This window comes from Syngnathus acus, chromosome 8, assembly GCF_901709675.1.
Source record: "Syngnathus acus chromosome 8, fSynAcu1.2, whole genome shotgun sequence".
NCBI lineage: Eukaryota > Metazoa > Chordata > Actinopteri > Syngnathiformes > Syngnathidae > Syngnathus > Syngnathus acus.
In genome coordinates, this window is record NC_051093.1 from 6,318,687 (window position 1) to 6,595,665 (window position 276,979).

Below are 276,979 nucleotides of genomic sequence, written 5' to 3' on the forward strand. Positions count from 1 at the left end.
ACTCTAGCAAGGAAGGGTGAATGCCGAGTGATGCGGCAGAAGGTCTCGAGGACAGTTCACATTTCTCCCCGTATTTATGCAGCTATGTATTTAATATGCAAGGTCATGGCAGTGGCTTGACAGAGATAAGGAGCTCACCGCAGCTGTTGACAGAAGGGATTCCAAATGGGTGACCCGGCCAGGTGGTTGGCTGTCCTCAGCAAGTTGGCGGAGATGCTTAGACAGGAGTCGGACTCCGCGAAGAAGTCGTAACAGAGACAAAATAAAGACTTTGTCTCTCATGTTAAAACTACAAAGCGTGACAGAAAATAAACAAAAAAGGAAATGAAAACATGCCCGGCTGAATTGATCGAAGAGGGGAAAGAAGTGATGAGCAGGATTATTCAAATGGGGGCAAAGATAAATATCGGGTTTTGCTAAAAGGTGCTGCAAATACTTGAATCATTTCAAGTGACAGGGTAACCTTCAAAAACGGTACATGAAATCCTCAATTATGCATATCAAATGCTAATTGAAGCATCAAATCCTCACGATGCAGTTCACTGCAAGGGAGACAGCAGAGCCAATGAGAAAAAACAAAAATTGCAAGCCGTTCACCTTGAAAGAACTTTCAATCTGCAATTTAGAATGCATTTCATCTCCACAGCTAAAGCAACTTATCTTTGTGTTTTTGTTCTTCCACTAGAGAGGTGGCAGAAATAAAAGTGTAATCTGACCAAAGTAACTAAAATAGAAATTATTAGAACGGTCTGTCTGTACAGTATGAGTAACACAATAATATGTAAATCACAAATTTGCCCAAAAGTGAAACGGGAAAGCTTTTTCAAACAGCCCAATGCACAACACAGGGAAACCCGGATGTATCTTCAATAAAATGAGATTTATAGATCAGGCACGGTGGGTGCGTGACCTGTGACCTAATGATTCCTTTTAAATCACAGACAATGGAGCCAAACTCCATTCAGTATTGAAACGCATTTAAACTACAAAACAATTGAAACACTGCCCCTTTGTGGTTGGTCGGAGAACTGCAGGAATATTTTCTCATTACTTCCTCTTCTAACTGCATGACGTGTTTATGGCACTCAAATGAAATTTATCTCTGAATAACACAATATCAATTTAATTTTTACCAATACAAAGTATAATTTGTATTTTACGCGGTCGCATTGTTGTTAAAGCAGCTATCAAAGCCCAATGTAATGCTGTGATCGTACCAAGGTTCCTTAGCACCATAACTCCACTAGAGGGCAGCAAAACACTACTATTGTCAAACAAAACCCTCAATTCAATCAATCAATATGTTCACGGAGGCGCACAGCTTCAATAGAGTTTTGCCAAAACAACACAAGGATTCGCCAAGAATAGACAATGGCTTTATGAGTAGGACATGTAACAAAAACAATCACAAACAATAGCAACAATACGCATTAATGTAGGAGAGATGTCTAACTATAAATAGTGGTGGTTTATAAGGATAAGATACAATAACAAAAACAAAGAGTTGTTCATGAATACAATTCAGTGGTCAGACTATGTCAGTTACTTGGGTAGTCGTTCACAATAAAATGTTTAGAAAGGATTTGCGTGACTAGGCAAAAATACGGGTCGAGGTTGCAAAATGGCTGGCACCAAGGCAAAGTGAGTTTTCACAAGTTCTTCAAGCGGGTTAATGCTGGTTGAATCAGTCTTGTGTTCCTGTCCTTTCGTTCTCAACTTTGCTTCCACAATGACCTCACATTCGCCTCATAACTTATAAAATTTGTTCTCTGCAAATTACGCATTCTCTCAAATTCTCTGGCGGCATCAGATAACCGGGCACTAACATTAGTGTTGCTGTTTTCCTACAGATGCGTATCAAGAAATCCACAGTTGACACTGGTCCCCAACATCTCCAAAGTTTTTACGCATCCAACAATAAAAGGTGATTAGAAATGTCAAGTTCTTCAGCAAAACAGAGAGGAAATGAAGGCACAGATTTGGAGTACCAAACACGCTTGCACACACACTCTGGTGTAGGACGAAAGGGTTTTGATTCCACTAACTACTGCACCACAAAAAGGTCTTCAGCGTGAGTTGTTTTTACCGGTTCCAAAACTGCAGCGGGTCCAATCATATGCTAACATTGTAAACAACAGCGTAACAAACTGAACGATAGCATCTGGTAGGAAGGCGGGTTGAATCAAACACTACAAAAGGATCTGTGATGGAGAATTACCGAAAGCAAAATGAGATATTTAAATCGGTTGACAAAAAATATGGATATAAGATTTCAAATTTGTGATCCTAAAACAATATATTAAAGATGTCTGAAAGAATGTGCTCCATTGAAGTCAGCAGCAGGAGTCTGTCACCGTGTACTTGAGTCCAAATGGGACTACGCTAGCTTGGTGCACCAATCATTATAATAATAGTGCAAATTGTTTAAATCAACTCTCATTTTGGCTATGATTAGATGACGCCAGTCTAGCTAAAGTTTTGGTAGTTGCAAAGTTAACTGAATCAATCTTGTTACCTTTAAAGGCTTAATATTGTCTTGTTTTCTAAAAACATACGGCAAGCGATGCTTGTTGGAGGAAAAAAGAAAAAAATCTATGAAAATTGAAATCGGTGACTCCTTGCTGACTGACTCCAAGAAAGTGAGACTATGTGCGTTGCTCCTTCAGTTTAGATGTTTCTCCCGCCGTTGATGACGTTGCCGCCAGGGGGGGCGATGTGGATGGAGTCCAGAATGGGGCGCAATATCTGGCCAAACGGTCTGGAGATGAAAGCAGATTGGTACCCTCAACAGAATCCTTGCACAATTATTGAATCATACCTTAAGTGGGGTATGAGGTATTAAGGAGGGCTGTCACATTCACATGACAAAAGATTTGACTTGAAAATTGAAACCTTTTTTATTTTTTAATGTATTAAACATCTCCCTAAATTATTCATATATATATATATATATATATATATATATATATATAATTATTTTATTTATTTTTTTTTTTTATATATTTATATTGCTTGCATCACATCATTACAGATCATTGCATCATTACACAACAAGTCACCTTGTTTGTTCCCGAATGATCAGATGAATATACATATATAAAAAAAATAGTCATCATACATGTGTTTTGTTGTTGTTGTTGTTTGTCTAGGCAAAGACCCCAATAGAAAGGCGATTTTAATCTCAGTGATTTTTTTGCCTGATTAAATAATACAAAATATAAAGCTTAGACTAATTTAAGCGGACAGGTGTGGTTAAACTCACGTGGAGAGGACTTCGGACGGGAGGTCGGTGATGTAGGAGGGGATGGGCGTGCCCGTTAGGAACTGAGCAACCTCGTTGGTGAACGTGTTGCAATTGTGCTCAAACAGTCGATACCTGTCACCTCTGGAAAAAGAAAACAAGAGTGGATGCTTCAGATAACTGCGATTGGTCATTCCCAATGATTATGTTTAGCTTTTATGTAAGTTCATTGAAACAATTATAAATGGTGTGAATAAGTTGTAAAGGCACCTGTAAGTGCTTTCTCCCAAAGACGAGAGATATTCCATGAAGATCTCCTCTGAAACTTCGGTCTCACCGAGTTCCACAACTGTGTCTGGAGGTCCCAGCATTGTTCCACCCTGGAAAACGCACCGCCTTATTACTGGGCCATTCTGAGTTGTAAAAAAAAACACTACTACACGTGTCTTTTTTTTTCTTTTTTTTTTTAACTAAATTTGGAACAGGATATAATAGTTTCTGAGAGCAATCTGAGATACACAATAGAAACCTGCAACAATCCTGATCAGTTGATTTAGATGTGTTGCAGTAGAGACACATGGAAAAGGCAGGATAAATAAATTAAAAGATACAAGTAGGCAATATTGTAAAACAGTAAACTGTCAAATAAACTTACAGGTGGACAGCTGGAAATTCCTTCACCTCCAAAAAAGAACTCATCCCCATATGCCACTATGGCTGTGTGCCTAGAGAAGAATAACACAGTGTTGCAGTAATATTCTAGAATGGACTGGAATAATTATGCATGGTTTTTATAACTTCCTAGAACACACCACAGCACCAATCAGAAGACTGTTTAAAAAAAATTATATAATCTGCTTCGGGCCCCAATACTATACTAGCAGTCAAGCAAACTTGAAATGACTAAGCGATTTAACTCTTAGCAATGCCAATTCATAAAACTTGGTTTCATACCATATTCCATCCAGTTGTTTTCCTGTTAAATAGAAAGAAAAATGCGTTAGAAAGTGAAGGTGGTTAATTAATAATTACAATATCAAATCAAAATTAAGCATTTTTAGCATTTTTTTTTCATTTAGCAATCAAATGTCAACAGGGACATACATGAAATTTGGCACATTGTTTACACACACCTTTAAACGGTGTTAACTATATTTTAAAAACAAAGAAAGAAAGAAAGAAACATTGTTTAGTAGAAGCTGAAAGCCGACGGCGTGATGCTAGTGAAGCCGGGGTAAACGTCTCATTCGATGTACTCACCCAGCATGATAGGACTGAGGTTGCGTGCCATACCTCTTGACAGATCGTAAACATATAACTGTACATTGTATCTTGTACAATTATTCTCCATAGCGAAACCTTCTGGAAAAGGTATTTGGTGTCAGCTGTCTACGATTGAAATCTTTCGAGTCACCGCTGAATGGGAGGGCCTTTGAATATGACGTCATTAAGTATAACAAGCACTTCCGATTTTAGTGCTTTCAAAATAAAGGTTTGAGCAGGAAGCGGCCACAAATATTTTGAAAATCAACATACATTTTTTGTATATGTTCACGGCAAAAATACATGAACATTTCAGTACACGCTGTTAATTTTCGGCCTATATGTCGCAGATTTGCATTGCCACACTGAATTTCTGTTATAAAAATCAGAACATAAAATTTAATTTGTTAACTTTTGTTTTACACAAATTGACAACCTGTGAAACCACTGGGAGGCGCTGTCTCCTTATATTTAGTTGGCGTGGAATTCAACGCAAAGGGTTAATTTGCAAATGACGCCAAGTTTCGAGGTTTATAATTGGGGGAAAAATAAGACGAAGCGTCGTCCGTGAGCTCACGAGCTCCGCCAACTCATTTGTACCAAAATAGCTTGGCGACGGCTGAGCCACTGACATCACCGCAGAAATGGCTGCCACCGGAGTGCTTCCCTTTATACGAGGGGTGGACCTCAGTGGAAACGACTTTAAAGTAAGAATTTCATATCCAATTCACCTATTTCTTATGCTTGTCTGTGTTTTTATCAAACTGACAAAATTTGAGCCAGGTGAACGGAACCACAAACGATTAAAAAACAAAACACTAGTAGCTTAGCTTCATGCTAGCTGGGCGTTAGCCAGTTATCAGATATTTGTCATGAGACAGTACAGTCAAACATTTGTGTCCCAAATAAATACAAAATGCGATTCCTCTCTGATCAATCCTACTAAATTTAGCATTTTATTATGGAGAATATAACTGAATTCACACCTAAATTCAGTGGGCAAACTTGGTGAACGGATATAAGACGAACGATCAACAAAGAATAAAATGGTTTATTCAAGTGAGGGAATTTATTGATCGTATTTGGTAGTTTGACAGTATTGACAGCTGCGTCGAGACGTATGTTATTTATCCGTTAATAAACTTGTAACAACAATAACTGTTTACTGCGACTAACTTCCATGACACTTTTGACAATAACAGTATCAATCCAATGTACAGTACTTAAACATTTTTAAATCCAGTAATGCTATATTTAATGTTAACACATTTTGTGTTGGTATTTAACATCCAGTAAATTGGAGGTTTTAAGAATTTACAGCAAATGTACTCAACTGTTGCCATGTAAACAAACATCATATTAAGGCTGTAGTAAATGTTTGATCTTCTGTCTTTTGGACCCTTAGGGAGGATATTTCCCCGAGCATGTTAAATGCATGAGTAGTCTGCGATGGCTCAAATTGAACAGGACTGGACTGTGTTACCTCCCGGAGGAGCTCTCATCTCTGCAGAAGTTGGTGAGAACATTGCTTCTTGTGTGGCGCCTGTTTATTGCATATTGGATAATCTTAGCACTGGTATTTTCCACCTGAAGTAAAAATATTTGCGCAATAAAATGTTTTGTAGTCCGACACCAGCATGCAGTCAACCATAATGTGTCAAGTATTATTGCGTAACAGTGTTGTAACAATTGTTGCTTCAAACACACTTGTTTGGAAATAAATTTGGGGTGATTAAGAAAAGATTGCATCAGTAGACTTCTTTGAGGAAATGTAATCTATTTCTGTTTAGATGCCCCATATCCCTGATGGGATTAGTGTGGCCACTAAACTTAATTTGTTTGATTATTAACGGTAAATGAGATTATTTTGAGTGTGTGCATGTTTTTTTTTTTTTTTTAATCTTGAAATTATTGAATCACTACTTACCTTTGTGTTTCTTGTTCTATTCCTCAGGAGCATATCTCAGTGAGCCACAACAGTTTGACCACTTTACACGGGGAGCTCTCCAGTTTGCCAAACTTGAGGGTAATTAACATGTACACAATTCAAATATGCTGCCAGAAACATTGAGATGAAACCAAATCTGTTGTGGGACACTGGAAACATTTTTGTGTAATTGTAATGATCTGTTCTAGGTTTAACCAATGTACAAAAAAAAAAACATAGCCTCTTCCCACAAAGTCTGAATCTGCTGACTAGGCTCCGTACTGTACATGCAGTTCCTCTTTTATCACGAATGTTAACCTATTGCCAGAACAGAACATGACTTGGTCAAACTAATTTAATGTACAATAACGGCATTTCCTTTGTGTGCAGGCTGTGGTTGCCCGTGCCAACAACCTAAAAAACTCTGGAGTCCCGGATGACATCTTTCAACTTGATGACCTCTCAGTGCTGGTATGCAATTTTATTTTAGCTTTACCAGTGCAGCAGAACATAACTAAATTTCAACTAACTCGTAGGACTTGAGCTACAACCAGCTGACAGAGGTCCCCAGAGACCTTGAGAACAGCAGGAACATGCTCGTCCTCAACCTGAGCCACAACGGCATCGACGCAATCCCCAATCAGCTGTTCATCAACCTAACAGATCTGCTGTATCTGGACCTGAGCGACAACAAGCTTGACAGTTTACCACCTCAAATGAGACGTCTGGTTCATTTACAGACTCTCATCCTTAACAACAATCCGCTCATGCATGCACAGTTGCGGTAAGAAGGCGCATTTATTATCTAAAAAAAAAAAATCACCATCTTGAAATGTCTTTCTGGATTATTTTTGCTCCTTCTGTGTGAGCAGCCAGCTGCCTGCCATGGTGGCATTGCAAACGCTCCACTTGAGGAACACCCAGAGAACACAGAGTAATATGCCCACAAGCCTGGAGGGTCTGTTGAATCTAGCAGGTAACAGTCTATTTTTTTTTTTCTTTTCAATGGCCATTTAAAATTGATTGACAGCTGGATGAGTGCAGCAACATGTTTGAGTTGTTCTCAGCTCCCTCTTTTCCTCCTTACAGATGTTGACCTGTCTTGCAATGACCTGACTCGGGTGCCGGAGTGCCTCTATTCACTGGGCAGTTTGAAAAGACTCAATTTAAGTAGTAATCAGATTACAGAACTGTCGCTCTGCATCGACCAGTGGACCCAACTCGAAACGCTGAACCTTAGCCGCAACCTGCTTACCTCATTGCCTGTAAGGATTTCTGGGGTTTGTTTACTTCACGTAATCTACGAACATAACTCAAAACTCTATTTCTCATCTAGTCGGCCATCTGTAAGCTTTCCAAATTAAAAAAGTTGTACTTAAACTCCAACAAACTGGACTTTGATGGAGTTCCGCCTGGTATGGGGAAATTATCCAATCTCACAGAGTTCATGGCGGCTAACAACAACCTTGAACTCATCCCCGAGGGACTTTGTCGGTGAGTTCAAGAGTTTATACAGCGGATAGGATCACACTACATAAATGACCTTTTTTTTTTTTTTGTGTCATGCAGTTGTGGCAAGTTGAAGAAGCTCGTGCTGAACAAAAACCGCCTCGTGACACTGCCGGAGGCCGTCCACTTCTTGACTGACTTAGAGGTACAAGACGAAGCTCATAAATTATTGAAGTGTACAAACAAGCAATACATTCTTATGTTCATCTTTCTAGATGCTGGATGTGCGCGAGAACCCTTGCCTAGTGATGCCTCCGAAACCCGTCGATAAAGCGAGCGAGTGCTACAACATCGACTTCTCCCTGCAGAACCAACTGCGGCTGGCTGGAGCCTCGCCTGCCATCGTGGCCGCTGCCGGAGGAGGTGAAAACTACTCGACGGAACAATTTGACACGCATGGTTCCAAAGATAAATATTTACCCGTTTGAAAATTCACACGGTCGTCCTGACGCATGAGTTTTGTCATGTGCGCAGGGGCCGGCTCCAAAGATCCCCTGGCGAGGAAGATGAGGCTAAGAAGGAGGAAGGACAATTCTCAGGATGATCAGGCCAAGCAGGTGCTGAAGGGCATGAGTGATGTTGCGCAAGAGAAGAAGAACCTGGAGGTGAGAAAAGCAGCTTCAAATGAAAAGTGCTTTTCAATGTGCAGAGGAAGAATGATGACCTTGTGGCCGTTTTGTAGGAAAATGGAGATTTAAAATACGCAGATTTAAAGGTGCGGCGCTGGGATAAGGGTCTGGAGAAGCCTCAACTGGACTACTCAGAGTTCTTTACGGATGATGCGGGGCAGGTAATGTTCTGTCTCTGGAAACTGCGCGCTATTATTTTTCCTCATTGTGTCACAAATGCACCGTCAGCATGTCCTCTCCATTTTAGGTGCCAGGCGTGAGCGTGTGGCAAATTGAAAATTTTATTCCCATGCAAGTGGATGAAACATTCCACGGGAAGTTTTACGAGGCCGACTGCTACATCGTCCTCAAGGTAACCTAACGCAACCAGCCGTCACTTACGTGGATTCATCAGTACACGACTGAGAATATTCCCTCGGTGTCTTGCTCGTAGACGTTCTTGGATGACAACGGAGCGTTGAACTGGCAGATCTACTACTGGATTGGCCAGGAAGCCACGCTGGACAAGAAGGCCGGCGCCGCCATCCATGCTGTCAACCTCAGGAATTTCCTTGGAGCCGAGTGCAGGACAATCAGGGAAGAGATGGGAGACGAGAGCGAAGAGTTTAGTGAAGTATGTGAAAACAGTTTCTTAATATCTCGCCGGCACACGTGTCAACATTGCTGTCTTTCGTTCAAGGTGTTCAACAATGAGATATCCTACATCGAGGGAGGCACTTCCAGTGGCTTCTACACTGTGGAGGACACACATTATCCTGTCAGGTAGGCTCCACTCTTAGCACAGGAAAAGTTCAATACATTACAAACCCACCAAACATTTGTGTTTGTTCAGGCTCTACAGAGTTTACGGCAAGAAAAACATCCGACTGGAGTCGGTACCTGTGACGGCTAGCTCGCTCGATCCACGGTACCTCTCTTTACTCATTTGCATATTCACCATTTGGCGGCTACGTTTGTGATACTTGAGTACAATAGTGATTTGATTTCTTCTTTCTGTTTTGGCAGCTTTGTGTTCCTGTTGGACAATGGACTGGAACTCTTTATCTGGAGGGGAGCCAATGCTACGCTTAGTGGTACCACAAAGGCCAGGTCAGGGGAGAATAATAATAGTTGGTGCAAATTTTGCCCAGGAGTTAATAGAGAGTTCAAAAAGATTTTTTTCTTTTCTCCTTTTAGGTTATTTGCAGAGAAGATCAATAAGAATGAGCGGAAGGGGAAGGCAGAGATTACAACTCTAAAGCAGAGTCAAGAGCCTCCAAATGTCTGGGAGTTACTAGGAGGACAACCGGAGGAGATCAAGAAACACGTTCCAGATGACTTCTCGGCTGTCAGACCCAAACTTTACAAGGTCAATTTGGATTTGGGTAGCAAGCTAAGACACAAAAGTACTGAGTGGTTGTCGATGTTGTCTTTTAGGTGGGTTTGGGTCTTGGCTATCTCGAGCTTCCTCAGATTAACTACAAACTGTCTGTGGAGCACAAAGACCACAAGATTAAACTGGACACACTGCCAGAGCTCAGATTGGTATGTAGCAAAACGGAATAACAACTCATGAGCCCCATAAAGTACAAATTGTACACAAATCACATTTGCCAGTTTCCATGTGACCTACTTCCATTATCATCTCCGATTTTCAGCTGCAGTCACTGCTGGACACCAAGTGCGTATACATTCTAGACTGCTGGTCTGACGTGTTCATCTGGATCGGGAGGAAGTCTCCCCGACTCGTACGAGCCGCCGCCTTAAAACTGGGTCAGGAGATCTGCTCCATGCTGCACCGGCCCAAACACGCATGCGTCACCCGGAACCTAGAGGGCACCGAGTGCCAGGTTAACAATTCCTGCCATACTTTTTTTCTTGGATTTTTTTCTGTTTCAAAAATCTGTTTCAAAAATGTTTCTGTTTTCAAAAATCAAATGTTTTTTTTTTACTTAAAATAATTTTAACCAAATTGTGTTTATAAACAGCAATGGTATATTGAAAACGCTCGTCTCCTCTTTACCAGGTGTTTAAATCCAAATTCAAGAACTGGGACGACGTGCTGAAGGTTGACTACACCAGAGCTGCGGAGACGGTGCAGCAGACAGACAACCTACAGGGCAAGGTCATTGATAAGACACGATAAGGCACATTTATCTTCAATCGAGATGATGGCTTTACTTCACCGGGGGTTTCTTTGTTTTGTCTGCTAGGTGAAGAAAGACACAGAGCAGAAAGACCAGATGAAAGCCGACCTCACGGCGCTTTTCCTCCCCAGGCAGCCGGCCATGCCGCTCACCGAGGCAACAACGCACACACTTACTGACCAGACCACAAAGTGGCGGCCTCCGCTCATGTTTTTCCCATTCTGCGTGTAGGCTGAGCAGCTGATGGAGGAGTGGAACGAGGACCTGGACGGCATGGAAGGATTTGTACTGGAGGGCAAAAAATTTGCTCGTCTCCCAGAGGAGGAGTTCGGACACTTTTTCACTCAGGATTGCTACGTCTTCCTCTGCAGGTGTGTGTGTGTGTGTTCCTTTCACGTAGGAATTGGGATGAGGCTGTGGGGGGAGAAAAAAAATGGATTGTCAGTGTGATGTTAACATAATAAAGAGTTGTGTTAAACTATCTCACCGTAGATACTGGGTGCCCGTGGAGTACGAGGACGACGAGGAGAAGAAAGAGGGCGAAGACAAGAGAAAAGAGGATGAGGAGGATAAACAGGCCGAGGAAGACTTTGAGTGTGTGGTGTACTTCTGGCAGGGTAGACAAGCCTCCAACATGGGCTGGCTCACCTTCACCTTCTCTCTGCAGAAGAAGTTTGAAAGCCTCTTCCCGGGAAAACTCAAGGTAAAACCCGTCAAGCATGACGTGACAAACAAAGGAATCATCTGCTCCGGGTTGTCTTTCAGGTGGTGCGTATGACCCAGCAGCAGGAGAACCTCAAGTTCTTGTCACACTTTAAAAGGAAGTTCATCATCCACAAAGGGAAGAGGAAACAAAAAACAGATTCAGCCCAGCCGTCACTCTATCACATCCGCACCAACGGGAGTGCACTTTGTACCAGGTAACAAACAACAGCGCTGCACAGAAAATGCCTGTGTGGCATTTAGGGAACGTCTGTAAATTACATTATTCTGTTGAGTAGGGGGAAATACAGAAAATAATCATTTAGTCACTTCTCTCTATTAGAACCATCCAGATTGGAACGGACTCTAGCAATCTCAACTCGGAGTTCTGCTTCATTCTCAAAGTGGGTATTGGGTCATCTTTGAGATTTTTAACGTCCGCTCACCTACTCACGGAACGTCCTCGCTTGTGGCCACACAGGTCCCCTTTGAGAGCACAGACAACCAGGGCATCGTTTACACCTGGGTGGGCCGAGCCGCCGATCCCGATGAGGCCAAGCTGGCCGAGGACATCATGAACAGCATGTTTGATGACACCTACAGCAAGCAGGTACCACAACGGAAACATTACAGGCATTTGTTGAGAAATACTGCACATTATATTTAATTTCAAAACATTCAGAAAAAATGATCAATTCAAACAAACTTACCCTAGAAAATGGATGGAGTTGGGTTTTTACAAGTCCGGCCATGCTCATTTTGCTCTCCAAGGTCATCAATGAGGGGGAGGAACCTGAGAACTTCTTCTGGGTTGGCATCGGTGCACAGAAGCAGTACGACGAGGATGCCGAGTACATGAAATATGCTCGTCTCTTCAGGTGAGTTTCAAGCCAGCAGTACGGTTAGTGTGAGCTTTTTTTTTTTTTTTAAACAACTCTCTAATGTGTTTATTGTAGTTCAAAATTAAATTGGTGGCACTTCCTCTTAGGTGTTCCAATGAGAAAGGTTATTTCTCAGTGTCCGAGAAGTGCTCCGACTTCTGCCAGGACGATTTGGCTGATGATGACATCATGTTGCTCGATAACGGCCAAGAGGTAAGAGAGATTAGTTAAACTGTTGTTTTGGGCCGAAGTTAAACTTAACTGTGTCACCTGCAGGTGTACATGTGGGTCGGTACTCAGACGAGCCAAGTGGAGATCAAACTGAGTCTCAAAGCCTGTCAGGTCGGTAAAGTCTTTTTTGTTTTTGCTCTTGGGCACGCTGTATTTTTGCTCACTAAACTCTCTTTTTGCAGGTGTATATCCAGCACATGCGCTCCAAAGAAACTCAGCAACCCAGAAAGCTGCGACTGGTGCGCAAGGGAAACGAGCTGCACTGCTTCACACGCTGCTTCCACGCTTGGGGGGATTTCAAAACTCCCCCCGCGTAGACACTCGCACGCATCCGGCTGCCAACTTTCTCAACTGCAGGGTGTCCCAAACTTTTTCAGCTCATTAATATTACAAGATGACATCTCAATTTACTTAAAATATTTCATACCAAATGAACTTCAAACACATAAATTCATGATAGTAAACAAATTAAAAATCGATTTGCTAATATTTACAAACCACAAGGATAAGGAATATTTGTCCAAATGGCATTCTATGGTAGTTTTCTCCTCTTATGATGATATATAACAGCAAATCTGCACACTGCTGAGATTGTTTGGATGAGACACTCGTGCCGTAAATGCTTAGTGCCATTTTGCACAGCTCGTCTGAAGCACATTCTGTCATTGAAGACTGTTAAGACTTTAGCTCTTGGGTGGAATGTTTATTTTTGACATACTTGATGTTACATCCATACACTGATGGTGATGCTGCACGCCTTGTTGCTTTTTGCCAGACACGCCAGTCATATCGACGCTTTGTGTGACCCAACGTGCAGTCAGCAGAAACCCTTATTCATTCGGGCTAAAGTTGCGCAATTTTACGGGTTTAAAATCTATTGTTTGGATAATATTAATGGGAGAGAACATATCACATAAGTTAATTTTTTTTCTTTTCAACATTGAAGAACAGACAGACGAATCATGTGCTTGTCCAAGCATGATATTTACAAATCTTTCTTATCTGAGGTTAACTGTGTGCCTGTTAAATGTTTAAGTCTCACAAGCACATACGAATGTGCCCATGCTTGTGATGCCACCTGCAGATGCTTTATTTATGTATTTTATATGACAAAAAAATAAAATCATCACATCAATAATCACTTTTGTTACTTTGTGATTCAACAGCAAGGCTCGGAATCAACTAATGCGGGGGTGTCAAACTCCAGTCCTCGGGGGCCGCGTTCCAACATGTTTTCCAAGAGTCCCTCATTAAGTGCACCTGTGTCAAAAGTTGGACTCCTGCAGAAGGTGAAAATGAACTGATCTTTTCACTCAGGTGTGTTTAACGAGGGTAACTTGGAAAACATATTGGAACGCGGCCCCCATTCCCTCATTAAGTGCACCTGTGGCAAAAGTTGGGCTCCTGCAGAAGGTGAAAATGAACTGATCTTTTCACTCAGGTGTGTTTAACGAGGGTAACTTGGAAAACATATTGGACCGCGGCCCCCGTTCCCTCATTAAGTGCACCTGTGGCAAAAGTTGGGGCTCCTGCAGAAGGTGAAAATGAACTGATCTTTTCACTCAGGTGTGTTTAACGAGGGTAACTTAGAAAACATATTGGAACGCGGCCCTCGAGGACTGGCGTTCGACACCCCTGAACTACTGTAACAAAAGCTCTAATTTTGACTTATATTTGAGATATAGATATATGATATATAGATGCATATAAATATATAGATACAGATAGATAGATAGATACATATAGATAGATATAGATGTATAGATATAAATAAATATATAGATACATAGATGTAGATATATAGATGCATAGATGTAGATATACAGATGCATAGATGTAGATATACAGATGCATAGATGTAGATATACAGATGCATAGATGTAGAAATATAGATGCATAGATGTAGATATACAGATGCATAGATGTAGATATATAGATGTAGCTATATAGATGCATAGATGTAGCTATATAGATGCATAGATGTAGATATATAGATGCATAGATGTAGATATATAGATGCATAGATGTAGATATATAGATGCATAGATGTAGATGCATAGATGTAGATATATATATATGCATAGATTTGGATATATGGATGCATAGATGTGGATATATAGATGTAGCTATATAGATGTAGATATATAGATATAGATACATAGATACATATAGATATAGATATATAGAGATATATAATATATATATATAGAGAGAGAGCAAGAGAGATCTATATAGACAAATATATATCTATATAGATATATATATCTATATAGATATATTGATTAAAACTGGTAGCCACTTAAGTACCCAAAAGTATCTCAGCACAAAGGAAATGTTTTTTTGGTTGGAAATTAACCAAAAAAAAAACAGTGTCACTTAGAGAGTACATCATTTTATTAACATTCACAATTCATCAGCTGAAATGCTAATGCTAAATACTAATAAAATACCAATCACAAAACAGAATGAACAGAAAAAAATAGTGGAATCAAAAACAGTCAGCTGTAGCGTGGAAAGATTAATGATTTGCGTAAGTCAAAAACACAAATCAAAACTAAAACGACAATTAAAAAAGGGTAGAAGTGACAGGATTACTACTTGAGCTAGATAAGTTAGTAGTGAGGTCCCTTTTTAGGCTCGTCAGTATTGTCATTCAAAGATGCTGGAAGCTTTTTTTTTGTTTTGTTTTGTTTAGGCTCAAACACGTGACTCATGTCATATGTTACCCTACATAAAGACAGTATGTATACATAGATTTGTTTTTACACAGTAAAAGTTCGAGAAAAAAAAAAGTACTGGTGATTCAAGCTCTGCTGCCAGCATACATTACCCACAATGCACCAAAATGCAAGCCAAATGGGTGCATTCTTCAGACTCGTACAACTAACACACACGTCTGCGTTCAAGCCCACTAGTCCTTACTTGCCACACATCCCACAAGAAAAGCTAAAAAGATGAAACAAAAAGACTTTTCGGCCACAGCAATGGTCAGAACCATGTCAGTGTACAGTGGCAGTATGAACACATTGTTCAAGTGTCAATAGGTTTAAATGGTGTCCAAACATCTCACAACCACCGCACCACCGCCAAATTTCTACTTTGCCAAAAGCCATCATAAATCCATAAAAACCTTCTTAAACCAGCTGCACAAACTTCCATATAAGGCTTTCTTCCAGCCTGTACCATATTGAGTGTAGGTGGGGTGCAAGAACAACCCGTTGCCTCCACCAAAGAAAATCGAAACGCACGTCACGTCGACCTCTCTGGAATGAAACCTAACAGTAAGTAATTAATGGTCGTATGTTAACTGGACAGTGGATCCAAGTGTGTGTGTGTGTGTGTGTGTGTGGTGGGGGTGGGGTAAAGATTTGGTCCTGCCACTGTCTTCAGGTTCAAAGCAATCCAAACTACCGGGCAAGGGGGAACTTCACAGTGAACTCGAGATGTGGTGATGAGATGTTTGTGGTCCAGCACTGAAATCAAGTCCATCCAGAGACCACTTGAGTCCCTCCCTGCAAAAATATAGAAATATGCAACTTGTTCAAATGATTCCACTCCACCCCATCTCCTAATAAGTGCTCCAAAACAACAAGGAAAACCTGGTACATAGCAGCAGAGTTTCAAGAGATCCCTCAAGAATTATCTTTTAAATCCATTGACATTCTTTAAAATAAAATCCATATGTTAATTATATTACATGACGTTAACTGTTGACTGCTCGTCACCTGCTCAATTGATGAGAATGCCAGGAGGGTGTCCTTCCTCCTCTTGAATGTTCTTCAGGTTGTTCTCTTCCTCGTCCACCGTGCTGCGCAGCCGACGACAAAAAGTTCATTCTCAAGTCACTTTTGGGGATAACGGAAGTTAAGACGAGTCGCTTACGTTAGGAAGTCTCTGACGTCTTCCACGGTGAGTTCCCCGGTGGATTCCAAAGTGACGTCAGCACAGCTGAGAGGGGAGCTCAGGGGCGTGTCCGAGAGGGGGGAGGACAGAGAGCTGGGGAGCCCCTCCGTTTGGCCTGCCGAGGGAACATGACGGCAAGCTTTGAGCTCAAGTTGTTGAATATTGCAAGCTTCAATGGAGAAGTACTACCTTCAGCCTGCCCTATCTGGTTCTTGAGCGTTCCGTTGGCCTGTGGCAGCATCGTTGTGACATCGCTGAGGAGACACATGAATTTTTTACTTGGAGAGCTTTCTGGTAATTCTTCACTTTCACAAGCAGCCTGAGAGTGTCAGCCAAAACGGCATCTAATGTGAGAGATTCCGGGACTAAAGAGATCCAGGACCCGCTAGTTTTAATTCTTAGGCAACAATGTCATTGAATACATTTGACTAGCTTGTTACCTGGTCAGCGAAAGTCGCTCCAGTGCAACAGAACAGAGTGGTTCGGTGAAGGCTTTTGCAGACAAGGAGAACCTCTCGTATTCTGAGGGGGAGATCAGGTAGAATCCTGCACACGCGCGCGCAAACAATAATTAGACAGACACGCTTGGAATGTTGACAACTACCGTGTCGTGTTTTAATGCCACTTGTTCCTCACCTTGTCCATTTCTGGTAAAGACACATGATGCAATGCCACTGATGTCCTCTTTGCGGATGCAATCGTAGCGCACCTAAAACAACACCACAATGGGGAAGGTGTGATTTTTATTTTGTTTGGGTGTGTGTGTACAACAAGTAAGGCTAAGGCTTTCAATCTACCTGTGGTCTGAGGCCAGGTATGCTGAAGAGGTGCATGTCGCCCATATTGGTCAGACAGACGAGTGTATGCTCGCTGTAGTCTTCCTGAGCCGTGGAGCTGAAGACCACCAGGGCGACCTTCCTCACCCGGCAGCCCTCATGAGCGGTGAGCTTAAATTTCGTCTTGGCGCTCACTTTAGGGAGAGAGAACACCTACGACAGAGAAAGAGTGAGGAAAAACAAACTTCTTCACCGCACTCTATCTTGAAGTTACCTTTAGTTGTTCTTCTGAGGCGATGAGCACGGAATGGGGATTGGACATATCGGGAGCAATGGAGAGATCCTGCGAGGCTTCGTAAGGCTCCGGTAGAGGTTTGGCGCGCCCATCCAGCACGCTGATGGACACCACGGGAGCTCTGTGCATCAGCTGGATCTCTTTGCCCAACACGGCTTCCACACAAGCGCCGCTCTCGCCGGCGACGCCTCGCTCGGAACCGCGGCCCGAGCCCACGCCGGGTACGACCAGGGCGTAAGCGTACACGCTGCCCGAGTTGGTGCCCGCCCACAGTGTGGGTCCGTGGTGCGTGCCTGGTACGCAATCACAGACAGTGTCATTAAAAAGCAGCAACATTACATTTAATTGGAAAAAAGACGAGAGCGCAAGCGGACATACCGTCACGCAGATAAGTGTCGGCAAAACACAGACATCGAACAACTCCAGACAGCGAGTCGTCGGCTGATCGAGGTTCGATCCTTCGCTGGATGGGAGCCATTTCTTCATGCTCGGCAAGGGCGGCGTTGGCCTCTTGGACCTTTGCGGAACACACCAGCAACATGGAAATCATATTGATGCCATCATTCGTCTTATGAACCAAGACAAGCACATACCTTGCTGGTGGGCGTGCTGATGGTGCGTTTCTTCCCAGACACCCGACTCTTGCGGATTCGCCTGAAACTCTGCCGTAAGGACTTCTTTAAGGACTTGACCCTCGAGAGAGGACCCTCCATAGCCAGGGAGTCGTTAGGGTGTAAGGTACACCTAAAGGATCGGGCCAAGAGTTAGAATCATACGTATGAGTAAATTTATACCCAATAGTCATCATACCTGGCCAAGACGGCACTTCTCCTCTGGTAGTCAAAGAGGCCAAAGCCATGACTGGTTCCGAAAGCGATGAGGTTCCATTCGGCGTGCAGCGCCACCGCCGTGACTGAAGCTGGAGGCATGCACTGCACCAGCACCTGAGGCTGAAAGCCCGGAGGGAAAGGAGCGGGTCGGAGGCGCGGCTCCAGTCGGTCGTGGCCCTTCCACGTGAAGCCCTCGCGGTCCTGCAGCAGATCCACCACGGCCACGTCCACCGTGTGGTCCGAGCACTCGTCGCTCAGTGCCAGCACAATCACCTGAAGGTGGTGGAAAACACGCAAGCCCGCTTAGGAATACCACCGAGGTCTGCTAAAGATCAGCGAGTGGAAGTGTTACACCGTAAAAGTTGAAATATTGAACGGGTCAAACGGCACACTGCCAACAAAACAGAGCAGTGAAGATGTTTGGATGCAAGCCAAGGATAACAAAGTTCTCTCAAGTTTCGCACAAAACTGCTGTTACACTCAAGAGCAAAATAAAATTTACCTGCCCAGCGGTGCCTGCCACCAACAACTTGTTGCTGTACTTGCATAGGCTGATCTTCTGGATGCCCAGACGGGGGTCGTCGCTATATGGGTCAAAGCAGCCCACCTAGACGCATACACACATGATTAAGGAAAGTATCATGCAATACGATTATTGAGACATCCGTGTGTGTGTTTGTGTAACAGGCAGGCCAGAAATACAAAAGCACATAGATAGGAACGAGCTGGAATGTAGCTGAAAGTGAGGTAATATGTAACCTTGGGACTTTCAGGAAATAGTTACAAAAAAAAGGAAACTTTAAATGTGACCTCCCCCCCCCTCCCCTGAAATGAACTACTTTGAAACTCTGCAATGTGCAGCAACAATGCTCTCCTTCCCCTCATACGTATTCAGGAAAACACGCATTAATCTGTCTCGTGCATACACACGCTGAATTCCAATTGAATCGCCTGGAAGTCGGTCGCAGAAAAGAAGTGGGGTGATGGGTCTGGTTTTCATTACTGAGGTTTGGTTCTACTCTCTCATCCCAGAAGAGGGCCCCCCATTCCTGAACACGCAGCGCGGTTACCACAGGTTACGGCAGATAAGCGTGCTTGCGTGGAGGCGTGTGCGTGGGAAGGAAAAGGAAGATGAAAAACACAACGCACAGGTGTCGGACATGAAGACACAAAGACTACATATTTCAGATAGGCTGCACATTGCTGCCAATTATGAGGGAAAAGATGACTTGGCGCTTCTCACCTTCCGGAAGGGAGGCCATTCCTCCTCCAGCTGCAGGTCGGGGTCGTCGCCCGGGTCCTGAGGCACGTCGCAGGGGTCGCAGTCTGTGTGGAAGACGTTGGCCGTGCTCAGTTTGTAGAGCGGCGTGAGGGCGATCCCGGACGCGTCCCAGAAACGCACGGTGCCGTCCTCATGTCTGAAAAGGCAAATTTTAATTAATTTTTTTAATCGTGGCATCTCCCCAAATGCTAATGGTCTCCCTTCTTTAGCTCCGAGCTAATCCCGCCTCTGCCAAAAAGTGCCCGTTTCACGGTTGCCATGGAAACGCAGGAAAAATCTCATCCAGCAAATGTTGCTGAGTGAATATCCTTGAGGCTCCAAGTGAAAAATGTAAACAGTGATTTGTCATGACAGAGGTTGCCATTTGAAATCGCACTAAGCATGTTTGTGCATGTGCAGGTACTCACCCTGTCAAAAGCAGTTCTTGTTGTTTGGGGGGAGGAGCCAAGTTTTTCCCTCCACATATGGGCCAGCGCTTTACAAACCAAAAAAAATAATGACAACACAGTTTGAAAGAAGCAGCACAGAATCACAATTCATCCCTTATTGTTCAAAATAGTATTGTGACCACAGATCAAAAAATAAAAAGACAAACACACGTGTCCGTAAAGCAGACAAAGAATTGCTCAGTACGAGCTAATGAAAATGTTGTGTTGCGTAATTCAGTTCCTGGAGGGCATATTTACCCTTTGACCCGTGACCAAATGTGATTGACGTAAATGATGACTTCTCACCCCGGGCGCGTGTTCGCGGCCCTGCTGCGCTTTGCCAGCATTGATCAGCCTTTCCCACAGCTTGGGAGGGACGCTGGTTATATGACAGGAGCACGTGATGGCCGATGAGTGCAGAGGCGCCAGGTAAGGAGTGGGCATAGAAGGCCAACCGGAAGTCTGGAGGTCAATCACAACCAGCTCCTCTTCAAGTAAGACCACCAGCGCAGAGGGGTCATCAAATTCTACAGAGAGAAGAAGAAGAAGTCATTGGATTTACGATTCACCACTTGTAAATGTTTGGCAGTTCCCTGACCTTTCTCTTGCTCAACATTGTGGACCGTAAAGAAGTCAATGACCCGGGAGGTGAAGTCCAGGGTGACGTGGTCTGTGTCCTGCTGAATGGTCAGACAGTGGCGGTCGCCATAGCTGGCTCTGGGCATTCCTCCGCTGTACAATAAAACTGGTGACCTACAATACAGAGGTGTGCCTTTTTTTATTCGTCATCTTCGAAAGCCATTAAGAACTTTCATCTTGGCGAGCCAGTAGTTCGTGATAATTGTTCTGCCAGGGATATATGAGAACCAGGGACTAATCTATTTTTAAATAAAATTGGATGAAGTACTCACCCAGTCGCTGTTGTCCTCCACAGGATTTTGTTAATAGCTTTGCAGGGAAAAGGGCCTGAAAAAAAAAAAAGAAAACCAATTTTTCTCATGTATTATTTTTATTGCTCTTCCACTTTATTTCCTTTGGGGTTTTTTTTTCTCCTTTGGACCAAATCAGTTTGACCCTTCCCTTCTTGTTTGCTCGATGGCATTTCCTGAAAGCTTTATCAGTCATGTCGATGCGTGCCACGTCTCCATTTTGTTTCTGTTGCGGAAAGCATTTTGTGCGGTATTTGGATGCAAATAAAAAACTGCTTTGAAACCGTCTTGCTCATCCATCTCGAGACTCTATTTCTTACCATATGGGATGGTCGAGGACACCGGCTGCGGATTGTTGCAGTCGTCGTTGACAACGGCCCAAACGGAGTAGCCACCATCGCTATGGGAACTGACGAATAAGTTTCCTGAACATTCCCACACCAGGCTCTCCAGCTGCTGTAAAGGAATTTACATAAAAATGTGTGGCATGATTTAATATTGCTACAAAGTCCCTGCACTTAGAAATCCTTGTTCCCAAAAGAGCGGATTAAAATTAAGTTCAGCAAGTTACGTAATGGTTTCAAACTATTCTGTGAACCTCACTGTGATTGGGGGGGGGGAATAGCTGAGTGTGCTCTGGTACCTGCTTGCCAAGGAAGAGCTTTTCGATTTGACGGCTGCTCACATCCCACAGGACCACCAGACCTCGGCTGTAGCCAATTAGAATTTTCCCCGCTTGCCGAGGATGCTCCTGAAGAGATTCCACAGGCCCTAATGATTTCCCACATCTGTAGTCTTCTGGCAGGCTGGAGAAAAAAAAAAAAAAAAGAAATCGAGTGCCTTGCACTTTTATCTGCAAACTTTCATTATTAAAATAAAACACATGGACTGACAATTAACATTATCTTAAATATCCCATGATGCAACGTGACAGCTCACATTAAGGGCCGAATCGATACGGATTATGAATAATGCTGTAAAAATGAAATCATTTATCCACAATTATGAAGGTTGTTGAGTCTGTTAATTTACACTTGGATAAAATTATGCATTACTGCCATTTTGGTGCGTTTTTCTGATGATTCAACTTTGATAGTCATGTATGAGCACGAAATACAAATCAGCATAATCATAAAAAAATTGAACGACCAAGCTAACGCTATTGCGGAAGAGCTAGCCGCGGTTGCTCCTCCGTCAACACTACAATGAAGCGAGCTCGATAATAAGCAGGATCCGAGCTGCGAGGCGCTCGCCAACAAGACATTCCTCTGAGGCGACGGCGGAATGTTTTACACGACACACCCTCGAGATGTTGGAGGATTCCCTCGACTACAGGACAGGGAGGCGAGTGGGAGGAAACGGTGGTTGGATCGTGGAGGAGGAAGGAGGACTTTAATCAAAACAATTTGGGAAGAGACAAGAAAACATTGTCGTTCTGAGCTCTTTGCTGGACCCAAACACGGAAAAAGCCGGCATGTCTCCGTTTCTATCCATCTATCTTTACCTACAGACATCCAGCTGCTTTGCTCAGCTTCAACAAGGAAGATCCTCTCCCGGAAGCATCGAGGGAGAAACTTCCCTAACACAGATTTCCATTGTCTCAAAGTATTTTTAGGGAATCCGGTATCCTGCTAAAGGGACTCGGGGATGAGCCACTGCGAGTCCACGAGTTGTATATTCAGCCGAAACACTTCCCCAACCGGAACATTGCGGCTTGGCAGCTGGTACAAAGCCTCACTGTGTAAAAGCTCCCATCCCTCACACACATCCTTATCAGGGTCCTCATTAGGCCTCTGTCCTGCCCACTTCCTTCGACGAGGCTGCTTAATGAGGGTTTTGCTGGACCGGGCGGACACTCGCCCAGCACGGAAGCGCTGCAACATCGCCAAAGAAGCAACAAAAGCTGACCCAATAAAAAAAGACACGTTGCTACCTCCACCTCCAAAAAAAAAAAAAGACAATACTTGTCATGAGCAAACAGATTCGAAAAAGGTGTCTGTTTGGAGCCTGTTGCCTTTTTGCGAAAAAAATAAAATAATAACAATAATAATTGAACATAAGCGTATCTATGATTGTATTATTTAGTTTTACTTTTGAACCCAAGTGGTGCCCTGACAAAAATTGGCTTGACATGAAATGTAATGCAACGAGCGAGCGCAATTGTTTTGGGTGTGAATTTGGGAGACGGGGTTACTGTACGGGCAGATCCGGTGGGATCCAGGGCCAACAGATAATTGTGCATTCCTGAAAAATGGTGTTTATGTGCATGCGCTTTGTCACAATTTGGAATATAGCAACCTTGTACTTTATAGCGGGATTATTTTAAAAGAAGCAAATTGTTCCAGCAATCTTTTAAAACACCTTTACTACTTACGATTGTGAATGCTACCAATTCAAAACTAAACAAATCCTACTTGGACTGGATTTCCATTTGACAAATCCGAATTTATTTCTTCACATTTGCGACATTCTCACCTCTGTGTGACTTGATCCTGTAGCAATGTTTGGCCATCTTTAAGTGACAGACTGGGCAAATCCAGGAAGTACACACCGCCTCCTTCTGTTCCAATACAAAGGAGGTCACATGACCTCAGCAGGAGGAGTACAGTCACTCGTGTGGTACTGGCGAGAAAAAAAAGAGAGAGCCGAGATGAGTGTAGGAACACGGTTGTTACAAATTACTTGACAATCCGCTGCTTCAAGTGTGAATGAAGTAAGCAAAATAAATAAATAAATGGTCATGATTACCTGCAGCTCTCAATGCCTGGTCTTCCTGGAAGACTGTAGTTGTCCACTTCCTGAAGAATGACCACACCGTCTTTCTTAACCCCTCCCACCTGCCTGGGAGGTGTGGGAGTCAGCTCCCACAAGTGAATGGTATTATCATCCAAAAGTGACACCAGGCGGCCCTTGGTCAGACAGAATGACATCAATTAGTATGATCTTATGGATATTCATCACGTGGACTTGAAGAAGACAGTCTGGGTGCTTACCTGTCCTGGCAGGAAGTGAATTTGTATGACAGCAGTTGTGTCGTCGTGGAGTCCGGTGAACTCCACGCCAGGAGCTCCATAACTGAGCATATTGTTAAGGAACACGCAAAAAAACTCAATTTCTTCTTATTTAATACAGGTCTGTCCACTATCATTGGGTAAAACGGCGTAATTGGGAGCTGTCAAGCCAATGAAACATACTAGTTAAATGTAATAATAGAGAGGTCATTGGAGCGCCAAAGAAAGCTCATAGCAATTTCCGACACCGGCTGACGCAAATGTCTAAAATACCAGCGTGCGTATGTAATCAAGAGCAATTTCCATCGGGGTGAATTAAGCACAGAAAAGACAAAAAAAAAAAAAAAAAAGGGGGACGTCAGCGTGTAAACATTGTTAAATGCTAACTCGGAACCTGCAAATAGCCTTAAGATGTCTGCAGACATGCAGACTGTATAATTTTGATTATTTCTCAAAACATCTTCCTCCTTCTTACACACATGAAAGCGTCTATTGCTTGAATCAGAAATCAAAAAGCAGCTCCGTTTCAAAAAGGTCGGCGACCCCTGCGAGGAACACTGACACGGCAGCACTTCTAAAAGGAACCGGGTCATCGGTGTCAAATGAATGTCACAGAATACACAAGCGGTTAAGGCCATGCTCGAATAAACACACGCGCAGCGAAGGCGTTATGAACACAAGTGGTTCGTGTACAGTATCACACACCCCATATGCTTCCTGGCATTAGTGATGATGTCATCAATGGAGTGTATGTGTTGCACAAGTCATGGAAATACAAAGCGTAACACGTGTGCAGAATAAACCGGTCTGACTGGTCTGCATGCATTCATGCAACTACACAAATAGACAACATGGCAATTGTTTACAATCTAAACTGACTTAGGCCTTCAAAAATGAAACTTCTATTCAATGTTTCATTATGGCCATGTAAAAAAAAAAAAAAAAAAAGTGCCTAATTTAATCTATGAAAGGAGCTGCCCGCAAACTAACTTTGGCAAGCACATCAGAGACTTCAATCAAAGACGCAATGAAGCCTGATTGTATGTGACAAGTTGGAAATAGCGGCGAGGCAGTAATTAGAAACAATTCTCAAAGGGGAGAGAAAAACAATTATGAAACGGCGAGCCAAAAAGTGAGGCAGTTATTGAGGCAGTTTAAGAGAAAAACAAAGCGGACAAAAACAGGAGAGGTCTTTGGTGTCTTGTTCACCGTGGCCAACCTGTTGAATGGCACAATGTGTTCATTCACTTTGCTGGCCCCGAAATGTTCACAATGCACGTCTACAGTAACTCGACAACTCTCTTTCAGACATACACATCCATACACGCACTTGGCGAGTGATGCAGAAAGAGTGTTAGCGAGGATAAAGCAATTTCACGGTCTGAATACGGACAAACAGAAGGCATTGTCCTCCGTGCGCGCGCACGCACAAGCGGCACGCCCATCCACAAACACACACACACACACACAAGATATGGACGTCAGTAAGGAAAGATGACACCGTAATTTTTTTTTTGTTTTGTTTAAGATGACCACATATCCATACAAAGCATGATAAAAAGCTCCAAGTTCAAACACGTTTAAATGCAACTGTTACTGAAGTCGAGCGAAAACATTGACTAAGCTTCTTGACAGTCACCCAAACGTTAAGGATGTTTGCTGAATGACGAGCTCCGCTTCAAAACAAGCCAAACAACTCCACCCACCCACTAGAGACGCAATCCTCGTCTAATTTGCATCCGTCGGCCGCGAATGGGATTTCTCGTGTCCCACTTTCCGACGGCGCAACCGATATAGTTGGCTTTGAAATCGAGAAGAGTTGCGCAATATTTTACAAGATGCCATCAATAGCCAATTTTTTTTTTTTTTTTATACAATTTCCCTGCCCCATTACAAGCACAAAACCTCAACATGGAAAATATGGAACATGCTCACATCGTTTTATAAATCAGTCAAATCACATTGGCTCGGGTTGCTTATATCGGATTTAATCGTTAAAACGATGTCGAGTTTGACCCGGGTCCAAAATTCTGTGGGGAAATATGATCTCAGAAGCATAGTGCTTCACTCCTTTTGAGATCTGCACTGGCTCAGTGTTCTAGCTAACATGTCAGTTTGAAGAGCTGTATTTGCGTTCCTTTTGAACCATCGCACTTTTTGGCCTTTATTCAATTACCTTGAATCCAGTGTGTGTGTACGTGCGCCGAGTCGGATGTTCAACTGAAACTCGGAGTGCACCCTCACACAGAAAACATGAAAGCAACGTTCCGATTGTGTAAATATTAGCTCATCCACAGGATGTTAGTTACCGATACTACAAGGTGCGTTTTAGAAAAAGACACAAAACTTTGCTACACTTCAACCTCATGGTTATTTTTTTTTTTTTTTTGGGCTAAGCCAAATAATCATCTGAGGTGCTGAGATGCAGATTTTTAAACTCCTCTGGTCAGAGCACTTCATCCCAGGCAACTGCACTGGTTGTCTTGGAAACCAATTCAAAAGCTCCCTTTATTAAGACACGACTTGAGCAACAAAGCTCTTACTCACCATCTACACACAGGGAGGGTTAACCCAGGGCACACATTCCACGGAAGAAGACGGGAGCCCTCGACATTGTCCCGCTCTCCGAGCCCCACGCTGTGGTCGGAGAAACTTTGGGGTGTAATATGACTCGGCCTTTGTAAACACACACAATGTGAGGGAAGTGAAATACTCCGAGTATGGGAACAAGAGGAGGGAAATGCCAAGTTTACAACGAGGTTAAATATTGTGAGATATATCTTCTCGGCTGCCAGCTTTTTGACAGCTTTTTTCCCAGGTGGGTGCCCCGCATCTGGCGCGTACCAAGTATGCTAGCACGGGCCGCCGGGTCAAGCCCGTGTCAAAGAGTCTGAGACTATTAAAGGAATGTAAACGCAAGCGGTCCAAATAAATATGACAGTTCCAAAACAAAACAGGGTTTAGGGGGCGTGTGAGCCCGGCTAAAAGCTCACGTGACGTACTCGATTGTTTTGCTACTACGCCTTGAGTGGCTGGCTGCGTGTTCTCTGCCATCTTTTTATTTGACATGGTTGGTGAAGTGTGCGGTATTAGTCCCTGCGCAAATTCTACGGTCGGCGATGCTGATTTACGACTCTGCGTATGTTGCTTCGTCTGACATGTGGTCTTAACGCTAGACCTCAAAAATGCACTTTGGCTATTTCTCCATGCTTCATGAGAGGACACGGTTGATCCAGTGGAATCCATAAAGATGCCTATTTTTTTTTTTTTTTGAGCCATCGAAACCTGCAGGTGGGTCATTGGCTGACCTGTGTGCAGCCTATTGCATCAAACTGGGTCATTTTCCAGATTCCCGGCGGGCGCGCATTTCCTCAACTTTGTATGCTTTGTAGTCTGCGCTGACTTTCCAGAAATTCCAGCAGCAGCTGGGACTCTTAAAGAATGAGGAAGGCCTGTCTGGGTTTTGCTGTATCAGTCATTTTGGGAAAAAAAGCGCCCGAGTTATTTTTCCTTCCATCTGTCACTCTCGCGGGGCTCTTCTATTTTGCCGCTATTTATCTGCAATGTTCCGATCCGCCATTTCTCATTCCATCACTCTCTCGCTCGCTCTCCACTTGCCTGGTACTACCAGGCTTGCTCACCCCCGCCCTCTCAGGGATTCTAAAAAGCTGCATTTCAAAGAGCTGATTCTCCTGCCTCATGCTCACACACACACACAGAGCTTCCTAGACAATGATAAATGAGTCCATATTGGCCAAAGAAGCGTACAGTTGCCATGCGCAGACAACGGCATGTTGGCGAATCTTTGGGGCACCTCACACGCTCGCAAAACACGCTCAGAAAGAACCACATGAAGAAACCACACAAGACAAACACTCCATCAGACCTGTCCCTTCTTCTCAAGCGGATCGTCTACTCAAATTGCCCACTTTGCAAAGACGAACATGATATACAGAAAATAGTAGACAATTAACCGCAAAACCACCGTGCTAATGGTGCCAGCGTTTGCCGCCACACAAAGAAAAACACTTCTGTTATGTCAAAAGGAAGGAATTCGGTCGGGTGCGAGAATCCACTCTGCCGCAACCAAAGCGACGCAGTTATGGGATTCTCAAATTCCATGAGTGAAATAGCATTCGGGCTGATTGTGTTGTGCTTATTTTCCTTTGCGATCCGATATGAATGATTCTACCTGCCCATTTAGTCGGCACACGCTACAACACCATTCAAACCCTCGAAATCAAGTGGACTAGAGCCCCGTCTACCTTTTTTTAATGTGAAAGAAACTCACTTCAAAACACTCCAAATGTATTTAGCAGATGCACTTGACGGCTTTCCACGGAATTGTCTCTGACGGCTATTCCCGTCGCGTCAAGTCAACGTGGAGGAAAGGATACACTTTGACGGCTCCCGCCTTTGTGCCGATCGCCATGAGTTGCAACTCGGGGTCGTAGGCCAACGCGCTGGGTTGATGTGGGAATCCATGCTCCACCGTCTGTGAAAGTCACACAGAATGAATACACAGATTTATAACAAGCGACACAAAGCCTCATTCTACAGTTATTGTGAGGCCTAAAATGGTATTGACATTGAGACACACCCTCCCACGTCTATGTGTTTACACTGTGGCGTCTAAAAAGGGAGGATGCCCTTAATAATGTGTGTGAATGATTCTCAAAAATGGCTTCGTTTGATTAAATCCAATTCAAAGTTGGCCCTCACGGCCCCCGGACGCAGCAGCTGGGAAAGCTTTTAGTTCTCCAAAGAAGAAACAACATCTTGTCGGAGAAGCTGAGCTCTTCATTGACTTTAGAGACGACTTATTTGGAGGGAAGTAAAACATGAACCTTGTGTCGACGCGCAAACTCCCTGTGGAGAGACCACCTCTGCGTCAGTTGTGGCAGCTGGCGTCCAACCTTAAGCGTGTTTGTTTTCACAGCGCAACCGACGCTTTATGGACCATGGAACATGACAAACAATCTAACAAGACACTTTGAGTCGGAGCACCATAAAGTGATTTCGAGTGCAGCGATATAGTTCCTCTCCAAGACAATTTGATCTTTTTGGTTGTCATTAAAGAGAGTGCAAGCGAGGTTGAAATGTTCCTGTTAAACACAGCTTTATAGGTGCTGAAGCAAAGTTTATGAAGGCAAGCGTTAGTTCCATTTCAAATCCAACTAAATTTGACTAGCGTCCCGAAATAAAATGTGTTTGACCTTGGAGGTTTCACTCGATTAATAAGGAAAATTGCAAAGTTAAAATTGCATGAGCCTCACAAAAATAAAATGTCTACAAGACTTTTTGAATTATACAAGTGAGGGTTCCTTGTGTGCACTAAGCTGCAATTTCTGTATTTGAATGTCAATACGTTCGGGCAGCTGTATCGTATGCTCCACTTTACGAGTGGCGCACTGTGTATATTGACAACAACTCAGTTTCCAGACTTCTGCAAAACTCTGTTTGTTTTGGCACAGCAGATTACCATGACAGAAATGCCATCTGCATGAAAATGACCGGGAATACAATGCAAACTGTTTTTTAGTGTCCCACCAGAATGGAAGTGACAAAAAAGTTTGCAATTTTTAAAAACTCCATCAATTATTGGCATACTTGTTAAAACGATCTGTATGACGTGAATCAGTGAAAAACAATTCCTTTCTTGCCTCACCTCATACCTCTTATTAGATTAGAATTAGAAACCACCACACCTTAAGAAAAACAACCAACGAGAGTCAGAAGATACAGCTGACAAGTTGTCGATCATCTCCCTTACACTTCACACTCTGTGATTAATTTCTACAATGTAATGTTCCGTTACAAAGCCAAACTCCCAATGTAGCAGCTGCAGCTAACATGCTTTACAGTGCTAATGCTAGCTTAGTACTACTACCCACTGCTATTTTGTTGTTTTGTGCATACTACATATCTTGACTGCAGTTTCATCACATGCCATTATGAATGACAATGTTTTACTATAACGCTCGTGCATGTTGGAGAGGGGCGTGGCTTAAAGCAGACACTTGAGGGGGGGGGCAGGATTAGTTTGAGACTTCATTTAAATCTTGCTTAACGTTTTTTTTTTAAACAATGCAAACTCCCCCTGAACTTTAGAACATCAAAGAAAAGTTACTTTAAAAGTAACTTCAACACTAGTCAAGAATTCTGGTTGAGATTACGAGGGTGTAAATGCGTTACGAGGTTGCTTTTGATCGGTTTGACTCTGACACAAATACAATGGCAATAAAACATTATTTGGACTTTGGACATGTGTGCATGAGATGACAGTGCGTACAGTTTACCCAACCACTTGTGCACACAAACCCCTGAGGTCTGAGCTCACAACAAAACGAAGATGAACTGCGTGTTTTTGTTTTTTTTTCCCCACTGATTCTGATGTCCCACACAACAGTTGCATATAGTTCAATCTTGCTAATCTGCAATGATAACGAAAATTGTAATCCGGTAGCAATCCTCGAGCCAGTTTCGGTGCTGTGTTCAGTGCGGGCCTTAGACTAATTAACACGCCAAGCAAATAACTAAAGCCAGCCACACAAGTTATCAACAAAAGCCCCTCTGCTTGCAGAACAGCACAAACCGCGGTAGTTACTGCTCCATTTGGAAAAAAGCCTGTTAAACCCTCAACGGCGTCGAAATGAAAGGCTTGAATACTGCAGAGAGCTGACTTGCTCTTTTCAACTGAGACTTAAAGATTTTAGCTGTAGTTTGGACATTCAGCGTCTCACTCCGCCACTTTACCTTGCTGAAGGCGAAGAGCTCCTGTTTTATCTTCTCCCTCTGCGGGTCGGTACCTTGCCGACGAAATCTAAACTTCATCATTTTGAAGCCAGGCTGGAGGGCACAAGTGATGAGTGCTCACTGGGGGCTGGTATCACCCGGGCGGCGTTGTCGGACGAAGCTAAACTAGCTTACTAGCTTGCCGGCTAGCCCATGCAGGGTGAGCGTGAGGCTTACGAGGCTGCGACGCAACTGCGGGTGCGGTTCTTTTCTGTTTCTGTCCTTCTGGCTCGACTAGTTTCGGGGAAGGTTTAGACACCGCTCCCCCTTCTCTCGGTTCACACGGAAACCATTGTTGGCAACCAATAGGAGCGAAGAAAGCTGGGGCAATTACTCAGAGACGCCCATACAGCCAGTTGCACAGCGTGGGGGTGTTGAATTTGTGTTACGGGACGCACCGCAGCGAATTTACGTTCTGTAGACACCGATCAGTGCGGCGGCCATACGGCAAGTCAGGAGATTAAAATCAAGCGCAACATTATAAGAGTCAGCGAAAAAGAATTTGCCTACTTTCTTGATTTCGAAATATTGTTGCATATTCACCACACTTGCATGTTTTATCTCATCACACAGAAAGACCGAGTCAATACGAAATGCAGTTACTAAATTAAAATGGTTCATGGCATGTTGATTTTATTTCCTGAATATTTTTATTATACGTCTATTTCATTGCATTTTGTTGGACTGTTTGTTGGCATGGTCTGACCTTTGACAATCAATAAAATGAACACATTTGCTTAGTTATTCAGTCATGATACAAACTTTAATGATTACACGTGTATATTTTGTGCAATAACTATATACAACTGTATTTCACATTAAATATTGAAGTCAATTCTCAAATATTGCCAAAACATGCATATTGTGACACCCCCCCCCCCCCCCCTTGAATTTATGGCAGGGAATAAAAAAGATGGATTGGAGTATCAATAGAATCCTTCTTATTTTTCCCACTATAAAAGCAAAAGTTATATTAAAGTACACTTGGAATGCACATCATGTTCACCTTTACAAGGACAAACAAGAAATTTCAGTTGGCAGCTACCACAGCAGAGCTCACAGATCACATTATAGCTATTTCAACTCAGTTGCCTGTAATCACCATGAGTCACATCTTTTTATTCCTCAGAAAGGAAGTCCTACTCATCCCAATTTCCTAAAAATCAACCATGAGACAGCGGAAACCCACCAAAAGAGGAGTCAAATATTTGACAAGAACCTTCCTGACAGTGTCTCACTTCCACTTTTGATTCACATCGCATCACCCAACATTTGACTCATTGACATGTGTTAAGTGTGTGTACTGTAGAGTGCAAAATATAAGTATTTAAAACATAAAGGAAATGTTTAGTCTATTATAAAATCAGTGAAAAGGATTTTACAGTGGTGACTGATTAATACACCGAATCGAACAAATTATTTTTTTAGTTAATGGTCCAATAATAAGTGACTCTGTGCCGAAATGATTGTTTCCAAATTAGTCATTCACTACTGCAAATTTTTCCAACACTCATCGAAGTTCGATTTGATTTGTATTACTCTATCACGACACATATCATACTCTCAAGTAGAAAACAAACAGTTCATTATGAAAACAGAGGTAGATACAGAAACAGTCCATTTTAGTGGCATGAAACTAACGAGTGGTGTTTTTTACCACGTCAGCTCATGTTGACTGAGCCACACTATAGCAGGGTGATTTCACTTGGTGGCAACGTGAGTCTCTTTTCTCTGGGCAGACAGCATGTTCTCCATGTGCATGGCAACCACTCGACACAGCTCCAGACCCTGGAAAAACGTAAAGCACATTATATGTGGATGTGCAACTAGCAATGCAAGCAAAGCGTACCAACCACACAATCAAACCTGCTCTAGTTGAAGCTGTATGATTCGCTGGTTGAGCAGATCTCCAATCATTATGTCAACGTACGGGTAACTTGAGCCGGACGTTGGTCTCTGGGTGCGAGTTGACTGGACTTCTTTTAAAGGGAAATGCACCATGGCCTCCTAATCACATAAATGTAAACATAGCATGTATTTGAATGTGCACAAATTGTGGAATAGTCTATTGTTACAATAATCAAACTGTCGATAAATGATTGTGGTAAACTATCAGCACCACAAAAAAATCAACAAAAAAAAGACCATTTGGGAGCTAAAATTTATCAAGTTTGTTGTAAACTGAGCTCACCAATGGGATGCTTGAGCTGCAGCTAACTTGGGTTGCTGTTTTTTTTTTTGTTTTGTTTTTTAATAAGACTTTCATCAGTGTAAATTTTGAAATAATCAAATAAAACTTGAAAGGTCGGATTTTTCTTCATTCAAAGCATTGGTTTGTTGACCTTCATTTTATTGAGTTCAGCTCAATCTTCTTCACTTGATGGATGATTCCTTGGAGCTCGATGGAAAAAAGGAAAGCATTGCATAAACCAGTCCCCCTTCCTGTGGTTCCTCCTCGGTTCTCTTTCAATTTTAGGCTCCTCTTTGTGCTCTGACGTGGGTATTCTCAGGACCACTGATGGTGTCTTCTCCACCTCGAAGATGGCGGGGTTGTTCCGAGGTTCCTTCACCTTCTGTACTCTCATCAACCACCTTCCCGGTACTTGTCAACTCCTCGGCTTGTCAAAGACAATCCAAGCACGTTTGTAACAGCTTGTAGCTTCTCCTCCATTCCTCCTGCTCTCTGAGGAAATAAGGTTGAAGGCGTAGGTTAGCAGCTGTCCTTTCATCCTGTCCTCCTGAAACTGGAGCTCGGTCTTCTGAGCTAGAAGTTGCCCAATGGTCTTCTCGGCAGCCTCGACGCTCTCTTTCTCCTTCATCAGACTTTCGTGAAGCTGGTGTCTGAGATCATTGATGATCTTCCAAGTCGTATGTAAATTGTTTTCACTAAGCTGCTCCTTTTCTTCCGAAGCCCTCAGCTCCTCTCGAAGAGGAATGAGCTCCGTCCAAAGTTGAGCTAAGTTCATGTCGTGTACTCTCTTTCCTTGTAGATAATCTAGGACAGCAACTTGGACATTGATTTGGCTTTTTACTTCTTCTCTTTCCCATGGGCGACACGACAGCAGACGACTTCTGTTAGCATCCAGATCTTTAGTGATATTAGCCAGGAAGTTCTCAATGTAGCAACACCAATAATTACCCACATTATTCATGATGTTTCCTCTCAAATGTTGTGTTTTTCAATTCTCCATAACTCTTCCTCCTAGCAAAAACTGTCACTAAAGCATCATGACATCACCAAAGGCATCAGTCGATGATGTCATGAGTGACAGTCAACTAAAAAGAGCACATTGGAATTATAGTAGAAGCTGCAAAAAAACAACTTTGTATTTTGTGTTAAAATCTTCTAGTTTGTGCAAAAGAATCTTTCTGATGTCATCAACACAGAAATTGATGTTTTGAGGCATATTATTTTCCACTAAGCTGGGTTGAACTCCAAGTGTAACCAATTTGAGGCATTAGAATTTGGAGTTTCCACTGTACTTCAAAACCACAAATGAGAAGGGAATGCTGTTCTGGTGCTTAAGTTGTTACTGATCAGGAAAATATTTGCAATATGGTCAACAAAGAATAGTGCGGGAATCCAACAGAGGGGAGCCAAATGCTTTGTTTTAAACATAGTGGTAGACTAGGAGAACCACATTACGGTTAAATGAGTGATAAAAAAATAGTGTACTGTGTGTGTGCTCATGTCATACGTGAGTGTCTCTGTTAAGAAAGTGAAGTCCATTCAGATTCACCGCCAGAATGCACGGAGCCTTGATGGTGGCTGAGCTGGAACTTTGGATGTAGAAGAAGGAAGAGCCGAACATGGGGAAGGGGCTGACCAGACCTGAGGGAGTGCACAGAAAGGCTCACGACAAAGATCTCCATAACGTCTATGATGTACTGTCTTACCAAGGAATTGTGCACGGGCCTGGTGTGGGTTTAGAGGCTGGACTTGTTGCATGTGTTGAGTTGCATATTGAGCCACTGCTGCGGACTCTGTTTGCTGTAGAACTGTGAGGGGACACACTCCTGCAACTCACGTCTGAACACACACACACACAAATCTGTTATATATATATTAATAAAAAAAAGACCTCATTGTGTTCGTGTCAAAATGAACCAAATTGCCCAATTGAATAACAAATATGGCATCAATGTGTATTTACGTGGTGGGCGGACAGACGGCGTCTTTGGCACGGTGCTGGAGAGCAGCCAGTGTGGCAAGCTGTTGTAGATGTTGTTCACTGGCCTTACTCAGCGGGACCACAGTCAGCAAAGCCTTCAGGTAATCTGGCAACACCTGGCACAAAATGGATATTTTATTATCCAATGCACAGTTTTCATGGTGGTTGAAGCTGAACTAACACAAAAGCATAACTACATTTTCTATTTACCTGGTTATAATGCATGGTAACGTAGAGCTCGTTATCAAGTTTCAAGGCAAGGCTCCATATGACTCTTCGGAACCAAAGACTGTAGTTGGCATCCACTGGTTCCGCTTCTGTAGCAACATCCAAGATGTATTCCCTCTTAATCAGGGGTCGAACATTCTGACCTAAAATAAAAAACACAGGTGAGACAGCAACTTGAAATGACAATCTCTCCCAACACCAAAAATAATCCTCATTACCTCCGTGCGTGACCAAAAAGATTGCATATTCATCCAAGGCTTCCACTCTGTGAAGGTCCATTTCATAACAGAGCTCCTCGATGGCATCCAAAGCCACCTGACAAATGATCAACTGATATCAAATCACTGGTACTGAAATGTTCACTGAACCCGTGTGTGCACTTACAGAACACGTCTTGATTTTCAAGTGTCTTTCCATCCCACCTGGCAGAAGGAACAGCTGTCTTTTGGAACTCCGCCCCGCCTGCACGTACACAACTGTGTTAAAGAAAGACACACTAAATAGAGACTTTTGACACGAACCATCATTGCTTTCAGTTCTATGTTGTTGGGATACTGCGCACGTCCTCCGTACTGAAATGTTTTCCTCAGATTCTGCTCACAGGCCTTGGCAATACCTGGTGAGAAATAACACACTTGAAAGGTAGGATGAACGAACGGATATGCGTACTTCATACCTTGGTACTGCAATCCGATGCTGACAGAGGCGTTGTGTAGAAAGCTGAAGAGGAATGGCTTCATAACAAGTGAACAGCGATGGAAAGCAGTCAAGATGTACAAGAGTCTCCAACCTCTCTGGCAACTGTCTCTGCACAATCAAACGCAAGCAGATGCTCTGTAAAACAAGAAGCCCACAGTTTCTATACGTGTGTGTGTGTTCTGGTTCTCACGGTTTGGAGCTGTTGTTGGCAGTGACTTGCTTCATCACCTGGCAATAGGCTTCATCTTTCATCAGGCCGTGATCAGCGCTTAACTTAAAACAACCGCATGAAAAGTGATACTGGACAATAAAAAGACATGAGATGCATGGGAGACTGTACCTTCAGTAGAATTGTCACAAGGTCCTGTTCGGTCTGACCTTTGAGTGGCAGGTCCCCCATGAACTTCATCGCAGCTAGCGGGAGACGTTACAACATTGCTGACTGAGCAAACTTGCTGATGTAAATCTCGTCTCACCTGAGGAGATGTCAGCAGCTACTCTGTTCATTCCGCTGTCTGAGAAGTCAATCAGAGACTCTTGGAGTGGAGACTGGAAAGAGAAACAAACAGATAGGAAGGAGGAAATGCCTGGAGAATTGTACATTTAATGGAAGCGCAGGTTGAAATGAATCCAAAATGTACCTTGGAGAATTTGATCAGATCCGCCGGATCCCTGCCAACCCTCCCCTTTTGGCTTTTGGATCGCTGTGGGCACAACGCAAGCAGAAGTTTAAATCCAAACGTGTGTGTGATTGCTAAAAGCCTGATGAGGTGTCTTACTTCCTGTTCCTTTGTGCCTCTCTGAAGTACCTCTTGGCAAACTCAATCATGTGGTACTGGCTGCCATATTCCGACATATCATCCAATTGCTCATCCTGGCTCTCCACGTGCGTGCCCTTCACTACCTGTTACCATAAACATCACTATTCTTCTTGTACTCAAGTACTCGAGTTCTGATTGTGCTTTCGTACTTCTGTCGAGCGGTCCAGCTCTTGGGCCACCACCGCCGAGCCCAACGCTACGGCAACGGCGGCCGAAGCAGCGACACGACCTTGTCTGTCACGAGGCTCCGCCCTCTCTGTCGGGAGAAGCAGGAAGTCCGGAGCAGCTACAGGTCGGACATCTTCGCTGGCGAACGCTCCCGACATCCCGTACACCGCCCCGAACCGCCAGCCTGCAAGATGTCATTACAGTCACCAAGAAGTAAAAAAAATAATAATTCCAAACTCACCAAAGTCAGGGGTGTCTCTCTTGAGTTCTTCCAGCAGCATCACCTTTTTCTTTACAATGCAGCCATATTGTTGACCTAAACACACACACACATTGAGAGACATAATATAAAGCCCAGATACTTATCTACGTGGTTCACAGAGAGGCTGCTGTACATGTCTCACCTGCCTCCAGGCCATCCATGCGTTGAAGTCTGATGATGTCACCTTTGTGGAAGCTCAGCAGCCTCCTGTCCTCATTGATGCAGTTCCTCACTGCCACCACATACTCGGAATCCTGACAGCATGATGACATGTACTGCATATTATAGCGTTCAATATAAATATGAATTGCTTCAATGTCGTTTTTTTTGGCCCTAGACAGCGCCAAAGCAATATTTTATACGAAACATTATTTAATGTATGGGTATCACATTGTTTATGTCTCTATTGGTTGCGAGAAGGGAGTATTTAAAATGACCTCTGACCTTCTTCATTTCTGTGAGGAAGTAGTCAATCATGCTTTTGACCTGCTGCGCCCTGGCGGAAAACAGGATCAGCTTCTCATTGGCGAGATTGAACTCCAACATGTTTTTGGACGGCACGGACACGAACAGGATGTCCGAGTAGCTGCGCAGGAAGTCACACAGAGGCTGAGGATGTTGTAAACTTTAAACGATTTTTTTTTATGATGGCTACAATCTATTAACATTGAGACACATCAATAAATGATTTAATGGAGGGAAGACAGAAGCCCTTAGTCCAAACTGGGTCTTAATCATCTCCATTAGATTTTCTGTTATTATTTTGATGTATGTTTTAATACCCTAATTAAGATGCACCTGTAGGGCCTCAGAACTCTGAAGGAGTCCGGAGCGGTGGAGCTGCTCCTCACTAACTTCAGCAGCTTAATGCCTTTATGTGACACAGACAGGACCTGCACTCCCGTCCCAACGCTGCCCTGCAACACATTAAATAGACAGTTGAGTGGGGGAAAAAAAAAAAATGGAATAATAGTTTGATATTCAACGTTTTACGACAGAATGGTAGAACTTACAGAAGCTGGGAAAAGACGAGAGAAGTAGATCTCCCATGAGTCTCTGGCCATGGTAACCACCTTTTTCTTCACATTCTCATGATGAGTTCCTGGAACTTGATCCACTTGGTTTTCCACTGCAAGAAACATGTCATTATAATTCCTGAAAGGGATTGACAAGCGGTAAATCCAAGGTGTCATGTGGCTGCCCCTGCACAGGATAAGCAAAATATCAAATGGCAAGATGCAAGTACTGTAAGTCCGTCCAAACTCCCGAATGTGCAGAAAATGTTTTACGACTCACAATATAACTTTGGTTAACTTACCAAAGAGAGTTTTCATCGTTTGTCTTTCTTCTTGGGTGATGCGAATGCAGGCCTCAGAGAATGTGTCATGTACTACCTGTGGAAAAATGAACAATAATAAATCAAATATCTTACTGTTATAAGTTAGTTCCTTGCCTTAAAAAAAACTTGCAAATAAAATATAATGTAGATTAATTGTACTATGACAACCTGTCTGAAGACCAGGTCCAACATCAACGGATCATTGAGGTTCTCTTTAGGATAAAACACCTGCAAGAAGATTGCAACGCAATTATCAACAATATTTGCATATTTTTGCCGATTGATAAATTGCGGTGGAAGTTGGGAATGCACCTCCTTCCTCAGGTAAAGTTTCCAGGGCACATTAGTGTAGGTGTAATAGTCATCGCTGGTCCTGCTGTGGAGTTGAGTCTGGATGACTTCATTTTCCACTGGCAACTCTCTGCAGACTGGACACAAACAAAACAGTCACAGATTTTCATGCAGTGATCGGAAGCTTGATAAGCTCACCTGTAGGAGGAGCATGACCCATGTTGGCGTCAGTTGGTTCATTAGCCTTGCTTATTTTGCCATCTCGTTCCTCTTTGTGATGGGAAAACTGAGACTTCTTCTGAGTATGAGGGAAAAAAAATAATCAGAATGAATTCATGCCTGTCTGTATAGGGTTTTGTGTGTGCGAGTATCACGTACTGGTTGAGGAGGATTGACCATTTGGTCTTTTAGGATCTCCAAGGCTTCATCATGGGGGTCTGTCTTCTTGATAAACAGCTTTCCATCATCTTTCCTGAACATGTGTAACCAGATGTTAGTGGGATCATTTGACAGTGAATGCAGTGCATGTTACCGTTTGATGGAAGGTCCGGAGGGAGTCATGCTGGCAGGCTGGTGCTGTTTGATGATGTCTTTAATGTCATGGCTGGGCTCCATGCGTTCAGTGTTACTCACACTGGCACGGACCACATCGTCTGGAGGGGGGCTCCGTGTTGGACCTGGAAATGAAAATCACACTTGAATCAAATTCAGAGATAACACAATCCTGGGAGACACCTGAAAAATATCAACTATTACACACTTACTCATTTTACGCTGAGAGCTGGATCTCGATGGCGAATCTTCTCGATTTTCTTTAGTCTGTAGAGATTGAGAAGACGCGTAAGTTCGTATGCATTTGTCCAAAATACAATTTACGTGTCTGCTTACTGGGCTTGGTGTTCGAGAGTGCTGCGGTGTGTGATAATGTCGTGGCGGCGACTGAGAGGCGGGGAAGGAGGACATCATCTGCTGCTGGATTGCCATGGCCTGCATGGTCATCTGCTGGGCCTGCGTAGAACACACCGAAACCATCAGAGAGGTAAACTCGAAAGACTGTGACGTTCGTGAGATAAGCGAGAGCGGGATACGGTGTTCAAAAAAGCACAATGAACGTTTCCATTATATTGTACCGTAAATAGTCACTGTACCAGAATGATGGCTTGCTGGTTGATAATGGCTTGCTGCTGTTGGGTCAGTACCGTCTGCTCTGTTCCTGAAGGGCAAGCACATAAAATACTTCATGTGGGTATATACAAGGAAAATAGACTGAGCACTGCAAAAAAAACAGATCACTGCAAGTGTTGGAAGGACTTCCGAGACAACTTCATCACGCCCTAAGGCCACACATGCTCAAGAACACGCCATTTCTGCAGCTGACGCACCTGTCAAAACAGGCAAGCCTGGAATTACAGGCATGGGCGGAAGTGGGGGCAACTCCAAACCTGGCACGCTGGTGCCATGTAATATAGTATTCACTGGGTCAGGGGAAATAGAAGGGGCTTCAGATGGAGCAAGAGTGGAAGTCGGACTGGGGGTTACATGAGAGGAAGTGGAAGAAGTCGGTTGGGGTCGATTGTATTGGTGGCATTGTTGCGGCTGCTGCTCTTGTTGTTGTCGGTGGTGTTGCTCATGGTGGTGGTGGTGAGAGGGCATGGGCATGGTAGGGATAGGTGGCATCATCCCTCCCGCTACTGGGAGCACTGGCACAGCTTGAGAAGCAGCAAGCGACACGGAAACATTAGGAAGCGTTTCTGTTTTAAACGGAAAATAATTGGAAGGCTCATTTATGGAAAGGAAAATACACAGAGGATATTCTGGAGTGCCAGAAAGAGTTCTTTCTCCATCATGCTCATTCAACACATTTGAAAAAAAAAATTGTACAAATGTAATCGATATTATATATATTGAGTAACAAGAAAATGTAAAAATATTGAGCTGAAATGAAAGAACACATACATACAAATTCCCTTCAACAGATCACGACTGAAAGATTGTCAGCAACAAAATGAGCATTTAGCTTGAACAGGAATGAGAGTGAAGGAGATCAGGTGAGCCATGTGTGCTTACACTCAATAGTTCTCAATGCATTAACCATGAGGACGAACAGTTCCCATTACAGCCGCTTAATAAAGAATATAGTTACCAGCTCCATTAAATATCACAAAGACAGAAACTCTACTTTGAATAATACAGACCATCAAATTGAACACAAAGCATGGAAATATACAGTATGGACATATTAATGTTTGGCCAATTACATAATCAATAAACGGAAATAAAACGTTTTTTTTTTTATGTTTACCTCCAGGGTGTATTCCAGGTGGATACAACCTACTTGGGACCAAATTTCTTTCTCCCTCTCCTGTTTCTTCTTCCGGGAAGCCTATACCGCCGGCTCCCTTCAGTCTTGCTGACAAAATTGCAGCTTTTTCCATGTCCTGACAAACAATCAGCAATTAAGGATAAGCACAGAGGGAAATAAAATGCACCTCATGAGACACAAAGAGTGCTGACAAAATCTGTTTAGTAGAGAGTTAATAAACAGGTGCTCAAGACGGGACTGGACTTTACTAGGGGAACTGAATATGCCCCTGGAAGTACCGTAATCACTGAAAGAGATGCACCAACAAATTTAAAGAGGTCACTGCCTGCACAATCTGAAGACATCCGATGCAAGATAGGTATAAAAAAAAATTAAAAAAAATCTAAAACTAAATAAACTCATCTAAATATTACCAATGCCATGTTCCGTACTTACCACATTGCTGTCAGACAGCACCGGATCGAACAGGCTGTCCAGGTAGCGGTCCATTCCTCTTTGAGTTTGACCATCACTGAATGCATCGGAATCCACTGCACAAAACAAAAAGACCCTCAGATTGACGCCAATGCTTTGTGGGGTCAATTTGAAAGTAACAATCAATCATTGAATGATGCACCGTGGCTATGGTAACCGTCAGATTCAGAGAGGCTGTAAGCTGGTCTGCTGACTCCTCCCAGAGGAATGGTAGGCGGAGGTTCATCATCTGAATCAAAACCGCTTCCAAATAATGTTCTAGAAGAAGAGAGAAGACATTTTGCTTTTATTTCTGAGATGATAGTATTGTATTTGGGGTGTTCCTGGTGTACTGACAGGCTGGCATTGGCTTGGACTCTCGTGGGCTTGTCAGTACTGATGATGAAGTAGCTCTTATGTTTTGGGAAGTCATTGGGAAGCTCCAGGTCTGCAATCAGGTCCATCACATAGTCGTGACCTGCTAATTCCACCCATTGGCCTTGTTCCTTCATCAGGACGGAACTGCCTCTCCACCAGTCCGACACGCCCCTGCAACAAGCCCACAGAGCAAATTCAGTTTTTTCTTCTCTATGGGAGAGGAGGCCTTTAATTGTATGGGATGAGTTCAACTCATCTCATGATTGGTCAAACTATAATAATTGCTCTCATTTTCATCTTTCATCATTTGATCAACTTTGAATGAGCACCTGTGGTGTAGAATGTCTCCCGCTAAATCCTCGCCGCTGGTCCAGGAGTGGACTGGACACAGGAACGACGATCCTAAAAGAATTAAAATTACAAATTTTAAAATATTACAATCAAGATCATCGTCAACACAAATGTTGTTTTATTTACCATCAAAACAATGCACTTGTAACACCATGTTAGCTTTCTTCCTGTTGGCCGTCCACTCCAGTAGTGACAGCGGATAGGTCCGTGAGGTCTCGGGGGCGGGGTCTGGACTCTGCTGCCTCTTCTGACTGGCTTGGATGAGTCTATGTTGCAGCAATGCTTGATAATCCATGACTGCATGGTCAGAAACAAATCTAAAGAGGAAAGTTGTAGATGTAAATACTTGTGTGGTAAGTGCATTCGTTTCTTCAGTGCTCTTACTTGAGAAGATATCTGTCCATCTGTGACGAGGGAGCGAAGCTGCAGACACATGCGAGCAACAGAAGCCAGCCTCGATCCGCGTTGTCAACGTTGACATTTCGCCACACCTGGTTGACCACCTGAGACAAGATCTCATCCCGTAACCCTGGCGACGAGAGACCTCTTTGGATGATGTAATTGCCAAACATGTTCTCCTGCGCGCCGTTCAGGTGAGGGTCCCCCATGAATCGTAACACCTGTCGAATAATAAATAAATGCAAAAAAAAAAAAATGATTGTGACTCTTTTGTCACATTTATCTTACAAAGTCCCACCCACCAAGTTGAAAAGATGAAGAGCTTCTGCTTTCAGGTCCTCCTCAATGCAGGTTAAAGGGGCCTCCAGGGGAGCACTCAACATCCCAAACTTGGGCTCCTACCACAAGGATGAAATAATTGGAGAATTTACATTTCAAAGGGATGCAGAATCATTATATTGGCTGGCACGTAATCTTACTCTGAAGTAGCTGAGCACGTAACGATAGAAAGGATAGTTGTTGATATCCAGAGGCAGAGTGAGTTGATTGGAAGCCGACTCTTGGATATGAGGAGCCTGAAGCAGAGCCAAGCAGTCGGAGTGCAACTCTCGCCTGACTGACAGAGAGAAAATTGCGGCGGGATTAGCAATCAGTCACCGAGCAACGTGTCCATACAGACAACATACAAACCTCCCGCTGCTTGTAGAAGAACGCCAAGTTCTGCAGGGATGGCCAAGTGTGTCACATTCACCACCTCTCTCTTCAGCAGATCCTGTCATAAAAAATAATTGACTCTACAATGGAATAAAAAATAATACCGTGCGCAGGAATGTGTGTTTGACATCACCCTTTCTCGCTTCTTCCTCTCCTCCTCAGCTTTCCGCTGGACCATCAACTTTGTCTGCAGGCAGACCACAACGATCATAAATATGTCAAGTGGAAGACATTTGGATCCAAAACGGAGAGCAAGAAATTGCTTGCGGCTTACCTTGACATATCGTTTCCGACTGATATAAAAATGGACAAGGGACCGGAACCGAACCACGCTGTCCTTCATTTTCACATATTGCCTTCTAAATGAAGTAGTATAGTGGAGTAGTTATTCATATGAATTGTTTTGAGATTAGGATTTTTGTGGCCTACCTCATAAGAAAGCCTCTGCAATGCGCCTGCAGCCTGATGATCACATCACGGAGGTCCATGTAGCGTTTCCGGACAAAGTACATCCGAGCGTAACGCTGCAGGGTGAGTGCAGCGAGCTGGCGGCAGCGCTCTCGTTTGCACTCCAAAAGCTGGTAGACGTGCTCCTTCATAAATAACTGGAACAAGAAGTTACCATATGAGTGATAATTTTGCATTTAATAATCTAAGCAGAATATTAAAAAAAAAATCATTATGACCTTGGTAACCCCAACATGGGAGTCTCCTGGTTTGAGAGGACACAATTTACTGAGCAGCAGCAGACAGTTGTCTCCATCGGCTGATGGAAGATGTTGGATTCCCACCAAGGATTTATATCTATGCCAAACAAACAACTCAGTGAACTGATTTTGGATGAATTTTCAATTTGAGAAAAACGATGGCTGTTTTTGTAGTTCAAGGCAAAAATGAGAAAATAAAGAGTTTCACCTGAATAGGAAGACGGAGAATGGCATCCTGACAGGATAGCCTTCCTTACGGATCCTGATGGTCTCCATGATGCCGGAGTGTCGCAGTTGACCTTTGACCAGGTCGTCTTCAAACACACCTGCGTGCTGAACATAATTGTCAATATGTGATTACTATCTGTAATTGCGGGATTGTCAGGAGGGATTTTTCAAACTCTACCTTTGTATTATTTGGCTTAATGCAGCGGACAAAAAATGGGTTGCACCTGAAATAGAAGCAAAGAAACACAAATGAGACATTTGTAAGCTTGCTCTCGGTATTCATCCGTGCATTTCACCTCTCCATCTTGTCCACCAGCTCCAGCAAGGACTGCTGGAACTTGCAACTGACAGTTGAAGCTTGGTATTTCCTGGTGACCGTGCTGCTTTTCTTCATATGACCTTCTCTTTGCTCTGCGTGAGCAAGGAAGAGGTTTGACACCATCTAAAAAAAACATAAACAAGATTGGATTTTATTTTTTATTTTTTGCATGGATGCAACCTGATTGCAATCTGGCTCACGTTCAATTTGATGATGTTAAATATAGTTTTAGATTTTTCTTTCACCTTGTTCTTGCTCTTAATGAACAAGTCCAGGACATCTTGACGGACCTGGTCGTAGTTTTTATCAAGGAACTTGTAAACCTGCAACATGAGGATTTTCTTTTTTTTATTGCACTCAATTTTACTAGATTATTTAGGTGCACTTCATAAAGTGATTCAAATCAATATACCTGATAAGTGACACGCCCAGCAAAATGCTTGATGGTGAACTCGGGAAGGGGCATCTTTGGCTTCACATACAATTGGTTGTTGCCATGGTGATAGTGACATTTTTGAAGAAAGGTATGATCTGTTGCCTATGGACACACCAATATTTAAAAATGCAGATTGAGTAAGTCTGCCATACATTAGTGCTTTCTTTTGCTCACCTGTGGGAAACAGCTCTGGTCATCCAGGATTCTCAGAATGCCATGAGGCTTAGCGGCAATGAGGTCAATGCAGGCTTGGTTGTCATTAAACGGAATGTCCTGCCATGGAATTTGCTCCCTGCTGTACTCCTCCTGCGTGGAAATCACAGAACTGCTCTGTGCTACACTACTAATACTACTACTTTGCTTTCTCTGAATTTGTGCAGTGCAAGCAACGTACCTGCTCTTCCCTGAAGACGATCTTGTTGAAGAAGAACTGCAGGTACTCGTTGGCATAATTAATGCACAACTGCTCAAAACTGTTATATGCCAGATCCTGTTGAGATCACACACAGGGGAGAGTCACATAGCTGAGCATTCATGATTTGTCATCTAAAATGTCAGTGGAAGAAAATGGATATCTGTATATAAAAAGATCACAGAAGAAGATTACAGTTACCTCAAATCCATAAATATCCAGGATGGAGATGGAGAGAGTGTGTTGGCGAGGATACACCTGAGTGTTGACCCTCTCTGTTAGCCAATGAAAGAGCAGCGAGTACAAGATCTTGGCAACAGCATCTCTGCAAGACAACAAAGAGAACTTTTTAGAGAACCATTATAGGAGCTCAATAAAACTCTTTTTATTGCTTAAATAAATTACATGAGTTTATTGGAAAGTAAATAGCTCATTGCTGTTTTTGGACAATGGAACGCATGTATCACCTGGCATCTACAGCGCTTTCCACAGTCAGTGGGGTGTAAATCTTGTCTCGCATCGTCTCCTGTAAAGATAGAAGATGAGTTGTTCATATATGCAAAGTGTGTAATGCACGTTTCAAAACTGACCATGACTTTATAAGTGATGGCTTTTTGGAGGCCTTCTGGAGAGATCTGCAGCAGTTCTGCTACCACCCTGATCTCTTGAGCGCTCACCACTGTCGCCACCTCTTGGCCGTCAGCCTGAAGTGCAGCAAAAACAAGACGTGATGTTTCTGAACTGCTCCAGATGATGAACATGGCCCATTTGCATTCCATTATGATGTCATTTGTTTATTTTTGATGGTGTCTTATAATACAAATGTATGAAAATATCTTGAACATGACCTGATATATCTCAAAGTACACGTTGCCCAGGTGCAGTATGGAAGACAAAATTCTGAAAATGGCTGACTGGTCGTCCTGGGTAAAGTGGAGGATCTCCATGGCAGCAAGCAGACGCTGGAAGTCCTCACCATCATCCTTTCCTGCAATCCCACAATCTCCTCCCTGAGAGTTATGATATCGATTTAAAGAAACACTGAGGACGCTCTCCTGATGTTGCAGCAAAGTGTCACCTACCTGATTGAGGTAATAGTAAGTCTCGGGCTCCTGGAGATAGAAAGTCTCCTTCTGCTGAGACGGAAGGCCTGCCAGCATCTCGTAGAAGATATGATAGTTTCTTTCATCTTTGGCCTGAAGAGGAAACGATTGCTTTAGACACCTTCAACACAAGGAAGCTCTAAAAAGTTTGAAGGCATCACCTGGAAGACGATGCGAGACTTTTCCAGAAGATATTGAGAAGTTATGGCACCACTGATCACACCACTATAAGAATTGGGGGGAAGAGTAAGTAAAGGAAGCTGCATGGTGCTGGGAAAAAAATAAATAAAATACTCACTCCTCCATAAAGACTTCCATGTGTTTCCCAAAGCGACTGGAGTTATCATTCCGCACAGTTTTGGCATTTCCAAACGACTCCAGCAGAGGAGCAGCCTCGAGTATCTAGCAGATATTCCAACACACAGCATGTTAACATCTTAGATCAGAATTATAAAGATGTTCAGAATGAATTATTTTATCACCATTTTTGACATAATATGTTGACATAAAAGCTGAGTTTGATAATAAACAGAATTAATCATGCAGGGAATCTTATACTACCTCAATCTGTGCCCAGAGTGCAAAAAAAATACACACACGACATTAGTCATCAATCAAGTTAGGGATTATGTGTGTGCGTGAACAGTATGCATGCATACCTGTTGGGGAAAATTACGCGCGTGATGTAAAGCTACAAGGTAGCGAAGGACAAGTTTGGTAGCCTCTGTTTTCCCGGAGCCGCTCTCACCACTGGAAAAATGTCAAAACAGTCACTAGCAAGTTCAGAACTGTGAACGCTACAGTTTCAATTTCATCACAAATGTATTATCTCAATATTCAATGAGGGACTTTGCCCTGAATATAGATATATAGTTTATAAGTTAAACCATCTCTTACCTGATAATTATGACCTGATTATGTTTGGCATCCATCATTTTGGAATAAGCAGCGTTTGCTATAGCAAACAAATGCCTGAGGACAAAAAGACATGTATTGATCCGAAAGCCCTCGCGAACTACGTGAAATAACTTACGGAGGGTTCTCGCCCAGGGCGTGACCCTTGTACTGCAGCACCATGTCCGTCCCATAGATGTTATACATCTTATAAGGGTTCACAGAAACCAGAATGCTTCCTATGTAGGTCTGACAGGGACAAGAAAATAAAGGCGACACTTGAGAATACAAACAGAAATTGTTTATCTTTTGAATACAAGAATGTCAAAATGAATGGGGGCACTTACATAAATAAGATTCCGTTCAAACCTTTTTTTTACATTGAGAAGAACTGCATCATCATGCATCTCCCTAATGAAAGAAGAAGATTGGAAATAACATTTTCAACTGTTTTTTTTTTCTGTTTTCCTTGAGCTCAATTTAAGTGTGTTCTTTTCTATGGAAGAATTTTGAGTACTGTATGAGAAATTGTTACTCAAGCTGTGTCATGTCTTCCACGCCATCTTCCACTCGTTGGTCCTGGTGAGCTACTGAGGGTATGCTTCTGATTGCGTACATCTGAAATTGCAAACACATGAAGCAGATTGGAAATTCTTATCGTACATTTTGTCCTTTAAAAACCTTAAATACTCATAAATGTATATTTGCTATCAAGAGTGCTTACCTTGTCGTACCATGGACCCTGGGGTTCACCTTCCCTGTTGAGATTACACACCCCTGGTTTACTCTCCATCTTTTGCTGAGCCATCAAATGTTGATGGTCTATTAGGTTCTCATCGCCATACACAGACCACTTATTTGGTACCGTCCCTTGAGATAACCCCTTCTCTGCACCCCATACTTCCATATCTTGCTCTAGACCCAGAACTTTCCCTTCGGAGCTATGAGCCCAGTGCTCTTCAGGAACAGAATCCTGGACATGGGGTGACACCACAGCACATGTAGAAGGGAGGCGATAAGAGGCTGCCTGAAGAGCTGGGTTCTTCAGGGCACCAGAAAGATCTAGAGAGTTGGTCTGTTTGGTGGTAGGGGTACCTAATCGAAGCATGTTATTGCTGTCAGATCGATGGACAACCGCTTTGCGAATGTCAGGGCTTTTGGACAAAGCATTGGACAGGTCGACTGTTTTGTGCATAGAGTCGGACTGGTGTTGGGCCATCAAAGAATTGCTTGGCAACCGGTAGGTGGAGCGACTGATGTTCGGGTTACGAAGAGCACTGGAAAGGTCAACAGATGGAGCCGCTGTAGGAGCAGGCATCCTCAGTAGTGACGGGTTTGCGAGTCTGTAAGAGGCACCACGAATGCTAGTGTTGAGCAAGTCACCAGAAAGGACGGGTCCAGTGGCCATTGATGTTGAGGCTTGAATTTTATGTGGTGAATCTTCTGGAAGCTGTGTCTCATCAAGATTAAAATTCATCTCCGCACTCGGTTGCATTTGGGGTGTACTTTCAGCATTCGCCATCCGTTCTCTTGACTGAATTTGAATTGAACTGTTTGGCAGTCGATAAGAGGTCTTAAGGGTTTTAGCATTTACAAGTGCAGAAGAGAGCATAGGAGAGGAGGTTGTAACAGTCGCTGATGATGGCTTCGTTTTTAAAACTGATGTACCCTCGGGCAGTTTGTAAGTAGGTTTCCTAAATTTTGAATTATGTAGCGCAGAAGAAAGCATCGGTGATGCAGGGACGGTTGCGGATTGGGGCTCTGAACTGTTCCCTAGTGTGCCACCAGGTAGGCGATATGTGCCTTGCTGCAAACGGGGATTATGTAAGGCAGAGGACAACACGGGGGTGGACATGGACTCTACGGGAGAGGATTCCAAAGGTTCGTTTTGGTTTATAATAGTTCCATCGGGTAGTTCATAGGAAGCATTGACGGGAAGAGGAGATGACTGATTTTCTCCACCAGCTGTATCAACTCCATCAATTATGGTAAATTGAGTTTCAATAGAGTTTTGGGGCATCGTTAAGGTATTGGCTGGGAGTTTAAACATTGATCCTTGGATTTTTGCAGTCTGTAGTCCAGAGAGAACTGAAGAGTTAACTGCGTTGGCCTGCTGAGCAGGAGAGGCATGAGCCATGGGAGAGAGATGTGGCTGAAGGGGTGAAGTAAAAGATTTGTTACGTAGCTGGGAATTATGCAAAGTAGATGATAAACGTGGGGGTGATGAGGTTGATGCGGTGCCAGGAACTGCTGAATGCGTTTGTGAGAGAAAAGTTGCATCCAGGTTGGCATTGGGCTGAAGGGGAGAGGAGTTGGAGATTCTGTGAAGGCTAGGGTCCTGTATCACAGATTTGGATTGACCTAGAGGGGCATTTTGGAGAACCTCTTGGCTATTCTGAGCTTCACCTTGAGGGTAAAATTCCGGCTGTGTTTGGTGTGTGTGGTGGGTAGCATAAGGTAGAGAAGAGGGAAGTTGATACGGCGGTAATGGGTTAGCTATAGCTCTATTGTTCTGAGACAAGTTTGCTGGAAATGAAGATGTGCCCGGCTCAGTAGCTATGTAGTCAAACCGTTTCACACTCTGGATTGACGGAGAACCTGGTGGTGGTATCGGATAAGGTACCGGAGGTTGAAAGGATGTCACTCCTACATTTTGGGGACTCATGGTCCTATGGGGTAGAGAGGTGTGTAAATAGAATTCATGGTTCTTAGGAGATGCTAAAGGTAAATCCCGAAGTGGTTGGTGAGATTGCAGTCCATTATGGAGTCCATTCCCGAATGGCTGAGTAGAGAACCTACTCTGTTTCAATGAACGTTGCCGAGGCACTAGAGGTCCTGGAGGAGATGCTCTGAATGAAGGGGAGGACTGAGTTCTGGGCATACGTACCAGTGGCTGTCCCCTACCTATAGGTCTTTGGAAGCCCACTTGAGGTTTTGAGTCTCTTAACTGAGAGCCTTTCCTTGCTAGCATAGGAACTCCGACTGCACCATTCATCTGTCCAGAGGGAGGGCCTCGGCCACTGCGAATAGAAGACCTGAATGGCGCTACATGTTGCGTAACAGGAGCCCTACGTCTACTTCGTCTTCTTGGGTATGCGTTACCTGGAGAGGTTTTCACAGACTCCATCGTAACATGACTTGGACTTCCTGAAACACCTCTGAATTTGTGAGTCGAGGATCGGTTGGGGAGGGGCTGTCTGGTGTTATCTGACAGAGAAGGAGATGGAGGATCGTAGCTGGGGGAAGGCTCAACAGTTTGATGTGGAGACTGAGCACGCTCAGTTAGAGGAGCTCTTTGTCTTGGTAAAGCCGATGGAAGAGGAGGAGGAGGTGATCTCCTTACTTGGGATCTGCGTTGTATACTTTGTGCTCTGGAGGACGGAGAAGGTGATGCATTTGGACGAGTTTGCCGTCTGAGAGAAAGTCTTAGGTCAGGGGGCTGATCCCTTCTCTTCCTCAGAGATCCTCTTGGTGAAGTTATGGGACTCTGAAGTGGTGATCGGGACTGAACCCTTTGAAGCCCATATCCACCCCTCACAGCTGTAACAGGTGTCTGAGCAGTAAAGGACACCCCACTCCCTTGGAACTGCAATGGAGCATAAGGGTTTGGTAGTCTCTGTGGGTAAGTTGGTCTTTGGTTTGGAATTTGAGATTGGTATGTAAAGTCTCTTCTGTGTAAGTGAGGGGGGAAGTTGTCCGGCTGGATGTGTAGTTGAAAATCCAAACGGTCTGGTGACAGAGCTGGCCTATGTAATGGAGGAGGTTTGATTCCATGCACTGGTTTTGATGAGGCCAGTTGGGGATATGACGGTGGATGCACCAAAGAAATGTTCTCCGTTTGTATATGAGGGACTGTTGATGGGATTTGCTCCATCTGAAACATTGGTGGGTCTTGAGGGTAAGGTGGTCTATTCACCTGGGTGGCAAACTGTGGTAAAGAAAATTCTGGCAAATGATGAGAAGTGGTCAGCGGAGGTTGAGTAGGATGGTTTAGTTGCCGGAGCTCATGTTGGATGATGTCAGCTGTTTGTGAATATGGTATGATAGGGTTTTGTTGTTGATTAATTCCAATTGGAAAGTGGTGTTGTGTTGGGATGTAAGTGGGAAGGGGCTGCTGATTATGATTTATCAGGTCAAAACCAATTGATGGAGTTGAAAACATAGGGGTAGAAGGAAGTGGTGGTGGTGGGGGCAAGGTTTCAACATCCAGTCTTTCCTTTCCAAATAATCTAACCTGAGGCCTAGGGAGCCTGAACTGCTCAGACGTAGAATTCGCAAAAGGGATTTGTTCCTGACTGTAAAGATTTCCTCTATCTGTTAATGCCACCCCAACATCGTATGATTGCTGGTAAGGAAAATGAACTCCAGAAGCATCTAAATATCCTTGCGTGGAATCTTGATATACAGGTAAGCCTGGGAGAGTTGCGTAACCACCATTCAACATACTAAACTGTTCTGCAGACCCATTTTCATAACCTCTATTATGATCAAAATAAGAATCTGCATACAATTCAGATTGATATGGGTCATACATAGGCTCCATGACATTGCCAGAGTTACCAAATGGCTCTTGCACAATAGCATAGAGTTTTCCATCATCGCCATAATAATACTCCACCACTTCATTGCCATCATCTTCATACTCTTCAGATGGGTACGTGTAGTAATCCACATCACTATCATCATAAAACTCATCATCGGGATAAAAGTTGCCTTCATCGTCATAGTAACCATACTCATTTTCCCACTCATCATCATCATCATAGTATTCATAGTCCTCGAGTTGCCCGTTGTGGTAATCTTCATCAGATCCATATTCATCCTCATCATAATCGGAAGGGTGGTTGTAGTAAGTTCTACCCAACCTTCTCCTGTTTGTAAACGAGAGTTGTTTTCGTCTTTGACGCCGTGCCCAGGTACCCAGTCCACCTCGGCCCTTGGAACTCGGCAACCCCCCTAACAACCAGTTGGTGGCAGCAGCTATCCTCGCCATCATCCATCCTTTTGACTTGAACCTTAGTCCCACTTTCTTTTTGCCAAGCATGCCTTTGAACTTTGCTCCTAGTCCCTTTGCCTCTTTAGCCATACTCTCCGTTGCTCTTAAACTGGATAGGTCCAATGTCTTTTTGGGAGAAACGGAATTGCCTGGACTGTCCTCTTTTTTATTGACAACGTTAGACCCCGACAGACCGGCCTTTTGCTGATCAGAGGTATTTTTAGGCCCAAATCCTTTTGAAAGCTGGAATCCTGATGGACCTGGTTTTTGCTCTTCAGAAGAGGATTTAGGTCCAAGTCCATTTAAAAGTTTGGTGGTGCTCAGAAGTGGTTTACCAGAAGCAGGTAGATTGTCCTTTTTCTTCGAGAGAGGCATGAAAAGAGTAGATGCGCTTTTAAGGCTCCTCTTCGGTTGAGTTTTCTCTGGCTGCTTTTGTTTTGTTGGGAAACTAAATGGAGAGGCTTTTCCCGTGAGGCCGGAGATAACCCGAGAGGCCCCTCGGAGATGACTCTTGGCATCTGCTGTCTTCTGCGACTTTCCCAGAACTACGTTTTTCTTCTGTTCCTCTGCAGCAAGACCCATCACGACTTTGGAGGCACCCTTGATTTGTACATCACTCGTATTTTTCAGGTTGATCGCATCCATCCCCATCTTAACTTCTGGCTTTGCATTGTCTTGCACCTCATCCTCATCTTCTAGTGAAGGTGAATCACTTGGGGGAGGTGGAGGACCTTTCACTCCTGTAATTTTAAAAGCACTTTTAACAACTGCTTTGCCTTTATCGATATCAAGAGGAGCTGTCACCCTGGCAACCACCTCTTCTTCACTCTCATTACTATCCTCTTCCTCACTCCTCAGCTTCTCTTCTTCCTCCTCAGATTCCTCTTCTGACTCACTGAGAGGTTTCGATCCTTTTCCTTTCTTACCCCCGTCCTTCCCCTTTCCCTTTCCTTTGGTTGGTTCTTCCAATTTCTTTGCTCCTTTCTTGTCATCCTTCCCTGCCTTTTTAGTATCCTTTGCTCCCTTCTTTGTCTCCTGAGACTTGCCTTTCTTGGCAACTGATTTTGAATCAGCTTTCTTGGATGGCATGATGTCCGCTAGTAATGACAAGCGACCACACTGTGCTTAAATTGATTTGTGTCGGGGCAGCCTCCTCTCATCATTTTTGGGTTTCTTCAATTTGATCAAGTTTCATTCCAGAAACATTGCACATTGTAATCTCATCTCAAAACGCTGACCCCAAAAACAAACCACTGACCTTCAAACCTGGATTGAGAAATTTACTTTGCTCATCCATCAGTACATGTTGTCAAGTCTTAGCAAAGAATAATTGCTTTCTACACTTTTTAAAAGAATCAGAAAGACTCATTTGTAAGTCACTTGAGTTTAAATAATAAAGGAAACAATTTTACTTCCGCCTGTTACACAAAGTTCTTGCCTTTGGTCCCCTGAATCCTGACAAATGTAGCATCCAGAAGAAATAAATTTCCGGGTCGTTTCCTTGTTTGTCTTTGTAATTCATGCGAGTAAATTCTCAGGGTCACACGGAGAATAAAAGACCTAGCAACGGAGACCGCCTAGTCCTTTGTGTGGATCCCATTGTCATTGTGTCCTGTAAGTCCTGAGGTGAATCCTCATCTTGGCTTTGTCGGGACGTTCCCTCAGCAAAGAACTGTTAGCCTTGTTTATCTCGGCCCTCCAAGGGTGCAATCCTTTTTGTCCGAGAGTGCTCGTTGGTGGCGTTTCCACACCCCCTCTCGGGCTTTTGTGACCTCCTGCTGCCTTTTGGAACTCTCTCTGGTTACTGCGACTTAATCCTAATTTGATGTCATCGTATGATCATTCTGACAGTATCTGTGTGAGAGAGTGGTGTGTATCCCCTGTTGCAAAGAGCACCTTAATGCACCTGCTATACTGTCTCAGGGTAACCCTATCTTGCGAACTCGCTTGTGAATGAATAATGCAGGTTGGCTGAGCTGTTGCTAAACTGTGTCTGAGCCACACAGAGTCAAAACATAAACACCTGTAGGCCCAGTGGTGGACATTGAGTAAAAGTACCTTGTCGGATTCTTTACGCAAAAACTTTGACCCTCATCAATGTTGTATACATTGCGTGGGGGTTTCCATTTATCAAATTTTATCCTTTAATTTACACCAATTTTCTACTCACTATAAAATGAGAAGTGTCATCACCATCACTATGAATATTGCTTAAATTGTGAGCTCACTTCATTATCTACTATTGCGATTTTTTTCACGAACGCCAACATACTCAACAATCACATTGTTGAGTAACAAAAATTCCTCCTATACATGACTTGTACTTTATGACAAGGTTTAATTGAAAACTGCATAATGTTAATTCATTGATGATGGGTTGATATTCAAGGAGGTCATCTCAGTGGCAGATATGAATGTTTGATGAGTGCCACTGTGTTCTGCCTACACAGCGTGGATAAAACATTTATTGCAGGCCGCTCTAAATATATCACAAAGCATCACCTCCCACCCTGGCACGCTCCCCGGATGACATATTATACATGCGGGCAAGTGTCAGGGGTTAACAGCCAGATAGCATAGAGCAGATGGAGAGTAGATAGCTAATATACAAAAAGGAAGAGCTAATTACTGCAAAGTCCAATCGTGCATGAATTCATTTTGTAACATGCTAATTTCTCTCTGGAAGAAAAAAAAATCATTTGAATTTATATGGAATTATGCGCTAATTATGTACTTGGTTTGCTAGCAATTTAGCAAGTTCTCAATGGGCTGAGGTCCGGGGGAGGACCTACAGTGAGATAGGATCGTGAAATCTGGATCACATATCCCAAGAAGCAATGACCATGAAAGTGCGTAAACTCGCACACTTATACAGGAAAGGTCACGAGTCACCCAAGTAAGGAAAAGAGCTTGACAAAGAGATCTAGTTGATAAGTGGTGTGAGGCATTGAGCTATGTTGACTTTGTTGACCTGACAATCCCAAATTATTGGCTGACTATGAGGAGAATGCCAGTTATATTTCTTTAAACAAATAAGATCACATACTTCGAAAATTGTAGGGGGGGGAGGAAAACACATTAAATTTCATTTAATTTGGATTGTGCATAAACTTAAAAAAGGTTTATGGCATAAATGTATGTTTTCAACAAATGCATGCTAATTATAAAATATAATGCTTCTGCCAGGATCCTTTAGAATTGTGCAAATGGCTAATGTTCTTCAAATTGTCAAGCTATGACTGCTTTTCCCAATATATATATATAATATAAATAATGAGAATGGCAAATATTTGTCATCAACATTTAACTCAAAATTCACTTATATTATTTTGGGGAAAAAATATCTGGGGCATAACATCACACACTAATAATGACATCAAAATACCAACCTTTTTCTGTGGTTGTAGGCAGAAAAGTGAAAAAAAAAATATGGGACCTTCCACTCATTCATCCAAATTGCAACCTTTTATACTCTTTAGAATAGAACGGAAAATCAACAATACCAACAAAACACATGAGCTTGACTTACCGATCCAAAGTCACTGGTCATCGTGCGCCAATATCCATCGAAGCATTTGCTGTCTCCACAGATCTTCTCTGGTACATCTGCTCACGTTTTATAGTGCACTAAACACACAAAAGTCACACACACACACACACGCAAGGTACGTTTCATGGGTTACATGAGAATTCCTAGAACAAATGCCAACTATTTGCAAAATACAAACAATGTCATACGATTTCGGATGGTACACTAGAGGCACAATATTACAATTCTTAGTAAACATGCTTCACTTATGCATGTGTGTGCGGCTTGGGCAAACAGCCGGACAGACCTATTGTGTGCTGATAAGTGGGACACACACACACACACACACACCAAGCTATCATCATCCCACACTGGTTGCTAACGCCAAAGCCTGCAGTGAAACCCCCCTGGAAAAAAAGGTTGTAAGGCGCTTGTGTGTGTGCGCTTATCAGTGCACCACACATACAAAAAAGACACCTCTCTGGCAGACACACACACTCACAGGGTCAAAATGTCACAATAAATGAGGGATGGCAAGGGTTGTGCCACACAAAGATAAAGACAATAAACAAAGAAAATAGTGGATGATTTGCACATGTGAATAATTACAACAACAAAAAAAACACTACTTGAAATCTTTGTATTTTCCTCTTTATTTCAGAATAGATTCGTCATCAAATGTGTTCTGATTATGTGTGTTTAGCTATAATTATGACAAATCACATTTAATTATGACTTTCGGCAGAAATCAAACGACTAACAATTTTCTTGCAGTATTCGGCTCAGTTGAATTTAGCAATTGAGCACTTAAAAGCCTTCCCGGTAAGCCTTCAAAAGTTTGGAACAAAAGGTGAGTAAACAGGCTGGAATAATATGGATGTGTTTGTTCAGAGGATCACTATATGTCTGCTGAAGTGCAATCCACATCTATGTTTGCACACTGTCAACAGCGATTGGATAAAAATGGGCTCTTTTGGCATACTACACAAATAAGGATGATCTCTGACATTGTATGCCAGCGACTCGCACGTCATTTGTCTGGGACAGTCAATATTGCAAACCACCTCTTTTGTTACTAATATAAGAGCTTCATCAAAGATTCAGACTTTGTTGACACTGTCAGAGATGACCTAATTAAGATTTTATTTTTGGTAAGTTCTGGGTTTGATAAAAAGATTCTAACCTAAATAAACTTGCAGACAATTTAAATAAATTCAATTTCAAATGAGAGCAGAGCAACGGAATGAATGCACGACTGCCCTCTTCTGGTCACATGAAACATTGCAAGTAAATAAAGCAAAAGACAGGAGTAATGTTTTTATATACAGTATTCAAACTATTCGGACTCTTTGCTGTAATAGTTTCATTGTTGTGATTTTATACAGCCTCGATATAATATTTCAGCAGCATAGTTGTACAATACAATGTTTTTGAAATTATTTGCAATTTCTTTGTCTATTTTCTTGATGTAAAAAAAAAAGATCAATTAAGTAGGCCATATTTTTTCCCACTAGTGTTCTACATGTGATATGTGTCAAATTTCATCATCTTTATTTATAATGGCCTAGGACAAGCTATAAAGGCAAAACAGAAGCATCCATTGTAGCCAAAAAGTATTTCCTGAATTGAACTATTGCAAAATGTGTGCGGCATACGAAAGAGCACAATTGTAGCCTGTGTTCACTGCAACCACACACACACAACGTTCAAGTAGCATCAAGTGTCTGCTCCACTCACCATACCGGTTTCTCCTCTTTCCCCAGCAGCCATCTCTTTATCATTCCTCTCTTCCCACTCAGGTCATCCCAAAGTTCTTGCTCCATGGTTTCCTACTATTACACATAATGAAGACATTTTGAATTAGATAATCTCGATAAAAAAACAAAAAGCTCCCCTACTCCTCTCTTTAGCAAAGTGTATCCCCCACTTCTCTTCCTCTTCATCCAAGAGATGCTGCTCAATTTTTAATGCTGCCATTGTGCTTGTGGGCTTCTGTGTGTGCGCTTGAAAAGCGTTTGCATTGGTCAAGGGAAGAGGTAGGAGAGAAGGGTTCAAAGGTGAGAGACGCTTACCTGCTATGAAGTGATCTTGTGAGATATTTCGAGCATAAAACAAACAAAGACTAGTTGGGTTTTAAACTAATGTGGACTTTATTCTTTCTTCCTCACGCCTCCTTGTCAAGGAATTTAGTTGTTGAAATAAAAGGGAAATGAATCAACTTTTGCTCAACATGGAAATGCTTTGCAATGTTTTGGGGTTAAAAGTATTATAAAGAGAGTTGAGGGTGCATTTCCATTGCAGCGCAAAGTAGACCTTTTCCACCCATTTTAATGCCAGTGACAGCTCTTGCAGAGTGTCCGATTCTTTTTTTGTTTTTTTACTTCTTGACGATCTGGATGACATCCTCGTGCTCCATGATATGCGTCAGACCGACTCTCTGCGGACTGTACTTTGTGCTGGTGCCCTGCAAACAGTTTACACTTGTTTGATACAACTCTTGAAGCGGATCCAATTAGCATTTAAAGTGCTTAGATTAGATTGATCCAAATCAACAAGTCATTCAAGTTGCATAGGAATAATCATCAAACTTTGCGTCGCTATGCAAAAACGTACCCAAACCAGAGCATACTTGAACTGGCTCGCTAAGGTTCTGTGGATACGATGGCACTGTAAACAAACATGTGCAACGTTGGCGGCTTCAGGTCAACCCAACACACTGTTGAGAAATTTGCAGAGACTCTACTAACCACATGTTCCACGCTGGCTCCTCTTCTCATGATGATGGCGTCACCGAAGTCTGGGCGTTCTGTTAGGGTGAGGAAAAACAAAACAGGTTGATGAAAATGAATGCAAAAAAGCAATGTGTTGAAAGAGTACCTCCTCTTTTCTTGGTAAAAATGCAAATCAAAGCCAAGTATTCCCACAGCGTCTCTAGAAGGTAATCCAGGTTGAGTTTCATCCCGCAACTAGTAAAAGAAGAGCAGTCAGTTAACCACTTAAACCAACACGCACAATAGCGCCCGGTAAAATGGCCGACCTGATAACAACACTGTGAGGTCTGTGAGCCAGGCGGTCCACCTCCTCGATGGAGATTTGATCCACCTTATTGTACACCTGGTTGATGCGTACATAAAAATATGCATACAAGTTGAACGGCAGCTTAAAATTAATTATTCAAAAAAAAAAAAAACTTACATATAGACAAGGCATATAAACTCTGTTCCCGACAATGACATCAATGAACTCGTCCGGCGTGCAATCCTCCCTGAAGAGGACTTCTGCGTTAAAGATTTCTGAGAGCCGGTCAAAGAAAACAAGCGTATCAGATGTTTATTTGGTTTTCTGCGTTCTTGCTTGTGAAGGATACTATATTCATGAAGGATGAGCTGAACCATCCTCTCCGAGCACTGGGTTAGAGGTACTGTGGAGTTGTAAGAGAGGCCACCGCCTTTCTTTTGCTGTCGAGACATAAAAAGGGAGACAATCCCTGTCACGACTTGTGTGAAAATTCAAATGGGATAAACGGCTTACCTTGAAATATATATTGGGTTTTTCCCTGTTTAGCCTAATGCCCACTGACTCCAACTCTTTTTCTAAAAGTGTTCTGGAGAGAAAAGACAAATGTCTCTCATGACCTTGGTCTGGAATCGAAACGAAGACAAAAAGGTACTTTGCACCACTAACCTCTGGACGTCCCCTTTGGTGGCATCCAGCATCATGATGACAACGTCTGCTGTCCTGGCGACGGCGATGACCTGACGACCCCTTCCTTTACCTGTTAGTGTATCATAATTTAGCAATTAACATCCACACCGGGACAATCTGATGAGATGGATCACAGTTACTCATTCAGCAGACAAGGTCGATTACCTTGAGCAGCGCCCTCGATGATTCCTGGCAAATCCAGCAACTGGATGTTGGCCCCTTTGTACTGTGTTGAAAAAAACAAACGTCCAAGGGTGAGCGGAACAAAAGCTATGAAATGCATCATGATGTGAGTGAGTGTACCTCAATGACACCTGGTATACAGGTGAGGGTGGTGAACTCGTAGGAGGCGGCTTCACTGGCAGTTGAAGTCATCAAACTGAGGAACGTGGACTGTAGCACACAAAAGTGAGTCATTTTCTCAATGTTTTTTTTCCAGACTCAGCACAGAAGCACGGTTTCACCAAGTTACAGAAAAGGAAAAAAAACTTTTCAGCAGTGGTCATACTTTCATAAGAGACTGCAACTCCATCACAAGTATTGAGGACATACCTTACCCACTGAGGGGAAACCAATGAGCGCAACGCGTGCATCTCCAGATTTCATAACATCGAAACCTTCGCCTTTGGCCCCCGCTGACTTGGAGGGCTCCAGCAGCTGAGCTCTGTATTTTGCTAACTTGGCCTTCAGCAAGCCCAAATGATACTCAGTTGCTGTGGGGTGACAAAAAAACAAGTGAATCATCACTGACCAAGTGTTCTTTTCACTAAACTAACATTAATTGTTGTTATTGACTGAATTGCACGTCATAACATGATTTTTTGTTTTCATGTCAGGTTTTATAATGACGTGCTACTGCCATAAAATACCCCAAAGTTCTTCCATTATGTTCTTTAATGACAGTAACCTCCCCACTTGCTCTTAACGTTACCTTTGTTTTTCTGCGTCCGAGAGATTTCTCTCTCTATTTCGGCGATTTTCTCTAAAATCCCCATAATGTCAGTTCAGCTGGACCACAGTTGCACTGTCAAATGAAGAAAACCCATACAAAAACGTGTCAATCTAGTTTGGTTAGCCAAACAGCTAAACGAATAATAGATTTAACAGTCGGGAAAAACGTTCTTAAAAGACGATAACTCAAACCCACATTTGTTTGGTTAAGGATCCGCATTCACAGGTTGTAACATGGACAGTTTACAAGGCAGCAATAATTTACGTTTACACTTTTAACATAAGCTCCGCTAGTCAGCATGCTCCCGTTAGCCAAAACCTTGGCAGCCGAGTACAACTGGGAGTACACTTCTTCGTTTACGTTATCGGCCTCTACAGACTTAAAAAGCAATACTGCCCTCTTGTGTGTGGAGTATGAACTACTTTAAATAAAGAACAATTTCCTCTTGCTGTTCAGTATTCCGCCACTGTGTGGTAGTATTTACCAATGTATAAACATTAGACTCCGCCTCGTTATGTCGTCACACCCGGAATACAGTAAGCATTTTTTGGACTGTCGCTTCCGTTAAATACAGGATTTACATGACAGCGGACAGCATGCAGATTAAGCATGCTGATTTGAAATTAAGAATATTAAATTTATAACATGGATCAATTTGCACACTAATAATCAGTTGGTCAATAACTTAAATACAGCGGGTTAGAGAACAAATATGTCCTCGTCCCAGAAAGACTCAGCAGCCTCCGACTCACCTGCTTTTGACGGTTTTCCTTTTGCGGTGGCCGGTAGAACGGAAGACAACTCGAGCGGGGAGCAGCAGCAGCCAACTGGGGTGAAAAAGAAGCCGTGTCGCACTTGTACGGACTTTAAATCATGGATGAAGACACAGAAGCAGCAGACGACAGCTGCTACTATGCAGGTGACATGGGGTCAATCAATAGCAGGCCTTTTTAGTCGAGTGGTCGTCTACCTTTCTTCTGCTATAGAATCAGTTTCATGGAAAGCAATATTCTAACGGAACGACATTGAAATTAATATAAACTATTAAAACTCACCAAGGCGTGGAAGATAGATGGCAAGAAGTCTCGAACTTAACCACAAATTAACTGAAAAGTGATACATAATTATTCAACCTCCATCTTAAACTATTTCAGGAACCCCAAGCTGAGCCACAAGAGTGCCCACTGGACAGACAAGAGTTGGGACATAACACTTGGTCCTTTCTGCACACCATGGCTGCATATTATCCCGATAAACCGTCCACCGACCAGCAACAAGAGATGGGCCAGTTCATTAACCTCTTCTCCAAATTCTTCCCCTGTGATGAATGTGCAGAAGACCTTAGGAACAGGTCAGACCCAGAGTGTTGCTGTCAAATCATAGAAGTAGAAAAAATAGTAACTGTAATTTAACTCAGTTCACAGACAGTAGACTACTATTTGAGGGAATACAGTATTCTTGTTTTTGTCAAATGAAGTTATTCAGATGACATCATTTCCTCCCCACAGATTAAAAACCAATCAACCGGACACCAGGAGCCGCCACGCTCTGTCCCAGTGGTTCTGTCGACTCCATAACAACATCAACGTGCGTCTGGGCAAGCCCGAGTTCGATTGCTCCCGAGTTGATGAGAGGTGGAAGGATGGATGGAAAGACGGTTCCTGCGACTGAGAGAAGGCCTTGCAGAACTTTTGAGTGTCTGCGATGGAACAACATCACGTGATAGGATGAATGAAATTTTCAGGGATTTTCCTGTTTTGCTCTCATTTAATGTTTTTGTTGCTGATAACAAAATTAAGGGTACAAACACATCATGTTCCGGACCAACCTTCATACTGAAACATTTGGACTGTCATAGGACACTATGTTGCGTTTGAACATCGACATTTTGGTATTTGTTCATCATTACAACAAATTCCACATTAAAGTTTTTTTTTGTTTGTTTTTAAATCACATGCTTGGATGTCATTCAGCCTTTAATAGCATCAAACGACATTCCCAGCATTTTTGTATGGAAGTATAATTTCATACGTCAAATATGAAATTTTCACCAAACATCGATTCATTAATGGCTGAAATTTTAGGTCCAAGCCAAAGGACCTCTAAGGTCAATTGTGATATGATCTGCTATCTGTGTGGGTGTACACGTGGGCTATTAATAAACACTGAAAGGGGCACACACACATACCAGTCTGCTAACGTTTACCCTTAATGTGATCCAAGCTGTTTTGTATTCATCTACAGTGGTGTACACAAACTCTGGAAGGTAATCTCATATAATAATATATTACATTCTTGCTGCTGTATTAGTTTTTTTTTTTTTTTTAACTGAGGTGAAGGTTCAAGAATTGAGTACCACAACACTGATGCTAGTTTTGGTAGCCATTTTTGGGGGGAATAATTGTTCACTATCTGCTGCTTATGGTCGAGTTTGCAAAAAAAAAAAAAAAAAAAACATGAGGTCACTCAAACGTGTACAAGATGTTGAAGTGACATATTGCAACTCTTAAACATCTTTGCATGTTGGGGAGGAGCTAAGTTTAGCCCGGTTTGTAAGAGGAAGTCTTTACTAAAATAAATTCTGTCTATTATTTATTTTTAAGGTATAATGTAAGATGAGTTTGAAATGTCTTTTGGAATTATAGACTGAGGTATATTTACAATACAATAACACAAATTGGAGAGCCCCTGAGCATGGTATTGCCACCACTACACATACAGGAAATGAAAATGTGGACTGTATAATAGATTTAGAGAAATCTGTAGGGTCAAATCGTCCAGCACTGGCTTGATTAATTAATTGATTGATAGAAATCTATTTCCTTTCATTTATATCGACATCCTCACATACTGGTTTCAGATCAAATGGACACTATATACTTAATGGCCACCTGAATAAATAAACGCCTCTTTTTTTTCCTTCCAAACACTGTGTGAACGACTAAATAGCTAAATGTGGAAGCCATTAGGTATGTATTCAAATATTCCACAGTCATGATTTGGCAGTGCAGTATTGATCCCATTGCGCTCCCAGTGAGGGCGAGAGCAACCCTCGTGCTCGTTAGGCGCGTAGCCGCTGCAGGAGACGTGAGCGCGCATGCAGGAGCGTCCCTGCAGCAGAGCAGAGTAGAGTAGAGCAGAGCTGGGCAGCGCGTGCCCCGGAGCCGCGAGCGAGCGAGCGAGCGTCGACAAGCGTTCACGGAACCAGCGAAGATGGACGGAGTGGGATCGTTCGGAGCGGGCCGCGCCGGGTCCACTATCGACCCAATTACATTCGCTAAACAGCCACAGACCATCCTCAGAGCCTTGTCGTGGGTGAGAGATGTTCATTTTTTATTTTCAATTGATTAGTTACGCTCCTGCTGTTTGTGCGCGTGGGTTATCTCTGTTATCGTAGCTGCGCGAGCCTCGTGACGGCCGGGGTCCGTCTGCACATCAACGATGAAGGAAAAAAGAAAAAAACACGCACAAACTAGAAATGTAATGCATTGTGGAAAAATGGGTGATAAATGTTCAGTTCCTATTATGAAACCAAGGCCCAGCGTCGGGCGTTTGTCTTATTAGATGCTCAAGAGACCCAAACGCAACATAACACCACCTTCCTGTTTTTTTTTTAATGTATTTAATCCAATGCTGCGTTCAAATGAGCTAAAAAAAATCCATATTCACCTCAAGCCTCGTTATTTATAACATTTAAATAATCAGATAGTCTTACTCATCATGCAAAGCCATATTGTTCAGCAAAATTAGCTACTGATTTGCCTTAAACGTCGTCGACTGTTATCCCACCTGTGATTGGTCCGTGAACGTCACTGCGCACGCAAGCAGGCCCACGAACTCGCACCGCGGCCTGACATTTAAAAAAAAAAGCCTCACTTCAGGGTGACACGCAAAAGATTTTCTCTCTCCGACCCGCACGACCGATGTGGGGATGTAATGGCGTGAAATGTATGTAAATATAAGTCGCGAGAGAATTGTTGGGCACCGTGTTGACACTGGGACTGATTAAAAATTCCATATCTGATCAGAACTGAACATGACCAATAGTGGACTGTGTGCGCTGACTACAAAAGTCTATCGATCTAGCCATCTATCAATCCATCTATCGTTATCTATCCATCCATCCATTCTCCCTTCATCCATGTGATCTATTTTACCCTCCCGGCATTACTTTATATTTAATTTAACGTGATGGTTGCATTTTTCTTGGCTGTTCCTCCAAACTACTGACAACATACTATAATGTGAAGTATTCCCATGAATCCAGATAGAGTAACCCGAAGTAAAAAAATTAATGAATAATTGCTATTGAGAGGCTGACATTAGATGATTTGGACCATTCAATAATAAAAATAGCTCTAAACAATGACTACATTATTAAAATAGTTGTCGATTCATTTGATGATTACGTGTCGATTAATCAATGAATTTTGACAGCTCTAAATTTTCACAATATGATTTTTGCAGGTGCATTGCTTTGCACCAAGCCACTTGAACCACCTGTGTATCTAAGCAGATTAGAAGCAGACACGTGATTGTGGCTCCAACATTCTCCCTTTGTGTGTCCTTCCGCCATCATATGACCCACACCCCCATGTGGGTGTGTGTGTGTGTGTGTGTGTGTGTCACATGGCCCTGTTCTGCCATCCACTGTTACTCAACTATGTGAATGTGTGAGAAGAATAAAGACGGATTTATCAAGGAGAGTTGTTAATCATGAGGAAAGAGACATTTAGCATTAGCGATGGCAACTTGTATGGCTTGTGCTTTTCAAAATACACACACACACACACACAGACACAGAAAATGCCTCGGGACTATTTGATTCTGGTAAGGAAGCGAAGCATCAAACTCTCCGGTCAGTCATAACAGAAAGGATGGAAATTAGGTTAATGCTTTTGGTCTGAGCGTGCGCAGAGACGTTCACTTGCAATACTGCCGAGTGTATTTTTCTAAAAAAGAACTTTATCTACATTTGTACCTCATCACCTGAAAAAAAAAAATTATCTCATGTTTTGTAAAGATCTTCTCACTGGTGGTGTTCGCCTCCATCGTGAACGAGGGCTACGTGAACATAGGCAGCGAACGTCTCTACTGCGTCTTCAACAAGAACGCGGACGCATGCAACTACGGCGTGTTCGTGGGCCTGGTGGGCCTGCTGGCTTGCTCCTTCTTCATGCTACTCGACTACAAATTCTCTTCCATCAGCTCCGTGAAAGATCGCAAGAAGGCCGTCATGCTTGAGATCGGCTTCTCAGGTGAGGATTGTCTTCCTCTTTTCAAGTACTGTAGAAGTCTAAAATAGCTTGGGGTTCTCCCTTCAGATGTTTTACAAAGAAGTTCTACTTCCTTTGTTCTCATCAAGGATATGTCACATCACGAGATTTTACGAGAATCGAAACCCAGTATGAATGAAGAAACGTCACCTGATGAATCCTCTCAACTATTCAGCTGTGTCTGTCTCTCTGGCAGGTTTCTGGGCCTTCTTGTACTTTGTAAGTTTCTGCTTCCTGGCTAACCAGTGGTCTCGAACAACGGCTGCTGAGCTGCCCCTCAACCAGGGCGCTGATGCAGCTCGGGCTGCCATCGCCTTTTCTTTCTTCTCTATCATCACTTGGGTAAGAAACTGAAGCTACACTAATGCTGCGATTTTCAACCAGGAGAATAGTTTGGACAATATTACCCACTGGCGGAGCTAGATTTTTTTTCCTCGGGGGCGGGGGTGTCCAAGGATATTAATGGGTCCCCAATTTCTTTTTAACAAGTATTCAGCAAATTACACATACTATAAGAATACCCACAGGCATATATTCTTTATCCTCCACAAAAAAAGCATCTTACTGAGCTATTTATAGTTGTACAATAAGTATATTCTTCTTCATTTGTATCTGCATGACTGTACAGAGTAATTGATAGATGTACAAGAAGTCTATTCTTCTTCATTTGTATCTGCATGGCTGTACTGCACTGCCACCTAGTGGCCAAGCAGACACACAAACAGTACAACGAAAGGAATTGCAGCATTAAATGATGATGCAAAATCTGCTTTCGGCTAAACTGGTGCCGGGGCGCTTCTCTTACGTGTGTCTATTCAATTGTGCTTTCAGGCTGGTCTTACAGTGCGCGCGGTGCAGAAGTACCTGCTGGGCACTGACATGACCTTGTTCACCTCAGAGCACTTGGATGGTGTAGCACCCACCCAGCCGTTACCCTCCAACTCACCAGGGGGCACCACCGACACCACAGAGACCTACCAAAACCCTCCGTTTACAGAGAACAACGCAGCACCCACATATCAGGTTCCCATTTACTAAAAAATACACGAGAAGTTAAATTGCTCTACTATCCACTATCAATCATTGTGGGCTGGATTTTCAAGGGTGGGGCAAAAAAATAAATCAAATCAGCTCTTTTGTTTCCTCCTCTTGTTGTTTACGTGAACATTCCAGCTTTATCTGCACTTTTCTAGACTCACTTTCATGCAGATTAGGATACGATTAAAAACAGAAAAAGAAAGAAAGGAAACAAGAGGAGGAACCATAGAAGATGAGGCCATTTTGCAGTATTCACATGTTAAATAGGAGAGCAACTAGTAAGCAGTACGAAAAAAGCACCTTCACTTGAAATATTACGTATTCCCTCTCATGCCAAATTGTTCTGGGGAATGTTTTTATTTATTTCATTTGATTCCGTCTCCTCTCGCTGCAGTTTAACAGTGATAATGTGTATTAAATCTGCATGTTTCCAAATGTAGGGATAGCAACTGAAGTGCCATACTGTACTGACAGTGACTTAACCGAGTAGATTTACACATGCTGAACAACATCATCATTATCATCACCACAATGTTTTTGTGACTAAGTGCAATATCTCACATTCTCATGCAGATTGATGTATACTATACTGTACTGTGGTTTAAGTAGATGACTTTTGCGGTGGATATAGAAAGTGAAACCACATCCATTTGACAATTTTGGAAAAAAAAATACAATGTGACTTATCAGTACAAATGATTTTTTTTTTGTTTCAATCGAGTGTTATCTTAAGTATTTGCACATATGCAGTGGCTATAAAAAGTCTACACACTCCTGTTTAAATGACATTTTGTAGAATATAAAAATAAGATCAATCCTTCAAAAAATAATTAATAATTAATGGAACCTATAACCTGGACAACAAAACAGGGGTGTGTAGACTTTTTATATTAACTAGAAAGCAATTTATTTCAGTAGTTCAATTTAAAAAGCGAAATTTCCTGTTGTATAGATTCACGAGCCTAAATTGGAAGGTTTCCTGATTTCAATTTGTTGACAGTTAAAAAAAAGTACAATTTAAAATTAAATTAATCAAAATGATTTTTAGGATAGAAATCCGATAGTAATTGACCTTCATTGGAATTATAACGGTGCGTTCACTTTCTGGATATCCATCCTCAACCAATCATCGGCTCTGCCTCAAATGACACACTCTTTTCAGCTTTGAATTGTACAAACAAACCTCAGGCAAATTTGACTTGGAAAATGTTGAATCCAATTCAAGCTTGAAATGAATATTTATGATTGTCATGCATGTCATGGTGACCTCCAACATATTCCTCCCTGATTAAGGCGATCTCCACCTAAATGTTCATGTATAAATTTCAGTACCAGGGAATGTAGGTCGTGTGTCATTTGAGACGGCGTCCGAGGTTGAATCTGAGTGAGTAGGGAGAATCTTTCTGTACATCAGTTGTGTTTGTTTACTTTTTAGAAGCTGCCAAACTGCCCTATGTTCTTATGAATCTTTTCATCACGTTGAACACATTACTGTTGTCTGTTTACGGGGGCTCGCGGTTGAGGTTGGTCGTCGTGTGGTCACATGCCAAACTAGAAATCTCCTTGGGGGTTCTGTTGCCATGGTGAGAGGGAGAGAAGCGGGCCGCTCAGGTGTAACTGTGACAGTCGTGTGCATGCTCGAGTGCGTGGATGCGTTAAAAATGTTGTCGCGTTAAATTTATTTTCAGGAACAAGTGTTAGGACTGAGGGAGGATATTGCTACACGACTTAACAGAAATGTTTTATTATTTTTACCAGCGCGTAAGATTCGTTTTCAACACAGGAAACAGCGCCCTCTGCTGAACAAAGCTGGTACAGATGCAAAGGGACAGCTCTATTTTAAAAGTAATCAGAATAGGAAAATGCATGATATTAATGTCTGAAATTTACCCTATATGAAATTCAACAGCTGGCGGCATCCCCTATTGTCACTCATTTTACTAACAATTATAATAAATAGTTATGAATGCATTACATAAAAAAAAAAAAAAAAAAAGCGATGCTATCGCAACTGCATGACATTGCTTTAGGCTGAAAATGTCCCACAGTGTTTTATTTCCTGGAAGACTCCATAACGGAAATGGATCTTTAAATGGCACAGCCGGCAGACTCTTTATTCAATTTCAACGTCACTGATGTTACAATGGCATCAATTGAGTTCCAATGACAGCAAACAATTGGGAGTTAAAATAATCAGTAAGGTTAAAGATGAGGGCAGTTATAGAGAAAGAAAAAAAATGACCTTCCTTCACTAAATTGCATTGTTTCCTACTTCCAGGAAGAATCGAGATCAGATTTTTTTTTTTATAATATGATTCACCAAACTGCAAGTGGGGAGTTTATTTCTGTTTTAATATTTGGTTAAATCCACTTGTATTATTTCCCGTCATTGATTGAAACAGATCAAATGCTTTTGGTGTATTTTAGGTCAATTTCCAACTATTGGTGGTTGATGTTAAAACTGCGTAGCGAATACAACTGCCAACTAAAAGCTGATGCACGTTTTTACTCGATTTGCTGTATGTCCTCAAACAAAGGCCTCTATTCGCTATGACAACGTCCAGAAATATCTTTTCAGACAGTCCAATCATGCGGCTGCTTTAGAGCGCCTCATTGTTTTTTTTTTCTTTTTCATTTGTTAGCGAGCATGTTCGCTGGGGCTTTGAGGTGATGTGCCCGCTTTAGAGCGAGTGCTTTGCTGTCAGATGGAAAAATAAAATAAAATGTATTATATTAATTCTACACTCCAACTCTGAAGTCAAGATAAGATGGATGGATAGATTTAGGTTCAAAAAAATAAATGCCCCGCCCACTATGTGCATAAATAAAGTAAACTGCTTTCCTAACTTTTCAACTCTGCACTGATATCAGCTTTTCTGATAAAACGTCAACGTACACATTATGAAGCTTGAATTTATCTAACCGTGTGAGTATTTGCAATTTCATTTCCAAAATCAATTTCAAAGCCAATGTAGAAGCAGTAGAGCAATGTAAAGTACGGCTGGGTGTGACTGATGCTCGGGTCAGGTTGTATTGTTGTTCTCTTTTTTCTGTCTGTCTGTGTGGTAGACTAAAAAAAAAAAAAAATATCAAGTCCAACATTCTGTGTGTTTTGTGCTCTGGCCCATGTACACTGCTCTCGTGTTGGTTTGATTGTACAATTGAAGTCAATGGAACATTTATGTGATGATGTTCAGGGTCTGATTTGTTCTGTACTCCTTTTAAAAAGAAAACATATCTCTATATATGACAAATAATTATGAACTAGAATGCACTCTTATACAGAAATACTTTTTGGGAACTTCTTAATGGGCCACGGACACAAAAATTAAAAGTCTGTGATCATGCTGTAGTTTCGTTGGACTGGGATATAATAAAAGTGATATGTAGTAATGCCGGTGCTGTTAATTGTGAGGGTTCCAGTGTAATTCTTTGCATGGATGTTAAAATTTTTCCACTGTCAAAGTGACGATGGAAATCAAAAAGCCCATAAAACTAACGAGTTTTTATTTTAGCGTGCTGCCCTTTTATGATACGTCTTGAGGTTTTATTTTCTTGTTTCGACGGGTGTTTTGACTTCTTCTGTGTATCAAGAAAAGAGGAAAAAGAAAATGCTGTGTACAGAAAAAGTGTTATTATTTTGTGGATGACTCTGGACTGCAGTCTGAGCATCACTCCTAATAATAAAAGATAAGAAAAACATTTTTGGACTGCCTTTTTTTTTTTTTAAATCGTTACATAAATGGTTGAAGAAAAACAAGTAGCAACATACATGTGACAGAAAGGGCTTTATTGGAGCCAGACAAGAAATAGAAACATCAGCAGCATCAGTGGTATGATGTACAGAAATGACGTCATGAAGTTATTGACACACGGGCACTGCAAGCTGAAGGTCCTGAGAGAAGATGAACACACACGCAAGGCCACCGGCACAAGCGTGCGTCACAGTCCCATGCACCACTTAAGTCTAAAACCCGGAGGCTGAAATAAAAATGTGCTACTGTTAACCTCGGCGAGATGTTATTAAACCTGCTTATTCAAAATTAAGTCGAATAATTTAAACAGAAAATAAGCTAACAGAAAGCAATTTGAGTTTCTTAATATTCAAAGTCTGGTCCAACCTGGCCCAATGTTTTAATGAACCTAACCTCAAGTAAGAGCTTAAGAGTTGTCGATTATTAGTCGTGCACTCGTGGGCGCACTTGTAGCGGGATCACAAAAGAGAAAACTCAAGTCAATCCTCAAACCGCACACTCAATTACAAATGAGGTGCTTTTCCGGGGTAACGGGTCACCGGTCGCGGTTACCGCGCAACAAATGATTGAACCTTCTGTCTCTGGTTGGTTGTTTATCTTCGGACATGGTGGTTTCTTTTCTATCGAATGAGAGGTAGATGGGACGTATGATTTATCATGTACTATTCAACAAATATGATTTTTTTTCAAATTTGCAAACTCCCATTCTACATGTCTGAACAGAATTAAAAAGTTTTTTTTTTTTTCTGCATACAGTCAATTCAATGGAGCTCAAGCGCTACATTAATGCAATGAGCTAAATAATTTAGAACTGCTTTTTTTGCACCAGGTATCCTGACTTGATACTCAAATATGAGCAACTGTTCATGAAAAGAAGAAAAGGGGTCAAAGGATTCTTCAAGTAACTTATCAGGTTCCGTCTTGCCTCCTTTTGAAATGAGCCAACAGTTGTGGTTGCACACTGCCAACGGCCCAGTTGGAACGCGACTTGACATTTTAACTGCGACGCGTTTGAATGAATTGATTATCAGAAGTCACGTTGGGCCCCCCCCCCCCCGTCCCCCTTTTGAGCGGCGACCAACCGCTGCCGCCTTCCATGCTGGCAACGGCCAATGAGAGTAATCAAGAGAGTACTTATTGGCGCAGCGGGGCTAGCTGATAATTCGGCTAATGGACTGCAAGGAAGGGAACTCGTCGTTCTCCCTCATGTGCAGCGTTTTGTGGGAGTTGAAATCCTTCAGGGCTAGCACCTGTCTACACGTGGGGCACACCTGGCAGTCCAGCTCGGAGGCGGCGTTAACCTGTGCGCTAGGCGTCTGCCAGGCGTTTTTTTTGTTCTTATTTTTCCTTCCGCCTCCCCCCATCCCCGACTGTTTCTCCAGAGCCTTGCAGTCTCCGTGCGCCGACAGGAGCTCCTGCTGCTTGACTGTGTCTGGCAGGAGCACCAGCAGCTCGTTGAAGATGCGGTTGAAATTGTCGCCCAGCAGGTCTTTGCAGCTGCGGTGATAATGGGTCGCTGATAGGACGCCCTGGAAACATTTGGAGAGTGTCAGGGGTGATAGGAAAAAATATCAAGTCCAATTTGAATTACAGTGGAGACCGTCACAATTCATTCGGGGCAAACGGCTGCTCTTATTTGTAACCCGAGGTTGTTTATCATTCACCTGTACGACTCGCGAGTGCTGGAGGGGCTCGCTGTCCTTTGCTTTTCTATACTCAATATACTAAAATCAGAAATCAAGCTTTTGCAAATACAGATCTACATCACTCAAGCTCACTAAAATGACAAAAAATATATGTATAACTTTAATGACGACATTTGACTTTTAAACATTTTAAGCTGTTATACAAGTGTAAATAGAAGTTTACCGCCATTAATAGTAATACAAAAATAATGAAATGTGTACTTACCCTTAAGTTTGATGACAATGAAGAAGCAAATATGAGGAAATGTCGATGGAGCGACTTTGCTTAAAAATGCTCATTTCATTCCACGTTTATTACGAATGTCGACCATCTTGCATTTAGCATGACAGAGCGCATACGCATTGTTTTCCCGCTTTGCAATGAGGTGGCAGTTCACAGTATTCCCCTTGGAATTTAGTATACTCCTTGAAATGTACTTAAATTGAACATGTACATCAATTGCACAATTAAAGCGTGTTCAACCAACATTTGCCACTGTCGGGCAGAAACCTCCCATGTTTTTCCCACACAGGTGTGTGTGTACAAAATATATTCATGCATTTTAGGTACCTGTCTGAATTGTGCAGAGTAGTTCTTGAACTGATTGAACTTGGACTCATCATCGTGCAGGTACATCCGAATGGACTGGATCAGCTCCTGGTTCCTTTGATGGAAGTCCTCCGGAACCAGGTAATCACTGTTGGATGATTTAGGGAGGCTGTCGAAGGGGAAATAAAACAGTAAGGCACCACTGAAAAAAAATAAAATAAAAGTATGTGTTGATGTGCGGGGAGAAATTGTCCTTACGGGTTGCTTGCCAAAGGAGGGGTCTCCACCACATTACTGTTGAGGGGGATACCAGTGAAGCCTGGAGGCGGTTTAGTGGCCAAGAGTGCCAAGCCGGGTGGAGGTGGTGGCATTGAGGAGGATAAAGCTGGAGTTGATGACTTTGTTGGGAAGGAGGTCTTGAAGCCTGCGTGACATCGTGCTCATGTGTTACTAACAGCAACGATCTCACATTAAGGCTTTTTGAGCAGAGCCAAATGAAGCACGTTAAGTTAGAAAGCAGGCACTCAAAGATCAGGTCTTTTACCTGGAGGTGGCTTCTTAGTCTTGAGGGCCGGGAAGTCTTCCTCTTGTTCTACAAACGCATCTGTGCTAGGTTGCGGCGGTGCCGTGACCGACTCTGTACTAATGGCCGGTTTCTCGTTGAAGCCGTTAACCAATCGGCTCGCTGCTGTCAGCGCCGCAGCACCGGAGGGCTTGTTCCTCGTTTTTTCAGGAACGTTCTCCTTTTGAGCCGTCGTTTCCACCGAAAGAGTCTTTACGGGAGCACCCAGTGTCCCTGATGCTGAAGAGTTTGTAGGAGAGCTGGAGTTCTTTTGTTTTTTCTTTTTGCTGGTTTTAATGGTAGGGGGGTCACCGCTCTGGTTCGGAGCGGGGGGGCTGCTGGTGGCAGTTAAAGGTTTGCTGCCATTTCCTTTAACCGTAAGCAGAGACGATATGTCGAGCATGGTGGGCACCGAGCGGAACTGCTGCTGCGTCATTCCGCCGCTCTCGTCGTCTGAGGACGAAGGTGAGCGTAAGGGAGCGACTTTTAAGTTCTCCCCGACTTTCTTTTTTCTCCTTGACGATGACGAGCTTGAGGAGGTAAGGAGTTGGGGGCCGTGGGATGCTGAGGAGAGTGGAGGGGGAAGCCTAGAAGACGGCGGGGGCTGAGCCTTGGGCGGGGCTGGTGCAGTGTGAGTGGACCAGGCAGAGTTCTTGCCCGTTGCAGATTTTCGGGGCTGGATTTTGGACACCAGAGCAGGGAAGTCCTCCTCTTGAAAAGAAGATGACTTTTTGGGTTGGGCAGGATAGGATGGTGTCAAGGGGGCTGCGACATTAACTACTGACAGGCTGGGGAAGTCATCTTCCTTCAGAGTCCTGGGACCCGTGGGAACCACCGGTGAAGAGGATTTCACACTGCGCACACACACAACACAAAGATATTTGAACCCATTGCAAGTTGCGTGGGTGGTGTTTGTGTCATGTTGTGTTTTATTACATGGCAGGAGGTGCGGCAGCACCCAACGCTGGAAAGTCATCTTCCTCCTCCATGGGATTCAAACTCCTCATTGTCCTTACTGCAAAAAGGTGACAACAAAAGCATTACAGCTACTGCTAGTAAATCTAAAGTAAATTGTATAAATAAAGCAGATTTATGTTGTTGACCTGGAGGTTTACTTGTTGGTTTGGTTGGTCCAGTCAGCGCTTCTGATTCAGTTCTCTCTGTCCTCTCTTCCCTATAATATTTGGGAGCGCTCCTCTCCAGCGCGGCCATTCGAGCCTCTTGTCGACGTAAGGCCATTGACGCCCGCATAGCAGCCGCCACCTCTCTGTCCTCTTCCTCGCTACACAGAATGTAACAAAACAATCCCGTGAATGGCTGGAATGCAGCTTAACAGCAACAGACAAAACTTGCCGCATGGGTTTTATCACTCCACAGTGAGAAGATCCACTTTTGTGTACTGTAAACACCTCACGTCTATTAAGACTCACCGAGAGTACCGCCAGCTCTTCTGTCCCATCTGAGGTCTTCCCCTTGCTCCTCGTTGATGACGGGCCTCCTCATAATCCTCCCCTGTCACCATGCCTGATAGACACAAACGCTTCCATTGAACTTCAACAGATCCGTTGCGTCGCAATAATGCGTGGGTCGAACCTTCATTTCTCCTCTGTTGTCTCGGAGCCAAGTTGAACTGCAGGTCGATGTGGCGGTTTTGGCGGGCCTCGGCGCGGCTCTTGCTGTGCGCCGAAGCCTTGTGCGCCTTGTAGTCGATCTCGGTGCGGAATGCGTGGGTGAACTGCTCGGTGGCACATACGCCCTCCTCACACAGATAGTGACTTTCTCTGAAGTGCTCACTTAAGTACTGGTAATCACTGCAAACGCAACAGTTTGGACGACACAGTTATAACACAACAAAAAAAAAACATGTTTTCACACATCACGGCAAGGTGGCCTGTGCGCTGTCACACCTATAATATTCCTGAGAGCCGTCAGCGTCACAAAAGTGGCAGAAGTAGTGATCCTTCCGCAAGTGTTTGAGCAGCTCGTCGTTGTCGAGGTAGCGGTCGTCGCAGAATTTACAGAGGGGGTGTCCCCTGTGACTGGTGTCATCTGGATCTCCGTGCGCTCGATGGCGAGCGAGTTCTTTGCGGTTGTACCACTTCCGCTCATGGGAAAAGATCTGGGGGTGGAAGTTAAGAATTGAATCATAACGGAGATTATGTATAAAATACTATAGACTGTAATACTTTAGAGCCAAAACAATACATACTAAAACCCTTCAATACCTAAAACAGTGACCAAAATTATGTCAGCACCTTCTCACAATCAGTAAGGGTAACGATACCTTCAAATGTTTTGTGCAGAGTTTACAACAAAAGAGCTCATGCTGCTTCCTCATGTGTTGCTCCAGCTCCACAAACTTTGAGAAGATCTTAGCTTCGGCACAACAGGGACATTGTGCCAACAGTAGGTGCCTGAGGAAACAAATACAGGAATTAACCACAACATAAAATGATTATCTGATGGAAAAAATTATGCAACCAATTCACGACACAAAACTGACCGGTACTGAGCATAGATCTTCTCATCACCAAAATAGATGTCATGCTTCTTGTCACAAGGGAACTGCTGATGGGGCAGAGAAGAAAAGGCCTCCGGAGACTTTACAAACACCACCTGAGAACAACATTGAGGTAAACATATTTAACATCCATTCACTCCATGGACAATTCTAAGAGGTTCCTAAACATTGCACAAACAGACATTGTGGAGCAAGTTCAAAATCAAGAAAAGCACCTTTAATATCGTTAATTGAGACTACACAGCTACCTCGAAGTATGTGCAATATGTAGTGTTGGATTGATTCTAAGTAAATTATGATTTTGGTATAGCATTGTTCAGCAGTGTAGCTGGTTGACCAGAGGGAGAGACGAATGGAAGATTATCCATTACCGCGCATAAATCAGACATATATGTTTGGTTATAATACGAGCTCTACTTCTTAATACAATAAAGATGTAAAAGCGGAGATTGGATTGTCATTTAAGTCGGGCTACCACAAAAGAAGCTAGTGCGACTGGTGGCTAGCTAGCAAGCTTGTGACAACGTATTTCGTGTATTAGTCTTCCGCCGTTTTCAATACATTCCCAGTGTATTTTTTGTCGCTATTTTTAAACAGAAGTTTTTACTACATTTTCACTGGGAGAATACCGCGGCCTAGCTAGCATGGCTAAGCGTCGTCCTCGAGCCACAGTAATGTCGATATCCGCACCTTGTCGAGCTCTTCCCGGCAGACGGCGCAGTACTTCTGCTCGCAGAGCACCCTCATTTTGGTGGAGCAGCGATAACACACCGGGTGGTCGCATTTTCCGAAGGCGAAGATGTCGCTATCTTGACAGCACAAAACACAGTGCTTCTCCGTTTCCTTAGAAATTGTTGAATCCATGATCGAGTAAAAAAAAAAGAGAAAATGCCTAATGGGTCCAGCCGCTGACACTGTCGTGCTTACGTAATTGCGAGTCTAAAATGACGTGGAACGTAACGCTTTACCTATGATCTGTATGTCATGTGGATTAACTGCTCACAGCTCAAAGTAGTGGTGCTTCGCGCTATCATATTGTATGTAGATCTACGCACGATATTCCACGTGGGAGACAACATGCGGCGAGCGCCTTCATCCGGGTTTGAGTAATGCTTTTATACAACTGGTCAAACAAATATGACGTAACGTCTTTGTAATTTAAATGAATTTTGATTCGATTAAATTTCCATGGAAAACAAAATGGCTGACGTTACTGAAATGATAACCAATTATTTAAAATAAAATGTAGATTTTAAAAAGGTTGAAATAACATTCGCATGATATAGTGGCTTGGGTTTTATGTACTCAATTGCAAAGACTAAGTAACTTCTTTCATCTGGAACGGCTTCAAAAAAAGTAAAAAAACAAAAAGATTCAGTGAGAGAGTGTATCTTTACTGATCTAATTTGAAAATTAATGAAGGGCTTCTGACCAACATAATGTCCGGTCATGCGATCTATGACACAGGGTTACAATGGTGTATTGTTGCACAAGTACTATGTTGGTGAGACAGTCCAATGCATTTTGCTATCGAGCGTTTCTTTGGTGGTTCCTCAATCCCATGACTCTGAAAGTACAGCTGGCAATCTTCTCATAGAGAAGGAACATGAGGGCCGCAGTCAGCACCGTCTGCATCAACTTGGCCTCCAGGCCTTTAAAAAGACCCAACATGCCAAATTTCCTAGGGAAGGAGAAATCAAATTACCGTTTTTTTCCATGTATAACGCACCCCCATGTATAATGCGCACCCTAAAAATGGCATGTTGATGCTGGAAAAAACCCTGTACCCATGTATAATGCGCACCCAAATTTTGACTCCTACTTAAGTCCGTAAACGTAAAATTATTTCAGAAAAAAGATCATCTTTGGGAACAACCGGATGTTATTCTGGCGGTCAGTATCACTGCGCATGCGCTAGCAAACTCGATAGCGAAGAAATGTTTTGGATTTGTGTAGGGTACATTGTGACAGCAAACGAGCAGGTGATCGAGCAAGCGTCTGATACGAGAGCATTGTGTTCGTATGGAGCGTGTTTGAAGTGAACAGCAGAGAAGAAAGCGCATCTGTAATGGCGGCCTCCGTATGATAGCCGGATAAAAAATGGTACCCATGTATAATGCGCACCCCAGATTTTAGGACAATAAATTAGTTAAATTTTGCGCATTATACATGGGAAAAACGGTAAATACATCTACTGTAAAACGGGTCTTACTAGTAAAACTAGTTTTTTCTCATTTTCCTGCACACACCAAACTGCTGATGCAGGCATGATGACACAAGTGACAAGACTAATGTCGCGTGGTCCTAAAAACACATACTGTTTTCTATAATGAGCCATTTTTAGATTCACCTCACTCTGTTGACAAGCAAACACTTGATTGTCATGAGACTGGACAGCCGCGTGGACTTGATCGTTGACTTGTTGAACTGACCGAACTGTGGAGATTAAAAATAAATCAACAGGAATTTGGGTGGATATATTAGTGTGTGGAAAAATCAGGGAGTCGTGCAGAACACCTACCCTAAGAATCGACTGAACAGTTTGCAGTGGGTAAGTCAGAGTGGTGGCAACAGCTTTGGCCACTGCCCCAATCATGAAAACTTCAATAGATGGGAGCTGAAGGGAAAAAGAAAAAATGTATGCAAAAGTTGAATTCGGAAAACAGACGTGTGCATATTTGTGCAACTAAATTATCTAGCTATTTTGAATTGCCTGCTCATATAAAGTTCTAATTGGATTATATTGGCCACATTGGTGGTGGAAAAACTTTTATGATTTCTCTTGGTCTCGAACAGGGACGTTTTTACCAACTGTATAACTTGCATGACTTAAGTGTAAAGTTGATTATGCAAATTTGCATGGAGCCAAACACTTCCCTTTTTTTTTTTTTTTTTTTTTTCTCACTCTTAGTTTGTGCTTTGATCATATGCTGCGACTGAGCTCAAAGACTAAAAGGGCTTTCCACACTCTTGTTTTGATCAGACGCAATCCCGACATTCCCCTTGACATTTGCTTGATCCTCAAAAGAATCATGTGAGAGGAATTAGCAAGGCTCATTTGGTGCATCCTCACAATGAAGTCTGCTTGTGATTTCACTTATTTCATAGCAATGCTTTTATGCAGCATTTGTTATTGCGCGTGAAAAGATTGTTAAAAAAATGGTGAGGCGGGAAATTGTGTTGGAGTGAACCTTGTTCCTCACCTCTCTGGGTACTCCTTTCTTCAATTGCCTCTTCAGACCTTCATAAATCATAAACTGGATGGCAGGGTTGAGGACCAGCAGTAGGGAGGGAAAGGTGCCGTTCCATAGTGCCCCAACGCCCTCGTCACGGGTAATCTGCACGAATGCATCTGCCAAAAACATTTCAAATTAATCCCAGCCAGAGAATTAAGAATAAATAGCAATACATGACATCACCGGATTTAGTTTACCTAAAATACCACGGTAGTAAGTGGGATGAATATCTGTGTTGTGAAACTTGGAGCCCTGAAGCTTCAGTCGCGTGTTGACGACCCACAGTGGAGTGGTTACTAGCACATTTACAACACCTGGGGGAGACAAAGAAGATATGGTTTTTCAAGTTGCTTTGATGGAGGCAAGACAGAGGCAAAATGTATGCACACAGAAGAAAATACCCAATTTGAGCCAACTACCTGCAGCTATTCCGACCAGTAAGTCAGTGTGAGGTGCTGACTGATGTCTCTTCAGCCAACTGGCCTTCAGGCTGTGGAAGCAGTAGAAGTAGACAAAATTGGAGCAGCAGAGGCTGCAGATGACTGGGAACCAACCTCTGTATGGAGCTCGTCTGCAGAAAGGGGCACAAAATGCACAATTATTTTATTTATACTTTCAAAAACTGCAAACTTTCAATGGCTTAAAAATAATCCAGATGTTTTGGTAAATGAAAGTGCATGTGCCCTGCAATTGACCCATACCCAGTTGATGGCTTGTTATAAAGTTCCATAGATACTCACAATCCTTCCTCCTTGATTATTTCTGCTAGAATTGCTAGAGTTGACGCAGCTTTCCTCTTCTCATCCACTTCAACACACACATTGAATAAAAACTTTATATACAAACGGCATTCAATAAATAGATACATATATATAGATGCAATTAAGACGTTCGTACCTTGAAGTCTCAGTCTGGCAGTATCCAGAGGGAAGAATACTGTCATGGCTGTCACACTTCCCTAAAACAAGTTACGATTATTCATGGAATGAAAGCATCACAAATTGAAAGAGTTGTATACATAACCATTTTAAAATCTATAAAATAAACGTCATTCGTGAATGTTTTAAGAGGCACGAGTAAGCAAATATGTCATTGTCAGTAGCAAAATTAAATCATAATTTAAGCGACTAAACTTTGCGTAATTTTTCTAGTAATCCGTTCTAAATGCAGACGAAAGTTTTATGTGTAAGCTGTATTAATAGAAGCAATACTACAACGTTAGTACAGTAATTAGCTAACAATGATAACTAAACAAGCTAACTCACCATCGCTCCGGACACAGCATGCACCAAACCCTCATACGACAAAACCTCAAAACTCATATTGATCAAATTATGAAACAATTTCTCCACAATAGGAAGAAGGTTAACGCCTTAATCTGATTTCCCCCCCTAAATCTGAAATTTTTGCATTTGCAGTTTACAGATCCACCGCTTCCTGCATCTTACGTTCACTTGTCAGTACAGGTGCATTGTGGGTAATGTAGTTGGTAGCGACTGGAAATTCTCGCAAGAAAGTTTCATGAAAATGTGTTTTTATTTACACATTAAAATAAATATTTACAGTGTGGTTGACAATTACATTATTTAATTAAATCATGTCTTACTTGGATATGATAAAAATATTCGGTGAACATACAATATATACAAAAAGACATACTTGGCCTATGTACGTATATTATGAGCAAGGCAATACGTTCTCTTTTATAATCATGCTTAGAAACCTTGTCTTGTATCTTTAGGGAATTTGTATTGGGTGTGGAAAATACATGCTTGACTGGTTTCCCAAATGAACTGGAATAAATAAAATCAATGCATAATTAACCAGACTATGAGTCTCCATCCCATTCTCGAAGCCACTCCTCACACTGTCGCCTCTGCTCATCACTCTCCACTTTACTGTTTTTTTTCAACCGCTTCTCTTCTTTCTTTCTCACTCGTTCCCTCTCCATCACCTTCACTTGTCTCTGCTCCTCCATCCTTTGCTCCAGCAGGGCGTCGACGGTGTCTTTTAGGGGTCGTAAAGAGCGCTGCGGGATCCATTTTGGGTCCACCGAGGGCAGGAAGGGGTCCCCTGCGTAAACGAGTAAGGGTCCGGGGTCCAGGGGGATGTGTAGGAGGTGGGCGTGAAGCATCATGCGGAAGGGGCCGTTGTCGGCTCCTGAACTGTAGGTGAAGTCCCCGACGATGGGGTGGCCTATTGCACTGCAGTGGACCCTTAACTGGTGGGTTCGGCCTGGGACACACATATGTATCATTTCTAATGCACCATTTGCTGGTCCATTACAAACTTCACTGTATGTTACCTGTTAAAGGCTGCAACAGCACCTTGGTGACAGGTTCACCATCATACAAGCCGTACTCCAACACTGTCAGCGCAGTCTGGCATGGTTTGGAATTCTCACAACCTGATAAGAGGAAGACAAGAGGATAGATGCAAAAAACAATTCAAACAATTTTATTGTATGAGAGAAAATGTCATTTTTGCATCCTACCATCTGTTCCCTCAATACACATCATATGTGTTTTTCCCTCTGAAGTATTCTTGCCAATGGAGAAATTAAGGGTTTGTATCTCTTCTTCCACCAATCCACGGACCTACAAACAAGTAAAAACATATGTATTGGCATCCATTTTACAAGATTGTGTGTTTCACTGCATACATACCAGGGCAAGGTAGGCCTTGGTGACAGTCCGCTCCTTGAAACAGCGATACGCCTGGCCAGCTGCAGCCTTATTGAGTGCCACACATAAGGCGCCGCTTGTCGAGAAATCCAACTGATGACAGAACCTGGTATGGTGAGAGGGAGCAGATATTATTCATAAGCAACCATTCATTTGCAATCTGGCATTTAAGGTCACCAATAATGAGGCTGCTGCAACATTAGTAATAATTCACCTGAATCCATAGTACGTGTTGGGGTCTGCCAATTGAGGGAAGCGGTAGCGAAGTTGAGCCTGCACCGTGTTTTTTTCATACCACATCTTGCTGTCTATGCGGATGTCCCAGTGCTTGTCCACCACGATGTAATCATCACTCTGAAAGAGCACGCGAAGTCTTTCCACGTTGGCCGGCTCCATTAGACGTCACAAAATACACCTTACAAACACATTAGAATATTTATTTATGCCACACCATCGAGAGCTTCTAGGTTCGCATCTCAGCTAAAGAATCCTACTCAAACATAATAGCAAGTATGATCTAACACCATCATTTGGTAAACTAACAGAGATTATTTTTAGCAGATTTAACTCCACGTGGTTATTCATCCAGGACACATACAAATCATATTTTTCATACATACCAAATTTCAAAACTTCAAGTCATGTTGTTGTGATAGTGGTGACAAAGGTTGTGCTTCCGTTTGTGGCTAACGCTAATTAACGATGTCAAGCAGTGGGGCGCCATCTACCGGACTGGCGACTAAATGCAACATCATATTGAAAATGTAAAAAAAAAACAAAGAAAACAGCGTTTTAATTGGTGATGTCAATTCTAATCTTAATTTTATCAATACATACACATATCGTGATTATTGTGATATTTTGTTTATCATGTTATTAAAAACAAGACATTAGCTTCAATTTAAATTCTTCAATCACCCATGGTGAATATGAAACATTCCCTGGTTTCGGTTTCAAGGGCATTGCGTTTATTGAATGTACTTAATCTGTCTGTGTGGTGTCAGTAAATAGTCTTCCTTGTCAGGCATCAATTGATTACCACCTCCATAATCCCTCACCTCAAACTCACCTCTGACAGTGGTAAACAGCTCAGATGAAACTCCTGATGTGGCACCGGTTAGCACAAATAATAATATCAAATATAAATAATATAATTATAATGCACCGTTAATAAAATGCTCACCCAGTTTGTGATTTAATGTCAATATTACAATTTTTAGGAACATATTGTTCTGATTCTTCCAGAGGATAATCTACTCCCGCTGTATGACAGTTAACACTCGGGAATTATTTCACAATTGGCACTTCATAATCCAAACTGCGTGTCTATGTTGCATAAGACCTCGGAGGAAATTAATACAATAACCTGGGCACACACATGCAGACTCATGCACGTGACACGAGAGGCAAATCGCAGCACAAATCTTTTTAGTGACACTGACAAAGAGGAGATCCTTGCTGATCTCCGTCAAATGCGTTTGAACGTTTTTCCATGGATTCCTGCTTTTGGAAAGATGCTAACAAGATTTTTCTTCTCATTTTCTGCTGGATTTCACTGACTTCCATCTGGCTCACTTTGACTTGGATTTGAAATCATTTGTTTTTGCATTTCAAGAAGAAGTCAGGATAAAAGTCATATTTTATCCATGTTGTCCTAACCGACCAGACGAGCAAACTGGATCTTCTGTGACATTACAAAGCCGACAACACCGAAAAACCTGTGTGCCTTTGTCTGCCGTCTTGTTGTGGTAACATGCATAACAAGTCGTTCTTGCAGGCTCGCTGCGAGGAGCCTATCATGACTTCAGACTGGGGCCTCCTGCTGCTGCTGGCTCTGCTGCTGCTGGCCTTGCTCTATGCGTTCCTTTATCTGCCCGCCGTCGCCCACCGTGCCCTTCTGGAGCAGGCCATCCGCAGCAACAACACCACATCGCCTGAAAAGGAGGACTGGCTCTCTGACGAGTAGGATTTCATATTTGAACACTCTCCATGCATTCATTACCACAATCTGTTATTTTATCTTTAAATATTCTCTGAGACCTTGAGTGGATGTTTTGCTGTCATTCATTTACCGTATTTTCCGCACTATAAGGCGCACCTAAAAACCTTCAATTTTCTCAGTGCGCCTTATAATCAGGTGCGCCTTATATATGGACCAATATTGAGCCACTACAGCAGGCGTGTCCAAAGTCCGGCCCGCGGGCCAAATGTATATATCTTATATATGGACAAACAAAGTTTTAAAATGGGCCATTCATTGAAGGTGCGTCTTATAATTCGGTGCGCCTTATATATGGACAAAGTTTTAAAATGGGCCATTCATTGAAGGTGCGCCTTATAATCCGGTGCGCCTTATAGTGCGGAAAATACGGTACTACAATTAAAAAAAAAAAATAGAATGTTGGTTCTTTTCAATTGCCTTTAATAAAAGATACAGCATACAAGATTTGACACAGATATTGAACAGTGATCGCTCCGCAATTCAATTGACCGCCGCTGTTCAGCTTGCCCTGCTTTAACGAAGATCCATTTGAATCATATTTATAGTCAACCTTCAACACCTGGATATGACACAGTTTTTTTTGTTTTGTTTTTTCAAACCACCTTTTTACAATGACGTATAAAACCAAAGAGATTCTCTCTCTTATTAAACCATGCAACACCGAACAAGCCAACGTTTACGATTATTCATGAATTACAACAAGTTGAATGAATTCATTGTTCATCAATATTGACAATATCCTGTCTACCACACGGGTCAGTATTTCTACTGGGGATGACTAAATCACACCTGAATGTATGTTTCCTATTTACAGAACATGTCTAAAAATGTTCTCCAATCTCGCCGAGGTTAGGCACACTGGCAGAATCAAATCACATCGAATATCTTCTTATTTTGATGTCATGCAATGCAACTCTTACATTGGATATCATTTGATGATGCCGGTGTACCTAATATTGTGGTCAGTGGCCAACGAGTGTGATAAGTATCAAATCCTACACATGCATTTCTTTCTACACTATACACAGTCCAATTGTTTTCTTTAAGTCTTTCAATGGCCCAAAAAAAGCTTCACAAAGACCCGAAAAGTTTTCTGCTTTAGAAGCAAAACGTTGCAAAAAAAAAAAAGTCTACGTGATGAGGTTAGCTCTTTTTGAAATGTGATTCTCATAATATGTAATGTGCTACTTCAAAGTTTGTACTTATCTACATGAAATATGTGTCAGCAGAATAATGTGCTCTAATTACGGCAATTAATTACAAAAGGACTTAATATTCCACTTGAGACAAGTTATTGTGCATGTGTTTTTTTCTTTCCTTTGTCTCTTTTGGATGTTATTAAATCCTCGTGTTGTTTTGTGCTGCACTCCAGTCCACTGCACCTGATTCGAACGATTTATGGAATTTATGACGTAATAAACAAGACCATACAGGCGCAGCAATAGCATCTTTTCCATTTTTTTTTTCTTCAGATTTTGCTTGCAGTTTGATAAGATCCACTGTTGCTAAGTGACATCATATGAGGCATGAGGAGAATGGCTTCTCTGGAAATTTCACAATCTTTTCAAAGCAAGACAAAGGCTACACTTCTCTAAATGTCCCTTTTGTGTTTTTAAGAGAGTTGCGTACATAGATGCAGATAAGAGAAGAAGAAAAGGATCAAAGATGCACTTTGGGGGACAAGAGAAGAAGAGACTTTCTTCAAGAAACAGAGTGGAACCAGAAGAGCACCTCTACTCATCCGAGTCCTTCTTGATCTCCAGGTTCCAGTCCCAGGTTGAGTAGATGTTCTTGTCGTCGTCGGTGAAGTGGGACTTGATTTGGTAGAGGCCGCGCGAGACCAAGCCTTGAGGCGTCTCATCGGTAGGGAACGCAAACTCGTGTTCGTTCTCACGAGGACAGTAACTGCCCATCATGTAGGACACCGTGTCCACTGCGGGGACAAAAGGAGTGGACCAAATGGGTCACGTGAAAAGTTCTAACCCAATCCCAGATCTCAATTAAAGTATTAGTAATTAAAATAATAATAATAATAATAATGTAGATTTTTTATTTGGCAACCTTTAGGGCAAAACTTACATTTGACTAATAATAATAATAATAATAATAATAATGATGATAATAATAATGTAGATTTTTTTATTTGGCAACCTTTAGGGCAAAACTTACATTTGACTCCTTTTCTGAAAGTCACATGATGGTACTTCAAGCCAGCGACAATTTCTTTGTTGACCTGCAAATACACACGCTCATCAAAATAAATAAATAAATCGCCACTCTGAAGAATTTCCAATTAACTTTTAGTTGAATCATTATAAAAATTCTGGAAATTGCTTTTGTGTTCACTGTGCAATGCTCGATGTTGAGCACTGTGAATATTTGTTGGGCAAATGTGCGAGGCCCAGCAGACTGGCTTGGTGCACAATATTAGGAACACTTTCAAGCATGGCTTTCCTCTTACCTTAAAGTGTATTTTCAGCTTGTATTTCACTCCTTCCTTTAAGGTGAACGTCTTCTCCTTCAAGCTGTTAGCATCTCCTGGACAAAGACATCACATGACCTCAGCTCACCATCACGACATTTGACCTCAAAGTGGTGACCGCAAGCATCAACATTCAGATCACTCTTTTCTTTTGTTCAAAAGCCAAGTTAACTTTATTTCACCGTGAGCTTGAATGGCTCCATGCTGAAGGAGAGGAAGTTTGAAAAGCAATCAGATATGGATTCACTGCTTAATCCTTTTATATCTCAATTTAAATCGGAGCATTGGTCTTGAGTGCTTCCTAATGGACAGTGAAGCAGGAAGTACGATAGCAAAACGAGGCTAATAAAAACAGCCGGGGTTGTGTTGATAACACGCACGCACACGCAGGTTAGAGGTTCCTTATTAAAAATAAATGTCCATGTGACACACTCGGGCATTTAAGTAAAAGCAGACATTATTCTTCCTCTATTTCATGTTAAACCTCCCGAATCACAGCTCCAATTGTTCTCATTGCAAAAGGATTAAATTATTCTACTATGAGATGAATTGTGGCACATTTACTCCACTCCTTCGCCTCCCCTCAATTCCCTCGCTCTCCATACGTTTCTCTCGTCTCCGGAGGCACAGAAGCGAGAGAAACTGCTGAGAAAATAGGTCACGCCGTCTAGCTGTTCTCCTCAGACATATTGTACATAACATACATGCATAAAACGTTGAAGCTTTTTTAGCTCGCAAGTCAAAGCAAAAATGGCCGCTTTTGTGTATATTAAATTTTTACTCTCCATTCATTTTTATATAAAATATATAAAAACCTATTCTGAGGCATGATTGGAAATATATTTCACCCTGTTTGTTTGCATTATCTCATACTGAATCATTTCCAGGAGCATCTGAGTCATTTCCAGCAATTCAGCAAACATGACATTAAATATAACACAATGCATTTTTTTAATGTGTCCATTTGTAGGACAGGAAATTATTCCGCGCAAAGTTTTGATATGGAAATGTGGGAATGCAAGCAAATCCCTACACTTGTACGGCACATGAATACATGCATGAATGCAGACCAACACACACACACCTCACACTAGCTCCCCGTCCCTAGCTGCTGCCTCCGCTTGTGCCCAGGGGGAAATGTCAATAATGCCCACTAAGCAAACATTTAACTCTCTCGCTCTTTCTCTCTCTCTCTCCCTCTTTGGACACACCCAATGCAGACATTCTGCTTGTGAATGCAGCACAACTTGGTGGGATGCCTTGCTCCGGGGCAGCCTGGTGATTTGTGCATTTGTGTAGCAGTAGTAAGAATTAAGGAAATACTTTATGGTGTGTGTGTGTACCTGTCAGATTGATGGTGACCGATCCGGATGGCTCATCAAATAACAGGGTCAGTTTGGTCACCTGGACATTCGGGCCGGAGAAGTCTGCAGAATATGACATTTATGAAGCCAATATTTTCCTTGGGTTATGAAATTGAAAAAAAAAAAAAGATAATGTGATGAAATGAATACAACAGATGCATTGTGTTGGGTTATGTTCGAGTCTGTGTCGATCTTGTGATATCAGATGTCAGCCTGACTGTGCGATATGAGATGCTGCTGAGCAAGCAGTTTTGTGTGTGTGTGTGTGTGTGTGTGTGTGTGTGTGTGTGCGTGTAATCAGAACTTGATGACTTCAACTGCATCCATGTACAGGAGCCGTTACATTGATTGAATGAGAGCTGCAATAACATGGCCGTTGGGATGAATCATATATTATATATATAACATATACTACACAAAAACACAAACCTGACATCATAGGTCGCTTCCCCAGCAATGTCTGCTTGTATTTCACCAGACTCTCATCATCTTTGTCCAGTTCCTGAATCTCCTGCAAAGTTTTCTGAGCCGGCGGATTGTAGTTGAGGTTCCGGTCGTCTTCTTCCTCCTCCAATGGCAAATCTCTCTTGTCCATCAAGAATCCTTTCACAGGAGATTAATGGATGGTGTTAAAGAGAAATATTTTTCAGTCACACACAACTAAAATAATCAAAGTGCAGACAAGCATGGATAATAGGAGTAATATTACGAATGATCACAATTAGCTAAATTAGTTATTAAACTATGAAGTCACCATTGATACATTGATCATAAGTGTTCTGGAGACATTTATTTTGATGTGACCTTTTATAAAGTGAACCAATTTAGTCGCTTTGTGTGATCATTTGAGGCAATAAATTCATACCACAGGACTTAGACAACCTGCTGTTTACTCTGGCATCTCAGTTTTAATGAGACCCATCAGCTCGGTATGTAGAGGTAATTGGATGGCAGGAAGTATACAAACACACACGCACACGCGAAAGAATGCATCTAATCACTTTGTGTTATAGATTCAGTCAATATATTAGCGTAATGTGCCACACATACACACATGTGTATCCCTGCACCGCTTGCTTACAGCAGCACCACACCCATTCTGAGCTCAACGTGCTTGCCTTTGTCCGTTACCATAGCAACCCTTTCAACTCCCTTCCCGGTGACATCATCGCTTCGCTTCGATGTGACTGAAGGTACACCCCTCGGCCACATGAATTTTCATTTGACGTGATAAAACATCCATCCGGGCAGCCATCATTTTATATGTACACCCAATGTCATACGCGGGGGTCGCCGAGAAGGGGGAGGGGTGGGGCAGACACCTGTCAGTCAAATAGATGAGAGGTAAAGACCCAAGATGATTGACATTTCTTGGCCGTCGTATCTGGTAACTGACTGAATTCCTGATTTTTTCCAGTAAAAGCCACACGCTGATTTGAATTTCATGAGGCTCACCATGTACGTGTTTAATTCCTATTGGGCCCCTACGGAAGAAATCGTATTGTTTAAATTCAATGCGGTTAATGAATGTAACATTACCTCATAAATGATTTGCCCACCAGCATCTATCCATCCATTCATTTTCAACACCGCTTATCAAACTTTACCTTCCCTTCTGCAAAGATCCACTATCACAACGTTCGGGTCTCCAGGCTGCTGACCTGGCACACTGACTATACCTCTTCTCATTTATTTTTAAAAAGCAAGCTTTCACAGAAATTCCGTCGGCTATGTTTTAACATGGACTTATTAAACTATATTGTAATAATTACTCTCATGCCTATAAATGCTTACCAAATCAAAATGAAACATTCATATTTGTACAGATTGGTTAAAGCTATTGTGTTTTGTTCACGTTTACAAACGCAAAAGAAATGCACAGACAAAAGAGTTGTATGAATAATTTAGGTTATTCTTTGGGTACTTGCAGAAAACAAATAATTACAGAAGTCTATCTCCGTTGTCATCAGTGGTACACTGGAATGACAATTCCAAACTACAGCAACACTCTTAACTAGTCGCGTAAGCCAGAGGCCTATTTGGTCACATGACAAATTAGGAGACTCGGGTGTTGCTGTGGGCTTCTCTAGTTAAATCAACATGTAAAAATCAACACAATGTTTGGCAGGCAATAGATTGCTTCGGGCGGAGGAAAGTGAGAAATGATGCTCACAATGGCAAGCAAAACTACACAACACTATTTGCAATGATACGTATTAAAAGTATCCTTGTTGTTGTAAACTGTATAAATATGTCAAAATAATAAATAAATAATCTAACAAACATACAATGGAGACTTTGAAGTGGAATATGAGCCAATTGGTGACACTTGTTTTACTCTCAAACTAAATTTCCTAATCCACTGAAAACAAAATTGTTGAATTTAAGTCATTGTGTAGATTTCTTTAAAAAAAATATATCTGGATCCTGATGATTCCATTTTGTGCAACCCCAAAAAAAAAGTGAATTCAACAGCATTTTTTTTTCAGTGTGTGAAGTAATGTCAAAAACGTTTTTTTTTTTCCGCCCAGGCTAAATTGTCACCATCATTACACATTATATATATTTTTAATCGAAATGCGACCGAAATATGTAAATAAGATAACCTCTGTAAAGTACAATGATAACACGATACCGTCAAGTACTTGTATTTTATAGGCCTTGCTGTTATTAATGAGATAAATCTCCAGCCAGCGTGGCATCTGCTTGATCAAATCCAGCCATTTAACTCGATTAAAGAAGAAAGCATCAACAGATTACATTCATTCCCGCGTGGGGCCTTCACGGAAACAACGGCGACGACGAGACCACTATCGATCGGCCGAACACCGGCTGCCCCGTCAGCACTCCAAATGGACCCTGCTTCCGAGCTGAGTGACACCCGACGCACTGGTGTGTCATAACTGACATACAATAACTCCGCCGGCCTCCGTTTATTCTGATTACACAGACCTCAAACACACGCGTGCACGTTCAATAGCCTTTTATTATCATGGCGGGCTTGTCGATACCGTTTACGACCGGGGAGGAAATGCAGCTAGTGCTCACTTGGTATTTAAATGAGTTTTTAGCAGCAATACATAAGACCTGTTTGAGACAAAGCTAGCTGCCTGGGGACTCTGTAGTTAAATTTTGGAATTAATGGGTCCCTCAAGGCCTCCGAAGTGAATCTGTTTTTTATTTATTTACATTATAAACTAAGCTTGCTTTTGGATTTTACAGAAATATTGCATGAATGTTGTGTGAGTAAGAATGCAAGGATGAATGAGTACATTGCGGAGGTGAATCCAACGGTGGGTGATAAAAAGAATGAAAAGAAGGAATAGGAGAGAAAACGAGGTCAAAAAATGATGGAGGATGGGAAATGAAAGAGCGAGTAGGCATTATTATCATGTAAAATGATTGATGGAGGAAAAGAAGGGTGGGGCTCAGTGCGAAGAAAAACGAGAGAAAGGATTCGATTTGAATGAACTTCAGGACTGCAAAACTATTAGAGGCCTTTTTTTCTTTTTTGCTGCATCATGTTAGTTCTAACCGAATGAAATGATCTGTGCGTGGGTTTCAGGAGTGCTGTCTTCAAAAGCATGTCTGAGTTTTTTTTTTTTCTTTCTGCCAACTAATGGCTTTAGTGGCTCCGTGCGGCACCACAAAGCCTTATGGGTACATGGATTTAAATGCAAACATCAGTTTGCAAAGATGCTTATAATAACTGTGGCACTATGATGAGTTTCCATCTTCAGCATGATCGACTTTGGGGTTTTGTTACATTCAATGACGTTAAAAATAAGTGGACCAGTAAGAGTTGCGCAATACTTGACGATGTTGCTTGGTTAGCTTCACAAAGTGGAGGCTGGTTGTGGGCTCTGTGTGGAATTTGAATCTTCTTTTCTTTTCCTGGGTACTTTAAAAAAAATTTTAAAAAAAATCATGGTAGATTAACTGAAGATTCTAATTTGTCTCCAGCTGTGAATTTTATCTTGCTTAGTTTTAATAGACTGACCCTACATTAATTAACAGATTCAACCTACATTCATTAACTGTACTACCATAATTAAATTAAGCTTATTGAACCTAAGTAAATTAAATTGGACTCAATCCTATTCATTGTGACATCAACTCAAATAAATTATGTTGGCCATTAAAATGACTTCATGCTGAAAGAAAAGCTTTAAATTAGGATTGATTTTTTTTTCTAGACCACTTCTCTACCTCATTTGACTTTGACCTCATTTGAGTCTCTGACTTTGGACAAGAACACCCATGATTGGTCGCCAGTCAATTATAGGACACCCAAAGACAAACAAGCATCAACACTCAAGGAACATTCATCTCCAAGTGCTCCATAGCAAAAATCAACACAAGTAGAGCAAGAGATTATTTAAATTGTGTCACTTCTGCTCATTTTCTCTATATTCAGCGTATTTCATTCACTTCTCCTTTTCTTATGAGTCTTAAAATGTCTTCATCTGCCATAAACTTCAAAAAGTCCCTACACACCTGCGTGTGGGGAAACCCCGGAACCTTCCGCCATCTGTCACTGTTAAGCACTACTGCAGAGAGGCCATCAAACACACGCATACAAACACACGCACGGCAAATTCAGAAGTTGGTGACATCATTTGTGTGCTGGATACGCTGTGTCATCACATTGGCCCGTACACAAAAAGAATTATTTGCACATGACAGAATTTCCCTTTGCAACTCCCCATCCATACATTTTAAAACAATTCAATCTTGTGTGAAGTGAAGAAACACAACCGGATGGGCACAACCGCTATGATGCAGGGAGACAAACACACTCACATACACACACATGATCAATAGCTATTGATTTGCTATCTTTGGCTTGTCTTGGCAGCGTTTCATGTCGGACATAAAAATGTCCACACCCGCCAAGATTGAGACATATGGCGTATGTGTGTGTGTGCACACACACACTAAGAGCACACATGCACGCCCTTTAAATGTGGACATGTAAATGTTCAATCGCAAATGAAACAATTATGAAGTTGTCTAACACATAATAAATCTACAATCAGTGAAGTTGTACTGGACTAGTTAAAGAGACCACACACACACACACACACGCACGCACACACACACACGGCCTCACCTCTATAGCACATAGTTAGCCACAGCAGCTCCAGTACCTGACCCCCAAACTCACAGGCGTCCACTCCCAGCATGCTGCCTCTGTGCGGGGCTACGCTCAACGTGACAACTGGGTAGGGAAGAACCGGGGAAGCAGGGAACCCTCCACAGGTAGCCCTCAAAAAAAGTAGAGCATCCACTAAAGTGAAGAAAAAAAGAACAGGGTCAGGCGTGCATTTTCCTCCTCTGAGTCAAATACAACAAAAGGGAGATTTTGGAGAGGAAAGCAGAAAGAAGGAGGCAGAGGCACGGAGGTTATCCTTGGGTGTGGATGTGAGGGGGGTGGGGGGGAGTGGGAGAGAGAGAAAGAGAGAGTGAGAGAGCGAGCAAGGAGGGGAGAGGAAGAGGAGGGTGAGGCAGCTTTCCACACTTCTTCCCACTGCTTCTTTCCTCGTCAGTGACAAAAAAAAAGGAATACAGACAAAAGCAAAAGTGTCAGATGCTTTTTAGTGTGGATGCAGCATGGCTGGCTGCAGTAGTGTGATACTCAGACGCTGGCTATCGATTCGTAGCTGTGCATCCACCGCTTCCCCCCCCCTCCGCACGTCTCCCACCCCCATCGTTCACGGTACCTCTGTCATGAGCCCAGAGACTGCAATGAGCTCATCCTTTAACCCTCCCTCCCCTCACCTCTTTACACCTCATTCCCTCTCACGCACTCGTGCGTTCTTTGACTTCCCTTCTCCATATTTTATTCTCACGCGAGGTGTCCTCTCCCTCTGTCTGTCCATTTGTCACCCCGTCATCATCGTTTCTTTCCATCTCACGTCTTCTTTATCTCCCTGTGGGCGACCACACCCTGGTGCACCCACAACTCCTGAGTCTTTACTCATCCTCGTATTTTCATCCTCAAAAATGGAGGGGGGGTGAATCTGCCACTAGACAATCAAACATTGGTCTCTTGTTAGGAGTGCAGATTTTTAAATGTGCCTTAAATATTATTTTATAGCAACCATTTGGACAATCTACTATGTATATTTATTGCAAGCAAACAGAAGCCAGATGGGCTTTAAGTGTATGTTGCTAAAAAAGAAGATTCAGGGTGATGAATGAATGGGGGGGGTTGAGATATTAAGTGAGAAAAGTGAAATGGGCATAAGGAATTAGTGTTGCTGTCTGATTTCAAAGTTAATCACTACAAACACATTCTCACAAAGGCCAAACGATTCTTAAAGGGAAAGTCAAGTCAGACAATTTTGATTTAAATTAAGAGTCAAAAATCCACCCATTTTTATCCATCTCAGGAGGCGGCCATTTTGTCACCTGCTGTGGACTGAAAATGACATCACAATGCCTAAGTAAATGTCACGTGACCAAAGGTCGAGCCGTGATTGGCCGTTACCTGACCCCCGACAGCAAGTGTCAAACTGCTGAATGCCATTGTAAAGACCTTTTGACTTGACATTCCCATTAATGTTCCGTTCAGTAGCCAAGTAATGTGCTGCCTTAAAAACAATCTTATGCTAAGATGTGCACACGCTTACCTCAGACCCAGACAAAAGTCCAATATGTGGCTCAAGCTTCATTCCTCTACCAAATTCTGTTAAAAAGCACCCTGCGGATTTCAGCTTTATCAGGATGTCGCACCCTGTAAAACAACACAAACGAGGAAAAACCTCGTTAGTGGTCGAAATACAACAGCACTGTGAAGTGCAGAGCAAACATAAACCTAGCACTGAATCAAAAAACCCAAGGCAGATTCCACCAATGAAAACGTCGCTTTAAAACCACTATGAGCTAAACCAATATCTTAAAATGGTTAACGACAACCAAAATGAATGTGATAGAACGGCCTCACTCCATCAATCGGCCTGCCAGTGGCAGCAGTGAGTCTCTCTCTCCTGTCTGTTTTAAAGCGAGCCGAGCATAAAGCTATTATATTCCTATTGCTTTATGGAAATATAAATCAAAGGCGGTAGTGGTCCCAGGTGGGGGGCCCATCTATAAAAATGTGTGGCTGAACCCCGCCGCCTGGATGGTGTCATAAAGAGTGTGTCAGTGGAAAGGACTCTGGGGCTTTAACTGTGCATTATCACAATTTTCTTCGTCAAACGGGACAAAACTGTTTAAGTACCAACGCGGGGCGAAACCCGCCATTGCTTGTATCAAGAAAATAAAACAAACTGAACTGTATATATTCATTTTCTATAGCGCTTGGCATTATAAGTCTCATGCTTGACCTGGAGAGAAGGATTACAAATAGTAAATTCAGCGTGTTAGTATTAACAAAATAGCACCAAAAATAAAAAGCTGAATTAGAATTCCCGCTGGGAATTGATTAATTTAGTGGTCTATTACTCACAAAATTAGCACAAATGACCAAAATTATCCAAAGCACAGGGAAGGCAAAAAATGGGCAAAAAGAGGGAAAATGTGAGAGGTCAAGTTTGTATTGCTTTCAGTTTGACCAATTTGCTGTCACAACAGCAAGGATTTATTTAACAGTAATCAAGAAAATGTTCCATTTTATTTTCTTCAATTACAATTATTTACATATCTGTTCATAAGCATGAATTTGGTTCTTAAAAAAATGACGTATGACCCTACTCAAGTTTGAACGTGCAAATAGTTTGGCTATTTGTCGCCATCTAGTGGCGACTCTGGTTAGAGACAAAGTGAGAAGCGTCACACTTACCACGCCTTGTGAGCATCACGTTGAACGTCAGTTTACCACACAAGCGCCTTCATGCTCCAGAGCATGAAGCTTCCAAAATGTCTGTTTACATTTGCAAACAGCACATGATAATACAATGTGTATTATTAATACTTATAGTCATCAACCAAAGTTGCATTGATCTTAAGTAGTTGCGTCAATATCATGTTGTAGAACAGTCTCATCCACGGACCACATGAGACTCGTTGCACACTGTGTTATCTGGAAGAAGCAATTAAAGTGCAATGTGGTCATAAAGGGATAGTCTGGAGCTACACCCAGGAAGGTTGTGATGTTTAAAGGCCGTGAAAAAGAAAAAAAAAAAAAAAGCTCCCACAGCTGCCTGAATTGATACAAGTGTTGTGCGTGAAATATATTCACAATATATCATTTATTTTATGAATTAATTCAATTGTTATAAAATAGAACACGGGCTTTATTTTCTACATGGAGAACTGTACAACACAAAAACAAAAGAAAGCGTAAAAATAAAGAGTGTAACAGTGACTAAACGGGATAAAAATCCCAAAATATGAATTTTTGTATTCCACATGATATCAATAGATAGGGTTAGAATCTTTGCTTACATTCGTTTTGAGCTTCCCATGTCACACTTTTTTTTTTTCAGTAGTAGCCACAGTGCAAACATTTTTTTGATGATAAAAATGTATATCCCATTGTAAAGTTGATTTTTTTTTTTTCCTCTCCCCCAGACAGTAAATGTTGAAAAATAGAGAAACGGATAAATAGAGGAAGGAGGGCGTACCTGATTTCTAGCAAAGACAGAAAAGGGGCAAATCATCTGCTACTTCACTTTTCTTTAAAAAAACATACTGGACAGGTTGTGCGGGAAAGCCATGTCTTCTGTTTTCCTCATGCATATTCTGTTAAAACTAAAACAAAGAATAAATAACACAATTCTCTCAGTGCAAAACAACAGAACATTGTGAACGCGGAGGAAAAACATGAAATTAACGACTACTTTTTAGTACCGTTTTACCTTTCAATTGCAACATCTAAAATTAATGTAGTGCACAAAAGCATTCAACTCTAATTGGTTTGCATTACAACAACTTCATCGCCACCTGTCAAGATATGTCTTGATTATGACGATTTCCCGTGAAACAAATGTTATTGGACCAGAACTAGAAAATACAAACAAGGTGGTTTGGGACAGATGACAACAACAAAGCGCATGTATCGAGGAAGTTACAGTATGATTTTCACATAGAGTGGAGGAAAGACAAACTGGGCTCTTTGGTGAAGGAGCCCCTGCCTGGAGATGTGTTTGGTTGTCATGGTAATCCTCCTTGACCATCACATTAGGCACTTGTCATCGTCGGGCTACGGCAAAGTTCTATGGCACTGTTTTTGCATGCGTGTGTATGAGTGTGTTTGTGTACACTATGTCTGGGCCAGCTGAAGTTCCTCCAGTCCATGTTTGCCCAGGTGATATCGAGCCAAGTCTTTCCTGGTCACCAGTCCAACCACCTGCAGAGTGAAGAGAACAAGCAGTTGAGGCAGTGCCACGGATGCATTTAGCAAGGAGGGGGGGGGGGGGGGATACAAACCACCAAGGCCAAACAATAATGCCAGAGGACAGTAAATTCCTCCCTCTTAGTCTCTTAGTTTAGTGGCTGGTGTAAAACTTTAGATGCTTGTAAAAATATTCTCCTATGTAAAAAAATAAAATAAAAAATTGCTGAATAGTAAATGTGAAACTGTGGTTAAATCGACAGGATAGTGTCATATTATCATCCAATAGGTGGCAGTAAAGCGCTTTATGGTGTGAGTGACAACTGCTAAAAAAATTGAAGAATAATATATATATTTTTTTCTTTTGTAACATGTACCATGCAGACTAACACAAATAAAAATGGAATCTTAGATTTTGTGCTTGAAACTGGAGACAATTGTCCATGCTTACCCTGTTCTCATCATCCACCACAACCAGGTGCCTCAGGCCCAGCGCTCTGACCAGCTTGAACACGCGAGGAAGAGATGTTTCCTGCAAACAAATCATCACTGTCAAAATGACCACTACATCCACTTATACCAACAAACAGCTGAGCGTTCTTGTGTATTACCTGTGGAACGGTGTAGGGCGTTGGGTTCATGAACTCCGAAAGGTCCAGCATACACTCTCGCTCATCTTGAGAGACGTGGATGCTTTGGATAGGGGGGAAGCGCGGGTAGGCATCTCTGAAGTCCTTCAGTTGGAGCTTCCTCTGGGTCAGCCGCGACCGAGCCAGCTCCACAAACACCTGCGAGCAAAGAGCGAGGGGGGTCTAGCGACGGTCAAATGCGTTCCTCCTTCCACTCACCTTGTGCTTGAGGAGAACGATGAGCTGTGAGCGAAGGATGAGTCCGCAGAGCTTTGCTGGCTGAACGGAAGAGAAGAAGTCAAATGAAAAGCTCGCAGTCAGATTGGAAATATTTGGATGATGAGTCACAAGCGACTAACCTCTTCGCCGGATTCACCTTGCAGCACCACCACGGGGAAACCATTGTGATTGGTCGATGTGTTGCTCAGGATGTCCACGATGGTTCCCACCTTTTCTACCTTGTTCAGGCAGGTGACGGGAGAACTCATCACTTCCCTGAAAAATATTTGACAAAAGTTAGGGGAGATTATTTAGCACTGGTGAACTTATGCTTTTCTCCAGTATAGTAAGAGAATGTTACCGAGCTGTTAGCCAGTGTGAGGTGGCAGGAGCTTCCCAATGCAGGAAGGGAATGCTCTGCAGCTTAATGTGGATGTCATACAAACCCTGACGGAAAAAGACGGAATATTCCATTATCTGTGTGATTTCATTTTAACGCTATACAACAGAAGCCAAAATGACTTGAAAACAATGCTAATATTATTGCGTACCTCCACAAAGTAGTCTCCAACAATCTTAGCCGTCATCAAGACTAGCATGATGGGAAGTCCATACGTGACGTTTCCCGTGGCCTCCACCATGATGACGGTCAAACTGAGAGTCATTCTCACAATGCCGCCTGCACGCACAACACACGATTATTATTTCACATTGGACACCAGTGTAAATCCAGCGAAGAGCTGGCGTCCATTAGAAGTTAAATCAACTCACCTAACTGAGCTGCGGCTCCGATCAAGGCATATTTACCAGGATCAGCCCAGATCTGAACACACACGTGACTGTTAGAATCCAGGTATTTGTGCAAGTTCTTTCCAGACATACCGATCCGGTGGCCGAGATGGCGGATAGCGAAATTCCGCACAGCCTTCCCCAGGCGGCTCCGATAAGCAGAGATGGGATGAAGACTCCAGCGGACACGGTGAGGCCGTACGTCCAACAAGCCAGGAAGAAGTATGTGAGAGTGAACAAGCCCAACGTGAGAGGATTGTAAGATCCTGTAAAGGAGAGATGGGAATAACCAACAGGCTTTTTTTTTTTTTCCCTTCTGCTTGTGGAATCACAAATATTTACCCGGCTGGTTGTGGAAAAGGCTCCGGACACTTCTCTCTGGAGTGTTGAAGAAGGCTGTTGCCATGGCGTTATATTCCCCATCGGCACAGAACAGCTGCAAAGACAAGAAAAGAAAAGCTTCATTTCTGAGTAGTATTTGGGATGGAACATTGGATCAAGGACACATATGTGTGCTTACTTCCTCATAGGCTGGCACGAAACAAGACGGACTAAAAAGGGAAGCTGACGCATATGCAATACTTATTTTTCAAGTCTTTATATGTCCCTAAAATTGTGTGTGTGTGTGTGTGTGTGTACCTGCAGAGGATACTCCTCCGCGTGTTCGGGATCAAGAGGTTGACAGTCGTCGGAGAAGTAAATCATGGTGAACGCCACTATCGCCGTCACGGCAGCTACCAACATGGCCTCCATCACTTGTAGACAAGGTCGATGGACGTACCTGACACGCACGCAACATCATGTTGTGGTTTTAGTAAAGAATATTTTCACGCTCATCCGTCATCACCAGCAAAATATTTCGATGACAAACGTGTTTTTAAAACCAAAGTAGGTGTATGCTGACTTCTATTTAACGTGAGTTTGAATGATTGGTCCGACGAGAACGGAGAAAATATTCAAAGTTCTCTCACACCTCTCAAAGCAATCATACCTGTTTCGACACTGTGACTATTTTTACACTTTAGTCACATGACACCCGATGATGCTTGCGCACATATTTTGTATTATTTCTGGCAGACACAAAAGACATATGACACTTTGGCGGTGACGAATGCAATACTGTTCGCCCTTGGCCAGCCTTCACCTTATCCTGAAGATAGTCAGCCAGTAGTTGAGAACGTTGAACAGAGCTCCTAGAAGTCCACCTGCATTGGGAAAATGAGTTTTTTTTTCTTTGCACTCCACATAGCAATCAAACTGATTGTTGAGAGGATGCATGCAGAAATAATATTTTTTTTACCGATAGCACCCATGGCAATGAATAAGGGAATTTCATAGAGGTAATAGGCCACGCTCTGAGAAAACAAAATGTTATGGTGTCATTCATACAGATTTGACATTGGGCTTAAAAAAACATTTAGGTGCTTACCTCGTTCTCAAATCGTCCAAAGTTGATGAGACCGGGGTTGGAAAGGTCACCCGGGTTTTTGTGGTAGATGCTGAGGAAGAAGTTCAGGGTGAAGGTGGAGATCATGGATGCAAAAAACTGCGGATGAAAAGGAAAGGTCAAAAAGGTCAGTTACTGTTACTACTAGGAAATCCTGATCTCTGTGACTTACTATCCTCCATGTGAGCATCTGGTTCCAGAAAGAAGCACCTTCTTCAAGGGAGAAAAGCACGCCACCTGTTGACCCCAAAAAAATGTATCTGCGATTTTGACATATCGAAATGGTGTAATTTCTTAATAGGCACACGCCTTTGCGTTGAACCTTCTACCAGGCTCGTTATGGTTTAACTGTGGCTCTACCGGTTCTCACTAAACTCCTTGCGGCTGTTTAATATTGCCCAACTCCATTTTGATGTTGATTTTTACCAACTGGGGCTCCAAAAGCAGCCGAGACTCCAGCGGCAGCTCCGGCAGAAACAAAATCTCGTTTTTCCGTGTCTCTGCGGAAGTATTCGAAGATCTGCAAACAGGCACCAAAATATTTTCACCGCGCACTATAATTAAAACAAAAAAAGGATGGGCATGGTGTTACAATAACACACACCAAACACTGACCTTAAAGTCTCTTTTTAAGGAGGTGCTCCTGCCCTGAGACACTCCTGCAGCTACAACTGCACCAGAATGAATCATAGGACCTTCCTAAAAAAAAAAGGTCGGGCATTGCCATATAGCCAACGAAATACAAAAAAAAAATTAACATTGAAATAAAATGTCTCGTATTTAGATAAGGATTTTAAATGTTTCTTACCTTTCCAACAGCGAGTCCACCCACGACTGAGCAAATAACACCACACACTTTCACCACTAGTGTCTGACAAAGAACACACAATATTTAATCATGCAATTTGTGCTTTCTATTAATTAGTTATCCCAAGTATGTGTCGCTACCTTGAGTCGAACCACTCTAGGAACCTTGACTCCATTTAGGTAACACTTTATTTGCGGGATACCACTTCCTGCTGCAATAGGCTTCAAATAGTAGATGGAAAAGGGACTGATGAGTAGTGATCATTTTTTCACTAATTTTTAATCTTGCTCTTACCTCAAAAAAGGCAACAATGATTGCTCCCACCATGACAAAGGCGGAGTTTAAGACAGCCCAGAGGATGAGAGAAAGCGACAGTCCGCCCACCTCTGTAAACCTCTCAATATCTACGAAGGTCAACGGTCAAGGAAAGATGTTGAGAAGTGCCTCTCATCATGTTTACCTATCAACTGAGTTTATTGAAATGTATCAAGGATACTTTCTTTGACAACTTGGTATTTGAATCCAGCCAGCTGCTCCACCACAATATCAATAAAACAAGCAATGAGGCCCGTCAGGAAGCCGATCAGGCCGCAGACCACCCAGCGACTGATCTCCAAACAGCGAAAACCCTAAAACAATGAGGTAGGAAAAGGAATGTAACCTTTATTCACTAGAAATAAGCATAAGTGAATATATTTGATTGTGCATGTGTGTGTGTGTGACACCAACCCACTCACCAGATAACTCATGCGCCTCTCCTCCTCCAAAAACAGCTGGTTCTCAATGTTATCGTAGTCAAGACTCTAAACATACCGAGAAATAAAAAATAAAAAAGTTGTAACCTTTTTGCACAAGCAAATTAATCTTACGGATGATGATTGCAAAGTTTTTCCAAGAGAATTTTACCTCAAATTTGAGTGATAGTAACTTCTCATTATGAGGGATTTCTTTGGGATGACCTCGATGGGACTCCTGCAAGAGGGGGAAAAAAAAAAGATTAGATTGATGAGAGAAGCATGACGTTAGTAAAAAAAATCACATGAATCTATTATCTGCAGTATCTTCAGGGAAACAATTGTGATGGTGTCAAGCCTCAGGACAGTCATGTGACCCGCAGATGGGTTCTTGTATATTTACAGTTACAACTTTTCAACCTTGATTGAATTTCTATAAACAAGGCAAATTTTATGCTACTTTGATAGATTTCGTATGTTCCATTCACAAAATAGGAACGTCCCCATACTACGTTTCTATTTAATATATTGAGGGAACGGATGTATAACATTACGTGACGCCATAAAAAGAGTGGGAGAGACATCACCCTTAAGGAAGTATCCCAAAGTGACACTTTACCTCATCTGATGTGACCTCCTCTTCTAAATCCACATTACTGAGTCTTCCTATTTGAAATACAGAACCTCCTCCAGGCTACAGAGCATGAACACAAAGAAGAAATACATTTGTCAATGAGTGCTTTGTGAATATAAACATCATGAGGACTGCATTTTCTTCTGTACTGGTCCTTTATTACTGCCTTTAATAACACTGTGAAATTATTTATTTAGCTGCAGTAATGAAGCAGAGTCTAAATGACAGTGGAAAATACAAAATACTGAAATAAGAATGAGTTGCGTGCGTTTCCACCTTGAGTGAGGACAAAGTGTGACATGAATAGTTCTGGTGGAAGTACGGCTCATTTTCCAGTGTTGCGACGTAAATGGAACAGCTGACTTACAATGACGGTAGCAGATGAATAAATAAATTTACTGTCGACAATTAATCAACTAATTCAATGAAAGATTAATTTCAGTAATGCTCTCAACTCCTCCGATTGTACAATTTTATTTTTTTTACAGCAAAACTTTTTTTAACCGGACAAAATTGTTTGACACTGTCAATACCACGTTTTTCTTCAATTAACTTGGAGGATAAAAAAAGGAGAAACAAACAACATGCACCGATATGACGAACATTTGGTTTGCAGATACTATATCTTGGCAAACATTATTTGCAGTATTTTTACGATTATTCATTAAGAAAACATGTACTTCAATCAGCTGTTAGCTTAGCATGCTAGCTTCGCAGTACGGACCTCTCTGGAATGTTGACGTTTCTCGGCGCCGTTCAGCAGCGGCGTCGCTTCCCCCATGGCACCGGACTCATCAGTTCGGCTGGACCACGACACTTTCTTCGTAATGTTAGCCATGGCGGGCGCTGGAACCTCCAACAATTACGGTGTTACTTTACAAATTGAAATAAACGAATAAATTGAGCCATCTTTAACCTTAGTTGCCCGAGACCATCATTCCCGTGACTCGTGACGCTTTTGTAAGGGTCGCGTGCTGGACCAAAAATGTCCGTTATTCGCAATGAATGATGGGTATTGTAGTTTTAAGCTAACATGCCCACACAGGAGGTGATAAACAACTGTTGTCACTGAGTATGTTACGAATAACCATAGACATGCCATTTAAAAACACTTTCCTTATGGATGAAGAAATTAAATAATTAAAACTCATGTTTTGTGGAATTTAATAATCCTCTTAATGCACTTTTTAATGTGGACAGTAATAATAGGCATGTTCCAACTCTTATGAGACTCATCTTAAGCAATTTACAGCAAATCTATTCAACATATTGAAGCAAGCGTAGGCCACTCAGATAAACAACTATTCACACTCACATTCAAACCTATGGGCAATTTAACCTTACATGGATGTTTTTGGAATATGGGTCGAAAAGCATTCTCAATCTATGCAGCAAGGGGAGAGGATTGAAACTCTTTACAGTATTTTGTGACTATAGCAACTGTACTTTTTGTCTCCTGACTCAACAAGGGAACTTATCTTCTGCTTTCATTTTCATTTTGAGTGCCATCATCAACAATTCCCACATTCCTGCACAAACTCTTGTTTGTCTATAGAAAAAGAAAGAAAGAAATGACAGATGGGACAACAGTCAGTAAACCTAAAGGACAAAAGGATTTACACTGAGTCGGATTTTGATGACCGAGTAATTTTCACCACCAGAAATATTCCAGTTGGTCATTTACAAAAGTCTAGTGGCGATCCACTTCCCACTTTCAATTTCATGCTGGCTGCTTTACCAGCAGCCAGGATGTTCATTTCTTCAAACGGGACATTCCTGCACCACACATCCTTCACAGGTTCCTTTTTTTGTAAGCATGACTGATTTGAAAGAAAAAAAACAGACTATCTTGGCCACTTTGTCATTTTTCTTGAAGGCTACTGCAGTCCTGTGCTGATATGGATGAAGAAAGACCTCTACTCCACTCAAGTGAGGCACCTACGGTAAGAGATACAAAACTTACCCCTACTAAAAATACAACTACTTTTACTGTAGTACATTTCAAGAAGTTTGAATTTCGGACACATTTTAATTCATTTAATCGCCGCTCTCCAATCCAGTTCAACAAATTCAAACTGCTCCTGGCTGTTTTTGCGGCCGTATTGGGGAATTTCAATTTTGGCTACTCCCTGGTCTACCCGTCTCCCGTCCTGCCAGTGCTCCAGGGTCCTGATGCGGACCCCCGGCTAAGGATGGACACCTCCCAGGCAGCCTGGTTCGGCTCAGTCTACATGCTGGGAGTGGCCTTCGGCGGGTTCGGAGCTATGCTGCTCAATGACCTGATTGGCAGAAAGCTGAGCATTATGGTGTCAGCCGTCCCTTCTGCTATTGGGTCAGATATTAAATTATATTTTAAAAGATAGTAAATTGTTGCTGCAAGATTGAATACATTTGTTGGTCGTCATGGCAACTGATTTCATTCTGAATGTGTGCATTTCAGTTACCTGTTGTTGGGAGGGGCTGTGGAATTGTGGATGCTCCACTTTGGCCGCTTCCTCACAGGTGTCGCCGGAGGGGTCACAGCGGCTTCCATTCCTGTGGGTTGCCATGGTTACATTTTTTTTATCCCTTTATGATAAAACATTTGCTTTTTTTCCCCCGTTTCTTAATAATGATGGAATGTATTTTGTGGACAGAAAAAACTTCAATAAAAGGTCATTCTTTACATTTTTTTGCTTTTTTTCCAGGTTTACATTTCAGAGATCTCGCACAAATCATTGAGAGGAGCTCTGGGAACCTGCCCTCAGGTTACTGCGGTGTTCGGAGCGCTGGCGCTATACGCTTTAGGTTGACGTTTACATTAATCACTATGAATGAATGAATTTATATTGTTTCAAACATGTAAACTATGGGATATTTGTTTTTTGGCTAGAATTTGAGGGTGAACCTAAAATGCACTAGAACCTGCAGGTCAACTTAATTTGACCTTTTGAGAACTTTTGAATGCAGATTTGGCACACCTTGCTGTTCTCTCACTTTAGCATATGTCTGATGATATGATGTACAGGTCTGGTGTTACCGTGGCGATGGCTTGCAGTGGTAGGATGCATCCCGGCATTGCTGATGGTAGTGCTGCTCGTCTTCATGCCCTACTCCCCCAGAAGGCTCCTCTCCCTGGGCAGAGAGGAGCAGGCCGAGCGGGCCCTCCACTGGCTGAGAGGAGCCGACTATGACATACAGAGCGAGCTTGATGCCATCAAGGTGAGAAGAACACTATGAAGAAGTTAGAACTTGACCAGAATAAAGTTGGACTGGGTCACAGTGTATGATAGCAACTCGCAGATTCTCACGACGTGCTTTTTCATTTCAGCACAGCATCAGTCTGCAGAAACGGGTCACATGCTCCCAGCTGACCAAGCCCGTCTACTACCGGCCCATCCTCATCTCCGTCGTGATGCGTTTCCTGCAGCAGCTGACTGGCATCAGCCCCGTTCTTGTCTACTTGGAGCCCATCTTTTCTCAGAGCAATGTCTCACTGGAGCCCAGGTGTGAAATGCCGCCCGACTTGTTCGCTCATTGCGCAACACGTATCATTATCGTTAATTGCTGACAATTTTTGACATAATTAGTCACTGTCTCTGTTCGCTGTGTCAGATACGATGCGGCAATCGTCGGATTGGTTCGCCTTGTTTCTGTCAGCTTGGCAGCCATTTTGATGGACAAGGCAGGGCGCAAAGCTCTGCTGTACACCTCCAGCTCTCTGATGTTCTTATCCATGCTGACTCTGACCATGATTTCCCACGACACACCAAAACCACCGGGGCCCGCCCCTCCCAACTTCACTGCAATGATGGAGCGCAACCTCCACCATGACGCCGCTCAGCTGGCGAGCAATCAAACAGTTGTTCCACTTATCAGCGTCGTCGTATTTATATTTGGTGAGTGATGAAAAAAATCTCCTATTGAAAGCCATCTATGCAAGCCTTTTGTTTGTCTCCTAGGATACGCCATGGGATGGGGCCCAATCACGTGGCTGCTCATGTCAGAGGTGTTGCCTCTGGCCGTCAGGGGCGTGGCCTCGGGTTTGTGCGTGGCTGCCAGCTGGTTGACGGCCTTCGCGCTCACAGACGCCTTCACTCACCTGGCAGACACTTACGGTCTATACGTGCCGTACTGTTTTTTCACTGTGGTGTGCGTCCTGTGTCTGCTCTTCACCGCCTTGTGCGTCCCAGAGACCCGAGGAAGATCTCTGGAAGAAATCGAGAACTATTTCAGGACACGCCGATTTACTGATCATGATCACCCCGATGCACAGTCTACACAAACAGCTGATGAGTGAAGATTGGACATTTTTGTGTGGCATGTTCTCCCACTGTTCTTTATGTGATGAATAATAAAGCTTTGTTAGATTTTTTTGCATGATATGTTATGCTGACATTTTCGAGGGCCTTTGGAGATGCGTAAAAAAAATGAAAATGGCCTCTGATTACAGAAAAGAAGAGAAAGAAAGGATCAATATTTGACTGTACTCTACTTGAAAAAAAATGGAATGCAATGCTTTGTGGATTACACGCATACCGAAAGACATTTGAAACATTGTAAATTATTTGCATAATGACATCCAGCAGGTTCGCCAATCTCGAGAACAAATATGTTGGCACCTGTCGTTTTGATTTACCGCAGACAGGTCACGTGGGGTCAGATGGTCACAGGCTTGCGTGGCGGATGCATGTACAGTATTCCTGTGTGTGTGTGTGTGTCTCTGTTTAATGAAATGAGTGACATTTTGGCTGTTTTTGACTAATTAAAAAAAAAAAAGTTCTCTTGTACAAAAGCTGAAATGATACTTGATGAAAATTAATGACAGTGGAAATGAATAAAAACAAAAAAACAGGAATGGCTCGTCAAACTCCAGATATAATTACAAAAATGCATTACACAAAGGTGACACATTTTATTGACGCATTTTGATTCTTCTGACGTCATGACTTTGATGCTTGCAAAATATACAGAGTACACAAGGTAGCACATGATTTTGCTCGAACAAAGAAAATTATGAATAATAATGTTGAAAAGTTTAAATTAGTGGACATTCACAATCAAGTCGCCTTAGCAGAAGTGTTTATGCGAGTCTTTTGGAAGAGTGTACTTCTCTCCACTCAGAGTTTATATACCTGCTGAGTCAGAGTCTATTTTTCGCATTCGTGACTCCACCCACCTTGTGTGTGTGTCCCTAATTTACTGCCTTCTCGCCACCGCTGTCCGAGGGACATTCGACTAAAATTCTGTAAGCAGCAACATGTTCTAGTGCATCTTTATGCACAGAATTAACACATTTTGTAACCTTTGTAAATAAATCTTATTTGTTGAATAATTTGGAGTGGAACTATATTAATTGTGTAGATCTAATAAAAAAAAAAAAAAAAAGCATCAAAATATGATGAAGTCTTTCCACCTTCCTGCTCTGACAACACTTTTGGCAAAGTATAAAAACTGTATTGGCTCATTAAAGTTTGTAAAACAATTTTAATGAGATCAAACACGCCACAATATATTTAATATTGTGCTAATATGATTCACTGAATCATACTAGAATATTTTAACAGGAGGTCATATTTTTTTGCCTACACTGATAAAAATAAATACTTAAACACTGTTCTGAAAAGTGCAAGTCAAAATTGAATATCTTAATTTTAGATACAACTCTAGATTGTGTCGGTTAGTAAATATTTTTTTTTTTTTTTTTATAAATAGTTGCGCCCAGAGTTATCTTTTTGTTTTAATCGCTATGTCATCTCATTCACCAAACCGAGTCCGACCTAAACAAGCCATCTGCCTCCACAGCTTTTGAATCCAGATTAACATCAAAATATTTGGTGTAAACAGTTTCACTCATTTCTCATAAATATTGTCCTCAGGCACTTCTTGAGTCTGGATGTGAGGTTAAATTAAAAGTAAGCTTGCATCATTTTATTTATTGATTGATTGATCGATTTTTTACATTTATTTATTTATTTACCTTTTATTTATTTAATTTACTATTTATTTTGTAATTTATTTTCAGGTTTTTATTTACTGGATTTTTTTTTTGCAAGCATGTTATGAACCCCCAAGAAAAAAAAAATGGAAAGGTCAACCTGCATGTGTATTTCAACACTTGACAATGCAACAATAATATAATGTACAATGTTGTGAGGATGTCTCTACTGCTTGGAATGTCGCTCATCAGGCCCGTCGAAACAGACACGCACATACCACCACCACCTCACCCATTTGACATCATGCGCAGGCAACACCCTCTCACACCTTTCCCTACATGGCTTACTTGTGTGTTTTTTTTCCTGCAGCTAATCAAATTTAGCAAATAAACATAACATGACTAAAAATATCAACACCCCGGTGAAAGCTCCAGGCTTGAGTTTGCAGCGCTTATAAAATTCCAAAACAGGAATAAAAAGGTGGCTCGGTTCTGTACATGCTGATCCGATGACAAATGGTTGCAAAAATGCGGTGGAACAGGCGTGCAATCCGAACACGTATTTGGAGGAGAGATGCTATGACAGACGCACGGCAAAACGAAGCCCGGGGAAAGTCACAGAGCGACATCACAATAAATGCATTTGTTGAAGAACCTTTACAAGAATGTGTCGAGAAATGCAGTATTGGAGAGGGGAACCTGTCACATGTATATCGAGTTTTACAGGCTACGAGCGTCTTTAGCGACGTGTAGAAGATGAGTCATTGGTAACTTTTGACATTCCTCGCAGTGTTGCTGCAGGTCAAAATCTTTCCCAGGTAATCTACTCCCAAGAAGCACTTTTATGTCTGATTTCAATTGACGTCATCCTGATTTTTTTTTTTTTTATTGTGTTTGGCTTACTTGAGGCCCTTTATGACTGTAAAAAAATCACAGCAAGGTATAATCAGCCCAGCGTATTTTGACAAATACTCAAGAATTTCTGTAAACTGTTCCAATTCAGCTGATCTCACTTCTGCCCATGCTGGCGTGCGATGTTTGTTTTGGATTGCCAACTAATTATTGTTCTTATCTCATCATAGCGACCAGACATCTTTGAGTGAAATGAAAACTTCCCGTTGGCTCGCTCGCTTTGTGTTTGGGTCCACTTAAAACCAACACTAAACAAGATGCTGTTCTATTTTAAGCTGGTCGAAACCACATCTTTAATTTCCAAAACACATTTTTAATGTCAGACCTGTGTGCTACAGGAAATTACCCAACTTCACTTAATTGGGGAATACTGGACTAAATTTCTGCACGTCAATTTTTTAGATGGTACAGCTGATTTAGTATAAATATTCAAAACTAACCCAATGGTCAAGGTCACTCCCATCTCCCTCATTTTTTTTTTTTTCTTTTCCAGAATATTATGTTGACAGATGCGCTTCATTCTTTTAAACATATTTGCCACACCTCTACCCTTCCTTTCTTATGACATTCCAAATATACCCCTGCTAGTGGACGTAAATACATAAATTGAGCTTTTCCTCTGTTTATGTTGGAGTCACTCCATATCGTAAAGTTTGGAGCTTTGTAAAAGCAGACAAAGAAGAAGAATGGGCAGCTAATTTGTGTATACATTTAGATCATTGGACTTGACTTTCCCTTTTAAGAAAAGGGTGCGGCGATGCTACACGACACATCCTGATTTCAGTAATTAAAAGACATTGATCGACATTCCGATCACGTACTTTTCCACGGGAAATGTCCAGGGGAAGTGCCACTACCTTAAAAATGACAGTCAAAATTCAGACTACTTAATTATATTTCCTTCAACTGTCTCGAGGGATATGTTTTTTTTTTTCCCCCCCCCAGATGTTGCATCATCCAGTATTATTTCGTGACCCCCAAGGTCACGTTTTAAGGCCCAAAGAGCTTCAAATCCGCCGAGTTAGTCGATGCGTTTCACAGCAAACCTCAGCAGGAGCAGGAACAGGTTTGGCTCCCTTTTAGTGGGTGACACATACACACACTCCTTCAATAATCTGCGAGCGACAAAGAACAAAGTGGCAATCTTTCAGTTACGCCTAGCGGGAATCGGCGTCCTGATGAAGAGGGCGGGGCTTGTGGGCGTGGTTTCGGGGTTTAGAGGTACAGGTGACACGGCTCCAACCGGCAGTGGTGTTGCGTCTGGACCGTCGAAAGCTGCAGTAGTGGCTGCAGCTCGCTCTGATCTTTGCACATAGAGGCCAGCACCTGAAACAGGTGAGACTCTCACCCATGGATTGTTCTCTCTTTACCGACATTGAAATGAAGGGGAATTGATTATTAGCTTGGAAGGGGTTTTAATATTGTTCGTTTGGTAGGCACGACCTGCGGGATGTCAATAAATAGCAACGTATGCAAAATAAAATAGTTTGGAACAGTAAACAAAATTAACAGGTTCAAGATGGTTTGTTTCTCTGTAAATGTAAAATTTGTACCTAATTTTGTCCAAATTTCACTTTGCAATCATGATTAAAAAAAAGATGTAAAACAATATTTTTGTTTTTTTAGATACAAAATTGGATTCATAAAGTGGATTAGGAAATTAAATGGTTCTTTTTTTGTCTCAGATTTACTGCTTGAACGCGAGGCGGCTAATTATATTCCAATTTCACTTCAATAGTGACGAGAAAAAAGTCAAGGAAAGATTTAAGGCGAGCAGGTATGGATTAGCAGACTGTTTTTTTTTTCTTTTTTTTTTATCAGGCATACCAATCAGAATTTTTGCAGCTGATGCGATGATGAAATATTTTTTCCCGTAACTTGTAGGGTAGTGGCAATACAAACAAAGTTATTGTGTTCCCAAGGTGCAGCCATAACTTAAAACTGGCACACAGTCGTTGTGTTCACACTGTCAAAGAATGGAAGCATTATTGTCATACAGGGGCAGAATGTTCTGAAATGCAATAAGTGGCTTAAGACAATTGCTAGGCATGAATTGGCACTCCCTTTTATTTAGTACAGAGGCCTTCTTGAAATATAAATACATTTCCTCATTATTATAATTGTTCAGACAAATCAAAATGTACTTTTAAGGGGATTTGTCAAATATTCACAAATACACATGACTGATGTTTATTTTAGGCTCTCGTAGTGAAGGTTATTGATTCACCAAAAACATGTTTGCTGTTTTGTGTGATGAAAGTCCCACACTGAAAAAAATTTTTGCTTCTAGAAGAAATGCACAGATGCAATATCCAAGTTGTAGAATTTCCTATAGTGGAATTTCTAACTTGTAAATTTTGTGATTCGCCACTGAGCATTTTTAGCTTTTTATATCATTAGTCAAAATGCAAAAACTCAAATCTTGCCATAATGGGATACCTCTGCTAAGCTCGGAAGTTCAGCCGTGCGACGTCAAACTTTTAATGAGGTAATTACCCGCGCCCGCTGCTCCTTTGTGAGCTGATTAAAGGAGGTCTGAGGATGAAGAACATTCCTCCTTCAGTCTGGTTAGACCAGCACAGATGCCACATGCGGTCCAACCACACCTTTGGCTCAGGTTTGATGCCTGTGAGTGGCGAGGTGACGTGAGCAGGGCAGGGACTTCTGACGCTTGTTGTCATGACCGCAGAATGCAGACTGACCTGATTAAGAGCTATTTTTATTAAACAACTCATTCACATTTTAACTCAAGTTTCTCTGACTCTGTATTGGAACTTTGATGTGGTGCAGTTGAGATTTTTCCGACGTGAAAAAATTTCATGGTGGCTTTGTTTTGTTCATTTTATTTTTTTCACCATAAATTCTCATGTGTTAAACTAATTGCCAAGGAGAAAAAGGACACTTTTGCTAAAATATTATTTCAAGTTCAGTTCTAGTTATTTAATTAGTTTTGGTATACTAAAATAACCATAAATGCCTTGCCTATTGCTCATGTGATTTTTATTTATTTATTTATTTTTTTACAGACACTAATAAATAAATACAAATATGGTTAATTTCCACTTTCCCTACTTCTACTGCTTGTAGTGGGTTTTTAGTTTTAGTGTGGACCACTACAAATGTCCACATGAATACTTGATAAAAGATTAGGCGCTTTAAGGATTGGGCCACACAAAGAAAGAAAGACAACTGAAATCCATATTCGCAATGATATCAATGATATCGATCAGAGCAATGAAATCAATCCCGCACACATTTAAGCCAGCACGTTAGTCACCGACATTTGGTTTGGCGCACCCTTCCATCTGTACGAAAAAGCATGTCGTTCGGCCACATTCCTTTAGCGGAATATGTGTGAGCATGAGAAGCAATGACAATAAAGCAGTGTTTGAGAGACTTTAAGCTCAGCCATTTGTTTATTTTGATAAACACTCAACATGTGGACATGTTTTTGTTGTTTTCAATGTATGTAATTAACGTAGGCAAGCTACTCGTAGTTAACTCGAAAAAACTTTCCATTCTTACATCTCGGGTAGCGTACATTGGTTACATTTTTTTACAAGTACATATTTGCATTCCAGCAGTGAGGCCCGATGACAGGAATATAGGTCGCCTTATGATGATAACTAAATGATGATAGCTGTTTTGGCTACTGCGCAGATAAATGATGATTAAATATCTTCCATTTTGAGACATAACTTCAGTGTCTATGCAAACTACACCATGATGACCTTTATCTGTTTCCTGCTGCAGCCGTGTTTATTTTTGTACGTAAAAGTGCGAAACACAATTAAAGACAATTGGTTAGCGTGCTAAAGGCTAGCCACACCCAAAAGGAAGCATGCTAAGCGACGACTACACCCGGGCGTTGCCCTGGTCCAGACTGCTGACAGCAAACATGCACACAATGCAGCAGCGTGGAAACATCCCAAGCATGACACGTGCTCCACCGCTCAGGCTATTACGCCCTCTAGAGGCAGGAAGCAGAATTACAAAATATAGAAGTTTCAGACTAATTTTCTCTTCTTTCTGTTATAGCACAATGGCTTCAGATGTGAAAAATCCTCCTCCCTACACGATTCCAGGTACGCTCATCATCATGATCATTGCCATCATTTGTCCTCAAGGTGGTTTCTTTTTCTGCTTTAGTTGAGCAGGTTGGAGGAGACAAGGTCAAAGTCTACCATGTGCATACTCCATTCAACCCTGTCGCCACAGAGACTGTCTCACCTAACATACCAGGTAACAAAAGAACCACAAATCAAATTTATTTAAAACGTAGCATCAGTGCTAAAAAAAAGTTGTCAATATTATTGCAAACCACGGTCACATCACGTGTCCTCTCCGTCAGTGTACACGAGCGGAGGCGGAGGCTTAAGCTCGGGTTTTGATGGCGATGGCAAAAAGACCTTTAGGAGCTACGACACATCACTGGGCTATACTTCTGGCATGTCAACATGCCCGTCCTGCCAGCAGCAAGTCATGACCAACGTCTCTTACAAACCAGGGACGTATGCCTGGCTTATGGCTCTACTATTCTTGTGCCTTGGGTGAGTGACTTCTGCGTACACAAATGTGTCTCTATTGGCCATGTAGTGCTGTTCAAGTATGTAAAATCACGTAAAATCGTTGACGCATTGGAAAATTGGCATCACACAGGTGTCAAACTAAAGGCCCGGGGGCCAGGTACGGCCCACCACGTGATTTTATGTGGCCCGCGAAGACAAATTGTGCATGAAATTTGTGTCATTACTAGAATTGCAAATTGTCTTCACTTTTAATATCTTTTTTTTTTTTTATATTTGACCAGTTTTTACTCGTATGATTTGAAAATGTTTGTTTTGTAGTTTTTACTGTATATAATATGAGGTGCTCATATATTTATTTGGATGATGGCCCTCCAAAAGAAGCTGTGACTACAATGCAGCCCGCCAAAAAAAAGTTTGACACCCCTGATCTAGCAAACTGCAAACTGGCAGTAGTGCTCCAAGCATGAACCAACAAATAATTTCAAATTAAACACAGTAAAGGTGGATATTCCGTTTTTAGTTTCAGCGAGAGTGTGCCTGCGAGTGCACGCTCAATGATTTACTCCTCATCCTCTGCAGTCTGTATTTTTTTTTTTCCTTCAGCCCCCAACCAATCTAAATGTCTGTCCGTGTCTGTGTGTCTTGCAGGTTGTGTGTGTGCTGCTTGTGCTTCCTTCCTCTGGTGTTAAAAAAATTCAAGGATGCACACCACACGTGCCCCCGTTGCAATAGACTGCTGCATGTGGAGAAGAGGAAATGCTGTGACTGAGCCCCCGCACCACCAATACACACAAGTACAAACACACACGGGTCAAAATAAAACGACCCCACAGCGAATTGACAACAACAAAGTCACTTTTTTCTATGGGTGAGGCTGCTTGAGCTGGCATGGCTTTCACGCTAAGCAATAAAGCAAAGCTCATTTCTCACTCATCTCCTCCCATGCACTTCTTCCTCCTGTTTACAGCCACAACAAATATCTTGACAAAGCTCTGACACCGCTGATTCTTATATCGAGTTCAAATGAAGGCCTGTACATACATTTAAACTTATTGTTTCTAGGGATCAATCATGTGAAACTGAAAAGTGGAAATTTCACGTTTGTGTCACAATGCAATAGAGTAAGCTATTCAATGAGTGTATGTCTCCGTTTATGAAGGACTTAAAGCTGATTAAGATGTTATGTACAGCAACCGAGTTTGAACCCACTAGCAACATGTAAAATAACTTTTATTCCCTGATGAAAACAGAAGCTTATGGCAAAAAAAAACACCTGTTATAACGTGAATGTTTTCACATCAATCGTATTGCAAATATGAAAATTCGTTGCTATTTTCTTGGAAACAAAAAAAAATATATATAAAACAGACTCTTTAATAGGAAATAAATAAATAAATCTCTGCCATTAACCCCACAAAGACTTGTCTCCTCTACTATCAATAATTATTTTAGAATCATATTTGTCGAATAAAAAGAACATTCTATATGAATGCATGTGTGTCTTTCTTTTTGAGCCCGACTGACAAAGATTTTCCATTATAGGGCAAAATTAAAAACAATTCTAGATAATGAAAACAAAATGAATAAAACAACTTCTGTTTGGGTCCCTTAACACGTTACAACAACACAAATATGAATTACAGAATATACCGAGCCTAGAGTAATGCACAACAAAAGAATCCCGGATCAAAGTTTATGTTTTAAAGTTTATCTAATATTTGCCCACGATCTTCACATAAATGGTAGGCAGGTAGCAGAAGCTCAACTCACCTGTCTTCAATTTCCGTCTTCCCGTCTGTCATGCGCCTTCCCTTGGATGTTTCTCATTGGCTCGCATACAACCAGGTAAGTAATTGGCTGTGCGGAGTGTTGCATTCAATGAAGAGGAAGGATAATTATATATATTTTTTTCTTATTTTTTATTTTGTCTTGAACGTTTGGATAAAGAAATTGTTGATCCCTTTGCATCTGTTATAGGTTGTCAATTATAGATTGCCATCAAATCAAAGAACGCTATTGTTTTTTAACATTTTGATCACAAAACAGATTCTAAGATAAATACACTTTAAAAAAAAAAAAAAAAAGGTTGTTTTTTAGGGGTGGGCACGACCCCTTATGGCCCACCCGTGTGAACGGGTGTGCTTCACAGGTGTTAAGATATTTTCCTTGAGATTTAAATCAGCTTATGAAGCAAATTAGAACAATTTTCTGGCCACTGTTTCAGCATAAATCGACCTCCAAATGGGGTGGGGGCGTTTTTTCTTAACTTGCAATTATTACAAATAAGTCTCAAGTAAGTTTTATAGAGCCCCACCTCTACGTGTTTTTATTGAATAAACATTCGTCACTTACCTGCAGGTCTTGTGACATGCATTTTCCTTGCAGTCACTCAAGTGCATGGACAAAAGGGGGTTATTTTTTTAAAGTGTGATGACCCTAAAAAATGTATGCATTCTGTAGAATGAGTTTTATTTTCAAGATCTTGAGTTAAGGTGGTCAGCCAACGACATAACAAGCAGCAATTTTTTTTGTAGAAAATTTTATTCAACATACATTTTCCAGCAAAAAGGCAATATACAGGTATAGTTGTCGTACACTGCTGCTACACTGAGGATTTTCAATTGGAAAGAAACTGATGTGATTCTGTAGGTCATCTTTGTACTGCACTTTGAGACGAGACAAAACTGATGCAATTAGTTTGGAAAACATATGCAAATGTAACAGAATAGAGAACTGTCAAATGATACATCAGGAACGCAAAGAAAAAAAAAAAAGAAAAACCTACACACAAGAAATATGAACAACTGGCTCCTTCTGCACCCCATAACAAAGGCGAGTGTTCCTCTTTAAATTTTACATGTTCATATTTTTAAATATACAATTCATAAATGTTGTCTTTACAGAGCCACACTAAGCATTGAGGAGCATTCCACCTGTGCTTGAGAAAAAAAAAATCATCACTGGGGATTTAAGTTTCTTACAATGCTGGTTTTTGTCCTTTACACAATCCTCAATGTGCCAGCTCGACAAGACTGCGGCTCCCTACCACACAAGCACAGTGCGCTTAACGCTCCCAACCACCAGGGGGAGACACATACTCAGAGCAGACAGGAGAAAGGGATGATAGATTGATGGAGAGGAGAGCTGCTTTGGTGTTACACGGGAGGAATGACTGAGAAAGCGGCAAACTAACAAATAAGAGAAACCCAGGGACTGCCTGTCACAAAAAACAAATCCAAATTGACATTTTCCAGTCCTGAGCTCTCTGACGTTAAGTGCCAGCGTGCAAGATGAAATAGAGACAAATATCTTCCTCATTTTTTCGCCGTTTTATTATTTTTTTTCTTCAAACATTTGCAGTGGATTCTTATTACTGTATACAAGTTCTGAAGAAAGACAAAAAAATAGTCTCCCAACACAACTAAGTGAGGACAACTGTGCGTAAACGTGGAAATACTTAACTTGTTGTTGCGCTAAAAGGGCAAGAGCAGAAAATATAAGAAGCACACTCGGGCTGCGTAAAAAGATGGATCTTAACAGCTCCCAGCTGTTTAGTTGTGGAGAAAATTTCATCCTCCCTGCCTGTTAGTCCTCGCAAACGTACTTCTACTCAACTCTCCTCACAGCAGCGTTTATTTAAAATCAACCCACCCAAAAAAAAAAATAAATTGAGGCGGAGGAGGGAAAAAATTAAGTCTAGAACTTTATGTATATTTATATAGATATATACATTATAGTATAATATTTTATCCTGTGTCACACTTCTCCACATATTAAAATCCAATTTAATTCCTGCCACTTCCAGACAACACCACGGGCAGTCGACAGTTAAGAAAAGCCAGAGAAAGGGGTAAAATGTAATTAAGAGATTGGAAAAAAAAAAAAAAAAACCCCAACTAGACAAAACACGAAGAAAGAAAGAAAAAAAAAAACAGGAATTCATAGTTGCAGTTTATATTGGAGTTGAAGGAGAATCCATCAGCTGCAGCAAAAGGGGGAGCCGAAGACAAGAGCCAGTGCAGAGCTCGCTTGTGTCCAGGCAAGGAGGGGGGCCAAAAGTGATGAGCACACATACGAGCGCCCACATACACGTGCATGCGCACGCACACTCAAGCGCACACTTCCACACGCGCACACCCGTGAGGTTGGTTACAGTCAGTTATGGTGTGAAGTAGGCAGGAAGGAAGAGGAGGAGGAAGAGGAGGAGGAAGGACGGGCTGCTTTAGTTGTGAATTTTGATTGCTTTCTCCAGGTAGGTGTAGCGACCTCTCTTTGGAGCTTTGTTGAAATGATCCAAGCCCAGCCAGGGGCGCGGGTGAGACATGTTGCCTGCGGTGCGGGGGAAGGACACACAAGAGAGAAGAGAGAGAGACACCTTTGTCAATGGACTGCTGGCAGGTTTTTGTAAGGAGGGGGGGGGGGGGGGGGGGGGGGGGGAACAAAAAATCATGAGCTCAAGATACCCGGCTGTGGTTCAAAGTCCTTCAGGTTGACCTCGTACTCGTCTTCAGTGATGTACTGATGTCGGCCCATCATCACAATGGCAAACTTGAACTGCAGAAGTGAGAACAGAGCAAACATGTTACATAGATGTAGGTGCGCAATGTTAAAAGCCACTTGGGTGTTGTACCTACCTTCTCAAATTCTTTCTCTTGGATCTCCAACATTGACTGGATCCTCCTCATCACCTCCCGAAAAGACTCACCCTGGTACGAGGGCAGAGATGAGTAAAAAAAAAAAAAAAAAGGACAATTGCACAACAGAGACACAAAGACAAACCTGTCTGATTTTGAGCAAGAAGGGGATCCCGAATGTGCCGAAGACTTCCTTGTGGAAATGAGCGACAGGGATGAGCAGTTCGCTGTCCTTGTCCAAATCAACCTGGTCCGCGGGAATCTCCTGGATGACCAAGACCGACAAGAGTGAGAGCAGTCACAGTAGAAATATAAGGAACAAGCAAAACACGTTTTAACAAGGCCTCGATGGGTCGAATTTGTCAAAATAGTTTGTACTACTCGTGTTGCAGTGTTCGTTTTTGCCCTTTATAAAACATGCAGCGGGTCACACTGACCCGCGACCATTGAGACGGCAGCAAAGAAGCGGACTTAACAGACAGGTGCACATACAGACCTCTATTCTGAAGGTGCGACTGGCAGCCGGGGATAAACATTCTAGAAGCTCGTCCTCCTGGTGAACCCCGATGATTTTATAGCTTACTATCTCTAACAGCCTGCGGGGAGGATGAAGGAGGGCGGATTAAAACTCTACACCGCTGTCATATCTAACGAGAAAATGGCCGAAACACAGATGCTCGCGCAGGCGTGAGGGTGAGGGTGAGGATGAGATACCTGAGCTTCTCAGAGCCTTTTTCGGAGAGCTCCACTGCCTTTTTACATTCATCCAACAGGTCGCGGACGCAACCGTGTTTGTCCGGGTAGAGGGTGATCTCCTGCAGAGAGCAGGGGTGTTTAACTCTTCACATCGCACGTCGAGCGGTATGTTCGGGTGTACTCGTACGGGCCTACCTCCTCTCGGAACTGGCTGTTGAGCCATATGGATTTAAAACTCCGCCTGTTCTCAAAGTCGGTGATCTTCATTTTCAACTGCATGTGAAGGGGTGGAAAATCACGACATGAATATGACACACATTGCTGTTTTGTCTACTGTCTTAGTTCAACGACAAAAGCACGACGTCGTCACCTGCTGATAATAGAGTTTCTTGGGCTGCCGAGGCTTAAAGAATTGCAGCAGGTCCCGCAGTGTTCCCTCATAGTTGTGTCTGAGAGGATTCCCTGGACCGTCCCTGTACCTGGCCACCACACCACCAGGCAGGGGGGGGGAGGATGGAGAAAAGGGCAAAGGAGGGGGGGAAAGGAGGCAGAGGGCAAAGGGATGGAGGGCGGGAGCCGTGGAGGTCAAAAAGTGGGCAGAAAAGTGCAGAAAAGGCAGAAGATGTGGGAGGAAGAGGGGAGACAACAAAATAAGGTGGGGGGGGACAGGTTATGCAACATTTCTTCAGCATGTCATCCAAGTCAACCGTGTCAATGGCAGCACATGCAGGCCTCTATTATCGTGCGTTCGTGCATGTGGGTGGGTGTGAGAGAGTGACGAGCCTCCTACCCCTGCGACTTAAAGAACTGCAGCAGCATGGGATCTGTGTTCAACCTCTGGGCTACCGTCTTTGCCACCTGACACACACACACACACACACACACACACACACACACATCCCATCCACGTTAGCACTGGCAGCTAGCGGATCATATCTCCACTCGTTTCAAAGTGTTATACCTGAAAATAGTTCATGCGATTGGAGAGCGTGACCACAAAGCCCGGGTCATTGTGGATGGTCTTGTCACAAAAGATGACATCTACTCGGTAGTAGAGGTCCCGGAAATATTCCTTGGCCGTCGGTAGCTCGCTGCTGTCGTTCTCCGGGTCGTCCCTGCATAGTCGAAGGAGAATGGATGCATCATGACAGCAGAATGTGTGGCTCTCTTGGTTTGGAAAAACAAACATTGAGCAGTGCTGCTCACTTCTGGAAGACAATGATGTCCCCATCCATGAGTTCATCCAGGGCCTTGTCCAGAGAGACATCGTAGTCCTGAATCCGCTCTGTTAGATTGGGCTTAACTTCCTGAAACAAACAAGGAGGGCATTGTGGGACATGAAGTACTTGAAATCGGCAACGTTAAGCTCGCTGCTGTGTATGTGAGAAAATCGGACGCTATAAATGTGCAACGAGAAGAGTGCGTCAGAGTTAGCGACTTGTACAAAAGGTGAAAGTGGGAAAGTGTGTGGAACGTGCCAACAAGTGCGTGTGACAGAAATAGATCACCTCATAGAGGATAAGGCTAGTTTCCTGCTGAAAGCCTGCTCGCTCACACATGACGGGTATCAGGTCTCCTGGTAACACACACACAAGAGCAGAAATAAACATTCCACGCTTTTCGACGTGGCGTTGTATACTACATGCTGTGTTATCCCGATGGGGCTGCTACTGACTTATTTTGCAGGATATAGGCGTGTAGATATGTCCACAATAATTTAAGCTTCTGGTTTTGGGGTCATACATCTTCAAGAACAACATGACATCACCTGAAAGGAGGAGAAAGATGGGATATTTGCAAAATGCTCTGATCAAAATATTCAAACAAGTTAAAAAAAATATCCAAAAATGTTGTTTTATTTCATCGTGGACATCAAGTTGAAAAATAACGGTGCACAATCAAATTCCATATCATCAGATGATTGAAAGCTACGGTGACAGCACCAGCTCTTCAAATGAGACATTCAACATAGAACAGGGCACCTTGTCTCAATTCAGCTTTGGGTACTCACGATCTTTGTCAAACTTGGGTAGCGTGGCCCCACTGGCTGCCAGTTCGGGATCCACCGTCTCCAGAAATATTGTCCATGGATTCTCGTTGTCACTCAAGCCAATCATCTACAAGAGAAAAATATCAGGTCATTGACCAGCCGGAAACGATAATAAAGAGAAAAGAGATGTTTCCTGGCAAGCACTCACCGACTTGTTGCAGTCGGCCTCGTAGTCGAGCATTGCGGGCCGCTTAGTTCCGTTGGTACGAGCTTGCATGGGCCACAACCTCATCTGCTCCTGTGGGAAACCCTGCAGGCACATCAATGTAGTGCATTCACGGTGCAATTGGGAAAATCATAATGGTGACATCGCTGCAGGTGTCGTGTAAACACATTGGGCTGTTGACTAAACAGTGGCATCTTTGTGCAACCATCTGCTGCCCTGTATCGTTCAGACGTCTGACAGCCGCGTGTCTGCTTTTCACCGTGTGAATGAGAACAATTTGCTTGGGTCGCGCTTCCAAAGTACACTCTGCCATTTTCCCTCTGGGGATTGATAAAAGATACCTTATTTGCTGGTCTAACATATAATAAATACGCAAAGTTATCAACAAACAAGTCTCGGTCTATTTCGACAGCGCTACCTTATTTTCTTAGGACACCAAAACATTCATGTGGACGGTCTTGCAAGTGTCTGGAGTGATTTCACATGTTCAAATTGATTCAGCAGAAAAATGGCCATGATATAGGAAGCCAACAACTGGCGAGGACGGTGTGAAAAGCATCATCAGCAACACAATAGGAAAGAGTGATAAAAAGTGCAAAGGCTCAGCTTGGCCTGAGCGTATTCCTCACCATGGTCTGGGAGAGGTTCTGGACAAACTCTTGCAGCGTGGAGCTCTTCAGGACCTTGAAGACGGTGTACTTCACCTTCTCTTCATCATACATGTCATTACCCTGATGACCACAGAACTGGTCCTCTGTCACCATCTGTGTACAGGGAGAAGCCATGGGATGAATACAATACAAAATATACTAAATACAGTGTTGAGCCAAAGAGAATGCTTTGGTTTCTTGAGTTCCTGCAGCAGATTGAAAGGTGCCAAAAACAGAGGTTGACTGTCCACAGCAGACGGCCTGCTTAGACTGACAAGACAAGACTCCTTTTATTACCGAACGTTGTCAACTAAACGGACAGCCATGCCAGCAACAATCACCTGCTAACGTTTAGCTTCGAAGCCTGAATAGTTTTGCGGCTCGCACGTCACACGAGTCTCCATTGTTGCACAAATACCAAACCCACATATCCAAAATAAGACAAAAAAAGAATAAAAATAAAAGCGCAACATGTATTTTCATTTTATTGCTGGTTGCTCAGCGGTAGAAGGCGCGAAATAATGTTCAGTCAAAATAAAACCAAAATTTGTTGGACTAACTATGTGAAGACGTTTGCTTTTCCCCACCTGAACTTGCATGTAGAGATGAGCCTCTTGACGCTCCTTCCTCTTCTGTGCCTCTACCCTCTTTTCCTCCTGCAGACGCTCTACCAGCTGCTGGGGTATGTCCACATCAGTCATGGGGAGGAGCACCTCACCTGGGATGAATAGATAAAACGCACGCGTTAGCCGAGCCCATCGCTTACGCAGCCTTTCGAGGTGCACGGAAGCCGGCTGGCTCCGCTCCATAAATCCGGTGTTACGTACTCAGCTTGGATTCCCGTATGTAGACCAACATGTACGCGTTGGTGCAGTGGCGAACAGAGAGGTCGTCATCGTGTCCCCCGTAGTTGTGCTCAATGGCCTCTTCCTTGGTGCAGCGTGATACAACGTCGTCATCAAACTTGCACCACTGCAGCGGAGCGCGGACGGGGCGGAGAGGGTGGGAGGAAAAGAAAAGAAGAGAGTGGCACAGAGCACTTAAGACAACCATTTATGTAGGTTAAGTGACCACATAGCAGAGCGTTTCAAACTCCATTTCAAGACATGCTCTGGCTGATGCTCTGTCAGTGATACTCTGCTGGTGACAGGGATTATTTAGCCAATCTGCTTTTGAATGAGTAGGCTTTGAAAAGTCAGCTGTCAAAAGTCACTGTATAGATCTCACGGATGAAAATGCTTTCTGTGGCCAGACAGATGAGCATCTTCGACTGCATCTCAAATAGATTCCTCATCCAACAACAGAGCTGACAGATCTATCGGCCGCAAACAATCCACACATAACTACAAAAAGACAGAATTTTTGGTGAAATGAATAATATAAAAAAAAAAGTTGTTCTCACTATTGGTTCCTTGACACTCACTTTGCCGTCTCCTTTTGGATTAAGGTAGACGACATAGTGACCGCCATGGTTGTCCCCGCTGTGCACGAGCACGGCGTGCAGGATGTAGTTGGCTGGGTCCTTGGAGTCGGGCTTCTGAAGGAACTCATCCAGAGGTAATTGGTCTGGAAACTCAAACCTACCCAAGACAGGACAAGCACAGAACAGGACGGATGATGAAAGTTCAACTGCGCCTCGGAGACTCTATATTCTTCATTATATTCAACACTCTGAAGCAGAGATGGGCAACTTTGATGATTGCCTGGCATAGTATGTGCAATCCATACATTCCGTTCTATGGTTTCAATGTAATGGAGGACATCGTCACAGGGATGACTCATGGCTCGCAAGCTTAGGGTGAAAAAAATCTATGTGGAAAAATCAGCTGGTGTCACAGTGGATTGTTCCAATAACCATTAGGGGCAATAATTTGCCCTGCAAGGTCACAGCTTGCTTTTCACAGAGAGCATGTTGAAGTGATGCTGCTGCCGTTGTCATACCGGTCATTAATCTTGATGTTTTGGTCAGTCTGCGGATCATACATGAACCTCATCAGCTGCAGGTGAAGGATGGGTGGGAAAGTGAGAAACTTCACTCCTTTTTCAGCTTCCTAGGGAGCAAACAAACAAGTACCTGGTAAGGACATCACATCCTGAATTTTGACTTGACAGGTTGTGGGGTACCCTTATTAGGCAAGTGCAGCGATTCCCAACCACTACGCAGCAGCCCAGTGTGCTGTGCGAGATCATCCGGTGTGCCGCAGGAAATGAGCCCATTTCACTTAAATAGCTCAGAAAATCACATTATCTACAAATAGCTACCGACCTTGGTAACCTTATCAATGTTGCCATCAAAATATAGTTACAAGCAAAACAATGAAATGGTCATATACTGAATAATAGAAAGGACACGATTGTAAAGTATATATATTTCTAATGTAAAATATGTGCTGTGATTAAAGGTTGGGAACCACTGGGCTAAAGTACGACATGTGTGAATTAATTTGGGTAGGACATATTGGGAATGAAAGCTTACCTGCAGGCCATGTTCTCCGGCATCATATTTGTTGTCTCCATCTAACTGTTCAGTTGCAACGTAATCCTTAAATGACTCAAAAACTGGAAAAGGGAGAACATTTGCCAGATTCGATATTAAAATGGTGGTAGCGTAAAACAAATGAAGTCATCAATTTGAATGTTTTTATCAAGAACACAGACCGACCATGACATTTTTACCAGTGCTGACCGAAAAACTACTCAATTAAAATCACTGTGTACTGTGTACGACTGGAAACAAGTTTATTTAAAAAAATTACAAAAAAAAGCCCAAAGTTGTTATGCTCATACTCACTGTTCTTCTTTCCTTTTATACTAAGCTGGATGTCATAGTAATCCTCTATCCGCTCTGATCGGTAGTCCACATGCTTGCACTGGATGTATGACTGGAGAGACACACATGCACACATATGTAATCTGTAAACTGTAAATACAATACTTGTGAGACTTCAAATTTCTGAACAATCTTTTTCATACATGTTGTGAGCACCTCGTTAATGCGTCAAACTGGATAAGCCAGTTAGCAGAATTGTTCAACAACCACTTAACTCCAAACATGACACGCCTGTCAAAGAGAATGATGCGGATAGAAAACCTACCACCATCTTTCCCCTGAAGAGTTTCGGGATGGTTCCCTCAACACATGTGCCTTTCATTTTGTTCTCCACATTGTCAAGGAGCTGAAATACACAAAAACAAAACACAGAAAATTTGTTTTCAGCAGTAACACACATACACATTGTTTTTGCTTTATTAAAACTCACCACCCTGCAGAGCTCTTGAACATCATGTTGCATGAAACTATCTAGAGTTTCCCATCTGCAAAACAAACAGAAACAAACAGAAGAGCTATTAGGAGACAGTAGCTACAGATTACCATGCAGAATTCCCTCCGGGTTGAGACACCATTCATTTACATGAACGACACTCCAAAAAAGGCACACTTCAAGTATCTGCTTTAGTTTTGGTGAGGACCTCCACATAATAATAGTTCTTAGTCTGTTACCTAAAACCATGTGACAACATCAGATTACTCAGGCAGTGAAGAGCATCATGACTGCCACGTGTCAATCAATGGTGCAGTAGAGTGGTTCTCAACTCTAAAAGGTTTCAGAACCCTTGTTGTAGTGTATTCAAATTAGCATGCAATGAAAGCTGATGCCCGTTTGGCCAGTCGTGAGTGAACTAAGAGTACATTAGACGGAAATTTCAGGTAAGCCGGGTTCCTCAGAAGTATGTAAATTTTTCATATACTGAGCCAACACACTATATCAATAGACAAGCAGGCAATGTGTAGAATGCAAACATTATGGAGACAAATGCTCCGCTTCATTTTTCCTCATCCTAACCCAAGTATACTACAGAATGAGAATCACTTTAGTGACCATATTTTTCAAATTCATGATGTATTTATTGACTAGTACGACTTACAACCTGAAGCAATTTATAGCCTAAAAAATGAGGTACTTGTAATTCTACACAACCAACTCTAAAAAAAGTTTAAATATTTAGTTACCCAAAAGACTTGGTGAGTTTCTTGGTGCCAACGGGCTTGTCGCTGTGTTGCAGCTCATAGAAAACCCTCTGCAGTGCCAGAGGAACACTCTTGGATGAGTCGTCTCCCTCTGTGGGCATCATGTATACTGCCTGCAATGATTGGATTGACACTTTAGGACGACTATTGTTTTTTTTTTACCCACCATTATAGTCATTTCTAAATGAACAGACAGACGTGTAAAAGGACGAAACATCTCACCCGGCGTAGTTGGTTGGTGAAGAAGAGTGTCTGTAGTAGGCTATTCATGTAGCAGGTCGCTCCTTGGTTCTTGAGTCCTACATAACCTGTGTGCTTCTTTGAGTCCCAGCTGGTCACATACAAAATAAACGTTATTGTTGGAATGCCGCATGCCTTCATGGACACAGTGCTGCTGAAAAAGCCAGACTTGGACAGCTGGGGCAACAAAGAGTATTAAAAACTACATACGCTACTCCATGTGGGGCATCCGCCTGGACGTAGACCTCAAATGTGACTTTGTCGTCATCAATAAAGCCCCTCTCTGGGTCAGTGACGTCCTGCAAAACAATGTCAGGCATCGAGTTCATAAAGGGCACCAGAAAGTTGAAACAAAAAGAATGGGAATGTACTTACACTCCAGGACATAAAGTTGGAAAAGCCCCAATCGTTCTCTTTGTGGAAGAACAGGTGACCAATCCTGCGACTGAACGACTTCTCGTCGTCTTTGTAGTTGATGATCTTTAGCATGGCTTGTGCATGGCACGACCATGACCTGAAGACAACACGATAGGGTGCCATATAGTTATTATCTAAACTAAAGGCTTACTTCACGTTATTGCGCAGGTTGTTTACAATGTCAGTCCTATCAACAATGTTAAGACTATTCGTCAACAAAACACTGGCAGAGGAAGGCGGCACTTAGTCTTAGCAAATATTAATTCTTGAAGAGAAAAGCGAGACCTCCCAAAATTGTATATATCACCATAATGTATACCGAACATTAGAAGCAGTGAGGGGGAAAAAAATCCATCTACTTGATGTGTATTTGATTACTGTGCATTTTACCATCTGTTGTTTATTTTAGCGTTTTTTTTTTTAATGTGGGTACAAAAACATGCATTTGTGGCGGTGTTCATTTTTCTTCATCTAGTACTACTTTGCATGAAGCGCCAAGTGAACATTAAACATGGCAGTACAACCAAATCCTACTTCGTCAGACAAAGTCATAATTCAGAGAGAAAACACATACGTGGAGTCTGATTCCGCATTACACTGCAAGAAGAAGCCCACACTCTTCTGGTGTGGCCGGTCCGCGTAAAAGCGTGGCATCACCATGATCTTCCATGGGAGGTTGCGGACAAAGCAGGACGGGCTGAGAACTGACTCACTGAGGCGACTGAAGCGCTCCACCACAAACCTAAAGGTTGCTTCTGACCGCCAACTGGTGTCTTGGGTGAGGGAAAGGGAGGAAGTGAGAAAGGGAAGCTCATGCTAATGGCAAAATGAAAGTTGTGTGCCCTCCTCACCGTCCTCCATGTCTTCCTCTGTGTTATTGTGTCCGTCTGCCATGGCCATGTTACCATTGATGACTGGGTTGGCTGGAATTCTTGGAGGGTCGTCTGTATCCCCAGCTGAGCGGACAGAAACAGAGGGACAATGCCATTATTCTGCATGACGATCGGAGCAAGGACATCAGTCATAAAATTTTCTCCTCTTGTTGTACACATGGCATCCATTATTGGAAATCCATTTCCGTGGGATATATGCTCAGAATCAATGATCCAGAAACATAACACTGTTCAAGGATTCCTTCAATAGGTCACGTGAATCGGCAAATTTACCGACAGTGACTAAAGACATGTTGACCTTTTTGTAAAGGGTTGTAGCATTCAAGCAAGCCTAAAAGAAAGAAACAGAGGGACGAGTCATGGACCAGCCGACCTCCTCAGGCATTTGGGAATACAATGCTGCATGGAAGTGTAACTCCAGGCTCCGAAAAGCTGCATCTAAAGCGTACAACCACAAGAACAAAACAATGGATTCACCCTAAGAGAAATTGACATCTGCCAGAGTCTCGACCCAAATCATATTGAAATATCTGTGGTGTGACTTGGTGGGCTGCATGAGAAACCTCCCTCAGAATTTGATGGGTTCTGTCCAATTTTGCAAGAAACACTGGTAAAATATGAACAAGTCTGTTGGACTTAATCCAACATCATGAATGAGCTAATGGTATAGGTCCCTCTAACAGATTTTGGTTGTACCGGAGGTTATAAATCGTAATTTCTGACCCCAAAAACATGACTCACCGGTTTGTCAGTGGAACAACACAGCAACTGTTTGCCAGACTGCCATTAAAGCTATTAATACGCGCTTGTTTGCTTCCTTCAAATTTGAACAAATAAAAGCTCTCGCCAGTCGCTCTGGTTGATTGATAAACTAATGACCATGCTTTTCTCTTGCATTTGGGGCTGGCTTCAGTGTTTGTGGGAAGACGGTCATTACCAAGTGATTTTAAAATAACTGATGTCCTTTTGAACGCTGCATCACAAATGTTTATCGCTGGAACTCAGCACCTCCAAAATCCTCCATTTTTCGGAGACCTACGAAACTTGGTGTTCTTAACAATGCACCATTTTCAACATTAGACTGATCGGTATTTGTAAAAGTAACACCGACATCATGGACTGACCAACAGTATAGATTTGTAAATAACGAAATTTACCATATTGTGACATGGGAAGTTACAGCTTGTGAGTTTAAAATATTATGCAAAACTATGTTGAAATCATCATCCGGCTGGTAAAATGATAAACATATCAGGGGAGGCTGCTACACGTGAAAAGCATACAATGCAACATTTAATAAGTCGAAGTACCTCAGGATTACTAGTAAATACATAGTAAATTCAAGCGACCATTTGAACGAGTCATCTTGTGTGCTGGTTAAGAACGCTTGACAGTGCGTTTAACCAGAAATTCAAATCAATAGGGATAAGTGACGCAGTGGATGCTGAGGGCTCGCAGACTTGTACTTGATCTAAAATGATCATCGGGAAGAAAAACACATTTGATATAGTCTACACGCTGACGAGTTACGGGTGCTTGCTGCAATGTTGCTGGCAGATGTGCCGCGACTACTGAGTGGACTAACAAAAACAGAGATGATTAAAAATGGCGAGCTCCATGCTGTTCGGTCTCATACAATGAAGCAGCAAATCCCCGCGCTGCTCCACAGTGGGCCTGGCCTGACTGCGGCGGCAACATTAGTAAACATCCAACCACCATATCGCCATTTAAAACACATTTGGAGCAACACACGGCTGTTTTTAGAATTATTTGTTATCTCGATCGCACTCACGCCACATATTATACCATTAGCAATTTGGCAAAGCGGCACTGACGCAGCTGCGTTAGCCACATAGCTCGTTAGCAAACACTTAGCCAGCGTCCGTTTTCTGTTAAAGGCCGTCATTAGCAACCATTAGCTGCTACCGTGACAAGTAGGAGCTAACAGCCTGCGATAAACGACAGAGGACAAATTATCACCCAAAAGTACAGATATACGCGCTTAAAAAAATCGCGAGGTGTGAAAGTAAGGTTTAAACGGGTGCCAAGAAGAAGCTTGTAAAACACAGGCCACCATTTTAGAACGCCACACACCCCCTCCGTCAGCGTTAGCTCAAGAAGCTAACTAACGTGTTTAGCGAACGTACGAAGCCAAATGGGCCTTGCTGTTAATTGCATGGCTTTCAATTTAGCAGCAAGCGTACGTTTTACCGGCTGAAAAGCATCGAGTCTCAATCAGAAGCATACATTGTAATTCGAGCAAAGTTTACTTGCGTTCACGTTGGGAAGGCCCCAAAACGAGTTTCTACTTCTCAGGCCCCCCTTGTGTCCTCACGTCACCAAACATGATGATGCTAACGCATAACATGAATTTGTCGAGTAGCTTCAGAAAGTAGGTCTTCATGCCTCGATCACGTAAAAATGTATTCGTGGGCTCTTCAGCAAGGAAACGCAGGAGCTACAAGCTGTCAAAATTCCACCCACCAGTCACCCCAAGAGAATGGCAATGTTATATCCAGCAGTTTGTTTTAATTTATCATATTAACAAGCCCAGTGTTTACAAACACTCAAAATTGCACATCAGCACTGATCCACTTACAAGAGAATGAGCTAACGCGAAGAGTAAATTAAACGAAACGTGTTCTTTCTTAGCATATGAATGAATGCTTCAAACGACTTTTAACCATCTTGCTTGGGTGGTTTTCTTTAGCATCCACAATCATAACTTGAATGTAGTCACACAAAAACTTAAGCTTATAAAGCAAATGAGGTCAACTCTGCAAAAGTATGCTGCAACGTACGCGCAATCAGCACAAACGCAGCCGGTTAGCTACGGGCCCTCATGTTTACTGTAAAGTTCAACTCCCCTTGCACGGATGCAACTTCATGCACACTTCGCGTAAAGGCCTCAGTGGTTTAACAAATGCTTCCAAGTGCAATCACTAACCTTCCATTTCCATATCCTCGGGTTCGCTGAGCTGCTGCTCGCCGGCTTTCTGCTGCTGCTGTTGTTGCTGCTGCGTGTGGTGATGGTGGTGGTTCATGTTGGCAGCTTTTGTTGCGATGCGGGGCTCCCTACTCTCTCGGTTGCCGTCGACGTCGCCCGAGGCCGGTTCGTATGCGAACCAGGTTCTGGACTGCTGCTGAGGTGTGGTAAGATGCGGAGGTGGGGTGGACCGCTCGAGCCTGGGCGGCCGGGCCTGCTCTGTTGCGACCTCGGCCTTGTCCGCTGTCAGCGCCGGGGATTGAGGAGGGGAGGTCGGCGGGGGAGCGGGTAGAGAAACGCGGACGTATTTGCTCGCTATTCGCCCAATTTCGGCGCCTTTGGTGGGTGCGAGTAGCTGGCTTGCTGGGACTACGGCTCGGGACTCCGAGGAGGGAGGCCCGTTGAAAGGAGCTAAATTATTCCGGCTTTCCACCGGGAAGTGTGGAGCAAAAACACGACCCGCACCTGGTGGAACAAATAGCCGGTTTACAGCTAGCTTAGCTACCTGACACAAGGTAGCCAAAAAACGCTAAAGATACAACAATGAAAACAAAAGCTCTGGCAGTAGACACACATTCAACAACTTTGCTTGCGATATCCCCAGTCCGTGTGCTCCTCCGTGTGTCCCTCGCCTGGGGAAGAGCGGAGGAGAAAGCTATCCATTCAAACCAGGTTGCAAATCGGAATAGCTTGCACTGACGTTAATTTGGAAGTTCGCGGAGATGAGAGTTGCCGCGGCCCCAATCCAAACAGATCACCCACAAAAGCGTCCCTACTAACAAAAAGCGGCAGGCCGTCGCATTCCCGTCAAAGTGCCGTTCCCCAAGAGGAATGTGCGTGATCATGCAAGCGTTGTGACTTGAGTGGCGCTGGCCCTCGACACGCTCCTCCCGTCCGTTTGTGCGAGGTTCAATGTGTTGAGTCAAAATGGCGGCCGCGATCTTCAATGAAATGTCACATCCGCATGGAGATCCAAACAGTGGCCCAGCCCCGCAAAGGTTCACTTCCACCGCTCACCGGCATGCGAAATACTCATCATATGCGCGTCATCCTTCACTAAAAAAAAAAAAAAAAAAAAAGTACGGCAAATTAAAAACAGGGACATTTGCAGCTGATTGTCTTTACTCTGTTATACTGGGGGGAAAAAAGACATGTTGAAACCTGTTTAACATCCGCTTCGTCATATTCCTCATTTTACCTGAACATTGTTGCTAACTTGAATCATTGCATCATAATTGTATATATTTTAAAATGTATCGTACACGTCAGCCCGAATTATTCGGTCAATCAGTTAAATCAAACAAAAACGTTTCAACCTGTGAGCCTCTATCAAATTGGGAATTTTTTTAGCATAATGGTAAAGGTGGAGGAAAATTTTTACAATCAGTATCAAATTGGAATTTTTTTTTCGCATAATGGAAAAAGGGGAGGAAAAAATACACAATCAGTTAATTTCAGTGTCGTATGGGTCTTATTTATGGTACGCGGGCTCCCTCTCGTGGTCACTGCCGAGATATATCTCGAATTTGCATTTACAATAAACTTAAATAACTGTTTAATTAAAAAAAAGTACAATATGTATTCAACATAAACTGAACTAACTACTAGAACAAACTAAATGGTTTCATAAATATGATCCTCTAACAAGTGATACTCAAAAAAGAATCACGACCTACATAGGTACAGTATAGTTGTATTTAACCATCCAGTGAAATTCAACTGGTGTGGTTGTTGTTGCTAACATTTACTTATGTATAATTTGTATTTAATTTTGAAGTGCAATATATTCTAATTAAATTAAGTACATTTTACTGCAGTTTTAAATCTGCACAATGTAATAGTGGACTATAACTATATCAAATACACTTGTCAACAATGATACATCTGTCTTGCTTTTGATAAACATTTGCGTCTACAATGCATGTGTATTTTAGCGCCTTGTTTTTTTTTTTTTTGCAAAGTACCAATTAATATGCATTTCTGCATTTTACGTCACTTACCTCTAAACTTCTTTTTTTTTAATAGTATGGACTTTTGGGGGTGTATACAGTGCTGCTGTGTAATTTATATCCGTTGACACTTGGATAAATATGATCACAATACACAAAAGTGATATTCTGAGAACCGGTGGACGTACATTCATTTGTCAGTTTGAAAAGGTCAAGCAACAAACGTCCGAGCATATGTCATCACGTTAGCTTGTGCTCATCTTTGTCGGCTTTGGCGAACTCCGCCACGAGAAATGTCAATTGATAATAACCCTTTATGTCTGTGATGTTACCAGCGCGCGTGGTCCATGTTTTTATGTTATTTACACGAGTACATTTTTTAGTATTAACAAAATGGCCACCTGTCAATTTTGAGAGGAAATATGAGGGTGAGGAAAATGTGAATTTACGTTCGTATCAACACGGAACTGGGACATTTAGCGCATAAAGTGGGCGATCTTAAAAAAACACCAATAAGTCAATTTTATAAAAATACTCAAGTTTTACAATAACTTCAACAATCAGATTAATTTGAGTTGCAGTCGCCACACAAGCATAGTTGTTGACTCGTGTCTCTATTAATAGACCCAATGGAACATGTTATTAGGCAATAAACTAACATTAGAATTCACATCGGAATACATAACGTTTGTTGTCATCTAAAAAAGAAAATGTCATAGCATTGAGAAACACTTAATAAAAATGCCACCTTCTAGTAAATTTACCTCTTATTCTTTTCAGTATTCCAGCTGACTTTGGGCGAAACGTGGTGTTCACCCTGAACCGGTCCCCAGTTAAAACACAAGAGAAACATTTGACAACCTAAAATGCGTTGGAAAAGAAGCATACCCTTCGTTCCATCTTTGTTGCCGGTCCATGCCATCTTCGTGAGGCGGATCTTGTTTGTTTTGAACTTGTCAAGAGGGGCAACTCTTAAAATAAACGTATGCTGTACCTGAGTGTGACGTCATGCTCGTATCGCCCCATCCGCCTCGTTTTGCTGTGTATTGCTCAGAAAACCACTCGTTTTTTATGTTTTATGCGTATATACAGACATCAATGGTATATTAAAAAACGTAATTTATACAAATCAATACCCTACGCCATTAAAAGCAAGAAAACAGTCATTTCTGTTGGTAATGTTAATGCGTTTATATTTTTCATGTTTCATTTTTTGCACGTTACTGCAGTTATTGTACAAAACCAAACAAAAGAATAACGACGCCTTTATTACATTTATTACAAAACAACTCAAAAAGTAAATCATAGCGATGATAATGACAACACATTCAATATTCAAAAGAGCACAAGGAATTCCAAAATAACGACTTTTTGAGCATTATCATTTAATTTCTAACATTATTTACATGTGGCATTGTAGTTAGAAGACGCTTGCGCTCTCTTGCAAGCTTTCGGAATGGGGAAATTTCACGGAGGTTCTTTTGTGGCAGCGCAGTGAAGGGCAAGTCCAGGACGCAATGGACTTGTGGCTCTGGAGATAAACCCCGCCTTTTTGGTTATATTTGACCAATCACCGTCAAGTTTACGACGATGGGGCGGGACTAAGTGAACAACAAGGTAGTTTACGATTGTATATATCCCTGACGTCTGCAACTCAGAAAATAGTCGGCTAAGCACAGCTTCAGAAATGGTCGAGATACCGTAAAGCACAATCGAGTGCGAAGTAGTGAAAAACGCTCTATTCTTCCCTCAAGGACTCTCACGCAGTTCGAAATATCAGCCACATACGTACCTTCAACTCTTACAAGTAAGGTTTCTCCAAGTTGTTCGCGTATTCATGGAGGAGAAGAAGGAAGACGGCGACTCGGAGATCCAGGAACACGGACCCGAGCATTGGTTCTCAAAATGGGAGCGGCAGTGTTTGGCCGAAGCGGAGCAGAGGGAGCCGAGCGAGGAGGAGGCCGACAACGACCAGGATAAACTATGGCATCTTTTTCAGAACTCTGCCACCGCCGTGGCACAGTTATACAAAGGTTGAAGCCGTCGCTTTCTTGTGTGTCTGCTTGTTAGCATGATGACACCGTCAACCGAGCCTTTAGCTTGTTGATTAGCAACTTAGCTCAGCCTTACTGACATTTTGATACATTGATCAAACTCTGACTGACTCGCTGGTGTACACAGCAACTTGCACAACCGACCGAGCAGTGCATCATTTACATAAACTTGTCAAACGCGAAGATGAACTATGAACTTGATTGATGGCCATAAGTTGGGAAACCGAAAGAGCCCCGTGTTGCTTCTTGGGCGAACATAACAGCGTCTGTTCAAGAAAACCATCAACAACAAATCCACAAATGCCGTAGTGTCAATATACTAGTTTGATGATTCGATGGTGGACCATTTTGTAACCCGTCGCTAGCCAAGCTAGTTACAAAATGGCGATGGTAACAACAATCGTATATACGCGACATTCCCAGATGACAGTTTGTTGAACTGTCAGCGTTACCATCTGTTTTCCTCGCCGTTACATTCCACGTCTCGCAGAATGGCGACCAAAGTTAATCAGCCCAGCACACATGCTCGCACTTAGACACCCGGTCAGCTGCTGAGTGTACACTTATCGAGACAACGTGTAGCTTAGCCAGCCTTCCAATCACAAAATGGCGTGAATATTATTAGTTGCCTGTGTGAAATTTGCTTCGCCCTCGTCCAGTTCCGACGATCTGCTCGTGTTGACCATCGATGTCCATATTTTTAGAGCTTGTTGTGTCCACCGACATATGTTTGACATTGCTTTGCAACTTTACTGCTGAGAGGACACTTAAGCTGGTGAGCGGAGCGACTCCTTTCTTTGCTGCCAAGCTCGCGAACTGTTTATTTTGGTGCGAGTGACTTTGTACACCCAAGATAAAATGGCTTCACCTTGATGTGCTTCTTGGATCTTTAGCTGCCTCATGTTGTCATATCTGGATAACCCAAATGACCACCCCCTTCGCCCCTCTTGTATCCCCCCCAAAGATCGAGTATGCCATCAACAGGGCCTGTCACTGTGGGTGCCATTTCAGAATGCTGCTACAGCAGTCACAAACTTATACAAAGGTACCACTGCCACCTCACCATCGTTCTACTTTGGAGTTGGAAATACAGCCGATAACCTCTAATTGTCAGATTCAATAACACTGTATACACAGCACATACAATGGAACCTTTAAGGTCAAGTAACATCATTTCGAAAATGCTCAAAAGTCTTGATTTGTTTCAATTCAGAATACTCAAGACGTAATGGGACAAAAAAACGTTTGTACATAAACAGACTTCAAAGTCTGGGATGTATGACCAATACCAACGTTACTGTCTTTTTACTCTTCTGTTACAATGTTAGGAATTCGCCAGCTACAGCTACACAAATGCCATGTCACACTAAGAATGAGATTGCACTGGACTCTGTTCTGTAGCCTTTGTAGAGAGATCACAACATATTGTGTAAAGGCATCCGAAAGCATGTTTTTAAAGCTTTTTTTTTTTTCACTGTAACTTCAATCATCTTAGAAAGCGTCGATGCCCATCAGAGAAGCTTCGACAGGGGCATCCAGATAGGACACCAGCGGCGTAATAAGGTTGGCCTCGTATTAGTGTTAAGAAAAAATAGGCTGGGGGGGGAAAAAAAAAAGCCTCTGAATTTCTTGTCATTTCTACACCACCTTGTAGGACATGTTAGCCTGGGTGAAAAAGCGCCGGAGAACCATCCGCAGGGAGGATCTTATCAGCTTCCTGTGTGGCAAAGCACCGCCACATAGGAGTAGCAGGGCCAACACAAGGCTGGCCATGGTGGCACCCAGCCGGGCTAACTCGCCGGTTGAGACCGGCTCGTCTGTAGAAGCCGACCTCCAGCCGTTCAGGGAGGCCATCGCACTCCACGGTAAGCAAACATCGAATGTGACTGCATTTCCTTACAAATGAGTCACTCAGTCAAACTGAGGAAGCAGTCTGACATTTCATCAGTGAACGATGATTCAATGGTGGGTTCCCACTGTGTGTACAAGTGTGAGACAGAAAATGTCTGTCCGCATGTGGTTCCGAGATAAAGTGAGTTCAGAGCGGGCCAGTCGTGACAGCAGGAGGCCACTCGGCTGGGTTTGTGAGCGAGAATATCTCTGAGATCGTTCTCGTTTCTGCTTTTATTGGGATGAAACCTCCGCCTTGTTTTGGATCTTATTTGACTTAATTTGCCGATCTACCATTTGTAGGTCTGAGCGGCGCCATGGCGAGCATCAGCGTGCGTTCGGGCCCCCCGGGGTCTCCTACGCACGTAAGCGGGAGCAGCAGTAACGGAAGCGGCGCCGGCGGAGGGGCTTCGTCGGGCTCGGCGGCGCTTTGCCGCGGCCGACGTAACGGCCTTCTAGACGTGGACTTGAACACTTTCATCTCTGAGGAAATGGCGCTGCACTTGGACTCTTCCGGCTCGGCGTCGGCCGGCGGAGGAGGTGCGGCCAGGAAACGAAACTCCACCCAGTGCAGTGACGTCATCACAGACTCGCCGACTCACAAACGCAACAGGCTGATCTGAGCCGGGCCGAAGCTTTCCGTTAAGACGGCGGGACTCGTCGTCTCCCTTCCTATTATCAAATCGGAGCGCGTTGCGTGCACCCGCTCCACCGTGTTGGAGGGATCCTCGCAGTTGTCCCTCGGTGAAGACACACTGTGCTGAAGCCACTTGATTCTTGACACATTTGTGCCCTTATCCCCCCCCCGCCCCCACCCACCACCTTAATAAGGAAGTGAGGTGTCACCGAGGACGTCAAAACGCTTCTTTCTGTTACTCGCTGTTCACTCGCAGCCCACATTTGATGTCCTTCCCTGTCCTTCCGACGCTTCAACCACTTTCTCTTCTTTTACCGCCAGTGTTAAACATTATTTTTCGCTGTTTTCAACAGCGATAGCCAAATCTTAAGTTTCACGCCTTTTTTTGTGTTATTCTAGTATTTGTTGAAAATATTTTTTTTTCCAGATAACGCAACCCCCCCCCCCCCCCCCCCCCCGCCCCAATTTTCAGTCTTATTCTAAAAAGCAGCTGCTGCTCTTCTATGTGATTGCGCGACGTTTTCAATAAGTTGCAATAAGGCTTTTTGCACTTAAGGTTTCATGCAAACAAAATCGGCTCTTCCATTGCATCGCAGTTTGTAAGCGTCCGCCGATTCTAACGCGGACGCGGGCGAGCGCGTTCCGTCACGAGCGGCAGAGCTCTCGCTTCTAGTTCTCGTCTGTTTTGTTTCCATAAAAGTGAGAACGCCGGTCTTGTAAGAATCAAAGGAATACGTCACTAAAAAAGACAATAAATGCCTATTATTTAGTGACGCATTCATTTCCGGTCAGGCTCTGATGTGTTGGAGACATTTACACTTGAAGTGACCCACCGTTGATATCAGTGGCAAAATGTATGTCAGTTTTGTTGACACTTCAAATCTGTTTTACTTCAGCTCTCATACTCCTGCATGATTACTGGCTCGTCTTATTGTCTCTTTCATTTTTTTTTTGTCGTAAAAACAATGAAAAGTGGGATTTCATTCGACTACACAGCCTCTGACCACATGTTAAAGGTGTCATTGCTGAAGGCTGTTTGTTTGGATTTGTACAGTTTGGAAAAAAAGAAGTGCTGTTAATTTATCATAGGAAGGATTTTGTTTTTCAATAGGAACTTTCCCTAAAACTAAAACACTTAATCTATGGAAGTTTTAGTCCCTTAATCACACATGGGGAAATCTTTTAGTCCTTCCTCAGGGGGGTCTTGTTAAATTGTGGAAAAAGAAAAAAAAAAAAAATCCAACCAAACAAATGTTTATTCTATATTGTAAGCATTTGCTGTTTAAATATTTTCAGACTTATATCGCAATTCCTCTGAGGTTTTATTTGTTTTCAAATTGTATGGCGGGCCAGATCCAATGTTCTTGAGGGCTGTATGTTCCTCACACCCCCTTGCCTGAATGTGTCACAATATGGTGAAAGGAGGATTTGTTGGCAGCCTGTTTCTATTGTTTCAAATTGGGCAGTTTTTTGGATGATTTGCTTAGCTTTCCTTTTCCACACGCTTTACTCTGCTCAGTGGTTTAACATTCACTCGCATCTGCAGCACTTTTGACTGAAAGGCAACACGGTGGTTGTTGCACGTCACATCTGTTAAAGTGTGACGTATGTGTGTGTGTGTGTGTGTGTGAAGACAAGAGCTACATTTCAAAACAAAAACATTTGGAATTTAATCCCAACTCTTGTTTTTTGTCACTTTCTACAACGGGCAGACTTGAGCCACATGTTTGAAGCCAATACTATCATCAGCTCTTTCTTCATACACAATTGTCAAAAAAGTAATAAATGGCTAATCTATATACTTAACATTTAATTGTTGGTATAATATATGTGGTTCACATTGTAAAGCTGAAATAAAACAATTGAGTTGCAACTTGACTGAGTCATTGAAACTTTTGGGGGGGGGGGATGAAAAGTGGCCTCTGTATTTGATTTAGATTTTGTTTTTGTTCTCACAGCTACGTAGATATTACAAGAAACGTAACGTACATAAAGATACATTAAGAGTTAACTGAAAACAGTTTCACGCAGTTCTACTTCTAGCCACTAGATGATGCTACAGTAAAACCTTTACATTTTCTCACGTTCCCTATATTTGCGTCCTCCCAGAACCACAAATTGGCAGTTAAATACACATATATGCACAAATATACATATATGTACATATATATACGATGATAAACATACATCTGCATATATATAATATCATAAAGGTTATTTTGCAAATACAATGTATATATACACATTGTATTTGCAAAATAAACTTTATAATACACTGTGTTGTACTTGACACAATACCAACCGCAAAGTATCATGAAATTCAGCCATTTTCTACAGTGTTTATTCTCAGTGGCGCTTGAGCTTATCTCATCTTACAATTAGATATGAAAGGAATGACTGACAAATGCAGCAAATTCTTTCAATATCATTTAATTTACCAAGATCACACGAGGCATTTCTAGGAGTGGATGAGATGCTGTCTCTTGCTCAATGACATCACACAAATGTACACTGTAATGAGGAATCCCATTGTTCAGTTCTAGTGTTTCTTCCAACAGCGTTTTGGTCCAAGTTAGTCTTATCTGACTTCCTCACTGACAGGCTGAAAGTCATAAGTTCCTTCAAAAGATGCATTCTCCTTCCTTCTTTCTCTCTGATACATAATGTGACATCAAATTACCTTATGATATAAACAAAAGGGACAAAAAAATGTTTTGTGATTTTTCAAGGCACAGCACTTCACTTCAAGCTCTGCTTTTAGGGATTCAAAGGCATCCCTGTGCATGTAGACAGCGAGCTGGACCTTGTACAAATAAAAGACGGTTGTAACTAAAAAGACCTTGCAACCTTTATATCTGGCTGAGGGGAAGAAACTTCTGGTAGTAGCTCTTAGTGACGTCAATCATCAGGTCCTGTGTGCATTCTGGTAGCTCCCCGGAAAACAAACCTGAAAGGTTTAAAAACAGGTTTAACACCTAAAATATTCACAAAGAACAGAATAAAAATTAGGAAGATGCGTGTGTGTGTGTGTGTGTATGAGACCTGGGCATCCAGAAAAGACGGTAAAAGGAGGCACCACTGTCTCAGGAGGAAGGACAGTGTTGTCCAAGATCTTGCAGCAGTCTTTCAGCACACAACGGCGACCCTAAAAAGATGACAAATACTAAATGAAAAAAGTATATATTCAAATGTATATTTGATTCATTCATTTCTTTTTGTGCTCTGGGCCTCAAGATTACTACGGCTGATAGATAACTAATAATTAAAACACCGCATCTTTACTCAGAGACTAAAATCTGTCATGGAGGAGATTCTTCAACACATGTACATTTACAAAAGTATTTATAAAAAAAAAAAAAAAAATCCAATTAGGTGAGCTATTTATCACGATTCATAAAAAGTGCTCATACAAACTATATATACTATACTGTGGATATCAAAAGTCTACACATCCCTGTTTAAATGCCAGGTAAGAAAATGAGACAAATAACAGTAAGAAAGGAGCATGAGAACAGCAAAAATAATAAATAATAAACCTACACTGAATATTTCTAAATATTACCTCTTTCAGCCTCTATCAACAACATACCTTCATATTTTCTTTAGCTGACACAAACGCCAAATAATGACTTTCCAGGATAAGGATTTCCAGCTTGAAAAAAAAAATCTCTCTGCGTCCTCCATTGTAATTTTTCAAGTGGTCCGAAATGTGACATTGCGCAAATGTGATGTCACTTTGTCTGGACGGAATGCTAAATTATGAAGTCCCAAATTGCTTCACTTGAAGCTGTAAACACTGTAGTTTCATTCAATTCAATTGAAAGAAAAAAAAATTCAAGAGTGGGAAGTCAAAATTAACAACCGAGATCATTTGGGGTCTAAATACCGAGTGACATTTGACAACATTTCACATCTTTTCATGGATTTTTCACTTTTTCCCCCAAAACATGAATATATTCATGAAATACAATAACTGTGTGTTGTTCAGTGATTCCACAGCAACTAAAAAAAGCATAAACTCTGCTTTCATCATGACTTGCATGTGACCGACTAGAGCGGGTGAACCGCTGTTGTGTGTGTCTGAGAGCAAACTCACAATAACGCAGTTCTTGCCGATGTGGACGTAGGATCCGATCTGGGCTGCGTTCACAACGCAGTCCTCCTCGATGAACACGTGGTCGCCGATGTGAAGTGGGAAGAAGGCCACACTGCCGGGGAGGAATCGAATTTAAAACACATTTTTCCAATATTACCCACTTTTGTACAAAAAACAAAGAAATTGTGTTATTCAAAAACATTTGAAAACATTTAAATCATCTTTTGAAATACCAACTCAAGTTCTATTCCCAAAAAATGAAATAAAGTAAAAGCAAATGAACTCTTTTCATGTGACGGAAGCGTCTAATCGTTCCAGTAGTACATGTGTGTACATTGTATTAAAACACAACATTGTTCACCAAATAATACATAAGAACAAAAATATTTGTTACCCTTTGCTGAACTTTTTGAACGGTGGACGAATGACACTCCTGCTTTTAACCACACAATGTCTGCCAACCCTGACATTAGCCAGGTCCCCCCTGATGATGCAGTCATTCATAACGATGGTCTGGAGGAGAGAGTTAAACAAAAATTAAAACCACAACGTAATTCATAAAAAAAAAATACACGATTCATCTTATCCCTGTCAACTTACTTTGCCATTAAGTACGATGTTTTGACTTCCACAGAGCACCGACTGCCTGCTCACCTTGTTGCCAGACGCCTGAAATTCACAATTAATATGATATTAATACCGAGAGATATCGCTTAGGTTAACACAACTGATGCCATTGTGGTCCAACGCCCCATCCAGCTAGTTAGCTACATAGCACACTAGCTAACAGCGTCTAAAAAGAATAATTTACCGTCTCAATGTACTCCGCTTTGTTGTACAATATTTCAGACAACTCCATGGTTGAAAAATAGCGGAGCTATTTATGAAATGATAGGGGAAAGGCAAATGTGAAGCATTTGTTTGGTTAAGGTCCGCTTCTTCCACTGACAGCTGAATTGGATTGATGATCAGACAGTATAAATTGAGTAAAGTCTTATCGATTGATTTGACCGTACACAACAACGGAATATTCCATTAGAATGTGTTTCTAATTTTTTAGTTTAACAGGTTTGCTATCGACGCATAATAATTGTAATTTTAATGAATAATGAATGTACTTTGTCAACTTAATCAATTGTGTAGTTAGAATTTGATTAGTTATGCCTGGGATTTTAAAAGAGCTGTTAATGTATGTTGTTCTTTTTGAATAAGTATATTTTAATTTTAATATCTACAAAAAACATTAAGGAAAACCAAACAAATATAGTTTTGCCTGGTTTTAAAAAAAGATAACATCAAATAATCTGAATTGCACATGCGTACTAGCGAGCCCTTGGCACGACGTCTTCTTCCTCGCGGTGCATGCTGGGTACCTGCCGACTTCTTCCTAGTGATGTGCATTCCAGTTCTTTTCGGTGAACTGAATCTTTAGAATCAGATCACTCAAAAGATTCGTTCTTCAATGAACATTTTAGAACAGCGAACTGCGCATGCGCCGCGGTCGCGGCGTTTTCGGACAAACACAAGAGCTGGAGCGCAAAGGACCAACTCGCTATTTTTTGGGGGTCAGAAATAACATTAACGGTTGCAACAAATCACCGCTGCTTCGGTGCCTAGGGCATATGAACTGAAAAAAGAACGAATCACTGCAGGAAGTGATTCGTTCACTCTCGTTCACTGATAAGATTCGTTCTTTTGAACCCATCGTTCACTCACGAGCCTACACGACTTTTCCCGTCATGGCGTCCCGTGCCCTGCAAAAATGTGTCCGCTCTCTCGCCCGACCATCGCTGCGGCTTCTGTCCGCTAACCTGGCAATGAGAGCCGCTCCGATCCCTGCGGCAGCTGCTCTCCGACCTCTCTCTTTCGCCGCAGCCAGCCGGAGGACGCGCTGGCTCTCCCAGAACCCCGTGAGTGTCCCCTATCATTGAGTTGCTGTGGCCTAGCGTGTGCCGCCATGACCTACCGACGCCTTTCAAAACAATTGCGGTTACATAGCACGAGAAAGCTCATGCTGGATAAGTGATTAACGGGGTGGGCAATTAAAATATCATGCCGTGACCCGTTTCTCAAAATCGGCAATATTTATGCCTTACGTATGGCCCCACGTCAGTCAGTTTGGCTAGCTTGCTAACAAAGTTGGAGCTTCATGTTTGTAAGGTGGAATGGATGTTACTCCTCATTTTGTTTTGACCACAACAATTTTAGTCAGTCGAGTATTTCACTGGAGCTCTGGTAGGATATCAATTGGCCGAATCGGAGATCAAAACAATGAAGAAAAATATTGTTTAATAACATTGCATTGATGGAGCTGCCCCCCTGCTTCCAGATCTCCTCAGGCGTTCTATGCAGGCAATACGGCGACCTGCCTCCCCTCACTCTTGAGACCATCAAAGACCGCGTCATCTATGTCCTCAAGCTCTACGACAAGATTAACCCCGAGAAGGTCAAGTCATGTTTATACACTGAAAAACAATCCACAGCATAGTTTGTAAACGCTGTGTCCTTGAACGCCCCTCAGCTGGAGACGACCTCCCACTTTATGAAAGACTTGGGTCTGGACAGCCTGGACCAAGTAGAGATCATTATGGCCATGGAGGATGAGTTTGGTGAGTGTTTTGTCCATTCCTTGCTGTAGCTAATTACTAATCAATTCCTCACCTCTGCAGGCTTTGAGATTCCCGACGCAGAAGCAGAGAAGTTGATGACTCCTTCGGAGATCGTACAGTACATCGCAAACAAGAAGGATGTGTATGAATAGAATAGAAATAAAAATCCACTAGAGGCAAGTCTTTCATGGGACATTTAGTACCGTATTATTCCCCAGAGTTTGACTTTTTTTTTTTTTTTTTTAAACGCAGTGTCGCATCGTTCAACCTTCACAGCAAGCTATCACCAAATGTGTCCACGTCCTGTATTCGTGGTGTTATTGGGATCTGCTCCTGCTGCAGTCTTGCGTTTGTATTTAAATGAACAGCTGAAATAAAATGTCTGTTTCCCCCCCATTCCACACATTTGTAATTCTTTTGAGTTGATCAATAAAGAAATCATCTCGGCGTAATGCATACTTTTTTTTTTTTAAAGGATATTTTAACAGTATAATTGGAGTTTGTATATTGAACATCTCTTTCAGTGAAGCATAGAGGAGACATGAGGGTGATTGTTAGTCTTTTATTGAGGGTTGTACCCAAGTTATACAGCTTTGTATGCTGGCTGAAGGGGCCAGAGGTTACAAACAGTAATCAGTATACGAGTACAGCCAACAGAAGACCTACTACCTACAAGTCTACACCTTAGTACACATTCTCTTAAGAGCACTAAAAATTCAGAAAGAAATAAGGAAAAAATACTTAAACCAAGCAAAAAAAAAAAGTAATAAATGAAACCAAACAGACAGCATCAGAGGAGACATTCATATTAGAGCACACTGGAGTTGGTTTTAATACCTTGTCATAGGCGACTTCGTTCACTTTTTTTTTTTTTTTTTTTTTTAAATTAATGTATCAATATACCGAAATAAAGATTGTCCTTCAAAAAGTGCAGTTCCCCCAAAAGTGTTAAGATAAAATCCTGTGATGACCCGAGGAAGACGTTTGAAAATAAAGTTACTTCCTGTCGTTTCTAGGTTAGGAAGACACCCCCCCCCCCTCGATGATTAGAGACACTGTCAGTACATATTCTCATATATATATATATATATAGAGAGATATTATTGATTCAACAGTCTCCCAAAGCAATGTGCATAATAAGAGGTGATCCAACTGTGGATTGATAGAATCTCTATAAAAAAGTTGTGTAAAATTTGCACTTTCGCCAGTCTATCGCCGAGCTGGGAAAAAGAAACGAATGGACCTGACCACGCACCCACTTCCTGCTACAACTGGCCCGGCGGTTGCTAGGTAAACTTTTTTTTTTTTTTTTTTCCTCTCCATTATTAGTTCATTATTAGTAGTAGCAGTAGGATTCAATGGCACAACATGTTTGAGGAATATTATTGGGAATCCCGTCAACTTTTTTTTTTTTTTAAGGTATTTTCAAGAACACGACAAAAACCCAAGTTGGACATGGAAGCCTGGGTTCAACACTCCACTGCATAGTCTCACTGAGCGACACCCACCCTCTTTGTGCTGGTTAGACTAAAGCTTTTGTTTTGTTTTTTGCGCATATTTATACTCCGACAAAAAAATAAAAAGACAGCAGATAATCACAGTTTATTTTTTTTTGGGTGGCGGGGCATCGTTTTTGTGTGTCGAGCATTTTTGATCGACAATAATTGCCACTGGGTGTTTGCGCACAGAAGAGTTCAGTCAAGAGGAGAACATAGTCACATTATTCTTCTTAAATAATAAAAAGTAGTAAAGTATCACCTGCCAGCTTCCCTCCCGCCCTCCCTCCCTCCCCTCCATCTTGGGAAGCTGCTAGGCAGCCCTGGAGATTGTAAGGTGGTTCTCGCTCAAAAGGTTTTCCTTAAATCATCGTTGCAAAACACTTGGCTTCAAGCATTCCGCATTGTCCTGCTTCTTAAACACACACACATTCATAACCCCCCCCCCCCCCCTTGTCCCTTTCATTCCCGCTACCACCTCCATTTGGCATCATCTTATGGAATTCTGTGTTGTCAAGCAGTCACGTGAGCATTTCGCTTCGACACTTAACGGGGGGGGAAAGAAAATGCAGTCGTGCTGCAGAAAGGTCGGCTAGCTAGCGTTACCCCCCTCAAAGCTTTCCAAAACTTTATCGCCATTCTGTAGGAGGCACATAATTCCTTGGCAAAGAATATCTGTGGTAATAATGTGGTCTTTATCAGTAGTTTACGGACATTAAGTGTCGATGTTTTTTTTTTTTTAGCAAGCCGTGACACAAAAGCTAACCCTCCATCCTCCTTCCAACGCTATTGTTAAGAAAGCTGTCTATGCAAGAAGGCCGAAAAAGAGGAATTGAGAAGAAGCTGGCGAAAGCTCGCAAAGCTGGAGAGAGAACGCCTTGCTGCAACTGAAAGATCATCGAAGATAATGTTAGTCGAGGTTGAGAGCTAAGAGGACAAACTGACGCTGGATCGGTGAGAAGAAAAGCAAGTGGGAGCTCGAGCAAATCCAGAATCGGGCAAGCTGTTCATTCCAGAAGACGACAAGCGACAACCTACTGGGCAGGCTTCCTTGTTTTTCCCGCTGTCCCTGTGACTGCCTGTTGCCATGACAACTACAGCACATCACTGTCCAATGAAAAGCAAACATCCCCACATATTTGTTTTTTGAGTAACTTTTTTTTTTAACTTCAAGTAAATAAATGGAACTGGGTTGCCTTTGGATAAAATAGTGCTTTGCCGCCACCTTGCGGCATCTGTAGGCCATTAATAACTTTTTGGAGGGGGTAAAAAATGTTTCTACTGGACAGCAACAAGTGGTTGGATAGGAAGGTAAGCAATGAGACAACTTGCTGGTTCTCCAAAGAAGACAACACCATCTTCTCCATTTACCCTGTCACTAAACTAACTAAACTATAACACACACATTCAGCCACTTTTGCAAAAAAATACAACGCCATCATCACCAGCTCTTCCGACCGATGGTTCCTTACAAACGGCTTTTGGGTAAAACCCAAACCCACCAAGTGCAAAATCCAAGGCTCCTCTCTTCAACATGTCAGTTAAGTTAATCACATAAAAAAAAAAAAATTCTGATGTTCCTCTTGATAAATCGCGTCTAATAAGACCCACAAAAACACAGTTTAAGCAAAGAGATGTGGAATTAAGTAAACTAAGATTTTGATTGAATTATTTGGTAGAGCAGTTCAATACTAGCGCGCACGCAAACACACACGCACACACACTTGTGGCTAATACTCATTGTTAATCACTGCTCGACTTAAAAACTAAAGCCAACGTGTCGTACTTGTCAAATAAAAACCACACGCACTGAAGAGTTTAAGGTCCATGGCTTCGCTAACGCTCATGTGCACTCGGAAGCTTTTTTTTTTTTTTTTTTTAAGCCCCTCCCCCTCCACCCCAACACACAAAAAAAGAAGTTGAGCATCATGGGAGCTACACGACAACCGAGATGGGACATCTATGAACATGGACGCACATTCACACATTATTGATCAGGTTTAAGATGCCCTTCCCTCCCCAGCACAACAATACAATCATATTCCATTTGTAAACAGGTAGAAGCCACTTGACTTGTTGTTGCATGTGCGGACACAATTGGGATCAAGGCAATGAAATGTGGACGACTTTTGCTTCACTGTTTATAAAAACAAAAACAAACATGTTGCTTCTTTCCTTTTTTTTTCTTTCCCCCCCAAAAAAACAAAAAACAAAAAAAAAACACTGGCAATGAGAGCTAAATATGTCGTTTAAAATGTTGTCGTACTGAATGAAACATTTAAAACTTGTCGGACATGGAAAAAAAAAAACCTCTCAGTAGGCCGTGAGAAGCTACAGTATGCATAGATACAGTTTCGCCTTTCTCTTGGTTTATACAACATTTGCACTCCCCCCACTGTTGATTTGAACTCGGGTGGAGTGGAGGAGACGCACACACACACACAAACATGATCTCTCGCACACGCACACACTTGGACCCCCCCAACCCTCAAAAGACAGCATATTGAAAGCAGTGTGTTGAGCTTCTCCAGCTTAAAGCAGTTATTTGGCAGAGAAAAAAAGAAACTTACAGACCATATCATACATAGTTTTCAGTGCTAGAAGTTGGATTTTCCTTTCCTACAAGGAGGAGGAGTAGTCGTTTTTTTTTTTTTTTTCCTCTTTAAATCAACTATAAGGGGGGGAAAACTGGCTTGATTTCCTGAGAACCATTGCTGGTTATTTAGCAGACAGAGGAATAATTCAAATAACCAACACCATGGCCAAAAACACTGATCCGAATTCCCAGAGTTACAAAGCATCTTCTTCATCCTCGCTAACATTATTTTTGTGATTTTTTTCTTCTTTTAGAAATGTTTTTCCTTTTTTTCAGTTTTATATATTTTTTTTTACGTTTTTTTTTTTTTTTTACTCCATCTTCTCTTTAAAATGAAGGATGAACACACGTTCCGCCTCCTAAGTCTTGTAAACAAGAGGTTGCAGTGTGGCACCTCCAAAATATTGAAAGCCTATTCTGAAAGTGCTGTTCCCACCCTTGCCCTTGTGGGGGCGCTAGGGAGGGCTTGCTAGATAGGCCCCGGCCCCTACATTAGGGTAGCTGGGGCTTGCTAGTCCCAGCTGCGGCTACAGTCCTTTGCACTGCAGAGCTCAACGTTCTTTAGTTTTCAAACAAAACATTGGTGCAATACTTTTTTTTTTCTCTCTCTCTTAACTATCCCGAGATAATCCTCCCGAATTAGTTTTTTCTTCTTCTTGAATTTATCTGTTGATCTCAAACTCCACGACAGGCGTGCCAAGGCAAGAAAGGAGCGCGCGCAAACACACACGCGCACGCACACACACTGTACAGCCACGCATACACGGTAAGGACCTCAATGAGTAAACAGCTACACTGGAAAAAACTGGCTGCTCCCTCTATATTGCAGATTAAATATATACTGAGGAAAAAAAAAACAAAAAAAAACACATTCAGTGCAAAGTTTAAAAAGCTCTTACTCCAACATTGTCAGCAAAAAAAGAAAATAATTGGAATTAAAAAAAAAAGAAAAAAAAAACACGACGAAGGAAACAAATATATATATATTTATAATAATGAGCTCAATTGAAGCTTTTTTTTCGGTGTGAAAGAGCACTACCTGGAAGCAAATATCCATCCGTTCACATTATAGAATTGGCCTGCAGGATTCAAGTATTCCGACTGATATGTTTTTGGGCTAAAACAAAGTGGACATATGTGCAGAGAGAGAAACGTAACTTGTTTTCCACAGGGGGGGGACCCCGTTTTGTTGAACATCTTGTCATAAGTGAGTAGTGCCACTTCTTTTGCTTTTCATTCTGCTGATTATTGACAATTTGCCACTAACCCTTGCCGACGCTCACTCACATGGAGTCCCCGGCGCCGGCCAGGTGATCCACCGGGAGGAAGGAGCTGATTGGAGAAGGGCTGCCGATCCTTCCCGCCTCCGTGCCGCTGGGGCTGCCCCACAGGCTACTGGAATAATTGGGCCCGCCCCAGAGGGAGGAGCCGTGGAGATCGCCGCTGTTCCATTGGCTGGGCTCGGCGGAGCGGCTGGGAAAAGCGTGCGACTGATCCATTCTGCTCTGAGACGAGCCGATGGCCTGCCAGCCCGAGGAGGGAGTGGCCAGTGACTGCCCTTGTGCAAAGAAGCGGCTGATTTCCTCCTCGCTGGCGAACTTGGCCAGAATAGTCGTGTTCCCCAAAACACACCTGGGCACAAGGGCAAGGGGTGAGCGTTTGGATGCTTTTGTTGTACAGGAAATGACGAGTGCAAATATTGGGACCGCTCTTACATGTGCAGGCTCTTCTGGGCCTTGGCAGCCTCATCCTTGGAGCTGTAGCACACCACAGCGTTACCGTGCGGCAGGTTGAGGTGGAATGTGATCAGAGGGCCATGCTGCATGCACAGAGTCCTCAGCGTAGAGCCGTCAATCTGTGGGAGCGTTGGAGAAGACGTTAATGGCGCAGACCGACCGGACGCTGTACATAAGTTTGATTTTGCGTGCATACCTGAGGTGTGAGGTTTTTCAGAACAAGCCATTGGGTTCTCCCTGAGCTGTTGCTGTCACCCCAACTGGAGCCTGATGGCAAACAATTGATGGTTAAAATGTGGGAAAATGGTTCACTTTGTTTTTATATACGTCTCACCAGGTGCGTATGTGGAGTCAGTGGACCCCCACCCACCCAGCCTCAGGGCCGAGCCATCCCAGCCGGAGGAGGCCGAGTTGGGCTTCTGACCGGTGAGGCCAGGTGGAGGTCTGGAGGGGGCCGCCACGGACAGCGCCTTGGGAGGCAGGGGGACCTTCCACAGCTCATGGGCCAGAGAGGAGTTTGATACAGAACCAATGCCGGGAGACCATTTTGACTCACTGGGTCTGGCTGCATGGACACGGGGAGCACAAACAAGTTGGACCTCAAGGAAAATTTGACCCGATAAGAAGTTCTGAATGCTTACCTGAAGTGCTTTGTGCTGTACTGGTGAGGGAACCGCTGTGGCTGGAGGCACGAATGGATGACCAGGCACTGTTAGAAGGCATCGTGGTGTTCAGTGATGAGGATGGCCCTGGTCAAACGGAGAGCGAGGGGGGGGGGATTAATCTCACTCCTTACCGGATTCTAGTACCACTCACAGAAAATGTGTGTTCATGACTTACCATTGTTCCTGTCCCTGAGGTGGTCTGTGTCACGGACGGTGTTGATGGAGAGGTTATTAATGACACTACCGGGGGTCACGTAAGGGTCAGTTTCAGGATCAATGTTGGGGTAACCTTTCCAAGGTTCACCGGGTCGGAACTCTGCGCAAAGACGCGGGCCGTTAGCCGCTTCCCGGGCAAAACATTGTCGTTGGACTGCGCATGGGTGACGCCGACGTACCTGGGGGCCAGGTGACAGTGTTTGCATGGGGTGGTGGGGAATTGGCACGGGGCGGCCAGACGTCACCCACTGAGCCCATTGATTGGCCGGGAGGACTCAGGGGAGATGGGCCGGGGGACAGGAAGTCATAAAAGGGAGAGTCCTCCAGACGCAGCCCTGACGAAATAGCACCTGTGGGACCAACATGAAAACAGGAGACGCATCAAATTACAATTTTAACATGATCAATCACTGAGATGTTTGCCAGACACGTAAAGTCATGTGTACCAGATTTGCTGTTCTGCTCCAGAGGGTCGGCAACCCACAGTTTCTTCAGCCTGGACTGGGGCAGTTCTTTGTAGCTTAAAGCTCCGCCAGCATTAGTCCCAACACCCATGTCCAGGGATACATTCAGGTTAGGGTTCAAGCCTGATGAAAAGAACAGAAGAAACATTTAGGTTTGACAAAACAATTCATTCACGCCATGCCGTTTTATTGTTGAACATACTTAAAGGGAAGTTGCTGAAGGATCCAATTGTGGAAGTATCCTTCACCATGTCAGGGCTGTTGTGGGGCAAGTAGCTATCCAAGTATGGTTTAAGGGCTGGGGACTGCTTCAGCAAAGAAGCGTCCAGGTGACGTGGAGGCTGAATCATTGATGGAGATGACCCGATTGGGCGCGTCTAAGAAACGGCAGTTGCAAAATAAGAGATCCGGACTAGAACGTATACAATGACGACAAACAAACCTGCTCAGACGGTCGTCCCACGGGCATCACTCTCTGGTTCTGGGCCTTCTGTTGCTGCTGCTGTTGTTGTTGCTGCTGTTGCTGGAGAAGAATAAGCCGCTGCAAAGCAAAAAAAAAAATGATGTAGATCCGTTTGTATTTAGCTGGTTGTTGATTTGACCATTTCTGGCACTTTACCTGCAGCTGGGTCAGCTGGTTGAGTTGGGAGAGCTGGTTAAGCACAGCCACCTGCTGAGGGCCTAACAAAGGGTTCAGGGCTCCAGTACCACCTGGGTATTTTAACAGGGGTGGAGGGACCTGAGGAAAGACAGAACTGTTTCTAAGAGGCTCATTTTGCTCAACCTGCAGCAGTCGAAGGTGACCGTACGCTACCTGAGAGGGCATGATGGGAGGAGGCACTTGATTCCGGTAATTAGGATGAGGGAGTTGAGACTGCATCCCACCGCGGCCCTGTGCTAAGCTGTTGCCACCCAGCATTGGGTTTACATTCTAGGTAAAGCCACAAGAAAACAAAAGCACATTATTTTGACGGTCGACAATGATATTGTATTGAAACTCTATCATGAGCACAGGTAGAAAACATCCGTCCATCTCGACTACGTATGGAATAAACCTCAACTTCAAGCTGCAAATGCATTTAAGAAGTTTGCAACTCGGCAAACGGGGGGGGGATGCAAAGCGAGACCTTGATGGGAAAGCAGATCTTTGTTTTGCTCGCGCACTCACCTGCCGAGAGACGCCAGGGTTAGAGTGGGCGGGAGATGGCCCGGAGTCGTGACATAGGATAGGCTGAGTGGAAGCGGGAGGGGAAAAGCTCATGCTTTGACTGGAGCAGCGCTCGGCCGAAGCAGAGAGGGGAGCGGACAGCTGCGGAAGCAAGGCCGGGTGGCGGATTGGATCGCAAGAACGGGGGGGGGGGGGGAGAGCAGAGTGCCAGCCGCACACGAACAGAAAAGGAACAATGTGGTTAATTTGAGGGAAAGAGTGAAAGGAAGAGTGCGGTGGTACCAACACAGAAAAGCGTTATATCTTGTAGGAAAGTGTGCAAGAGCAAGAAAAAAAAAACTGGCACGCAATTCATGATTACTTAGTAATATTGTGATCAGTCATCTATTGAAAGTAGTGTACAATTCTCTTTAACAGGAGTAAAGTGCAGTGCATCAAAGTTGCCACTGTGGGGCGCAGCAAGTTAGCACCCGCACTACCGTATTCATTTTGGAACGTTAGTGCGGGAAGGAAATTTCGAGGGTTTACCTTGTCATAGTAAGAACTACGATCCATGGGCGAGTCTTTGGAGAGCTGGTGTTGGGACCCAGCATTCTTCCCCATGACTCCCCCAAAATCCATCGAGTCCATGCGCTTGTCTTGCACCATACCTGCTCCAGTTTTCATGGAGTCATCAGGAGAGTCTCGCTGGAGAAGGACAATGGCAAATACAATTAATTTGGGCGATTAAAGAATTAAGATGGGCCCTGAAAGAAAAGACATACGATGCCATCTTGATAATAGCTTTTGGGATGAGGTAGCGTTTTAATGACTGCAAATGTTTGTCCATCATTAGCTAAGTGTTTTGGTTTGTACGTGATCCACGACATGACAAAGAACCTCACTGGCAACGCCCGTGGTCAAACACTTACTGAAAAGCTCATGTTGTTGAACTGGTTCATGAACGGTTTCATCCACGGCTCGTCGGGTTTGTTTACAGGTTTATTCATCTATAAAAAACAACAACAGTTCAATTTATTACAGCCATTGAAATGAGTCACAACAAATGGCACGTTCTAATTAGTGCGAGTGTCTCGGAGGTAGATAAACAAACCTTGAAGGATCCCTTATGCTTGTAGTTCCAGGTGTTTTGGTCATGTGATCGGTTATCCTGTTGGTTGTTAGTCCACATGCCAATCTCGACCTCCTCTTCCTGGTCCCAACTGTTACCCATAGAGTCATCACCGCGCCATGTGTCCATCGGTTTGGAACCAAGACCTGACAAGGGTCACACAAACAAAAGGAATCGTGAACATTCACCTTTTATTTTTTTTTGAAATGGAGGCAAACGTACAACCGCATGAACTTGCTCACTCACCAGACTTATGACGACCTCCCCAACCAGATGCAGGTTCTCTATTATCCCGACTGGGTTCATTCCAACTCGGGCGAGTGTCCACTGGCTTCCCCCAGGCTGATGTCCCATTGTCCACCGTCACGGGCGGAGTCGAGCTGGGTTCACCCCATGTTGAGGACTCTTTCTGCTGGGGATATGCCTCACCCCAACCTAAAAAGGAAAAAAAACACAATTTAGGACGTCGTTTCAAGTACTGGAGGCTAATATCAGAACTCTGACCACACCGTGGTCAACATTCAGAACATAGCAGCCCCCCCAAAAACAAGCATGAGAATATTCCTGCTCATTGCTGCAGCCAACTCCCACCCTCTTCATTTATGAGGGTTTGTGTTACAGTTGAGGGACAAGCCCTGGTTGCATCTCCTGAGATGCCGAGGATACCTTCCGAGTAAAAATAGGCCAGATCACAGGGTGGCCTGAGGCTCCGGTGTCCCACATGTACCGAGGCAAGCACGCATTGACTGTCACGTTAAAAGACTTCAAAATGTTGGCAGCTTGTCTCTGGATGTCCCTCCTCCCCATTAACAAATGTATCGCCCTCAAATCTATTAAGATAAAGAAGCTGCCTAGGTGGTCCCAGAACTTTCTCATTATCCACTCGAGTTAGCTCACTCGACAGAGTCCCAGTATAACCCCGATAGCCCCTCCCTTCCCTTCCCTTTCCCCCGGCCGGCTCTTTCACACAGACCGTTCCCGTTTCCACATAAGCCAACCTTGTCAACTGCGTGTCTCGAAACCCCCACAAAAGTCTGCCTTTCTAATGCGAGCGCAATTGGCAAGCGAGAGAGAGAAAAGGCGGAAGGGAGGCTAATAAGAGGGGGGGGGGCTGCGGTGTGGGGGGGGATTTGACGATGCTCTTAGCATTCTTGAGGGATGACTCAACCGCGTCTGCCAAAAACATTGCCTCAAACACAATGGCTGTATGCTTGCTGCTTACGGAAAAAGTGCCAAAACGAATTGTGAAAGTAAAAGAAAATACAATGCAGTTATAAAAATGGCAACATAGTTTCTTGTCATTACAGGCGTACAGACTCGGCTTGTGCTAACATGCCCGTATTAGCTTCATTTCACAGCTATTTTCCTTCCCCGTTTCTGAATTGTCTATACTTGTATTCAAGCACATCATTATATAAGAGTTAACCCCCCCCCCCCTTCCCTTTTAGGAATGATGGAATTGAGTTCCGTTGTGAAAATGAACCCCCAAACTGTTACGAACATCAAAATTCAGATTTTAGTGCACTCACTTGAATTGCCACCTTTATCTTGCCCATGAGGCTGCATGGACTGCGAAGGATGTGTCGAGCTATGCGATGAGTGAGATTGGTGTTGAGAAGATGGCCCAACATTGTCTTGCTCCGATTGGCTCGTTCGGTTCCACATGTTGACAGCGCCGCCGTGGTATTTCACTATTGTAGGGAAGGAGATTCAAATGAGTAAAGTGAAAATCGATCGGCACGGTTTAAATTTCAGTTTCGTTGAGGTGCCCTTACCAGGGTCTCCCCAAGCTGAGGTTCCGTCATCAATCTCCATCCGCCGGCGAACGGATTCTGGAGACGGCTCCTCCCACCCAGTTGCGGCGTCGTTCTTTTGACCCACTGTGGGCATGGGACCTCCCAACCAGCCTGATGACAAAATCCCTCAGTCAAAGTCCTTGAGATGTTTCAAAGTGTACATTAACTAAACGGCATCAAGATATTGACTTACCCGTCGGCTTGTTGTTGGCCCTTGACATATTGGAGTCGGGACCTTTTCCCCACTCGTTGGAAGTATACGAGGGCTTCGAATTGGAGTCGCCCCAGTTCTGGGAAACCTGGTTGTTCTTCACTGGCTCTCCCCAGCCTTGGCTTTTATTTTGATGACTGGGTTTGGAGTCGCCCCAGTTGGAGCCAGGGGTGGGAGTACTCTGGTCTGGAGTATTTGACCCTCCGCTTCCTCCCCAGGTGTTGCTGCTGCTGGTGTTGGTTCGGCCCGGCTCGCTCCAGCATCCGGAACCTGATCGGTCGCTGTCGCTGTCCCAGCCTACTGACCCGGCACTTTTGTGGGGATCTCCCCAGTGGTTGTTCGACACTGCTCTGGAACTATCTCCAGCTTGACCCCAGCCTTCATCCTCATTGCCACTGCTGGAACTCCAGCCCTGTTGCTGTTTGGGCGTATTTGTCCATGTATTGGATCTGGAAGGGGCGAATGAAAATTTGACATACGTGCACAATACGTAAAATCGGGCAAACACTTTCAGCAGTCGGTCAAGAACACTCACCTGTCATCTTTACTGTTGTTGTTGCCCCCTTTGTAACTGGATCCATTATCCCAGCCACTTCCCGGGCCTCTGTTATCCCACCCGGAGTTTGATCGCGGCTCTCCCCAACCAGAGCTTCCAGTATCTGTGCTCGCAGAACCTGGACCATCACCCCAACCTGTCAATATGAATTGAGAAAACATTTTTGATGCTGCCCTAAGTAGTCAAAGAGCGTCCCCTTAAAATGTGCTGTTCTTCTCCACATACCTGTACCCCCAGAGGTCTGGCTCGGAGCGGTCCGTGCGGGTGTTGCTGTTCCCCAGCCGGAGCGCTGTTTTCTTTCATCTCCTCTGAGCGCCAGTGGCTGCTTGTTGATGGAACTCACATCCCAAGCAGTATTCTGTTGTATGGGTGTTTGTCCCCACCCGGTATTCGATAGGACCCTCGGGTCCACATCGGTTCGACTCGGTAAGGCGACGACTGTTGTCGGATTGTTGACTTTTCTTCGATTCCCTCCTTTTGACAGGGCGTTCTCTCGGTCCGAGCCGGACTGGCCTCCGGAGCTCTCGCCGCTTCCCTCGCTTCCTCCAGAGCGGCCCCAGCCCCCTGACACACCAGCCAGGCTTGCGCTGCCGGGCCCTCCGCCACCCATGCCTATGGCATCGTCCTCCAGGCTCTTCCAGCCATTGTTAGCAGCACCTCCTTTTTGACTTTCAGCCTCCAAATGGTTGTTCCCGTGGGTTGTTCCCCACTCTCCATTCGACAGCTTGTTAGACGTGGACGAGGAGGACGAGGAGGAGGAAGATGATGCGCTGCTTCCCCAAGGGCGAGGTACCCCTAAAGGAGAGCTCATTGACGTTTGGTTCACAGTCCCTGGGAGTTGTCCTGCAGAGGCTGGGGTTTGATTTGTACTGAGACCCCAGGGGTTGTTGCTCTGACTCGGATTTGGGTTACTGGCAGGCCCCTGATCCCAGCGTGAACCCCCGGTGCCATGGTGGTTGTTATTATTACTCTTAACAGCAGCAGTAGTGGACATTTGGGAATTGCCAGCCTGCATTAAGGCAGGGGCTTGTGGGTTCACAGTGTCGGAATTTGGGGGACCCTTCTCTCCAGAGTAGCTAGATGCATCCCAAGGCGTACCAAAGGTTCCGGGACCCGCCATCTCTCCGTGGGGGCGCTGGGGGGCGGATGAAGTGTTTCCGTTGGGCAGCAGACCACCATGCCCTGCTCCTCCAATCGAGCCCCAGGAGCATTCGCCGCTCAGTTGAGGCGAGGCGATAGAGTTTGGTGGAGCAGAGGTCATTGTCGTGTTAGTAGTAGTAATAGTAGAAGTAGTAGTAGTATTCATCGTCATAGTGTTATTTGGTCCGTTGGGTTCAGTGTTAAAGTTGGCGGGCGGCGGGCCACCATTTCCACTGCTGCTGCCTCCTAACACATTGCTGCTTGATGTACCATTATTCACCTCCATGTCTTCCATCATACTGCTTTTGTCGGGAGCTGCCATGCCACCCCATCCCATCACGGGGCCTTGCTGGGGAGCGATACCCAATTTGGAATTCATCCCCTGAGGCTGGAGAGGACGTTGGGGGCCCAGGGTTGGATTTTGTGGCCAGGCACCATGGTTGGCGTTTGGGGGAGTCAAGCCTCCGATGCTGCTGCTTTCGCTGGAAGCCATCATGGTGTTGCCTGACTGAGTGGCCCAAACACTGTTGTTAACAAGCTTGTTATGGTTACCCAGGTTATTGCTGCCAAGACCGCTGGACCCGGCCACAGAGAAGTGAGGGTGTCCAGTAATGTTGCTATTTCCATTTTTTGCACCACAGATTGTTCCGACGCCTCCGCCGTTAACCTGACAACTATTGCCGTTGCTGTCTCCGTTCATCGAAACGCCGACCATCATGTCGGAGGAAGGCGCGAACGTCGACGGAGACTCGGCGGAAGACGCGTTTGCTGACATCATCCCGGTCGTCGCGGCGAGCGCCGCAAAGTTATTCTCGGAGCCGGTCGACGGGCTCGAGTCCGCATCCATGCATTCTGACGCCAACTCGGGGTCGGATCCTGACCCGCAGCCGGAAGAGGACGAGGAGGAGGAACAAGAGAAAGAAGACGACGACGGGGGCCAGACAGAAGAACTAGTCGAGGTGGGGTTGTTGGCTTTATCTGTGCTTCCGTCCACTAGGACCTTTCCCCAACTGCTGTTGCTGTCGCCGCTGCAGGGAGAGCCAGAAGACCAGGGAGAGGGCTCATACTGCGAGTCCAAGCCAGGGTGTTCCAGGCCTTGAAGGGAAGAAAAAAAAAAAACACCCAACAGAAGCCGTGTTATGTACTTTGACAGCGTAATAATGATCTCATTATTGGTTCAACCTTTGGCATGCAACAGTTCGGTGGGTGTGGTTGTAGACAGCCTCCTATTCACTAACAATAAGTTTCTTTTCCTAATGATTTGAAAAAAGTACCGGGCGTCAACACTGACTCATCTGTTGCTATTTTCAAAGCAAGAACAAAAAGCATGCGCCAGCTCCAATTCATTCATCAAGCACAATGGAAGCAATAACAACAGAGAGGAAATGGGGAAAAAGGAGTTGGGAGAGCAAATTGGGTTAAATGGTCAAGGACAACAGGTGACACAATATGTATATTATATCCATAAACAATGTTTGCTTCTCATTCAACTCTCACATTCTTAAATATGGCACGAGAGAAATACAAGAGGTGACTAGCTAGCTAAGCGGCACAACACTAAAAAGGAACAAAAGAGGAATTGAAAAGAAGAAAGGGAACGTGTAGTCACCTGTTTGATTAGGAGAATGGCTGACTGAATCCCGAATGGGAGCCATGCCTGGAAAGAGAGAGAGAAGTGAGAGAGGAAAGCTGTCAGTGAGATCTTTACCTGAGGACACACAAAAAAAAAACTGGAAGATGGAGCATGGAAAAGAAGAGTGACTGAACAGAATAAGAAACAAGTAAACAAAAGTGAGAAGGGCTTTAAGGGAGAGGAAGGAAAGAGCATTAATGGGCAGACTCAGCTAAATCCAAAACCACAAATATTACTTGTTGATTCAAAGCAAAAATAATGACAAGATTGGCTACATTTTGCCACGAGTTGGAATAATTCACTTAATCGAATGAAGTTTTTCCGTCTGTGTCCGTGTTTTGTCTTGTTTGCTCAAAATCTGTGTAAACAAAATTAAGCAGGGAGACAAAGGAGAAAGAAAAAAACAATCCGGTTTGTAATGATTCAGGCCTTGGGGTGTGGTTCAGATGTACGAAAAGAAAAAAAAAAAAAGTTTCACTCGTCTGACTGACGAGACAAATGACACTTCATGGAGCCTGGCATGTCAGCATTTTTAGATTTGGATTATTTGACTCAATATGGAAACTCGGTTGGCAAACGAAATGGTTCAGAACCAAAATGTTTGCAAGTGCCTGCTCCTTACCTGCGAGGGCAGCCCGCTGCTGCAGCTCGTGTATGGGCTTGAGGGCCTCCCCGGGTTGACAGGAGAACGTATTTTCTCGGGTTCCCAGGGTGACGAGGGAGAGGGGGACTTCTTGAGCAGGTACGGCCTCAAGGGTCTGGAGCGAAGAGGCCGGCTTGTTCAGAGTGGGCGGCTGCTTGATCGGGCCCCCTTGGCATCGCTGAGGCCTTGATGAACACTGAAATGTGCGTTGGTGTGCGGGGATTGGAGAAAGGGGATGCCGTTTGGATTCCTGAAGGGAGAAAAGAAAAAAAAAAAAACAGTATCAATAGTGTTGAACCATTAATTTATACAGATTTGAGATACAAAGCCGCCAAAAAGGAGAATATGGACCCAGGTAGCCTTCAGTCTAAGTGGACAAGTGTATTTGACAGTTCCAAGTGTGTGTCCAACTCTACAGACCTTTACAAAAGAGGTTGGAAGGTGTTTCCACTCTTCCTGCCTACTGCAGCAGTACACGGGTCTATTTATAAACTAAGTTCAAAAAGCTTAACACTTACTTCACTGCTCAATACATACAAGCAAACAAACCAGTCCATGTGTGGACGATGGAGAAGCGCTTGGAGGCGATGACGCTTTTGAGTTTTGGGAGAAATATTTGTAGTTTTAGTCTTATTACGAAAAGTAATAGCGAGCCAGCTACTTTGGTTTTCTTTGCAAAAATGTTTACAAAACAGTAAGACTGGGCATGCTGACAAGGCACACCGACGTCTGCTCCATCTTTAGTTCCTCTCAACTCACTATCTGAAGCCCTCGGCATACAGCCAGCATTTCGCCTTCCACGACTTGCTCTGGCATATTTTGAGATCAATACGAAGACACACACAACAGAATTATTTCTGCAACCGCTGTCGGAATGAAGAAAATAGAAAGAACCGCCTCCACCGACTGTGCCAGTAACACAAAACAACTGTCTGATTCCACGGAACCAAGTTGTTTACATTTCTCAGGCTTGACTCATAAACGTGCGAATCGAAGCGGCTACAAAAACATCGACTGCGAGTGCTCGTAAATTAATACAATTCAAATTTCCTACAAACTAACCTCTCTCCTCATACATGACACATTCTTAAAATGTTTATTGTGTTGCACTATTTTCTGCAGTTTCCCTTCTAGCACAGCCGTCACATGGGCCCCAAAAGGTTGGCAGCGCCGCGACGGGTGCGATCATATTACAGACGGTTGGGAGGAGGGAGACTGGAGAAAACATGTTCACAAAAGAATAGGAACAATTAAAGGAGCAAAGTAAGAACAGGGGGGGGGGGGGGGAAAGGGGGGAATCGGAATGTAGAAAGAGGAGTGACATCTTTGAGGATGATGCGAGTGGAATGCAGCTGCAGCTTGGAACATGTATGAAAAAGCAAAAGGGGTCAGCCAGCCAAGCTCAAGAGTGCCGTGTGAATTCTGCACAACTTGTACTCCATGCACTTTTCATGGGGACTTAAGAGCCAGTCCACAATTGACTTTTGTTTTTACAATGACATCACATGTGCAATTACTGTAATTCCATGATCGGAAGAAGCCAAGAGGAACTCATTTGACTGCATTTAAAAAACAAGTTCCGTCACCTGAAGTGATTAGAAGAGAACTTTTGCAGCTCCCGAACATGGCAGATGATATAGAAACTAGTAAGGATTAAAAAAAAAAAATACAAATAAAATATATATTAATAGTAAAAAAATATATTTATTATAATAATAATAATAATAATGAAATAAAAGAAAGGGGGGAAAAAAAAACCTCAAGACTATTGCAGGTGGGTAATAAAAAGCCGCAAAAAGTTTCCCAGAATAGTGTGTCAAAGCTGTTAGAGAAAACACTTCCTAACACGCAAATCCTCCAGGCTTGTCTTGGCTAGATGACCGCACGGGCCACTGTTGCCACAATGTTCCTCAGAGTGTTTAAGGAGCTTATGGAACAGCTGGCTCTTTCCTGAACCCACAATCTGACTTTCACAAGTCGAGCGACTCCAGACCGTCGAGCGACGAGCATTCACGTCACGGCCTGCGCGTCTGTGTGTGCGTGGTTCGGGGCAGATAACATTTCGGAGGATGGGAGGGGTTTGGAACTTGTGACACAAACACACGGCGGCCATGAGCGAAATGCACAACCTTGAGCTTTTGCTTCAGTCTCCTGCAGGGAAGCCCGTGTTTTGTTTTTTTTGTTTTCTGAAATTAGCCCAGTCAACAGTTAATTGGTCTTTACCTTGTGTCCACTCCTGTTAGTCTTATCCTCCGTCTTAGTCACACACTGCGTTTCTCGCTTTCTTCCATCCACAACGTATCCCTTCTGTGGGTGGGTTCCCTGTGGAGAACATTAAGACAAAGTCTGACTTTTTTTTCTTTTTTAAACACATCACCCAAGATAAGCAGTTAATAGAAAAGGCTATTTTTTCCACATTCGGACATACTCGTGCAAAAGAAATGCTTAGACGCTCATTTTGTCCAAACTGTCTTTAAATAAAGTATTTTTTTTTGCCTTCTAGCTAACTGCGTACATTCTCCCAACTGGATATTAGGTTGCAAGATATTGCTTGTGTTATCTGCAGGTGCAGCATTTAGCCTGCAGCAGAAAGATGCAGGCTTCTGTTTAAGCCATTAATGGGATTACAACTAGGGCCTTATTTAGTGACAGAAACAGACATGCAAAAAAAATAAAAAAAATGCTCAGCTCCAACAATATCATTGTCCATAAATTCATTGTGGCACCAAATGGTAAATGTGTCCGGTTCAGTATTAACACGGGAGACACCGGCACGCCAACAAAACCATTTTTAGACCAATTTATTTGCCCACGTCTCAAAACTCCAAATTTTCACATCTTTCCGTCACATCTCTTTCGTTAAATGTAAACGCGGCTACCATTTGGTTCCCACACCTCCCCCCTTGCCCCTGGTAGCCTCGCTCCGTCTTAACCACCAAGTGCTTCAGCAGATGGTTCTGGGTTCAAGAACAACAGCAGAGCATGGTGGGTGCTTCCTGGAGAGAACACACACCAATACAGACAGCATCTGTTTATGAATGGGCTGACAATCGCCCATCCCCCCCGACAACTCCAGCTGACGTGGGGAAGCAGGCACCGAGAGTGGCAAAACAAAACAAAAAATCAAGGCGGAGGAAAGATTAAGTACGTGAGAAGCACAAGGTCAAAATAACATCTACTGGAAATGCGCTTTCGGTTTTGACTGATGTCATTCCAGAGCCAGACGGTCAAGAAACAAAACATTATCGACAGTAGCGAGCGAAAGCTAGTTAATAACCCGCACCTCAAAATGACAAGGTTATTTATTATTTATACTTGCTTCAGGGGGGAAAAAAAAAATCTTTTTGTCAAGTATCATATAGACCTACATTGGGCAGGCTCTGTGCTTACAAAAAAAAAGAAGACAAAAGCAAATCTACAGTTGCGTCTCACACAATGCATCCATTTACAACACGGCCAGGAGCCGCGTCACCAGACTGATGAACAGGATTGCCATTCCAAAAACATCTTTTCACTAAAGATGCCCTTTGTTCTGTTTGAAATGCATGAAAATATCTGGACAATTTACACCACTATTCAGCACATACTTTGCTCTCCATTGTGAGCGAGAAAAAGAAAAAAAAGGGGGGATGAGGCGCTGCAGAAAAGTCAAACAATAACATTGTTGGAAAAGGTCAAAAGCGCATATGTAGATTCTTTAAAAATATTTATATTAAATTACACCGCAACTACACTTTTACAAGATTGTCGCTGACGACGCCTGTTGACACAAGCTATCAATTATAGCACACGCAACTATAAACCATTTGGGATTTATGACGCAATACAAATCAGACATCTGCTTGCTGCAAGACTCGTCAAAAAAAAAAAAAAAAAAACAGTGGGCGTATGTTTTTGCAAGAAACATTTGAGTCATTCGGTGAAGTAGAGTTGAAAATGGAACCGTTTATTGATTCTATTTGTAGCCTGGAGGAAGTGTTAATCCCTCGCACCAAAATGCAAGATGTGCACCCAAACAAGACCTACAGACATGAAAGGCTGCTCGGAAACACGCTCAAGGATTTCACCCGGTTGGAAGAACAAAAGCCCGGGGATGGTCGCGTGGCTAATTTGCATGCAGCTCGCTACATCATTTGCATCGATTCGCATTAGCATGTTCTGATAGCGGCTTAACACTGAAACCCCCCACCCTCCGCCCGGGCAGTAAAGCCATCACTCAATTAAAAGTGACGAACCAAAGTTATCTTTTCCATACAAACAGTCCGACAGAGGAGGCTTTGTATGGATGATTAAGTGGCTTCCAACCAATCTCCCAGTGGGGGTCACTTCAGGTCATGCTAATTTTGAAATTGTAGTTGGCGAAACAGAACTTTTGCTCAAATGGTGCAACAATTAATCGAAGACTTGTATCCGATTATTAACTGCCGACTTGTCTCAAGCTCATTGAACTCTACATTTTCTTGCCGGGATGAGTATTTACACGTGACAGTAACAATCATTCTTTTTTTTTCACGTGAGAGGAACTCCCAACGTGACTCACAAAAGCTAATCACATTCCTAAGCACATAACCAGACACTCATTATCATAAAGTTCCCTCGAGCCAAGTAGGAGAGCATTGTCAAGTATTGTTGAGCATTCAACTGTAACCAGCACCCAAAAAAAACAAAAGCATCCCGAGTTCAAATTGAACTACGGAGATGGATTTTTTGTTTTGCAATTTGAATCGGTGTCAATTTACACAGGTCAAATGTTCCTTTCTGCTCGCCGATGTCTTTTAACCCCGTTAGGTGTGGTTTTACTGCACGCAACAGGCAATGATCAACTAGCAGACTCTGTCGCAGCGCCAACCAAATATAAAGTTGAGCGCCATTAAATTGTGTGCACATTGAGGACTAAAAGCATATTGGAGAAATTGGCAATGAGTCGAATAACTAGTCAGACGTTCTGCAATTAGCATAAGTACCTCAGTTAACATGCTAACCAAAATGGTTTTAGAACTTCAAGAAATGCTCTTAATGGTCAACGTTTAAAACATGCGACAATCAAGACTAATTTCAAGTTCGTCATTGAGACGGTTGCATTATTCCATTGGCGCATGTTCACAACATTAGCAAACAAGTGACTAGATGGAGCAAATTGGTGGACAGAATAAAAACATCCAGTTCGGGAGTTTGCACATGCAGGTGATGGGACTGGCTGCCTTTTTTCGAGGCTTCTTTGTGTGCCTACATGTGGACAAAGTGGCGAGAGACAATAAGCTCAACACAAACATCTCTGCACATGCACACACACGTACACACAAAACATTAGGACTGTGGCTTCTCATTGAGCGATTTAAAACAGCAAAGCTTACTCAGCACAATGCGGCCGAGACCAAACCAGACCCTCCAATTCAATTCAAACGGAACTGCATGTGCTTGCATAAGCGTCAGCTGCCCATCCACCGTCCGCAACCACACACAAACCGCTACAAATATAATTGGGTGCCAAACGTGACTGCCGGGCCCACGCATCACTTCCTTTTATGAGGAAACCTTGAAATGAGAATGGAACTTTTAGATTAGATAAGCAAACATGGTTTGCAGTTTAGTACCTGTTTCCAAATATAATTCATTTGGGGGGAATCTACACTGGGACGTCAATGTAAGAGGAAGAGTTCATTTAGATAAAATTAGTGCTTTGCCACCACGGAACTAAGTTGAAGTTATTAGACAAAGGGAGTGTTTTAGTATTTTTTTGCTTAAAGTAAAGACAAAAAGTCTAAAGATGGCATTGTGATTAATAGTTTATGGAATACCAGTCAAGGAGTAAAATGCACCCATTTTCATCCATATCGGGGGCGGACATTTTGCCACTAGCTATCGATTGGAAAAGACATCACAGACGCTCGGGGCTCAGGTAATGTCCAATCACGACTCAGCTTGCAAATGTCACATGACCAAATTCGGAAAACTCCGCAACATCTGTAATTTCGATTTCTTTGTGTGTCTTGGCATGTGAAGAAATTGACAATAAAGCAGACCGACTTTTTTTTTTTTATTCTGCCAAAATCGAAATCGGTTTAGCAAGCGAATCTCAGTTCTTCTGAGAAAGCCTTGCTCGCCCGTGTTACTCATATGGACTCACACACCTGTTAAGATGCTTCAGTTTCTTTGGTGCCAAAAGCTTCCAATTCCGAATCTAAAAAAAACAACAACAAAAAAATGCAAATTAATTAGATTCATCTCAAAATTTTACACATGGCAAATCTCTTCATTTGCATTGGCTTGCAATGAGTGTTGACAGTGATGTAAGGCAAAACAACCACACTTCTAAGCAAGTATGACCAATTACAGTCTGCGAACAATGCAAAATATGCTGGAAAACAAGTTGATCTGCACAACAGGGAGAAAAATCGAAGCAAACTGTTTTCTATGTTCAGGTCCAGCCGGCTGTGTGCGTGCGTGCGTGTCTGGTGTGCAGACGGAGAAAGAGAGCGAGAAAGAGCGTTTAGGTCAGAGTTACAGCTCAGGTCCTGATCGGCCATTATCTCCTCAGCTGTTGGCCCACTCACAGCTTTAACCAACATGGCTCCTCTCTCGACTCCACTGGTACTTTTCCAGCGCGACCGACACTAACAAAAGCCCCGTCGAGAGCCTGCGCAAAAACCTTATTGTGACCCCTGACCTCGTCTGCCCTGCTTAATAAAGTCTCAAGCATACAAGCGCAAAAAGCAAGGCGATGTGTTTACTGGTACGAACCAGCTGATAAGTTGCCCCTTTACCGACAGAGGGTGTTATAATCGCCTCCGATCTAAATCGAAACTGCACAACTATCCACTCACCAAATTACACCTACGCTGCACCGCATTGAAAAGTAAATGCACAAAACATGAATCGATCACACGGAAAACCATTTGGAAGCTATCGTAATAGCCGGCGAGAGTGTTTGCACGACCGCCGAATAATCTGCGTCGTTAAAATAGCATAGCAGCTAACGCTAGCAGTAGCTACAAGCTACGACGAAGCTGCTAATTCACTTGCGGTCGTGTTAAACACAACAAACGTTGATGCAAAACGCAACTTTTTACTCAGCAAATTGTCTTTGAAAATTGCATTGGGTTACATATTATAAGTGAAATTAAATAAAACGCTTTAACCAATAACTATAATGCTAGCTCTCAATACAAATGGTACCTGGCCAGCAATTCTATAATTACGAGTCAGTAAATGCATGACCATTTTTATTTGCAAACTGCTTAAAACGGCCTTAACGAGCGAGTTAGCTCAGCTCGATCAACTCAAACAACAGCGACGACGGCTGAACTTATCTCCGCCAGTGTCGATGACGCCCGGTAAGGTTACAATAGCACGGCATCGCGGGGCGTCAAAAAAAATGAAGAAACGAAAAAGAAAATGATGGAAAAAATGCCTTACCTCATTGAAGAATAAAGTGCACCAGAGTGGAAAAGGAAAGCCGATTGTAAGGCTAAAAGAATTCCTTGAACGCGCTTGCAGCATCTACGAGGGGAGGCATTCGTCCTGCATGATCGCCATTTTCTTCTTAACTCACTGCTGCTGCTGCTGTTGGCTAACCTTTAGCATTTAGCAGTTAGCTCCAGATCTACTGCTTTCGCCGCTGTGCGCGTGCACGTCTGCGCGGACACCCTGGAGAGACGGAGAGACAGAGGGAGGGCGGGTTTAATGGGGGCGGCGGCCTGGTAGCCTGAACGCGTATGAGTGGGGGAGGATGAATTGTGGGGGTGAGCAGGAAACGCTCTCCACTTCCTCTGACTGAACACAAACACACTACCAGAAGAGCCGAGAAATTAAAAAGTAAAACCTCACATGAATTTAAAAATGTTGGTGTTGAATGGAAGGAGGCAGCTGAACTCGGCATGCGTTGAATTATTTGTGTATTTTTTTTCTTCTAAACTTTCCAGGACTCAAAACGTTGATGACATAATTCAAAACAAGTTTTGCTTAATTTCTCTTGATAGCAAACTAGTTTTGCAGTAGTGATGGTGCTACATCATGCCATGCCAGAAATGTCTTATTCTTATTGTTTCCTATTCTAATAAAAATCTTATTTGATATTCTAAAATATAATTTAAATTTTCTCAACCCCTGTAAAAGAAGCGAGGAAGGAAAGAAGGAAGGAAGCCAGGAAACAAGGAAGCAAGCGAGGTAGGAACAAAGAAAGAAAGAAAGAAAGAAAAAGAGAGAGAGAAAGCGAGAGAGAGAGAACGCAAGAGAAAGCGAGAGAGAGAGAAAGCGAGAGAAAGAGAGGGAGGGAGAGGAAGGAAGGAAGGAAGGAAGGAAGGAAGGAAGGAAGGAAGGAAGGAAGGAAGGAAGGAAGGAAGGAAGGAAGGAAGGAAGGAAGGAAGGAAGGAAGGAAGGAAGGAAGGAAGGGTAAATGTAATAAAATAATGTTTCAAGTGCATGACTTCTTTTGGCCCACAAATGACTGAAGTCAATTTATATTCTTAAAAAAAATTAAGCCCTATTCTGAATTAATAAATATAAATTTTACTATTAGACAGCACAGTGGTTCTTTCGCACAATTCCAAACCACCCATAGTAGGTGAGAATGTGCATGTGAAAGGTTTTTGTTTATCAGGGCCCTGTGATTGGTTGTCGACTCGTCCAGGGTCTACTCCGCCTCTGGGACAAAGTCATGTGGGACAGGTTCCAGGTCTTCCTTGACACTAATGAGGACAAGTGCTATAGAAATGTATGTACAAATCCAATTTCATGTCAACAAGCAATACATACACTAAACATGGAGAAATGCTAACATGAGCAAATCTCATTGTAAATCTCAAAACATAAATTCAACACACAAACTACACTACAGTGTGTATTCAAGTATGCTTACACAAGGCTTTGCCAGCCCTGAAAATGTTTAAAAAGAGAGAGCAAAAGATTGTAAATATTTGGAAAAGTTGCTCTGTTGGTGGTAGCGGTATTGCACGCATGTTTGTGGCTGGCCCTTTTGAACATTAACCTTTCGGAGGCAAAAACAGTCAATTACCTTACTGATTTACAACCAGGAACTGTGTTTACTTTATCATCTGATTAGATTAAAAAACTTGTCAACAACAAATGAGGAATGTTACAAATCACTGTTCCGAAAATACACTTTTCCTTAGTTTTTGTTATCGAGTTGGAGGAAATGATGGTCATTCCATTCATTCATTACAAGAGGTTGGTCAACTAAATTTCGACTAAAGTAATTAGCCAATGTGGATTGAAAAATTAATGATTTAAAGTAATTTCTTGAGCCCTCATTACATCGTAAAATTCTATTTTTGACAAATATAAACAATGTTAATTTACATTAGGCTAACAGAATTTGGAATTATGATATTGTGAAATCACAAGGTGCAAGTTTACCACAACTGTATTTTCATTTCAGTGTGGTGCAAATTAACTTTCCAAGAAAGCACAATATCCATTGGAACTTGCAAATCAGCAATTTTTGTTTGCAGTCATTTCAAGGCAGATAGTAAACTTTTAACTAGGCTATTGGTTGTATGAGTGACATGACAGCAGATGGTTCCGGGGTCATTCTGACACGTGCAAACAAACCTACAAGCCCCTTATGAGGTCCTGATAACATCTAGTGAAGACCCGAACTGATGCTTTAATTGAGATTAATTTTCTTTTTTTTTGTTTTCCAAAACTTGCTCCCTTGACTGCTAAATCAAACCCAGGTATGACATGAACCTTCCAAATATATTCCTTCTATTTCATACAAGTTCCAATCTCATAAAAACGTGTATATATAAATATAGTGTATAAGAAGAACGGAGTCAGAGATTAGGGCAACAACCTTGACAAGCAACGTGTGGTGCGGTTTAATCATTCACGCTCATATTTACACACCGCTGCAATTCATTTCCTGAAAACACACACTCCGCACTCAACCTACTTGTGCAGTATCATTGCAGTCCTCGCATCTTCATTACATTGTTATCAGCAAGAAGGATATGTCCAAAGGTTCCTGTCGGAATCCCGGAATCATTTCCACTACTTATTGTGTTTACAGGTGTGAGGCTTTTTAAATCTTATTCGAAACTAACACTTATATAAAAGCACACAAAGAGCAATTTTTTCCCGCTTTTTACTTTGCAAATAATATAATAAAATTTGAATCATATGAAACCGAGTGTAACATGTTCGTGTGGTCGGAGGAAACACACACACACACACACGTGGAGCCTGCAAAAGTGCCATTGTAGCAGAGGCCAAAGAGAGAACCATAGATCATTGCAGTGAAAAGTGCTGGTATGTGTTAAAAAAAAAAAAAAAAAAAGTGAGGAGTACAGAACAAGAGGGAGGGGGGGGGGGCTTCGAGAGATGCAGACAGAAGAAGGTCAGAAAAGAGATTTGCATGTCAAGTAGTAATAGGAGGCTGGTCCTTGTGCACACATTCACATGCCGTGAGAAAGCACTCTCGTAAAAAACACCCATCCAGAAAGTCTGAATAGAAAATCTCTGGAAATGATTACAAAATGATTCAACTCAAATCCTCATTCGTTGACTCAAGTCTCGATTCACTTTCATCTATCTTTATCTCCTTTCCTTTTCATCTGTCGTTTAAAATCCCTTCCCTGCCGGCTAATTTTAAATTATATTTTAGGTGTTGGACAGAAATCATAGAAGATTAATAATCCTCTTTCACTTTAGAAATCAGTTTATTAGGAAGATGTACTAAAGCAACATTGGACAAAAAAAAAAGTCCAGCAACTCATCATATGGGCATCAGTGCACCGCATATTATCATGACATCATTAAATGATGGTTCTCAGGAGTTTTTATTTCCATTATGCAAATCCCGCTGATAAGGTATGCAGGCTTTTATTCAAATTGCCTCTCATCAACATGCATATGACCGATCAAGTGCTGCCCTTTCACCTCTATTACCACAGGCGCTCATGCAGAACACTGGTCAGAGAGCACTCGGATCTCCCGTGTTTTACAAATGCTGCATGTAAAAATCTCACTGCCGCTTCAGAATGTGTCAAGTTTTGAGATCAAATAAGTAACATTTAATCATTACAAGCTGTTCTTTCACTGTTTTGTTGATTTTTGAGTGCCGACTGGATTGTGTTACTTTGACACGTTTATAGTTTCAAGTCATTTAATCATTTGTCTCATAAAAAAAAAAATCTTCGATTTGAGCAAAACGAGACTGAGACGCGACACAATTGAGGGAGTGTGCTGGCTCGTGATGCAATAAAGTGGAGAAGGCATTGTCATGGATCGGACCACCGCTGGGCTTTTGTTGGCCATGAACAGAGAGAGATGGAGAGGGTGCACTTGAAAGCCTGAATAACAAAAGAGGAGAGGAATGATGTGACAGGAAGAGAGGAAGTGACAGCAGCCGGTAGATGAAAGAAAATGACATTGAACGCCTCATCAAGTCCATTTGATTCGTTAGAACAACACAAATGGTCATTTTGTACATTTTGCCCATATTGACCTTGGTTAACTTTGACATCCCCCCCCCACCACCACCTTCAACTAGTCTGTTCACAATGTTCTTGGGGGAAGGGGGTGCGTGTTAAGATTGTCCTGGCACATCGCCAGTCTCCCTGTCTCTCATTACCACTGGGTATGTGCGCTTGGTTGTGGCCTGGCAGTGTGACGGGCGTTGCCATGGCAACCCCAGAGCAGAATCCAGAGCTTGTGCATCATTTCTACACAGTGGTGCAATGGCATACCCACACATACACACACACACTGCCTCAATTGGGTTCATTTGATTGCCACTCACATATCAGACTCCTTTTACAAGATGAGATTGGCCCTAACAGAGTATGAGCAATATTTGCCGAGAAATACTGTATGCATTCTTTTTTTACAACCTCCTTTTTTCTTATTGATTTACCTCATCATATCTTAGGTTACTTTATTTAGCGGTACCCTGCTTGTCTTTAATTTACAAAAATAATATAATTTAGATTGAATATAATTTATATTTAATTTAATATATGTATATAATGTTTATTTTTTTACATTTAATTTAATAATTAGATTTTTATACGCCACACCATCACTGAGAAAATTGAAATTAATCTGTTCTACAATGGAGACTAAAACTACGGATGTAGAACTTTTTTTCTTCTAAAAAAAATTAATTTAGGGACATTAATTCATTAATTTAATGAATCTTAAGCACAAGACTAAAAAAAAAAAGCTACGTGTCATCTCTGTGTATCCAAAGTCTGAATGCTTTTACACTAAACTGTGTACAAGTTTCATTTCAAGTATGTTTTTAGTGAGCTGAATGTGTTTTGTGTGTGTGCTTTTGCAGTCTGCTTAACTTATTCATGATGAGCGCATAGAATTACACTTTGCCCACACACAGACTTACAGGACATGCTGTTAGCATGAACTACATAATATCTATATATTGTGGCCAGGATTTGGTGTTATAAAATGTAATAAACAATAAAACATTAGAGGCAATCAAACAATTTGTGTAAGTTTGAGTGATACATACTTGTGCTCCTCTCAGCAGGTATCTTGCAAACTTCTCCAAGTTTGAAGGCTGCTTCAGATGTCATGTTTCCGCTCTGTCAACAGATTTTCAAAATGATTTGGGTCAGGGATCATCGAAGGCCACACATTTGACAATTTGGTGTGTATTTATCCGATAATTGCAAAGACAGAAGCAGATATTTGTGTCGGGCGGTTGGTGTCCCTTGCAAAGTGGTCAACTTACATTGGTCTCATTCTCGTCCACTTTAGTGAGGCTTAATAATAAATAAAATTAAAAAAAAGGTTTTCTTTTATTTTTGCAACAGTCATCAACTTCAACAAGGGGAAAAAAAACTAATTTCAACACATATGTAATTGTTTTTAATTCCAACAAAACATGGGAGGAAAAAAAAAAAAAATCCTTAGACCCGATAAGCCGCATGATTCCTTCCTAAATTAAAGCCAACAGAGATTCAATTACAAATAAATTATCACCATAAATTAACCTCACAAAATGCTTCAGCAAAATTCTCTGTGCACTATTACTCTGCGGGAGTCAAATTAAATAATCTTAGGAAATGTAACATTTGCTAGCTTCAACTTCTGCTCCATCTAAACAATAAAGTGCTTTTTTTTTTTTTTTTTTGCATTTCACTCGTGATCATCATCGGACGCCTTTCATTTAATCTTAACATAAAAAGCAGAAATTAAACTAATGTAGTCAGGCACTTTATTTTTTCTAAAAAAATCTAAAGCCAAGGCATTCTTCCTCAATGAGTGTCCTCATTTTTCTTTTTGGACTTTTTGTGTTTCCTTTCTAGTTCTTCCTGGTCTGCATCTCCGTGTTTGTCTTTCTTGTGCTTCTTTGGCCTCCTTTCATGCTCGCTCTTCTTCACGCTGCTGCCGTTGTGACTGGAGGGCTTGTCTCCTCCCGCTCGCTCCGCTTTTGCCTCGCCGTCATGACGACTTGCTTCCCTCTCGGGCTGCGTCGCCGCTTGGCCTTGTTGGCTTTCTTTTAACAGTTTCTCCATCTTGTACCGTTTCCACATCTCCTCTCTGCTCATGGGTTTTGCCTTAACAGGGGGTGTGTCTGAATGTTTGGAGGGGGGTGGTCCTCGAGGCTTGGCTTGATGCTGGTGCTTGGACGGCGAGTTGACTAAGGGCTTTGATGCCAGGCTAGACCTGCTAGACTCTTCAACTCTTCCCGAAACTTCAACTCGGGAAGGTGGAGGACTATTTCTGTTGTCCGATTTACTTTCCGTATTGTCATTATTGTGATGCTGGTAGACGTGGCGACAATCCTCCTCTGAGCTTTTTGCATCTGGTATGACATTTGGCTCATTGTGATTGGCTGAATTGTGTCCATCTACGTTGACTTCCTGTACGCTGTCCTTCTTGTCGTCCTCATGTGATGTCAAAGAGGATTGGATTGAGATTGGTAGCTCTTTTTCCGTCTCTTCTATCCTCCCCTCCTCACCTTTCCAGTTGGTCTCAAAATCTACTGGCTCGTCCGCTTCCGTCTTTCCTCCCATTTCAGTGTCCCTGCTGTCACTCTCATATTGGCCGGTAGAGGGAGCCAGAGAATAGTTTCTCTGCCTGGTTTCATCATCTGTCTGTGGCTCACCTGACCTTTGACTCTCTTGCTCAGAATCTGCCTGAGTTTCCCCATGGCCCGGTGTCACCGGTGGCACTAATGAAAGAGGTTCTAATTCCCTCTCTTCAGGTTCTTCTTCCAGTGGTGGAGGTGGCATGAATGAAAGAGGTTCTAATTCACTCTCTTTTTCAGGTTCTTCTTCTGGTGGTGGTGGCGGCATGAATGAAAGAGGTTCTAATTCACCCTCTTCTTCAGGTTCTTCTTCCGGTGGTGGAGGTGGCATGAATGAAAGAGGTTCTAATTCACCCTCTTCTTCAGGTTCTTCTTCCGGTGGTGGAGGTGGCACTACTGAAAGAGGTTCTAATTCACTCTCTTTTTCAGGTTCTTCTTCCGGTGGTGGAGGTGGCATGAATGAAAGAGGTTCTAATTCACCCTCTTCTTCAGGTTCTTCTTCCGGTGGTGGAGGTGGCACTATTGAAAGAGGTTCTAATTCACTCTCTTCAGGTTCTTCTTCCAGTGGTGGAGGTGGCACGAATGAAAGAGGTTCTAATTCACCCTCTGCAGGTTCTTCTTCCGGTGGTGGAGGTAGCACGAATGAAAGAGGTTCTAATTCACTCTCTTTTTCAGGTTCTTCTTCCGGTGGTGGAGGTGGCATGAATGAAAGAGGTTCTAATTCACCCTCTTCTTCAGGTTCTTCTTCCGGTGGTGGAGGTGGCACTATTGAAAGAGGTTCTAATTCACTCTCTTCAGGTTCTTCTTCCAGTGGTGGAGGTGGCACGAATGAAAGAGGTTCTAATTCACCCTCTGCAGGTTCTTCTTCCGGTGGTGGAGGTAGCACGAATGAAAGAGGTTCTAATTCACTCTCCTCAGGTTCTTCTTCCAGTGGTGGAGGTGGCACTAATGAAAGAGGTTCTAATTCACTCTCTTCAAGTTCTTCTTCCAGTGGTGGAGGTAGCACGAATGAAAGAGGTTCTAATTCACTCTCTTCAGGTTCTTCTTCCAGTGGTGGAGGTGCCACGAATGAAAGAGGTTCTAATTCACTCTCTTCAGGTTCTTCTTCCAGTGGTGGAGGTGCCACGAATGAAAGAGGTTCTACTTCACTCTCTTCAGGTTCTTCTTCCAGTGGTGGAGGTGGCACGAATGAAAGAGGTTCTAATTCACTCTCTTCAGGTTCTTCTTCCAGTGGTGGAGGTGGCACGAATGAAAGAGGTTCTAATTCACCCACTTCTTCAGGTTCTTCTTCCGGCGGTGGTGGTGGTGGCACGAATGAAAGAGGTTCTAATTCACCCACTTCAGGTTCCTCTTCCTCCAATTTGAAGAAAGGGGCCTAAAAAATAAAGGGAAAAAAAACTGACTTGATCATTTGTTACCTTTTTTTGCACACTTTGGGGATGTTAAAGAGGAGAACCTGTGTTAAATGGATTTACATAATTTCCGATGGGAAATACTTCCTAAGGTTCAATTTGATTTGAATCAATTTTTAAGAAAAAAAAACCAACAACCCTAACACTGTACTAGCCTTTTCCCCCCAATATATATGACGGAGGTTGCTTACAAAAAAAAAAAAATCACATCAACAAAGCTCCTCTGTGGGGAGATCATTATTTATAGTGTTCCTATAAATATTAACAGCAATGAGACTGAGAGTCACACACCTGCAGAAGCTCAATCGTGTCGTCCTGGCCATGTTTCTGTTCCTGTGGGGGTGTTGTCACCTGGATTCTCCTCTCCGGAGACTCCTCACCTCCCTTGGGGTCCACCACCAAAGTGCTGTTGTTTGCCAAAGTAAAAGCAGCATGAGGAAGATGACCCAGCATGAACTCAAATATGGATTCCTCACCTGTCACCACCGTCCGCTGTAATGTTTGGTCTTTCACTGGAGTGTGACATCATCACAGTGTCTTTGTCACTTCCGTTCTTCATCTTCACTCCCTCCATCAAGTCTTCATCTGGCTTTGACTCTTGTGGCAACTCTTCGGCAACTGACTCGTCTTGCTGTATTGCTCGCTCCTCATTTGCCAAGCTGTCGTCCTCCTCAATCTCACTCGCCCTTTCTTTTTCTCGGTCATCGTACCTCTCGCTTTCATCCTCGATGTTCTCCTCCACAATCAGACTCTCTTGTTCTCCGTCGTTACCTGTCACTCTTTCATTGTCCATCACATTTCCCATTTCATCTCCCTCAGTCTCCTTTATATTCAGTCGCTCATCCCCCTTTTCGGGTTCTGTCCAATCTTCCTCTTCTGCTGGTTGAAGTTCATGAAGCCCAGTAGCCTGCTGCTTTTCGGTAACCGGAGCTTCTCCCTCTAACTTCTCACCATCTTCTTTCGCATCACTCCTCTCTGAACAAGGCCCTTCCTGTATTTCAATTTTCTCCTCAGGTCTCTTTGCATCCAGTTTGATGTTGATGCTAATCTTCTTCTGTGGTCTCACTTTCATCCCTTCCTCCCAAATGTTTTTCAGCGGTTTCTTTTCCTCTTTCTTTGGCTCTTGCGGCTTTTCTTCGTCAACAAGCTGTGGACTTTCATCTTTGGGGATTTCGAGGGTACTGCTTTCTTTATTTTTCCCCTCGCTCTCGGATTTAGAAGCTTTAGAGACTTCAGTGTGTATGTCTTTTTCCACTTTGGAAGCCTTTTTACTGGACTTGACATTCTGACCGCTCTCCCCATCCCGCCGCTGAGAGTTTGACTCTTTTTTACATTTCTTTTTATTTTCTTGTTTCTGTTTCTCCTGTTCGTTCGATTTCAGTGGATTTTGGACAGCATCTGAGACATCACTGTGTGGGATTGAGTCACTGGCGGTATTACGACGTTTCCTTTTCTCCTTCCTTCCTGTTGCGTGTGCGGCATCAGCAGAACGAGTGTTGTCTTCTGACACCTCAAACCTTTTTATTCGTTCATTTGCTGTCGCTCCCTGAGCCCGGCCGTCCTTCGTGGCGGCGTTCTTAGATGGTGGCGAGCGAGGCGGAGGGGAACTGGAGTCGCTTGACGATCGAGACGGAGGAGAACGACCCTCGCTGGAAGATTGAGAGCGACTGGATCGACTGTCGTTGGATGACTGAGATGGAGGAGAATGGCGGCGCGTTAACGTGTTATGTTGGAAATGGTCGAACGAGTCGAAATTGTAGCTGGAGTGGTTTTCTGCTCGCCCCGCCCATATCGGATTCGGGGGAGGCGGCAGTTGGTGGTAGTGGCTGACATAACTGCTGAAATATTTATCATACCACTCTTTATATTGTCTTTTCCATTCCTCGTAGTAATCTGTATTTGGCTGTCCTTCGGCGTGTTTGGAGGAAGGCGATGAGCGTTCCTCTCGTCTCCTGGATTTGCAGCTGCCGTGAGATGACTTTTTACTGTGATGGCGTTTTTTGCGGTGATCTGACTTCGACGTAGAGCGAGGACCCTCACGGGGAGAAGATGATGAGGATGCCGTGGGCGAGTGGGACCGCTTGTAACCATAGCTGTAGGAGCGAGAGGGATTGGTGCGGGTGTGTGACACTCTGTGACGGGAGTATGGTGACCTGGTGGAAGATAGAAACAAACTCTTGATGCCCATGTTTGGAAATGCATTCTAAGCAGTAGGAATATTTCTAATGCACAAAATAAAATAAATAAATAAATAAATAATAAAAATAAAATAAAATAGCAATCTGGATCCAATATCAAGGTAAATGCATAAAATGCGTAAAAGCTCTACCTTGATCGACCATGTGATTTTGAGCGGGACCGACTGGATCTGCTCGATGAACGAGATGATTTGGACTTCGAACGAGAGGAGCGTCTGTAGGTGGATCGGGTGTCAGGAGACCTGAAGGATGCAATCATGCACAATTGAATGGAAAAAATAAAGACATCAGAATCTGCTCCATCGACATGTTCTTCACCTTTCGCTTCTGTGTCTATGATGACTGAACCATTCCCTCTGAATGTGAGGAGGGATGGAGGAGGACGAAGAGGGCATGAGGGGAGGGATGGGGGTACCCTGAGGGTTTGGGTGTGTCCAATTAGGCAGGGCCACTGGGTGTCCTGGAGGGTGACTTAGATACTGCTGACCTGCAGGCAATGAGCGAAAGTGGTGGCCGAGGAAGAGAGGCGGGGGAGCGGATGGATTGGATGATGAGGCGGGAGGGAGGGGCTGGAATTCAGCTGGAACTCCCGGAGGACAAACTGAGGGCAGGGAGGAACTGTAGGAAAGATATGAGAGTTTTGAAATTGTGGCTGGAGTTAAGCTAAACCCGCATATATTGATTTTACTGACCTGTGAATGCTGGTTGGTGCTTGAACTTTGATTTGAGGATGACAATTTTATTTTTTTACATTAGTTAACAGAGCAAATAGTTGTTGATGATATTAAGCAGTACGGGCAAAAAAACACTTCCTTACCTAAGGAGATTCTCTGCACTGAGTCATTGTGAACCTGATCAGAAACCAAAGATACATTTTGAAACAAAACATTTTTTTTTCCACAATTTAAAACAGTTTCTTGGGGTCTCACTCTCAACATATCCGAGGTATATTTTGATCAGAACGACTCTTCAGAAATAGGCATCTAACTAGAGATTTTGTCACTTAATGTGTGGAAAGAAACTCACTTGTGTCTTTGGCTCATCTTGTGCTTTTTCTTCCGCTTGCCTGTGTAAAAAGAAGACATTGTTTACAGTTGTAGGCAAGTTATATAACCAGATGGGTAAGCTAGATATGACAACAAGACCTCTTAAGTTGTTGCCAGTGAGCTCTACTATCATTTGATACTTTTTCTAGCAGTATGAATAATAATTTGGATACATACACGGAAGATTGTAGGCTGGATCCGGGACGAGCCACAGGCTCATTAACGGCAGCCTACGGGCATCGTGAGACAGGAAGAGAAAGTCAAGATGAGAGACAAATAACTTATCTCCCTGTGATCACATTGGGCAAGTTTGACTTTTATTTTTTATAAATAAAAACCTGCAGGTTGTGGGTGGACTGGTGGATCTGTTGTTGGGTGGCTACAGGAGAAGGAACAGGGTTCGGTGTTGGGGCACTGGATTTTCCCTTCAGACTTCCGGTGACGTCTTTCTCTTTTTTAAAGTTATTCACAGCCTGTGTCATAAACAAACAGTAAATGGGGAAAGAAAAACATTACAGGACTGCAGTGAAAAGTATTCTGGAAAATGTGAGAGTGTAATGATAAACATAGAATAGATTGCAAAAAAACCAAAAATCATTTCATCTCATCATCCCTCTGCGACTTTACCTGACGGAGGAATTTATTGGCTATTAACGTGTCAGGAGATACATCGGATTCGTTGCAGGTGGGACAGACGTGTCCTTCCGAGTCCAGCAAGGTTGTACGAATACCTGAACAAGGACAGAATGATGTTTCTGTCTACAGAACCGAATAATAATATTGGGTGTGCCTCTCGGATACTCACAGTCATCACAATAACTGTTTCCACAGCACGGTATGACCACCGAATCCACCAGAAGGTCATGACAGATCAGACATTGAAGCTCCTCAGGCACAGGAAGCAACTCATCCTGCGGCTCACTCTCCTCTTTGTGCAAAAAGGGATGTTTCTCTTTCTTGCCCACGGCGTACGCCTGACTGCGAAAACACACAAACAAACAATGGCTCCTTTCCTTATTACCCGACTTACAGAATTAACCAGGCACACTCACGCATCGATGGCAGGAATTGCAAAACGTCCGCAATTAGTCAACATGGCTCCTTTAATGGTGGGGTCATCCACCTCCACCAGGAAGGAACGAGGAATGCCGCTGCTCTTTTTAATCTTTGGAGGAGCGTCGAAATTCTTATCCTGTTAATGAAACACAACGAAATGCTCAGTTGACTGATCCACAAAGAAAATCCAAATACTGCAAATTTTTAAAAATCTGATCTTGCTCGTACCCCACTGGATGGACATTTCCTAATATGGTGTCCGGCGCTTCCACAGCGAAAACAGGTGTAGTTGGCGGGGAGCGCCCCAGCTATCTTTTTATTGTAACTAGAGGGACATAGGGAAATCATTGGATCACTGTGAGCATACGAAAATTAAATATTGAAGCGAAAAACGGGAACTCACGTCGTGGGGTCGTATGAGGACTGATTCATCATCACTTTGATCTTATCATCTTCTGACACGTCAGCATCTGCCAGGTTCACCATCTGCACGGAGAGGAAAAGGTTTGCGTGGCCAGAAGAGACTACACACATTTGAATAAAAAAAAAAAAAAAAAAATACTGATAGGTGAGAATGACTAAGAGCATACCCTGGAGAATAAAGGGAGGCTTTTGGAAGAACTCTTGTCATCCATCTGTTAAGAATTGAACACAAATCCAGTTCACTGAAAAAAAACTACATTGAGAGATTCAGGCCATTTCATAATGAAGAAAAAGCACAATATGTAATTATGCAAAAGTATGTGCTCGTTCGTTAAGTATCACTTTGCTCAGTGGTTAAGCACATTTTCATGGGTGGGGGAAAAAAAAAAAACATTACCATAGTCTTCTTCTGCTACTGCACATGTTGCTATCCTGAAAGCTACAAGTCTAAATTGTGGTACTTTTATATAAAAAAAAAAAAATCTCTGGTTAGACCACGTCAGTCTGGATTTCTGCCTCAACACGCGGAAGATCAAAATAAATCACAATTTAATCACCAAAGTCTATTTTTACACATTATACAATGTTACGCAAATGTATTCTGGTTTTCTTCATATTTTGTGGATTAACAGTTGTCCCATTTTTGAATAAAGCTGACTTTCAGCTTTAATGGTCACAATGGTCACATACTGGGCGACAAGCGTGGGATTTCTTTTCTAACAATCCAGTAGGACAATGGCACCCAATGACATTCCACCCAAAAGCTGAGTGTCCATCATTGGATAGCCCACAGTCACATGACCTGCGTATTTGCTGAGTAGCCACCAACACAAAAAAATAACTTGAAACAAGCAGAGACGATAACAAAACAGTCGACATTATGTATTGATATTATTAATCTATAAGTCCCATTGCGTCATCTGCAACATTTTCTGAAACATCAGATAGTTGAAGCTAATTGGAACAATTGACATCATGAACTGAATTGAAATCAAACACATCATACATTGGGCAGCTTCATCAGAACACCTTTATTTGAAGAAAAAACAGAGGAAGCTTTCTAGCGTCCAAATGGAATCAATGCTAAGGAGAGAAGGCAGACACTTCTCCTACTGAGAAATCAGAGAGAAAAATCAAGTCAGGTCAGTAAACAAGTAAAAGCTTGATAAGAAGCATTTAGTGTTACTGTTGGACTGAATTGCGTAACGCGAGTCTGTTATTTGTTGTCTCTATTATTGAGCAATCAAAACCTTGGTTGAGAAGACTGACTAAAAATCTTAAAACCACTTATTTCAACATAGAGAAGGAATAATCTTGTGAATTTTATTTTTTGTTAAATCCCAAAAGATTTTGGTAAGAGATTTTGTGCGCGGAATAATCCTGTGAATTCTAGTTTTTGTTAAATCCCAAAAGAGTTTGGTAAGAGATTGTGCGCGGAGGCAAAAAAAAAAAAAAGCATTTGTGCTACCTTTGAAATATGACATTACATTATTTCTAGTATCAAAGTCAAAGTCAGTAGTATGTGTCTCTCTTCTACATAGAGTATAAGAGTTTGATATTAATCTAAAATTGCCTTGCAGCTTTGGAAGTGAGCCTGCTGGCTGACGCCAGATGCAGCACGGTGAAGCAACAGTTGGCTTTTTTTTTTTTTTTATCAGCCACCAAAAATTGCCTGCCTGATAATGTTTTGACCCGCCCAGTCTGCACTTAGCACTCCCTTCATACTGAGCTAGCCTGAAAACACTGACACTTGACTTATACGAGTAAAAATACGAGACTAATATGACAATATCTTTTTATGATGATATCAGAGTTTGTGTGCATGTGTTTGTTTTTTTGATTGCAAATAATACCCGTGCAGCATTGTGCCTTTGGTTGACTATCGGGCAAGTTGAAGTAAATACTCCCGCTGCTGCAATTTCACATGTGGAAATGCAAACCAAAGATAAGACTGTTGTGCAAATAAGGGAGCATCTATTTGAGCTTTGGCATTAATTTATGTCAATGAATCAGCAATTAAAGGAGGCTCTGGATCTACTCTATTATATTATTATTATTATTATTATATCTTACTTGGTTCTCAGGCAAGCAGGTCCTTTGAGTTCACAAACGTTCATAATGTAGCTAAAGGACTCAAATCTGAAAGACCTTTACATAACATTTTACTTGCAAAAATAACCGTTTGATCATTAGGTTTGGTGTGTGTGGTGGTTTGGTTACGTACTGCTTTGACGACTCCAGAGGCAAAGAAGCCACGGGCATCTGAACGCTCACTAAAACATGAAAAAACAAAAATATTGACTACAGTTGATGATTTGATGTTACTCTGAAAACACATTGTTGGATGACTTCCCTTTCCTTGCACCACTTGGTTACACATTAACACTGAAATCCCTTAGTTATGTAAATTATTGTTCCACTGAGGCCTTTTACTACTGTCCAAGCAGGCACAAAACAAAGTTAAGTTCACTTTACTAAACCTGCCTTCATCTATTTGTTTGAGGAGCATACGACCAATGTAAACAATCACTAAACAAGTGCTATTAAAAGCAGGATTGAATGTATTTCAAAGAACTGTTGACACTTACATGTTTTTCGTTTTTTTGTGAGCGACTCTGATGTTTGGGACCCTCCTGACAATCACCGAAGAGCCTTTGGGGATAAGCCCTTCCTCGTCTGTATACTCTGAGGGAATAAAAGAAAGGCTTTAGAGAAGTTGCAGGATTAATTTGCCCTAAACTTCTTTTTGTGTTTGTCTCAGACACTCACGCTTCAGTTTACAGTGTCGAGTTTGTTTTAAACCTTGCTAATTCTGATGAGATTAGGATTTATTTTGACTTGTAACATTACAATTGACCACTGGGGTTGTTATATTTCCCATCTACATGGATTGCTCCACCATTTGTGTTCAAATGTCTGTTGCTTAACATAGCGACACTGATGCTAGCCTGTCAATAGCATTTCCTATTGTGTATAAGCATTAAGCAAACAGACGTGATTGCAAAACTAAATAGTGACCGCTGTATTCCCACAGAGCGAGTAAAACAGCGCAGCCATTAAATGATGGGGAAACATGGTTGCTGTGCACAGTTCATTTCTTCTTCTGTTTTGCTATCAAGATGTCAAACATCGGCCCTTTGAGGATTACAAATTCTAACAGATCGCAGATTTCTTTTTGCCTTTGATTCAACACAAAGACTATCTTGGAGATTTTGAACGCACCACTGATTTAGACCCACGAGGCAGCTGGCAACGCTGGACCACGTGTTTTCTCACCAACATTCAAGTTTCCAAAAAATCTATTAGACAACAAATCACACATTCGCACATCGACACCTGTAAATGTCACATTACCTTCTTTGGTTTGCGCATTGGTTATCTGCAGGTCGCAATCACCGGCTCGTAGCTTCTCCCTGCCCATGATCCGCTCCTTCAGATCCATCAGCGTGATGTGCGGGCCATCAAACACCACCGTGGAGTAGCTGAGTTTGGAGGAGAATTTATAATGTATATGAGTCATGTTGGTACTAAGCAGACAGGACGCGTGCTCGTATATTAGCTTAGCTAGCTTTAGCTAACAAGTGTCTGGCAAAGTAGACACTAAAACATATGTCATCTCTCAAGGCCTGGTAGAACCACAGCAGGTAGTTAAGTCGAAGCCGAGTCAGTCGCTTTCGAGTCCAATTTGTGCTTTCATCGCACTAAATGTGGCTTTCGGCACAAGTTTCTCGCTGACAGGAACTACGAGCTGTTTCCACAAGCGACGGCTCGTCAGCAAAGAGCCGGTTGATGCTGCGTTCAAGTGCTCCTGAACACGTAGGCGTTGTAATGAACGTTCTTCTCTGATAAGGTGTTGATGAAAGACTTGTTCGAAATCGTTTGCTTAATCATGAATATTCTAAAGACATATCAATTCTTATTTTTCTTTTCAAAATAATTAAAAGATTAAATAGTGGTTGGTTGTTCATGCAAGAAACAGTGAACACATCGTGATCATTCATTTAAAATAGCAAACCAAGATATATTTCTTTCAAGTTTTTAATAAAAACACAAATATATATATATATTAGTTATATATTACACACCCATCATGACATAGATTATGACGTTAGAGGGTTATGCCCACACATGACTTTAAACATTGTGAATATCCCTATGGACCTGAACGCAGCACAATGTTTCGTTCAGTGGGAGCACCTGTTTGAGCTAGAGCTGTCATTTAAAGTTGGTACTAATTCTATAATAATAATAATAATAATAATGATAATAATAATAATAATAATAATAACCCATTAGAATAAGCACCCCCCATTTAAAAACGGTGAACCCTAGACATCAACTGACCTTTTCTGGGTCTTCTTGGGGGTTTCCAACTCAATGCATGCGCGCAGGGTATACTTTCACGGGATACATACTTTGGCATTTGTTTAGGTTTGTTTATGCAATCGATTTCCTTTGTCCATATTAATAATTGGAAATTGCATTTATCTTTTTCATTATTATTATTATTATTATTATTATTATTATTATAAAGGTCTCAAAATACCCTCCACTCTCCAAAAAAATATAAACTTGCCAATTTTGTATTTTCAACATCAAAATGTAAATATTGCCCGACGTTTTATCGTTACATTTTTAGTTGACTTCAGTGCATTTTAAATCATCCTCTGGAGGGAGACAAAACATTATTTATCGTGTGCCCATGTGAGTTATTCTGCACTGCAGTGACTGTGTCTAGGATGAGGTCCATTTTTAGGCCCTGAGCCAAGATAAAACATTGCTCCAATGCGTCTGATCTCTGTCTTTCCAATAAAATCCTTTAAAAAAAATAAACATTGTTTTGACTGTTGTTATTGGAAACAGCACCTATTCTAATGCACTATTTGAAGATGGACAATTATGTTGCTGGGGTTAATTTGCTGCATCCGGAACAGTATTTCTTAAATCTGTGCAGGGTAAAATGAAACCTATTCTTGGGCAAAACATGCAACCCAGTGTCACTCAGGCATAGATCATGTGTCTTCCAACAGGATGAAGACATCCTAATGCCCAATCTAATGACTCCCATTTGGCACTGCACCACTGCTCTGCACTGATCTGCATTGCTTAATTAAAACAAAATATGTCCGGTCCTTACACCAACAAATGAGAGAATAACTTTGGAATGAACCCTGTGCACCTGCTTAAAGGTCCATTGAGCACCGACTATTGACAAGCATATTGCTAGCAAACTAGAGGACAGTGTGTTACTGGGGGATCTGTGAGGTGATTGGTTGGATTTAGCTCAAAACACAGATGGATGGAGATCAATTGGAAAGAGAGAGAGGTTTGAGAAAGTGTTTTGCACACAACTCTGTTTCTCTCTTTCTCTCCTGCTTGCTCCGCTCCGGGGAGGGATTTGCCCCTATCTTGGCTGGCTTAGCACATCATTGTGAAAGCAGTGGGAGGATGGAGAGATGCAGCAGGAGAACGAGGAAGAGAGGATGAAGGGGAAACAGCTGCTGCCTTTAAACTCGTGTTCTTCATACGATACACGACATGACTCAGCCATCAAAAGAGTGCATGTGTGTCTGCGCTTATGCGTATGCATAAATCAAGGACGGCATGGAGAAGATATTGTTTTTTTCTCGAGACTAGAATCAAAATTAATAAAAGCATTTTCTTGATGTCATCTGCGTATGTTGAAATGAATTGAGGAGCTTCATTTAGACAAAATAATGATTTGCTGCTACCTTGCAACATATTTCAACAAGAAACTATGTCAAACTGAATCAAGCTTAATTTACACAAAAGTAATTTTGGTTTCATCCTAGTGCCAAGGAACTATGTAGACGTATTGGGGAAGGTTCATTTAGACAAAAGTAATGCTTTGCCGCCTGCATCACCTTGGTGCCAAGAATGAGTAAATTGACATTAATGAAAAAAAAAATCGGAGTTACTGCTGTCATCTATAAGAGAGGAAAAAAAAAATCATCAGATGTGGGATTCTTGAGGGATACATGCTGAGAAACGCTCAGTGTGTTTTATGGGCTATTTACATAAAAGGCAATTTTCTCTTATTGGGCCAATGGAGCTGAAGAAAGCAATTACTACAGTGCCATACTGCTCAATGGGAGGTTTCCAAACAGAGAAAAGTGAGAGAAAAGGTCTTAGAGGATCAGAAAATAAATAAATAAAGAGAATATGTTGAGTGAAAGGTGGAATATATCTGAGCAACAGGAAATCTGAGAAGCATTTTAATGTGAGTGACCCCCATCTCATGTTTAAGGAAGTCGAAGGTAACAAAAAGCAGAGTGACGCAGTCTCCCCCATAATCCTGTCATCCACTCTAATCTCTATGACGATGACACGGAGCTCTCTGTATGAATGATGAATGATGATGAATATTCATCAGACGTATCTGAGCTCCTCATTCATTCCTTCCTACACTCATAGCTTGGCATGCTGTTCAACCTCGATAATAACAAAAGCAATGCAATAAATTGCAACCACTGAAGTAAAAAATATGAATTATGAAGTGAATAAGAACTTTGCAAGGCCTGGCGAAAATATTTGTTTTACAGATCCCCCTCATAGCCCCCCCGACCCAAAGAAAAAAATCCTAGCTCCGCCAGTGGCTTGTGACTTTCCCTTGCATGCCTGTTTAAAGAGTCCTATAGAACCACTTGTGCTTATTTAATGCAAATCTACTTGACAGACATTTAGTCTCTCTCCTGAACACCATCAGCATAAATAGACAGCACAGTAAGTGTTTAATTGCATTGCTTTGTTTCTGCATGAGCCTCGTTAGGTGACTCAATATTCTCTCATGCTTTTAGCGCTAAGTGGAAGGTGCGCTTCATCATCCTAAGTATCGCCAACTATTAATGTAACTTTTTGAAAACAGGCATCCAACTGCGATGCTACGTTTACTTGAAGAATGACTAAGTGTTATTTCCGCCATAGCGTGGATATAAAAAAAAATGGAATTAATTAGTGTTGGTGTGTGCATTTAAATCTTGGGCCTTCAGTGGCGACATGTTTGTTGACTCCTCCTCCTTGCCAGGAACTGGAACATGCGGTTGCAGATCCAAAACATCCCTGTGTGACAAAACTGGACAATTGGAAAAATCCGCTTTCACAAATATATTATTTACAATATTTCGGAAAATTTAATTCTAAAGCCAAACAAATCGGGAGGTCAACCAAGTGATGTGCGTTCATGTAAACTGAACACAAAATAAAACCACACACAAGCCCCATTGAAAAGGTGTCTCTTTATTTTCTATTCATCATACTGTATATAATATTCTTTCTCTCTAGATATAGGTAATCATATCTATATAATGTAAGTAAAAGTGTGCTTTTATTCACAGCATTTGTCCGTGTCAGACGGCTGCTAGTTGGAGGTTTACGTTATAAAGTGTACAGAGATTCAGGCGGACAGCTATTTGTCTGTGCAACCTGTCCTCGACAGAATGTAGTCAGAAATTGAGCGAAAAATGCTAAGATTACGTTGGAACTGGACAAATACTTGACAATATGATTGCCATATTTTTCCTGTATTACGATTATTATTCAGCGATAATTGGTAAAGCATAGATCATTAGGAAAAAATAATTTTGCTATACAAGCAAAATACGAGTATATAATCGGACAAAATCTTACTAAATTCTGGTGAGAACAGATTTTTGTGTGTGTTTAGCTCACTCGCGTGTGTGTGTTTAGCTCATGATTGGGCTCAGAGGTATACAGCAGGGTCAAAATCTGCCCCCCCCAACACAATTTCAACTTATCACAGCACATCATCTTCACTTTAGGCTCCATCTGCAATTTTTTTGTTGTTGTCATTTTGAAGCACTGCAGCGTAACAGTTTGACCTTGCCACAAAAATACATTGCACCTTAAATAAATGCATGTCAGTCCAGATAATAAGATATATTTTTTGACCTCATTAATATGGTTACACTGCCTCTCGTAGCATTCTGGATGACATTATAGTCAATGCAGCCTTTTGAAGGAGATGGCTTTGTTAAATAACAGTCTGAAGGAATATTGAAATCTAATCGGATTCTTAGTATGCCATTATTTCACTCAGACACCTTTTGTCGAAGATCCGTTAACGTTTTAAGTTCGCCACAGTGTCAACAATTTCTCCAAGATGCCATTGAAATGCACCTGCTGGTCGAAACGTGGTACCGCACCCTGTAATTTGGAGTCTTTCATCCCTTGGTCGCTCAAGCGTAAAGAGCCACGGAAATGTTCTGCGTGTAAACAGTGAGCACAGGGCTTGATGCAAAACTATTTAAAAAAAACAAAACAAAAACATATAATTACGCCCTGTCAAAACACACATAAAATAAAAGATAAAGCACCAAAAGGCAAACAAAAACGATTGTTTATCAAAATCGATGGCTTCACTATGAATTCTCATGAGGGGAAATTGCGTCTGTACATATTTTACCATTAACAACACAAATTTCCTCCGAATGTCTTTTATACAACCGTGATTGTGGTCATCAGGAGCAATCGGGGCTTCAGAGTCTGGATGGGGAGCAAACCAGCGGATGGCTTCTCTATCACATGAGCCACACACACACACACAAACACACACAAATAAACAGTCATTCTTGGGCAAGATTATAAAGGATGAGCAACAACAGTCTACAACCATGTTGATTCAAGTCCAGCGGTCATAAGGGTCACCACAGATCATTTTCCACCCCCTCTGCCAATCCTGAATCAACTTCAATGACGAGTGGAAAAATACATGGAAACAACATTCAGACATACGAGATATCAGAATTGCCTATCTGTGTTGTTTCTAGGTGGAGGACGTCAGACGAGAAAAAGCTCCTCAGCGGATCTGGGAGCTGTCTGAAGGCAGGACAAGGCAGGCACTCTGTGTACAAGTGAGGAGAGGCGAGCTGCACACACACACTTACACACTCGTTGATATGAACACACACACACATGCAGGCACATAAGTCCTCCTCACAAGTATTTGAGTGTGTTTGCAAAGTGTAGAGTTGGTAGCATGTTTGTCGCCATAGCAAAATGCTCCACCGTGTTTGATTAACTGGCTCGATTTATGTTTTACAAGTTGTCATTTCACAAAGACTTTTTTTCTTTTTTTCCCCGTCACTATTTGCGTGATGTTATTTCTGTGTGTTGTAAATTGCATTGCTATACTTACGAGGACAATGAAGGGAAAACCACATGATGTGAGTGAAGTGTAAACATTGTTGACACATTTAAAAAAGAAATACATTTCCTGCAATAGTGCCCTCCGCAATAAGAATAAGAATTCCCCACTAATGCATCATCTACTTTAAAAGCCACATGTTGTTTTTCTTTTTCAAGCAAATATTAAAATGTTACCTATGTAAACAAAAAACGACTTGTGTAAAGCTGAAATTGACGGTGGCGTTGTAAAAGTGCTACTTTTATATCGTGACGTAACTTGAATTAATTTGTCATAAAAATCATATCATTAGAAAAGCACATTAGGATAAATAAAATCCTCACACTAATGGACACCTAGTACGCTGCAGTTGAGTGAATCCACACTCCTAAATATTTTTTTTTTGTGGCACATCTTTACAGACTATTATAATATTAGCAATTATCACAGTATCAGTTTCCACGAAGCCTTTGCGATGGACAAAAATAATCACTAAGTCCTCGAAAGTATAGAAACCCTTTCGTGTTGTTGTTCTTTGTGTCGTGTGTTGATCGTAACTATCCCGCTATTAAATCGGTTGAATCGTTCAACCAATCCACAATTAAACTAGAAAATGAAACTAGATTAATATACACAGACGAGCACCCAAAATCTGGCTCAGTGCCCCCCAAACCACCAACAGATTAATAAACATGTGACAGAGTTTGGCATCCTCTGCACAGTGGCACCTTTAGAAGATAGAATATATAGCATTACTAATAAATAACACAGTTATTTGTTTCTATCCAGTCAAAGCTGAGTGGAAGGTAGAAAGAAAATGGCGGCCGTCAAAAGCACTTGTCTTAAAATGGCTGCAATTTGAGATGTTGTTTCGAACAAAGGAAGCGCTGGAAACAGATGGATGTGTGGCATGTGCACGGTTTGACCTCTGACCTTTCTGAAAATGCGAAAAGCTACATCGTAAGTCGAAATGAGAACTCGGAACCGTATTTGGCACCTGGTATGATAATTTATTTTTTTGCTAACGTACGTCGCTATCCTACGTGTGCGTAAGGTTTTGACTGTAGCTACTTTGAAAAGTTTGTCTACTTTAAAGTTCGAGAAAAAACATGTCGTCAAGGCTCCGTTTTCTGGATCGTCGCTTCGACAACGTGTCGCTTGTTAGCTATTCGAGCTGCTCTCTAAACGCAAATGTACTCTTCCTTGTCTTCCCGCGTCTATGCCATCCACTTAACACCCTTTGAACAATGTTGGTGCAACAGCGAGCATAGAAAGCCCTTGTGTGCTCCGCTTCTTTAAAAATTAAAAGCCCTTGCTTAGGAGAAAAGCACAATTTCCCTTTCACAGCCCATGACAACTGCTGATGTTGTAAAATTAATATTTACATGCGAAGGATAGTCGGCACGAAGCTTTCTTTATAGAGAATGTGTCAACTTCTTTTCTGATCTCGGTAATAGCTGTCCAAGTGGTCATGTGACGTCGTTTTGTGTTTTATTCTTACGAAAGTATAAAAGGGAGCGGAAAGTTAATAAGTGTTATTTTTAAAGCAATTGGCTCAAAATATTTTTTTATCTTTGGGACTGACTCAACATACAATTTAAGCCTTTTGACAACCGGACTGAATCTTCATATAATGTAAACCACATAAGTGGATGGAAAAATACTGCAGATAAATGTGTTTCAATATTATTATTTTTTTCTCGTAATCGTCGACCATCGGCATCCCTGCTTATGAACATCTTCAGGTTTACCAAAATAAATAAACGGCCGCCTTCTCCTACAGCAGTGTTTTTCCCGCAATAAATCAAAATCAAGCTTAGCGAACTCTGATGCTGATAAATTGAAACGCAGACGTGTCGGTGACTTTCTATTATCCGTGAAAGCGACGTGCGGTATATTTAAATGTATGTAAGGAAGGAGACATATGGAGATGTATTAGTATGATGTGTTCTGTGTTTGAACACACGTTTGTGGAGGTCACAGATAGAAGCCGCGTTTGGATACAGTTAATGCACGTGTACGCTAGATAAGGAGAGAAGAGGTGGCTGTGACTGACACCTCAATAGATGGAGCGCAAACCTTCTGAATAATGCATGACACTCCCCTCCAGTCTGCTTTCCATCGCGTGTTACAAACCGATTCTTACCCCCCATTGCACAAGAGAGACTTCAGACGCAATTGTTGAACGATATTCAGCGGGAGGTAGTAGGCGGGCATTTTCTCGTCTCTCTGTTTAATATCTTTATGGTTTCTGTTTAGAACCATATTCACAGCTAAGTGGTCTCCTCTTCTACATGTTCCTCAAAGCAGCTAGCTAGTCTAATCGGTGACACAGATGGAAGACTAGTGTGGAAAAGAGATGAGTGAAGAGGTGAGGAAGTGAAGACAGTGACAGAAGAAATAAACGGAGAAAGAAGAAGAAAAGGAAGCACCGATGATGTCAAAATTTGGAAGCGATGACAACTGGCCGGAGAAATCAGGGATGAACTCGATTCACCGTCATGATAGAAGCCAGTCCGTGATTAAAGCCAAAAAAAAAAAAAAAAAAGACTATATACATACATATACACGGACAAATGCTCCCTTCTTTGATATTTTCAAGTCAGCTGAATTGAAAACAAACTCATCTGCTACCAAAGATGGACACCCTGCCCCCTTCCTCACATTTACATTTCATTCATCTTTTTAGGAGCGTCTCCCAAATAGCAAACCAACGCATGATGGGACAATTCCATTGAAATTAAAAACAAAAAATCCCCAAATGAGTATAAGCTGATCTTCAAACAAATGGATGTGCCAACTACAGACACATGAGGTTTAAATGGAGATGGGAACAAGTTCTCCATCCAAGCAAACGGCTCGTGCTACACACACTGAAATGCTCACTGGGCTCAGGATTCACAGTTCAAAGGCTAAAAGTTCACAGTTCACAGTCTCTGTATTTCCGACCCCAGCACTCCCCGTGTGTGTCCCCCTTGCCTGTGTCCTCCCTCTCTCAGCCTCCTCCTCATCTTTGCTAGCGTGCTATCTGCAGGCAACACCTCTCAGACAGGCGTGGTCCTGCGGTTGGGGTCCTTTGTGTAGTCTTTAGTGAGCGTGCTACTCTGGAGGAATTCCCTCTCAGAGTTGAGCAGCCCGGCTAGGCTGGACTTGGTAGCGGCGTTGCCCGCCTCGCGTGGGTTCAGCGTGTACATGGGCATCTCGGAAGCGCCGGGCCCGGTGTAACCCACTTTACCCAGCGGCGAGGCGTCGCGGCTTGGAACCTCCGACGAGCGGACGCTGGAGCGGCGTCGGAAGCGGTAACGGTAGGAGGGGATGCGGCTGAAGGCCGACTTTTTGATCAGCTCGGTGCGGGATTTGGCTCGCTGCTTGCGGTGCTTCTCGATGAACATGTGCACGGCCAGCACGCCCACCATTTCTGCCATGATGAAGGACAGAGCGCCAAAGTAGAAGGACCAGCCGTAGGAGTAGGATTTCTTGCTGTCGCTTTGGCCCGGATCGCCTGAGTTGGCCGAAATATAGACAATAATTCCGATGATGTTGCTGAGGCCTACAAAGAAAAAGAAAAACACTTAGAAACAAGTAGTCAAATTCTCATGAGGTTTTGGTTAAGGGAAGTCCACTGAAGAAAAGATCTTTTCTGGTGAATATACAAAAAAAACCTGTATATATAAAAAAAAAAAGAAAAAAAAATGCTTGAAGCTGGTTAGTTGTTACTATTAAGTCAGAATAAAAAAAAAACATTTATTCAAAATCATTTATGATTTTTTTGGTCGATTCGGTTAGGTGACAAATTTTCTGTGTAAATTTTAATTCCGTACCACTGCTTTAATTAAATAGGTCACGTGCAAAAAAATCATTGTGAACAACTACAATCTATTTCCCCCTGATCCAAAAATGGCTTCTAAGAGATCGAAATGTAACCGATTCTCACATAAGCAACATTTAAATATGATAAATGGGATTGTCAAATTGCTGCAGCTTCTGACATTGCAAATAAATTTCAAATACGTGAGTTTGACTTCGCACTTTAAAACGGACCCAAATATTGTAGCAAGGAGAGAGACAAAAAAAGAATCCTGAAGAAGCCGTTGAAGAAGCACGGTCATGGAGCACAGGAAAAAAACACAACACACACACACACACACACACACACACACAGCTGGCCTCTCCTATTCCATATGATTAGTCCAGAATACAGTGCTCATGCAGTGTGGTGGAACGTACAGAATGGGGGACAATTAGCCGACTGTAATTAGGCACAATCAGCCTCACACTTTTGTGGTAAATAATTACCAATTTGGCCTCAAGAATTTACTACAAACCCCAGTGGGGCCCTCCACATCCCACTGAACACCAATTACAGCCCCGTTTTGTGTGTCGGGGGCAAGAGCAGGTGTGTGTGTGTGTGTTTATGAGATATCCGACGTGTGTGTGTACATTCAGAGGCTGATGACGTGCTTCAAATGTGAGTCACAGGCCTTTTCTTCTGATACTCAACACGTAAATTAGAGCTGAACCCGCAAAATCGACGTGGCTGCTGAAAATCGCACACAGATTGTGAGTTTTTATTTGAATATAAAATTCCTTAATAAAAGAGCATGTAGCTTAAATAAATTAATCTCTTAATCATAAATATTTTTGATCCTTTTAAAACTACAAGAATAGACATTTACGCTTGTATGCTTCCAGCATCTTGATATTTATTATTATGACAAGGTCAAAAGGGGAAAACTGCAGCACAAACTACAGTCAATGTATTTTTTTTTTCTTTAGAAGTGAGCAGCCGAACAATAGACCAGAATAAAAATTCCACATGAAATAAACTTGACATTATCAAGATGCAACCTGAAAAGAAATTTGCCGCAACCAAATAAGAAATATGTGGAACAGAAAAGATCCTTCATATCAAAAAGGGTAGACCTACTTTACAGCACTTGGGGGACACATTTGCAGTGCGCACTGACCTGCGGAGACAAAGAAGATTCCTGCGCTGAGGATGACGTTGTGTCGGCTGCGGTAAAACTCACTGGCGGCTACACAGAGTCCTCCCAAGAACAGCAGACCCACACTCATGATGGGGAAGATACTGGAGGCACGCACTGCACCTGTTTGGTTCAAACAAGCTTGTTTGCTTAATGAAATTTGGCAGTCCTGCAGTACAGGTTACCAAAATAGCAGCAATGGATGTCACAATGCCTCCAAATGATGACTAGTCAACGCCGCGAGCTGCTTTTCAATGGTTTACTGGTGACCACAACAAAACTAGCACCAGGTTTTTTTTTTTCTAGCAGAGATGAAAACTGAAACCACACAACAAGCTTCCATCTTAAAAAAAAAAAAAGAAAAAACTGGAGAAACCAACTCTGACACATATGCAGGCCAAATAATATTTTCCATGTGTGCATCCTCCAAACAGCCTGTCTACATTTTTTTATCCTCACTAAACATACCTGGGCCATTATAATCATAATGCAAATCTATTTGGATGAGTAGCAAAACATGACCCGCATTCCTGAAAGGGCGGTGACCAATGACATCGAGCGTTCAAGCCCCACCCCTGTAGTCCGCACCCCTGGGCTGAATGAAATGCCGGTCACTAGGTCCTGGCTCGCTATTGGCTGGCCGCCTCTCATGCTTGTGCTGGAATTGGCGGCCTCTGGGGATGTTGCTCTGTGTTCAGTGGAGCAAAGAAAAAGAAGCTGCAACTGGATTTCCCACCCCCCCCTGTTGCTGTTAATATTTTCCTCTCCATCCATCTTTCCAGTTTACAGTCAGCGGGGGGAAAAAAAAAACCTACCAGTTTTTCCTTTAATACTTTTATGGATGGATGTAGAAATAAGTGGGTACTCTGTCATTTTTCTTCCTAACAAAGTGGAGTTGTTGATAAAAGCCTGCTTTCATGTTATGCATCTTTCCCAAAGAGAATCTTTCACCTTGCAGGAAAACAACATTTATTTATCTCCGCCAAGGCAGCATAAGAGTGGTCCATCCATCTCTGGAGCGCTTGGATGTTGTTGCTGCCTCTAACAGCGACTGTCCGATGGGTAATTGCAAGTACGGCAAGCCTGTCAAGCTTTTAGATCCACAGTGTCCTTTGCTTTTAGGTATTGTCACAATCATTTTAACATATGATGACATTGTGTGAGCATGATTTTTTTTCCCCTTCGAGCAAAATATTAAGAAGAGATGCACAATTGCCTCGGAAGAGCAAGTCACAGCGTAGAAATGTAATTGGATGCTGTTAGAACATTGTAATGGTGCAATGTGATGTGTGTTTATGAATAAACATACGCAGGAGGTATTCGGCGGCATCTGCTTCGTAGTCGGCGTCCTCCGGAAAGTGATCGATCTTCTTACACACACCCCGGAAGGTTCCTGGAAACGGAGAACAGGAGTGTTTGTGAAATTTGTTGAACTTGCCATTAACTGTATGTAAAACGCAAATACCGATTTCCAGGCTTTAATTATGTTTAGTCTACTTGAACATTGTTTTCCAAAGTAAAAGCTGCATGTTTGCAAATGTTTTATACTGAAAGATAATCGTAGAAATTTGAGAATATTTACGATTGAGAGACTAAAATTACAAGTTCAAATTAATCAAGGTTTGTAAACCATTAAAACAATTCCCAATTAATTTGATAATCAATTAATGGCCGATTAATCGTTGAAATTTGAGAATATTTACGATTGAGAGACTAAGATTAGAAATTTAAATTAGTCGAGGCTTGTAAACCATTAATCCATCGTCAAAACAATGACCAATTATTTTGATAATTTGTTGCCGATTAATCGTTGAAATTTGAGAATATTTATGATAGAGAGACTAAAATTAGAAGTTCAACTTAGTCAAGTCTTGTAAACCATTAATCGATTATCAAAACAATTACCAATCAATTTGATAATCGATCAGTTGCCGATTAATCGTTGCCTCCTCTAATACATTATAAATTGTATCACAAACTTGTATTAATTAACCTCGTAAGTAGACACACACAGCTCAGACGTGAAAGAAATAAAGCACGAGAGGAGAAAAAGAGATGGCAGATGATACCGGACAGGTAACCTTCAGGCTATTTGTGGGGAAACACTAATGAAAAGTCTTATCATGCACAACTACCGCTGTGAATCCACACACACACACACATGTTCAAGTAGCCATCAAGTGTGCCTACACAAACACGACCAAGCTCATTAACGTGATCCATGAACACTATCAATCATGTATGTAAGTGAAACCTCTGGATTATTTATCTAGTGTGTGTTTGTGTTGTATCGACTGGGCTGCGGATGCTACGATGCTCGTGTCAGTCACAGAGTGACTCATCCTCCTTTGTGGAAGTCCTCCAAAGCTCACACACACAGGTGGGAAGGTGTGCACGCGCTCGCCGCATGTGGCTTAATTCCTTCCCATCATCTCGTCCCATTCACACATGGTCAGCGCCGCAGGGGGGGGGAGGTGGGGAGGGGCGTGGATGGTTTGGGGGTGAGGTGAAGGAGGAAGTGCTGCTGAAAGAGCTTTGGCGATAGAACGGCAGTGGAAATGTGCTGCTGATGGATTTGCATATGAAGAGTTTCTTGCATTTCACATCCTCCCGAAACTGATTAATGCAGCCTGATGGTTGCTACGCCGACTGACACGTTTCGGCTTTTTAATGTTTATAATTAATGCAGACTTTTGAGATGAATGAAAGGATGTTTATCTATACTGTCATTTGTGGCTCTTGATTGTCATTTGGAGCACAATGCGTTATTATTATGACTGGATGTGACAATAAATCCCAGCCTGAGAGAGAGGGAAAAAAAATAGTCTCACAATTTTTCTTTATTCTATTGGCACTCATCCCAGAGTTGTACTGAGCTAGTTTTAAAACAGGTCACAATTACAGTATAACATCTTATAAATTGCCTGAGACATTTCCAAAAGCAAAGTGATGCTTTTTTTTTTCCCCCTTACAAAGGTTGTTTGACACAATGATGATTTTTCATCTGATGGCCAAAGCATCAATATTCAAATATTTAACACATAGATGAATCGGCAAACGTCTGCAACCACTGTAATCGGTCAAATGTGGCTCAGAGGAAACAAGCTTAACTTCAAACCCAGTCAAGCTAATTACTTTACTTGAGACATTTGCTGTAGCAAGCCGTCCATCTGACAGACTGCACACCGTTTGATGTCTTGCACTCTTCTGATGCTGCTGCAGACATCTGCTACACCAGTGCGAGCCCAAATCAGCTGAGTTTCAATAATTTGGGGTTTGACATCCATTAAATCATTAAAAAAAAGTATATATATAGATATATTAAATATATTTTTAATATATATATATATTTTTTTTTTTTGTAAATATATTTTTAATATATATATATAAAATATTTTTTATATATATATACATTTTTATATTTTTAATATATATTTTATATTTATATATATATTAGAGTTTCACAACAAAAATTAGGTGACCTTACTTTGGTGTGATACTCCAAAGCTTCTCTTTAGGGCTTATTTGATTCGATGATATAAGTTGCAGTCACGTCACTGAATGCAAGTGAGGTCTAAGTTGTTCCTGTTGGGTGCGTCAAGGTAGAAGGAATCATCAATCACAGCCCTGGTGGTCTGGAAATCCATTACACCTTCTGACTTGTAAGTGGACGGATTGTTTTCGAATCCTCCTGACGCTAACGTGCACGCGCACACAAATGAACGAGATTCATTAAGGCTCGCTTTGCCGGATGTGGTCTGGAACACTCGGGGGACCATAAAAGGAACTTGCATGTCGTCTCTGCATTGCACAGAAATGCAGCGGACACATCAATGTGGACACATGTGCCTTCCAAAGGTCAGCGTGGCCCGAGGGCAGCACTATGGCATGATGGGATTCAGAGAATAGGGCTGAGAGCTCACTTTGTTCCTCTGCTTGAGTGTTTCTCTGTTTTATCTATGTGTTACGTTGGCCTACTTTATCCTCCTAGCTAAATTACCACACGGGAACACGTATGATCTTTCTTTTCTTAGTGACATCATCACGACCAACGTGTATTGATCAAATCCAAGCGCTAAGAAATGACTGCATGCAGAGCAGCTAGCATCCACCAGTGCAAACAAGAAAGCAAAGTGCCTTCAAACAAGGTTAAACAGAAGACAAAACACAAACAATGTGTTTGTTCCAACATTTGTGATGAGTTGCGCATGAGGTGCCAGCTGTATGCCCTTGATATGACTCACCCCCTCCCACACTCATACAAGCAAACTCTTTAATTATTTAAAAGACACAAACCGCTGATGAAATAGGGGAAACATCTAGCCAATTGCGGTAAGTCACACGAGCTATGAAAGGTTCTGGGTTCAAATCTCCACTTGAGCCTTTTCCGGCATCCTTAGTATTATGGTAGCTTGAGATCTAATTTGCATAACTGCTGTTGATCAGTATTCCACTACTACTGGACACTTTAAGTGCTCAAGGTCTCTTTGCATCATTTGCACAATGGTTGTATCATAATTATCGCACTACTTTATATTGCTTGATGAGTCTCCGCATCATCACCGCTGTCGTTGTTCGGGATTACCGCGCTAATGGTATCCTTCACTTCTTAACCACTCTTTGTACTTATTTGTTACGTCCTAAATACGATACAATACATTATCTCCTTGCTCGCGAGGAAATGTTTATGAACGAGATGAATGATTGTGAGTAGATTTATTTTCAACTATTCTAGGGATGTAACGATTCAGTCAAGGCCCGATTCGATTCGATTTCAATTGCATTCGATTTTTGTTTTGAGATTAACGACTCATTTTATATTCAAAAGATGATTTTATTTATTTTTGTAAAACAGACAAACTTTTCATAATTCATATTATAATTCATAATATAAGAACTAATTATTTTGACTGTTTAACTACATTTTTGTCTTTTTTTACATACTTTAAATCGAATTTTAATAGATTTTAGTCGAATCGTTACATTATTAACCTATACGACGAATGTGGCTATCTCTAAATACCGTATTTTCCGGACTATAAGGCGCACCGGATTATAAGGCGCACCTTCAATGAATGGCCCATTTTAAAACTTTGTCCATATATAAGGCGCACCGGATTATAAGGTGCACCTTCAATGAAAGGCCCATTTTAAAACTTTGTCCATATGTAAGATATATACATTTGGCTCGCGGGCCGGACTTTGGACACGCCTGCTGTAGTGGCTCAATATTGGTCCATATATAAGGCGCACCTGATTATAAGGCGCACTGTCGGCTTTTGAGAAAATTGGAGGTTTTTAGGTGCGCCTTATAGTGCGGAAAATACGGTAATTATATTTTCAAATATTTTAAAGGGGAAAATGATTAAATATTTACTAAGGTCATCAGAATATCTGGTGATATGACCCACCAAACATTAAAGTCAGTGAAGCTCTTCGGAACTCTGAAATAAAATAATTACTTTCACCCCAACCTGGTTGCTTTGGGAGTCAAGATGGCAAACATCTGTTCAAAAATCCAGCAAGGGACTTTTTCTTGTCGCATCTCTTCCCCTCCACTGATAACGCTCACTAATGAAGGCATAACATGCCTCCGAGCTGTCCCTAATCAGATGGTGTGTCTTCCAAAAAAACGTGTGCGACCCAAACCAGCCAGATGCACACATGACCGAGAAGAAGAAGAAGAAATCGACGAGGACGGAACGAGCCAAGCACGTTCAAAAAGCACAGCAAATTGGGCCGCTTGTTTCTTCCCGGCGCCTCTGACAGCTCGACGTGGCTGACGGAACCGCTCCCTCTCCTAATGTACGTCTACCTCGCTCTCCCCCTGATTACTTCTTTCAGGAGAAGCAGAGAGGAGCCAGGAAAGAGGGAGGAAGAAGCTCGTTTCCACGGTGATGGCTGATGAAAGCCAGCGAGGTGCGTTGCGCTTGGATGCACATTTCCTCACATTTTTTTTTCCTCTCCCCTCCTCAAGCTCACATTCACCCCTTCTCTTGCCAAAACACTTTTCTGCTCCAAATGTTCTTAGCTCGGTTCTTTCCATTCAAAAAACAGATCCGGGTTATACTGTATTGCTTTGTGTGTCAAAATATTTTCCTGGCTACACACACATACAAGTTCTTCTGATGCATATTCATGTTTGACTCATTAATAATTCACTCGGTAGTGAAGGGATCTCTTGAATATCCAATATCGAAGAAACTTCAAACAGCTACTACGTGCTAAACTCATTCAGGTACGCTGCCGAGACCAGAGAAGTATTCTGCCGCTCCGACAATCGATCCGTGATTGGGGATCTATCGAACGACTGAGCCAGATCTTCCAGGTGGTCTCGGCCCAGTTGACTTGACTCGTGCCTGACCTCCCAGAACACAGCGACCTCGAGTTGGATTAAAATGAACCACTGAGTGCTAGCATGGTAGCGCACATAGAATACCAAAATGCTCTCCAGCTATCGGAACCATAAAAGATCTTACAGAGGCGCTTCATCCCCCTTTTAAAATGTATTTGTGTTCTTCTAGTCTCATCTTTTGAGAAAATGCCCAAGCAGAGAAATAAGCGTGAAGACACTGTCATCCTTCAAAAGATTCCATGCAGATAACAAAAAGGAAAAGACCAAACAACCCAAATTGAGTGTGAGCTGAGAATAAACGTGCGGCTCTCCCTTCTCTTCTCGTTCAATCTTCGGCAAAGGGAAGCTTCCCTTGTCTTCATCTTTATCCACTTTCTTTCCCCACATTCATCTAACACAGTAATTTAGACAAGCTGTCTCCGTCTTTCCTCCTTCTCCATCAGTTTTTTTTTTTTTTTTTTTAAATCCACGGACAGCACCCCCACATCTTGACTGATTGCCTCTTTCTAATTCATTCAATTCTCTTCCTCCCTCCTTCTTTTGTTTCCTACAACCACTTGGGTGAACATTTTGTCCCTGTCTTTTTAGAAAGGGGAGGGGCGGGGCTTCACTATTACTAGATGGTCTCCAGCAGGGTCAAACGTTCCCCGGAGATTCATCTCAAACAGAGGCCATGTAGCTCTCATCCATCACTTGGCAGCCTCCACTCTTCCTCCAGCCATGTGTTTCATTCATTCACATTTGAGTTTCCACTCGTTTGTGTTTCCGTGCCCTAACCTTTTCTCTCCTTTCCAGCTCATTTCCAAGCTTTCTGTACTCATTCATCACCTCAGCACTCCAGCAATCCAGCCTCTGAAGACTCATGACGGCTACGTCAGAGATGTCAATTTCCGAGGCTGTTATGAATGATTAAACAAAAATAAAAAAATGACGACCATGTGTTTGTATATGAGGGAGCACGTTCTCCCTCTTGCATGCTATTTTGCATGGAAGCCAGAGTGCGTGTAACACTGACATTGTGCTGACATTGTGTTAACTTTCTGGATTGCCCCCACTGCTCTGTTTATGCGATAGCTTGGGAATATCCGCAAATTTGTCTATTTACTCATCCAATTACAAGAGTGTGTGTGTATGTGTGTGTGCGTGCATCAGTGGATCCTCAGACCTGCACCATCTGGCCCTGTAATAGCCTCCTATGCCCCCCAGAATGAGATGGTTATGTTTGGCTGCACACAAAATGCATACACACATATTTATATCCAGAGGCAACGCAAAGCTGACCTGCGTCAATGCAAGAAAATTATCAGAAGACAGCCTAAAGTCAAGTACAGGAAATTACAATGTTCAAGTCCTGGTGAAGGATTATAGTTTTTTTTTATGTCGATATGAAGAGGAAAGTAGTTTGGAAAAGAACATATTCAAAAGTCAGATATGGTTTTGCAGTAGAGGAAATACAAAATACAAACTCCTCTGATACAATTTACAATTTTCATTTCTGCTTTGGTACCTGAAGGGCATCCAGATTAAATGTTACTGACTTTTTGAGTTTTTTTTTTGTTGTTTTTGTTTTACATTGCCTAGGTGACAAACTGTTTCTCAAGTGAGACTGAGGTGAGCTGAGGTGAGGTTTGTAGCCAACCTTCTCAAAGATTGCTAATAAAAGCCATATTAAATAGAGATATGGCAGCACTCAAACACAGGATTTAACACAGCATTTGACGTAACACAAGGGCATTCATTTCCAATTGCGCTTGTCCTATCCGGGGACACGGGAAGGCTAAAGCCGATCCTGGCGGATTTAGGAAGCGTGCTACTTCCTTCATCGCCTGTCAATCTCTGGGCTGACACACAATTTACACCTTCAGGTAAGTCTTTGAGGAACTGCATGCATGTTTTTGGATGGTTGGAGGAAGAATCCAGAAAAATAGGGAGGGCATGCGAACAAATTGAGGACACAATGACATAAAACTGACTGTGCAGGTTTTACGACAGAGCATAATGTTCTAACAGGTTTTGGTGTTTCTATTTGTTGTCATTGATGGAGTTTAGTGGTTATCTGAAGGTTTCTAGGAAACCAAATGCAACAACAGTTGGTCGTGTGCACATTTACTCGTGTAAATTCTGACCATGTTCACGGATTCAACAATGGTAGACACAGTTTTTAAGACTTGCAAGGAGAGTCCAACATTCAGCATTAAATCCAATTAAACTAAATAAATTTGCCATTGTTGTATTGTATATGAGAAATGACTATGTTCAGGCTTCTTATTGGCTAAATTAACCTTATGGTTGGGGTTATAGTGCCACCTGTGGCTTTGGCATGCACTAAAGCGTTTTTTTGTGGACTGTTTTTTTTTTTTACTGTTCTATTTTATGCCTGAACTTAAAACAAATAGTTGAAAAAATATAATATGCACTAGCGTCACATGAACATTTTACGTGCTTGGTCATACATATCAGGACTTTAGCTAAATATTCAATATGAATTTTTATTGCTACTCCACTGTGACATCAGTTTGAAATGGTGGTGTTTTTTGGAGGTCTGGAACGGATTAATAGCATTTTATTTGAATTCAAATGGGAAATTATTTGATATACGAGTAAAGTCAGCTCGGGGCTTAGTCGCGGATTGTAACAAGGCACTGCTGATGCGTGTGAGAGCGGAAGACAAACGACGAAGACGCACGCAAACACGCACGCAATTACGCACGCAGGTCATCCAGACTGGTCACGTACCTTCCAGACAGCAGGTCCGCCAGAGGCCGGAGTGCGTCATCACCTCCTCATTCTTGCGGCTCGTATCATTGTCGCCACTGCTTTTCACGCGGCAGACCCCACGCGAGTACAACCAGTAGTCAGTCCCCACTGCGATGGTCATGAGGCTGAAGGCGGCGAACGCGCCCACCGTCGTCACGAGCATCTGGACGCCGCGGTCACACATCAGCATCTTCATATAGGCGACTCCTGATTGGGCTTAATCTTCCTTCACCTCCTCTCTTATGGGCTCCCTCCCCCCCCGCTTTTTACCACGCGAGATTTGGGGAGAGGGTCAATTTTAACAAACAGTCTCTTGGGATGACATGTCTATGCGGTTTGCTGTCCCGTAAGGCTGGTGCCAAGCTCCCGTACACACGCCCGCACACCGGAGCTTTAACGACCACCGGTTGTCCTCACTCAGCCCAAAAGACGCCACATTATCTCCCCTTTCCACTCATTTATTTCCTCTAGCCTAACGTGTGGAGATAGCAAGTCAGCTAGCAGCCGGCACAGTGAGCATCTTCACCGCCCGCTTTTTTTTCCTCCCATGCAAGCAACACTTTATATGTAGAACACGTCGTGCAGCACCAAATGATCAGATGCCGTTCCTCCAATAACGCAATGGAGCGAGCTTTGCCGTATTTTCCTCTCCAGCTGTTGACATACTGACATGTTCTCCCTCGAAATCCACAATCGACGTCCGTCCACTCTTAAGCTTGACACACAGCGGCTTTTTTTTCTCATCAGAAAATGGAGACGTCTTCACGGTGGACAGTATTCCCTCCGGAGAATGGATTCTCGCTCCTGACAACAAACGAGCCTGTTGGTGCAAACGGAGGGGCGAAAAATAACAGTGACAGCCTTTGCCTCCTCCTAGTCATCCTCCTCCTCCTCCTCCCTCCTCCTCCCCTCGGTCCAACCAACACAAACTAAAACTAACCGCGCGTCTCCTCAAAGTCCGCCTGGGGCCACGCCATTCGACCCTGATTGGCCAAGTGTGGAAAAAGTGTCCTTCAATGGCGAATCACGTACAAACTATTCTCATCATCCCGCCCACTATTTGCAAGACTATAAAACTAACGAGGGAGAGCGTCAGAAAACGGACCGCTCAGTTTGACTGAAATCAGGCCACTTGTATGATGGCACGTCTTTTGAGCCATCACCTGCAAGTAGAACATTTTAAATAAGGATATTTTTGTCTTAAAGCAGCAAAGTGCAAATTTGCCGCTCCTGCCGCGCCCCTCGCCGGCCGCGTCAAATTCTGCCGCATGCGCCTGGAGAGCTGTCCATGGTCCTGAACGTAGGAGTTCGCTCCTATCTTCAATCCAGTAACAGGAGGAATAGAACCATTGAAGAAAAAGAGAGAGCGAGAGAGCGAGAAGCAAGTGATGCATGAAGAATAGCACCCGGGAGAGAAGCAGAAACGCCACTTAAAGAGCCATGGACCGTTTTTAATGATTCCACTCCTGCACGGCCCTCCACACAAGACACCGTGAGCTTCACAGTTCAATTCACATAGTCACATTGTTATTGTGTGTGGATGCCAAAAGGAGTCGAACAGATATGACTGTCTCAACCTCCAATGCATCGCCTACTTAAACACAGCATTGGATTTTTCAAGCTACTTTTATTAATAATAAACCGCCGATAGATAGTCTTGTATAGTTACAGTGGGAGTTTAATTTGGTGCTCCACCCATCCATTTTTTTTTTTTTTTTGAACCACTTAATACTGTTCAGGGTCACCGGTGATCTGAAGCTTATTCCAGATGACTTCAGCCCACAAGACTGGAACCATTCACACATCACACTGTTATTGAGTGGCGCTATACCATCAGTGACCCATCTCAGACATGAACGTAAGACGCACGACATCATCATATCGAATCAGAGCTCAGTTAATCAACCGTCAAATCATCGGACCCCCTCAAAGCAGAAACCTTGCCCCAAAGCAGCCGAGACTCTGTCCAGATTCCGATTACACGCGCATACAAATATAGACGGTCTGCTCATGTGTCAATCCGACTCAGTGTTTTAAAGCTCCGACTGACGTACTGTCTGGTGCGCTAACTTCAAGATGATGCTTTGACTGACAGCGGCTGTCACAGTGAGGAAGAAAGCGGAGAATTTAAGGGATCAAAAACACAGTGGAGGGAGGGGAAGGGAAAAGAAAGGGATTACAGATACATAAATGCAGGAGAAGATCAACAAGGGAGAAAGCGGTGACAGGTCCTATCACCTTTGCGGTGTGTGCGCGCGGGCGTGCACGCTGCCCGCGTTATCTCGCAAGGAGACTCATTAACATAGAAATGACTTCAGGAAGAGAAGCATGGCGTCCCACCTCGAGTCGGAGACGGGCGGGTGGGATGGTGAAGGAGTGACACTGAGGGGTAAGGTAGGCAGAAAGAGAGAGAGGGAGGTAGATGGGAAAGAGAGATTTGAAGGAGGGATTGGAGTGGATAAGGAGGAAAGGATGGATGAAGGGAGGAAGTTGAGAGTGGAGTAAAAGAGAACAGAGGAAGATGGGAAAGAGAGATTTGAAGGAGGGATTGGAGTGGATAAGGAGGAAAGGATGGATGATGGGAGGAAGTTGAGAGTGGAGTAAAAGAGAACATGGAGGAAGACAGAGGATAATTGGGATAAAGTTTACAGGGACGGATGACGGTGATGGTATCAATCCTAATCTTGATATCACATTATTGATATCCGAGATATCCTAACTATAAATTGCAACTCATGGTAAAATTTGCCAAAATTAAAAATGTTTTAGACACCAAATTTGCTTGAGTGGGTCACATGATATTATTTGTGATCTAAAGGATTATTTTTCTATAATTTACTTAGAAGGGTAACAAAAATTTAGCACAATAAAAAAAATTATTGCTTATTTTTAAAAAAATGTAGTAATTATAATGTATTGAGTAATTATTTTAGAAAAAAACTATTGAAAGGGATTTAAAAAAAATACATTTTGCTTTTAGGAAAACTGATAATCATTTTTGGCGGGCAAGGGTGGAGCTTAAAAATAACGAAAGACTACCTTGCGTCATGTTCACTCCACAATTGTTTCAACACGGCGGCATCATGTCTAAAGCAACATTGGGACAGTCTCCCCATCCTTCTTGCTCGCCTGGTTCTTGAAGAGAGTAGCACTGCGGGCTCGCTGCTCAGTGAGCTGGAACCTTCTCACGCCTCAGGCCAGCGCTTTGAGACTGTGAAGAAGGAGGGGGGGGAGGAGGAGGAGGAGGAGGAAGATGAGATGAAGAAGCACTTGAGTAAACCTCAAAGAAACCAGACAGTGAACAATAAACAGCTTGCACGAGGAAGATAAGTGAAAACAGCAAAAAGACACTAGTTTGCTTCTATTTGGGTGCTTTGGAGTATCCGGAACTTGTCGACTGTTGCTTGTGCGTCGTGAAAAAAAATGTGTGTGCAGTCAGCTCAATGTGTGTGTGTGTGTGTGTGTGTTATACCAGATGGGGATGACTCCAGGCAATAGTGCAAACATATGGTGATGTGTGGCATGATTCTGGCATGATGCTAATATGTCAACGCTGTGATTTATGGCGTTCATAGCCAAAGACACGTCCTCAAGAAACTATTTTCTGCACATGTACGTTTCAATAAATGTCCAACTCAATTAAAACAAAGCATTTTTATGTTCGGTTCTCCTCGATTCCTCAAACGATAAAAGTACACACACTTATACAAAGAAGCGGTCTATTTGTTGTTTCTCTTCAAATGGTTTACCCGGCAACTACCGTTTTTTTCCATGTATAATGCGCAAAATTTAACTAATTTATTGTCCTAAAATCTGGGGTGCGCATTATACACGGGTACAATTTATTTATTTATTTATTTTTTTAATCCGGATATCATACGGAGGCCGCCATTACAGATGCGCTTTCTTCTCTGCTGTTCACTTCAAACACGCTCCATACGAACACAATGCTCTCGTATCAGACGCTTGCTCGATCACCTGCTCGTTTGCTGTCACAATGTACCCTACACAAATCCGAAACCTTTCTTTGCTATTGAGTTTGCTAGCGCATGCGCAGTGATACTGACGGGCAGAATAACATCCGGTTGTTCCCAAAGATGATCTTTTTTCTGAAATAATTTTACGTTTACGGACTTAAGTAGGAGTCAAAATTTGGGTGCGTATTATACATGGGTACAGGCTTTTTTCCAGCATCAACATGCCATTTTTAGGGTGCGTATTATACATGGGGGCGCATTATACATGGAAAAAAAACGGTAATTGAAGAAATACAGTCGAGTAAAGATGCAAAATGTGTGTGATTAGACACAAGACTGACATATTGATTAAGAGCGGAAGAGCAGAGTGAATTAACGGTGATGTGTGATGGAGTGAAACAACCTATGTTGTGCTTCATCAAAGTGTGCGTGTGGGCGAGTGCGAGCCAGAGTGTGAAGTAAATCCAATAAGCTTCTCCGTCATGCTCTTGAGCATTTTCTAGATCCGCTGAATGAAATAAATAAGATTCTTTCGCTTTTGTCACTTTCTCATCGTTCTCCCCAATGCCGCTTTTCATTGGCCCCGCCCACAATTCAACTATGTGTACCTTTACAGGTAAAATGAAGGTTAAAAAAATATCTGTTTGCTAGCAGTAGCAACGTAGCGGAGGAGTTGTTATTTCCATCCGATGCAATGAAGCGTACCACAAAGCAGGTGCACCTTATTATTGCCAATATGCTGGAAGATATAACCCACCCCCTCCCTTTCCTAATAACACAATAATGATCCAATATGTTCCTCTCTGCAGATAGTACAGAGAAATATCTGCTATATTATGTTGCACGCTAAGCTTGCTTCCAGGTGGAGAGCTCTTGCTGCATATTTGGGTTTCAGCCTCACACTCCAATTACCGAAGAGCTTTAAACGAGATGATTTGTATTTTAGTAGTGGCTCCCACTTAAGTTGATCGGGGGAAATTTCCAACAACAAAGATAATTAAACCTGCTGTTCTTTTTATCTCCTTATTACACACTTACCGTCCGTTCAATCTTCCATCAAGTCGTCATCTATCTGCCGTGTGCACCATGTCCTAGAAAACAAAATTTTGAATTGTGCTCTGATTACACAAATCGGTAAGGATTTGTGTTGCTCGGAGCAAAAATCTAAATTTATCAAATGACACAGTAAAATAGAAATATGTCATACTCACCAAAAGATGCTGATCATCAGTCCAACTTATTGAATGCTGAAAAGTGACGATGTTATTGAGGACCAATATTAAGTTGCCACCAAAATGAAAATAAACCCAAACGTGACCTTTCACAATAATTTATTATTCTACAACCATAAACACCAACAGTACACATTTTCTCATTGGTGAACCATGAAACAAAACATTCTTCTACTTTTCATTTGCAGTATCTTTACTTGGCATTTAGCATGAGCAGCTAGCCCGAAATCAAAACACGTGAGGCAGGGCAGGGGAAATTTAAAAAGGTGCCACTAGTTCAGGTTCACTGAGACCACCGCACAGAGGAAAAGAAGGTTGAGCTAAAGCTAAAACAAGACGCGGATGGGGAACTTAACATTTCTTCTTGTTTGCTAATTTGTCATAATATCTCAATCGACAGCAATTCCAGAATAATTATCTTAAAAATGTGTAGCTTCAGCTATCATAATGGAAGACTCTTACCCTACACTGTAGATGTACACAAACTGTAATCTCTAATAACATGGATCCACGTACAAAAAGAAGCACAGAATGTATGATCATTCTCAATATATGGAACACGTAACCATCAGTTCATCGACATTTTACAGCGGGTCGATTCAGCTTATATAGTACAAGATATGAACGAGAGAAAAAACACATGCATGCATAGTATAACTCTAGAAATAACATTAACGTGTTTATTTTTAACATTGCTTTTTAACCACTCTGCCTTTCTTTTCATCTGTGTTCGATATTCCCCCCGTAACTGATAACGGGAACGCCACTGCCACCTACTGGAGAGGATGTGCAATTAGTCTAGTTTTGCAAAACAATCAGAATCTCATAGTGTCTTGATCACTTTTAAAAATATTCTTCAATAATTCTAAACAGGGCAGTAAAGAAATGTGTTCAGGTTTAGAAGTATGCATTAAACTGTGTGTGTGTGTGTGTGCCTGCATGCGCCTAAGTGTGTGCATCAGACCCGCAGTGTTCCTTGCGCCTCCAGGAGAGAACATCATTGTTCGCCTTGTTACGCTTCACTTAATAATTCCGAGTCTCAATCAAGCTAGTACAGTACGGGAGTGGATCAACTGCAGTGCAGTGCAGTGGGCGTGCTGGCAGTCCGCTGTAAAAAGTGTCGGAGAGCAGATTTGCTGAATTTGAAAGAACATGGCCTTGAATCCACACATATTTTGCATCTTCCAAACGTCAGTTATTCAATATCTGCATATATTTATGCACGCACGCACAAATGTGTTTGGGAGGGGGGGGGGGGGGGAGGGGAATCAGCAACCTTGCTGATGTTATTGCTGTTTGCAAAATGGCTCATTTGGGAGTTGTCAAAGCATCTCCTCAGCCGCTGTGCGGGGCCCGATTGGTGACCGCCGCAACCTTTTGACATCACATCATTTGCGGCTCCCCAGTGGGCCTCCACAGAAGCAAGGATTACCGAGCAAATGGAAATAATTAAAGGGGGGATGGGAGGCAAAATGCTTCAAAGAAGTTTCCTCATTAGGCATTTTCCTCAGTGATGTGTCAGCACTTCCAAAGTGCCACGAATGACCGCTAATTGAAAAAGGCAACAATGGTCAAGATGCACAAATGAGCACAGTCATGGTTGATGTGGGCAGTTGAGGGAACAGCCCAAATGCTCAGAGCTCCGTTTCCGCAAATCCACTGGCACCCCAAACGAGAACTTTCTCCATCTTGCTACTTTAAAGTTGGCTCAATTTGATATAGTAGAAGCTCCAAAGTTGAACACCAATGAAGGAACTTCTTCCGTTTTGGCCTCTCTGAACTACGTCTGCTTTAAAAGGGGCGGTTCTGTCTCATGCAAATGAGCCCCCATTGGCCCCGCCCCTTCCACTGCAGAATTCTGAGCATGGATTTTGTTACCATGGTGACCCGAGCGAGCTACGGCCAAGCAACTCCTTGATCTAAAGCAACCCGCAGCAATCTAAAGAAAACGAGGGACGTGTGTTTTCACTTGTGGAGGCAGCACTTCAATGTCTCGCAATGGATTTTGATTGACGATTTCACTACATTGGGTGACACTTTGTCATCTCTTCGCAGGTATCGTAAAACCAAAGGAGCTATTAATACGATGAAAATGTAAAACTATTGTAATTTTTTTTTTCATTTTGACCTTGTCATATTACACTTTTGCTCGACCACATTGTGAATGCATTATCATTTTGAAATAGACATTGTAAAAAGCCCAGCAATGCAGTTAACCTCTATTCTTATTACAATATAGTCGGAATGGGAAAAGGGAACCCAATTAACATTTTAAGACTATTAACATATTTATTATTACATTCAATATGATGTCATCCTTTCTATAAACATTTTTTTTTTTTAAGTTTACACAATACTTTGAAAGTCTTTGGTAACCAGAGTATTGTGCAAGTCGAGTTGGACGATACCATTTATGTGTTGAATGGACTGGCCTAGCACGTGTCACCTCTCTCGTCAACATTCCGCTCGGGCTTCAGTTCGGACCGTCGTAATCCGGGTTGGTGTAGGAGAAGCCCATGAAGTCATCCTGGTCCAGGTTCATGATGACCAGCTTGTCTGTGGGCGTCAGGTCGACGGCCATCTTGGTGAACTCTTTGTCAAAGTTGCACGTGTCCCGTCGGGTTTTCTGCAATGTGACGTGAAGAAGAGAGGAGGCCGATGTGGAGGGAGAGTGAACGTGGACGGAAACATGATTAAATGAAAATGAGATGAGCGGACAGGGATGGAGAAGAAAAGTGGACACTACATTAGGTACACAGGCATCCTCCAAAGAGATTGAAATTGAAAAACAGCTAAAGCTAGGCTAATATTCTAAGAACTATATTATGAGAATGAAAGGTTCCAAAAAAGCCAGAAGAAAATTACAAAATTAATCAAAAACATTGACTAAATAAAATAAAATAAATAAAATTATACCCTTGAACCTGGATGACTGTAAATAAATGGCAGTTATTTGTATATACAGTATCCTGTTTATCCTGCAGGGATATTGTTAAAAAAAAAAAGTGTCAGCTCATCAATTTTCTGTTCTTCTGTTTCAAAACTTTAACCACACACACATGCATACATGCTCACACACCCAGCTGGCAGCCATGTAGGGCAGCTCCTAATATGTTCCATCTGAGCACGCTTGAATGTTGCTTAATGCTGTGAGGCAGAATGATGGCGATATGAGAGGAGGAAGAAAAGCAGAGATAAATATCAGTGGCCTTTGGTGGAGATGTGGCGATAGAACCCGCATCCCAACCACAAGCTCACAGGATTATTACATGGAGAGTCATTACTCCGAGTCGTCCTTCTACTTCCTGCTTCCCGCCATCACTTTCCAGGAAGCAGAGGATTAGCAGCGAGTGTGTGTGTGTGTGTGTGTGTGGGAGGCACTGAGGAGAGGAGGGTGAATGAAAGGCGGGTATCGAACGCTGACCTGTTTTGGGCTGATAAGCGCTGGCTGCTTTGTGCCGAAGCCACTGGCTTTCATTTTTTTAGGGCCGCAACATTTGGAATTAATTATCACACGCTCCGGAGCTGCAGCGGCTTACTGTGTACAACAGCTATGACAAGCACGCCAATACAAACTTTAGACAGCATCCGCTGCTGTTCAAAATCATTTGCATTAAATCCAGTTGCATCATGAATGACAAAATGACTTTCACCCACCCCAATAGTGGCGCCCCAACATTATCGTGTAAACAGATTTTCATTCACAACTAGAGGTGTCAAAATTAATCGATTAATTGACAAATTCGATTATCAGATTAATCGTCTCATATTTCAATTTGTAGTAATTATCTCCAAATCACATTGAAGCATTAAAAAAAATTCTAATTTCATGAAAGCAGACTGATTTATCATTTATGTTTGATCAAAACAACACACTTGCAAACTTTTACGATAAAATATTGATCAATTGTTTTTTAATCACTGAAGACCAAACGAACAAAAATTTTTTTTGACGCCTCAAAATCTTAGTGTAATATTTTAGTCGACGAGCATTATTTCAAAAACAACACAAGTCCATACTTTACCTTGGAGAAGACAAAGGTGTGTCTGTTGCCATAGTGTTATCCAGAGCCTGCATTTCTTAGTTTTGGAGGAGGGCATTTATTTTCTTATGGCATGAATGTTTTATCCGCATCAAACACATTCAAACCTAACTTCCTGTACCCCAAATCGTAGATTCATTGAACCCATTCGCTCCCTAAAACATATTTGACTTTACAGACTCCACACTGTACTTTAGCGACTGGCTTTAGTGGCTCAGCAGGGCTGTGTGTATGTAGGTCGTGTTGTGCATGTTATTTCCTTGAAGTCATCAAACCTGCGCTTCCCCCATCAAGGAAAGGCTCTTATGATAAGTGGCAGCCATGAAATATGCACAGCCTGTCGTAGCCGCCCGCCTTGCTCCGTTTGCCGCTCCCTCCCTCCCTCCTTCATTGTTGCATTCCCCTCTTCTTGGTCTCTTTCCCTTCCTCTCTCCAGTCTACTCCCCATCTGTCAGCCTCCATCACTCTAATCTGGCTCCTCCACTGCATGTTGCACCAGCTCAATAAATACACATAGAGAAGAAGAAGCAGCAGCATAAAAGGCTGCAGACCACTATGAAAGCACACATGACAACTCTCCTGCGCAGGACTAACTCTTTTTTTATTGCAAGCCTTGTATTGTAAAATTATCGAAATTTGGCACGTAAAAAGCCTTTTCTTTCATTCCACACCAAAGAGCTGTTTCAAACATTTGAAGCGCTGTGGACTAAAACACATAAAGCACCGTTACATGGAAATACTGTAAAGCCTCAATGATAAAACATTTTTTCTCATGCAGGAATTATTATTTTTTTGCATCGCTGTTATTCAAAAATGCAAACACATCTTGTGACCTTTACAATACTGACCAACGGGTGCACATTTCTATGCACTTAACTCTGATACTGTTTATTTTATAATACAGGATACCACGTACAATAAATAAAAATGGAGATGCATTAACGGTCATTTTTAGCTGCATCTATATTTCAAGATTTAATAAGAATATTTTCTTCCTTTCAACTGACCAGCCACAATGGGACCAATTGCACAGTCTATCTTGCATCTTGTTTACATTTACAAAATAAAACACGACAGTCCTACGATTATGGGTTATATAACACCAAGTCTAATTTGAGCTTAAGTAGACTACGTTGTGGCCAGTTAGTGGCTAAGTCTGTCAATGAAAACAGACATTTATGAATCATTTAGTAAAAATTAATGATCAGCTGCAGCGTACTGCTGTAATGATACTAGATGAATTCATTCAAGTAAAAATGTTTGGAGTGAAAAAGAAGTTCCAGTGAAGTGCGGTAACAAATACCACCTTGTATCCACGAGATTATTGCTAAATTGAACAAAACACAAAAAGACAAACATGACTGTGCTTGTGTGACTTGTTCCATTCTGTGCTGCTGCAGTTTGAACGGACACCTTCATTGCACATGCACACAGCGCACTTAAAACGTCGTCTTTTAAGTTTCGTCGCTAGGCAACACGACAAACTGTCACAACACATCAACCCCCCCCTTCGGTGCTTCCACCTCAGCGAATGACGTGCAAACATTCATTCAGACTGCTTTCCTCTTCCACCAGCTGTGGAGCAGCAAGTCAGATCCATACCAAGCAAGATGGAGCCAATATGGCCGTCCAAACAAACAAACACAAGCCAGCCAGGCGTTGAGCCGAGAGGTCAGGCATGCAAAGTGCATTCTCATCCATTCACAGAAACCGGATATATTATGTACACAAGTGTTGGCGACCATGCTTTTTTGTCAAACACAAAGAAAGGAACTGCGAGTCCCCCCACCCCAAAAGGAGTTTTGTCTATCGAACACACCATTCAAACCATATTTTACCATCATGATCTCGGAAGAGCACGCAAGTAGGCATGACAGTAAAATACAATGCCTGGGTCCAACTGATTGATATAGTACTGATATAGAAACTCATGCACGAAAAGATCAAGCATTCCAATTATAGATAAGAAAAAACATACAGTGGCTAAGATTAATATCGACGCTTTAAGGGAGCACACCAGTATTGCAAGCCAAACTCAAGAGTGCCAGAAGAGCCAAGGAAGGAGACGGGGGAGAGAAAATTAACATCAAACACTCTGAATGCTGCCATGTATTGTTTTGTTTTTTTTGCACCCATGTATGTTATTGTCTATGTGTATGTCATGATTCATTTATTTAACACAGTTTGTTCACACTGCATGTGAGTAGATATCGGATTTTTTTTTATTAAACAGAATTCTTTTTTGCTGAATTTACTCCATTTTATTTCCCCAAAGTACATTAAACATTTACTTTAAAAAAAAAATCATCTTAATGCAGTGAAACGCAACTATTTTGGCCAAAACAGTTGTAATGCGTTTTCAGATCATCAGAATGTCCAGTAAATTGTTAATAAATCTATTTGGACCTATAAAATGCAGTGTGAGCAAGAAATGTGTTAATTTGTTTGTGTTCTAGCACATGACTGGTTGCAATGTTCCAGGTTTGATACCTGCAGAGACTCGCATGCATGTTCTGTATGCAGTAGATTTTGTGTGTGCGAGTGTGTGTGTGTCCCCCAATATCCATAAATGAGCTTCAATCAAGCCTGCTCAGCGGCAGGGTCAGGGGCAGTAGGAACGCTTCCAGGGAAATCGGAGTTGATAAAAGAGAATCCTTGAAACTCGTCCTGGTCCAGGTTCTGAATCACTTCGTCGTCGGGAGGGGTCAGCACTGGCGGGTGGCGCGTGAAAAAACGGTCAAAGTTCTCAGCGTCCCGTCCACACTGTTGAGGAGGGAGGGACGGGAGGGCGGATCGGGGGTAAGGGGGGTGGACAAGAATGGATGGATCAAGGAGGGGAACAAAAGAAGGGGTGGCAGGTAGGGCGGGAAATGACATCACTTGAACATCGTTTCAAATAAGTTCTCCTACTTTGGGCTGTGCTCCAGTTTACTCCTGCTGGGGATTTGAATCACTCTGGACTACAGTGGTACCTTGACTTACATTTTTCTTTTATTCATTCGTTCCGTGACCAGACTTTAAACTCTCGTGAAATTAACCAAATCAAATTTCACCATTGAAATGAATTGAAACACCGTTAATCTGTTCCAGGTCCAACCAAACTTACCTCAAAATTTTATTTCATGATTCTAATAAAGTAAAAAAAAGCCAAATAATAATAATAAATATTAAAATATTAAAACCTAGTAAAATAATTACAAAAATCCTGTGTAGAATAATTAGTTAATTAGTTCACACACACACACACACTGTACTTTGTAAGTAAAGGTACCACTGTACATTTAAAGTGATAAAAGATCACTCAAATTAATCCCAGCACAGCACTGGAACACAAGTTCCTTGTTTCCAAATATTTGAAACACATTCAACCTCATTTTGAACATAAGGCCACTTAAGTCTCAAATACCCCGTGGAGGTGCACATACATTCCATTTTAAATTGTGTTTCCATGACAGACAAGTGACAAATCCAAAACTCACTTATGTGAACTTACAAGAAAAGTTATTGTTTACTTTGTCAGTGTGACCATAAGAAGCCACCCCAAAAAAAAAGCTTTTAAGCCCAGGAGGTGTGTCGCCCTCTAAGTGCATGAAACAAGTTATTAACTTAAAAATGATATTTTCCCGACAGCACGCCTCACGGGGGCTTTAAGACAAGCAATTTTCTGCGTGCGTCTCCATCACTGCGCTTAGCTTTAATTAAGAAAACAAGGATACGATATCCTCTGACAACGTCACCCAGAGGAAAACTCCAAAACTCATTAAATCTGTGTATCTCTGAAGGCTAAATGAAATGAAGCCACCGTGTTTATAGTTTAGGGAAATATGGGCAACACACCGAGGTCAAATGGTATTTTTCGGCTAATTACCTGCCTTTTAAACTCTTTGGGCAACCAGATGGGACAACGTGCAAATTTACCACGTCCTCATCTCACTTCTATTCAATTCAAAGCGTGTCACTTGTTTTGTTTGCATCAAGGCAAATTGAGAAGTTTCCGTTACAAGGTGCAGTGCACTCCAGGGTAGGTTTCATTTGAGACTGAGCCTGTGAGCATGCAAATAAAAAAAACTGACAAACGTGATTCAACTGTGAACACAAAGAATTGGACAAAGAAAAAATGTGCGAGTGGATGGATGAATGGATGGATGGACGGAATGTTGTGGTGGGAAGGATGAACATTGAAGAATGGCCACAAAAGATGAAGACCAAGTGGAAGTAGCAGGCCACGCCACATCAACAGTTGTGGGGGTCAAAAAGCCAACCTGTCAGTCAGAATGTTTAATCCTCGCTCCAAATCTACTATTCAAGCAAACCATAGTCACATGTGACACACCAAAATCTTGCATTATATAAATAATCTCAACTGTCAGCCATGTGAGCGAGACAACCACAGCATTTTAATAGGCACACCTTGCCTTGCCTTTTTTTTTTCAAGTTCCGACTAAAGTGGCTGGTGAGTAAAAAAAAACAAGAAGCACGAGTGCCGTAAAAAATATTATTCAGTCATTTGCCCAGCAGCAACAATATTCCTAAAAAGAGAACCCTTCCTCACTAAGTGACTAATTTAAATATTTAATGGACAAGAGAAATGACTAGACAACAAACATTCGAGTTCCTTGTGAATGTCAGCGGGACCAAGACTTCACCCAAAAACGTGCTCCCACACACGTTTGCACAAATATATACACACAAAAGGTTCCTCCCACATTGCAACAACACACATACAATTGTAGAATCAAACACACAAAACAGCAGGTCAAGACAGCCGCATAAAAAACACAAGTCAAAAACACCTTTTACCAGCAGCGAGGCTTCGGGCTGCGCGAGTATGTGCGTGCATAACAATGGCGCGTGTGTCCGAGTCACCGTGACATCATCGGGCTGCTAATTCTGATCCAAGTCAATTTATCGTAGTGAGAATAAACACACACACTGATACGAGGTTGTTTTAGGTCACTTTGTCCAACTAGTATCCTCTCCGCTTTTTTGCCCGGAGTATGACGCTAAACTCAAACTGACCTCATCTGACAAACTAGTTGCATCAAATGGACTGCGAACTTATTCGGGCTAAAATAAAACAAAAACCATGATCTTGACTTACCTGTGATTGTCCCATTCAAAGAAGAGAAAAGAGACAGTGTAAAGTGACAGAGGAGAGCTCAGAGTTGAAAAAGATCAAACTAGGATGACACTTTTGTCACATTGGGTCAAACTTACAGCTTTAGGTTTGAATGGCGGCTGCACCTCCTTGTTCTCCAATTTCTCCCAGTCCATGTAGCGGAAGAAGCTGTGGTCCCGAATGTCTCTTTCCCCGTCTGGAGCGCAGCCGAGCCGTTTGGCCGGATGCTTGGTCATCAACTGTCCAGACAGAGCGAAGAAGAGAATGCGGATTATTAGCTTGCTTGCTCTCATGGCACCTGCAGGATTTGTCTGGTGCATTGTTCAGTCTTGTTTGGTTGAAATGTTTGGAGCTGTTGACATTCAAGTGTTATTTGCCTCATACATTTTTTTTTTGTTCAAGGTCTTTTACACACCTTCTGGATTATTATTCAACACAAACAAGATTTCGTATCTTAAAAGGTCTCCGATTTAATACCCATGGCCCCCCCCCGGCCCCCCCGAAAAAAAAACTAGCTCCGCCACTGGTAATCAGTCCTTTTCTTTCTCTATGAACTTAAGTGAGCAAGCATCCCCGAAGCCAGCCACGTCTTTTTACCACGTTTGTATTCCCTCGGGCAAAATTAAAGAGCATTTATGACGTCTGTCCAGGCAAAACCTTCAGAAAGTCAACACGGCCACTGATGTGTGTGTTTGTGTGTAGCTGGGGTGTGCCTCCCTGAGGAGCAGCAGTCATAGCTCATTACATTAGAACTAAAATAACATTTTTCACGGGTCAGTCAATTACGCACACACAAAGGCAGACGCGCAGTCTCGTGAATCAACACAAAATTATAGAAAGGAATTGTTTACACACGCTGCTGCTTCCATTCTCTTTTTTTCTGGACCGTAGGAAGGCTGAGAGATAAAATTGTGCTCAGGCAACCTGCTGATAGATGACATCTGTATATTTTTTGATGAGTCATCAAATGTAGTGAAAATACTGGACATATTGGGCGGCGTTAACATAACATTTTGCTGACGTCTGCAAAATATATTTACCTCCCAACAATTCAATCATTATGATATTCTCAGCTACATCTTATTTCCTACATTAGTGCTGCTCCAATTCATCAAAAGTCAATCTCATGTCATGTGATGGTGCGAGAGTATGCGTGCACTTGTGTACAGGTGTCAAGGCCCGGGGAACCAGATATGGCCCGCGAAGACAAATTGTGCATCAAAATCGTGTGTCAATGCTAGAATTGCAAATTGTCTTCACTTTTGATAATCTTGTTTTTTTTTTTTTTTTAAATATTTGACCAGTTACTCATCTGATTCGAAAAGGAGTTATTTGTCAGTTTGTTTTGTAGCTTTTATGGTATATAATATGAGGTGCTCATACATTTATTTGGGTTGACAGTCATAATGGCCCTCCGAAAGAAGCTATGACTACAAAGCGGACCGCGAAAAAAACGAGTTTGACACCCCTGGTGTATAGGAACAAATGTGTTCAATTAGTCTTTGCTGTAAAGTTGAATATTGTAACAGCGTGTTTCTATAGAACATAGCGTATGTGCTTCTGTTAGCATGCATGTGTGTGTGGTCCATTGCTGGCAATAAAATATAGATGGCGGCTCGGATAGAATCAGGGGAGTGGAAACATCTTTGATCATTCCTTTTACACAATTTTAGTTTTTTTTTTTTTTTAAAAAACATGAATTCCTCCACCTATACACAAGTTCCAATGACACAATCTTTGAATTGATGTGTTAGGTGGAGCAGAAAACCTTGCACCTGCTCGCGGCGGATTCCGATAAGCAAAACAATAATACGACGGGGCTTGTTGCGATCACATTTACACGTTGTCTTCACTTCTGAGAAACGCAGCTCGGACGGTGATTTTTCTTGCAAATGGAAATCTCATGTCAGGCTTCAAGTCGTCTCCCCCGCGTGGCGCGTTAACCCGGGCGCTGCTAGCGAGGCGCGGTGGGATCTGTGGGGGCGGACGGAGGCGAGCTTTCACGCTTCAATGGTGATCCACTACAACCCAGTAATCATCACTAATACATAACGTGGCCTGTAGATGCGTGTGTAAATGTGTGTGCATATTTTGGGTGGGTCTGTTTTTGCAAAGAGTGAACATTGTTGACATCAATTTGCTAGCAAAAGCACGCCAAGCGGCTTTGGCTATGAGAATACGTGGATAGGATTCAAGTTTGTGCAGCGAGTGGTCATGTTGTGTCTACACTCATGAGACACTTCATTAGGTACACCTGCCCAATCCGATAATTGATGCTTTTGAAGCCTCTATTTTTTGTTTAATATTCATAAAATATCATCCAAATATTTTTACGAATTATAAGGACGATGTGTTTGTACGTACATATTTCCAAACCAGGAACTCCCTGTTCACGGTCTTCTGACTAACAAGAACATGAGCTACCCCGTGATTACAATTTTTACCGTTCCTAGGAACAGGACATTTAAAAATAATCACGTCAAACGAGCGACGTGCTACTTTCCCGAGGCAAATACATTATTTTTCAATCATATGCAGCAGCCTGTTTTAGTAAATTTGATAAAGCCTAAAAAAAAATCCACTCTGGCGACCAAATGTGTTTTGTTATGTTTCATTAAAATTACAGAAGTGTATCTAATATACGGTCAGTATGCATTTCATGAACTAAAAGAGTTTCACTCAACTATGCTGAATATCGATGAAACTTGGGATTACCTGGTCCGTGGCCAAAGAGTGTGTGCGCGCATGTGTGTGCTCACAATTTAGCACGGTCAGTGAGGCAAAAAGGTCGAAGACAACATCCAGGCTGTGTGTATTGATGGGCCTTATTTTGCTTGAGAAGTGGTCCAGCCCAGTTAGGCAGCTTCATTTTAACTGTCCAGTCTACTCTGAAGAGTTCCCACAGCTCGAGCCATTTCATTAGTGCACCGCAGTGTGTGTGTGTGTGCGTGTGTTAGAGGATGTGCAATGAAAGAAAAGAAAAAAAACAAAACAATGAGCAGCGGGCAGAGAGAAGGACGTGAAGGAGAGCGCTTATGACAGAGAGATGGAAGCAGGACAGATAGCGAAAGCGAACAATGTTGTTTCATTGCACATAAAATGTTCCCTCACAATGGTTTTAATTATGCAGATAATTTTGATGTCCCTCTCGCTCGCTCGCTCTCTCTATCCACTCTTCTTGCCTTTCTCAAATAAATGCCATCTCCTTCCAATTTTTTTCTCCTTTCACATACTGTACGTGTGGTGGAGGGACCTTGCTCGGTGGGTAATAGAGAAATTGTGAAAATGTGCACACTCACCCCTTTACAGATAGCCACGGCCTCCTTGGACATGGATTTGGGATAAGAGACATGGTGCTCCATGATGGACTGAAATAACTCGTCCTCATCCTCGCCGTCGAACGGCGGCTGCGGTACGAATCAAACGCAGAATACGTTAACACATTTTATTTAACCTATATTTTATCACTAGTATTGCCACATAAATGGAAAACCCTACATATTCCTGATTTGAACTTTTTAATACCAAATTACAGTGGACCTCAACACCAAAAAAAAAAAAAAATCTCCGAATACAACCAACCAAATGAGATGTGCAGCATTTAAACAATCACATCATCTCCTAACAATTATTAATACCCGAATGAGGGGAAAACTCATTCAGGGATGTAATTTCATAACTCAACTTCTCATTACACTGTCAAATATTACAGGATACAAAAGCATCAGTGTTAATTTTTTTTGGGGGGGGGGGGAACTATGAATATAAATTCATTTTTACAACTTATCTTATTAAAATGACATTGTTTTCTTTGACTGTTTGTTCTTTTCTGACTTAAACATACGCACCTGTCCGGCCAGCATTTCATAAAGCAGAACTCCGAAGGCCCACCAGTCCACCGATTTCGCATAAGGCTGGTAAGCTATGATCTGAAAGATAAAGATTGATCATTATGGTATTAATTAACAAAGACGAGGGTAATTGGGACACAAAATGTCTTCAGTCAGGATGTAAATATCAGTAAAGGCAAACAAGTCTACCTCTGGTGCTATGTAGTCAGGTGTTCCACAAAAAGTCTTGGTGGTGACTCCATCGTTCATATTTTCTTTGCACATGCCAAAATCGGCTATTTTAATGTGGCCCTCGCTGTCCAGCATCACATTGTCCAGCTTGAGGTCTCTGTGTTAAAATTCAGAATAAAACTCCTTAACTCACTGAATGATTTATTGTGGATTAAAAAATGATGAGCATAATAAAAAGCTAAATACAGACACAATCAAATTTAATTAATTTGCAAAAAATTAACTTCATGATTAACAATACAACTTAAAATATTTTATTATTAAAATAAATTGCATGCATTCTTCATGCACACTTTTTTCCCCCCCCCCACCACACATCTGGCCCAATTGTCCGTTTAGAAAATCAAACAAGACGCACGAGCTAAAGGATTGTGGTCAAACCTATCTCGAGATTGACGTTACTTAATGTCGTGGTCAATGCGTCTAGACGGGTCAGTGTAAACGTGATGGATTTCTTGTCTTGCGCTATGGCCGTTACCTGTAAATGATGCCCTTCTGATGCAGGAAGAACAATCCAATGGCAATCTCCGCCGAGTAGAATCTACAAATGAACAGAAAACAGGCGTAATTAAAAAAGAAGCTGATGGAAAGGACAGGGCGAGCACGTGCGCGTCTGTCCAAAGGTCAACGCTGTCTCTTCAAGGCCAACTGATAAGATCAACAGTCTGGACACACTGACCCCCGCAGCCAACCAGATATGAGAAGCTCTTTTTTGCAGGCCGCGCACAAATCGACATCTTGTCGCTAAGGCGCTCGTGAAAGACGTCAGGAGACATTTTGAGTGCGTGCAAAGTGGTGACGAATATGCACAGCCTATTTAGCGCTTAATCTGTGAACAGAATGACACCCCGGAGGGCCATGGCTGTCGCACAAAGCTAACGTGACCTTATCCTTTTCCCCGCAAAAAAGACGTTTTAAGGCAGCACGGATCCAAATATGGTGGATGAAAGACGAGCCATTGAAGAATTCATCACGTTGTCAGACAAAGGGCCCGCTTTACGACAATCCCCAAATAGAATGCACAAAATGAATTTTGCAATTTAGAATTCAGTAGACGCAATCTTGCTTGAGCCAGGTTTGGGTGAACAATCAAGTTTTTGCACACACACACAAACCTTTTGTAAATTAGGCCCAAAGAGACGGATGGCTAACGAAACACATGAAGGGCGAACGTTAGCCTCGCTGACAGCTAGCTTGTTAAATACGTCAGTGTGGTTGGGTTCAACTTGACATCACAGATCTCTCCGGCAACATTCATTATTTCCTGCCTTTTTTCGCGAGGTGTTTGAGTTCACACGCGAGAGCTGGATGGTTTATTATTATTATTTTTTTTTACAGTTTGCATAAGTCATCTTTTTTTTGTGCGCGCTTTGCGTCTACTCACACAGCATGGGGCTCTTTGAACTTGCCGACCTGCTGAATCTGATACATGAGATCGCCGCCATTGATGAACTCCATGACAAAGTACAAGCGGTCCTGTCGTGAGAAAGCAGTGAGGATGGAAGATAAAATAAATAAATAAAATAAAAAATAAATAAAAGGCAAGAAAGAAGGAAATAAATAAATATACAGGTCAAAACAGGGTTCAGGGAAAATGCAAAAAAAAAAAAAAAAAGATAGGAAAGGTGATGGGGTCAAACGGTAGTCATGAGAATAGAAGGATGACATTTGTAGCGAAAATGGACCAATAAAGACTTCTTCTACAACTGAGGCAACACAGTCACATCAATTTCAGATGCCATTGTCTTCCATTAGCAGGAGAAATTGCCAATAAAGATTTTTCTACGTGGGCCAGTGTGCGCGGCATCCGTGTGTCTTCACGTCGTCGTGTGAGCTTGACTATTATTCCATAACTCTCATTTTTGTGCAGCGTGAGCTTATTGTGTGTTTCCACAGCGCTCGGATGATCAAACTATACGACGACACATTACAGCCGACGATAAATATGAGCGTGGTGGAAGTATGTAGGGAAGCCGTCTACTGCGTGGAGAATTAGTGATGCAGAGGATTAACACACTCCATTTTTCTGTGCGCGCCCTCGCGTGCGTCATCGAAATTTGCCTTGAACAACAACTACAAGTGCACGTCCAAGCGCATTAGTCTCACCAATCAATACACACATGAAAGTCTTCCGCGTATATTAAGGACGTAAATGACGTGCTCTCCGAGTTGAGCGCGGCGGCGTTCCCGAGCTATATTTATTCCTCTGTTGACTCATTTTAAGAGCGATATTATGGATTATACGTCACAGGGATGAGCACGACTCCGCCGTGGATCTGGCTCGTGTATTACGGCTGTGAGATGTAGTTAAAGACGTCAGAGTCCAGTGGCGGTGTCACAGCCTAGCCTTGGAAATTAAATTAAATGAAAACCACCTCAGAAAAAAAAAAATAAAAATCTGCCTTGTTTGGTAGCTGTGTAATTTTTATTTGTAGGTCTCAAATTACATGCATGCTAATTTTGTTAGCTTGTCTATGGTGTTTCCCATGATATGTTAGCATCAAGGTAGCAAATTTGTTCGATGAGATTATTTGGTTTGGTTTATCTAAATTTATAATTACCGTATTTTCCGGACTATAAGGCGCACCTAAAAACCTAAAATTTTCTCAAAAGCTGACAGTGCGCCTTATAGTCCGGTGCGCCTTATATATGGACCAAATTCCTAAATTTAAACTGGCCCGAAGCATTGTGTCATGAAATCAATCATAAGTGGCCCGCTGAAGACTATGAATCATGAATCAAAAAGACTATGGATCATTATTTTGTGATTATAAAGTAATTTGTTGCGTCCGAAGTTGAAATAAAAAAGATAAACTGGAGAATGATTTGATTTGGATGAAAAATCTGACATGCATTAATGGTGCGCCTTATAGTCCGGTGCGCCTTATATATGGCCAAAGTTTTAAAATGGGCCATTCATTGAAGGTGCGCATTATAGTCCGGTGCGCCTTATAGTCCGGAAAATACGGTATATAATGTTTAATTTTGTTTTATGTATCACAGTTGAACTGAGAGTCATTAAGAAATAGTTTGAAGCATGCACGCACAAAATGAAAGGAAATAATCTACCATGGTTTGGAATGTGGAGTGCAGTTGTGTTAAGAAGGGCGGCTTTCCCGACAGCGCCAACACCCTTTTCTCCACCATGGTGCATTCCACGTCATCATCTTGGATCACCACATCCTTCTTTAGGATCTTGATCGCGTACAGGTCCTCGGTCCCTTTATGCTCTGCAAGCATCACCTAAAAAGAGAAGTGCAAAATCTGACAGTTTTATCATTCAAAAAAAATAAAAAATTAACATTTGACAAATAATCACAGAATGAATGTAAACTAAGAGCAGAATGCCAGTGCTCTAACTCCAAATTAAAAAAAAGTCTTCTAAATGGACGACAATTTAAACTGCATTATCAGCATTTAACGTCTAAAGCTACTCCGTTAAACTCTGCCGCTTATCAGTCTCAAACCAATATAAGCATGAGCGTGTTTTATCTTGAAAAGAGACAATGAAAAGCAGAATATTTTAAACACACAGCAGAGTTTCCATTAACAGGGAGAACAGTGTGTGTGTGTGTGTGTTCCCCAAAAGGCTAATTGAGTTTTGGAACCTCAATGGAGGCTCTTTAATCCAATTGTTTTTATTTTTTTTCCCATTTTTAAACCGTCTAATATGTTTGTTGCGTGCATTAGCATAGAAAAGGGGGAAAAAAAAAAAAAGTTTAATGCACTTCTCGGAAGCTCTGACTGACTTTTACTTCATGATACCTATGAGATCAGAGAATTATCAGATTTGCTGTTTATGCCTTATAAATATTCAGGTATGGTAATATGGAGGGTTTATTAGGCTTTGGGTCCTACAGGGGAGTGCCGCACAGATGGACACACTATCCGTGTGTGTGTGTGTGTGTGTGTTGAGGGCGGCCACAGTTCAAGAATATGCAGTATATGATCTTTAGCATAAAAGTTCAGCAAGCACTTGAACTTTGCATATGTAGAGGTTGATAATATCCGGTCACCAAAGCCATGAGTGGCTTTCCATCTGGTGTCAACAGGACGACGACCATCTGGCTGGAACCTGATTTTGCTCAGCCGCAAGGACAAGTTTTCCTTAAGTGGGGGGGCCGGGGGGGAACAGAGCAGGAGCAGTGTCGCTCCAGATTGACTCGTACACTTGATTTAATGGCGGCGTGTTGCTACAGTACAGCGTCAATGCTGTTTTAGCCAATAAAGTTGTTCAGGGTCATTTGACAGAAAGGTAGGCCCGGGGTCACAAAGTGTCGTAAATGATGCCACAGTCGCTGCTCCGTCTGCTGACCTTGCACGCTGGATGCACTCGGGGAAAGCGGGCGAGAAGCACAATCTACTGCGCGACACTGCAGTGCATCATAGCGCAATATGTTACAACACACGGCGGCGCGTTGCATTAGTCGGAACTGTCAGCTTTAATTTCGTGTCCGCCTGTCGATTATGAGGGAGGGGACGGACTGATCGTGCGCCAGTGTTAACATCATCGTTTTATCATAACCTTGTCCCGTCAATTAATTCATCTCACCTCTGTTTGATACTGGTGAACACTATTAAAACTATATGTTGAATAATACAAATACCTGCCTTGACACACAAGTTTAATTTGTTCCATGGCATCACTACCAATGTCAAATTAGCGTTCCCCATTGAAATGAATGAAAATGCTATTAATCCGTTCCAGCTCCTCACAAAAAAATTCATGCAATGTTTTTATTTGAAGCAAAAATCCAGTAATTCAACAGTTTATGCGGTGAATTGATGAATCTAACATTTTCATATTCAACAGCAATACCTCTGACATTACTCAAAACTAACCAGTATATAATCAAATATATTCTTGTATTGGACAAACTGTGCGTCATCAGAGGCTGGCACATATTGTGCTTTTCATGAATCCACGCGAGCGTTTGTTCTCGATGCATATTTGGCATTCCAACAATGCGAGACCCTCGACTCGGCTTTCAGCACCGAGGCGGCACAGTGGTGCCTGTTGCCATAGAAACAGGCATCCAAGGTCTAAAACAGTCAATTGTCCCTCTCTCGTTGCCTATGTGTCACTTTCTCCCCGCTGTTTTGGTCGCCGTGCTCTCTCTCCCTTTCAGTTTTGCTTTCTTGCCTTGATTGTCATTCATTCACGTCAGCTACCAAGGTGTCCCTGCGCCTGCTCTCTCACGTCGCTCCATTCAGCCTGTTCTCATACACCTGCTCTTTAAAATTCATTCACGTCGACCACACGCCCATCTGTCTCTCCGCTTTCATCGCTCAGTATTTGTCACGTCATCTTAGTCCCTTTCCCTTCATTTCTCTTTCTCTACCTCCGTTTGATCACGACTGATTCTTTGGATGTCTCGCTTAGACTTTTTGGTTCACCGCTACTTTGCTTTCCTTTCCCCAAACACTTTGTATGGAGCTTTGATGCCATTCTGGATCATAGAAGTAAAGTAGAAAGTAAGGAATAAAAAATAAAAAGTCACCTTGCCAAAACTGCCCTTTCCCAGCACCATCAGGAACTCAAAGTCGGACAGCTTCATGCGATCTTGGTTGCCGTTGGAGTCGAAGCGGGCGGCGTTGGCCGATTTGCCTTCAGTGTTCTTGCTCGGACCAATTTTTGCCCTCTGGATTGGGATGAGAGACGAATGTAAGAACACGACACCCCCGTCTTTAAGAGGATAAACATAACACATTAAAAGATTATTCGGATTGGAGCAAAAAATTATTTTTCAATACCTACTCACTGAAGTGTTCCTAATAAAGTGACCAGGGTGTGTCAGCCAGCTTTTCCATAGTGATGGATTAAAACCCTTCATGTAAATGCAGAACTAATACAATCCCAGTAAACTGCAGCAATTTGCCCCTCGCTGTTTCCCCCTTGGTGCATGCACGATGCCCCCCCACCCCACCCACGCCTGGTGCTGTTCCGCACAGCGTGTCCGAGGACCATGACCTTCAAGAGTCTGAGTGAAAGAAAAACAGATAAAGAGACAGAAGCTCGCAGGAGGGCAATGAGGACAAAAGCGATAAGCCAAAGAGCGGGAGGGGAAAACATCGGGAACAGAAGGGGAAGCAGCGAGACATGCAGGAAATGTATATCGAGCGGGCAGGAAGCCATAAGAAGTGGTGAAATAAAGCAATGCGCATAGGATGAACATTTAACGGGGCTGGCGAGGTGCTCTCCATAAATCAAACTGGCCTGCGAGAAGACCAATCTGATCCATTATTGAACACAGCAATTTATTGACGTATTTGGGGCTGCTTGTACTTGGGTGGCCCACCGTGAAAAGTAGCATTTATGAAAATTTCACAAAATGGACCACAGTGGTGTGTGTGTGTAGCGTGCGATGCTCAATGACACATCGGTCAGATAAGCTAAACATGCCGTATAATTCTGTAAAAATAATTAGAGTGTGCGGAAGCATTTCCCGAATATGGGTCAGCAAGGAGCATAATTAATTCTATTTTAGATGCTGGATTCGCCATAGCATGTTTGGCTAACACAAGATGGCAAGGGAAAATTCCGAGGCCATACTTTGGAGCGCCTTGGGGCCTCCGCACAAGACATTACTCCAGCATCAACGATAACATTAGCTAGACAGTGTGCATTTTTTAATACCGTTTTGTGATGTTCATTTTTTTTTTTTTTTTTGCACCGATGGTGGACGACCGCAAGTGAGACCAACAAACAGCGACGACGTGACATTTGGCAGTCGGAGAGGAGGACGACGAAGCAACAGTCGTCTTGTGCCCAATGTGTTAATAATGGCCTTGTGATCAGATTCGCACACACACACTCATTTGTGCACACACACACACACACACACACTCCCCTGCAGTGTGCCAGACTGGCTGGTAAGTGTGTGGCTGCCAAATGCTAATAGCTCTCCAAGAGAGTGTCTCACACACACACTGGGCTGTAGTAAACAGGCCCACCTCAAATTTCTGCCGAAGCTCCTCATTGCCCTCTTCCCCCTCCGGCGGAACGGGAACGTTGAAGTACTCGCCTTCTTCCTGGGAGAGCATCTTAAACCTGAGGACAGAGCATATTTCCACTTAAATCAATTCCCAATTAGTTGATACAATTTAGACATTAACTGCAGCCATTAGGCCGGGGCTGCCGACAGTTAGCACGCCAATTTAAAGTGTGAAAGAATGATCGGCTCATTATTTCGCAATTCCCTCTCCTTCATGGTAATCTCGCAAAGCCTGACAGAGGAGCGAAGACACTTCTCATTGCGCACAATCGATAGGAGACAATTTCACATTTAGTCCATTACTGATGCCACGTTGGACTCCTCACAACTCGCTAGATAACCTCCAAAAATTCACAGTCAATTATACGCCTTTGCTTTTGAAAAATAATAGTCATATAAGCCTTGAATTATTTACATCGTATTTTACTTTGATCATTTTCATCTACTGGTGGAATGTTTTTTTTTTTACTACTCCTTCACTTACAAGTTTTTTTGTTTTTTTACTGTAACTCAATAAGTCACGATCATTCTTAAAAAAAAAAAAAAAAACACATTTACAACAAATTACAATACGCCCGACAGACACACTGGAAATAAAAATGAAGCTTTGGGAAAGATTCCGCTCTTTAAAAGACGCCTCCCGCAGAGGCCAATAATAAAAAATTTTTTTTAGCTTGCAAAAGCAGATGTTACGTTCATGTCATTGAAAAGTGCCTACAGCGTCTCGATACCACCATTTTGCCTCAAATGCCGCCATCTCATTAAAAGCCCTGACGGTCGTGTCAGCAGAAAGGAGGGATGAGAAAGAGAGAAAGCTAAGAGAGAAAACAAGTGGCCGAGGGAAGATTTCGGCACGGGGGATGTCGCCACAATCGCAAGAGCCCAAACCAAAGTAGTTCTCCGACAGCGCACTAACGAACAAGGTCACCTTCACTCTCCCTCCTCTTCCTCCTCCTCCATCTCACCATCCATCCACTCCTTGTTTTTGCAGCTCCGAGATGCCAAAGGACAGAGATCCCATGAAGTCATTGCGGCTGGTCAGGTCCCAATCCCACGCCTCCACGGAGAGGCGGCGGTCCTTATCGCACTCCTTCAAGTGGCTTGAAGAGAAACAAACATCTAGTTTGGTGGGCCATGATCTTCCAAATACATCCATGCAAATATACTTTATGCAAAATTGTGCTCCAATATATAACACACCAAAGCGGCGATGATGATTTATTAAACACAACTGGATTCAACGGCAAGAAACAACCCCAAAAGCCAGGTTTTATTAATATAAGACGCCAGATGTTGTTATCGGAGCGCCAGCGGTTACGTACGCTTGGAAAGCGGCGCGTAATGTGATGCTTTTACAAGACGGCGCCGAGCGAGCGAGCGAGAAGACTAAATGAGGAACACAAGATGAAAGAGGAGGGAACCCATCGGGTTGGGAGAGACTGATGGAGGCAGATGAGAAGAAAGGCAGAGATGGCCAAGCAGCTCTAATTAATGGATAAAAAAAAAAAAAATGATCAAGGATGGTGTTAAAAAAAAAAATAAATATATATATCCTATATATAAATATAAAATAAAAAAAATTAATTAAAACAAATTTTAAAAATAAAAATAAGAAAAATCAAAAATAAAAAAGCGCTTACAATTTAAAGGTCTCATTCCAGACGGGGTTGAGACAGCACTTGATGGTCTTGGTCTTTTGTTTACTTTCACTGCGAGGATCTGGGATCAGTTTAAGCTTCACGTACGGGTCTGATAGACCGTTGGGATCCATTGGGACAAGATTCCTGGCCTCCTTGACTGCAGGGAGGGAAAAAGAAAGAAATTCATACAAAAATGGAAAAAAAACTATTCCAAGAGAACACTTTTTGTAAATCAGCCATGAAAATGACTCACCAAGCCTTTGCATTTACAATTTCTATTCAACAAATTGATTTTGAGAAAGCAAATAACTGAAAAGGTTTACCACTTATGCTTTTGTCACAGTCGCCGAATGTAATCACATGCAACATTAAACATCATTTAACAGTCTGTTTTTGTGCTTGTCGATTGTCTGGAGGGGGAAAACAAAGTGGGATCATTGCCTTGAAAACAGACGTTGACCTTTGTTGCAAAGTTTTTCGAGCCCACATTCAAAGAAATTCTGAAATCATCCAAACCTAGTTTCACTGTTTCAAGTAGAATTTTTGTTTTGCTTATTTATCCCTCCCTTTCTTTTTACTACGGCACTTTTCTTTCATTCGTTCGCCATGGCAAGATGGAATTTGGGAGAGGGTTATTTGGTCTTTAGTGGCGCGACTGTGTCAAGTGCCCATTTGATTTCCTTGTTAAAACCATCCACAATAAAACGGCAAGAAGAGGCGAAAATAAAATGCTTAACTGGAGCGTCTGTTAAAAGGTGAAGCAAATTCGCAGTTACTTTAGCATTGTATGTACTTTTAGGATTTGCAAAACAAAGATGTTTGATTGTCCTGTATACGTGCACTCCGTGGGGGGGGAGGGGGGTGGGTTAATAAATATTAGATGATGCCTGTTAAAGTGACCAGCAAATTCTGGCTATAAAGAGGCTAGCATGCCAAAGAGTCTCATAGGACTCTTGCAGTAAATAGTCTGTGTGTGTCTTTTATATGCTTGGCTCTTGTTTCTTTTAATGCATGAAATGGGATTGCCCATATACCACACTATAAGGGTGCTAACGTGTATTTAAATGTTATTTACATATATTGTATGTCAGTGTCAGGGATTGAGCTGCAGTGTAAATTGAATACCGGTACCATTTACCTTTTTTTGTAAGAATTCCGGTAAAAATACATTTTTAAAAAACCTAAATGCCATTCTGATGTCATATTGCGCTATGAGCCTGCGAGTTCTGTGGGTGACATGGCCGGAGTACTAAATGAGGAGAACTCCCAAAGCCACAATATTGAGAGTGCATTTCCCCCTGCTGGTCACTGTGTCCTTGAGCCCAAATGCTTGACTGCCCTCCATCTTCACAGATGCGGTTCTGCCACTAACACTCAGCTTTGCTCTCCCCGAGTGACCTAAAAGTGATCAATAAATGTGTTCCTTTTCACTCATGTCTGCTGCTTTGATTTGAGTTCTCTGGCATTGATGCATTTTGCCATGATGAGGTGCTCGGGCCATTTCTGGTGCTTTTACAGGCGCTTCTAAGCTGCTACACTGCATTGAGGTTGGCAGCAGCTGATGTGGACTTAGTGACCCCTGTGGATGCAAAGAAATATTGCACCAAAAACGCTGCAAACTGCAAAGTAATGTTGGTAACAAGCTGCATTTGTTGCATAAAATTTTGTTTGTGATACATTTTCATGTTTATTTTTTTAAGTTTGACCAATAACAGCTTGTGCAATCAGATTTTATCTTGCATTGTAATACATACCTATGATATTTCAGGAGGGAAAATGGTGCTTAACTCAAGCCTTAATTCATTTTTTTCTTACCATAATTCCTAAAAATAAGACGACATGAAAACATATCAATAAGTACCTGGGATTGAAAGACTGGACTCTGAAAGGCCTTATAAATAGGTCATGGGATTGAATGAGATACTATAATACATATTATATCATTATTAACCTGATGTGCTAGAGAAAAAAACAAAACAAGGGCGGTTTTGGAATCAGAGCAAAAAAAAATACCGCATCTCTGACTTGTATAAATGAAAAAATCTTCAATGTTAACCGGTGTTATTAAAACGCATACAATATTTTTTATATGGGTTTCGACTGGAACTTTCAGACAGAGCAACTACATCATAAACCTCTGCTGCCATCTAGCGGTTTTGCACCAGTTCAACATATGCATAAAGTTTACTCAACCCTAACTATACATGTTATTACTTGAATTATTTCCTGTTGAAAATAAATTAAAAAACAATGAGAAATGTCATGCCATGCTGCCTAATCAATAAATACAGGTAAGCAGAGCTGCGTCACAGGAAGCAGACCAGTCTTTTTTTTATTCTAACACTCATTATGACATTTTGAACTGCAGTAAAACTACCAGTAGAGGGCGCCAGAGCGTTTGCTGAGAGCACTACTTACTGGTAACAGTGAGCACATTAGTCTTGATCTCAGCAGTGATGTAAATCCGTCCTCTCCTCTCAGTATGGTCGGTACCGCACAGACTCGGCACATTGGCCACACAGCGCTTATGGATGTTCATCATACAGTCTGTAACAGACAAGATCCATTTCATTAGCCAGGACCAAGCGTCAAAGGTGATAAAACTTTTATGGATTAATTTGTGTTGGTACGTACGGTCACATCTCATGCCCTGGTGAATGAGGCCGTAGAGCAGAGAGCCACAATGGTCACAGAAAGTCGGACTGGAGTAGGTGTGGACCTTAAATTTGTGCTTAGCCCTCGGATCCTGCACACAGAGAGAAATGTCAACATTTCATATCAGAAGCTAGCAATCTTGTGCAGACTTGCACCAAATGTTCAAAATCAATAACATAATATCAAAGTCAACGTGTGGATTTTCTCAAACGATAGAGTGAAGTGGGGAAGTTGATCAAATGATGCAAGAAATGGCAATACCAAAGGTCTTGCAAATAAAAATGTGACCAAAACCTTTGATTCCTTATTAAATAAATGATCCAAATGCGCAATGCAAATGACGAGAACTTGAGTATCATTTCCCCTTTTAAGAAGACCTGTAAGGCATAACTGGGGCAGAAAGCGATTCTATTTCCGTCCAAGCTGTGTGTGTTCGTGCATGTGTGTGAGACAGACACCTGCAACCATGTGCATCCGCATCTAATGAGCTAACGTTTTATTTGTCGGCTGACGCTCGAATCAACAAATGTTACAAAATTGTTTACGCATGAAATCAAATAATTCCTAACACATGATAAACAAAGGTTGCAATATTCCCAATACTGTTTTTCCAATTCTTTTGTAGTCATGAGCACAAAAACCATGCAAATTGATTTCTTCCTTTCCTCCACACCTGTCCAGGAAAAGGGTGTTTAAATGAGATGGCTGCTGCCTGAATTATACGCAGCCTCCACAAGGTTTCTTCACAAGTGAGCTTCTTGTTAAGCCTCAATGATTGTGCGGTTGCCTGCGATTTCCTTTGCGTGGGTGTATACGTGCAACTGTGCAGATTTTTTTTTGTCAGTGTTGATTCTCATCTCTTCTCAAGGACGACTGCACCTCCTTGCTAGTTTTTTTCTTCCTCGATAAAGGGGAAAAAGGTTTCTGCGATCGCGTCGAAAGAAATGCATGTCGAGAAAACACGAGTTGCTGTGTAATGATGCTGATAAGAAACGTGATATGTTGACAAGAGATCAAAGTTCATCCTACAGAACCATCTGTCATCTGAAATGAATGTGCTGTGCAAACATACTTGTGGCTAGCATCTAGCTAGGCTAGCAACACTGGACATTTTCAACATGCTAATGACATTAGTTACAGAGTCCATTAAAATTTTGATGAAATATTTCAGCTACTTCCTCCCGTTCAGCAGGACGTAAAAGTGAGTGAAAGTAATTCTGCGGGGTCAAGTCAGGTAAAAAAATGAGGCTGATAATACAGAGTACTCCCTCCAAGAAGAGTAAATGGATTTTGGAAACTTCAAATGCCTAAAAATACAAATTTGCCAACATGATTTTCCAAACTTTTTGCTCTGCGGACTCATATCTCACTTCCCCCGTTTTCCTCACATGTAGTGGGATGTCAATCCATCGCCATGACGATCCCAACATGTGATGGATGCGTCATGTACTCTCGTGCACAGATGAGGCCTATTAATATTTTAGTGGAGTCAAAGTGGCCGACAACTGCACTCTTTGCATATGTGCTGCCGCTGAGTCTCTAAGCATGAAGTCAGCTCATAACATATGCACACGACGCAACAGTCACTGTTCACTAATGAGTGCTACAGTACCACCCACACAGTATGCTTTGCACACATGATTAATTTTTGGATAAACAATGATGTAGCTTCCTGTAGCAGTACGTTTTTCTTCATATTGCGACCGTATTTTCCGGACTATAAGGCGCACCTAAAAACCAAAAATGTTCTCAAAAGCCGACAGTGCGCCTTATAGTCCGGTGCGCCTTATATAAGGACCAAATTCCTAAATTTAAACTGGCCCGAAGCATTGTGTCATGAAATCAATCATAAGTGGCCCGCTGAAGACTATGAATCATGAATCAAAAAGACTATGGATCATTATTTTGTGATTATAAAGTAATTTGTTGCGTCTGAAGTTGAAATAAAAAAAGATAAAATGGAGAATGATTTGATTTGGATTAAAAATCTGATATGATGCATTAATGGTGCGGTTTATAGTCCGGTGCGCCTTATATAAGGACAAAGTTTTAAAATGGGCCATTCATTGAAGGTGCACCTTATAGTCCGGTGCGCCTTATAGTCCGGAAAATACGGTAGTTGAGAAACTTGAGACTGAACGAACAACACCTGGACGGTTAAACAGTGCAGATTAAAACACAATCAATTGAACACCGACGACCAATTAATAAAATATGCCCATTGCAGCGTCAAAATGTAAAAGTATCAAGGGAACATGCTATCATGCTATCTTTTTTTTTTTTTGCTTGCTGGCATCCTCACACACCCTCAAGTACCATTAGCAAGCTGAGGACCTTGAATGTAGGTTTCATTAGAGCCTCATCTCATCCCTCGACTTGTCCCAAAGGACAAGTATTCTATTAACCCAGATCTATAATTGACTTCTTCTTTTAAACATACATCGTTGTGAGACGGAGGAAAAGGAGAGGGGCGAGCTGGAAAGTGGGTGATGATGCACATACTAAATCTTCCTCAACAGCTGCAGCAATTGCATTGTCCTTGACAAACATTCGGCCTTGCCGATGCAGAAGGAAGAATTGAGAAATCTATCTTATCGGGGTTGATTTCTTGAATATTTACAGTTACAGTGTCTTAGCATGTCTGTTGAAATGGGTTGGTCAGAATCTGACAAAGATCAAGAATTTTAGCATACTTTACACCCCCTACTTATGTCCTGTTGAAATTAGGCTGGTTTGAGTGATGTGCCCTGGGAGCCATTCTCTTGATCAATCAATGCTAAATCTAAATCTAGCGCCTTGCTAGCTCGTGCTAATCTGTGCATCCAACCAAACCTAATGACTCTTTGTTTACCTTTTAGCTTTGACATAGTGCCATTCAATCACTGCGCTCCAGTCATAGCTTGAAAGTGACTTTGGATCCTTGCCCAGTAGCTTTTAAGTCATGGACGGAGGAAACTCAGTTTGAGGGTGGCTATTAGTAAATTAGCACCACTGTTGCATAACTGGAGGGCAAAAAATCCATTTCTACCTCCCTTCTTCCTTGCAGAGTCAGAGGAGCAGGCTTACCTGTCTCTTCTATTTTAATTTGCGAGTTGAAAAGGAAACTAGCCTAGATTACCCTTGCATTGGAACTGAGGTCGTAAGTCCACAAACTCATTAAGGAAATGACACGGTGGGGCTGGTAAGGCCTGGTAATTACGAGCAGCCCACCGGCCCCCCCCTGGGGTGGACTGGCATTTAAATAGAATAGGTAGAGGCGACTGCAGAGTGGAGGACAGTTGGAGAGCTATTCAAAGAACGGAGAGCACAATGTTGGATGAATAAACAGGTACTCTGAAGATGATTGACTGTTCCATCATCCTATAACACAATAAGGCAAATTTCCTCTCGGGGTGACTAAGTGTATTTGTCACACTGGAGGGTCCTCCTGAGGGAGACGAGGACGTGGAATTTAAAAAGACCCTTGGGTTCTTCAAAGAATGACGTTGACATGATGAAAGCCCTCGAACGATAAGCCAATATCGGAAACAACTCGGAGTCTGTCCAGTCTCCAATTTAAAAAACGAAAGAACCTACCTGTCAGCTCTTTGAAATTCTAAACAAGTTCCTGATCAAAGTAACACTTAATAGCACTTGCCGTAAGAGCTAAGTGAGGAGGTGAATGCCATTATTAAAAATCTATTATGCCAGTCGCCTTGATTTATTTTGATGATGGAACAATGAACTGCATTACAAATTAAGGAACCCCGGTGAATAATTGAACAGCGCTCATGATGTTTCCTAACCTTTATGGAGCCACATCCTGAACTAATGAAACTTAATTTCACTTGTGATCTTTCCAACTCAGTATGGATTTACTCTTTGCTCCGTATTATAAGTCGTAAACTATTAATGAAACGTAAGAGGAGTTTATCCACAAGGTGTTTGATTAATTTTGATTTGTGAACAGTCTTGCTAGAACAGAAAACATCTTTCCAAGTTAAATTAGATTTCAAAACCATTGAGACCCAAACTTCTCCTTAGGGATGGGCGAGTACCGATACCTGGTACCGATACCAGCCTTATTTCAAGGTATCGGTACTCTCGATATCAGCATCGTTGCCTTCGTACTGGTTGTTTTACTATTAGGAACAACAAAATAGAAACATAGAAAAGTAAAAAAAAAAAAAAGATATTAAAAGTACTCATGGTATCGGTACTTAGTATCGGTATCAGTGACTAATTGAGTTCTCATACTGGTACTGAAACTTAGAATTAATTGAGAGTTCTCACGCATGGTCAGAATACCCGCATTTCTTGATGTACAGTACTAGACACATTTTATTTTATTCACACACATGTTTGTGAGTCATACTCACATCTGAAGCTGGACCTTTATCAGCTCCTGGGCAGGAGAACGTGACAAACTCATGGCAACGTTTGTGCACCACGAAACAGCACACTGTGGGGGGAAGAAAGAAGAGTTTTCAGTTTCATAAAATGGGATTCTGTTTGTCTGGCATAAAATAAGGTGAGGGGAGTCTCGGGTCAGGGTCTTCTCCATAACCTACTTGCAGTGATGGAAGCGGTCTGAAGAGACCGGACAAATGTGATTCGGATGTGTCCAAAAAGTGTTAAATCTGCCATCAAGTTATTAAATGGCTTCCAGTGGGAAATGTACTGAGGTTTCTGTCTTATTAACACCCACACACTCTTATTGTCAGTCCTGCACCACTGAGCCATTGTCAGGGAAGTGTCGGAGAAGTGCTTCTTACACATAGCTACAATGCAAGAGAAATGGCTTGCTTTGATATCTGCGTTTTGTTTTTGCATTACTTTTAGTTTTCTTTTTTATTGCTTGGAAAATAAAATGAATTCAGTGGAGTGTGTGGATGGGTTGACAACAGCTAGTGGCGCAGAAACACAAGAAAGCCTCAATGCATTGCTGCCATCAGGCCTGTCGTCCCCATCAAATTGATCAATGTCAGATTTACTGGCAGGTGTGATGAGGCGAGTTGGCTAAAAATAAAATTGGACTCTAATAGGGGGAATTAATGCAATACATTTACTTATTGGATACATTTGACTTGAGTATTTTTGTTTCCAATAAATTGCTTTTACTCAGTTACGTCAAATTACTGTACATACCGCTTGCTACTTTTCTGATCTATTATTACTCGGACAATAGCTTTGTTTTAGGTCAGAGCGACTCGATCCTCGAGCGCTGACTCATGGTAATGACGTGTGACATTTGCTCCGAGGCAAATTGAGGAAAGAACTGAAAGGAAACACCTCTGGCCTCACCTTCAATTTGTTTACCAAACAGCGTACAAAAAAAGATCAGCTACGTCATGTGCCCGTCGTCTGGGTCTTATTGTGCCTGTTTCACAAGTGTGAACAAAGAAAGTTCATTTAAGATCAGTTGCTTCATTTGTTTTATTTTATATGCATAGTTAAACTTTGGAAAATATCTGAATATGCACATTTTCATGTCATTTAAGACTTACTCATCAATTACTGCGTACTTTTTTTTTCCACTAGTCTGACCTTACTCTTAGTCAAGTAATTATTTGGAGGGCTATTTTTTAATTTATAAAAATAACTTATATATAATTTGGGAATATTTTCTTCGCCTCTGTTCATAAAACACCCAATTGCACAGTTTGGAATACTTTTTTTTTTTTTTTTTTTTTTTTTTTTTTTTAACTGTACCCAATAAGCCAACAAGGTCATGCAACAATGAATGTGGACAGTTGAGAGATCCAGAGAGTGATTAGAGAATATTCAAACAGTCTTTTCTTCATCTGGCTCCATCACGTGCACCTCAATGGTACTTGACTCCCACGCAATATCCTCCTCTTTGGTCGCACCTCCCCCTCACTGATATGATACAAAACACGCATCAGCCCACCCACTCATCCCAGTCATATCGCAGATTGAATACACAAAGCGAGGGTGGAAGGAAGCAAGGAGGTAGGGAGGGAAATAGGGAGAGCTGTACGCACATATTGCTTCGAGGCAACTGCTCTTTTGGAGTCGCACTTCTGCCAAATCCTTTACCAAAACACAGATTGGATTGCAAAAAATAGAATGCACAATGTGCAATGGAATGACCCTTGGGCCAAAACAAACAAAAGCTCTTGATATAAACAGAAAAGACGAGCGCATATATTTTTGGTTTGTCAAAAAAAAAAAAATTACATACTGTAAACGCAAATAGGGGTTCAGATACAAACAATGAATTCTCAATTTGACCATAAATGTAAAGTGTTATTTCTTCATGAAAATTATTTTAAAATATGTTGACAAACTCAAGGTATTTATTTATTCAGTAAGTTTATCAGGCCTCATATTCAGCATTCAAAACATCATTAAAAAAACAACCAAAAATATTTGACTTTTTTTGCGAAATACAATCATAAAAATAAGATTTTTCTTTTTTAATCAGGTCACTGCAGAGGCAAGCAGCCATGTGATGTACCTGCAGCACTCCAACAATGTTAGCTTGTTGGCTGCAACTGGCGTTCCAAATTGTTTCCCAGCCAGCAAGCTGCTTCGTGTTTGCCTGACAGCTTCCAATAAGCAGGATAAATTAAGCTTTTCACAAGGCGGCGGAAGAATATTGATCCCAGTCTTTTACTGAAAGGTCAAAGTGATTTGGGGACTTTAATTTCTACCTTATAAAGGGCATTTCAGGTGAGGGAAGAAAATAGAAAACGAACTTTCAAAACTCCTCATGCACAAATCCTTCACCATATAACTGGGTTGTTTTTTTTCCCTCAGCCATATTTCTGTGATGCGTCTCGAGTTGCACAGCCCTCATCAATATTCACTTTATATTATTACATAATCCCTGGTTTGTCAATCAATATTAAAGTCCTGTTGTGCTCAGAGAGAACAGCGCTACGAATGCAAAACAGGATCGGGATGTGACAATGCGACTGCTCGGCCAAATAGGAGCAAAAACTTTCGCACACTTTTATCAGCCAATGTTTTTGCTTTTAATTGCTGCCATGCAGATTGTATTTTTGCTCCTATCATATTTATTCTCTTTCTGAAATGCTGGCAGACGACTAATGTTGCACAGCGTTTTCCACTAATGAGCTGCCAGTGTGTGCATGGGAAAGAGAGACGCGATGACATGAAGCCCAGTGATGGCTCAGATTTAGACGTCAATGCAAAACACACCAGCTCGTGGAGCCACACTATCCACCATCAGTACTACCAACAGGATTCCTTCATCTTGTGGCTCACGCCCAAACATGACATCCTCCACCAGCTCTTATCTGTGGCTACAGCTGAGCAGCGTTTTAAGAAAGCGATGAGACAGACTTTTCTGTCTCGCTGAAGATCCCGGCGAGCAAGGTGGGAAGACAATGATACAAGCGGACAAGGAGCACGGTGATAAACAGGAGGTAGAAAAGTCAATAGTCCACACAAACTACATTATTCTCCCCTGGGTTAGCTCCTGTGTGTGTGTGTGTGTGTGTGTGTGTGCGGGCTTATATAAGGGGGTTGAACAACCTACGCCACAATATAAATACCCACAATGCTTGTGAAGATGGGAGAAGGGTCAACGTGAGTCAGAACACCCCTATCATCCATCCTCTTTCCCTCTCAACTTGAATCCAGCAATCTTTTCATCCTTCCATTGCATCATCTGACATCAGAGATTCTTACAGCTTTTTTGAAGGGGGAAAAAAAAAATTATGCTATGCTCGTAACTTCGACTTCATAAATTCAATACAAATAATAATTTAACCATTGGCACTTCACTTTCCATCAACATTAGATTAGAACTTTTCTTGTTCTGTAAAAATCATTGACTACAAAATCCGAAAAAAAAAAAACTTAAGACCTACAGAGCCTTTTTTCTTCCTGTGGAGCTCAGTGCAAGACGTGGAAGAAATGTTGGCACAAGATGGTTCTACATGGTCGAGCCAACACCTTCCCCCTCATTCATTCCTTCCATTCAGCAACTTTCATTGACTTCAGCTCCTCCATCTCTTTTTTTGGTCTTTCAACATGTGATGCTTCATATGCTGCAATGTCCTGATGCACACTGAAAGGAGAATTTCCATTCAATTGAAGCAATTGACCTCTGTTCACTATAAATCTAATGTACTGTTCAAAGTCTGGATTCAAGTCAGTGTGCAAAAAAAAGTCATTAGATCCAACTGCGAGAGTGGACTTTCCACCCATGCACTGTAAAGAGAACAATCATTCATCCAGATCAGACACCGTCCAATCATAATGGCCGACTTTGTTTTTTTAATCATTTTTGTGCATTGGTGCAGAAGAGCAATAGACCTGAAAGATTTTTTTTTTGTCCCTGAACATTGATTCAGAAAAGATACACAAAATGTCACATGACCAAACCCGCGCCACAGATTTTTAAATAAAAATTTTGCAATGCTTTTGCACATTGGTGCATTTTTTCCTCTCTCTCATTAGACTGTGCATCAGCTCAGGCGTTCTGCTTCCCGCCCTCCTTCTGTTTGTGTGACAGTGGAGGGCTCTTAGTTTCGTACTCCAGCCTCCACAGCGTGACCCGAAAAGCAGCTACTGAACACGTCCAGCCAAACACACACAAACACATACTACCTCTTATACCGTATATCAAGTTTGGACAACTCACTCCCTCACACTTGCCTCACAAATGCCACTTTGTCTCTTTACTCCCCCGCAAAACTCTACCGTCTGTTTTGAGCACAGTGGTAATAAAATATTAATAAATAAATACATTTGAAGTGAGGTTTGAAAAGAATAATCATTCGAAGCGACAAGTGCGACAATCCCCCTTTTCAGTTTAATCTAATTTACCGAAACCCTCATTAATCCAGAGTGAAATGATATAAAAGGTGATGCCGGAGGTAAAAAGAGACCTGGAAAGTTAATATTCCTTACAAATAATGGCAATAATATGGTTTGGAAGGCTCTTGTCAACATTTGCATGTAAACGAATAAATAGTGCAAACAGGAAATACAAGCTCGTGTTTGTGTGTCTCTTCTATACAGTTGTGTTGCATCTTGGCAAACGTCTACAACAGTTCACTCAAGCCTTGGCAACGGACCAATGCTGTCTGTCTGCGTGTTAACACATGTGCACGCTCATAAATGGCAGATCGTATCGCTCGCTGCACGACAGAAAAATGTGAGAAGTGGAAAGCGTCGTCTCATGGTGGTCACCGAAGAAGAAGAAAAAAAAATAAAAAGGGGATTATTGTAAAGAGATCCATTCGAAAATCCAAGTCATTTAAATATTTTGTTGCTCATCAAAAGCAGCAAAAAAAATAAAGGAATCAAAGAAGTTGATCCAGTATTGGACACCATGCAGGGCAACAAACAGAAAGGCAAATAAACGAAGAGGCAGGGATGGGAAAAAAAAAAAAAAAAAAAAGTAGTCCAGGATGAATGCTCTCTGCCCCTGTTGCTAGGTTACCATCTGTCTCGGAAAGGGTTCAAGCGTCTCAGGAGCAACAGTGACATAGTTAGCTGCTCTCCATCAAGACTAACAAACAGCAAACTTGAACTGACAAAACATGACGGAAATCGTTCAAATTTCGCATCACAACTGGGTGAGATATTTGGAGACTGCAAACAAAAGTTTGGACAAAGCGCCCGACGACACCTTCAACAAGATCTCCCTCCAGTTTGTTCTCAGTCCGACAGTACCAAGAGGAATCATCAGCGACATGTCCAGTCTTTAATTGTGTGCTATTGTGTAGAACCGAAACAGGCTTGACCTACATCGGTTGTCTGAAGCACCCCGTCATGTCTCCGAGGTGTCGCCGTGGCGACGGGTGTACAATTGCCACAAATGTCAGCAGCAAGGACAAGTAAGCTCTAAGGAAGATGGAACTATGCAATGGGTCATCGTAGGTCGCTGAAGGTCAAGGTCACATGACCCTCACCAACCTCAAACTTTAATAATAGTGTCTTTTCTTAGACAAAACAAGAGCGCTCTCTACACTGCTGAAACTTAAAAGAGGAAGAAGCTAGTGGAGGAAACCCTGGTCGTTACAGTAGAGTGACTGGCTGGGCGTGGCGGGAATCGAATTTTGTTGAGGCAACAAAAAACATCTGTTCGAGCAGAACGGGAACGAAATTCTGACTTCAAAAACGGTACAAATGCATATTTATGGATACGATTTGCTCCATGCTGATTTCATCCTCTTGATACCCAGCAATTAAAGGAAATATATTACGCAAGAGCTTCTGGAATTTAGTAAAAATATTCAGCATGACAGCACAAATTCAGTCATGGTGAAACTTCCCAATCCATGTTTTCTGCCGAGCTTTTGAATGATCCTTGTTTTCCTCCCAATCTCTCTTCACACCTACACACTCGATCCCCACTCCTCCATAAATCCATCCACCCGGGCCTCCATCCATCCATCCATCTATCCCATTTGGTGGGGCTCTCAGTGGAACACTTGAGCTATTTATAAAATCATCAAAGCCCACAGCTTCCAACACCACGTGAGAAAAGAGGGGGAGATGGAGGACGAGATGGAGAGGGGCGCCAAAGGGAGGAAGGAAGGAAGCTGGGGGGACATTGACAAGTTAAAGAAAAGCTGTTGAAAATCAAAAATCTGGGCAAACAGAGACCATGGAAAACAAAAGCGAACCTTTCCGCTCTTTGCTTCGGGAACTCGTCGATGCGCATGTTTGTGCGCGTGGGAGGTTGTTTTTAGACCCGGCGCCCACACAGGTTGGAGCTGCAGAAGCACCTGAGATGCGAGAGGCGCCACCGATAGACACCGACTGTTTGCAAATGTTCACTTAGTCAGTCATTTGAACTCGGACGGGCTCGTGAAGGCATATTTTAAGAATCCAGAGAAGGTGTTGGCAACATGCCCGCCGGCAGCTCCCGTGGTTAACGGCAAACACAGGAGACGGGCGATTACGCTTCAAAGACACCCTTAGTCAGAAAGATGTAGGAACAGACTTTCAAAATAAAAAAAATGGTCTGAAAGGCGCTAATAGCTGAAGCAAAGAATGCATTTACGGGATTGTTTTAAGTGCAGCTCCACTTGCCTGTCCATTATCTCCTCTGCCTGGAAAAAAACAAAAAAATCTCATCCACCAACTCCGGCTCAAGTGTCATTGCAGCATGTACAGTAGACCTCTCGCTCATTTCCCACCAGCTGCCTCGCCGGACTTGCTCTATTTTTGTCAATATGTAATTGTCATATGCCCGGCGGAAATCATCCGCTTCCCCTCACAAAGTGAGATTTCCAAGAACATAAAAGATCCACTGCTTATAAAAAAAAATAAAAAAAACATCTTATGTTACACTGTGACAGGATTTCTATAAGGATGAAAACATTATGGAAATCTTACATACATGTTGGATTCATGTTGAGATGAAGCAACTCCAATTTACCTCCGATTACACACGTTGTTATATTTATAAAACCGTCGAGAAAACAGCAGTTTTTTTTTTTTTTTTTTTAGTTGTGGCTCTCAGAGGACTTGTTACATATCTGCTAATTTTTTTTCTCATTTCGTCTGCTTCCTACACCATTTGGTTTATTATCCATTTTTACTCATTGTGATTTTTTTTCATGCATCCGTTTGCCTTCCAGAGGGGAACTGCTAATGTCGAATACCCCCTGAAGACTTACAGTCCACAATTTGGACACCTTTGAATGCCTTTTCCCCTCAAAAGACTGACCAGCATCAACAAAGGTACATTGCGTAGCGTAGCGTCCTGTTCTTTGCGCTATGCTTACTGTCTGCTGTATGCACACTGGCTCAGTTTTGCTCCTCTTTTTTATTGGGTTATTGGTTTATTATTTATTCATCGCTCATTTTATTTATTTATTATTTATTATTTATTGTTTGTGCCTTCTTGTTTTTATTTTGTGTTGTCTGCTTGTATGTCTCGTCACCGTGGGATAGAGGAAACGGAATTTCGGTTTCTTTGTGTGTCTTGACATATGAAGGGATTGACAATAAAGTTGACTTTGACTTGACTTGAATATTACCTAAAGTTGTCTAGCAGTAATACAATATAGCGTTAGCTCGATAAATACATACTGTCTAAAAACTTGCCTTTCAGTCTTGTGACATTTAAAAAATATATATTTAAAAGTATTTAAAAGTTTATTTGTTTTTACAATTACATACCGTACTAATCATTAACTCATTTTTAGGCATTTACAACACCTTTTATTTTTAATTTAATTAGCTTTTCTCTTTTTCTATCCCTGAACTTGTTTAAAGCCCCTTAAATAAAAAAAACTCCCAATCGACACAACAAATCAGTCCCTCTTCAAGGCTAAAAAGGGAACATTGGTCCATTAATGCGGGGCTGAAACCGTGGAGGACACTTAACAGCTTGTTAAACACTGAAACTCATTGTTAACACGCTCGTTTACAATTGGACACACTTCCACGCACATAACCAGTCAAATCATGCAGTCACTTGACATGTTCTCATAGTTTGTAAAAGCATAAAGAGCGCTATATTATATCATTGAGATCTCTCTAGATTGTGTGGGCATTCCTAATATGGTCACAAGGTTATATATTGCTCCAGAGCTGAGGGGAGCGTCAAAGGCAATGTTATTTCCCAAACCAACAAACATTGTTGTCAGTGGATCTATTTCTCAGAGGAGGCCCCTTAACTATTTCACAACAAACAAACCAAACAAGGCAATCAAATATCGCCAATTTTCTTCAGTCCAAACTATAAATTGAAGAGGAGGAGGAGCATGTTTGCACACTGACCTATGCACATTGCAGGCATGTCAGCTATTTGTTTACAGTAGCAACAATCCAAAGAATCAGCAACAGTCGACACCATACAAAGGCACTGCATTTCTACTTTAATATTGATCATAAATATAGTTTGGACTTGTTTGTGCATCAAGTGGGTTGATCCAAGATTCAAATGATGCAGTCATATGGTGTCTTATATCTCATTCATGCTAGCATCTTTTGACCAATTAAAGACAATGTTGAGAGAGTTCTTCCGTTGCGCAAACATACCGCAATGACACGGCACATTTCAAATGTTCCTCTGTAGTGTCTTTTATTATTTCCTTATAATTTCTGGTTAATGATTTAAGTCAATGCAACATTTGCTGACAGAATTTGAATGGCACCAAAGTTGATAAAATGATGAATTAATCGAGATTTCTTTTGCTCTTGTACTATTTTCGACTCCATCCCTTTTCCTCCTGATAAAATTCCCAGTTCGCCCACCCCCCCACCTGCCTTTCTCCCCGAGCAAAGCGACCCCCCCCCCCCCTGCAGTGAAGCGGATGCATTCCTAAAGGACACTATTGACGCGCCACATATGCACCCAAGCTAATTATCAGCTATCACACCGCTGTTGTGAACAGAACCTCTTCCATCTTTCGGCATATAGGCAGTTGTGTTCCACTGTTGCTAGGAGACGTGAAAATGAAAATCCTTGAATACATCCAGTTGATGATTAAATCAATTTTGATAGATATATATATAGATCTAAAAAAAAAAAAGACATCAGAGGTGGGGTTATCACTCCATCTTGTCATCTATGTCATTTTAAATTTGTTCATAATTTGTGACCATAAAAGAGACAGAGTGAAGGTGTGTCGCTAAAAGAAGAGAGTAGGAGGGAGGGGAAAAAAATGTAACAGACTGAAGGATTTTACACAGATTCTCAGAGAAGTCTGAAAGAAAAAGAAAAAAAATAGCTGACTCCATCAAGGTTAGGTCCTTAACTTGCATCAATCAGTGAATCATTATGGTTGGATGAGTAAAGTACACAAAAAGCAAACATCCATTTTCAGTTTGATCTTCCACAAGCATATTGTTTGTGCACACTTCTTCCTTAATCTTCTTAGATCTATTTTTTTTCTGTGAGGATTGCACAGATCACAACTTTGTGCCAAAAACACCGAGGGGGGGGGGGGGGGGGGGGTCGAGGAGAGTGCTCCTACCTTGACATTGGAATCCTTGCTTGCCAAAACCCCTGTGAAGAGAACACACACAATGAACAGGTTGCAAGATTATCTTTTCATTATCATTTTTTGTGAGGTTCCAAGGTAAAGGGGGAAACAATGATTGACAACAGCCACACTTCTGGGTCAAGTCTTGTCTATTATCAAATTAAAAATTCATTATCATGAGGCTTGCATAATTAGAGTTTTGAGAGTACCACACAACAAAGCTAAAAATAAAACGTAGCAAATCAGGACAAGCTGGTGATAGGAAATCATTTAATAACTTCAGCGCAACGCTGGTGGGCTGAGGACATTGAAATAATAAATGCAAGCCAGTGGGGGGGTTGTATGAACCTGAGCTGGCTCTGAATGATAGAATACATTCTTTATCAGAAGCCATTTTTTTTCTGAGGGTGCAGCTTGGCCACAGACGCACCTGGGCATCAACAAGTGCACGACAATAACAAAAGTCAGTGTTCATTTTGAAAACAAGCGTGCACATCCTTTGTTTTATTCATCCAGTCATTAAACTTCATCTGACATTTACGGTTGCATCTGAGGAACAGTCTATCTCGGTCCTTCCTTATTTCATTTAAGAAAATACATTTTTCAGAGTGCAGCTGTGCTCACCAGATGAAGTCGGTGCAGTGGCTGCAGAAGGTGGGCTGCTTGAAGAAGCGCGCAATGAATTTGTGGTCCTTCACTTCGTGGACGTTCTTCTGACGCAAGGCTCCTTGACGGGCGAAGCCCCTCATGGGCTCACGGGGTCCATCCTCACCGTCGCTGTTTGCCGCTGCACTGTCAGCCATTCTCCCAACAATAACTAAAGTTTTAACTTTAAATTATCACCGCGAGTTTGCGCAAAACAACCACCAAAAATTCTCACAGTTGTGTCCTTTTTTTTTTTTTTTTTTTTTGGTTGCTTGGTCAGAGCGCAGCAATTTAAAGAGCAACGACGTGAACCCTCCTACAGCCGAATTGTTTGTCGGCTTCGATGTTAAGCGCAAGCGACGAGCGTGCAAGTCGCTGCAAAGCTGCCCGTGCACTCAATGATTGCTCGTTTGCATCCAAGCGCGAGCACGGCGGGTAACGGGCGCGCGCACGTCAGAGTGGAGCGAGAGAAGGAGAGAGAGAGAACCTTGATCTCTCACATTTTAACGTTTTAAAGTATTAACCAAAAACACAATTGGCAGTGCATGCATTTGAATGAGACTGGATAACATTCCACCTTTTAATTCCATTCCACAGGTGGCAAAAGTACTCACACTTTATATTTAAGTCAAAGTACAAATATTAAAATTGTCAAAATATTCAGTTCACTTCAATCACGTGGCAAGCTGAAAACAACACATAGTGTGTATATTTTTTTCTGATTGAAACGGAACAAGCACAGCTGCTCAGTTGTTTTTTTTGCTCTGAGAAGGATTTGGAAGGATTGCATGTGTTTGTTGTATGGCTTGCAAGTCGCAAATTAAGTGTGCAAACTAGATTCAAGAGCACACATTCACCATCCACTTTATGTACACTTGCACAAGCCAATAAGGAAACGAAGTGTATGGAATATTCAACATATATATACACAAAGATTAATATAGTGATTAAATATACACTTGCATGTTAGTAGATTGTGCAGGTGGATCATGCTACCTCCTCACAGAAAGTAGAAAATCTCTTAAATGAGACACAAATGCTAACCACTATGCTATTTTTTTTACTATGCTAATGTGTTGCCATCAACATTATCCACCAATTAGTCATTTGCCACTAGTGAGTCACGAAGTGTGGAGTATGAGGGTGCCATCTAGTGGTACACAAACGAATCACTTGCAATCCAATACAAGACACTTGATAGAGCGCTTTCACGACAGCTCTGAAACAAAAACAAATACAATAAAATAACAATAGAATAGAAAATCTCACATTTTAAAGGCATTTCATTGGCACAGTTCAGTTGTCCAGTTTAAGCACCATACAGGAAGTAAATCGTTCATCGTTTTCAAACAGTTATTAAGTTTTAGATTCCTCTATTTTTAAGCGCAGTGTTAATGTGCATGTTACAGTGGATTACGCAAATACTAAACATATTTTCTAGGAATAAAACCTCTGCAAAGCAAGATATCAACACTGACTAATCAAGGAAATTAAAATCGCACATTTTCTCTTGTTATGTTATCTGCGTGGTCACATTACCACGTGACCCTGCAGCCTGATGGGAACGTCTTCGTTTGAGGCGCTTTTCTGTATCAAGAGGCTCCGGTGATGACGTAAGAGTTCCCCGTGAGTACCTGGATGGGTATATATAGAATGTCACATGGTGACTCATTTCGCACATAAACCAACCCTCTCTTTTTCATCAGCATCTGATGTAATCGCTGTAAAATGTGTGGATTTTCTCGATTATGTATATTCCTGAGATTGTAATATAAGTATATACTTATATTAGTATATACTTCATCCGAGGACGTAAATAAATACCAGCAGGATATCAAAACACTTCGTATAATTGATGACAGGGAGGAAAATGTATTATTTTTATTTTTTTAATATAGGATAACCTGTTCAGATAATGGCTGGATCAATGAATGAATAATAACTAAAGAAAAAAACGGGCTTTAGCAAAAAGTGTACTTTTTCATAAAGGCATCTTGAGCGCCACCTAGTGTAAAAATGCCTGTAACAGCTCGCTGACTCATAGAGGGTACATTTTACGCAAGAAATAAATAAATAAATAAAACTTTGCTTACAGTCACGCCTCTGCACACCCGTCACGCCATTATCAGGACACATAATTAGGTACTTCTGCACACAGTGACGTCACAAGATTTGACTGTCAGGACTTACTGTAAATGTTGAAATAGATCCTCTCTGTTTGGAAAAGAATTCAAGAGAAGTGTTGGTTCCCTTTTTCAGTGATACACATTACAAAACAAACCCACTGTAGTTTTACAACTATTGTATATACATACATATACAAAAGTAGTATACTAGTATATATACAAAAAGTAGTATGGACAAGTATTGTTGTCCATTCATATTTCCATTTAGTCCTTATGTCTCATTCCTCTCGTTATTGTGAATCAGACCAGCAGCCAGACCAGTACACTCATAAACGGAGTCTACAAACTGTCCAGTCATTTCTTAGTAATGCCACGCTCAATCATTTACGTATATGACATGTTTGCATGGATCATTTCCTATGCTTCATTGTTCTTAAATGCTTTCCCAGTAATAAGAGAAGGGAGGTGAAGAGCATGTCAAGCACAATCAACGAGTTTCCAACTACTTTCTCTTTCACTCTGACTGATGTTTACCCTGAGCAGTTGGAAAACATATACAATACCTCGGGATGACCTTAGATATTTCCTAGAATGAAGACCAGATGAGCATTTTTTCCTGCACAATCCTGGTGGTCTTAATGTGAATAACATTAAGAAGAATTTTTGTTTGCCTTTGTTAAACTTTACAACAGCTTTATTTGCTTCTCATAAGTCTTGCAGTTCAGGGAAGAAGTGGAGTTTACTTTCGGTTTTAAAGGCCCGCCTAGGGAAAAGCAGAATCATGAACGCCCCAGTGGATTTCTTCTACTACCTCCTTCAAATCATCTGTAGAGCTTCACTGAATTGCTGTTTCTCTTTTCCCCGCAGCTCTGCTTCCACTTCCTTCCCAACCAAACTAATAAATTCACAAAAGTGGTATCACAGGCTGGATTTTGCATCACAAATTCTAAACTTAAACACGGCTATAAATATTATTAAAAGCCAAAATACACTAAGTAGACACAGGATATGTATTTCGCTTACTTGTTCAAGTCCTAGGACTTACTAGGCTAAACTGGGACCTCAGGTATCATATTTCTTGGCAACTCATGTAGAAATGTATTTTAGTGTGGCATTAAAACTAACATTTGATACAACCTGAAAGCAAAAGCTTGGGAGAGTTTCCACATTTTAGTGTTCATCATAATGAAAGCATTATGTTCCCCAGAAAAAGTTAATGATGCAGATGGAGCTATAAACAGTGCATGAAGAAATGTCACCGAAAGAGGATGCAGAAAGTGGACCAAATACACACCGTTGCACATAGTAACAGTTTGTATGAAGTGTGGCAGCCATGTACATCTCAAATAAGGCCAAATGTCCAAAAGCAAATAGATAAAGAGATCTTTTTGTTGGGCATCACTGTGGATAAGGTTTCGTTTTCTTTTTAAATCACGCACACACCTGCAAAGAAGAGTTTCCATTCCTAGACAAGGAAGTGCGTGCAATTCCACGTTTAATAATAATTGTAGGTGCTTTACTTGAAACGGTCAAATAATAACATGGGCCACTTTATTAGGTACACTTGCATATTTTCTGTGAGAGAAAATAGAGCTGATCATGTTTAGTATTGATGACACTGTCAGAGAGCTACTCATTTAAAAATATGTTTGAGTGGCTAACTGACTTTGTATGATGCAGCACAAAAATGTTGATATACCTTATGAATTGTAACTTATGATCATTGCAGAGATTCATTTCTTTATTGCATTTCAATTGTAACGCATGCATTGGACTTCTTCTCTGCAGGGTTTTGAAAAAATCCACCACACTGGTGTGTGCTCATGCACTGCAAAAAAGACTGCGTGCACACACTCTCCGGTGTCTCTCCCTGTTTCACAGAAATGAAACTTAAGGAATAAAAATAAACAACACAATATGTACACGGTAAACACAGCCGAGATCACATCCGGAGTGGCATCGTGTCTTTCCAACGGCCTTTTCATGCATACCTCATGTAAATGAGCAATATTGATGACCTATATGTATTATAAACAAATTGTTAGGTTGACTATTGACTCACATCTTCATACATTCATACCTTAAATCTGGGGCAAACATCAAAGTAGCCATCACCAGCGTTTTGCAAACTTAGAGCTTTTTATTAGGTACTGAATCGTGCAAAAGGCTACCAGCTTGGTGCACACTTCTGAAAAAAATTGCTTAATAGAGGTATTTATAATATTATATATATAATATTTAATGACATTTATTTTTTTGTAAAGACACTGATCGTCTATATTTATTTCTCGCAATCAAAAGGTATAAGCAAAGATATATGTAGAGAATGGATTAACAATGCTGTTTACTTGCCAAGGGAGGAGTGAAGCCACCGGCGGCCATCTTACGTTGCCAATGTCAGACTCTTTTCAAGTTATTTTCTGTTTCTACGGCCAAAATTCCAGCATTCGGTTGTGCCAATAAGTATGTGAAAAGTGCTCCATGCACATTTTATTGGTAATATTTTTTTAATTTTCTCTTTTATGGTATAGCTCAGAGTGCTACTTAATTACTCGTGCATGGGACGACAAAAAAATTGGTAAATTGCGGCTATGTATTTATCATCCTTGAAAGAAATGCACGCATTTTAACCAGGATGCACAAAAGTCTTAGAGCACATTTAAATACATATGCTTAAGTAAAAACAGCAAAGCATGAATATATACAACCAACCCAAAAAACCACATGACGAACGTGCCTCTTAATACAGTATACGCGCATCTGTCATGTGCGTTTGCGGTTGAAATTTCCAATAAACGCACCGCTTGAAACGAAAAGAGAGAGCAGTTTCACTTTCGTTTCTGACTCGCCCGGCTGGTTTATTATAGGCGGGGCTGCAAGAGTCAAGGCTTTTAAAAAGGGACAGAGACGTTTAGTAACCATTCGAGGTTTCAGGTTGCGCTGTAAGACGCAAAGACGCACATTTATCTTCACTTTTGGGATTAAACTGAAACAAAACGGTAAGACCTTATCCTGGATATCAATGTATGCTTTATCTTTTTTATTTTTTTTATTTTTGGGCTTGTAGACGGCGTCAAAGGATCGACAAGACGACCTTTGTTTTCAACCATTCCAGCCGTAATGCGAATTTGGAAAATAAAACGGCCGTAACACAGTTTAGAAATCTTGCAAAAGTAAATGCAATTTAATAGAAGGTTTTTTTTATGCAAACAAGGCGGCTGAGAGTTAAAAATAAAACAATTTGTACAAAAAAGCTACATTGCCTTGCCTTTGTACAAAACGGATTTTTGGACACTTTATAAGCAACCATATCCAAAATGTTGCCTGAACCGAAGATAATCCCACTATTGACACTGTCCAAGTTATTTAAAAAATGCCCAAAGTGGCCAAAGATAGTTCAGTACTAGAAATGCCTCTCCACAATCATAACATTAAATTAATACTTTGTTGCATTTTGAACCAGTTTGAGTTATTATTAGGTCTGATTGGGTAATATAAGTGGCTGTAATGGGTCTCAAAATATGTCTCTTAAGGTGCACCCTCTAGTGGCATGTAAAAGAATCACTGAATTAAATGTTCAAACTAGTATGTAGTATTATATAGATACTATGACAGTGGCTTAATCTTTTTTTCCTCAAATCCAATTTCTTAAGAAATTGTAAATCAATGTATGACGATGTTCCCTTTGTCATTTTCCAGGGTGCCATTGTCGTGGTCAGAAATGGGAGAGGGTTTGCGACCTCCTGTAGGATGGTAGCCAACAGTGCGGTAGACGGCAAGCACCACTTGTCAGGCTCCTCGAGCTCAGACTCTGCCGAGTTGGCGCAACATCAGTCCCGGGTTGTTCCGAAACCCAAGCAGAGGTCTGCCTCGACGCCATGCAAATACCTAACCCACTTCCCCACGTTCAAATGCATGGAAGACTGCAGGATCATCACGGACACAGCGGCTCAACTGGAGTTGAGCGGCTTCTACTGGGGTCCTCTAGGAGTAGAGGAGGCCCACCGCATGCTGAAGGACGCCCCGCTGGGCAGCTACCTCATCCGGGACAGCCGGCAGAAGGATGTTTTTTTCACACTGTCCTACCAAGCCAAGACCGGGCCGGTCAGCGTGCGCCTCGACTACAAGCGGCAGAAATTCTCACTGTCCGGCAACGAGCGCACTTTCCCCAGTCTTTTTGCCCTCTTGGAGCATTACACCAACTCCCCCAAGAAATGCCTGAGGGTCCCGTACAGGAAATGGGAGCCCACGTTGCAAGAGCTTTGCAGGAAGCGCGTCATGGAGCTCTGCGGCGGAGGGACGCAGGTTTCCGAGCTGCCCCTCACCAACGTGGCGCAAGGTTTTCTGTTGGAATTCCCTTACAAATTATGACATTGTTACGGTTGACCTTAACGCTCTCATCAGGAGGCTGCCACCTAGAGAAAGTCTGTGGCACTGCACTGTCCTCCTTTCACCCCACTTTAACACACACAAATGATGCTCCATTCATAAGGACACAAAAAGACATTAAGCCCAGAGATGAAGTGGAAGAAGACTACTTGAAGAACAGACTATGTGGAAGGACTATAATAATAGTATTGTGCACTTTCCTCCGTACTTCTCGGAATACTCGGGCGTGGTGGCGGGAGCGCTTGAAAGCAGCCACTGTTACCACGTGATTAAATTCTGTAGCACACTGCACTACTCTAATATTATCTCTAATATTTTCCTGAGGTACCCTCTCGAGTTCAGCTATGTCTGCCAGGCAGATACATTTGTCCAAAATGGTTATTATTTTATATATTGTTTTCAATTAAACAAACTGAAAGTGCTTGCTTTGTCTTGTGTTTCTTTGTGTGGGAGAAAAAAACAATCGTAAAATGGCACTGCCAAAGAACAGGGAGGGTCACAAAAAAATTCATCACACCGATTCATGTGCGAGCAAAGAGCCAGATGGGTGTGGCTACTTTAGTGGTAATCAACTATGACATACACTTATCAGAAGAAGTTCTAAGTGTGAACTCGACAGTATTATGAATTAAGGTGAAGTCAGATTGAAATCTCAGAAGGAAGTGGGAAACTTTTTGGGGCAAGTAAAAGGTCGGGTTCATTTTGAATAATACAGTATAACTTTATATAGTGCATTTTATAACAGCTGTAACAGCGCTTCAGCTACAAAAAACAGTAAACTGTTTATACAGTAGCAGAAAATGAAATGTTACCGTTCAAGTATGTCTTCATGGAAAAATATAAGCATTTAAACCAGGGGTGTCAAACATTAGGCTCAAGGGCCATAAACAGTCCATTGGGGGGTCCGATCTGGACCTTAAGGACAGAACACAAATTTAGTTTTTCACTAAAATTAATTGGTGATGCTAATTTTGTTTACTCCTGGTCGCATTGACGACCACTTTAATGAAATTTTGTAATTTGTGACTCTGGATTTGATGCAACAATTTTGGGCTATAAGGATTTTTTATGGTGAACTTTTTGAGACATTACTGCAGCCAAAAGACTTGGGGTCAAATATGTCTGAAAGAGGACCCTGAATTCAACTCAATTCAAAAAGTCTCTGATCAAATTATCACTCAAACAAACACCGTCATCTGATGTACCCATTGACTTTCTGTCTGTATTTAATCACAACTAACAGGAACTAGCAAAGATAACAAAGCACAGTTGACTACTCACCAAAAAGGCCACAATGGAAACCACCATGCTCATGCCAACCAGTGATAACAGCTGAGAGTCCTGCCAAAGTGCGCACGCAAACGTTATTTGTACAATGCATTCATTCAGGTTTTCCAAAATGAATCCCACACCAAGCTACACTGAGCACAGTGCAAGCAACATGTTCTGGAAAAAATCACTAAAGACTTTTTTTTTTTTTTAGTCTAAGTAAACCTAAAAGGGATTTTCTACTCTAGTGTGTATAAGAGTTTTTTTTTGTGTGTATAAGAGTTTTTTTTTGTTTGTTTAAAACTTGAAACACAGACAAATAATCAGACTGAAAAAAAACCTTGAACAATAGAATAACTCAGATGTTCTTCCAGAGGTTCCCTTGAGCATGACATGGAAAAAATGTTCAACATTTTTTTTGATAAGTGCTTATCAAGTCTGTCTTATTTGAGCTAACCAACTTTTAAAAAAAAAAAGAATTTTTATCTGTTGCCTTAACTGTGTGGAATCAGCAAAGTCAAAACTTCAGTCTCATGGTGACACCACTCCTGTGTAGTACACGTCATTGGAGTGCCCGGAACATGTTCACACACACACACACGTGCACGCACACACACACATTTCCTTGAAGACAGGAAAAGCGATACGGTTAGAAAACACTTTAGTCATCGTGCTCTCTGACACGCATGTCACTGCTCGCTATTCATTTTAGAGTGTTTGTATTTCCAAACCAAAAATGTCACAGTGTTGTTAGGTAGAATAATTTATTGCAGCTCTTTATTTATTCTTCTCTTTCAAAGTCATTAACAATACTTACATGTTTAAAAGGCAGAAGCATTTACAGCGCACGCACACACACACGTTACAATCAGATACGAAATGGCAGCTTGTAATGGCATGTTGTCAAGGCGACACATCTTCAAGATGGAGAACAAAAGTGCCACCGGAGCATTTCGTGTTTTAAATGCTCTCTTTCTTTTTAAACATGATCACTCTGGTGCTATTCACAGCAGCGAGATGAGGGTGAGAGAAGAGTATTGCTTTCAGTTTCACAATTACTAATTCAACTGGGAAGAATTTAGGATGGGGAAGAAAAAAAAAAAGCACAGAAGCTGAGACGGAGCTGTAAAGCCAAAGATAAAGTTAACGTGGCAATAAGGAGGGTTAAGTTGTGCGTCACATTCGTTTTTGGCCTTCACAAAAACTTGCTTATTGCCGTCGCAGAGATCTGCTCCGCACTGTCATAAGTTCTGATGAGCATTTTTTTTTTTTTGTCATGTGAAGCTTTGCGAGTTCTAGTAAGGTCGAATCAAGCTATTAGAGCAATTAGAATGGTTAAGCCACTCAATTCTTGTTCTTTCACGCCTTATTATGCCTGCAGGCTCCCAAATATAAAGCACATGACAAAGAAACATTCAGAACTAGAGATGACTTTAGCAGATGTGGCGTGACAATGCACGTTCAGCTGTAACATTTCTCCAGGAAAAGCCTCAAGTCGTAAAACAGATTCCAAGGAAGTTGGAATTTGTTGGCTCTGAATCTCCAAATCACTCGAACACCCGCAGGGCCATTTTTTATAACACTTGCAAATTGCACGTTACGAATGCATTTTATACAAAAGCAACTTTTTTTTTTTTTGGAGTGGTAGAGGATGTTAGAAGTTCTCCTAATTCAGACGCAGCACGTGTACAGTACATCCAAGATGAATGAATTGAGGCTGCACACAATAGTGCATAAAAGGCTTGTGCAGCAGCGTGTGAATGACAAAACTTCAGTGGTTATGTGAACGTAAGACTTAAAAAATAGATCTTTTAAAACCTTGCATCAGCAGTATCGCATGTGACAATCCCGTCAATTGGGAGTTAAAAAAAAAAAAGCTGCTGGTTACACGCTTGGACACGTGCGCAAAAACTCATGTGTGTGAAACCCTCAAATGTGCTTGGAGTCTGCCACCGGTTCCGTTCCACAGGTTGTCTTTGTGTGCAAACGGAAAGGCCTTTGTAGACGTCACGCATGACCTGCAGGTTACGGCACGCAAATGGCCCGCTGCCAAGCCGGGTGCTTCCACACACCATTGACGTCTGGATGAGTGGGAAATTTGTTCAAGTGTGCCAGGGTTGTTAGTCCAGTTCCAGTGAGTTAGGAGTTTCCGTGTGCTTTTCTCCATTTTGTGTTTCCTCTTCCTCCAGCTGAGGTGAGTCTCGCCTCTCCTCTGACTCATCTTCACCCAGCGGATCCTCGACTACGGCTATGAGCGCCTCCATGTTTGGATTTTCTCTCAAAGTCCCATCCGCCTCAGTGTGCTCCATCGGCGAGACTTCTGCCTCTTGCTCTCCTTTCCTTGCGTCCTCTTTCTCTTCATCACTCTGCTCATCCAGTCTCATGAGAAAGGAGGCGGGGGCAGCGAGGGGATTGGCGCAGGGGTGGAGGTGCGGCGAATCCGCGGGGGGCAGCAACGTCAGCGATTCCACGCTCAGGTTGTCGGCGTTGCTGTCGGTGAGGAGGGAGATTGTGGGTTGGGAGGCCGGGGTGAGGCTGGGCGCCAAGGTCGGCGGCGGGCCTTGGGTGGAGGGGGTGCTCGTTAAGTCCCCGACGCTTCCCTCGCCTTCTCCGCAGGACGAGGACGGAGGAGTGTTTTCCAAAAATGTGCCGTCATCTTTAGGTGGAAAAAGGCACCAGTTTAGAATTTGAAATGATGGCGCTATTCAAGATTCCTTCTCTTTTTTTCTCGCTCTGTCAGGCTTCGAGACTTTATGATCTAGTATTATTTATTCATGATGATTGTTTGTAAACCTTGTATTTATATATATTTCTTATATTGTTTTTTTCTGTACTTTTCTCTTTAAATAATGAACACATTGTTTATATATATATATATATATATATATATATTATTATTATTATTTTTTTATACATATAGTATATATTTATATATATAAATTATTAATTTTTTTGCAACACCTTCTGTGTCTCCCTTTTCCCGCACTAGAGTATTTTTCAGTCTCAACTTACAAACAATCCACTTTACCTCTAGGAACCTATTAAGTTCTTACCTGGGAGACCCTTTAGTATTAGGGTTTTTGCTTCAATATAATTCTTGTGTACCCACGTAGTACATTCCACAGGACTGTATATGCAAACCTGTTCTACCTGTGGGGCTCTGAGCTGAAATGGTGCTCGTGGTAACCGAGTCACATCGTCCTGTGCTTCCACTCCCACTGGAGGGAGTCGAAGGGGAGGACAGAGGAGAGGGGGTGTGTTGCGACACACAGTGAGCCACAGCAAAGCCTGTGAATGATCCACATATTTGTTAACACACAGTTGCCAAAACACATGCATTTGCTGCTCATCGCAATCTTACCTGGGACTTTATCAACTGAGCCAAAGACTGCTCTGCTGGCTGTGGGATCATTGGGCGCTCGCCTTGACTGCTCGTAGAAACGGAAAGGGAGGCCGCTGGGGGAGGCGTTGGCGGTCTGTCCGAAACCCAGCACCTCAGTTGTACTTGGCTGCACAGGCAGGTCTAAAAGAGCTGTGTGATGAAATGTGACAGAATGTAAAAAGCTCCAGCAAGTGAACTGCAAAGGTTTGTGGCGCTTAGAAAAACTCAACTCGATGACTTTATAAATTTATTGTTCGGGGTAATGACGGTTGTACTCGCTAGTGACTTGGTTCTTGTTCTTTTATATTAAGTCAAGCACATTTTTGTGATTTAATCAGCTGCCAAAAATTTACAGAACAGACAATGAAAAGAAGGAAGGAGATATGACTCATAAAAGTGCCTCTTTTTGATTGTTGCTGGTACAACGAAATGTCTAGCGTTGGATGTTGGGCAATGACGGTTTAGATACGAAACAAGATGTTCTTTATCTTGCGCAACATCATTCAAACAGGAGTGCGACAGCGAATAAAAGGTCATAGGTACGTTTCCCCGAGTACGACGAATCACTTGAGATTATCAGTGGATCTAACGAGAGCTGTAATTCGAGTAATGAAGTGATTAGGTGATCTTTCACTTTCTTTTTGCTACACGTGATTTCCAGTAAAGAGCTTATTGTGACGTTAAATCCGTGTACGAGCTTGATATTGAAACCTGCGCAGTCTCACCTGATATTCTTTGCATTTTCATGCGTCGGGCTTGAATGCGGCCTTTGGCTAGTCTTTGCTTGGCGATGATGCAGCGGATGTGGTCGGCGAAGATGAAGTTGGCCTGTAGGATGGGCAGCGGCTTGGCATGCGGGTTGGAACTGGGCTTGTGTATGACGATGTTTAAAGCTCGGCTGTCGTCTTCCACGCCAGACACCTGCATGTCCTGATGATGGGGGGGGGGGGGGGGTTATGGGGAAATGATAATAAAGTGGATTTGGTGAAAGATAGAAACAACTCGAGCTTGACATTTTAAGCGCACCAGCCATTGTGGTTAGTTTTCCATGGTTACTCACCACTCAGCATTTTCATTAGCAACAATTTTGTGGTTGGATGAAAGAGGTTATGCGCAATCAACTTCTGTATTCGGTAAAACAGGTCAAAGCTATTGCGAAAACTACACGCTGTGAAATTATTGTCCTTTCTCCATGTGTATGAAAAGCGCTCTGGAAATAAAGTTCGATTGACCGATTGAGCACAGCACTGACGACATATATGTTTACATCAACGCTAATTTCCGTTTGCGGCTTTTTTTCCTTATATGGTAACACGAAAGGAGCTAAATTAAATGGATTTGGTTGGATTGAACAATGAATGAAAAGTAAACCTTTTCATTTTGACAGGAAACACACGCAGATTATAATAAGTAGATGAGAGACAAGGAAATACCTGCAATAGGCCAGCAAACTTGACAACACCCCAGCCAAGGCGTTTGGTTTCTGGTTCCACCAAACTCATCTGATAAACATCGACAGCGAGGAATCTTTGAGCCTGGCCGCCATCTTTACTGACCACCATACATGCTATCAAGTCGCTGTTATCTGAAAAACAGAATAAAGGCATGTGATAATAGAAATAAAAAAATAATATTTATTTTTCAGTCATCCACAACATGATGATGAGGAGGCTTTTTTCTTTTTTTTTTTACACTCATGTATGACGCTTGGTGCAAGAATTAACACAGTGACTCAGCAGTCTGGACTACAGGACACTCACACTTAGGACAAAATGTTTCTACCACAATGACGAAGGATGAGTTCACATCAAGAAAATAAGTTCCTTTTTTTCCCCCCACATAAAAAAAAAAAAGTCAACTTTGGTTTATTTACCTTAATTGGGTTATATATAAATTCAGATTGATATGCAGACTCACGTCTATTTTATATCTAAAACAACCTAACTCATCCCAATTTTTAAAGTAGCTGTAGCTGGAGAAATGGGTCATTGTGAGAAAAAGTCTGATTTCCTGTTAATGGAATGAATGAAACATTAAAATAAAATAAAAGCTTGTTGTTGGACTCATTGGGTGACGTAGAAAGGTGTCACTTAAAGCGTTCACGCAGAAACAAACTAAGGAGGTGCTGGATTCCCTAAATGTGACCAACAACCACAAAGCCACATCATGACTCGTGTTTCGTTGAAAGACTTGTTCATTCCTAATAAAGGCTTTGTAATAAAGGCTTTGTGGACGGTTTGCCTCGTTACATAGTACAGGACGGTTCTCTATACTAAAGAATTGTCCTTGTCAGTTTCTTTTTGCGGTGAAACCTTCCTCTTTCAGGAAATATAAACTAACAAAAATGCAAAACAGAACACATAAAATGTACTAAATGGAAAATCACAGTCAATGACTTTGCAACTATAATGTCTGATTTAAAAGTAAAGCTCTATTGGAAACGTAATAAATTAAAGCAAAGGTACATCAATGCCATCATATTTATAAAAAACAAAGGGCGAGGCTGAGTCATTGAGGACGTTTCGTGCGAACTGAAGCTGAAGCACAAAACCTTATCAGATTATTTAGTCATGACCTGTCTGTCACTTTACCAAGAACATCTCCTGCTAATGATGCATTTTCAACGGTAAAAATCCAACAATTGAAAACAGTGTTCGACAAAGATAAAACCAAGGGGACTTTAACCTCCTGTTTTTTTGGGGGACAATTAAAGGTGTACCTATTAAAGTCACCGCTGAGTTCATATTAAGTCAAGCTTTGGCTATATGTGTAACAGATGTCATTTATTAGACAGAAAGAAAGTGTAGTGTTTCTACATGAAACTTACTGAGGTCTAAGACATCATCAGTCTTAATAAGATCTTCAGATCTGGTGAGAGGCAGCTGTGTCTCAGGTTCTCCTTGAAGCTGCAGCGATAATGACCTCAGCATGAAAAACACACGTATGGCCTGATGTATCCACACAAAGGGGGAGAGTTAGCATGATAGCATATTTGACCAAAGGTTTATGTGACTCCACAGTCCACATACCCTCCGCGTCTTCTCCACATCTCCGCAAGGCAACCTTTTGACAAAGTCGATACCGGTCAGAGGTGTGCCGGTGGGCGGCAAGAGTATGGAGGCATCCATCATCAGATATTCCACATTCAGCGGTTTACTCTGAAACGATAAATCACCGCAAACGTGCGTGAGTCAACAACATCTGGTTGTCAAACAGTAGAAAACCTTTGTGAAGAAAAGAAAACAAAAGGCCAACACACCGTCATACTTCTGTATTCATCTTCAAACATGTCCAGAAAGATCTCCTCGCCCTGCGATTAAGTAGATTATGCATACAATACTTTAGTCAAACACACCATAATTCTCCACGGGCCAATAAGTGTGTATGTGATGACGTAAGGGGAGATCGAGGCCTGATTTAATGCCGAACGTGCATCGCGTGACTGATTTTGGATTCATGGTGATCTCCTGTTATGTTACCAAGTTACAGTAAATAGACTGAGTGATAGCGAGAACTAAAAGAATCGCCTCGTGTTCTGCCGTGTCCCACCCTTAATCTTCCAACATGTTTTGTGGATGAGTCATATGTAGAATATATGAGTGTTGTTTAAAATGGATTTACAAATGACAATTCATGTTTCCAACTTGGGTGTGAGAATCGCTAATTGTATTATTTTTAGTTCCATTAACTACCGGCAAATGCAAGGGGTTTTTTTTTTAAAAAGAAAATGAAAGTGAGTTCCTGCAGGATTGTTTTGGCTCACAGTGCTTAAAATAACCGTCGTGACTGAGTCCAAAAGAGAAAGCAATCAGGGCAGAGAGAGTAAAAGACAATCAGTGTACCAACTCACGCGCACCAATACATTTTACTGCCTTGTGTGCAGTTACAACTGTAAAACTGTAAAACAGCACTTTCCTTTTCAGGTGGGTGGACCGCCAATGTACAGTAATGAATGTGCACTGCAATGGTGTTCCAGTGTGTGTGTGTGTGTAGTAAGTTGCACGTTTTACCCTGTAAAATCGCCGCAGTAAGTGGAGACTTTCCTCTCTCGCCCCCTGTGCGCACATAACAGGAAATGTGAAACAGATGCAAATGACATGCAAAGCATATGAGCGCATTTGTAAAGCACACTTAACAAAATGCAAAGAGGAAAGAAACAATTGTTCTAGAGCCATACTCGCATTTCTCGCTTAACGCAACACACCCACTTCTTGGAAACCAGAGTATAAGAAGAAGGGTGGGTAGGGAAATCGGACCACAAAGAATTTGGAAGTGCTCAGAGGTGAAGTTTCATATTTGTAGAGGGATACAATGGTAAAGGTTACTCAACGATAGAACACTGTGTGTCATACCTCCAAGCAGGCCAGATGAACATCTTTGATGATACACGGACTTCCAGACAACACAGACTGTTTTAATAAAAGGCAGCTGAGCTCCAAGGTAGCAAGACGGACTCGACCGTCTAAACACAAAAGACGGACATGAATGAGCCATGAGCGCATGGTAAGAAAAGAAAAGCAAGAAGAGCAATGTGCTTATTACCCGGTCGTGCTGCCTGGCTCATTACTCTGATCAACCTTTCTGCAAGTACCAAACTATAACAGCTTCGTTCCTGGTCCGGGACTGGCAACTGCAGTCGCTCGAGAAGGTCACGGTTTATACCTAAGGGAAAAATAAAGAGGCAGAAAGGACAAAAGTAAAAATGACCGAGTTCTTGGTAATGTGCAATATTTTCTCCACTTGATGACTGTCTTCATTACGTTTCATGGTCTATTTAAGTTTAAGTTCTTTTGTTTTCTTCACTGTCAATGTGTTGTATGGTAGTACAATAAAATATTCCAACCTTTGCTGTGTGAAACCGCATAAAGCAAGCAGAGGACAAACAGGGCATGGTAGTCGTCGTGACTGCAGTCGAGGGCACTGTAAACCATTTCCAAGAGAGGCCTGTGGAATGAGATAGCAATTAATAAAATGCTTCTGCACTTGCGGCTGATGTCTTGCATAATATTTGTGCAAAGTGTACCTGCTTCTTTGCGTGCGCGTGGCTGCTGCAGTCTTCTCTTCGTCCGTGATATTTTGCTCGGTCAACTCCGACACCTTACATGGCTCCATTACCACCATCTCTATTTCTGGTAGCGAAGACACATACTTTGGCGATTAACTCATAATACTGCGATAAGGTTTTGAAAGTACACATTGAAATCAAAGTGCACACACATGCACACAGAGTTTGAGCGAAAGGACAGGCGGGCAGGTGAGGAGCACAGGATGGATGATGTCATTGTGGGGAATGGACTTCTAATGATAAGGAGATGATGTGTGATCATTGGCCACCATGGGGGAATTAAAATGTGGGAGGCAGGAAGGCTTCATCTCAAAACTAGCAAAGAGAATGTACATATTAAGGCCATGTAGTTTTTGGCGTCTAGTTTCAAAAGTGTTTGGTCCTGATATGGACTTGGACTGCTGGTCACCTTTCACTAAATGGAAAAGGTCAGGGAAGAAATTAGCAGCAGCAGCAGCAGCAGGCAATGTTGATTCTCTTTTTGGTTTGGAGACGAGGACTGCTGCAGAGGTTGCTTTTCGCTAGAATACGATGCACCATGGCAGACTGATGGAGGTAAACGGTACACAAACAATCCTGGCACTCACCTTCCGCCGTTTCCCCACTCGCTCTGCTCCCCTTAGAACTCCCAACAACCTCTGTACCTTTTCCCTTCTCCCTCTCTCGGCCACTATCGTCCCAACTCTCATCAGCCCCTTCCCGGTTGCCGCCGCTTCCTCCTCCTCCCCCGGCACCCCCGTCATCATCTTCCTCGCCAAGGTTCTTGTAGTTTGGCCTCTTCTGGGTTCTCTTGCGGCCACGGTGGCGGGAGAGCTCCAGCGAGCGCTCCAAAGATTCCGGTGGCTTGGTAAAGCGACGCACAGCTCCGGAACTAGCCTGAAAAGTCGTACATGGGTATTAATGTCATGTAACAAGTTTAAAGAGTTTCTCGCTCGCTTTACAGAGAGCAATATAAAAAAAACAAGACCACACTGCATTGACTAAGACACGCTATCTTTTACAGTAAATTAGTACGCGTCAGGTTAATCTCGATCAATTTACACACACGTGGTCGATTGTGGTCAGAGACCCGACCGCAGACAATTTCAGAGGAAACAGCAGGTATATAAGACAAAGGGTGCAAAACCAGAGTCTTACAGTAAAACTGAGTAGGGCAGGCATGACCTCAATGTTTTTTTTTCAATGATGCAGTGACATGATTTTATTATTAACTGAAGCCCTCAAAAATGAAAGGACCCAAAAAAATGGCAATGCAAATATTAATACAGATAAATTTGACCAGATTTATGCAGAATTAAAACACTTTTAAGACCGTCTCTCGATCTCAGCCATCATTCTCCACGAATTAAAAGTTAACTCAAGACGATTGTTTGGAAAAAGATTCAATTTCACGCTTTCAGCGTTAGCATGCTATTTGACATCCAACTTCAAATTGATCCTTCCAACAGCAAGTGAACCATTTGAAAAGAGCGAAAGCTGTGGGATTGCACTGTCGTGGCTGCAGCATGCACATAAACCACAGACTAGTATCTTAGAAGGGGCGGGCGCGCGTGCTACACCTGTTAGATGACTATGTTCTGGTAAACCGCTCACGCTCTCGAGATGCTGCTGAGAAATTAATGGAGGTCATGGTACGTTAAAGACAAACAGAAAGATATTCAAATTACTTTCTGGTCCACATAGCTAAAACATGCCACAAATAGAGGAAAAAATGTTTGGAAAAAAAAAAATACAACATCAAATAACACTGCAAGAGAAAAAGCTTTTTATTTATTTTTTTACTCGCCCAAAAATATTTTCTTTAAGAACTTAAAAATCTATTTAACAGTTTTGAAATGGAAGCTTGCTATAAAAGAGCACACAAAGTGGTGACTCTTGAAAAAAGACAGACATGTTTGGGTGTAGATACTCTGTTGTGGTTGTCTGAACCAACATTATTTATAAGAGGTCACACCTCTGCTCGCATTCACCGAAAAGGTAGGCTGCTTCTGAAAAACACAAAGCTGAAGCAAAGAACAACCACAAATGTTCTCAGAAACGCTCACTACTTTGCTAACACCCACCCGACTACAAAGGCAGATGGTCAAAACCACGACGAAAAACGGGGGCGGAGGGTTCTAAATTTGAAAATGGAGAGATGATAGAAACTAGATTGGAAACTAAGCGGGTGGTAGAAAGAAAGGGGCGAATATATCGCAGACATTTTTCGACACTATTGTTTCTTGGGGCTGAACTGAAAAACGTGACTTTTCTACAATATGTGTGTAAGGCTCACCGACATTTTTCCCCCCCCCCATAGGGTTGTGCTCACTTTTGCAGTTTTGACATTTTATTGTTGACTCGTAAAAAAATAAGACTAAAATATTCAAAAATATATATATATTATTGGTGTAATCAAAAACATTAATCATAAAAATGACTTACAGTGTTTTTGTGTGTGTTGTGAAGGCCCGCCTGTGGGATGAAGACAGATAGGTCTCCGTTGAAGATGACATCAGCCAGGGCGTTGACGAGGGGTTGATAGTGGATGATGAGAAATACCTGGACAGTTCGAGTATAAACAAAACGATTGTTACTCTTCACCAAGCCCCAATGTATTTTTAGTTGAGTGTTGTGTGGGTGTTGCCTACTTGTGACAGCAAGTAGAGGGACACCTGAGGGTTGATCTTTCGCTCTTCATGCTAAATAAACATGTTAAGGTCACAAGAAGCCATGGAAATTAGTTTCTCACAATCTGTGGAGCAATTTTGAGCCATCTTACCGTTTCTTGGTTTACCAATGAGAACACATAAAGAGGTAAGAACAAGCGGTTGAGGAGGTGGTCCGTCAAAACATCATTGAGGAATTCACAGTTTATGATGAGGATGTCGTTCAGGTAGTGGAGATGGTCGAGGTGCTCGGCTACCAGGTCGCTTAATTTGCCTCGATTTTTGTGCCTGAGAAAAAGAGATTTGGGTGTTTTCAAATGTCTTTTGGTGGCCATTCTATGTTCATGCAAAAAACAACAACAACACAGTATTGTGATTGGAATTCCTCTGAGTGGGTTCAAACAAAGGGCAAGTGTGCCCTCTACAGGTCATACGCAGAAACGCAAAGACTGCTGCGTGCACTTACTCTTCATCGGTTTGTACACATTTGTCCAGTTCAATGACATGGCTGCCGATAAACCAGACCAAGTTGCTGAAATATGGTACCGCTGTCTTATCTCTGATGTAATGCAGCATGTGCTGGTTGTCCACTAAAGAGAGTAAATATAATTGTTATCACGCCCCTTGCGATAGAGACACATTTTCAAATGTATAACCACGCATGCACACCCACACACTTTGTGACTCCAAAGACAATTTGTTATCGTGGACAAAATAAAGCACTGATCAAATTGATCCAATCAATCAATCTAAGTGTGAAGTCACACAAAAAAAGGCATGCAAATTTTCTTTGTGAATATACATGGGTGATAAAGAATGATCAATCAGAGCATGGATTGCAAGTACAGTCGCCCATTCATAACAAATTCACTCAAAACAGATAAGACAGGACTGGGGATCAATAAAACAGACATGTGACGACTGATCGTATTATTTTGAGGACATCCAATTGAGTGTCATTGAAAATGAGCTTTTTGGGGGAAGGTCGTTTCAGTGATACCCAGTCCAAGAATAAGACGGAATGAATGGAACCAACTTACATGAGACTGGAGTTAGGCAGATGGGGCGCGCAGAGGGGAGGGAAGAAGGGACAACAAGGAGGTGTGGTTGTTGCGGAGGAAGGAAGGGAGAAAAAAACACAGTGTTAAAGTGAATATTGGGGTGGCGGTGAAGAAGTAGAAGATGAGAGGGGACCCAAATGGTTGCTGTTTTACATAAGAACTGCAAACTACTTGAAAAGGACTGTCGGTGTATTATATCTCAATAGTTTATTTCAACAGTAAATAAAAACTTATCAAAGAATAATACATGCAACTTTACTAGAGTGGGACAAAATTGGATTTTTACCATGTCGTGTATTAATTAATGCAAAGTAAATGATTCATAGTGCATGAAGAAAAAACTAAAAGTGCCCCTTTAGTTTCCCATGGATGTGTGGGAACGTATGCATGTGTTGTGTGGAAATAACATCGGTCAACAGCACATTTTAATCAGTGATAGCTTTTTCTATTTTTTTTTTTTTTTCTACCACCTCCTGCTGAACCTAACCTTACCGAATTTAAAAAAAAAATTGAAATTCACCTTTGTATACATTGAGGGTGATGGTGCGGACTGCGATGCGGACCATGCTTTCAGGGTGGTTGAAGAACTTTATGGCCTCGGTGTACAGGGCAAAGTCATTTGTGTGCTGTGTGTGGGCGACAGATAGAGGGAGCTCGTGAGCAAAGTACTGCTTGCCCCACAAGACAGAGACACTGAACAGTTCAATTTAAAAAAAATTACAACTGATGACCTCCTAACAGCAAGAATCAAACTTTGTGCTACTGCGACATATTTTAAAAAGACCCGTGACCTCACCTCATTGTAGAAGAAGTGCACCGTGTGATTGTTGAGTTTGAGCGACAGTGTCTTGAGGAAGGAGATATAGTAGGCCATGATCTCCTCGTCTGAAAAGTCAAACTTGTGGACGATGATGGAGTTCACATGGTTGTTTGATAATAAGTAATCTGTACAGAAAAAGGATTTAATTTTAGTGCGATTAATAAGTAACTGTATTGTTACTTTGGTCCGACAGGCAAATACTTACACAGAGATGTTTCGTGTCTGATGTTCTCAAAGAGTATGTTAAGAGTCTGGAGAAGCTGAACGCACACATAACGACCTGACTTCTGCCGCAGGATGTTAAGGAAGAAGGCAAACATGTTCTTCTCTAGGAAGAAGCTGACCAAAAAAAAAAATCCATCATGTTTTCATATGCTTGCTCTTCCAGTGTCATCTGTTAGAATATTAACAAGCTTCATCCATTCTGAGTCTTGCTCCCAAAGTTAATAGATAGTCTCCCCAATTGAAAGCCAATTTCCAGAAAGAAATCTAAATAACAGTAAAATGAGTGCTGATACGGAGGTAGCAAGTCTTTTGTGTTGACGTGTTGAATGTGACTTACTCAAATACAGAGCTGTCATTCTGGTCCCCCCAGATGAGGATCTCTGTGATGGAGCGGATGGTCTCCACCAGGAGATTGCGGTTGTGGTCTGTCACTGTAGTGTTTTTGGTTAAAACATGGTACATGTACCTGAAGGGAACATAAAAAATATATAGTATGAACGGAACACATATGCGGGGGACAAGAAAAGAAACAATTCAAGTATTTTAATTGACAAATGTGGACTTTGGAGACAGGGGGTCAAAGTTCACTTCCAACATACACCGAGCTCAATATTTACGCCTCCAACAAGATTTAAATGTAGTCGTCTGAGGTGGCAAGCAAAATATGATCAATTAAATGCGGTTGCAGTATTGACAGCGATAAATTATTTAACAGAGGAAGCCAAATTGGGAAATAATGACGCTACTAACTAAAAATCTATTTTTACATTGTTATAATTCACGTCAAAGCTAACGTTAGCATTTGTGTGTTCATGCATGCTACGTACTCACTTTAAATGTTCCAGGGAATGGATATTCTTCGCTTTCCCCTGCCCTCCAACCCAGCTCCGTGACCTGCCAAACATCTCTGTGGTTGTAAGGAGGTTGACGAATTGACAGGCGGGTTATTTCGCTGATGTTAACGGCTGCATCTGTCCATTACACCCACATTTGCTGGAGCTAGCCACTTAGCAAACAGTGGCTGATAGGTTGAGACGGGAGGAGTTGTTACGTAACGTTGGTGGTTAATGAGATGTTTGGGTATTGTAGTTTTCATTTCCTCCATGTCGTCATATTATCGCGACGTCGATTAAAGATGACGTAGATCGGTGACGTTTATCACTTTTGCAGTCCGCAATGTTTTGATGCGGTTGGGTATGAGACGTGTTGGAATTAAAGCAAAACGGGAATGTTTATTTGTGGATCGTACTCGTTGTCACGGTACAAATGTACAAACACTGTATGCATTCTGTTAGACTGTGTTTTTTTTGTTGCTAAGGTTGCACGCGACTGTTTTTAGCTCTGGTCACTTGGCATGGCTTGAATTCCGCAAAGCAGATTGCTACTGATATTTTGATACTGCGAGTGTGCTATTAGTAGCTATGAACGCGAGACTAATTTATGCGCATTAAACCTCGCCAATGTACAGCTGTAGGAGTGCATATCACTTTTTGGAGTCGGGACGGACGAAATATGGATATGCAGACCTTTAGCCGTGTCAACTTCTGCCCTTGTATATCCACGACACTCAAACAAAGGAGTGCCTAAATCGTGACTTTCTTTATGATCCACACAATTTATGCACAGTTAGATTCAGTTGAATCGCTTTTGGACGAGTACCCCTATATGTTTTATCTGGGGTTAGTCTTTGTGAACGTCCTCATCCTCTACTACGCCTTTCTGATGGAATACATCGTCCTCAATGTGGGCATAGTATTTATGCCTGAGGATATGGACCGGGCTCTGGTGGACCTTGGGGTACTTTCTGACCCTGCATCCCTCCCCTATGACTCGGACGCAGATTTGGATGTGTTTGAGGGTTATCTAGAGTGACAAGGGAGTGATGGAGGATTGGAATGCAATGCTGGTGAAGATGATGGAGAGGTCAGGGACAAACGAGGCCTGTCTGCTGGACGGTTGTTGCCTTTTGGGACACATAGGAGCAAGGTAATGAATAATGGTTAGTAACCTTAAAAGGTTGTTTTTTTCCCATCTGCCATAACAATTTGTATTTCACAGGTCATCTCAGCGTGACTATGACCTCCATCGCTGAAAGGTCATTGTCCCTTGCGAAGACTCATTCTGTCACCGCAACGCAACCTGGACGTCCAGATGAGCATTTGTGTCCTCCATTTGACACATAATGACAAAAAAAAAGCAATACTATATATACACTGCAAGTAAGAAGATATTCTCACTGTGGATTTAAAGTACAGTATTGATCCAGACATAAGAAGCTCAGTGCAAATCATGCACGGTATCCCACATCAGATCAGTTGGATGCACCAAAGACTTAAATGATCGTGGCATGGGAGCATTTGTATTCTGAAAATTGTTCCATTTTAATTTCCTTATTATTGACTTAAGGAGAATGTATATTTTGCTTTGCAGTTATTTGTTCACATCTGCTTCTTAGTCATACTGGTGCCTTGTGGGTGCACCTCTCAAACATGGCACTGGATGTACAGTAGTAGGCTGAACTATTGTTTTTGGGTTTGCTTTGTTTTTCTCTGACATTAAACTTAAAATGTCCTCTTCAATGTATATATCTAGTATACATTCTAAGTTGTAATTCTGAATTGTTGATCTTAAAGCAGCTACTTCTTATTTAACTCTTAAATTTATCTTGTGAATATGTTTTTCATTTATTTTTCAAATGTAAGAAACTTGAAACAAACTCAATGCTGGTTGAATGTTTAATTTTATTTCTATCTTGGAATCTTTGATAGTTTTTTTTTTTTATCCTGTTATGGATTGAGCATTTTCTTTAATGAAAAGTGTATCTTGAAGCAATAATAAACTAAATTAAACAATTTAAATCACGAGTTTAAAGAATAATTCTGTGATACTGGAGAAATTAAAAACGACAATGTTATTTTCATAATTGTTACATTAATTTACTTTGCAGTCTTTTCTTTAATTATCCCTTCTTTACATTTTAAGCATCTTATTGTATTATGAGTACTAACTCTGCCATCCACAAATTCTAATTCAGACAACATACATGATAGCGTATTCACTTTTCAAAAAATAATATGGCTGTGAGAAATCTATTCTAGGTGTGTATTTTAATGGAATGATGTCTTAGCTCTGATTCAACAGGACTGGCATAAAAGCAGCTTCACACTGTCTTCTGCTCATCTGTGCCGTGGGTGGAACAGTAGTTCTTGATGCCTGATAAGAGGAAAGAGCAAAGCACAAATCATACGGAAGGTGAACAATGCTTCAAAATAGATGACAAGTGTGCTTGCTTCAAGCTGCAAACCCACTTTGCACAATTCTCTCGTAGGCTTCAGCAGCAGGCGAGTCCGGTATCACGTTGAGGAAAGACCTGCCCTCATCGCAGCTTTTTGCTATCCGTGGGTCGAGAGGCACTTTTCCGAGCAGGGGCAGATTAAGGTCTGCACACATTGTCTCAGCGCCCCCGCTGGTGGGAGGGAAGATCTGCGATGTGTTCTAAAGACAGGGCAAGACAAAAACCTGAGTTATGAATGCACACTGTACCACAGTCTATTGTTAATTGTAAAATTGTGCTTGCTCACTGACTGGCCAGGCGGCGTTTAATTTTTCATATTGTCACATTTGCTTGCAGTTTTTCCACTGACCTTACAATTTGGACACACAAAGCCACTCATGTTTTCCACTACGCCGATGATTGGCAGTTTGACTTTTTGGCAGAAGCGGATCTCCTTTCGAACATCTTGCAAAGACACCTCCTGCATTAAGGAACAATGTCGATCATGAATATCACATGGGAAATTTGTTAGGGTAGTCATAGTGTATTATGTCCTTGTGTGTACCTGTGGTGTGGTGATTATGACTGCTCCATCCACGTTGGTGGAGCTTAGGTACTGCACAATTGATAGGTGCTCGTCAGATGTGCCTGGAGGCGTGTCAATAATGAGATAATCCAGTTCGCCCCAATCCACATCCCTCAGAAACTGTTTGATCATTCCTGAAATGGCAAATCAAAAACTAGTACAATGATTCTTTTTAATGATATGTCTTGGTCTTATTTTTATACCACAGATAAAAATGTAATTTAAACAGAGGTGTGTAGATAGACAAGAGAGATGAAATATGTTGTGCACCGTTTTTCTTGGGTCCTCTCCAGATCACAGCATCATCAGGACCACCAAGCAGGAAGCCAATAGACACGACAGCAAGGTTGTCTTCTGCATACTGGAGCATGAGAACAAGGCACATTTAATTTTTTGTCAATGGACAATTAAGTACACCTCACAATCGAATCGGATCCTGAATAACAGCTGAAATCCAATTTACTTGATGCTGTTTCAGACTAATTAATTTAATAAGAACCGAGTATAAAGGCAGAATACATGGCTTGACTAATGTTGGATGGTTGTATCTAACCTAAATAGTAGGAAAGTGCATTGTGTAATATTACTGTTATATTTTTGTTGTGATATTTTAAAGTGACTCACCACTGGGGACCAGCCTGACCCACTCTGATGTATCTAGAGACAGAATTTTTTTTTAGTAGCCTTAATGACACACATCAATTTCTAAACATAAAACTAATAACTACTTGCTGTACTTACTTGCTCTCCCTCCAACCCCATGATTCGAGGAATTGATGGACCACAAATGTCTACATCCAATAGGGCAACCTAAAATTGAAGATGGCAGAAAACACTTACTTCTAAGGCCACATGCTTACTGTGCCCCAAACATCTTTAAAAATAGAAAACCAGAACCATTACCTCGTTGGTGTCATCACTTGCCAAGGCATGGGCCAAGTGAGCGCTGAATGTACTCTTTCCCACACCTCCTTTACCGGATAGGACAAGGATCTTGTGTTTGACCGTAGACAGTTTTGATCCGATTTCTTTAATGGCTGTCGGGAAAGAAAGAATGTAACAAAGAATTGGTAATAATCCGATCAAACCAGCTCAGTTTGAAAGGGATCATACTGTACCTGGGTCTGGGGCTTTGGTAGCTCCAGAAGCACACAATTTTTGGTTGGGACAGCCCTGACATGATGAAGTCTTCCCTGCCTTCTCACTTCTTGTTCCTGGACAGTCTGCAAAATTAAAGCGTTTTCAATTGAGTATTGTTAATTTAAACACCGCGTGTGCAAATCATAACGTTACATGTGTGTATGTGTGTTACATGTGCATGATCTAAGAAAAATTGGAAGCGTCAAACTGTGACGCAGTAAGTCAAATAAATGTTTCCATGCCACTCGGTGGAAATTCAACATAAAACAAGTTTAGCTGTTCACATTTTGTTGATTCCGTTGAATTATAGATATATGTATACATTTCAAAACTTACGTTCGTTTGCGTTTGCTGGTACATCGTCCATGTTTGTGTCCAATCATATAATAGTCCCCGCATCGAAGGTTCCGGATATGATGTCAGTTCCGTCACTTGAAATATGTTAGGAAACGAGAACCTGGAGTGAATACGAATATGAAAAGAAAATACGAAAATAACTTAAGAAAAAAAAACTTTATGGTTGAAACATCAAGAGAGGAGCACTGTATTGGTTCATAAGCAGAGAACTTGAAGATAAATCATTTCAACAAAGTCGCCGCTAGATGGTGCCCTTTCTACATGTATAACATGAAAACCCAACTTGTCCAAAAATTATTTTACTGCAATGAAACCATTAATAATTTACTTGTTCACATTTTAAGACTTTTTACACTTACAAGGTGGCCAAATGTGTGCTTAATGGCACTTCAGTTGGGCCGGCTCACTTCATTTTCTTTCTCTTTTTTATTAAAATTCAAACATCTTTCTGAGTGGACTTTTCTTGGTTCTTTGATTGTTCCAGCTACTCTTAGGATTCTTGCATTTGAGCAAGCACGAGAAGATGATTGTGAGGGATAAAAATAAGCATGAAACTTCACCAAAAGTGTGACCTGCATTGTTACTCAATCATTGATACATTTTCTAAATATTTCGTGTCCCGTGGTTCGTTTAGTTGAGCTGATAACCTCTCATGAAGTCCATGAAGACACATTCTGTCCATTCAGCAAGTGGGCTACATCCTATTGGACTCAGGCGAGACTTTGGTCACAGGGTTACTCAGCAAAAAAGTTAAGCCTTGGCTGCACGAGCAGTCATCACACTCGGAACAATACCGCACACACATAAGTGACACGGACACATTGTCCGTTTTCCATCCGTAAGGCCAAACAGAGAGACTTTGTGGGTGTATTTTCCAGGGAAAAGGTGGCTTGGTAGAGATCATGTCTCTTTTCAGCTGAAAGGAAAAAAAAGAGGAAGTAAGGGAAAAAGGGAACATAGGCACTTTCAGGGTGTGTTACATTGCTAATCGTAATCCGTGCAACGGAAGTGGTCTCCATTTTTATTATAGCTCCGCCCACGTTGAATATAAAGCATTTTTTTGATTGTTAAAGTCTCGAGACTGGTATGTCCTTCCTTCTCCATCTTCCATTTAAAGCCACCCACTCTCCAGTCATTCCTCCTTCACTCACATGAAATTCTCAGCTGTGGGGTCATACCCTTTGTGATAATTTTATCTGTTTTTAACTGCATCTTGTTGCCACACACTCCAACGTCTTACCACACTATTTGTGTGTCTGTCTGCAGAAGTGATAAAGATATTTAAACACCTTTTCCCTAGTTGCAAGAGAGACTTCTTTTTCTTTTCACATATTCAGCCTCACACCATGATATAATTCACTTGAACTAAATACGATATTATCCAAGATAGGCATTAAAAAGGGCCTTTTTTTTTGTTAGCATTTGAGATCTCTGACCTCAACCCCCTTTAAACACATTTGAGATGAACTCCAACAACTGTAAGCCAGGCCTTCTTTTATGTCCAACAGCGGTGACCTTTGACCTTCATCGGCAACTGTGGACAAGTGATAACAATTTTGGCCTGCTGGTGGGCGAGGGAGTGTGTGCGCTAGAGTAGCAATTAAAGCTGGGTGATGAACATAGAATAAAAACAAAAAAATGCAACACCTTTTGGTGTGTTTGGGTGCTGGTGAAGACAAAAAGCACCCACTTGGCACTAGTGTAAACATGACCTCTGACCTCCTGGAAGCTTCACACTTTGAGCAAACGGCATCAGACGAGAGCTGTCTTGTCAACTATGTGTTAGCAGATGGGCGACTATGTCTATTTCTGTGTGTGTGTGTTTATACGTGTGTGTGCAGTGTCAGTAGGATGATGATAAAAACCATCGCGGTCGTAAGGAAGGGAAGCCTTTTGTCTGCGTGTCCTCTTGTGTGCGACTGTTTGTGGGAAGGAAGGAAGGAAGATTAGCCGGGCTCGCAACCTATTTCTGGTCACTCCGTGGCAGTTGGCGATGGGTTTGCACACACACACACCGACACACACATGCATGTTCACACACACACACCCGCACACAGATTTGTAGCCAATAAGACTTGTTTAAACAACAAAGCAGCCCCATCATCTTCTTCCCTTCAGGCAACAGAACCCCTCGCTATCACTCTCACTAACAGGTCGGACCTCTTTATCAGGTGTCACATACGTTACGTCACTATATCATTTACCAGCTATTGTTATAAATGAGCAGGTGACCCACCTACACAAGATATTTTAGTATCTTTTAGCGGGATATTATCATTCAGATTTAAACAGTCATGAAAAAAAAAATCAATTTTAACATCTTTAGAAAATTGTGTTATGTTTCAATTCATGTACTGGGAGCTCCATGCATGACTAATAAACCACAATTCCCAGTAGCTTTGACATCTGGAACCATGCCAGTAGAACACACTCGAAGGCATACTTATCTTCAGGCAGAAAGGAAGCAGCCCCCCCCTCATCTCCCCTGTTCCTGTTTCTCACAAAAGTGTGTATTAACGTGTGTCCAGGCTTGCTAACGTAGGCAATCAGCAGGAGGCACATTGATCCGCATGGCAGAAAAATAACAAACAAAAATACTTGGCTAAAAGGAGAAAAATGGCGCAGTAATAGGAGATGGAAAAAAATGGAGGCAACTTATGATAAAGCGAAAGTCAGTCAGTGATTGTGGAACAACGCTGGCAGTGAAACGGCTTCCTAGAACTTTTCCTCTCCCTCTTCCTCTGACTCTTGTAGAGGCCGGAGATAAATCTAAAAATAACGTCATGTTTATGAGACGTATTTAGAAAAGTGGAAAACATGAACATAGGGAGAGCTGTCTGTTTATGACATTTAAATTAATAAAACTGCGGATTGTTTATGGTACAGGTGTCCAAGATGGACTTGATGTTTCACTCCTACATCCAAAGCAAATCTTTTTAACGATACAAACCTTCTAGCCAAACTAGCATAACACAGCAAAAAATTCAAACATTTTTTTCTGTTGCCGTGTTGCATAATCATTTTATTTCTTCCCCGCTTCTTTTCTGAAGCAAAGGTCACATTGCACATCGCTGACATTCAACAAAATATCATAGCTGCTAGCGCTAACACCTCATAAGTGTCAGGGAAAGCTTATGCAATTTGAAATACATATTTCAGCTGCAGTTAGAAAAGGCAAATGAGCAGTTACACTCCCGAGGCTGCCATCATTACGACTGTCCTGGTGGAAAACTGGAATCATTTTTTCTCGGGTCACAGAATTATTTCTGTTGAATACTTCTGTTCTTTAAAATAATTCTTGACAAGGGGTGACGCAAAGATTACCCCGACAATGATCATCTATCACTCGTCGAGTTGACACACAAAACTAAACAACCCTTCACACTCACACACTCCATTACACTTAACGTGCATATTTTTGGACTCGGAGAGGATACTGAGGCAACGAGAAAATGAGGCAAGTGCAACCCACAGAGAACTCTCCAATTTTGTCCCCCCCCCCTATTGTCCATGCTCCAAAAGTGCCGCTGAGAAAGTTAGACAGTAAACACATTGCCGTAGCTAGGTTTTTTTTTCTTCTGGGGGGGGGGCATGGGGTGACTTAAGGTATCTGAGGTGGTATGCAAAAAATAAATAAATTTAAAGATTCCATCTGGTCCTGCTATGTGCACACTGCAACTATATACTACATCCAAACATTGTGAGATTAAACTGAATTTTTGTCCATGGTCACCTGCTATTATTACACAGCAACATGCATTTGAAAAGAATCCAATCAATTCCGTCTGCCCATCTTG

The 276,979-nt window shown here is 42.2% G+C and overlaps 26 protein-coding genes and 1 long non-coding RNA gene across 45 annotated transcripts in view; 9 read left to right on the forward strand and 18 right to left on the reverse strand.

Moving 5' to 3' along the window:
- Positions 1-1,358: 1,358 nt before the first annotated feature.
- Positions 1,359-4,700, reverse strand: desi1a (desumoylating isopeptidase 1a). Its single transcript, XM_037256939.1, has 6 exons — positions 4,502-4,700; positions 4,196-4,217; positions 3,897-3,966; positions 3,512-3,621; positions 3,263-3,385; positions 1,359-2,758 (listed from the first exon to the last, which is right to left on the reverse strand). The coding sequence occupies exons 1-6, from the start codon at positions 4,590-4,592 to the stop codon at positions 2,668-2,670; spliced, it is 507 nt and encodes a 168-aa protein (XP_037112834.1). The 5' UTR covers positions 4,593-4,700; the 3' UTR covers positions 1,359-2,667.
- Positions 4,701-4,987: 287 nt separating this feature from the next.
- flii (FLII actin remodeling protein) lies at positions 4,988-13,650 on the forward strand. The gene is made up of 31 exons (XM_037256503.1): positions 4,988-5,211; positions 5,910-6,020; positions 6,459-6,530; positions 6,822-6,902; positions 6,968-7,215; positions 7,304-7,407; positions 7,521-7,696; positions 7,768-7,925; positions 8,001-8,085; positions 8,156-8,303; positions 8,415-8,545; positions 8,623-8,730; positions 8,817-8,921; positions 9,003-9,182; positions 9,249-9,331; positions 9,402-9,476; positions 9,575-9,658; positions 9,746-9,917; positions 9,986-10,093; positions 10,207-10,398; positions 10,575-10,673; positions 10,762-10,851; positions 10,927-11,066; positions 11,188-11,398; positions 11,461-11,615; positions 11,741-11,801; positions 11,879-12,007; positions 12,169-12,275; positions 12,386-12,491; positions 12,555-12,620; positions 12,692-13,650. The coding sequence occupies exons 1-31, from the start codon at positions 5,149-5,151 to the stop codon at positions 12,824-12,826; spliced, it is 3,783 nt and encodes a 1,260-aa protein (XP_037112398.1). The 5' UTR covers positions 4,988-5,148; the 3' UTR covers positions 12,827-13,650.
- Positions 13,651-14,885: 1,235 nt separating this feature from the next.
- Positions 14,886-31,013, reverse strand: llgl1 (LLGL scribble cell polarity complex component 1). Its single transcript, XM_037256645.1, has 24 exons — positions 30,720-31,013; positions 28,361-28,458; positions 23,946-24,027; positions 23,701-23,861; positions 23,428-23,574; positions 21,596-21,758; positions 21,273-21,408; positions 20,935-20,989; positions 20,622-20,776; positions 20,330-20,550; positions 20,003-20,070; positions 19,557-19,731; positions 18,816-18,920; positions 18,294-18,586; positions 18,077-18,227; positions 17,862-18,000; positions 17,463-17,776; positions 17,210-17,401; positions 17,049-17,121; positions 16,853-16,958; positions 16,602-16,666; positions 16,392-16,527; positions 16,235-16,317; positions 14,886-16,021 (listed from the first exon to the last, which is right to left on the reverse strand). The coding sequence occupies exons 1-23, from the start codon at positions 30,798-30,800 to the stop codon at positions 16,239-16,241; spliced, it is 3,195 nt and encodes a 1,064-aa protein (XP_037112540.1). The 5' UTR covers positions 30,801-31,013; the 3' UTR covers positions 14,886-16,021; positions 16,235-16,238.
- Positions 31,014-31,495: 482 nt separating this feature from the next.
- myo15aa (myosin XVAa) lies at positions 31,496-54,467 on the reverse strand. The gene is given in 68 exon segments (XM_037256652.1): positions 31,496-32,491; positions 32,493-32,546; positions 32,625-32,765; positions 34,457-34,590; positions 34,656-34,718; positions 34,721-34,788; positions 34,913-35,046; positions 35,141-35,301; positions 35,377-35,473; positions 35,543-35,620; positions 35,680-35,774; positions 35,835-35,965; positions 36,048-36,130; positions 36,198-36,271; positions 36,334-36,406; positions 36,499-36,550; positions 36,637-36,761; positions 36,828-37,030; positions 37,088-37,162; positions 37,251-37,362; positions 37,553-37,694; positions 37,907-38,025; positions 38,122-38,237; positions 38,427-38,502; positions 38,616-38,675; positions 38,760-38,875; positions 38,937-39,036; positions 39,117-39,210; positions 39,271-39,415; positions 39,503-39,557; positions 39,627-39,746; positions 39,887-39,951; positions 40,121-40,447; positions 41,041-41,176; positions 41,497-41,591; positions 41,678-41,793; positions 41,872-42,063; positions 42,222-42,294; positions 42,370-42,560; positions 42,628-42,863; positions 42,945-43,040; positions 43,122-43,258; positions 43,333-43,414; positions 43,490-43,543; positions 43,631-43,715; positions 43,786-43,961; positions 44,043-44,160; positions 44,272-44,396; positions 44,470-44,515; positions 44,588-44,733; positions 44,856-44,933; positions 45,023-45,148; positions 45,221-45,352; positions 45,441-45,536; positions 45,660-45,783; positions 45,926-45,984; positions 46,049-46,162; positions 46,307-46,468; positions 46,541-46,654; positions 46,723-46,786; positions 46,860-46,963; positions 47,123-47,128; positions 47,221-47,311; positions 47,459-47,533; positions 47,595-47,704; positions 47,803-47,866; positions 47,991-48,073; positions 48,180-54,467. Coding segments are annotated over 68 exon segments (12,603 nt in total). The 5' UTR covers positions 53,541-54,467; the 3' UTR covers positions 31,496-32,443.
- Positions 54,468-58,106: 3,639 nt separating this feature from the next.
- Positions 58,107-61,513, reverse strand: drg2 (developmentally regulated GTP binding protein 2). Of its 2 annotated transcripts, none has more exons than XM_037256648.1 (14): positions 61,390-61,513; positions 60,617-60,709; positions 60,238-60,398; positions 59,989-60,078; positions 59,851-59,911; positions 59,665-59,755; positions 59,512-59,584; positions 59,348-59,438; positions 59,176-59,273; positions 59,018-59,094; positions 58,858-58,946; positions 58,728-58,786; positions 58,594-58,647; positions 58,107-58,444 (listed from the first exon to the last, which is right to left on the reverse strand). In XM_037256648.1, exons 2-14 carry the CDS (start codon positions 60,678-60,680, stop codon positions 58,358-58,360), a joined length of 1,095 nt encoding a protein of 364 aa, XP_037112543.1. In that variant the 5' UTR covers positions 60,681-60,709; positions 61,390-61,513; the 3' UTR covers positions 58,107-58,357. The 2 variants fall into 2 exon arrangements, with proteins under 2 accessions (XP_037112543.1, XP_037112542.1); XM_037256647.1 differs by lacking the exon at positions 61,390-61,513 and adding an exon at positions 60,833-61,168.
- Positions 61,152-62,940, forward strand: gfer (growth factor, augmenter of liver regeneration (ERV1 homolog, S. cerevisiae)). 2 transcript variants are annotated; one of them, XR_005098533.1, is made up of 4 exons: positions 61,152-61,556; positions 61,792-61,988; positions 62,146-62,517; positions 62,670-62,940. XR_005098533.1 is itself a non-coding variant. In XM_037256651.1 (3 exons), the coding sequence occupies exons 1-3, from the start codon at positions 61,350-61,352 to the stop codon at positions 62,306-62,308; spliced, it is 567 nt and encodes a 188-aa protein (XP_037112546.1). In that variant the 5' UTR covers positions 61,152-61,349; the 3' UTR covers positions 62,309-62,940. The 2 variants fall into 2 exon arrangements, 1 of the variants encoding a protein (XP_037112546.1); XM_037256651.1 differs by having other exon boundaries at positions 62,146-62,940.
- A 770-nt stretch (positions 62,941-63,710) lies between these two features.
- syngr3a (synaptogyrin 3a) lies at positions 63,711-70,640 on the forward strand. Its single transcript, XM_037256649.1, has 4 exons — positions 63,711-63,952; positions 65,661-65,895; positions 66,110-66,255; positions 66,745-70,640. The coding sequence occupies exons 1-4, from the start codon at positions 63,851-63,853 to the stop codon at positions 66,949-66,951; spliced, it is 690 nt and encodes a 229-aa protein (XP_037112544.1). The 5' UTR covers positions 63,711-63,850; the 3' UTR covers positions 66,952-70,640.
- An 80-nt stretch (positions 70,641-70,720) lies between these two features.
- On the reverse strand, positions 70,721-76,969 carry znf598 (zinc finger protein 598). Its single transcript, XM_037256646.1, has 12 exons — positions 76,715-76,969; positions 76,007-76,119; positions 75,788-75,917; positions 75,411-75,622; positions 75,097-75,314; positions 74,934-75,027; positions 74,607-74,785; positions 74,440-74,518; positions 73,486-74,357; positions 73,200-73,365; positions 72,963-73,110; positions 70,721-72,235 (listed from the first exon to the last, which is right to left on the reverse strand). Exons 1-12 carry the CDS (start codon positions 76,886-76,888, stop codon positions 71,858-71,860), a joined length of 2,763 nt encoding a protein of 920 aa, XP_037112541.1. The 5' UTR covers positions 76,889-76,969; the 3' UTR covers positions 70,721-71,857.
- Positions 76,970-77,397: 428 nt separating this feature from the next.
- Positions 77,398-80,742, reverse strand: slc25a17 (solute carrier family 25 member 17). The gene is made up of 9 exons (XM_037257099.1): positions 80,526-80,742; positions 80,158-80,218; positions 80,001-80,067; positions 79,680-79,831; positions 79,458-79,574; positions 79,228-79,376; positions 78,546-78,641; positions 78,375-78,460; positions 77,398-77,705 (listed from the first exon to the last, which is right to left on the reverse strand). Exons 1-9 carry the CDS (start codon positions 80,580-80,582, stop codon positions 77,552-77,554), a joined length of 939 nt encoding a protein of 312 aa, XP_037112994.1. The 5' UTR covers positions 80,583-80,742; the 3' UTR covers positions 77,398-77,551.
- An 88-nt stretch (positions 80,743-80,830) lies between these two features.
- On the reverse strand, positions 80,831-82,646 carry rpusd1 (RNA pseudouridine synthase domain containing 1). Its single transcript, XM_037257365.1, has 6 exons — positions 82,565-82,646; positions 82,159-82,359; positions 81,927-82,050; positions 81,755-81,857; positions 81,566-81,667; positions 80,831-81,495 (listed from the first exon to the last, which is right to left on the reverse strand). Exons 2-6 carry the CDS (start codon positions 82,338-82,340, stop codon positions 81,089-81,091), a joined length of 918 nt encoding a protein of 305 aa, XP_037113260.1. The 5' UTR covers positions 82,341-82,359; positions 82,565-82,646; the 3' UTR covers positions 80,831-81,088.
- A 1,706-nt stretch (positions 82,647-84,352) lies between these two features.
- On the reverse strand, positions 84,353-93,439 carry arhgdig (Rho GDP dissociation inhibitor (GDI) gamma). Its single transcript, XM_037256335.1, has 6 exons — positions 92,906-93,439; positions 88,222-88,395; positions 87,772-87,855; positions 86,408-86,484; positions 86,116-86,179; positions 84,353-85,879 (listed from the first exon to the last, which is right to left on the reverse strand). The coding sequence occupies exons 1-6, from the start codon at positions 92,976-92,978 to the stop codon at positions 85,680-85,682; spliced, it is 672 nt and encodes a 223-aa protein (XP_037112230.1). The 5' UTR covers positions 92,979-93,439; the 3' UTR covers positions 84,353-85,679.
- A 2,529-nt stretch (positions 93,440-95,968) lies between these two features.
- Positions 95,969-103,965, reverse strand: clcn7 (chloride channel 7). Its single transcript, XM_037256333.1, has 25 exons — positions 103,057-103,965; positions 102,318-102,392; positions 101,871-101,936; positions 101,702-101,767; positions 101,461-101,593; positions 101,259-101,368; positions 101,105-101,185; positions 100,965-101,027; positions 100,772-100,855; positions 100,583-100,676; positions 100,329-100,393; positions 100,139-100,255; positions 100,010-100,064; positions 99,854-99,914; positions 99,349-99,490; positions 99,052-99,145; positions 98,803-98,975; positions 98,692-98,743; positions 98,472-98,599; positions 98,282-98,367; positions 98,061-98,196; positions 97,921-97,980; positions 97,684-97,860; positions 97,524-97,604; positions 95,969-97,087 (listed from the first exon to the last, which is right to left on the reverse strand). Exons 1-25 carry the CDS (start codon positions 103,168-103,170, stop codon positions 97,001-97,003), a joined length of 2,400 nt encoding a protein of 799 aa, XP_037112228.1. The 5' UTR covers positions 103,171-103,965; the 3' UTR covers positions 95,969-97,000.
- Positions 102,468-103,050, reverse strand: LOC119125651. The gene is made up of 2 exons (XR_005098509.1): positions 102,857-103,050; positions 102,468-102,789 (listed from the first exon to the last, which is right to left on the reverse strand). It is a non-coding gene; the product is annotated as an uncharacterized LOC119125651 (long non-coding RNA).
- Positions 103,966-104,063: 98 nt separating the features above from the next.
- Positions 104,064-107,166, forward strand: slc2a6 (solute carrier family 2 member 6). Its single transcript, XM_037256334.1, has 9 exons — positions 104,064-104,130; positions 104,209-104,275; positions 104,393-104,664; positions 104,773-104,869; positions 105,020-105,119; positions 105,340-105,533; positions 105,643-105,818; positions 105,927-106,210; positions 106,274-107,166. The coding sequence occupies exons 2-9, from the start codon at positions 104,231-104,233 to the stop codon at positions 106,609-106,611; spliced, it is 1,506 nt and encodes a 501-aa protein (XP_037112229.1). The 5' UTR covers positions 104,064-104,130; positions 104,209-104,230; the 3' UTR covers positions 106,612-107,166.
- Positions 107,167-110,363: 3,197 nt separating this feature from the next.
- Positions 110,364-115,104, forward strand: si:ch211-157c3.4 (uncharacterized protein LOC561592 homolog). The gene is made up of 5 exons (XM_037256502.1): positions 110,364-110,496; positions 113,200-113,246; positions 113,311-113,403; positions 113,513-113,711; positions 114,339-115,104. The coding sequence occupies exons 2-5, from the start codon at positions 113,204-113,206 to the stop codon at positions 114,457-114,459; spliced, it is 456 nt and encodes a 151-aa protein (XP_037112397.1). The 5' UTR covers positions 110,364-110,496; positions 113,200-113,203; the 3' UTR covers positions 114,460-115,104.
- Positions 115,105-116,213: 1,109 nt separating this feature from the next.
- On the reverse strand, positions 116,214-130,977 carry usp7 (ubiquitin specific peptidase 7 (herpes virus-associated)). 4 transcript variants are annotated; one of them, XM_037256419.1, is made up of 31 exons: positions 130,414-130,977; positions 127,425-127,529; positions 127,148-127,346; positions 126,532-126,670; positions 126,367-126,455; positions 126,139-126,247; positions 125,899-126,029; positions 125,147-125,201; positions 124,982-125,062; positions 124,678-124,768; positions 124,363-124,445; positions 123,828-123,937; positions 123,289-123,466; positions 122,714-122,858; positions 122,474-122,604; positions 121,866-122,000; positions 121,219-121,320; positions 121,032-121,137; positions 120,696-120,788; positions 120,529-120,596; positions 120,227-120,327; positions 119,982-120,135; positions 119,811-119,878; positions 119,391-119,499; positions 119,216-119,293; positions 119,039-119,139; positions 118,821-118,920; positions 118,470-118,589; positions 118,325-118,396; positions 118,154-118,244; positions 116,214-118,019 (listed from the first exon to the last, which is right to left on the reverse strand). In XM_037256419.1, exons 1-31 carry the CDS (start codon positions 130,508-130,510, stop codon positions 117,913-117,915), a joined length of 3,348 nt encoding a protein of 1,115 aa, XP_037112314.1. In that variant the 5' UTR covers positions 130,511-130,977; the 3' UTR covers positions 116,214-117,912. The 4 variants fall into 4 exon arrangements, with proteins under 4 accessions (XP_037112314.1, XP_037112313.1, XP_037112315.1 ...); XM_037256418.1 differs by having other exon boundaries at positions 119,391-119,493; positions 130,414-130,917; XM_037256420.1 differs by lacking the exon at positions 130,414-130,977 and adding an exon at positions 129,737-129,875.
- On the reverse strand, positions 121,906-142,072 carry dctn5 (dynactin 5). 2 transcript variants are annotated; one of them, XR_005098512.1, is made up of 7 exons: positions 141,890-142,072; positions 141,679-141,747; positions 141,473-141,591; positions 141,079-141,190; positions 140,025-140,127; positions 139,716-139,929; positions 121,906-121,919 (listed from the first exon to the last, which is right to left on the reverse strand). XR_005098512.1 is itself a non-coding variant. In XM_037256423.1 (6 exons), the coding sequence occupies exons 1-6, from the start codon at positions 141,935-141,937 to the stop codon at positions 139,832-139,834; spliced, it is 549 nt and encodes a 182-aa protein (XP_037112318.1). In that variant the 5' UTR covers positions 141,938-142,072; the 3' UTR covers positions 139,292-139,831. The 2 variants fall into 2 exon arrangements, 1 of the variants encoding a protein (XP_037112318.1); XM_037256423.1 differs by lacking the exon at positions 121,906-121,919 and having other exon boundaries at positions 139,292-139,929.
- Positions 134,039-138,860, forward strand: c8h16orf72 (chromosome 8 C16orf72 homolog). The gene is made up of 5 exons (XM_037256422.1): positions 134,039-134,434; positions 135,420-135,500; positions 135,951-136,018; positions 136,110-136,320; positions 136,649-138,860. The coding sequence occupies exons 1-5, from the start codon at positions 134,239-134,241 to the stop codon at positions 136,966-136,968; spliced, it is 876 nt and encodes a 291-aa protein (XP_037112317.1). The 5' UTR covers positions 134,039-134,238; the 3' UTR covers positions 136,969-138,860.
- A 695-nt stretch (positions 142,073-142,767) lies between the features above and the next one.
- Positions 142,768-144,139, forward strand: ndufab1b (NADH:ubiquinone oxidoreductase subunit AB1b). Its single transcript, XM_037256425.1, has 5 exons — positions 142,768-142,988; positions 143,408-143,524; positions 143,600-143,687; positions 143,748-143,863; positions 143,940-144,139. The coding sequence occupies exons 1-4, from the start codon at positions 142,818-142,820 to the stop codon at positions 143,837-143,839; spliced, it is 468 nt and encodes a 155-aa protein (XP_037112320.1). The 5' UTR covers positions 142,768-142,817; the 3' UTR covers positions 143,840-143,863; positions 143,940-144,139.
- A 96-nt stretch (positions 144,140-144,235) lies between these two features.
- LOC119125673 (trinucleotide repeat-containing gene 6A protein-like) lies at positions 144,236-166,767 on the reverse strand. 3 transcript variants are annotated; one of them, XM_037256414.1, is made up of 26 exons: positions 166,535-166,767; positions 161,342-161,440; positions 159,098-159,368; positions 158,452-158,499; positions 155,928-157,937; positions 155,682-155,838; positions 155,129-155,595; positions 154,915-155,046; positions 154,669-154,830; positions 153,386-153,574; positions 153,122-153,285; positions 152,940-153,017; positions 152,557-152,715; positions 152,029-152,169; positions 151,675-151,791; positions 151,480-151,599; positions 151,303-151,401; positions 151,063-151,237; positions 150,843-150,983; positions 150,576-150,746; positions 150,356-150,496; positions 150,157-150,264; positions 149,850-150,080; positions 149,712-149,782; positions 149,495-149,634; positions 144,236-149,411 (listed from the first exon to the last, which is right to left on the reverse strand). In XM_037256414.1, exons 1-26 carry the CDS (start codon positions 166,616-166,618, stop codon positions 149,063-149,065), a joined length of 6,024 nt encoding a protein of 2,007 aa, XP_037112309.1. In that variant the 5' UTR covers positions 166,619-166,767; the 3' UTR covers positions 144,236-149,062. The 3 variants fall into 3 exon arrangements, with proteins under 3 accessions (XP_037112309.1, XP_037112311.1, XP_037112312.1); XM_037256416.1 differs by lacking the exon at positions 158,452-158,499; XM_037256417.1 differs by lacking the exon at positions 152,029-152,169 and having other exon boundaries at positions 166,535-166,766.
- A 5,429-nt stretch (positions 166,768-172,196) lies between these two features.
- LOC119125719 (E3 ubiquitin-protein ligase RBBP6-like) lies at positions 172,197-183,073 on the reverse strand. Of its 4 annotated transcripts, none has more exons than XM_037256510.1 (19): positions 182,622-183,073; positions 181,856-181,952; positions 181,492-181,540; positions 179,435-179,479; positions 179,248-179,330; positions 179,073-179,169; positions 178,841-178,980; positions 178,594-178,766; positions 178,416-178,519; positions 178,127-178,261; positions 177,966-178,018; positions 177,769-177,808; positions 177,560-177,593; positions 177,435-177,459; positions 177,061-177,360; positions 176,874-176,984; positions 175,028-176,697; positions 174,836-174,954; positions 172,197-174,507 (listed from the first exon to the last, which is right to left on the reverse strand). In XM_037256510.1, the coding sequence occupies exons 1-19, from the start codon at positions 182,785-182,787 to the stop codon at positions 172,357-172,359; spliced, it is 5,592 nt and encodes a 1,863-aa protein (XP_037112405.1). In that variant the 5' UTR covers positions 182,788-183,073; the 3' UTR covers positions 172,197-172,356. The 4 variants fall into 4 exon arrangements, with proteins under 4 accessions (XP_037112405.1, XP_037112403.1, XP_037112404.1 ...); XM_037256508.1 differs by having other exon boundaries at positions 174,836-174,957; XM_037256509.1 differs by having other exon boundaries at positions 174,836-174,950; positions 175,021-176,697.
- A 3,430-nt stretch (positions 183,074-186,503) lies between these two features.
- Positions 186,504-203,935, reverse strand: cacng3b (calcium channel, voltage-dependent, gamma subunit 3b). The gene is made up of 4 exons (XM_037255705.1): positions 202,507-203,935; positions 194,725-194,808; positions 193,398-193,538; positions 186,504-191,980 (listed from the first exon to the last, which is right to left on the reverse strand). Exons 1-4 carry the CDS (start codon positions 202,721-202,723, stop codon positions 191,475-191,477), a joined length of 948 nt encoding a protein of 315 aa, XP_037111600.1. The 5' UTR covers positions 202,724-203,935; the 3' UTR covers positions 186,504-191,474.
- Positions 203,936-207,818: 3,883 nt separating this feature from the next.
- LOC119125342 (protein kinase C beta type-like) lies at positions 207,819-247,255 on the reverse strand. Of its 2 annotated transcripts, none has more exons than XM_037255704.1 (17): positions 246,820-247,255; positions 246,187-246,218; positions 236,629-236,711; positions 232,250-232,361; positions 232,034-232,162; positions 229,616-229,772; positions 228,941-229,075; positions 227,935-228,031; positions 226,482-226,622; positions 224,050-224,223; positions 222,365-222,456; positions 221,459-221,521; positions 220,939-221,077; positions 220,747-220,827; positions 220,198-220,305; positions 216,997-217,137; positions 207,819-210,362 (listed from the first exon to the last, which is right to left on the reverse strand). In XM_037255704.1, exons 1-17 carry the CDS (start codon positions 246,996-246,998, stop codon positions 210,210-210,212), a joined length of 2,016 nt encoding a protein of 671 aa, XP_037111599.1. In that variant the 5' UTR covers positions 246,999-247,255; the 3' UTR covers positions 207,819-210,209. The 2 variants fall into 2 exon arrangements, with proteins under 2 accessions (XP_037111599.1, XP_037111598.1); XM_037255703.1 differs by lacking the exon at positions 207,819-210,362 and adding an exon at positions 214,025-214,542.
- Positions 247,256-251,823: 4,568 nt separating this feature from the next.
- On the forward strand, positions 251,824-253,776 carry socs1a (suppressor of cytokine signaling 1a). Its single transcript, XM_037255649.1, has 2 exons — positions 251,824-251,965; positions 252,666-253,776. Exon 2 carries the CDS (start codon positions 252,717-252,719, stop codon positions 253,335-253,337), a length of 621 nt encoding a protein of 206 aa, XP_037111544.1. The 5' UTR covers positions 251,824-251,965; positions 252,666-252,716; the 3' UTR covers positions 253,338-253,776.
- Positions 253,777-255,374: 1,598 nt separating this feature from the next.
- clec16a (C-type lectin domain containing 16A) lies at positions 255,375-268,876 on the reverse strand. Of its 4 annotated transcripts, none has more exons than XM_037255643.1 (24): positions 268,657-268,876; positions 268,163-268,291; positions 267,806-267,939; positions 267,577-267,725; positions 267,301-267,406; positions 266,760-266,765; positions 266,186-266,309; positions 265,833-266,007; positions 265,702-265,752; positions 265,496-265,612; positions 263,716-263,947; positions 263,030-263,135; positions 262,850-262,950; positions 262,549-262,668; positions 262,359-262,468; positions 262,017-262,061; positions 261,266-261,316; positions 261,036-261,164; positions 260,834-260,954; positions 259,440-259,591; positions 258,732-258,936; positions 257,986-258,156; positions 257,775-257,912; positions 255,375-257,280 (listed from the first exon to the last, which is right to left on the reverse strand). In XM_037255643.1, exons 1-24 carry the CDS (start codon positions 268,728-268,730, stop codon positions 256,745-256,747), a joined length of 3,282 nt encoding a protein of 1,093 aa, XP_037111538.1. In that variant the 5' UTR covers positions 268,731-268,876; the 3' UTR covers positions 255,375-256,744. The 4 variants fall into 4 exon arrangements, with proteins under 4 accessions (XP_037111538.1, XP_037111536.1, XP_037111539.1 ...); XM_037255641.1 differs by having other exon boundaries at positions 263,659-263,947; XM_037255644.1 differs by lacking the exon at positions 266,760-266,765.
- A 77-nt stretch (positions 268,877-268,953) lies between these two features.
- On the forward strand, positions 268,954-270,012 carry dexi (Dexi homolog (mouse)). 2 transcript variants are annotated; one of them, XM_037255651.1, is made up of 2 exons: positions 268,954-269,824; positions 269,884-270,012. In XM_037255651.1, the coding sequence occupies exon 1, from the start codon at positions 269,428-269,430 to the stop codon at positions 269,695-269,697; it is 270 nt and encodes an 89-aa protein (XP_037111546.1). In that variant the 5' UTR covers positions 268,954-269,427; the 3' UTR covers positions 269,698-269,824; positions 269,884-270,012. The 2 variants fall into 2 exon arrangements, with proteins under 2 accessions (XP_037111546.1, XP_037111545.1); XM_037255650.1 differs by having other exon boundaries at positions 268,955-269,811.
- Positions 270,013-270,717: 705 nt separating this feature from the next.
- The window catches only part of nubp1 (nucleotide binding protein 1 (MinD homolog, E. coli)), a 6,571-nt gene continuing 309 nt past the window's right edge, over positions 270,718-276,979 (reverse strand). For 2 of the 3 annotated variants that reach the window (XM_037255646.1, XM_037255647.1), the window contains exons 2-11: positions 273,162-273,282; positions 272,804-272,908; positions 272,589-272,722; positions 272,427-272,495; positions 272,310-272,342; positions 271,956-272,046; positions 271,665-271,819; positions 271,470-271,580; positions 271,134-271,320; positions 270,718-271,038 (exon numbers count right to left, since the gene is read on the reverse strand). In XM_037255646.1, the coding sequence (XP_037111541.1) occupies positions 270,986-271,038; positions 271,134-271,320; positions 271,470-271,580; positions 271,665-271,819; positions 271,956-272,046; positions 272,310-272,342; positions 272,427-272,495; positions 272,589-272,722; positions 272,804-272,908; positions 273,162-273,192 (969 nt within the window). In that variant the 5' untranslated portion in view covers positions 273,193-273,282 and the 3' untranslated portion in view covers positions 270,718-270,985. The remainder of the gene's footprint in view (positions 271,039-271,133; positions 271,321-271,469; positions 271,581-271,664; positions 271,820-271,955; positions 272,047-272,309; positions 272,343-272,426; positions 272,496-272,588; positions 272,723-272,803; positions 272,909-273,161; positions 273,283-276,979) is intronic. The other variant, XM_037255648.1, reaches the window with a different exon arrangement.

Excerpts from the sequence above, each read along its gene's own strand:
- desi1a (XM_037256939.1), bottom strand. The coding sequence starts at position 4,592 with ATGGAGAATAATTGTACAAGATACAATGTACAGTTATATGTTTACGAT. Across the intron at positions 3,967-4,195 it reads AAACAACTGGATGGAATATG|GCACACAGCCATAGTGGCAT; the intron begins GTATGAAACCAA and ends ATTCTTCTCTAG. Across the intron at positions 2,759-3,262 it reads CCGTCCGAAGTCCTCTCCAC|ACCGTTTGGCCAGATATTGC; the intron begins GTGAGTTTAACC and ends TTTCATCTCCAG.
- flii (XM_037256503.1), top strand. The coding sequence starts at position 5,149 with ATGGCTGCCACCGGAGTGCTTCCCTTTATACGAGGGGTGGACCTCAGT. Across the intron at positions 9,332-9,401 it reads GACACACATTATCCTGTCAG|GCTCTACAGAGTTTACGGCA; the intron begins GTAGGCTCCACT and ends GTGTTTGTTCAG. Across the intron at positions 12,008-12,168 it reads ATGACACCTACAGCAAGCAG|GTCATCAATGAGGGGGAGGA; the intron begins GTACCACAACGG and ends TTGCTCTCCAAG.
- llgl1 (XM_037256645.1), bottom strand. The coding sequence starts at position 30,800 with ATGATGAAGTTTAGATTTCGTCGGCAAGGTACCGACCCGCAGAGGGAG. Across the intron at positions 28,459-30,719 it reads AGCTCTTCGCCTTCAGCAAG|ACGGTGGAGCATGGATTCCC; the intron begins GTAAAGTGGCGG and ends TGACTTTCACAG. Across the intron at positions 18,921-19,556 it reads AATGGCCTCCCTTCCGGAAG|GTGGGCTGCTTTGACCCATA; the intron begins GTGAGAAGCGCC and ends GTATGCGTCTAG.
- drg2 (XM_037256648.1), bottom strand. The coding sequence starts at position 60,680 with ATGGGGATTTTAGAGAAAATCGCCGAAATAGAGAGAGAAATCTCTCGG. Across the intron at positions 60,399-60,616 it reads TCGGACGCAGAAAAACAAAG|CAACTGAGTATCATTTGGGC; the intron begins GTAACGTTAAGA and ends GTCACCCCACAG. Across the intron at positions 58,445-58,593 it reads TCAAGTATGCTCTGGTTTGG|GGCACCAGCACAAAGTACAG; the intron begins GTACGTTTTTGC and ends AACTGTTTGCAG.
- gfer (XM_037256651.1), top strand. The coding sequence starts at position 61,350 with ATGTCCTCGTCCCAGAAAGACTCAGCAGCCTCCGACTCACCTGCTTTT. Across the intron at positions 61,557-61,791 it reads CGACAGCTGCTACTATGCAG|GAACCCCAAGCTGAGCCACA; the intron begins GTGACATGGGGT and ends AAACTATTTCAG. Across the intron at positions 61,989-62,145 it reads GCAGAAGACCTTAGGAACAG|ATTAAAAACCAATCAACCGG; the intron begins GTCAGACCCAGA and ends TCCTCCCCACAG.
- syngr3a (XM_037256649.1), top strand. The coding sequence starts at position 63,851 with ATGGACGGAGTGGGATCGTTCGGAGCGGGCCGCGCCGGGTCCACTATC. Across the intron at positions 65,896-66,109 it reads GCTTGAGATCGGCTTCTCAG|GTTTCTGGGCCTTCTTGTAC; the intron begins GTGAGGATTGTC and ends TCTCTCTGGCAG. Across the intron at positions 66,256-66,744 it reads TCTTCTCTATCATCACTTGG|GCTGGTCTTACAGTGCGCGC; the intron begins GTAAGAAACTGA and ends TTGTGCTTTCAG.
- znf598 (XM_037256646.1), bottom strand. The coding sequence starts at position 76,888 with ATGGATTCAACAATTTCTAAGGAAACGGAGAAGCACTGTGTTTTGTGC. Across the intron at positions 76,120-76,714 it reads GCCGGGAAGAGCTCGACAAG|GTGGTGTTTGTAAAGTCTCC; the intron begins GTGCGGATATCG and ends TGTTGTTCTCAG. Across the intron at positions 75,028-75,096 it reads ACAACAGAGGAGAAATGAAG|GCATGGTGACAGGGGAGGAT; the intron begins GTTCGACCCACG and ends TGTGTCTATCAG.
- slc25a17 (XM_037257099.1), bottom strand. The coding sequence starts at position 80,582 with ATGAGTTTTGAGGTTTTGTCGTATGAGGGTTTGGTGCATGCTGTGTCC. Across the intron at positions 78,461-78,545 it reads CTGTTCAGTCGATTCTTAGG|TTCGGTCAGTTCAACAAGTC; the intron begins GTAGGTGTTCTG and ends TAATCTCCACAG. Across the intron at positions 77,706-78,374 it reads TTGCTTGTCAACAGAGTGAG|GAAATTTGGCATGTTGGGTC; the intron begins GTGAATCTAAAA and ends CTCCTTCCCTAG.
- rpusd1 (XM_037257365.1), bottom strand. The coding sequence starts at position 82,340 with ATGGAGCCGGCCAACGTGGAAAGACTTCGCGTGCTCTTTCAGAGTGAT. Across the intron at positions 81,668-81,754 it reads GTGTATTGAGGGAACAGATG|GTTGTGAGAATTCCAAACCA; the intron begins GTAGGATGCAAA and ends TCCTCTTATCAG. Across the intron at positions 81,496-81,565 it reads GCTGTTGCAGCCTTTAACAG|GCCGAACCCACCAGTTAAGG; the intron begins GTAACATACAGT and ends TGTGTGTCCCAG.
- arhgdig (XM_037256335.1), bottom strand. The coding sequence starts at position 92,978 with ATGCTGGGAGTGGACGCCTGTGAGTTTGGGGGTCAGGTACTGGAGCTG. Across the intron at positions 88,396-92,905 it reads GCTAACTATGTGCTATAGAG|GATTCTTGATGGACAAGAGA; the intron begins GTGAGGCCGTGT and ends CTCCTGTGAAAG. Across the intron at positions 87,856-88,221 it reads GAAGCGACCTATGATGTCAG|ACTTCTCCGGCCCGAATGTC; the intron begins GTTTGTGTTTTT and ends CATATTCTGCAG.
- clcn7 (XM_037256333.1), bottom strand. The coding sequence starts at position 103,170 with ATGGCTAACATTACGAAGAAAGTGTCGTGGTCCAGCCGAACTGATGAG. Across the intron at positions 102,393-103,056 it reads AACGTCAACATTCCAGAGAG|CCTGGAGGAGGTTCTGTATT; the intron begins GTCCGTACTGCG and ends CATGCTCTGTAG. Across the intron at positions 100,256-100,328 it reads AGATGCTCACATGGAGGATA|TTTTTTGCATCCATGATCTC; the intron begins GTAAGTCACAGA and ends TTTCATCCGCAG.
- slc2a6 (XM_037256334.1), top strand. The coding sequence starts at position 104,231 with ATGGATGAAGAAAGACCTCTACTCCACTCAAGTGAGGCACCTACG. Across the intron at positions 104,276-104,392 it reads ACTCAAGTGAGGCACCTACG|TTCAACAAATTCAAACTGCT; the intron begins GTAAGAGATACA and ends TCTCCAATCCAG. Across the intron at positions 104,870-105,019 it reads TCACAGCGGCTTCCATTCCT|GTTTACATTTCAGAGATCTC; the intron begins GTGGGTTGCCAT and ends CTTTTTTTCCAG.
- si:ch211-157c3.4 (XM_037256502.1), top strand. The coding sequence starts at position 113,204 with ATGGCTTCAGATGTGAAAAATCCTCCTCCCTACACGATTCCAG. Across the intron at positions 113,247-113,310 it reads TCCTCCCTACACGATTCCAG|TTGAGCAGGTTGGAGGAGAC; the intron begins GTACGCTCATCA and ends TTTCTGCTTTAG. Across the intron at positions 113,404-113,512 it reads TGTCTCACCTAACATACCAG|TGTACACGAGCGGAGGCGGA; the intron begins GTAACAAAAGAA and ends CCTCTCCGTCAG.
- usp7 (XM_037256419.1), bottom strand. The coding sequence starts at position 130,510 with ATGAACCACCACCATCACCACACGCAGCAGCAACAACAGCAGCAGCAG. Across the intron at positions 127,347-127,424 it reads AGAGGAAGACATGGAGGACG|ACACCAGTTGGCGGTCAGAA; the intron begins GTGAGGAGGGCA and ends CCCTCACCCAAG. Across the intron at positions 119,879-119,981 it reads ATCGCATGAACTATTTTCAG|GTGGCAAAGACGGTAGCCCA; the intron begins GTATAACACTTT and ends TGTGTGTGTCAG.
- c8h16orf72 (XM_037256422.1), top strand. The coding sequence starts at position 134,239 with ATGGAGGAGAAGAAGGAAGACGGCGACTCGGAGATCCAGGAACACGGA. Across the intron at positions 134,435-135,419 it reads CGTGGCACAGTTATACAAAG|ATCGAGTATGCCATCAACAG; the intron begins GTTGAAGCCGTC and ends TCCCCCCCAAAG. Across the intron at positions 136,019-136,109 it reads GACACCAGCGGCGTAATAAG|GACATGTTAGCCTGGGTGAA; the intron begins GTTGGCCTCGTA and ends ACCACCTTGTAG.
- dctn5 (XM_037256423.1), bottom strand. The coding sequence starts at position 141,937 with ATGGAGTTGTCTGAAATATTGTACAACAAAGCGGAGTACATTGAGACG. Across the intron at positions 140,128-141,078 it reads TCGGCAAGAACTGCGTTATT|GGTCGCCGTTGTGTGCTGAA; the intron begins GTGAGTTTGCTC and ends TCATCTTTTTAG. Across the intron at positions 139,930-140,024 it reads CGTCTTTTCTGGATGCCCAG|GTTTGTTTTCCGGGGAGCTA; the intron begins GTCTCATACACA and ends TAAACCTTTCAG.
- ndufab1b (XM_037256425.1), top strand. The coding sequence starts at position 142,818 with ATGGCGTCCCGTGCCCTGCAAAAATGTGTCCGCTCTCTCGCCCGACCA. Across the intron at positions 143,525-143,599 it reads ACAAGATTAACCCCGAGAAG|CTGGAGACGACCTCCCACTT; the intron begins GTCAAGTCATGT and ends AACGCCCCTCAG. Across the intron at positions 143,688-143,747 it reads GGCCATGGAGGATGAGTTTG|GCTTTGAGATTCCCGACGCA; the intron begins GTGAGTGTTTTG and ends TCACCTCTGCAG.
- LOC119125673 (XM_037256414.1), bottom strand. The coding sequence starts at position 166,618 with ATGCTGCAAGCGCGTTCAAGGAATTCTTTTAGCCTTACAATCGGCTTT. Across the intron at positions 157,938-158,451 it reads CCATTCTCCTAATCAAACAG|GCCTGGAACACCCTGGCTTG; the intron begins GTGACTACACGT and ends CTTCCCTTCAAG. Across the intron at positions 149,412-149,494 it reads GCCCAGAAGAGCCTGCACAT|GTGTGTTTTGGGGAACACGA; the intron begins GTAAGAGCGGTC and ends CCTTGTGCCCAG.
- LOC119125719 (XM_037256507.1), bottom strand. The coding sequence starts at position 182,787 with ATGACTCATATACATTATAAATTCTCCTCCAAACTCAGCTACTCCACG. Across the intron at positions 181,541-181,855 it reads CACAAAAAAACGAAAAACAT|TGAGCGTTCAGATGCCCGTG; the intron begins GTAAGTGTCAAC and ends TTCATGTTTTAG. Across the intron at positions 174,508-174,835 it reads ACACGATTGAGCTTCTGCAG|GCCCCTTTCTTCAAATTGGA; the intron begins GTGTGTGACTCT and ends TTTATTTTTTAG.
- cacng3b (XM_037255705.1), bottom strand. The coding sequence starts at position 202,723 with ATGAAGATGCTGATGTGTGACCGCGGCGTCCAGATGCTCGTGACGACG. Across the intron at positions 193,539-194,724 it reads TGCCGCCGAATACCTCCTGC|GTGCAGTGCGTGCCTCCAGT; the intron begins GTATGTTTATTC and ends TGAACCAAACAG. Across the intron at positions 191,981-193,397 it reads AATCTTCTTTGTCTCCGCAG|GCCTCAGCAACATCATCGGA; the intron begins GTCAGTGCGCAC and ends TTTTCTTTGTAG.
- LOC119125342 (XM_037255703.1), bottom strand. The coding sequence starts at position 246,998 with ATGGCTGACAGTGCAGCGGCAAACAGCGACGGTGAGGATGGACCCCGT. Across the intron at positions 246,219-246,819 it reads CACTGCACCGACTTCATCTG|GGGTTTTGGCAAGCAAGGAT; the intron begins GTGAGCACAGCT and ends TTCTCTTCACAG. Across the intron at positions 226,623-227,934 it reads AGCTTCGGCAGAAATTTGAG|AGGGCAAAAATTGGTCCGAG; the intron begins GTGGGCCTGTTT and ends ATCCCAATCCAG.
- socs1a (XM_037255649.1), top strand. The coding sequence starts at position 252,717 with ATGGTAGCCAACAGTGCGGTAGACGGCAAGCACCACTTGTCAGGCTCC.
- clec16a (XM_037255641.1), bottom strand. The coding sequence starts at position 268,730 with ATGTTTGGCAGGTCACGGAGCTGGGTTGGAGGGCAGGGGAAAGCGAAG. Across the intron at positions 267,726-267,805 it reads CAGACACGAAACATCTCTGT|ATTACTTATTATCAAACAAC; the intron begins GTAAGTATTTGC and ends TTTTCTGTACAG. Across the intron at positions 263,136-263,658 it reads GAGTGGGGAAACGGCGGAAG|AAATAGAGATGGTGGTAATG; the intron begins GTGAGTGCCAGG and ends CTTCGCTACCAG.
- dexi (XM_037255651.1), top strand. The coding sequence starts at position 269,428 with ATGATCCACACAATTTATGCACAGTTAGATTCAGTTGAATCGCTTTTG.